Genomic DNA, 288,358 nt, shown 5'->3' with positions numbered 1-288,358 from the left:
TCTCAATCTCCCCTTCCTGAGTTACAGTATTGAGTAATGGCCAAAAGTGTTTGTGCAGAACATTATGATGTCACACTGAGGATTACCTCTGACCGTTTGGAATAAAATAAATTGTGTATGAATTTGTAATATGGTCAAAAACATGTTTTTTGAGGTCACAGTGACATTGACCTTTGTGTACCAAACTAAACTGTTCATCATTGAGTCCAAATGAATGTTTGTGCCGAATTTGAAGAAATTCTCTCAAGGGGTTACGGAAATATCGCATTCACAAGAATGGGACGGACAGGAAGTACAATCCAAAAACATAATGAGCCAATCAGTCTTCTGACTGATTGGCACTGAAGTTAACAGTGAGAGACTTACTGAGTTGTGTCATCACATGACACAAAACCAACTTTCTGATCAGTCTGTGTGATTTTTGGAGACCCAGGCAGGGAGAAAAATTTCTCCAGGGCTGCAGTTTTTTTATGCAGAGGAAATGAGAAAATGAACCGATTCACACATGACAGTCAGAGGGAACTTGTGTCCAGCCATATTGTGAGAAGAAAGCCTGACAGAGCTAACACATGTTCAGAAGGCTCAGCCACAGCTGGGATGAGATATAATGGACATGGTGGACTGGTTCAGGCTTCACAGGCACTCGGCAGACATGACAGGTCTTGTGATACTCCTTCACATCCTGCTTCACCCAAAACCAGAACCAAGCTTCATCAGAAAGTTTGAGCTGACACTATGTCTCATGGCAGTAGACAGTTTTCACTTCTTTTTAACTGAAAAAAATAATACATGGATTAATTAGTAATGAAAGTAATCATTAGTTTCCCTGAGGTTTTTGTTTGTTTTTGTTTTTTATGAACAGAAAGGAAAATACATCCTTCCTCTCAGCCCAAGGGACACAGACTGGCCTTATTTAAAATGACACTGGCATCAAGTTCAGTCATTTATATGCTGACATCAAGTGACAAATGAAATAATTAAGAGGAAAATGCAGACCTCGGTAAATGAGTGTTCTGAACACAGAAAACTGGACTCACTAGTGTTTCATCTCTCATCTTTTCAGTTCCCATCAAAACATCACACGCAGTCGGTGGCCATGAGCGTACTTTGTAGTTTAATGATGTCACAATGTGGGATGTGGTTAAACACAAGTTTGTTTGATGATGGACCTTCAAACATTGTCATTTTGTTATGTTGGTGAGTTTTTTTCCAGAGCCGCCAAAAAGCTTGATGTTGACCTTTGACCTCTGCTGACTGGCCCTTTCTGTTTCCCCACTGTGACTTCAGTCGTTAGAGCCCTCTGATGGAGGGCAGCCTGTTAGGTCACAGCGTCACATTGGCCCCCCGGGTTCAGTCTGGACACTACAGAAGAAAAATCACCCTGGAAACATGACTTGTTAGGAAGCCATGGTGCCTTGTTAGTGTCCCATCCAATCATATGTAGCCACGGTGATAACCTTGGACAGGAGCTAATGCATCCTGGGAAATAATATTTACTTGGCTGTTATGAGATCTGCTGTCCCTCTATTGCTTCCTGTTTATCTGGTGATTTGTTTATTGTGAAACAATGATTAGGGCAGCTGTTGCTGTGACAACCGACGGCCTTCCTGTGAGACCACACAAACGATGGGGCAACCCCTTTCACATCTGCTCATTATTAGGGGCATCAAACAGAGACAAACAGTGTTCACAGTGGCACTGCTGAGATTAATGGAAAGGAGGCGCCATCATCATTTTATTGAAATCACATTTACAAAAATCAGGAAACTGCATCAAAAACTGGAAATTACTTCATCATGTTCATCAAGTTCCAATCAATTAACAAACACTGAAATGTACTGGAAAGTGCAGCAGAGGGAAGTATCTAAAATATCATGTATAAAACAAATGATCAAAGAGTATATCCTGATATGTTACATCACTATATTGGCAATATGTTCATAAAATATTGGAAATCAAAGTACGTACAAAACAGAGAAGAAAGTACTGTAGAAGAGAAGAGAAAGAAGAAAGGACTAAGGGAAGGAACAAAGAAAAGGAGGCTGGAATAAGGGAAGAAGGTGAGGATGTTTGGAAAGGGAGATAGAGATTAGGGGAAAAGTGAGGGAGCAATGGAATAACAGATTCAATAATATATCAATAACAAATATCGTACTGACGAACATATGGAACAAAAACTTGTTAACATCATAGATACAGTATGTTGATAGTTTTTATGTCTGATGAGAACACTAGAAATACTGATGAGAGGATAAATAATGTATCCTGAGGAGCTGTCGAGAGTGAGGATGGTGGATGAGGACACTGTTGAGTCTTTTAGTCAGAGTTGGAAGAACTGGATATAAGCAATGACACATCCATGATGTTATGAATGAATAAGTAGAGCCTTGAAAGATGACAATGAGGCGGCAGGAAACAGGTTGGCCTTTGGCTTCAGGTGATTGGTTGTTGTTCATTGAGTCTTTGACCTTAAGAGAGAGGAAGAACATTAACAGTGAGAAAATAAATATATAAAAACCAACAAGGAGGAAAAATAAAAAACAAACTACAGTTCCATTGACTGGCACTCAGCAGATCCACTTCAGCCAGTGAGCATCAGGCTGCTGGCAGTGTCTCTGGGGAGCCTGCTCCTCCATCACCACCGGAGGTCACTGCTATCTCTCCCTGACACGTTAGTTTAACGCCACACCTCCCTCCTCACACTTTACATGGCCTTTTCCACAATCTCTGAATTGTCAGAGGCCCCTCACCTCTCGATGTTCCTATCTGCCCCCCCGACATTCTATCAGCCACCCTCTAATTCCCGCTCGCCTGGAAACTGCTCTATCTCTGTGCCTCGCCTTGCAGCTCTGCTCGTCCTCTCACTGACTCTCCCTGTCTACATTTTCTGTAGCCAGTCTTATCTCCCCCCTCCCCATCTTCTCACCTTTGTTCTGAACCTAACCTCTGTTTGCCTCCTGATGAGACAGAAAAGCCAATTTCACTTTTTTTTCTTCCAATCTAACTATAATATCGAGCATGTGTGTTGTTTTTACACTAAGTGCTCTAGGTGAAACACTGGAGCTGCCACCAGTCTTCTACAGGTTTCTAGTGGACAGAAGTGCATTCACATTCATTTTCTCAGTGAAACTGAGAATAAATCAAGTTTTTACTGCTTTATAGCCCAAAATTACCATAATTTGCCAGTGTCAGCTCAGTTCTCTTCATTTTCCAACAAAACCTCAGACTGTGTTTAATTTAAAGTTTAAAGTCCTGAATAACCACACGTCAACAGTCAGTTAAAACTGGGCCAGCATCAGTTTTCAGAATCAAAGTTCATTCTTGACTTTCTAAACAGTAAAATCTGAACTCCAGCTCAATTTACTAACTTTTTCTTTCATCTTTGTTTTGGGCCACATGATGGCTACGCAAACGGTTTTATGGACACAATAGCAAAACTAGAGTTACCACCTCCTGGTTGTATCCCTCCAACAACCAGACAGGTTGCATGAAATATGGTCACAATCTCCCCTTCTTGAGTTACAGTGTTGAGTAACGGCCGAGTGTTTTTACAGAACATTATGATGTCACAGTGAAGTTAGAAAATATCATCCCTTCATTTTATCCATATAGACATTTGAATTAAATTGTCATAATTAGTGTATGACTTTGTGATTTACGGCAAAAAACATGTTTTGTGAGGTCACAGTGACCTTGACCTTTGACCTTTAACCACCAAATTCTAATCAGTTCCTATTCCGAGTCCAAGTGATTGCTTGTGCTAAACTTGAAAAAGTTCCCTCAAAGCATTATTGAGATATCGCGTTCACAACAATGGGACACATGGATGTATGGATGTACAACCCAAAAACATAATGCCTCCGGGCCTGGCTGTCGCCGCCACAGAGGCATGTAAAGGAAGAGTCGAATCCAAAATAGTCTCTATTTACCATCAGGGTTAAACCCAGTGCCATCCTGAAGCCCGTTTCCAGATGCCTAGTGTGTGAAATCACCTGTCCTTCCTCCTCATCACTTTACAAACCAGTGAAAATTAACATTGAAATGTCCTTTTCACTTCAGTCCAAATGAAAATTTGTTCATTGACTGAATAACTGAAGTGTGATCTCAGTTATGATTTTAAATGCAGCGTGGCTTAACACAAAACAGTTCTTATAATTGTTTATCCATCCATCCATTTTCTTTCACTTATCTGGGTCAGGTTGTATAACGATATAATTAAACCTATTTTTTAAATTCAGAAGGGATTTGCTTCTTGATTACTATGCCACTGAAGTCTTGCTAAATGAAATGCTGAAGAGTTCTTTATTGAATCTAGATCCAAAGGGATCAGGATTTTTTATGAACTACATTATGCAAACTTAAGTAGAAACATGAAATATTACTGCTGTGTCATCTTTCCTTTATGTCTCCACTCTGCTTTTACACTGTACAGTAACGTTTTTCAGTGTAGGTCAGTGGGATCTGTGTAGTGAGGCACTAACTATAAGTTCTCTGTATGGACCATTTATTTCGTTTTGTGGAAATCAACAGAAATGTCAGAAATATTCACGCAGAGAAAGACTCTTTGTCAGCCGTCTGCAGCAGCCTGATTAGTGAGCTGCTGTCAGGGCAGAGCAGTGATTGATAGCTCACTGACAAGGGGCCATTTTACTGCTGTTTATTTTGATTTCATCAAGGTACATTAACAGACACTGGTGGGTGTAATATGTCTGGCTGCTGGCCCGAAAACACTCCACTCTCCCAGGATCAACAGGAGCAACGACCCAGAGAGGAGAAAAAGACGCTTTTATCTCAGGCAGCGGACCAATGAGGTGACGCCTGTGTGTGTGTAATTGTGTGTGTGTGTGTGTGTGTGTGTGTGTGTGTGTGTGTGTGTAAATATTCAACAGTTGCGCAGTTGTTTTCACATGTGTGCACAGCTGTCACACACACTCACACACACACACACACACACACACACACACACACACACACACACAGTGATATAGGACTCTCACACTCTGAGCTGGAGGTCGGGGCTTAAACTTCTTCTTCTTAAACAACCAGTGGTAGAAAATAACAAAGTACTTTGACATTGTACTTTACTTTTACTTGTACTCCATCATGGGTTGGAGTGAAATATTCAATTTTTTTTACATCTTTTTCATATATGATTAGTTTATCAAATATGATGCACTGTTATATTTAACAACCCAAACATATACAAAGCAAAGACTCCCTGCTCCTCTCCGAGTACCTACAACATGATACTGCATCAAAGATAATGACTCGACACTATCAGTAATGCTAGCAGCTGTTCTGCATAATGACAAACTTTAATTTGGTGCATTTTGTGTCAGTACTTTTACTTAAATACAGTTTTGAATGCAGGATTTTTACTGGTAATAGTATTTTTATAGTGTGGGGTTGCCACTGTTACTTAGGTAAATCATCTGAACACTACTTCCATCACTGTCAACAGTTCAGTATTAGCAACACTGCAGGAACAGAAGACATGCTGGATTAGACAGAGATAAAAAGAATAAAATATTTAAAATATAATGAGATACCAGAGGAGGAAAATCCTGAATTGAAAAACCTCACCAGGGACGGAGCTGCAAATGAGCTGCCCTGAAACTAAAAACTGGATTTTTCTTACTTCTGCTGAAAAAATAAATACCACTTGTAAAAGTCTGATAAAACTTCCTCAATGCTGATTTTCACATGGCCTGAAGAAGAAAAAAGAGAGTAAACAGGAAACTGTGTTTGTCGCCTGAACTTTAAATAGTAATGTCGAATTTCTTTCTCTGTGTCTCTGCAGCACAGCAGGACACTGGATGCGCTGACTGAAACATACTAACTGAGTTTGCTGTAGCAGGAGCAGGTTTGCTCTGAGCACTGGCTGGAGGCGGAGTGGGACCTGGTTCCCTGTCGCTGCTCCAGCTGCAGCTGCTCTGAATGAGGTTACCGTAACTGGTTAATTGGCCCAGAACAGGTGGAACATTCACAGTCTGCACACTACTTCCTGTCAGACTACACCACTGAGATCAACACAGGTTTTTGACACTGTAAAGCCTGAGTTAGTGGAAGTTCAATTTTGGTTCAAAATGGTTCATGTGCAGCTTTGGCTTGCTAAGGTAACAATAGTGTTTTGATCACTATTAAATAAAAAAAATAGTAAAATAAAATCTTTTAAAGATTAGTAAACAATTAGTGTTTTTTTCTCTTTTTTTTCTTACAAAGCACACATAGTATTTTCAGGTTGTGGCTATTTCTCACTGTTTTTATAAAAACTCACACCGCAATAACAAACTCCTAATCTCATGCAGTTTACAACAACTTTATCCCTGTTTTTTAGGGTATTGATGTATTTTACTGGAACTTATTATGACATGCAGTGAAAAAAACCACTGTGAAAGCGGCCAAAAAGAAAATAATAAGTGCCTACTTGCTTAAAAAGAAGGATGTTAATCAAGTAATGCTTTAGATTACACTTCAGTCTCTCTCACACACACACACACAGCTCTGACCCACTTCAGAGGCCCAGGCAGACCCTCAGCTCCTCCAGCGTCAGGCCTCGGTCTCTGTTCCTGTCACAGTACTGAGCAAACTTCTTGGCGCATCGTCGCGGCTTCAACCTCCGTCTCAGGAACTGACGAAGGGGTCGAGCCTCGCGTTCACTCAGCACCCCGCTGGAGTCCACGTCCAGCTGACTGAAATGCCACTGCAACACCTCCTCTGGCCTGGAGGACTCCACAGCTTCCGGAGCAGTAGAGGGAGGAGAGGATGAGGAGGAGGAGGAAGATGAGGAAGGAGTGGTGGAGGTTGGAGTGTTTGAAAAGGGAGCACTGGAAGGAGGTGTGTTTGCAGACCTGAAGGAAAGAGATGGGACAAAACCAAAAAAACAGTGAGAGACTTTGTTGACAAGTTCTCTTGAGAAACTATCAGGAATAAAGTCAGTTTCTTCTTTCAGAGACACAGTCCTGCACACTGTAATACAGTCTGCAGTTTTCATGATGGAAGTCTTCATTCACTGGAAAAGTTGTCACCAGATCGATATGCATTTACTCCTTTTAGGATAGCACTGACAGCATGAGTCGGCATCTTCAGACACTTTCTGTGGCTCTTGATGAAGTGTTCCCGAGTGTTTGCACCTCAACTATATTTAACCCACCAGTTCTATTCACTGTTCTCCTGAAGAACTCGATAAATATCAAATTTCACAAGAACATGGCAGCCTGCTGAAAAACTAAATCAGCTACACAGCAAAGAAAAAAAAACAGCTTCAGTCAGACAAACCTGAAATTCAGCAAACACAAGGTTTTCTGGAAGGAAACTATTGATGGATATGAACCAACTGTGTGTGTGTGTGTGTGTGTGTGTGTGAGAGAGAGAGAGAGAAAGAGAGAGAGACAGAGAGGCCTCTGTTAAAGCATAAAATGATCATGTAAGTGAGGTAGACAGAGATGAATGAAAGATACCACAACGATGGATGAAAATGAGAAGGAGTGAAAAAAAGAGGAGGTTATGAAGGCCCTTTGTTGCCCCTCTCTCTCGTCCTGTCACTCTCTACTGTCTCCATCCAATAAAAAAGTGAGTCAGAACAGAGGAGGTTTGTAAATGCACTGAGAGAGAGAAACAGATGGAGGAGGTGAGGTAGTGAAAGACTGAAGTGTTGACTGGCACAGAGAAAAGAACAGGGAAATAAATGGATTTGGTTTGGTCCCTTCTCTTTAGTTCGGTTAATCAGGTTCCTGCTCTCTGAGGTGTGAAATTGGTTTTCATTTGGAATTTGGAGCAGTGTCTCAGCTCTGCAACACAACAGAGGAGGAATTACGAGGTCCAACATGTGGCAGGTTACATATTCCAGAAGTAAAGGACATATAATTCAACCTGATTTAAAGTTCCTGCATTGTTTGCATGGCGGGTTGTACAAGAATGCACACAAGTACAAAGCGGACAAACTTTTACTAGCTTCAGAGGGTGGTCACAGCTGGTGGCAGTGATGTGCTGCTAAGTTATTAAGGTCAGGTGACCGAGAGGTGGTGTCAAAGATAAAGGTTCAGAGATGAAGTGTAACAGTGTTTCCTATGTTAGACTGCTCCTCCTGAACTTCAGCTCTGACTTTACTACAATCATCCCACAGACTCCAGTCAACAAATTGCTGCTGCTTAGGCTGAAACCATCCCCGTGCAACTGGGTCCTGTAGTTTTTGACATACAGGACACAGACCATTAAAACCATGGCTTCTCATCCTCCCCCATCACCCTCAACACGGGCACCCCCAATGGATGTGTCCTGAGCCCTCTACTGTACACGCTACTTACATATGACTGTTCGGCACGATACCCAAGCAATCACATGGTAAAGTTTGCAGGCGACACGGCTGTGGTGGGATTGAACTCCCACAACGACGAGCCTGAGTACAGACAGGAGGTGGAAGAACTGGAGGACTGGTGCAAGGCAAATAACCTCTGTATCAATGTGGGGAAGACAAAGGAGATGATCGTGGACTGAGGGAGGAGCAGCTGTGGAAATGGTTCCCAGTTTTAAGTACCTGGGAGTACGGCCAGCAACACGACCAGTATCATAAAGAAGGTCCACCAACGCCTTTATTTTCTCAGGAGGCTGAAGTGTGCTGGCTTCATGTCCTGACAGCACTCCACAGGTGTGTGGTGGAGAGCGTCCTCACTTTCTGTATCACAGTATGGTTGGGGAATCGCTCTGCTGCTGACAGGAAGGCACTGCAGAGGGAGGTAAAATCTGCCCAAAGGATCACACACAGTCTTCTTCCATCCACTGAGGACCTTTACTTCAACAGGTGCAGAAGCAGAGCGTCCTGCATCATGAAGGACCCCACCCACCCTGCATATGGACTGTTTACCCCCCTCCCCTCAGGCAGAAGGCTGCGAAGCATCAGAGCCAGAACATCAAGGCTTAGAGCCAGCTTCTTTCCAGAGGCTGTGAGACTCATGAACCCCCCCACCTCAATCACTGTAAGTTATTTTAGTTTTTATTAAGTTATTTTAGTCTTATTTATTATTGAATACTGCCTTTCTCTTATTCAGTGATTTTGATATAAATCTGAGGTGTTAAGTATTATAGTTTTATTAAGTTATTTTGTCTTTATTCATTATCAATATACTGCCATTTATTGTACGCTGCTAGACCTGAGTCACAAATTTCGTTCTTCATATGCCAACATGTTAAGAATGACAATAAATGAACCTTGACCCTTCTACCTTTGAGGTAGAAACTGCAGTAACATGTTTGTAGAGATGAACAGTGCAGTTTGGAGAGAAATATTAAATATGAACTGAGACGTTTTTATGTATCTTTAAGGTACCTTTAACTTAAGATTCTCAACAAGTCATGTGTGCGCCCTGTTGTTATGTTATGTTATTCAATTAATTATGTGATGAGAAGGTGAGTACAACCCCATTCATACATTTCTGCCCAGTATCTATTTTGTCATGTAATTTTATTTTCAAATTGCATATGTCGGAGATCATCCAGTGCAAACTGCTGTAGAGCATGAAGGAGATATTTTTGGTCTTAAAGCCATTAACATCCAGGCCAGCTGGATTTAAGACGCCTGCTTGTCATGAGTAATCACTAAATAAAGTCAAACTGGGGCTGAAATTACTCCCACAGTCACTCAGTGAATATCTCCCATACAATCAACACCCTGGAGTGATCTCGGACGCAGCCTTGAACGTTAATCACTACTAACATAGATAACTACAGTGCACAGTGTATGATGTACAGTAGATAGACTTACTGGTAGGGACTCAGATTCCCAGCATGCTCTGCTTCCACCTTTAGAGCTCTGACCAGACTCTGTAGGAACTGCTCTCTACGGGCTCCAGGACACCCTGTGGGAACAGAATAGAGAGGCCTTGATGCTTGAGTCTGTCTTTGGCCACATGTCGACAGTCTGTCCTCTCAGAGTGCTTCCCTACGGTGGCCCTGAGAGCTCAACACACTGCAGCTTAGAAAACACAAGCAAATAGACAAAACACAAATTCAGAAAACATCCTCATCAATTTGACATCACATGCGCTGCAAATACTCCCAACACAACCCAAAACACGAACATGCTGCAAGGACACACAGCAGTCGAACATTGTGCTCACCTGGCTGGGACACACTGGTTGAATGATTTGTGACTTTTTAAAGTTAAAAGCATTGAACAACAAGTGTGCATGGATATATTATAATAAATGTTTTATATTGATGAATTGATGAAGATGTTTTTCCGAATTTGTTTGTGTTTTGTCTATTTGCATGTGTCTTTTTTAAGTTGCAGTGCATTGAGCTCTCAGGGCCACCGTACTTCCCTCCTGTTTCATGTTTGCTGCTCTGTTTATGCTTTTTTTTATAAATTATCATTGATGAGGCAAAATTTCTGAATTATTTTACAGATTTTATGGCAATTTTAATCCTGCAGGTACACAACAGACAATGTCATATTTACCCAGCAGAGGTTTTTCCCTGTACCTCCTGTCTGGTCTGTCTGGATTCTCCTCTGCCCCAGTGCAGTCTGGGATATGATTCCTGCAAAGACACAAAAACAGCAACTAAGCTGTCAATGAACCAACATTACACTGAAAGTATACATAAGAATTAGAAAAGAAAAGACTGCTGACTCTACAGATCAAAAATGAAACCTCTTCTTTATTTTCTGAAAAGGCCTGTATGCACATTTAAACTCCAGGTGAGGAAACACACTGTATTATGCCTTTTACTGTGAAGTGCTTCTGGTTGTTGGCCAACCTATTTATAACAACAGAAGTAGACTAAATATTAGAAACTCCTCTAATGCAATTATATGCGCCAAAACTGTGGGTGCTTCCAGGCCCAAGCACCCATGGAGAATGCTGAGCACCCACACGCAGGAGTGTGCAGTCAGGGCCAAATTTACATTGACTTGATAACAAACTCCAGGTTGGTGCTGGGCTGGATCAGCCGTAGACACTAATCTGCTGTAATTGTTTTGCTGTCAGGCCCCTGACCCTAACTGTAACCACCAATCAGAGCTCCCCTCCCACTGATCCAGTCTAGTACTAATATAATTCCACAGGCAGACACAAGTGGTTTTCTTGTTACTGGTGTGTTTGGTATCTTCTCACCAATCTACCGTGAAGACTCGTGGGCTGCGTGCCACAAAGGAGGGAATAATTCTTTGTGTTCTTATTGTAAGTCTTCATACTGAAATCTGTTGTAACAATCTTAAAATGTTCTTTGATGTCCTTTTCTTTTCCTGAGTCTTACTCGCAAGAATTGTCTGACAGAATTTCTTTACAAACTTAGGCCTTCAAAATAAAAGTACCTTACCCTGAATAAAACAATGTACAAATAACAAATACAATCCAAATAAATTCCCAATTATAAAATTGGTCTTACAAAAGAACAAAAAATTATGTAAATAATATAAACAGTTAGTTACAACTAACCACACTCCACCTGACCCAGCACACACTGCACATGCACAGCATAGTGTTATCCTTGCGTTTCATGATGTTTATCATTCAACTTTCCATCTCCAGTCCCTCTGTGTGTGTATATGTGTCAATGGTGTGTGTGTGTGCCTGTGTGTTGCTGTGAATACAACAGCACCACGAATGACAGCCTCCAAAACGACCCTAAAGTCACATTAACATACACTTTGAAAGAGAAACCTATGACCTTCACATGTTTATCCTAGGGCAGACTTGATTGGTTTAGCCAGGTGTACCTAATAAAATGGCAACTCTTGAGTTCATGTCTGGCTCAGCTGATCCAGAGATAACTTTTTGTATCAGCAGTATATAAAGATTTAATAAATGTATATTGATATATTATGTATTGATATTGATTAAATGTACATTAGTTGGTATCATGTAGAACACATCTGAAGGTGGGTACATAGCTACTGACTCACTGCCACTCTTCAAGTGAGCACAGAACATGTTCACGGAAAGCAAAGACACCACTTGTCCTAAAGTTGAGGGAAAAACACAGATTACACCTAACAGATTATAAAACCTCGTCAGCTTCTCTGCTCACATTTTCTCTCATTGAGTGAAATGTCATAGTTGATGGGAATGTCTCAGCTGTATATTTGTGGGAGTGGAAATTAGCCTCATTTCTATATCTAAATTTTTGAAATCATACAGAAATGCAAAATGTATTTGGCTCCTCTGTTTATGACGCTACATTTAGATAAATATGGTGATATAAAAATAGTGTTTATCTGCCAAAAGGCAAAATAAATGTGTTATTTAATTGGTCAACAGTGAATTAATTTATTTCCCTGGTAAAAGCAATTAAATACTTAATAATACAACCAGAGAGAGAGAGAGTGTACACTGCTTGTCAGGAGGAAGACTGAAAAAACATTATGAGGCCTCAGGGAGTTTTCCTCACACCAGTGAACCAAAGAAAACCATTGCATGAAAACATCCAACACTTTCCTCTCAGGAGTTTGTGAGCAGCTGAGCGTCAACAACACTGATAAAACCCCTGGAGAACAGAAGAGCCCGACCGCAGCTCGTTCTGATTTGTTCTGTGTGTTTCCTTTAAGGGAAACTCGCCTGGGGAACAGTCACAGCAACTGGAGTAAAACTGGATAATTAAGATGAAGCGCTCCTTTGCGTAATTGCATCTGTCTCTGTATAAACCGCTCAGATCCAATGAGGAGAGGATGAGAGGAGAGGATGAGAGGAAATAAGGAACGGAGGAGAAAAGAAAAGGAAAGGGAAAAAGAGAAAGAGTGAAGAGGAAGAAAAATGGGGAAAAAAAGAGAAAACTAAATTTGACAGAACAGAGTTTACAAATGAAACGATGAACTGACTGATTACCTTGCAGAGGTGCCTGATAGCGGCCGGCCGCTGTCAACCCTGACACACCAGCAGTAACCTGTAGCAGTGTGACACTGCACGGGTCTGTAGCGGCCGTCTGCAGTGCACTCTGGGATAAAACGCTCTTCCTGCCAGGCTGAAAGCATCTGAGAGAGCAGTGACTCTCGCTCACGCTCACATGTCTGAGGACTGTCTACACACACACACACACACACACACACACACACACACACACACACACACACACACACACGATTACTACAGTATATTCGTGAGGACTGTTACTGACAATACTGTTAATTTAAAATCTCTTCCTTATTACTGAGGTCAGAGTTGGAGGTGGTGGGCTGCTTTGTATTGGGAGGTGTTTTCTCCTTCACATTTACATACATGAGGGGGCAGAACATGAAAAACACCTCTCAGTATAATGCAGTCCAGTACAGCACCACCACTTGTCATATTATACATGTATACATTATAAATTTAGATGCATTTGCAGAACATCAGAATATTTTTTACACATTCATGTAAACTACATTAACCCCTCCAACCCTTACCTGTGGGCCGTCTGACGGAGTTCATCAGGATGGTCACCCAAATCGGAGGAGCTGTCAGCTCTGTGGAAGACAGTATTAGAATGGTATTCTGCTTGATTACAGATGAGAGTGGCAAATGGTAAAACAAAACAATCTGAACGTCAATACCCAAAAGTTCTGTCATGTGACGTCAGTAAACCAAAACAAGGTAACAACCAGGACAATGTGGATTTCTCTACAAAGCGTTCTCCATCAGTCCCTGTGGAGAGGGAGGTCATCATGATGGACATCAGCATTTGATTGAACAGGACCTCAGTGATGATGGACAGAAAGTCTTCTCTATGGCCGCTTTGTGATTTTCACAAATTCTTGCAGCATAATGTATATCAAACATAGAGACGTACATTATCAGAACATGACTACTGTATAACATCACAATCGATTGATTAATTGACTGATTTAATAATTTAAACTGTGAAAGTTTACCTCAGCTTAAACCTGAAATAATTGATGTTTACAGCCACATGGGGGCAGTGGAAACAGCTTGAGACCACAACATTAACATTTTATCACCTCTTTAGTTGATATGGTAAACAGCTGCTTACCCAAACATCCAGTTACAGAGCAACATTATCGTTCATGTAGAGTGGTGAGCATCTCCACCTGATGAATGTTAGTCCAATTATAAAATCGTTACATTGCAAAAATATTGATTATAACACATTTTAAAGTTATAATTTGAAACTTTTCCACATCAAAATGACTAGACTTATGTTATATATTTTTTTGGTTCCGTTCTTAAATTACCCTAAATGTTTCCATCAAGTGTCAAACCTACAGAAATATGTGATTTTAATCAAGGTAATGGTCCGTTTTATTTGGTCGCCTGTCAATGACGTCTGCCAGAAGCTCAAAATTGACTTTTATCCAGTTTTAGGCCACATTTTTAGATACACTGTTTACACCTTGGTTGTTTTCAGCTGTAGATTTTAACTGCATGAAGGATTTCAGTCGTCAGACGTCTGGATCTTGAGCTATCAGAGAAAAAAGTGAATGTTAGGCAGCTCAGCTCCCAGACGTCCTGTCTCTGCTGAACTATGTTGGTGAATCACTGATTTTTAGCATGAAACTGCTTCAGTCAGTGTTTCTACTGGTTTTAATGCCCTGGTTCTACTGCACAGAACGAATCATAACCAGGAGAATCTGACTGCAGTGGTGGTGAAGACAACAACTCCCATGATCCCATGCTATTTCATGACGTCACCCAACACTGTCTTCTGTTATTGTTTTGATTGACAGACCCTTAGCAGCAGAAGTTACATACTGTGTGTCTAAGAGGAAGCAAGCTGCAGTGTGTATTTGGAATGGGGACTTGGTTTGGCAGGTCTTTGTTTTGGCCGTTGACTTTAACTTCTGAGCCAAACCATAACCTGCTTTACCTTATTCTGTTGTAATAAATCACTGAAAGTTTAACTACAACATGTATTATATGAGCAACAGCATTATGTGTCTGGAATAGCTTGGATGAAATCAGTTTATTGATAAGTGGACAAAGAAGTAGAAGTAATATTCAGTGTTGGTGGTTTCCCTGTGAGCACTAAGTGACTCATGGTTACTGTTTTTTGCCTATTATACAACACAGATTTGTCACCTGCAGGTTTTCTGGGGTCCAGCGTCGGCCCAGGTTCAACAACTTCATCTGGAACATGAAAAAAAGAGAGGGATTGTAACACGGATGAGGGAGAAAATCATCAAGACAGAGGAAGGAAAGACAGGTGTTTTCTTGGCGTGTCTTGGCATGTGAAGTGGTCTGTGAATGTTCAAGTTCCTGCAGGTGTGTCTGCCACAGAGACAACCACCATCATGCCAGAAAAAGGCAGAAAAAAGTCCAAATGAGAAGCATACAGAAAGAACTTTGCAGTCAATGCACAGCACAGGTATATACACAGGTCCAAGCAGATATACAGTGTATGATGTGAAGAATAAAAAATTGGAATGAAATCTTTCTCACCTTTCAATGCAGTTGAATCTACATCAGTGGTCTGGACCAACTTGGTGATGTGATCTGTTCAGGATAACAGATTAAAGCACCACAGTGTGGAAAACACACCAAATTTCAAGCAGATGCAGTTTAATTGACAGAACTGTGCCTCAAGAATTTGGCCAAGATCTTCCTGAAGCAGCAGAACACTGGTTACTCTGAGTGAAAAAAATAATTATCATCAGCTCATGGACTTTTTATCTTTTCTTGTGTTGATTTTACATGAGGAGCTTCAGACTCCCAGATAAAACAGTGCAAAATGTGAAGGACTAATGTAAAAACACTTCCTATCCTCTTTGTCAGGTGTCCTGAACACACAGACACAACAACACCGCTGCAAAGAAACGTCCGTAAATCTGCTTAGAAATCCAGAGATGGCTGTCAGTACATCCAGTGGTACATAACAAACAGGAACTTCAAATGGCTAATTTGCTTCACTTCGTTTTCTGAAATGGAAACAAACATGGACTAAAAAAAGCTGAACTAACTTTATCCCAGGCAACATATTTCCTGTTTGCTCGAAATGTTTGGTTTCTATCTGATCTGTTATCCAGAAGAGTTGCTGTCACTGCATGTCACCTACAGCATTTCTGATGTTCAGAAACTTGACAACATTGCTCATTTGACTGACAACTGACACTTGTTACTTGGTGTTGAAGAGGATCATTTGAAATATCTATGTGAGAATCTATGGTAAAGACAGTTCTCCTTTTCAATTGTCACATCTTTCTTGTACAAGTCTGAATAAAGTGTGTCTGACCAGTGCAGTTGGGGATCAGATGGAGGACTGAGGTCCCGCTCAGGGGCTTGCCATCTGGTGTGGAGCACCAACAGTATCCGGTCTGGTTGTGGCACTGCACCGGCAGAAAGTGACCATCTTGATGGCACCGTGGCACAAACATGGCAGCTGCAGGACTGACATGGCTGCCACCACTGTGGGCGTTGGCCTCCAAGGCCTGAGCCCGAGCCAGCTGACATTTGGACTGGCTCGGATCTAGAATGAGAGGGAAATCAAGACATTACAATCCAAATGTGTTCCCAGTGATGAGGAGCGTGGACAGTTTAAATGCTGCTCACTGACACCAACACAGACACGAATACTCTGTTGAACTTTTGGCGTAGTACTTTTAGTGGCGTAGTACTTCTGTTGATTAAGTGATTTCAATCAGATAGAAAATTGTCATATGATGAAATAAAAAGAAAAAAAACATTAACCAAAATGAACTACTTCCATTTGAAGAGCAAGAGTCGGTGGGATGAAAGTTTCTATTGGATTTATGACCCCACTCAACACAACATGTGTGTGCACAGATGTGGTCTTTTGTGCTCGTGACTAGACATCATCAGTGAAGTAGTGTTGCACTACAGTGTAATGTGAAGTGCTGTGCTGCACAACACATGCAGAACTCTATGCCTGGGTGTAGTTACTCTCTAAGAGTTTCGTTATGTTTCATCTGTTTGTGTAAAACCCAAACTAACTCAGTGTCCTTTATGTAAATGTGTCCTCATATGTCTATTTTTGACTGTCTGCCATATATAACAAATTGTTTTATGCTTAGATAAAAAAAAAAACTCAGTCAGCATAAGAGCATCATGGGACACATTATCACCAGGTGGTGATGACGTCGCAGTAAGGCTGTGTACCTGAGCAGTGTGCACGTGGAGAGAGGCGAAGCTGTGTGTTGATGCACTGTGCCCTCTGGAAGGCACACGCCGATTTATACAGCCTGCCATTGCTGCCGCACACAGATCTGTGGCGCCCCCTCTGGCAGTCCAGGACACAACCACGAGGCCACATGTTCTCTGTGATCAGGAAAGGCTACAAACAACAACACCACAAACCAACATTTACACTCTCATGGTTTTCTTTGTGCTGCAGAAATGATTCTTTCTTCATCATCACTGCACAGACAAAACTCTACTGTTCGTGTGTCCTTTCATCCTGCACTTCAGTCAAAACTTGTGAAGCTGTGCCCTAATAAAACTGTCCAAAACACTGCAGGTGGAAAGAAGAGGTGAAGAGAGAAAGGCATGACTGGCTGTCTGCGGAGGATAAACTAGCTTTCTATGTCACGCCTGGAAAAACTGGACTGAGAGGAAGAGGGTGAGAGAGCGAGTGATAGAGGAGAGAAGGTGTTAGTCATGACAGTCAACACATCTGAAACATGAAAACATGGCGGAGCAGTGGCAGAGTGCGGGGGGGGGGTCTCAGTCTCTCTTACACCTGACATTTTAACTGGGAGAGCTCCAATTAAGCAGAGTAATGAGTGAATAAACTTTAATAATTGAAGTGAGGATGGCAGACAGATGCTATACGTCCAACTCGGTCTCTGCTGTCAGGAGCTGTGGGAGGAAGAAGGAGGGGGATTGGCTTTGTGCCTGACAGTACAAAACTTCTACACAGGCAGAGCCACATTTTCCCAACCTATATAGGAGCTTTTTCACAGATGTCAAACAAGTCTCTGACAGCAAAATATTTCGGAACAATTCTATTAAATCCTCTCACCAGCCAATAGAAACACATTTCCTTCCCAACAGGTTCATGCCGCCTCATCCTCTATGCTGCTATTTCATCTATTATGGGCTGACAATTCAAAAATACTTCAAGCTTCAGTAAATTGCTTCCATAATAATTTTGCCACAAGGGAGGAAAAATTAGTTATTTAATATTATATATATATATATATATATATATATATATATATATATATACACATATATAATTATTAGTCTCTATTAGCCTTTACACTGAATTTTGTTGGCTACCACCCAAAGACACCAAACATATCTACAGAGGCTCACAGGGTCCATATATTGGATGGTAAAAAAATTCTATAACTTTGTGCTTTTTTACTACCAAAAAGTTTTGCCTCTGTCTGACCAAGAGCAACAATAATGAGACCAATGGCCCAAATCTTCAGAATAAAAGCTTCACTTTCAAAAAATATCAACTGAGAGGGATTACACTCCTTTCAGGACATAAAGTACCACTTTAATCTGCAAGGCACATCATTGTTTTTTATTTAGGGCCGCCCTCGAGGTGCACGGTGTGCCTTGGCAGCATCCACTGCCCACACACCCACTTCACGAGCTGATTGTTACAAAAAGACTCTTAAGGGCCACGGTGTCCACACTGTATGAGGCCTCCCACAAAATGCTCCCATTAGACAGGATATGCAGGGGAGATGTCCCTGACTTGGTACATGATTTGATTGGAGCTCAGTACGGAGCAACATTAAGCTGGCTTCAGGGAATTCCGACCATCAACAGATTCATTACAATTTTGTGCACAGGCCTTATACCTGATACTCCACAAGACGTATCTCATCAAAGATATTGATGATGCCTCATGTACCTTGTGCACATCAAAGACCCCTGGCACATTTCTTCACATGACATGGGAATGTCGCCCAGTTCTGGTAAAGTGTTGCCTCTAAGCTAATGGCACTCATATCAGAGCCAGTACCTGTGACCACACCTGTTGTGTTGCTGAACGACACATCCTCACTTAAGATCCCAAAATATCAGAAACGGCTGGTTCTAGCAGGCTTAACAGCTGCCAAGAAAATGATTGCAACACATTGGAAGCCCCACACACTCTGACTGTAAGACAGTGTTGTTCTTTTTGTTTGTTTGTGTGTTTTTTTTTTAATTTAATTATATACACTACCGGTCAAAAGTTTTAGAACACCACACTTTTTCCAGTTTTTTAATGAAAATTATTCAGTTTATTGTGTCATTGCACTCTGAAATGAAAGCATAGAACAAATAAGCAATTTGAGTTGAAAAAGAAATCATGGACTCAATTTATAGACCAAAATGTATTCTAAACTTTTGACTCAAAGTAGCCACCTTTGGCAGATATAACAGCTGAACACACTCATGGCATTCTTTCTACAATAGAAATTCAATTCAATTCAATTTTGTTTGTATAGCGCCAAATCATAATATACATTATCTCAAGGCACTTTACAGGGTCAGGTCAAGACCTTACTTTGTTACAGAATAAACCCAACAGTTCCCACAAAGAGCAAGCGCTTGGCGACAGGGGGGAGGAAAAACTCCCTTTTAACAGGAAGAAACCTCCAACAGAACCGGGCTCGGGGTGGGCGACCGTCTGCCTCGACCGGTTGGGTTATCAACCGGTTGGGTTATCAACTCAAATATTCTTCAGAAAGTTCTTCCCAAGTCTGTTGCAGAAGTTACCATAAATGTGTGGCACTTGTAGGTTGCTTGGCTTTCACTCTTCTGCCCAGTTCATCCCAAACCAGCTCGATGGGGTTTAAGTCTGGAGACTGTGGTGGCCACTCCATGTTTTCAAGCTTACCATCTTGTTCTTTTTTCCTGAGGTAGTTTTGGCATAGCTTGGACTTGTGTTTTGGGTCATTATCTTGCTGTAGGATGAACCTCTGACCAACTAGGCGCATACCAGAGGGTATTGCATGGCGCTGCAGAATGCTGTGGTAGCCGTATTGGTTCAGGGTGCCGCTCACTCTGTACAAGTCACCGACCCTGGATCCAGGAAAACAGCCCCAGACCATCACACTTCCTCCTCCATGTTTGACAGTTGATGTCACACACTGTGGAACCATCCTCTCGCCTACTCGACAGCGTACAAAGATCCTGTGTGATGAACTGAAGATTGGAAATTTTGATTCATCAGTCCATAATACCTTCTTCCAGTCTTCAGTAGTCCAATGGCGGTGTTTCATGGCCCAGGAGAGCCTCTTTGTCTTATTCTGACATCTTAGCAATGGCTTTCTTGCTACAACTCGTCCTGTCAAACCTGCAGCTCGAAGTCTTCTCTTCACAGTTGAAACTGAGACTTGCTTAGTACGACCACTATTAAGCTGTGCTTGAAGCTGTTGTCCTGTGAGCCGCCTATCACGCAAGCTGTTAACTCTCAGAAACTTGTTCTCTGATTCAGTTGTGGCTTTGGGTCTGCCAGACCGCTTCCTGTCAGAGTTTCCCCCAGTTTCTGAGTGCCTTTTGATGGTGAAAAAACTGTACTCACTGACACCTTGACTTTCTTTGCAATTTCCCTGTAGGAAAGACCTACATTTTTAAGTGTTATGATGGTCTGTCTCTCTTCCATTGTTAATTGCCTTTTTCTCGTAGCAACACACTACTTTCTGCAGTACAATACTGCTCACCATGAGGGTCTGGTACCATAGTGTGTTCCAACACTGCTTTTATGCAGACAGAGGGGGTTGTATGTACTCAAGAAAAGTTGGAACACCTGTAGGAATTAGTAGCACCAGCTTTCAAGGCTGATTCAACTTTCATTGCTGCAGAACAGCTTTAAATTGTTAACCCACTGTCAGGTCTGAACCATGGCTTGGACTCAGATGCAGACAGGCACAGTTTGCAAGTTCACAATAAGTCCTTTAATAAAGGCAAAGTAGGTACACGGGTGATCAGTCAGCGAAGCAAAGGTATCCAAATCAGCAGGCAAAGGCAGGGTCAACAACCAAAAACAAGACAAGGAACTAATCAGGCTCACGGGGAAAAAAGGCTGGAATGTAGTCACAAGGAACAAGACGAACTGGCACAGAAGGAAGGGGACACTGAGACTAAATACTCTGGGAGAGGGAAGACAATGAGACACAGGTGCAACACATTAGGGCAGGGCAGGTAATCACACAAGGGGAAGACACATGAGGGCAGGAAGTGAAGAACCTGAAATGAGATAAGAGGTGAGTATCAGAATAAAACAGGAAGTACAAGACAAAGTACACTGGGGGAAACAAAAAAGAACTCAGCTATCCAGCTGAGGCATGACACCCACTTTGTGTTCCCTGAAAAAGGCCTTTTTGTTTAATTCTGAAATGTACATTATTTTTCAGTTTTGGGTAACCAAACCTTTTTTTTAAACCTCTGGCTGTTCAATACTTACCTTTGTACCATTTCAAGCTATTCATTGGACTTGCACGATTTGAATTGCAATAAATAACTGGAAAAATTAGGGTGTTCTAAAACTTTTAACCAGTAGTGTATATTTTAAGTTTTATCGATAGGGTACTTGATGTTGATGTTACGCTTTGTTCTTTGGCCGTCCTTTTTTGTTAAAAGTGGAAAATAAAAATATTTGATAACCAAAAAAAAAAATCAACTCACTAAAAAACTTTAATTTGGGAAAAAATCTTTTTTAAAATACTTCTCATGATCTGTGCTGTCCTCAGAGCATCATTTAATCTGTAACTGTGTGAGAAATCAAATATAGGTTTTCAGACTGTCAGATTTCATCTGTTAATTGTTCTTATACTAGAAGAGGAAATGCCTCTGATACTTCCTAAAATACGGTGTAGGGCATCGGCCAGTACAAGAGTCTCTGATGCACCATAACTTATTGTTAAACTTTATAGTTTCATACTCAGACAAAACAGCAGTTTTCCTAGAAATTAATTCTTCTATGCTGCTCTAGCATCATAGTCTATGCAGGAAGCTGCACTGTGCAGCCACTGGTAACTACTGTTTCAGAGCAGTGAAGAACTGACTTGATAGTGTAATGTTAGCTGTTAGCAAAACCTTAGCAACTTTGAGGGGTGGCACTAGTGTTAGGACAACTACTGTCAAATTAGATAATAAAATAAATATTCTATGGCATTTATGTATCTGTTCACATTTTACAGAGGGTTTAACCTGAGTCATGCCACATTCAGGGTTAGTGGCTGGTCATTTTTTTCTTTTTATGCAACGCTCTCGCATCAGTGCTCGGTTTTGACTGATACACAGGTTCAGGTATCAGAATCAATTGGGAGGAAAAATGGAATTGGTACATCTCCAGTGATGCACACGCAATTCCTCTTCCTCTCTTTTTTCATGCACAGATCAAATGTCAAAAAGAAATATTCCTTCTGACTTGCACTCAGTCCTCACACTGTCATTTAACATCTGGCTATGTTGAGTCCTCCACTGTTAATATTATTTTTCTGCATGTCCCTCACAGGGCACTGTGCACATCTTTTTTCCCCCGCTGCTGAATCCCAAAACAATAGACTATGTATGAATAAGATATAATAACAGGAGCATCTGACGTTGTTGTGAGGCTTTTGAAAGATACCACCCCCAGGTGCCAATACATAAGGTTGTTGTTCAGCATTAGAAAGGTAAGAGTCATTCTGAGAGGATAAGGAACAACAGAAGTTAATGCGAGTCATGGTATAGATGGTGCTAATTTTAAGATGCTCTCATGCCTAATTATCGTTGTGGTGTCATGTGTTTAAAATAAACAACCTTATCAGCATTATTTTTAGAACGGTTGCTATGTGGGTGTTTAAAATGCTGCACACTTTAACACTTGAGAGTGATTAAAAAAATAAGTTGTGCCTGTAAAGCACAGTAAAACACTGCAGAGGGGAGCGCAGAGGAGAATCTGAGCGTGATGATCTAAATTATTCCCACATGCTCCTATGGGCGCCTGACAACACACACAGCCTCATACACGTCTCCAAAATATACATTCGATTGGTCACACTGCCACACAGACTCACGAAAAACACTAGAAACACCCAGGGTAGTGCACACACAGCGCACACACAGCGCACACACACAGCGCACACAACGCTGGCTACTGACCCCACCTTCTCACTCTTCATCAGTGGCTCTTTGTCCATCGCCCCCCCCCCTTTCTCCACACACTCTCTCCAAGCTCTGAGACACATGAGTAAATTTACCACAGTGTCCAACAGTATTGACATAATTTAGTGGTGAATGAGACCTCTGTGCCTTAATGTTAAGACATTAACGTATGTACTGAGTGCACTGATGCTTTTTATATTGTCCCCGCACATCACTGCATGAAAGAAAAGTGTTAGTTGGTTAATCTGGTTAAATACAACTTCATATTACACTGGGGAACAATTTGAAAAAAATGTTCTGTTGAGTTAGATTTTTATGCTGATTAAAACTAAAATTGGCATGCTGATTCCAAAATTGCAGTCAGTTTTTTCTCCACAGCTTACCCTCCAGATAAGCAAAATTCCACTGATTAGCTGTAGTAAGACTTGCCAGCTGATTACGATTGGACTCAACAGCTACGTGGCAACTTGTTTGTGCAGTCACAATTGAGACAGTGCGGTGAGAGGAGTGCAGCTCCCAATAGGTCAGTACTATCAATATCTGCAAACAGAAAGCTGGCATAGTAGGAATTAAGAGGATTCATGCTGGCTTTTCTCTTAACCTTGTAACCATGGGCATACCGTTGTAAGTTCTATTTCGTTTTATGCTGTTTTTTTAGTTTTCAAAGCTTGTAACTATTCCATCTTAGTACAGTATTTTTCATATGTTTTAAGAAAACGGGGATCCTATAGTTCAAAAACTTGACGTGATAGAGAAAAACTGAGATCAGTTTTGGATTCCGCACCCAAAAATTAGTTAAAAGCAGCTGTCAGACCTAACTCAACAAAAATTGTGTTCCCCAGTGTAATCAGGCAGAAATGTCATCATTTTACAGATGTTACTTAAGAGGTCATAGAAAGACATCTCCTTTGGCTCTGGTTGATTATACTGTACATTTTCTGATATTTTATTGTCAAACTGTTCTGTTAATTAAAGAAATAATCTAAGATTTATTGACAATGAATATTCACTGCAGCTCTAAATAAATATATAGAATAATGAAGTAAACAAGTGACAGTGCCATTCAGACTCTATCTAAGAGGTAAATCTCTGGGAAAGACCACCAAACTTATCACGTCTTGCTTTGTTTTTACAGTTTCATTTTTAGTTCCATCACCAGTTGAAATGTCAGAGGATGACTTTTTAGAGAGATGAGGTTAAATGCAGGAGGAAGAGGAGGAGTGAGGGCAGGATAGTGGAACAGTGGATGAAGAGTGTAGCTTCAGTCCAAGCAAAGCACAACATAATTTCTGGCAGAAGCCTCCCTGAACCACATGGGTGCAGCTGAACTCATCAAACAGCTGACACAGTAAAGACGTGTCTGACTACTAACAGTAGAAAACCTACGTTTCTACTCACTGAGGCGTCAGTGTAAAGACGAATCTCTCTCACACGACCTTCCAGCTTACATTAATCATCAATAACAAGTGAATTAAAGCTTCAGTTGCTCCGCTGGTTCTAGACATGAATGTAAAACAATAACGGACAGAAAGTGAAAAAGTAGTGATGACGGAAAAAAAGAACAACGGAAAAGAGAGAGAGAGAAGTGGAATAAGGAAATAAGGGGAGGAATGGAAGAAGAGATGGAGGTGGTAAATAAAGGAAGAGTGGAACAAAGTTTGGAAATATGTATGGAAAAGAAGGAATAAATAACTCAGAGGTGGAGGAAAGAAAAGGAGGAAGCAAGGGAAGGTTGAAGAGAGGAAAAATAAAAGAATAAATGAAGAAATGTTCAGGGAGAAACAGATGGAGAAATAAAGCATAGAATAAAACAAGAAGGAGCAAAGGAACACCATTACAAAGGAGAGAGAAATCAGAACAGAGGAAGGAAAAAAATAATGGAGGGAGATGAAGGAAGATGAATTGAGTTAGAAAGGGTGCTAAGAATAAAGGCAGGACGGAGGAAAGAACGAGGGTACATGGAAAAATACAGAGACAGAGGGAAGAAAATAGGAGTGAAGGGAAGAACGAGTGGAGGCATAGGAAACTGTATGAAAGGAGGTATTGAGGAAAAAATGTGATTAGAGGAATTAAGGTGTGCAGAGAGAATGGAGAAAGAAATGAAAGTGTGGATGGAATGAATGAAAAGGAAAAAGTAGAGGGAGGTAAGAGGAACGAGAAGAACGGTGGAAAGAAGGGAGGAGCCGTGGAGAGCAGGAGCCCAGGTGCAAAGTGTTGGGCAGACTGGATTTCCTGTCTGTCAGGTACAAGTACAGCAACTACAATATCCTCAGTGTTGAAACAATTACCACCAGTGTTTTTAGGACTATAAAATGTCAGCTGTGTGTGTAAGAGAGAGGGAGGGGGAGGGAGAGGGAGAGAGAGGGAGAGAGGGGAGACAGGAAGTGAGCGGGCAGCAGAAAAAGCTGGCTCACACCCTCCAGATACTGCTGAGTGGCTGCTGTAGGGAAACATAAAAACTCATCTCCAGAGCTTTGCAAAATATGATGTTTGGCCTGGAAAGCGACCTCTGATGGCTGATGCTGCTGAAAGGCCTGTTGACGTGCAGCAGCAGGATTTAGCGTCTGAACAAACCGCCCGTGCTCTCGTACAGGAGCTCGCTGAGGACTGAATCGCTCACTTGTGAACGCAGCTTTTTCCCTTTACCATGAATCTGTACGGCAAACATTAGGCTACAGGATCATTAACACACACACACACATTGAGGGATGATGGTGACATAAACACACATTTACTTTCCTGACCAAGAATCAGACTGTAATGTTCCTGCAGGTACGCAGTGTGTCTCTGCTGTGTGTGTTTGTATGAGCCTTAAAGAAGCAGACCAGTAGTTGTGTGTGTTTTAGCCCATTAACCACAAATTACCTGCACTTCACATTAACTGATGACCATTTCCAAAGCATACACTCAGCTGTCAGATTTATTTATTTTTTTAATTATTTAAAATAATTGGATTTAGTTCATGCAAGTACAGAAAGTCTTCAGATATCACAGTGAGTGAACATTATGTTTTAATTTATTTATTTTTTTGTTTTGCTTTGTCAAATTGTCGAATAGTCCTGCTGTGTCTCGTCCTTAGTGCCACAGGTTTTTTTTTTAATGTTGTTGCTGAAGAGCAATATATTAAATTTCACTCAGTGTTAGAGCTTCCCAGAAGCACTTAAATGCACCATTAAGGAACATTTCCCAAAAACATCCTGCTCTCAACTGCATGATGACAAGACCAGACATGACAGACTGCTTGGAAGCTATAAAAACCACAGTTATTACAATATTATTACAAACTACCATAAGCATTGGGAAGAGACTCTCCTTAATCCTTTAACATATTCTATGGTATTTTATTTTATTTTCTAGAGGAAATAGTGAAAATACATTTATTGGTATATTTCCACCTGGGATCTCCATAACAGTCACATCACACAATTATTTTTTACACTTGACATCAATGTATATTGTGTGTTGTTACCACTGCCGTAGTCCTGCTAGAGTTTATAGTGCATCTCTGAAAGCGCCTGGTGATCGTACCATATTTCTGCGTGTACTCACACAGATCAGTGTGGCTCTGATAACACACTTAAAATAGTTATGTTATAGCATCACTATGGTTCGCTGTCAGAAGAGTTCTCACTTTTTCACACACACACACACACACACACACACACACACCTGCCTGTTTCCCCTGAGTAGCAGGTTAAATATGTGTGTGTGTGATGTGTGTGTTTGTGGTTTGGTCATACTGGCTGGTGTTACCCTGCCGTCCTCCAGGGATCTCTCGCTCTCTCTCACACACTCACACACACACCAGGGACAACTTCTGAGATTAATCTCTTTATTCTGAAAATCCGTGTTGTTTTTGCTGCTGTGTGCGACTCTGTTCAGTTTAACTAAACCAATTACAAGCTAAAATTGATCTGGTAATTTGCAGCCATTAGTGGTGTGGTCCTGACACATTAAGCAAACTACACAGATTAAAGTTGCTTCTATTTGTTATCTAGATGGGGTAAAACTGAAAAGGGTAGGCTGGTGCTGAAAGTGTACTTTTTATCCTGGAAAGTAAAAGCAGTTAGAGAAGGATCTTGGTGTAAAGAAGCTGACTCTGCTTTTCTTTGTTTCCACTCAGTTTGATTTGCTTGGCTTGATGTTTGACTTTGTGGAGAGAAAAGGAAAAAAACAACTATATTCTATCTTGTTTTTTCAGCTTGGTTTCTAACTTCATTCAGTCCATATTGTTGATCTCTAACTTTTATGTTTGCAGCTTTAAATATGCAATTAAAGCTTCAACTTTTTAGTTCTAAGTTAACACATTAAAGAATGGCTGATTTGGTCAAAAAAACTATAGCACAGAGACAACATTCAGTAAAAACGGAATGATTCAAAATATGTTAAATCTTACAGTTAGAGACAACATTTTTAATTTGAATGAAATAAAATGAAATTAAAGTTAGAGTTTTAGTTTTGAATCAATAATAAAAGACCTGGTCTTTTAGCTTTTAAATTGTTCTAACACAGTTGAGATGCACATGTGCATGGGGTGTTACTGGAAGCGCTCATTACAAACGAACAAAAAATATGCCTGTTTAAAATATGGATTTGTGGTTATTTGACCTCATTCATAACGTTCAAGCAATTACACTAAACTCCTACAGTTTTCAGCCCCACGGCCGCAACAGTGATGAACTTCTCCTGGGGGGGTGGGGGGGGGGGGGGGGGGGGGGGGGTCTTACCGCGGTCCTGCGGGTCCGCACCCACCCGTGGAGCAGGAGCACGAGCAGCGCCCGGCAGGTGAAGCTGAGCGCGAGCGTCATCCCTGCCCCAGCGGTCACGCGCCTTCGTGTCCCCGCGGGTCCGAGGCTTCAGAGCGCGCCGTGGAAATAGGTGACGAGACACAGACACACACACAGACACACAGACACACAGACAGACACACACACAGAGAGCGGGTCACGTCACGACTTCTTCACCGTCACGTCCTCGGAGCGGCTCATGTTGGTGCGTGCTGGTCTCGAGCTCTTCCACACTCTGCTGCACGCGCAGGTCAGGCCTGCTGCTCATTTCCGGTGCTCACGCCCACAACCCGCTGAACGAGCACCGGCCCTTTTTTTGGACGCGCTTTTATTTTTTTATGTAACTTTATGAAATTACTTTTTTTATGTAACTTTATGAAATTACTTTTTTATGTAACTTTATGAAATTACTTTTTTTATGTAACTTTATGAAATTACTTTTTTAAAATGTAACTTTATGAAATTATGTAACTTTATGAAATTACTTTTTTAAAATGTAACTTTATGAAATTACTTTTTTTAAATGTAACTTTATGAAATTACTTTTTTTTAATGTAACTTCATTCCACTACCTTTGGTTTGCTAATACAGAGAAGCGGCCAGCTGCCGTCTCTCCGCTGTTACGTCACAGGTGTGCGCCCTCATCACACCACAGGGGCTCGGCTCAGAGTTTAGAAGGTGATCAAAAGATTAAAGACAGCGTCTCATTGTGACAGCCTGCCGCAAAGTGGCCTAACTGCAGAGTGAATGGTGCGAGTTACAGACTGACTGGACTGACGTGTAAGGAAATGTTGCATACGACAGTCATTTGCACCATTGACCTGCAGCTGCAGGAGCAAGGGACACAGCCTGCACCACCTCAACATGCCAGTATGAATACATCGTTTCCTCAAGCTCTCTAAAGTCTGAGCGTCACTCAAATGATGTTAAATCATTACACAAGTCTTGTTTCCTCCTTGGCTGAAAGTGTTGGGGTGTGATCATGTTTAATGATGTTCATTTATGTGCTGACAACTGTGTTGAGTATTGGACATTAACTGGATGTAATGTTTTTATTACTTACACTTGTTCTTTATTTTTTTGTATTTAAACAAATATGACAATTAAGCCTCAAAGTAATGTTCTGTTCTTCTTGTACTCCTCTTAATGTAAACCACTTCTTTTCTGCTAATCATATCAAACTCTCATCACCAATCTCCCCTACAGAGTTGTAAAGTTTATTCTAATCTCATTTAATGTTTCAATTAAATTCAATAAGATTTTCAAGTAAAGATAAAATTAATAGGGAGGGATGTTTTCAATTTCCAAATTTCTCAACCTATTTTAACAAACATCAGTGATGAACACCACAAAGTGATGCTCATGTCACATCAAACCTCTAATGCTAACCTAAGGCCATTTGAGATGAAAACTAATAACTATACATTTTAATCAAGTTGCAGGTTTTCTGCAGACACACACACACACACACACACACACACACACACACACACACACACAGTAAAGAAGACATGAAGACAAGCAGAGGTATTTTGTAAGGAAACTTTTATGTGTGCTTTGTGAAACTCACTTATCATTAGAGACAGAAGGCGTTGCAGTTTCCAGTACAGCAGATAAGGTTTGATATTAAAGAGTACAAAAAAAAGGAAAATCACAATTCCAGAGTTCATTTCTCTCCAACCTCGCGGGGAAAAAAAGAGAAAGAAAAAAAGAAACAAGCTTTTGGTCCAAGTCTTTTCTTCTCAGTTCCTTCCCTGTCTGTCCCTCCCTCTGTCTCCCCCTCCTCTCCCCCTGACAGCCAACAACCACAGAGAAATCTGCTCTCCTCCGTTTAATTTAGACAGGGAACTCTCACAGAAAGGGCCTGATCGATGCCTATATCTTTCCCCAGAACTCAGATATTCATCACATTATGATTGCATAGTTTTTTTTTTTTTTAACATAACAATTTGTTTTTTTTTTCCTATATCTTTTATTTGCACATAATGGAATGTTTACATGAAGACCCCTCCCTGATCCTTACCTTCCCTCCTTTCTTTCAGTAAATCTTCTTTCCCTTCTCTTTAGAGACAAATTAGGGGATGGAGGGATGGGGGAGAGAGGGGACAGGAAGTGGGAGAGTGAGGTAGGGAGAGTGTAAGAGAGAAAGAGGGACAGGGCTGTATCCACAAATAGGCACATTTTTTTTGTTTATTTTATTATTTTTTTTCCCATTTCTTCCACTTTTCCAAAAGTCACATTGGGAGTGCTCCACAGTGCTGTTACCATAATAACTCCCCCCCCACCCAAAAACAAAAAAAAAAAAAAACAAAAAAAAAAATCCAGGAAGAACCTTCATTCAGTCAATCAAATGCATCCATGACATGACGTGTATATATTTCTGTATGTGTGTGTGATTTCTGGTATATAAAAGTGGACTAACATCAACTACTACAGTCTTATCTATCGTATAAATGTATAGTTTCTTATTTAAATAAGCACCTGATGCCCACCCAGGAGAATAGTTTCACAGAAGCAAATAGTTGTGGATAATTATGACGTTGCCTGCCATGGGATGTATACAGGCCTTTAAGTACACAAGCCTCAACTTCATGGCTGCTAATATCTTCCATGAATATTTTCCATTGCTAACGGGAAAAAAACTTAAGAAAAGACTTCCGGAAGCTCAAACCTATCCACTGGCGAGACGGCTCTCTGTGTCGCTATCTTTTTCAATTCTTCTGTTGTGTCATTTTATTTTGTTTTTTTTTTTTTTTTTTTATAAACTCAGCTTTGCACTACTGGAAAGCCTCTGATCCATTATTCTTAACAACTGGGACTGTGTGTGTCATTCTTTGCACTGAAAAAATAAGTATGTACAGCGCTAAGCCGCCCCCACCCCACCACCCACCTGCTCCAGAAAAAAAAACTAAAAAGAAACAAAGACAGAAGGAGGAAAGAGTTGAGGTTAAACAGGTCACCTTATCCAGCAACACAGGAATTATGGGTAAATATGTCATTTTATTCCCCCCCCCCCCCGACCCCCACAGCATATATCTCTCTAGGATCTAATACACAAACCTCGCCAGTCACCACGTCAAACCCCACACCGCCCTGCTCCCCGCCTAACACCCTGAACACCCCCTGGCAAGAAGAAAAAAATCATAATAAAATAAACAAAAATTAGCATAAGTATCAGATTAGCTTGTGTCCCCCCCCGCCCCTTTTTAACCCCTGTTCATCCCCTATTTGACCCCACAAAAGGCAGAGAGGGTGAAGCTAAGGACCCGCACTACAGAGCAGCTGTCCCCCTGTCCCACAGCTGCCCCTGGATATGCCTGTTCATATAAAACTTTAATGAAAAATGAACTTTGATTACTCTCAATCTGTTTACCACATAATGGAGCTGTAAAACATTCGGCAGAGGCCAAACCTAACTACAGTTCAATCAACAAGCTCAGAGTCTTAAAAAATTCTGACAATTTCTAAACCGGCACACACAGGGGCACCTCACAGCCACCACTCAAATTCCTCCAAACGCTCGATTCCTGGTGCCTCCTCTACGCGCACAAGAACTCTCTACCTTCTTTTACTTCTTCCTCCCCTCCCTCCCCCCTCCCCTCACCCCCTTGTCTGTCCAGCCCTCCTCTTCCTCTTGCCTCCTCTACAGGTCGCTCTCTCCGTACAGGGCGGTGGAGAAGGACATGTAGTCGAGGGCTCCGGGTACGGCATCAGGCCCTGTGTAGGGCGCCATGCGGGCGATGCAGTACTCCGCCTGGTCGGGGGGGAGCTCCCTCCTCAGCTCCTCAGCCGTGATGTAGTTCTGATGGAAACAGAGAGGGTGGTTCAGTGAGTGAGGTCCTTAATTAACCTGCAAACAATCATGTTTACAGGACCAATTCACTAGCGTGTGTTGTACATATTAAATATACTGAATGCTGTAGTGTGCCTGAATTTAAGAACTTGCTCAGTCTCTTGTATCAATTAGTGAGTTAAACCTCAAACATCAAACTATGATTCCACTTCAAAGTTAATACATGATCATAAATACTTTGCTGATCTCTGATCAGTTTTCACATAAATTAACCACAAAAAGCAGAACGTTCAGACACTTGTGAATCAATAGGTGTGTCAGAGAAGACCTGACTGAAGTTGAGAAAACAACTCCTGTATTTTACACTTGTAGTAAAAACAAGTGCAGCTCTAATCTCTCTGTACATTTCCATACCAAGTCATGTGTCGTTAATGACATTTTCTAGAACAGCAAATACTTCATCACTTTGATGATAAAAAACTGTTGTGAAACTTTTCTGGCTGATATTCTGTAGTTTTCTCCAAAAATGTCCCTCAAATTAATTTCAGAATTAAAGCTAGTTGTACATGATGTTCAAATATGTTCAGCCAGTTAAACTGACATATTTGCTTTCTTGGCTAATCAGAACCAATAACTGTATTTGTTCTGGTGGTCTTGGCTTTAAATGAACACAATAAACTTTGCTTTAAATATGAATCTATCACAAAGCATCTCAACAAATTATACCTGTAAAATTAAATTTGTGAAAACTATGAAATGCTGTGGCTTAAAAAGAACATAATTCTGCATGATAAACACATACATCACAATATGCACGCGCACGCACGCGCGCGCGCACACACACGCGCGCGCGCACACACACACACACACACACACACACACACACACTCACCTTATCAGCAGCCAGGATCTTGAAGGAGGCGATGACCTGGTCTGCGGTGTCTGTGTCGGTCGTTTCCGTGGACATGAAGTCAATGAAGGCCTGGAAGGTGACGGCACCGCTGCCGTTGGGGTCCACTATGCCCATGATGCGAGCAAACTCGCCATCACCCTGGCAACCAAGAAGCAAAAGGTTAACCCAGGAGAGACAGCACTTTGTACTCACACACAGACGCAGACAGAATGTGACATTCAGGACTTCAAGTGTGTAAAACATCAGGACCACCATGAAATGGACTGAGCCGGCGAACAGAGGTGATCGTGGTCCTAGTGTTTTGTATTTCACACTTGCATTATACACATATAACATGATTATTGGTTAATATCAGAGGGAAGCACAGACAGAGGAGGGCACACAGGACCAACACTGACATACAAGTTGGATGGTCTATATGAGAAGTGACAGTTTCCTTCAGTCTATCAGAAAATAGAGCAGAAGTGCAGCAAGTACACAAGCAACACACACGACAAAACAGGACGAGCAGCAGGAGGATCAGGGAGAGAGAGCAGGGTGTCTGCAGGTGTCCAGTTAGATGAGACATTACACTCACTGACACTAATACACTGAAAATGTATCAAAGTGATGATTTTTAAAAATAGGAATAAATAGGAACTGTACCAGTATTGAGTACAAAAGGTTTCTATGAAGGTTTACACTATTTAACAGACAAACTTCAAGTTTCTTCTTGACATAAAGTGGCCCTAACAGACCTATATATACAGTTTACAAAAATGAAGAATAAGTGAATAAGACACTGGTCTGTACTCAAAAAGTATCACACTGTCACACAGCCCTCCTCATGCATTAGCCAATTTCTCACCAGATAATTAACATCGTGGCAGAGAATGACAAACTTAAACTGTCTTCTACACATGATGCCATTTTGAAGAGTTTGACAAACTGAACTGAATCAGGATACTCTTGGACCTGCAGACACCCTGTGAGAGCATCACGCCAGCAGCAGTACCAGGCTGTTTCCTGTAGAAATGAGTAGAGCCCGGAAATCATCTGAGACCATCTGTCCTGACCTCTTCTGTGGGCCGCCACAGCACAGCAAAGGCCAGGGGGGAAGAGGTGAGTTGACAAGGGTGGAACCAGAGAGATGAGGGGCAGAGAGGAGGAGGAGGGATGAGAGGATGAAAGGACGGAAATGGAAAAGAAAGGAGCGGAGGGAAGGGGTGATGAACAGAAATACAGATGTCAAAAATATGTCGAGGAAGTGAGTAATGCTTGGGGCGGTGAAAAAAAAAAAGAAAAGATAAAAAGCACAAACAGTTAACAGAGACAGTCTCAGAGCAAAGTAAAACCTGACAGACAGACGAGGGGCGAGGTCTGTTCAGAGAGTGAGAGGGAGCCCAGTGGAGCTGAAGCAGCACAAAGCAACAGAGACCCCCAGTGGACAAACAGGGACGCAACATCTCCGCCCTCCATGCTGACGGACTCGAACCCTGCCTGACCCACGGAGCTTATCAAGAGCCTCAGAGCAGGAGCGCTGACTCACCACTGACCAGCCTTTATAACATAATGGCCTCACATCAATATTGAGTTTGTCAAATTCACGTAGAAAATGAATTGATCTGAACATTTGTAATTCAGCGTTATTTGTAATCCAGCTGTCCAGAGATTATGATCTCGTTAAGACAGACTTCACTATCTCACATTATTATTATGACCTTTCCATTTCAAGGTGAATTTAGAGACACATAGCATTTTACTAAATATTAGATGATGTTACAGAACTAAGCGTTACAGGCGTACATGAAGAAAAGTTTAACTCTACTAGATCAAAATATTCACAATTAAGTGTTTTATCCAACTGCAGTTATAAAGGTGATGTTTGTTTGTTCATATTCACTATGTTCTAATGTAAATGGACTGATTTAACAGACAAATACTGTTTCCTTCTAAAAACACCTTCATGAACATATTTTTCTACCAAATGTTATAGTGGCCTCACAGGTCTGTTTTAATCTGTAGAGTCCAGATTAGTGCCAAACGTTCGTCAATGATTAAATTAACAAAAAATAAATCAGCTATATTGATAAACGATTCTCACTTGAAGCTATAATGTGCTGAAACATTGCTGAACAATATTATTCATGATCATATACGATTTATTAATCAATGAACTAGAATTACCACCTCGCAGTTGTATGTCTCTGCAAACCTGTCCAGTTGCACTTTACATCAGTGTCTATCCAATGTCTAATTAGCATGGGAATTCTTGAGTTATGGCCAAAAACATGCAGTGAGGTCACGTTGACCTTTGACCTTTGAGCACCAAATTCTAATCAGTTTATCTTCGGGTCCAACTGAATGTTTGCGCCTCAAGGTGTTACTGAGATATTACATTAGATGTGGCTATCACTGGTGTGGAGGTATTATAAAAATGATTGTTTTTATGATGGATTTTACACCATCAATATCTCCTGCTCTGATGGAGACAGAAGCTGTTGAGGAGGTGGGTGGGATGGGCAGTGATCTCTGCTCTCCTGCTCACAGGCCTGACAAACACCGACTCTTTCCTTCCGTCCTGTGCTGGAGCTCCTACCTGCTTGTCGTTCTCCACATCGTAGCCCAGACTGATCAAACAGGCCTTGAACTCCTCAGCCATCAGGGCCCCACTGTGGTCCTGAGATCAGCCAAACACCCAATGACAAGAGCGCCACGTCATGAAGATGAACCAATCACAACACAGGGATGGTGGTGGATGGTGACCATGTGATCCACAGCATGCAAGGAGAAGATGAGGACAAAGGAGGACGCAGGGACAGACAGACATTCATGGATGTTTAGACACACAACTCAACATGATGGACCTGTGAAGACCCAACACACTGAAAATAACACTTTTTCAACACATGCACGTGTCTGTATGAGACAACACATCCAGTTATTTTAGAAAATGCATTGAAGAGTTACATCAGGAATTCATTCACTCTAAAATGCTTTCTGAAAATTTCAAGCACCAACTATCTCGGATGATGTAAAAGGAGGTAAATGTACTAACTTTCCTTGTGTTGTTCCTAAAAATGTGAAGACTGTGATTCTGAGATATCAAAGGTTTTAGTGTTGTACAAGAACAGGATGTGTTGTGAACCCAGACACACTGATGTGATGAGAAAAGACTTGAGTGACCACAGTGTTTATGAAGCACCATAACAGACAGCAGCATGAATCAGTGACTGACACACACACACACACACACACACACACACACACACACACACACACACACACACACACACACACACACAGAGTGGTGTGAGATGGTGAATGATGGGGGTGTCCTTTTCATCCATTTGAGGTTAAAGATAAATTAACAGGTTTGACAACAACCACAATGTGATTTTTACACCCAGTTCAGGACCAGTTCTGTCGACAGTGAAGCAGACAGTGGATCTTCAACTAAAATACTCAAGTTCATTTTCCTATCAGAGCATAAGTCTGTATAACCAGAGAAGATTTATCAGAGGAAACGTGCACCAGGTGAAGTGAAACCTCCAACAGCAGATCTACAACAGAAACATTACTCTAATCATCATCTTTCAATTAAATTGACTTTAATTAACACAATATAAGTGTGGATTTCCACATCACTTCTTCAGTCTCTGCTAAAATAAAGCCAATAGTGCCTGTGTGCACTGATGTTCTTTCTCTTCCCTCCTCTGCTGATACCTAAACACAGCCTCTACTGACAGGCACAGCATGTGTCCTCAACATGTGCTCGCCTGTGTCAAACATCAGGATGGATACTCACACGCTTGGTTCCTCTCTCACCCCCGGTTAAGGTCTAAACATTCATTCAGTCATATCATGCGTTAATATATAAAAGGCTACGTCCTCACATGACACAGAAAAACACAGAATGTTCAGACAGGTCAGACAGGTCAACTCTGAGTGACTGTTTGTAATTTGATCTGAATTTTCTGACATAATGTCCAGAATATTACACAACAACAGTAACTTTCAAACGATGAATACCACAAGTATTTGGGTTGAGAGCTAAAGGTGATCTTTTCCCTCTGGTGTGTCATCACATGTGTCTGTATTTACTGGTATGCAGTGTCAAAAATTAAACTTAGCTTCCAACCCAAGTACTCATACACCAGACAGCAACTTTAACACTATGACCCAGTAAATATAAAAAGTGTAATGAGAGCCCAGAGCTCAGGCCCCTGACCTTGTCAAAGTGGTTGAAGGAGGCGCGGTACTCGTAGAGCTGCTCCTGGCTGATGCCCTTGGCATCACGTGTCAGGATCTGGTTCTCGACCTCATTGATGGTCCTGGCGATAGTGGTCAGCAGCTGCTCCCAGCCCACACGGAGGTGCTGCAGGGAGGGGGGCACACAAAGGGGGGAGGGAGCAAGGGAAGGAAACGTGTTACACAGTGTCATCCAGAGTTACAGCACTCTGACAGCTACAAAGACCAATTCAGTTGTACTAAAGATGCACAAAAACAGCATGTAAGTGGAAGAATGAAGTGTTACCTCCATTGTGTACGGAGTGTACTGGTTGTCGAAGATGAGGGCCTCCTGGATGAGCTGGTGGAATCCCTCCAGCTTGTTGATCTCAGGCATGTAGGACATGATGTTCTTCTGGTACTCCTTCAGGTTGGTCAGCTGGTCCTCCAGAGTGCCGTTCATCTCAATGGATATCCTGCCAATTTCCTGCCAACACAGACACACAGTATCAACTGGCCTGTTAACCTCAACCTGTTCACCTACAGTTCACCTGCAGCACAGCGTGAAATCTTTAGAGGTTTCACACAGCGAGACTCCATCTTTCTGTCATAGTCTTCAACCGTCTCTGTGGCTGCAGTGACGATGGATGCATTTTCTACTTCAGCTGAACCTTTAGTATATCAGTGACCCCATCTCGCTGAGGAGCACATCACAGCTGATGCTCAGTGACAAGTTGCAGCAGAGGAGGCCTGAAAATAAAGTATATTACATGAGCTCCAGGGCTGTTTGTCTCACTGTGGTCTGAGTCATCCAGGCTCTAGTTCTGTAGGTACACAGAGAACATCTGCTCAGTCCACTTGGTGTTGTCCTCTTGCGTTGTCATGAATAGTTAATAGTGAGTGAAGCAGTGTGAAACATGACGATGTGGGATATCTCTGAGAGGAGACAGATGTGTGTGAAGTGTGATGCATGCCAGGCAACCCCCCCCAAAGATTCACCCTCCTCCGGGACCAGTTCCTTTCCCACAGCTGTGAATTAGCTGTGAAGCCACTTGACACCAGATAGTGTTCACATCCAAAGACAATTAAAGAGGCTGAAGATAAAACTGGATTAACAAGTGACTGCTGATGGCCCAGGAGAGCTGAGGCTGAAGCCAACACAGTAAAAATAAAAGTACCACACAACAACACAAACAAACGAACTGATGGAGGCAGAAGTGGACCAGAAGACCTTTCTGTTAAAGGAGCTTACTCTCTAACAAACAGTTCTCTCTGTAGGAATCCTTTCAATCATGTCAGAGAACAACAATCTGAACAATGGAAAAACAATAAATCTTGAAGGACATACTTTGACGCAGACAACTGCACCATTACACTGCAGCAGCTGTTTAGCGGTTTCAGTATTCTGTTCTTGTTTATTAGTTGACTGATTGCAAAGATTTTAGTTCCCATCAATCATTTACACCAAAAAATATGGGACAAGTTTTTTTTTAAAAGTCCCAGAGTTACCCCTTAAAAGTAAGACAGGCATGTGGCAACTGGTCTCTATTCAATGTGCCCAGTGGGGGCATGAGCGTAGACACGGCCCCTGGGAGGGTGAACACGACCATGGACTGGTTGGCTGGCTGTCTATCTATATAAACTTTCCCTGTGGAAAAACTGGCTCTGAAATGCTTCAGATTTCCTGTTCCTGTTACCGGTGTTACGTCTCATTCCGTCTCCACACTGCCCCACCCAACTTCAATGACAAGAACTCTTTATCTCCACACTGGGAGCTGCATCATCCTCTACCTCACTGCTGACTCGGCCACACTGACTCAGGTGCTACCATCCGACAGTCAATTAACACGTCTTTTTTCCTGCTGACCAGGTAAACTGAGAAATTACAATTAGCTGCTTTATCCAAGTGTAAATGTAGCACCACCTCTCCAGCTGCTTCCAGTCGTGCTCATATTTTCCCTGACAAACATTACATTCATCTTCTCCGTGACTGTAGTGTCACTGTATGTGCAGTTAGCATTTGCTCTGTTGTGTTCTTCTATTCCCCAAAATTAAGCTAATTTTCCCTACAACAAGGACCAAATCCAAAAGTAGAGATGATTAGATTTTGTGAGCAAATAAAGAATATGAATAAGCAAAATTGGAAACATGCACAGCTGAGTTTGCCTATGTGAAACTCTGACACACACTTGTGCCCGTCCAGACTGTGAGCATGGTCATCAACATTCCCAGCTCCGCATTTCCTAAATCTCTGTGAGCTCCATGAGCTCACTGTTTTACAATGTTGGCCTGAAAACTGTGACAAACTACACACAGCTGAGCAAAGACGAGCTGCTTCAACACAGTGGTGAGCGCTTGGACTGACCACATGGGCTGATCCATTACCTCCATCTTGTCCTGTATGTAGGCACCGACCGCATTGGCCTGAGTGGCAAACTTGGCTCTCAGGGTGTCGTTGGAGTTCTGCTTGTTAAGCTCCTCCTGCAGGGCGTTGTCACGCAGCGGCACCATGGCCATTGCCTACACACACACACACACACACACACACACACACACACACAATTAGAAACACTAACAAGTTTAAAAGCATCTGTAGCTGCACCTACACACACGAAGCACCACCTATCTGTGGCTGCAGTCATGTTGGTAAATATTGCTCCAATACCATAAGTACAAAGTGTTTACATCATGTCTAAGTGCATATTGGACAGGGGGTCGTGTTTATAGTTCTGGTTGGACTCTTCAGCAAAAGCTAACATTTTAGGGAGGAAAAAAAAAAAACTAAAACTAAAACCACTCGTGAGAACGATTCAGGCAGATTATAAACAGAATGGAGCATCTTCCCAGCAGAAGATAACAAAAGATCAAAATCTAAGAACACTATATTTATCTTCTAATACGTCAAGCAAACACACACTCAAGGGGGAAATAAGCCAGAACAAAAACAGTCTGAATTATCAGGATGCTCAGACAGCACCCTACCTTTTCCCATTTGCTGTCGATGCTCTCAGGTGTGATGGTGGTGTAGGGATTTGCTCCACTCAGCTTGATGCCGTTGCTCTGGGCGATCTTCTGCACCTCGGCCTGGATGGACTGGATGGCCTCCCGCTCCTTGTTGGCCTCTGACAGGGTGGACTTGAACTGCTCATGGGCTGTGATCAGACCCTGAGGGAGGATGTTTGGTTTTAGCTCCACCAGGCAGCATGTTCACATCTCTGTTTTTATCATACGTATTGTTTGGAGAAAAAAAATGTTCATTTGCTGGACTCAGAAATATTTGTTTTTTTATGATTTGTATAATGTGCTGCACCTGTCAGGACACATCAGGACCACACTGTCCAGTTACCTGAATCTCCTCAATATTATGGACAATGAACATGTCCTGCAGGTCCTCCATAGCTCCCTCCATCCAGTTGTTGAAGGGCGCCGCTCTCTTGGCGTACTCCAGGTAAAGCTCATCTATCGACTCCAGCTGCTTCTCTGTCCTCTGTCGGCAACATCAGAGAGAGGAGGGTTTACTCAGATACACTTTACTGAATCATTAAATGTGTTGCTGTCAGAACTTCAACACTTTATTAGGTGTTAGGGCTGAAATTGGTCTGTGCTTGTGATGATAAAATACCTGATCTTTGATGCCCTATTCTGAGAATTATCAAGATGTTTTTCTACTGATTCCTTTGTATAGTAAAAAAGGAAGTCTTAAAAAAATTTTTGTTTTCAGCCTTGATGTTTTGTACAATAATTTTGTCTAAATGAAATGGTTTACACGTCACCACTCGACTGTACCAGTGGGAGATGCATCAGTTTCCATTACCTTGCAGAAGTCAGCTATGTGAGGAGCGTCAACATCTGATCAGAGACTCTGGTACCAAACACACATCACTGGAGGACATACAAAGATGAAATGACAGTCGTACCTCCAGTGACTCTTTGCGGCTCTGGGTGAGGGCTCCCAGGACGTCCCACTGGTCACAGATCTTCTGACAGCGAGCGTTGACACTGGCAGAGTCGTAATAGTCCAGCTCGCTGGAAAACACGCAGAGAAGAAGAAAGCACACATTACTTATCCACAGATACACCATTCACTAGCAAAAAGGTTTTTCTCTGTAGGGAATGATCCCATGTTCTTCTTGTCGACTAATGTCTCTGTGACTACAAATATTATAGGGTTAAAACTGTGACCCGTCATGTTCCCTCCTCTCTTATTTCCTCCCTCCTTACTTGAGCTCCTGTGCGATGGCTGCAATCTGCTCCACTCTGTCCTGATGTGCTGCCAGGTCGCTCTCAAATGCCTCGTGTTTCCGTAGCAACGCCTTGACCTCTGACAGGGTGGAAGTCTCGTAGTCTTTCTGGGTCAGCATGGCCTCCTTACCTGCACACACATCAAACTTATTTACTCACTTAACCTTTCATGGACCTGGCTGTCCCACTAAGACTGTCGGTCTCTGAAATGCCAAAGAGAAGAAGCCAAATACAGCAGAGTACATGAGAGAATAGGCAGCAAATGTGTACTTTAAGTGTACGAGTCATCACTGAGTACCACCCGCTCTCTTCAAGAGAAAGACAGACTGGTTAAATAAAGATTGTGTTATTCATTTACTCCAGTTTAATTAAAAAAAAAAAAAAGTGCAGCAGGATGAAGAAGAGACCACAATTTTAGGAGGCATTCTTCATCTTAACAGATACCAGACAGCTGATTCAAAATGTTGTTCATCCTGTGTGAATGTGTGTGATAAAACTTTTACATACCATCGGTCCAGGATTCATGGATGGCCGCCTTCTGGTGGAACTTCTCAGCCAGATGCTCCAGTCTCTCCAGACGTCTGATCTCGCTGAGGATCCACTCCTCGTAGCCTTTTTCTGCTCCTTCCAGAGTGTGCCATGCTCCGTTGATATCCTGACACCAGACAGCAGGAGTTACTGAGATTAATCCTTCACTGCAGAGTACAGTGTGGCAGCTGTTTCTTTGGCTGCATCGTTAATGTAGAGTAGAAAAAGACGACCCCCGTCCCACTTCTATAAACCATTAGAAACTGTACAGAAAAGTATGAATGAAACGGTGTGAAACTTAACACTGAGAAAAACCTGAACTTAAAGCTGATCCAGGACCATATAACTGCATAAGGAGACTTTCTGAATCTGAGGACCTTAACACTAAATTGTTATTGATAAAATGGGCCGAGTATAATGCTGCTCATTAATATAACTGTGGTGATACAAAAAGTGATCCTATATCAAAGAGAGGAAAATAAAAGGTTTCCTATTTGGTAAATTATTTGGTAAAAAGTAACCACTAATAACTGAGAGTAACTGTAGTGGTGCGTCTTTATCAAGAGCAGCCTTGTATTAGCACATCCATTTGTTTGAATATAAATTCCAAATTGTCTCCAACAAACAAGTGGAACATTCAAAAGTCTCCAAACTCTGAAAAGTTGTTCTTCAGATTCACATGATTGTTCATGAGATGCTGATAAATCCTGTCTGAATACATACGGACACCATGCGTCCTTCTGATGGCATGAAGGCAGGTCTGTTGCTGAGTCTCAGTTTAGTCTGCAGAGTGTTGAAGCTGATCTCCAGCTGACATTTCTCTTGGACCTGGGGACAGGAACAGAAGAGTCGGCTCAGCGTTAGTGAGCAGATTCAGAAAATATAAATCTCTTACCTCTTACAATGACATAAACGGGTGGATGTAAAGGCAGTGAATGCATGGTCAGGCAAACTACTGCCAGTGTGGCGACATTTAAAAAGTGCGGAGAGCATTCAGGAGTCCATGTAGACCTTTGGTGGTTTGTGGACACAGCGGTAGTCTCTGAAGTCCTCCTGTTTCGCCTGCATATCATTTACAGTTTTCTCTTGGGTTCGGTTCTCCAGCCAGGGGATGGTCCGACGGATCCACTCCAGCAGCTGGAGGCAGAGTAGAAAACCAGGAGACACCAGTCAGGACACATAATCAGGTGCTCAGCCATGCCAGACGTAGGACAAGGATCAGACACTTTCATTTATTGAGGTTCTTTCCACAAAGTCTAAAGGGCAAAGGTAACTTGATCATTGCATCTGTAATGAAAGAGCAGGTAAATAAATATATGTAAAGAGACTGAAAAGTTTTGCATGTCTGCTACTCACGTCACTGGCCAGTTTCTCGTAGTCCTCCATCATCTGCTCGTTCTCCTGGTTGACAGCCAGCACTTTGCAGATACGATTTGCGGCTGTCTCAGCCTATCAGGAAACAGAGTGATGAGTCGAGTTCGCAGTGACAGAAACACAGTCAGCAAGTCCACTCACTGTTGTAGCTACATATCTAAAACACAACGCTGCACTTTAATGTCACTAATCAAACATGAAGCAAGTGTCTGTTGCTTTTTATTAGTAGCTAAACCTGGGATTTTATGACTAGAGCTGTTGCTCTCCAGAGTTGTGCGTGCACACTCCACACACAGGCAGTGAATTGACACACGGTATTAAAAAATACGTGCAAAAAGACAAAAACTCATTGCATCTGACTAATATAAACATGCTCCGGCTGCTGATGGTTAGTTGAATGTGCCAGAGTAAATCTGTGTGTTTTAAAGCTCCATGCGTCTCCCGTGACAACAGGGAGTCACTCCATACATCTAGTTACAGGTTTGTGTAGCGCTGCAGTCCACATCAGCAGGTCTGCCTAGGACATTACACTACTGTACCACTGGAAATCAAAAAACAGTACACAGACTTTGACAAGGTGATATATTCTGTACAAACTTCTATTTGTCTCTTCATTTCATAAATGCCTGATATTTTACTTTTAAGTCTAAACTAATACATTCCACATGAATAATGACATCATAAAAAAAAACATTTAGAGTTGAGAAGTGTTAATAGCTGAAAAGAACCTAGAGAGACATTAACAAGTGTTTCCCCAAAACAGGTCTGACTTCCCAAAACCATATCAGTATAATAATCCTTCATGTTTGATTGTCTTCCACAGGAGAAATACAGATTGCTGTAATGATATGTGTTTTATGATTTTTCTTCAGATTGTGTCAGTTGTCCAGCTGAGATATTCAGAAGCAAGTCAAAGTTACACATGATCCCACTGGAAACTCAAGACAGCAGTTTGACACCAAACACACCAGCAACAGTTCCAGTATGGGACGGCGTAGTATTCATCCCGTCAGTGAGCTCTCTGACACACACTACAGACCATCACAGCACTAACATGAGTTTGAGAAGTCCAGTCCATAAAGTTAAATCTCTTTTGGAGAAACAGAGTCAATGTCTGCAGCACCGAAACAGAAGCATCAGAAAGCGTTTGTTGTTCCCATCATGAGTTTCTAAAACTATGGTGAAGAGCGTCCGTGCCCATAAAACTGACTCAGTCTGAATTCCTCCGCAGTTGGATCCAACCAGGAGAAAGAAAAAGCAGCTGAAAAGCTCCATCTAGCAAATGTTGGGGAAATATTCCAGTACATCCCCATGATTTGAGCCATTTTCTGACATGTTCTTCTTTACTACATTTCCCAGAAAACTGATCTGTCTTTTCACTGTCAGGATAAACCTCTGAAACATGAGACTAATGGGAACCCGTGTGTTTATTTTTTTGCTGCAGGAAAGTGTTAATGTGAGTATGAAGCGTGAGGAGCTCACCTTCTGTGCACCAGAGAAGGCATGATAGAAGCAGGATACATAGGTCATTATGGCCTTCTCATCCGGCCTCAGCGTACCCACGATGTCTACACATCACCCAGCAGGGCAGAGAGGTCGGCAGAGAGTGGTAAACAGAGAGAGAAGGAGACAGAGTGAAGCCAGAGCTACCCAAAGCTAAATGGTCCTCGCTCCCTACAGGATGAGAGAGCAAGGGGAGAGAGAGAGAGTGGCTGCCTCTTCAGGGGATGGGGACGGAGTTGAGTGACACTGGAGCCACAAGATGAAGGTTGGGACACAAACACACATCAACTGGTAAATAGAGCTCAGTGGGTCTGTGTCAGGGTGAATTCACTCAAAGAAGCTTATTCAAACTCCGATGCAGGTTTTTCCTTTAACTGGTTCATTTAGGAGGTGACAGTCAGGCAGCACAGGACTGCACTGGGGTCTGAAACTACAAGACTGAGTCCTCTGAGCAAACTGCAATGCTGTTAACAAGTGATAAACGCACACTGGTTCTTCAATGTGAGAATCTGCTACATTTTTTGTTATTGCAGATCAGAACCACAGCTCACTTGGAGAAATCCCACTGGGCTCTAGAAACTGGAGCATCTTTCACTAGTTTGTTTCCTGACACTTTACAGACTGAAAGACTAACTGAAAAATAAATGACAGAATAACCAAAAATGAATATAATCATTACCTCCAGCTCCAGGTTTAATGCTTGGATATCTTAGCATGATTATATTATATTATATATCATATTATATTATATTATCACTAGTTGAAAGTGGTAAAAACCTTAGTCTGCACCTTAATAATATAATAAAATATTGCTTTTTTTAACTCTTAATAAAATACACTACAGTTGGAAGAGGACTTTGACTGTTTCAGAGTCTCAAATTTAAAATAGAATTTTATTTTCTCAAATTAACTAAAGGAAAAACCAACACACCAGATGTTGAACAAAATTCCCAAAAATGCTCTACATGAATAGGAAGTGTGTGTGATTTGTGTAAGTTAAAAAAAAAAAAAAAAAATGTAACGCTGGCAAAAGCGCGCACACACACACACGCCTAGATCTGTCTATTTGTCTCACACCTCTCCCCTGAGACTGCAGAGGAACACAAACAAGTTCTGAATGAGCCAGAAAATTAATTAGAGGAAGAGGAGCAAAACAAGAGACACATCAACTGGCTTCCTGTCAGAGGCCTACAGGGAGAGGACACGGGTGAGGAGAGAGGAGGAAAAATAAGAGAGGAGGTGGGTGAAGTAGAGAGGGAAGGACAGAAACAAGAGATGGGAGGGTAGGAAAACAGGAGGAGTAGATGAGGGAATTACAGGACAGGACAGAATGAAATTTCACTCACAGCCTCAGTTATGGGCTCAAAGTTGAACCCTGAACTTTTACAGGCCCAGACTCTTTCTTTCACACAGGACACTACTGTCCAGGAAGTGCCAACAGTATAAGTGTTTTTTAATTACACAGATTTATGCCCCGTAATGTTACAGGACATAAGACATCTTCTCCAAACTTGTCTTTCATTCTTGTTAATTAATGAATAATTTCATTTACCTGAACTGTAAAGAAATTCTGCAAAAGTCCAGCTGCTGACACATACTTACAGTGATTGATCACTAATGTCTCTGCTTTATTTTTTAAGGATAACCTGTTCTAAAACTAGTATTACTAGTATTAGCTCACCTCTGCAGTCTGGTCAGACTCACTGCTATAAGATGTCACAGCACCACAGAGGACACAAGCAGAGATACATTCACCAGCAGAGGTACATTCACACTGTTTGTGTTTATGTATGTTTGTCTGTGTCTGTGTGTGTGTCTGTGTGTGTCCCAACAAATCCATTGTCTTAGTTGAAGCCCAGGTCTTAACAGCACTGTTGAGAGAGGTGAGGCCATGCTGGACAGGAAGCAGCACCATGTTAGTAACAGAAGGTCAAAGGTCAAGGTGGAGGGGTCAGAGGGTACCTTCTGTGCTCCAGAGAAGGCATGGTAGAAACTGGACACATAAGTCATTATGGCTTTCTCATCTGGACGAGCAGTGTTCACAATGTCTACAAGGCGGTGGGGGGGAGACCATGGTTATGAAGACACACACAAACAGGCAAGACACTGCACATGTGACTATACACAACATGACACACACATAGGAACATACACTCATATTATACAGGCTGGCAAACACAGACACACATGTAACAAGCTGCTGTCGCCATTAACAGCCAGTCAGGACGAGGAAAGCTTGACAGTGAGGCCACACACGGAATTAACTACACTGTACACACGAGGGTCAGATCCACACATTAGTTTACTAATACACTTCAGCAGTGATGGAGGTTCCTCACTGATCAAAGCTACATTAAAATAATTTTGAGTATTATGTGAATGTCATTATTATTATTATTATTATTATTATTTTATTTTTTTGTCAATTGTCAACATTTGCATTGTTGTTTTATATAAATGCACTAAATGTCTCAGTTTTAGTGTCCAAACACTGGGATGTTGTAGAGTAACATCCAGCAGAGAAACTATTTGGATTTTTTTTTAGAGGTATATGATCAAATATAAAGGCTGAAGATCATTAAATGACTGTCTACAGTATCAGGACTAAATAACAGCATCAGCCCTCAGCACTGATGCTGGTCTACCCCACACATACAGATGAAGACAATAAGACACATTCAAACACGTGCTTCACAATCCAAAGCAATGAAGGAGACAGAAGAGGAACAATGCAATGAAGGAAGGGAGGGAGGGAGGCTCCGCTGATCCTGAGGGTGACATCTTTTCATCCACTGCAACAGCTCAGGTACAGTAACAGGCTCAGCAGTGGATTTGGAAATCAGCAGCCACATTTGCATGCACATCAACACTGACCAGCTCCTGTCACACACACTTACTGGCTTCTACAGAACATATTCACATCTTTACTGCAAAGATGTTTTGGGTGTGTTTGATTGTGTCAAGTTTAAGTCATATAGACTACAACATATGGATTTAATGGTTTTTAGATCTGAAAATGACAATGTCACGTTATAGGTGATATTCAATAAAGATAGTTGGATTTGTAAGAACACCTGTTTGTCTACATCAGAAAAACAGTGGGACCAAACAACACTGGCTCTGTACCACACTCCTGAGTGTTTTAGAAAAACTGCAGTAAATAACAAATATAAATGAGAATAATACAGGAGTTGTAAACTCATGAAATAACAGTCTAACAGTCACCGTCTTGTGTGCATGTAAACCCAGCCAGTTTCATACAGTATAGTGCATCACAGTACACACACACACGACAATTAACTACAACACAATATCATTTACAAACACAGCTGGTTCACAGCAAGTTTCAGACTTACCTTCTGCGTCCAACATCTTGGGGATGTCCAGGTGCTTCTCAGCCACCTCAAAGGCGTTGTTCAGATTGGTCACTGGGTCATCCTAAACAGCCATTCACAGCCCCAGAGGACAATAAACTTACTAATTTAGAATAGGTACGACTAGGTTTAAGTCTCTTATTATTAGCAAGTATAAGAGGTTTTTTTTTAAATTACTGGTAAAGTGAAACTTAACTGACTTTACAAACATTTACATTTGGACTGGGTTTGATCCAAAATGTGAAACTGAATGTGTAGCAGTGTGTGTGAATCTGTCTACCTTTCTGAGGCTGTCGTAATCGATGAGATCAGGTCTGTGTCTGTGGATCAGAGCGTTGAAGGCGAGACCATCCTTCCAGCTGTTGGACAGAGAGCAGGTGAGCTGAGCATAAGGCAGAGTGGGGCTGTGACATGACACCAACATGAAGTTTGGCTGCGATTTGTATGTTGGTCTACAAACCACTGTCTCCACTGCTAGGACCTCTAAGACTCCATCAGTGTGGCTTTGAATTGAATTTATGAACTGTTTGTGACTGAAACCACGCCTCTGACAGAATTTTTAAAAATTCCATCAACCAAAAATCAAAAAAGTTTATGTGATAGGTGGATTCATACTACTTTACCGAGCAGTAAAACATGTTACAGTTTCTCCAACAGGGGGCGACCTTTCTACATCATTACAGAAGTTTATTTCAGGACCGTTTTTTAATTCCTGAAATAATCCTCTGAGATTTCATTCAGCTCATATCTGCCAATATCAGTGCATAAATACAAATTCTCAAATTAGTATACTAGTTTACTAGTTGCTTCATGATAACTGAGGGTTCCTGTGTGTGTTAAATAAATTTTTTGTTTGTGTGTGTTTGGCAGACACAATATCAGTATCATTTTTTTGACATGTTGAACATTGGGAAGTTGTGTCGTCGAGCTCTGGTATCATGACACTTCCTGTGGACCGTAGCTAAGCAAAACAAATTTTATCACTGGAGAGTTTTACTGTCCCACGAGGCCCTAAAAATGCTCTTATTGAGACAGTTCCAACACTGTCAACAGCTTTCATCCAACACTAATGACCCTTAAAAAACTGCTATCAGTCAAACCTTATAGCATGTGTGTGTGTGTGTGTGTGTGTTACCTAATGTGGAAGTTCTGCACGTTGACATTCTTGTAGGGAGCGGTCTTCCTCTGGCACCACAAGAGAAGACCCTCCTTCGCAGAGGTCTCTGCAGGGAAGAAGTAGAGCAGGAGACACGGGAGGAGCAGTAGCCAGGAGTGAGGAGAGAAGGAGATCTGCATTAGTCTGAGCACTGTGAAGAAGTGTCACCTCTTTACATTCAATCAAGGGCTTTAATTGTTTTATTCCATTAGCAGTGCACGAGCAGACAGAAAATACTGCAGTGTCTTTAATGACTGTGCTAAATATAACCTGCGTCAGTGCTCGTCAGTGGACTGAAAACATTCAGGATGTTTTTGTTTCCTGAACACACATCAAAAATGTATCAGTTACTATGGAGAATAAAAAACATGACTCAGTAATCCTTGTAGTGGTCCCCACCCACCAGAGTTAATTCAACACAGACAGTATGAGTAGCTGCCACAGAGTCATTACAGCTCTAACTCATTCATCAACACAAAATAAATACAAAGACTAAAAACTGGAAGGGGTGAAGTACAGACATCTATTTCTGACAGATGCTGACAGGATTCGTCGATTAATCGATTGGCTCATTGTCAGAAAACTAATTAGTGTGGAAATTTACTGCATCAGTCTAAATTCACTGTCCTTGGGTTTTGAAGAGTTTGTCGGGAAAAAGTATTCTTTTGACAATTTTAACTGGTTAATCAACGTACTGAAAAAGTTATTTAAAAATGTGTATTACAGCTTATTTATTGATAATTATTATACAGCAATAATATTAATATTATTAATTATAATAACAACAACAATAATAATAATGGCAGCAGTTATATCGGTGTTCCTAGGACCTAGCAGTAATTTCACATCATCATCAGTGTTAGTGAGCTGTCACGCAGACCACACCTGTTTTATCTTGGCTGTATTCCATCTCTATTCACCCCACTCTGTGTGTGTGTGTGTGTGTGTGTGTGTGTGTGTGTGTGTGTGACTCCCACACTGGTTTGCACAATGCATCCTGAACTTGCACACACCTGCACGTGCGTGTAAACAGTATAGGTTCCTGTAGGCATTAGTCAGGTAATGAAAACTGAAGACCTGGCTGGGAGTCAAGCCGCCGCAGTGCCCTTCAGCAAGGCACTGCTGCTGGTTTTGAATGCATTTATGCAACCAACCACAGGAAGTCGTACCTTCTACAGAGATGTCCTGGATGGCGAAGCGGAGGATGATGGTCCAGATCATTCCCAGGGTCATCTTGGCATTTCCATCCACAATTTCTACACAACAACACACACACACACACACAAAGCGTCACCTCAATCAATCACCTCCTTTCTCGTTCCATCTAAAGACGCTGTGGACCATACGTCTTTTCTACCACTGCTGTTTTTACAATCTTACATCTGCACTGTCGTTTAATCATGACAACACACCCACGCAACTGCACTTAATGTCCCACGGCTGAAAGCTCCAGCATTTCCTGGGAAAGTGTGAAGCTTGAACAATGATTTCTCTAGTAGAATAAATTAAGCCTTGGTAGATACAACGTACAGTCTCTATGCATTAGACTTATTTCATTGTAACTGTGCTGGAGACACAGACATAGGACAATTTACTTTCCACTCCTCATATTTATGTTTGCATCCACTGACTGTGTGTCCTGTGAATGTGAAAACAACATTTACAGGTTTTCAAATGTCATTATCTCAGTTTTCCCACCACAATCCACAGGTCAGGTTAATGAACACACAAAGACACATAGAGCAGGACAGTACGTCATGAGCTTACATGTTGGTAAGCAGGCATGTAGACTGGGTCAGATTCCAGTCATAGTTCAAACACATACTGAGACCATTAGTCGTTTCATACTTTCACCTGCTTCTTCTTCCAGTTCATCATTGACACTCACTGTCAGCTGTCACCTGTGAATCTGCCCCACATTTCTTTCATTCTTACATTCCTCCTGTTTCATCTGACATCCATCTTTGACTCTCGGCTGATTTGTACTCTGCTTCATTCATTTCTACTTGCGTGTCACATTTTCAAACAATAATAAATCAAATTTATTGTGGTAAATTTTTCTAAATTTGTTCTGCTCTGTGAACGAACATGAATGTTTTTCTTTACTTTGCCTTCCCACCAACAGCCTCACATCCACAAAGTGCTTTAAGTTATTACAGAAAAGTTTGAAGTTCCTCAAGACAAATGTCAGTTTGTTAATGTGTCGGTTTAACAGTGTCTGACAGGGAACATGTAGGACGTCCTCCTCTCATCTTGTCACCACCGTCTCTCAGTTTCCAGCAGATGACCTTTAGTGGGCTGCTTTTATGGAAGGCCAGAAACACTGTGTGTGTGTGTGTGTGTAGGATTGCAGTATTTTGAGCAATTTCGTGTTCAGCGGTCATCAGTCTCAGCAATGCCATGCTGCAGGAATGTCATGTTTGTGCTGATAGAGTAGGAGAAAGGTCACTGTCCTCCATTCTGAGTTAGAAGTGCAACACTCAAACAAAAGAGCAACAACTAAATGTGCCGAGAAGTTAAGAAACTTCAGATGTGCAGTTTTCCTGTGCGTGAAACAAAAGCACAAACTTCCTGCACACTTGCATGTTCAAAATTTGTTCCTGAGTATTCAAACATTAAAACACTTCTGTGCTCCAGAGCCACAGGTGAATCATGAGAGAGTGGGCTCCTAGGAACAGATATGTAAAAGGCCCTCCACCCCTCCAAACGACGCAGCCACAGGTGAACCAGGACTCTTTAAACACTGCAGTTGGATGAAAAACCACTGAAGAAAGGCTGAGGTGCAGGTTCTATGCTCTGGAAGCAGAGCTTTCCTGCTGTTGATTCTGGTTTTAATGAAATGTTACTCTGGCCTCAGTTTGCTGTGAAGCTATAAAGTGAAGGAAAATGAGCAAAAACGAGTGCAGAGTTAGATTTGGTTGACAGATACTAAATATTAAAAAGACAAAAGTTCCCTTTCTGTCTCGGGTCCAAAATTTTATCTGAAGCTTTAAGATGAATGAATGAGACGGTAGTTTCCACTGTGAGGTGTCAGGACTTTTGTGGTACTTTTGGCTGTTTCAAGGTTCCTGCAAGTTCATGATGAGGAGTTTCGATTTCACTTATTAAATTTTAGCGCATCAGCTGGAAGTACTTGTGTCCATGCATGAACTCGTGCTTACCCTCTGCTCCAATAGAGACCAGTTTCACTCCCTTGCTGGCAATGAAGTCCAAGGCTTTGTTCACATTGTTGATCTTGTGGACCCTCATCTTGCCTCGCTCAGGCTTGGGTAACCGTTCGCCTGAGGATGGACACACACACACACACACACACACACACACACACACACACACAGTGAGTATGTTAGCTCCTGCAGTGTTTCCACAGGCTCAGCAGAAGGACATTCAGTCAGGACAGTTAAAGTTACAGCAGCATTACAGACAATTACATTGTCGCTCACAGCAGAAAAAAAACTGAAGTGAATGTGAAAAAGGAAGCTGCACGCAAGATCCAAATTTCATTATGGGATGACAGCAGCTCTACTGTGCCAGCAAGAACAGATTCCTGCTGAAACCTGCAATCCAACACAAGAGACCTTGAGAGAAGCACTGTCATACACAGTGACTGATCTTGCAGCAGGGTGTGCACAGTGCGTTGTTAAATGCCTGGGATCCATACTGAGGTTGGAAACTGAGTGACCACACCCTGGGGCGGACAGGGATGTGGTGCATCTTTAACATCTGAAAACATTTTGCGCTCTGATCGACAGCTCTGACACAGCTTTGAAAATCAGGTCACTGTGTGTGTGTGTGTGTGTGTGTGTGTGTGTGTTGAATTAAAAACTTAAAAAAAAAAAAAAACTAATTTCTTTTGAGGCCAGTCAGATAAGTTACCTGAGATGACCTCCAGCAGCAGCATGAGTTTGAGCCCATCCCTGAAGTCCTCCTCAATGTTTTCGATCTGCGTGCCGGCCTTCCTCAGGTGGGAGTTACACCATGCCGTGAATGTCTGCATGAGAACACAGAAACAGGACGAGTGGTGATTATTCAAAGGCCGAGCAAGAATGCTTTTCCAGCTTTTACCATAATAAACCACTTTGAACAGAGAATAAAAGAAAATTAAATTCAATGGACAGGAAGGGAGGTCAGGGAGTTGCTTTGATAAGACAGGAAGTGGAAGAAGAAAAGGGGAGGAGACAGATGTTATACTACAATACCAATACATAAGAATATCTTATATATATAATATAAGAATCACTACTGATATCAAAGTACAATTTAAACTATACAACACAAAGAGGAAAATGTGTCATTAGAAGTTTAATAACAAACAACACAATGCAACATTTAAGGTAAAACAGGACACGCACACACTTTCTCGGAGCTGTCCATTCAACTACCTCTCAGCAACAGTTCACCTCCATGCTTTTTTACATCTTAGGGCTCAGTCCCACATCAGAAGCTAACGGAAATTAACCCGTGGCGGCACACAGAGCTGCAGGTTAAGAAAAAGCTGACAGAAAGATCCCCTCTACTATCTGAAAACCAGACAGGAATCAAACGAACCAACATCTGTGACCTATGTAATTAAATATCAGAATGGTGTACCAAATCACAAACACAGACATCTGGCAGAAGACACACACCAGCACAAATCACACACATCAATAGCTGGTTGGAATCCATGTTTTTGTGCTTTTGGTTAGCCAACATTCTTCAGAAATATGTTTTGAATCATTTTATTTTGAAGGAGCTCGCGGCACTGAGGTAGGCACGAGACTGTGGAGAGGCTGGCGCGTTTTCTCCGAGCTGTGTCATGCCACTCTCCAAAAATCTCAGTTATGGCACATCATCAATCAATGTGTCCGAAACACTTTGAGGTATTTTTTTCCTGACACGTTACATAATTTAGGGGGAAATGCCTAAAAATGCCAAGTGACCAAAATGTATGTTCAAGGTCCGGTTTGCACACTCTCAGTGAAGCTGCCACATAAAAAAAATTAAACAATGTCCATCGTATGCAAATCAAATGAAAAATCTTTTACTTCTTCAAGCTTACAAGTTGATAACACAAATTACAGGGACCTCTCTGAGGCTTTCCATCAGTGATAATGAATCACTGCTGAAATCCAAGCACAGCTTTAAGAGGGAACGTCCACTACATGGAGGGAAGAGGAAAAAAGGACGGAGGAAAGTGGAGTCGTTTTCCCAGCAGGAAAATGACGTGACAGATGAAAGTGACGTGTTATATGACAGATACCAAAACACCAGTCTTAAATGAGTTGATGCGGAAAAGCTGCATAAGCTTCAGAGCTAAATAAATAATAATAATAATAATAATAATAATAATAATAGCAAAGATTAAGTGTTGTATATTCTGCAATCATTATCAAAATGAACATATAACATTAAGTGGTTACAGCTTCTTAAAGGCGACTTTCTAAGTGGTATCTGTAAATTAAACAATAAGACAAAACTAAATTAGTAGACGTCACCTTGTGCTGGGGAAATATAAAAAAGGGCTTTATCACAGTTTGTAGACTAAAAGACTTATCAAAAAATAACTGTGTTATAATAAATGTGTTATTTGCCGTTCTCAGGTGTTGGGGTCAGTGCACTTTGAATTGTTGAACTGAAAAAGTTGGTACAAGTTCACTTCATCCAGGATGTAAACAGACCCAAACTATTTCCCTCTCAGTATCTGACACACCTTGGATACAGGAACACAACAATTGTGAGGAACATATCAGTGTTGAAACACAAAGATGTGACGGAGGATTAATGCAGTTCACCCTTACACTTCCTCCTTGTCTCGCTCCCTCTCCTGCACGGTGTGTTCAAAAACATTATGACTGGGTGCTGCTCGCTGCCCTGCCCCTCTCCCCACTGTCCCACTGTGGCCACCGGCACAAAGCGCCCATTGAGCCTTGCGGATAATAGCACCCTTCAGCCCCTGTGCTCTCCCTCGGCCCTCTCTCTCTGTGTGTGTGTGTGTGTGTGTGTGTGTGTGTGTGTGTCCCTCCCCTAGACAGCCTGATACCAACCCCCAGCTCCCCCAACACATATATACACACACAATTAGAGATATATACAGAGCTCCCTCTCTGAGGCTGGACTGGGACAGGAGGAGGGGGAGATACATTTCACATAAACAAACAGACATACAGGCAAAGTTAGGGGACAGGATGGGGGGAGCGGAAAGACAATGCCCTCTCTACCCCCCTACAAACACACACACACGCAAACCCAGAGTTAAGGACAATGCAGCAGGAAGTGGCAATGCAATGACAGGAAGTTTCAGCTCAGTTTAGCACAGAGCAGACAATCAGTGTCACTGATTGCAGTCACTGCAGTGGAGCTAAAGCCTCCTCATCACACATCTGCTACATATTTCTTATTACAGTTTATTTATTTAAGAAACATTTCAATACTCAACTTACGTTCAGTCAGCTCTATGTTTCATGACTGTAACAGAGGCTTCAAGCTTGGCCTCTGCAAAAGAGGTGTTTGTAACCATCTCACAAATAAACATGATGAATATCTCTGACAGGTGAAGTCCTCTAAAAACAAATCTCTTAAAAATGTGAAATTACATAAGATATAAAAAGAGCACCAGATGAGCAAATCTTCCATCGGTCTTTGACTGCCTTTTCTACCCAGGATGTTAAATAAATAATGCCAACACATGAAATTTTCTCTTAACGTTTTTAAAATATATATATATTTCTGGATTTTTGACTAAATGCACACAGAGCCGGATTACTCAGAGTCTAATGTTGAGTGTAATGTCTTTCTATAGTTTTTGTTATTGTAGATGCCAGTTTGCCAGTCAGTGATGTCACTGACTGGCAAACTGGGGGGCACTGTTTCTGTGTGGTGGGAAGCTTTGGATTTGTAAAGCAAGTTCAGCAATGTGAGCCATATCAGAGAGCAGCTCCACTAAACCAATAAAAGTCGGCCATGTTCCAGCAGGGCCACTGCCACTGGGAGTGTTGACAGCGACAGGCTGAGACTCGCTGAGAGCCTGAGAACTCTATGTCCTGTGCAACCTAACATGCTACGCATTATGATCTCCTCTGTACACAGTCAGATGTCAGACCCTCACACACACACTTAAGCACCCTGCGTCTTGCTCAAGGACACTTCAGCTTGACCAGCCCTGTGCGCTGCCAGGAGAGGGCTGTCAATCAAGCTGTTCTGGGTCAGGAACAACGAGGAAGAAGAAAAACCTCTGTTCAGTTTGCTTTTTGCATCGGGGAAACGTAAGACGCCTCTGGCTACCTTATGTCATTCAGGGACAGCAAGGCGTGGTGCCGTCATGTGCTTGATACTGGCACAGGCATGTACACACAGCGTCCTGCTCACATAGACTGAAACACGCCGAGGACACTGGAGCAGGGGCAGAGTTTTCTTGTCCTTCATACCATCTGACAAATTGTCTTCAAATATGTTGATTGATATAAGAGCATTGCACCTACAGTGCGTGGCATGGCTGTCAACATCAGATGCAGCATGTGACATCTACAAACTTTGGCTTAGTATCATGTGACTTCTCTGCCCATGTTTCCTGTGAACCAACCTGCCTGAGCTCTTTTTCCCTGCTACAGAAGCTTGTTGATGAAAGTCAAACCAGACAGCACACAAGTTATTTTATTTTAAAGATTGAAATCTGCTTTAACTCTTAGTTTAAGCTTGACCTTGACTAGTTTGTCAGGTCATATCTTAATATCTGTAACTTTAAGCATCTTTGGTGTCAGTCGAGCTCTACTTCTAATTCTGAATGTAATCTGCTTTGGTTAATTGACCGAATTAGAAGTGCACTGACTCTGATTCCTGAAGAGAGAAACCAAACAGGATGAATGAGTGCGAGCGAAGCCTGTTAAACCTGTCCATGTGGCTGCTCTGTGTTGGCTACACAGATCAGATCAGAAGGTTCAGATGAGAGGATTTCTGACCTGAGCTGAGGGCAGAGATAACAAGCTACAGGCTGTGTGGTACGGAGGAGAGAAAAGCTGGATCTGAGTGTTAAGAAGGTTTACATTTTAGGCATGAAGCCCGGTCTCTTATCCTCTAGTATCTATTACATAACTGTTGTAGCCACAGTGAAGAACATCCTCTGTGTTATTTCTGCTTTATGCATCAACTGGGACCATAGTCTGATCTCAGGCCTGTCACTATTTAACCTTTAAACATAATCATGTTGATGCATTTTAAAGCTGCTTTTGGTAATTTTACATTTGTAAACCTCTGAATTTTAATACCACAAATAGGATTAAAGTGCAAACTGAGTTAACCTGCTGGCTTTTGTGCACAAACACATCCATACTAACACCTGTTTTATTTGAACCAATAGCTGTGAGTGTTTCATTTTAGTGGGGACAAGACTTCTCTATCACAGCATGAGAAGAGCTTACTTCTTCATGAAAGTGTTCACGTGCCATCTGTGTCTTTGATGAAAGTGAGGTTGACTCCACCTTCGATGAGCTCATCTCTACACTGTGCGGGAAAATGATTAGTGGTCTCTTTTTGGGACAGTTATCAATTCAGCTCTAAGTTGCCCTTAGTCCATACAAAAGTAACGTAATTGGTTTCCACTGACTCCTTTCAGTCTTCCCCTATCTGTGAATCTCTGTCAAACTCAAAGGAAAATCTTCATCAAAGCAGCAGAAATTGTGGTGATAATGTGCCTCTTCTAAAAGGGGGGCACGGGGTATGTGGTGAGGGTTCAGGAATCTCTGTTGTGTCCTGCAGAAGCTGGGAGTATGTCTGGAAATGGTTAAGTTGTCCGGCATTTCTCCCTCCATGGCAGATATATAACGGTCACCTTACTGCTTTACTGCTGCCAGAGTGTGGAGAAGAGAGGGAGCCTAATGGGGTCTGCTGTGGTCAGCTGTTTGATCTGTCTTCTAACACACTCACACACAAGTACCTGTGCCAGGGTCAGCAGTGTGACCCCCAACAGTCTTTAAATTTTAATCTCTATCTGGACTACAGGGTCAAAGGGCAGGCAGATATCAATAGCTGAAACGAGGGGAAAGCAGCACCATCTTTAAAATAATGCGAACAAGCAAGAAGCAACATTGGCCCGAGAGAGAGAGAGAGAGAGAGAGAGAGAGAGAGAGAGAGAGAGAGAGAGAGAGAGAGAGAGAGAGAGAGAGAGAGAGAGAGAGAGAGAGAGAGAGAGAGAGAGAGAGAGAGAGAGAGAGAGAGACTCTAACACCAGTATATAAGACCAGGTCAAAACGTGGTATATGGTTGGACCATGCTGTTAAATATTTGCCTTCTACCTAAGTCACACTTTCAGTATTTTTAACACAGAAAAAATTCCCGGTGAAACACTTCTCATTCACATGTTTGTGTTTCTGTTAGACAACGAAACAAATATGAAACAGTGACTGAAACGTGGCCCATTCAGACTACATGTTAACTCCCCAGTCACTCCCTGCTAAAATCCTGATTTTATAACCACGTCATCTTCTGACAAAATCAGCAAACACAGAGGTTAAAGACAAAAGCTGTGATTTCAGCTGTATTTACTTGTGAAGTGATCACTCACAGACAAAGTTAGAAGCAACAGAGTATTAGAGCGTTTCCACATGTAGAGCTTTTCAAATGAACCAACCAGCAGCTCATGGTTCTGTCCATGTTTTTTTTTCCCCCCAAACATTCCAGTGCAAAAACATCCACATGAGATACAAGTCAACACAAACATACACTGAAAACATCAAGTTATCCAGACTGATGCTGCCTGTCATTACACCTTTTTAAGCTCCGTCTCACACACACCACTCCCTGGACAGGAATGAGCTGAAGAGACATAGGAATCAACATTTAACTGCTTACATACACAGACAGACAGACAGACAGACAGACAGACAGACAGACAGACAGACAGACAGACAGACACACACACACACACACACACACACCTGACACATCCCTGTATGGCTCACTTAAAGTCTGTCACAAGAATATGTATATGGCAATTATTACCACACCCAATTTCTCAATGCATTGGCAATTTTCTGTCTCTGTTCGCACCTAAATTGTATGTATACCCGAGTGTGCACGCGCAAACACACACTCACACACATATATGGGTGTGTCTTTGCACACCTGGAAAAAATGAGCCAGGTTGAACACAATGTTACTGCTCAACTGCCTTTCATTCTCTGCATGACATCAGCTGTGTGTGTGTGGGTGTGTGTTTTCTTGATTACACACCCTTTTTCCTTGCTAACACTGATGAGCTAACTCTTAAAGCAACCCTAAGCACTGACAGTCTCGTTTCTGTAGCCACACACACACCCGCCTATTAGAGAGCATACAAGAGATAAATGTTAAACTTAGTTGTGTCTTTTTCGTGAGCGTGTCTAACATTGAACCACATATGACACCAAACCATGAGCCGACTGCACTGTCACACACGTCTGCTCACCAAGAGCCAAAAAGGTCTCACCACACGTCTTATTTAAAGTCTTTATCTATGTGCTACATATATTCTCAGCAATTCTCACAATCCCATGGTTCACCCACCATTACACACACACACACACACACACACACACTATATACAGACTGCAGAAACAGTGTCTACAAGTCAGTTACACTCTCCCAAGCCCTGCCTCTCTACCAGCAGCAGTGAGACAGTAAAGCAGGCGTTCAGGCAGGCAGAGACACGCAGCCAGGTGAGCTCAGAGGACAGAAACACACTGACACAGGTGGAAACATGATGTGTTGGTGGCAGTGCCAGGCTTCACTGAAATAACAGTTTGACATCTCACTCCTACACTGATATTCTGTGACGTGATGAAACACGCTGCTGTCAACATGATGATGTCAGGGTTGCATGACATGCAAAGATATTGTGATTATTTTGGCAGATATTGCAATTTTACAATTTCAGTTGGAATGAACATTTTTGAGTCATTTTCACTGAAATAAATTTAAAAAATTATGATGATGTGATTTTTGTTGGATTTTGTACCAAACAAACATCTTCCTTTACATCTGGAGAACGTGGTTTGTAGGCCGGGGTGTCTCTGTACCATCACTGCACTTACGATGCTAAAAATGCAGCTCTTGCAATTTTTTTTGCAGCTCCTACGATTTGGATATTGCACTTGGCAATACTGAAATTTTTATTATATTTCAATTAATTGTGCAGACCTAATCACTGTCTTTGAAACCTCCAGACAGATATTTTGCACCTTTTGAGAGCATAGTTTGAATTCAGTAGGCAGCAGTGTTCCTCCTCCACACTGTGCTTCTGCTGCAAATCAACAATGACCTTGAAACCCTGTAAGACTGGAAATACCCAAATATTAAAAAGAAGAAACACAAGAGAGAAGGAACTGATGCTACTGAGGGAGGTCAGGAAGTGACTCAGCAACAATATCATTGGTAAGCCCTTGAGCTTGAGCCCTTGTTGCACTGGCACAGCAGAACATCCAGCCATGTCAGATTTGTTGTACTGACCAACCTCAAGGTGTAAATCTGACCTGGTGTATGAAGCATGGGAGTGACTCAGCAGTGGGAGATCATGAAAAAGCAAATGTAAAACAGCGGTGGCTGGCGAGTTGCTGCACCAAAGAGCAGATTTATACTGCTAGTTAAAGGAGTTATATGTGGACTTCCTGGCAGGAGGTGCGACCTCAAGGGACTTGGACAAAGCCATACTAAAATGGACCCGCTGTACCAGACTCAGCTGAGCCAAAACCATGCTGGCCTGGCCCTGTGAATAAAGCTCAGTTACTAGTCTGGTCTGGCCTGACACAAGGCCTCCTATTCTTAGAGGCATGTCAATTAAAAAAGGGCTGTGGAGTGCAACACACTGCCGTGCAACATGCTGTCACACACTTCTGCTTCAAACGCTCCACAGGACAGGTTAGTGTTTGTGCCTTATTATTACATTTATCTTCTCATGTCAACACAAACATGGATTCATGATTATAGAGCATCTACATGTGCATATAAAATCTAGAGTCAGATTTACCCAGTTACTTTAGACACACAGCTGCTATAATTCATTCAGGGGCCTTCAACTCAAATGTACTTTTACACAAACAATTTGCCTTTTGCTTTCATCAGTCACCAGAAACAAAGTCAAACACTTGAAAATTCACTCCAGAGTCACAACTGTACTCTATTAACTCCAGTCTAGAGTCAAGCAAACCATGAGGAAAACACCATCTTCAAACACAGACTCCCCATGCTCCATTTCATGAATAAACATCATAACAACTTCTTCTTACAACCACACAACATCAATCAAGAGCTGGAGAATCCACTGCACTCTGGATCCATGCAGCCCCTCTCACACAACAGTGGTGTAAATGAATACGGAGTCTGCTACCGTAGAGTAGAGTCGCGGTGCAGGAATACAACCACGGTGGGTCCTGGACCGGTTCATGTGTGTTTGACAGCTGAAAGATTGAGAACGAAGAGCCAGCCTCGAGTTGAACGAGCGAACAGCTGTTCTGAGATCAACACTCTCGCGAGGCCACTCAAAGACATTCAAACACAGACAGTTGGCAGCATCTCTGAAATGATGAATGATAAAGATGAACTGGAATGCGGCGCTAAAGCCAAGTGTAGTGGTCCTACAGAGAGAAGAGACACTGGCCAAGATGTTCATGTCCAGAACACCGGTGGTCACCAGAGCACTGCTGATGGTGAACAGAGACAGAGGAGAGGAGGAAGAGGAGAAGAAAGACAGGAGCAGAGCCCTGCTGCAGGGGCTGTTCTCGGCTCATTATCCTCTCAAGTTTGGGCAGGTGATCATTAACATGTGCGTGCGCACGCGCGCACATGTTAATTTAAAAAAAAACACACACACACACACACACACACACACACACACACACACACACACAGGGAGGGAGAGGGAGCCTCCCTCTTGCTTCATGTGCTGACAGGTAGTCAGTAAAACAGAGCTATAATGTGGGGACAATCTTTCACCATAGCGCACACACACACCTCCCAGAGGGAGCTGACAAACATGTAATTGCTGTGTACTTCTTGGCTGGCCTTATGCCCTTCAGATATGCCATTATGTGAGTCAACAGCTTAACGCTGACTGTTTTCAACAAGCTTCATCGACTGCGTCCAGCCAGACACACAACTCTCCGGAGGAGCCTTAATATAGTAGCTAACAGAAACAAAGGAAAGGGAGGATTAAGGAAATGCAGGGTTGGGGGGTGGGCAGGAGATGATCAGGAGAAGGAGGAGGAGAAAAGAGTGATGAGCGATGAATGTGGGGAGACGCAACAAATGTGACCAAAAGTGCCAAAAAAGTAGAAAAGTATGAATCTTACGTACCAACTTTAAAGTTTCTGATGGTACTGTGAAGCAGTGATGAGGAAAAAAAAAAAAAAAAAAAACTTTGAAAGAATACCGCCTTAAAAACTAACTTCCTGCAGCACCGGAGGAGTGTGACTGAGAGATCACAGATGAGTGAACAGGGGTTAAGATGTTAGAGAAAGTGGTTTGGTGAGATGAGAGATGGAAGATGAGGGATGTTTATAAATGAGCGCAACATGAGATGATGAATATAAAAGAGGGAACAAAGCTTTTAAAACCAGTGAAAAATAAATGAAATATGTTGTTTTACAGTTCCCTCCACTTCACATAATACTGAGGATCAAACCTCACCTTTAGATTATTTAGTGCCACTCTGTGATCCTGAGAACTCTCCTGCAAGAAGAGTCACTGGGGTAAGTATGGGCTCTGTGTGTGGGGGCATAGTGGGTAACCAGAGCAGACTGAGGAGACATGACTGTCACATTTCTCACTCACTCTCACACACACACACACACACACACACACACGTAACTTCACTGACTTTGTGCAAGATGATCTGTGTTTACTTTGATACAGTACATGCACTTACTTGAATTTTAAAAACCTCATCAGTAACTTTTTACCGGCTGAAAACAAAAATCAATCAATCAACCGTAGCCTGGTGTCCTTTAGTGATTTGTCACCATTTTACGAGAGGAGACTAAAAAAGGTGGAAGAGAAAGGGGATAGGAGAGGAAATAAGGGAGGGAGGGGTGGGAGGAAAAGGGGAGGGAGGGAGTAAAGTGTCAAGCGATGTGGTTATTTGTTCATTTATTTATGCCTCTTCCTGTCTTTGTTGCTCAGAGAGTCTGGCCTGGAGTCAGGTTGCACTGCTGCTGACAGAGTGTGTGTGTGCGTGTGTGTGTGTGCGTGCGTGTGCATGTGCGTGAGTGTGTCCCTTCCAACCTATTTTTAGGATCATTAAGGTCCTCTTACAAAAGGAGGAGTGCAGTTTTTTTTTTTTTAAATCTACTGTAGAATTTCAAAAATGCACAAAGTTGTAAATAAACAAACTTTTTGCTTTTTTATAAACCTGAGAACTTTTGAGACATTTGTTGTTTCAAGATTTCCCCTTGACAAGAATGACTCAGTCATCACATGTGACCGCTTGCTAACACTCAGGCCTTGTTCACATGCACATATTTATACGCTTTTGTCAAAATGGGAGTTCTCCTCCTTTAAAAAAAAAAAAAACAAAAAAAAAAAACACAAAGTGCACTGTGGATCAACAGGCGGTCAGTGTTTTACAAAAGGTCTGTTTTCAGTGACCTATAATGGAGTTTCCCTGTGGACAAATGTACAAAAATACCCATGTAGGTATGGACAGGGCCTCAGAATAAGAGGCTCTAATCGTCACATAGGATTCTCCAACCTGCTTCTGGGTTCATACTGTGAAACCTGTTGGTTTTTTTATGCTCTGGCTTGTTAACAGAGGGGAAACCAAACAATCCAGAGGCTTTTTGTGCATGATTCCAACATCAGCTATGAAATCAATTGGCACATAAATCATACACCACCACCACCTCCCATATCTAGGTTGTTTGGCCTGTCCAAAAAAAAAAAAAAAAAGCCAACCCACTTTGTGGCCTCTAACCCACTGTGTTTGCCTGTTTCAACATTATGAGGCCATGTCATCCTGCTGTGAGTCAATAAAAACTGCTTGTGACTTCAGGGCACATTGCTCCACATCACACAGTTCCAGTGTTGCATAACTTCACGTTGACACCTCAAAAAGCCCCATGTTCATTTATCAACTGTGTTATTATTTTAGGCTTTTGGCTGACACACTTGACCAGGACTAGTCAATCTGAAATTCTTCTTCTGAAATTATATTAAAATTATGTTCATGTGATATTGAGCTCTACAAGAAAATGATCTGAACCTATTTACTCTTCATTATACCAATCAACTGTATGTGCTTTAGCTACAAGAAATCACCCAAACCTTGGTAATATTAATCCTCCCAAGTAATCATTCTGGCTATTATGAGGTCATTTTTAAGAAGTGTAAAAAAAATAAATAAAAACACCTTCCTTTAAACAGGTAACCAGTGACCAATTTGCTGTGAAACAATAAGCCGGAGGAGTCAGTGAGGATTGAAAAAAAAAACACCCAGAGTGATGAAAACAGATGCCATCGACGTTTAATATGAAAAGTCTTCAAGACAAATTGATCTTCAAACTCAGCTTAGCATGTTAACCAGAAGGCTGGGATATACTTAGTTATTACAAGCATAATAAATGAACAAACCCTTTAATAAAAATGGTTTTATGAACTAAATACACAAAAGTACAACTGTTTTAAAGCAGTGGACTATAGAGAGAAGCAAAACACTGATTTATTTGTATGCAAATGTCATGGATTATCACTTTCCAGATGTTTGCAACTGTTTCCGAACTGCCACAGGGAAAGTTTTTGTTGTCTCACACTGTCTTATGTGAAAGACTTCATCCACTTCAGTCAGACAAACAAACCAAATATTTCTCTTCAAATTTGCTTTTTTTGCGCCAAGTCTGCATAGCAGGGACAGGAAGACAGGATCCATTAGGAATGAGGAGAGAAGGATGGAATGAAAGAGAAGAAGGAAACCAAGCAAAGTCAGAGGATGAACGAGTGTCAGCCCTGCCGAACATGACAGAGATGTCAAGAATGCCAGCTATGTTCTTCCTCCCACTGACTCCCTCTCTAGTACATTTTGACTCTCTCCTTCTCTCACCTACTTCATCTCCTCCTTCATCTGGATCATCTCAGCTCTTTTTCTCATTCTTTCCTGAAATTATCAGTGTTTGTGTTTGTGTCGTCCAGAAACAGATAATTCATCTCAGAGCAAGAAAAGCAGCGGATCCCCAAAAACCTCTGGTCTGATTGAAGCTGTTTGGCAACACAGCGTCTCTTAGACATGAAAGTGGATCCTCTGAGTAATAAACCACGCTGTCTACTCAGAGTCCAGAATGTAAAGTCAAGATCATGTGACATCTGGTAAAAGTCAGGATTATGGTGAGGACTGAGGTCAGCTTGGATCTACCTTCAAGACGTCTTTGCTTTGAATTGTCCTCCAAGCTTTTCAGTGTCGTCCGTGATGGAGAAGCTCTGACACAGCTTCAAATTTACATGAATTTTTGATGGAAGTTCAACTGCGGAATCACAATATCAAACCACAGACCGAGGACCCTCACTTATAAAATACATGCAGGCACTTTATTGGTTTTCCCAATTGTTTCTCTTAGTTGCTGTTACAGCTTTAAGGTCTCAGGCTACGTTGACACTGCCACGTTTTCGTTTTAAAACTAAAACGATCTCCGTCCAGGCGACCAATCTCTGTCCATACCACAACAACACACACATACACAACCATTCACAAACACTGAGCATGCACGAGCCAGTGTAAACAGGAAGCAGGTTGTTTACTCTGCAGGTGATAAGTTATAGAAAATGCTACAAACGAGGAGCAGCAGAGGCAGTTGTAGCGTTAAAATTCAGAACTTAACTGCATAACAGCTGCTAGCAAAGACAACAAGGTCAGTAACGTTTGTATTTCATTATTCATGTTGCTTTCACTGGTAGTCAAGGCTGATAGGACCCAATCAGGGAGCGACCATTAGCGTCTACGTCATCGTTTCCATTGTCTCTGTTTTTGCTTGTCCAGACTACAACACAACCCCAGAGTTTTCAAACTAAAACAGGGTCAGCAATGTTTCCAAAAGTCTCCATTTTTGTGGCTCAAAAAAAAAAGTCGGGATGGCAGGTGAAAATGCAGCAAAAGAGCTGTGTTTTAAAACTAAAAGGTAGGAGTGTGGACGTAGCCTCATGTGATGCCGATCTAGACGAGCTTCCTGATTTAAAGTGGCAGTTTTAAAGAGGTAATGGGTTTCTTTTCTGGGCTGATATGAAGGAGTTTAAAAAGACATGAGGAGTTTTCTTGTGGAAAAAAAAAGTTTAACTATTACGTCTTCCTCCTGTCTCTGTCTTTGTCACTCAACAATTAATCAGATACCACACACAATACGAGACACAAAGTTTTACTGCAGCTGAAAAGGAAGAAGATAGATGAGATCAGGTCAGAGAAGCAGCGAGAGGAGCGACGCAACATGAGACAACAATCAGATTCACAGAGGAGGGAGTCAGCATTACTCAGCATTAGTGTCTCCTTCAGTTTGTGTGCGTCTGTTTCTCTCATATCACACCATCACTTCTTTTTCTTGTCAGCCAATCGGCAGCCAAATAATCCACTTCCTGTCTTTAGAGGCACAGCACAGGAAACGGCGGGGGCGGAGGATGTCCATGTTAATTCTCCAGGAATGCAGTGAATGGATCCAACTGTCCAAGATGTAAAACATTAACCCGTGAGCAAGTGGTGCAAACCTGTAAAGATCAGCCATCTGAGGGTTTGCAGTCTCCTCTCTAATGACATATCACAATGACAGCGGGCTCCAGAGGGAAAGTGTGCAGGAAGTTCGTAAAGGCCTGCCACGCCGTGATGTTTCAAACAACCGAGGTGACTCATGTAGAAAGCTGTGTGAGGTCAGTAGGAAAGTAAGCGCCATCAACCGCTGGAGGTGAAAGGTGACAGGGCTGCGTCTCTGCCCTGCTCCACTTCAGCACAGATAATTGTACTTTCAGGATTTCACACCTGCAATTTGTCGACTTTATGTTCACGCTGCCCATGAACAGCAACTCTGACTGGCATGAGGGGCAGTTTACACATATTCCAGTCAGCAGCTTATCACACAGGAATTAAAAGTTAAAAACACCAAGGTAAAGAACAGTGAAGAAAAACGTTAGGGATAAAATAAAATCTGTTTTTTGATAATTGAGAGGAAAAAAAACTGAAACATATTAATGCCAAACAACAGATTATTCACTAGACAAGAAAGATAAAACTCTATCTGATCAACGTTGAATGTAAAATAAACCTCTGAACATCTAAACTGATGAAGATGAACACCTTGACAGATACGTCACAAACTCCTCCGCGTACTGAAAACTGCACTCATTTCTAGAAGCCACACCTCAGCCACAAAAAAAAGTCTGATTAATTGTGTGGTTAAAGTAACAAGGACAGGTGCTGCAATGATTGACACCGTTTTACAATCAAGGGCCTTAAACACCGCCCACGAGCAGTAACCAAATGACTCAACCAGGCTGTTTCACAACCAACATGTACGTTTAGAAAGGTTCTCACACTCTTGAGAAGGAAAAAAACTGACACACACGGCCATGCATGACTTCATCTCGCACAAACGTATCACCGCTTCAACTGCTTTTACTGAACCATATTTGATACTTGATGATAGAAGTGACTGCTTCAGAAATTTGATGCCTACTCTAAATTCCTTGAAATGAAAAGTAACACTTAAAAATAAAAAATGGTTTTAACACATTTTTGAACAAGGCCTGCTTCTTATCCTGGCTCTGTGGCAGCATGCAGTTTGTTATCTAGATAAGGATCCCATTCAGGCGCCAGGGCAGACCAGGCCCACTCCTGGAGACCAAACCAGAGTCATGGGTAACACCTGGAAACTGCCAAACAACTCCACACAGTGGAACAGGACCTTGTGTACAGGGGACACACTGGGACAGAAAAACAGATTAAGGAACAACAAGTTTGAAACAAGTTCTTGTGCTAGTGAACTGAACTTCACATCACCGTCTCTGAGACTGACTGTGTGACTCCAATGCAGCTGACCCTTGTGCTCCTTACTGCTGGTTGTACTGATGGTCGGTTAGGAATATCATTTACTAACTGAACCATATTTAAGTAATCTGTTCTGGATAAGTGGGTCGACTCCATGTCTGAGTCATGAGAAGCAAAGCAGTGATGACATTGAGATCATTACAGATACGTGTTGCACTTTGACCTTGCACTATTCAAGCCTCCAGCTGGCTGAAAGTCAAGTTAATTTATCACGAGTCAACAGAGAGATGGAGAAAAGAGCCTGAAACAAACAACAGGCAGGCCTGTGACTGTTTAACATAAACGTCTCCTTTAACCTTGACAGAGTTCACTTTGGCCTTGTTGAGATGCAAATGTGGCTCCTTGGAGTTATTTTTTTTCATATCCAGCTGATCCTGCAGGCCACAGCCGCCAGTAGCCAGAGCGGTGTTCCCCTTCTTTCACCAGCCTGACCTCCCATTACAACACCACAGCTCTCCCATCACTGAATGAGCTGAGGTCATTATTATTATTATTATTATTATTATTATTATTATTATTATTAATAATAATAATAATAATAATAATAATAATAATACACACCCACTTCTGTGTCTGTCTTTTGTACTCTATCACTGTTCCCCCCACTGTGTGTGTGTGTGTGTGTGTGTGTGTGTGTGTGTGTGTCTGTGCACTTTCCCAATCAGGAGCTTGGCAGGCCTGATAGCAGTTGGCAGGGCGAAGCATCAGCTGTTTGTGTCGGCCTTTCATTAAAACCGCTGGCTGAATCTTTCCAGAGCTGCAGGACGGTTCTGCAGTTCTGTTGTTGATCAGTACAGGGAGGAGGAAATGGAGCCACTCCACCAAACCTGCCTTTGTTAGACAGCACACTGTTGTCTTCATTCCAGACCGAGTCTGACAGCACCTCCGGTGTTGGTATTTTCACAATTTATTTCCAACAAAGAACCAACAGAACAGAATATGACAACAAACTAGATTTAAGCTACAAAACAACATCCTCAGAGCAAAGAAAAAACTATTATAGTATTTTTGCATGTACACGCAATGTATGAAGTAACATTTTCAGATGTCTGAGTGGAAAGTAACTGCTGGTAAAACTGGTGAAAACAATACAAAACACCACAAGCAGAGCTCTGGGAAACCTCTACTGTTCATCTAAGAGCTTTATCTTTACAAATAAAATCTATTTTCACACAACCACCTGGGATATATGCAAATGTTATAGCTGTGTTTATGCTGAGAAAACGTTTCAGATGAGGCGCCTGCGATCAGTGTGTGTGGTGCAGGAGACAGATCACCCTCTGGCCTTGTGCTTTGAGAAGCTGCAGTGTAACTCAAGTTTTACAGGTTTAAATCAGGTGGCAACCCACTATGACGTCACCCATTGGTTTGCGAATTGCTATTTTGAAGCCTCGAGTTTGCAAGTTGACCGCCGCCATCTTGATTTTTTGAAACCAGAAGAAACCATATTTGGAGAAGAGGGTGGAGCTGAGTAGGAGCGAGGGGTGGGGCTGACCTAAGAGCCGAGGTCACTATCCACGCCCACCTAAACTGTCGACCTGACAACAGCATCAATCTTTCGGCTACGCAGTGCTGCTGAATCCGAAGTCATTTTCCATAAGTCGAGGTAAACTTTATTACGAAGTGTTAAAGTACTTTTAATAGTTAATAGTTAAAAGGGACTGCTCTAGATTGACAAGCCAAAATGTGTCAATCATCCTTTAGCCATGCCCCAATGCATACCCTACTTTATCGTCTATTTTAAATTAAATGGGACTATAATTTTAAAAATGAGCATCATGTTGTATTGAAGAAGACTTGAAACTAGCGATCGAGACCATAAACTCGTTATGAAAATGTTTACTGGTGTCATAAACCAAGTGAGAAGTAGGGTCATTTTCTCATAGACTTCCATACAATCGGACTTCTTTTTGCAACCAGTGGAGTCGCCCCCTGATGGTCCTTCGATAGAATGCAGTTTTAAGGCACTTCTGCATTGGCTTCATTTTCCAGAGCCAGCGTCAACGTCCATTTTTATATAAAGTCTATGGTTTAAATGTGCAAACAGCCACGTAACACTTCTGCAGCTAGACAACGACCTGTAAATCCACAGGCTGGAGTAAAATCAGTAAAATATCAAAAATGATATGATTATGGGAGTTCATTTGGGTTACCACCAGCTTTTTACAAACCTGATATGTTTACTGCCTATTGCCTGTTAGTAGGGCTGAACGATAAGCCAAAAAAAAAAAATTCATATAGCGATACATATTGCAATTGTGATAAGTCATGATTTTAGTGGGAGTTGTAATTGCATTTCATTATCACTGAAAAATATATATATAAAAATGATGTGATTCTTGCTGGTGTCTCTACCAAACAAGCATGTTCCCGTATTTTTGGAATATATGAGTTTTAGGCTGCGGCGTCTCTGCAACAGCATTTACTGTTCACCAGCAACATTTAAACAAGAGTGGCTCAGTTACTGACACTGCACTTCAGCTGTCTGACCAACATGGATGTCTTTATTACCTGCGGTCTGGCCTGACATACGTTCTCTTTAAAGGTATACACGGTGATGTTCTACTTCCTGGACTACATTTACCAGTCACATCCTGTTGTGTTCCTTTTGGTTGAACTGTGTTATTAAAGGCTCTACATTTATGGGACTTTTATGGGTAAACAAATACAAAAAGATCTTGTGCAACACAACTGGCAGCTCCTGCATCTGTCACTGTGGCTCACAATGTGTAGCACAGAACATCACTGCACATCGATTCCTGACACAAACAGGAGGGTGCGTTGTTCTTTCAATGCACAAAACAAAACTGTGTTTCTCTGTGAAAAGATGCGAGTTCCATCAAACATGTTTGATATTTACAAACAACAACATTTCAGCAGAGGATGTTTATTTATTTTATATATATATATATATATATATATATATATATATATATATATATATATATATATATATATATATATATATAAATATATAAATAAGATTAGCTGATATATTGTATCAGCTAATCTCAACCCCCCTCTATGATTCTCTGCTGGACAATACACTTGTTGCTGCCTGTGAAATCAAGGCTAAAATTATAACCACTGTTATTTTGACGCATGTTATCCTGAGGATTAATCCTTTAACCATTTTGTACCCTCATTTCTGCAATGTATCCATTAATGCCACTATAATTACAAATGGCTTCATTTTCATTTTAACAAGTGTGTTGTAAAACTACAGACTGGTTAAGGGAACTAGTGTTGGTTAACTTATTTTCAGAGAAGGGTTTCTTCACACCACTCAGTTCACAGAGTCTATTCAGAACAGTGACTAAAAAAAAAACATCTGAAACCAATTGAAGCCTCTTGGAGGAAGTTATTGGTGAGAAAAGAGAAGTAATTATTGTTATAGAACAAGTGTGGGAGAAATTTTATATTTATCTAGAGGAGTATTTCCAGGGCAATGAAACCTTCTTTTCCAATTAGATATTCTTTAATGTTGTAACTGGACTTTTCCTCTCTCATCACTTTTCGGGCACAGAGGGCCATTTTTCTGGCTCTAGCGTGTGAATGTGTCTGCCTTTGTGTGAGTAAACGCCACTATAGATAGAGTGAGTAAGTGCTTAACAGAGCGACCAAGACAGTGTTACTCAGCATTGGGTTATTTTAATCACTTCTTCTATCTCTGTCAGCTACAATCACACACATCTGACAAAAAGTTAAGTTATAACGCCAAGGTCACGGCAGGTTGGCCGTCCGTGTGTCGCCTCTGCCATGAGATTTGGGGGACAACAGGAGGGGATGGGAGGAGAGGAATAAAGAGGAAGGAGAAAAGAAAGGAAAAAGAAGTATAATCTGTGTGTGCATGTGTGGTAGCAGAACCAAGGCATTTCAACAGCTAGAAATCTTCATTCTTGGCATTCCCACTCACATTCCCACTGTTGTTGCTCATGTGCTGCTGATCTCATACAAAACCTATGATGATAACCAACGTGTATGCACACACCTTGGTGGGGAGAGAGAGAGACAGACAGACAGACAGACAGACAACAAAGAGGCCAAAAGAAGAAACAAAAATATTTCCCTTAACAACAAAAAGCAAATATTAAATGACTGAATCATGTGACGCTCGAGAAATGAATAAGATGAAGGAGGGAGAATAAATAGGAACACAGAGATGTGTGTGTGTGTGTGTGTGTGTATGTGTGTGAAAATGTGGCCAAACGGGAGTTTCAGGCTGGCCCAGTTGCCCGGCAGCAGACAGCATTGTCACGGTAACAGGCTCTTCCTGCCCCTCCTCCTTTCCATCCGCCTTGCATGCTGTTACCTTATAAGGCAACGCATTTTAGCTGCCTGTCACAGCGACAATGGTGATGTAAGAGGGCAGCAAGGTGCAACCCCTGCTGACACAAACACACACACACACACACACACATACATACACACACACACACACACACACTAAAAATGCATGAAGAATTTACAGGAGATGAACACGCAGAAACACACACTGTCAGCGTTACACCTTAACGTTACCTGACTGCATACATGTCCATTTTATGAATGATTGTGTGTGTGTGTCTGTGTGCATGTGCCCTAAAGTGCAGGAATGTGAAACATGACTCACACAAACACCTTCCTTTGTTGCCCCCCTCTGCTTCCTACAAAGCAGCAGAAACAAACAGGAGAGAGAGAAAACCAGATAAAGGCAGAGATGAGCAGAAAGCTGGACACATATTCATCAAGACACAGACGCGGTGAGATCAGATGAAGTAAAAGATAAAATACATCTTTACAAAAAGAAGAAAATAACTGAAAAGAGAGCTGCTGCTCTGTAAGAGAACCACCTAACTTCCTGCCACTGAGCAAGAGGCTGAGGTCAAAGTGTAGCTGAAGGAGTGTATGCATGTCCCTAGATGGCCTTCACTCCCATCTGGTGAATTTCAATGCCCTTTGTGCTTGTCACTCAGTTTTAGGAAGTTTTCAGGAAGTCAGACATTGAACTTTTTGTGCTACGTGGGGCTGAATTTAAAACTCAGAAAGAAGAAACAAAACTGGATAAACCTGTAGATTTCTGACTAAACACGGTCAATGAAAAAACAAAAATGAAAATGCTGATCTCAAAATGAATTACCAACAGAGAAGAAGTCCTACTCCAGCTGTTTGCAATTCATGAAATTTTGACAACTTGGTCTGATTATCAGGCTGATGGAGCTCAAGTGTGTTATTTAACCAGACAGGGTGTAGGCTGTGCTATTAACTGAGCCATGTATTCAAGATATGGACATGCAGGTTAATTAAAGGCATCCAATTTCCAAATATCATATGCAAGGTATTTTGATTGGAGAAAATGTGTTTGATAAAAAGTGGACATGAAATACATTTTACTCCATTTTGGCGGGTAAAAATCAGATCTTCATGTGAGATAGGGTCTGATATCTAGATCATGCAGAGTGTTTCCAGACTTTTCAAGGACTTCCTGATGCTGCGAGTCATTAGGAGACATGGGAGTGGGGGAGGAAGGAGACCTCGTAAAAGGAGCTGAGAGTCCAGACCCAGTACAAGGAGCGGCACATTGTTTGTTCCTGTGTGTTTCCGCTTGTTGATGACCCGTACAAAACACACACACACACACACACACACACACACACACACACACACACACACACACACACACACACACACACACACACACACACACACACACACACACACACACACACACACACACACACCACCCCCTTGGTCTAGCTCTGTCACACATTCCAGAGCTCACCCTGCCCTTTATGGCTTCATGACTCACTGGTCCTACGCTCGTCTAACACATACACAGTCAAGCGAATGCCAAGCAAACCAACATGCAAAAGGACAATAATCAACCGCTGTGAGTGTCACATCAGACAGACAGGAAGGTTGAGAGTGGTGTTTGGGTATTCCCAGGTCAATTCCTTTTTTAACAACTAAAAGAAACTGGCATGTGTGTACAACAACTAAATTATTTAGCTGATTAATTTATTTTAGTCTATAAAATGTCTAGTTATGTTTTCCTTCAGAGAGTTGGTTTTGTCTGATGAGTCTAGATTTAGGTTGAAAACAATCTCTTATTCTTTCACAGGATCGTTTTTTTATATCCACACACTGGTCAAACACACACTTCTACATCAACACACTCCTCCCACACTAACCTAAAACCTTAATGCAGTGATCCTCATGCCCCAGATAGACTCATACAGACTCATGCAGAGCTACCACTGTGCAGGCTGGGTCTGTGGGGGGATCACAGTTCCAGATTGATATAATCCCTTTAAAATGACTTTAGTATTATAGCACCCCCTCCCCCCCGTCCAGGATGTGTAGACAGTGAATCAGTGACAGTAAACCAGCTGCACCTTTCTTTTTTTTCTAAACTGGACATCATCTATCACAGTCTGGCAGGGTGACAGGGGTGCATAACATATAGTCATCTCATGCTGAATTACTGGCTGTAAGTATGCCCATGCATGGTAAAGAAATAAGAGCAATGGAAGATATAAAAATGCTGAACTTCCTCTTGCACGTTCACACCTCGGTTGTCTCAAAGCTCAGCAGCCTTCATGTAGTTTCTTCCACTTCCCTGACATTTCTCTTCTAAAGAATTAGGTCTGGGGGTGAAATCAACACTGGCTTCTCAGCTTTCACCAGAGTTCAAATGAGTACATCACACATTAAAACGAGCTCCGTATTCAAATCAGATTTTCAGTTGCAGCTGCTGATTGGTTATAGATGCTTTTTTAGTTTCATTTAGGAAATCCTTATACAGAGTTTGGTGATACCACAGTAACCACATTAGTCCAATAACCCCACTTCAGGGCTGTTCAGCTACCTTAGATTACAGCATCTTTTTTGGGAAGGTTTATTATCCATCTCTGACCTCCTGTATGTAGTATGAACTCCACAGTTGTGCTTTCTTCCTTTGTTAACAACACTGTTTATTCTTCAACCTCTCGTCCAATAGAGAATTACCGTTTACCATCACCTCTCTCTGTCTCTCTCCAACATCCTTCTCTAAAATGTTTTTCACTACTTCCCGGATATAATGTGACAAAGTAAAAGACTTCTTTCAACCAAAGCAAAGTCTTTCATTTCAACATAGCACAGCTGGAAATCTGCACTGCTGCAGCTGCCAATATGTGCATGGATGTCACAGTGAAGACAAAAAATAAGGTATCAATCCAGGGAGCAGCGATAAGAGTGTGTTAGCACAGAAACTGTTCTCATACTGCAGTGGCAAGCATAGCAGGAAACACTGCAGCACGATTCTCACGCTGCAGCATCGAGCTGTCATGTCTCCACAGCAGTGGTGTCAAAACCAGGAGAGCTGCGCTCATTCACACGTCAGAGACAAGACTGTGTTGCTTGGAAGCTACTGCAGGGTACCAGGGTCTGTGTTCTCTCACTCACACACACACACACACACACACACACGCCGTTGTGTACTCCCGACAGTGCTGTGAGTCAGAGGAGGGCCAACAGAGGAGTCTTTGTTAACTGAGGGAACGGTAGCTAAATAATCCCCTGCAGGCCAGCTTTGATTGGATGAGACAGGATAGTAGGCCCGTGGCCGATGGCGGAGAGGGCAGAGGACTTCCCTGACCCACATTAAGACCAGCGGCAGAGCGAGCAGCAAGACGACTTTCTGCTACAGCTGCTGGTTTGGCCGAAATGTCAGCTCTGACTTTTAAACAAACCACCACCTCAAAAGACTTTAAGAGTAAAAACAATGATCTACAGAAGATGGTTTAAGCATAAAACTGGCAGGTCACTTATAACCAATGGTAAATGCACATTGCTGCAATTTTGCAGAAACTTAAAACCTCCATTGGCCTTCAACAGTATCTTCTTTCCCAGTAAACCACCTTCTCCACCTCAGCACAAAAGGAATACCTTTTTGCGGTATTTTCAAGAGTTTTTTTCCCCTGTATTTCCACTGGGGTTTTCTTTATGCAATAACTGAACATGGGCATGAAGACAGTGGTTTCAAGTGCATCCTGGACAAAACTGGAGACAAATTATTCCATGTTCTGTACTTCTGTGTAATATACAGTGGGGCTGATGTGCAGGCATTTCTCCCTTGTTGGCTGCTCATCTGGTTCATAAAGGGGGCAGTGACACACACAAACACACAGTGATCCATCTGTCTCTTCGGCCTGACTCAGAGGGCATGCTTGACTGTTTGCGTGTGGGGACTTTATCTTTGAAACAGGGAAGGGATAGAAAACCACAGAAACCTCAGAGCCTTCCTTCCTTCCTCTTTCCTCTACTACAAGGACTTCCATGGGGATGAACACAGCGCTGCAGTCACTCTTAGACACCATCTCAAACACATGAGTCTCACTCATCCTCTTTTTTCCTTTGTCTCTGATGTGAGATTTATTTTTCAGCATTGAGTGATTTATCAAAAATTCAGACACCTGGTGGCTCACCTGTTGGAGCTCATACCATTAGGGCTTAGTCCTGACCGCAGCGACCTGGGTTCAAGTCCAGCCTGAGGCCCTGTGCTACACGTCATCCCCTCTTTCTCTCCCTGACTTTCCTCTCTCTCTCTTTCACTGCAACTATTAGAATAAAGGCAAAAACTTTAAACTAACTTTAAAAAAATAGGATTTGTTCAGCTCAGTAGTCAGTTTCTGTCTTCTGAGGCAACAGCATGTTTCTTCATGCTACAGTTTATAATAAATAATCTTTCTTCCATACTGTCTCTATACACAACCACTTCACCATGAAAATCAACACTACTAACGGGTAAAACTACAGTAACAACAGAAACAGGCCAGGGAAGAGGAAAAGAGTCCTCCTGCTTTCCATTTCCCTTTCAAATCCCTAGGCCTGCAGCAGCACTGTGTTTGGATCGTCAGTCTTTTCAGCTGCACAAACTGGCAGTGAACCTGCAGTACGTGTTCATCAGCCATCTGTCTCAAGCATTTCTCTGCTTGCATGTGATTAAAAAAAAAATGCAGTCTTACACTTGCAGCATGCATAATCTGCCCCCAAAATAACATGTCAGAATAATCAAGAGTAAAATAATTAAGACCAGAGAGAGCAAACATATTCAAAGATATAAGTACATGATTTCTGATGATATTTGTGAATGATCATGTATGAGCTAAAACAATGAGTTAATATCATTCCAGCTGCTGCCTTTGTGTTTTAAAGCAGAAAAGAGAGACCCTATTGTCCATTTCCATGTTCCTCTGTAAAAGCTCCAGGCCTGTAGTCTCACAGGGACCCCGCCCCCCCAAATTATGAAATACGAAAAAACACACACACACACACACACACACACACACACACAGAGATTGAAGTGAGGAGCAGGACCCAGGCTGGTCCTGCAGATCCCTGACCAGAAATACATCCCACAATACAGACAGAAGCCCCAGAGCTGAACTGCTAAATCACACAGACACAGAAAAACAATTTGGCATTGCAACACCGATGGTCAAAAGCAAACGGGCCAAGTCCTAAAAATAGCAGCACACACTCCAGTTATCCTCTTTTGTCTGAGGCCTGTTGCCTTAACGACTCTGGCAAAGACAAGAGAAATGCAAGGGAAGAAATAAATGTGGAGAGTCAGAGAAGGAGAGGAAGAGTGTTGCGTGGGATTATCTGGTGAGCAGAGCGTCCTTGCTATAAATGAGAGCAGCAGAGGAACCTGAAGGCCAGGCACAATCAGTAAATATTTAATGCTGCTGTAATGTGCACTGAAACCAACACAGGCTCCATTGATACCCACTCAAATGGTTATCATTTCAGTGTTCAAACTCAGAGAGAGTGTTCCCATATTTTCAGTCCATGGTTTTGGATTGTTTTTTGTTGTTGTAGATTTACATATTAATATTTTGCAGATTAACATTTGTCAGTTTATGGCTTTTATTTTGTGCTGCTTCAAATAGCAGATGGTATTTTGGCAGGAAAATCAAGAAGTAGTGCATTATCTTTTTCTGGTTGTTCTGGCTGAACAGAAGGACGAGTGATTTGTTAGCATTAGCAGTGATAATCTATAGAAAGTCAAACTCAAAAGGCACTGCAGTGCACTTCATCTCCATGTTTTAGACTCACTATGATCTCTGTATATCTCATGGAAAGGTATTTCTAGTGTTACGTGTGGGTTTAAATAACTATATACACTATTCATTTTGTCTGATGTTGGCATGTATGTGTGTCCCTGTGGGCCTCTCCTCTTCACCTCTTTGCCCAGTGCCCTAGTTTCAAAGCTGTTAAATAATACAACAGGAGCTCACTGAGGAAATCAGAGACAGCCTCAGAGGAAACAAACACACACACTTAGTTTGAATCATGTCCTGTTTGCCCCATCTTCACCTGCGTTACGACGCTTTAAAAGCCACAGTGATAGATGGAGGTTTTTGTCTCGAGACCACAACAAACACCAACCGATGCCTACAGATCCCAGCAGCCTCATCAGCTGATTCCCTGTCAGGGTAGAGTTCAATTCACTTTTGATGCTGCAGATTCACGTTAAATTTCCACAACACAAGAGCAAACACTTTGAAATAAAAAACAGTGAATAAGTTTGACCATGTCACAGATTAAAAGAAAAAAAAAAAAGTTAAAGTTAACTGATGCTTGTGTTTACAAACTGAATTAAAAAAGGACTTAATAAAGGTTTTTAGGAACAGAACTGTAACTCCACATGTGAGAGTCAGAAATAACACATCATCTAAAATATGTAATGTTTGGAGCAGTAATAAGCTTCACAATTAAAGCTCTTTAACGGTCAAACATTATAAGGCTTTTATTGTGAAGCAGCTACTGAACATCCTGTCCCTGACAACACCGACATTTTACTGCACCTTTTCTCTAAATCTGTTTTAATACAGGAAGAAAAGTTTAACAACCACAGGCTGTTAATTAAATAAAGACGTGCATGTGACAAGATGCCACATTCTGACTGAAAGCAGGATCTAATGATTATTAATCAGACCAGACGTTTTGTTCCAGCTTTTGGTACTAACACTTTGATACTCTACAAACACATTCAGTGCCAAAGAGCACTGAGGTTTGATATCCACCACTAGTGGAAATGTGCATAAGTAACACAGTGCGTCCAGATAATCAAATAAGTAGAACCAAAATGCAAACTTTTCAAAATAATGCCTTGGTTCTTGATCCTTTACACAGCAGTTGAGCAAACCTCAAGATCTGGATTTTTGACTGGGATTTATTTTCAGGTGACATGAGGAGGGTGGAAAAGAGGGTAGATCATCAGGGCATCTGTTTAATGCTGGATAAATAGTTTCAGAGCCCAAAAGGTCTGCTCTGTTCTATGACCACATCTGTGTGACTTTCAGACTGAGGCAGACGAGCGTGAGATGCGGTGCTAAACCTCTGATCCAGCCAAACATCCCCTCCAGATGTTTGCTGTGTGCATATATGTATCTAAGCATGTCCCAGATGTAGCAGGAGGCCTTACCACCCCAGCTCACCCTTTCTTACCAGACTACCGCGGCCTGTTGTTGCTCATTCACACACCTACCCCAGAGGAAGAAGAACCTGTCTAGGCGTGGCCATGCATGCAGACATCCACCAAGGTGTATGCTATAGAGCAACAATAACATTATAGGAACACGGCCTGCTATTTGGATCCTGACCTACCTGAAGATGCACTGAAGACATAGCCAGGAGAATAAATCAGCTCTGCATCATTTTGATCTAATCAGGCCTTCACTGGTTGAACCTTTCTAACAAACTGAACCACAGTTTTCATTCAACATGTCTTCTATTTTAAGATGAGGAGGCTGAATCACTGCAGAGTGTCTGTACCGAGGTGTTATTTCCTTTACTGTTCTTGAGGACTTGAAATTCATTTGTAGTGGTTAAAAAGATCATTAAAAAAAAGCAAATACTTTGCTCTTATGGGTCATGTAAAAACAAGATTTGTTAACTTATCCCCATCCATTTCTTATGGGAGATTACATCTTCTATTTGTGAACAATGTGAGTTCCAGCTTTCTGACTGGTGCCCCCAGTAGCTCTGATGTTTGACATATGTTCACCCTGTGCCCTTAATTCAACACCAAACTGTAAAATAAAACAGGAGCCACATCCATACATATCTTCTGTGCCTTTACGTATCATCTCAGATACGTGTCACATTTAATCTGGTCTTCTGAGCTGGGACATAATCTCTGTGTGAGTAGTGGTGGTGGTGGTGTGGGTGGGGTGGCAGATGTTGCTGCACCATCACACTGGTATCAAGGGGACGATCGGACTGAGGACAATCCAGACAGTGTGAGCAATACACAGTTTACACACACAGGCTGACATGATGAGGTTTGTTCCACACTGAAATATAAACCATTAAACTAAACACAAATTGGTCCCTTAAATCTTATAGTTTATAGTCATAGTAAGTACGTGAATTTGGTGAGGGTTGAGCTCAGTATTAGGAATGCTGAGGGTCCAGTTAGCAATGTACTTCTATTATGTTGGAGGATTTACAAGACAGACTTAAAGAAGAATGGTCAAAAGTGAAGCAGGAGAAGGTGAGATATCGTTAATGTTTAGGGTCCATCCACACTAATAAGTTTTCATGTTAAAACTGTGTTTTCTTTATCCAGACGACCATTTTAGCTTCATATCAGAAAATAACCTCCGTCCATACTAACACGCCAGAAAACGCATATCACATGACTATTGTCTACTCAGGAGTAGGTTAGTTGCAGAACATACCACGATCAAGGAAAGCACAGACAGCTGTAGCATTAAAACACAGAATTTAACTACACAGCAGCTGCTAGCAAAGATAACAAGGTCAGTGACACTTGTAATTCGTTATCTATGCTGCATTCAGCTCTGGTAGTCGTAATTGATAAGATCCAATCAAGAAAAGAATATGGGTGTTTGCATCGTTATTACATGATTACAATGCAATCCTGGAGTTTTCAAACTAAAACGGGGTCAGCAGTGTCTCAACTTTAGGGGCTCAGAAACTACACAATAGTGTGGACGCTAGATGTAAACATAGCACAAGTGATGGGATTTAAAACTAAAACGTATTAATGTGGCTGTAGCCTTAGTCCATTGTACGGGTCAAGCTCCAAAATTACTGGATCCTACATTTCCCACAATGCTAATAAGCATTTTGTGGACAAACCTGAGCAGGTCAGAATCACAGGAGCACTATACAACTGTTTTCAGGCCGAGTGGCACTCAGTGTGCCTGGTACACTGACCTGTATATGTATAACCTGTGAAATTCCCCTTTAATGAGCATTAAACAAATCATCCATGAAATTAAACCTGAGCTACAACTTGCTGCAAGTGTCACAAATAACGCCGTCAGAATTGGCCAAAAATGCTGTTCAATTATTCCTTCCTAAAAAAAAAACCAAATGGGTTCAAACCATTTGAGCATCTATGTCTATAAGAGGGGAAACCAATACAACCAGAGACATAGATACTTCTAAAGGTTTGTGTGCATATTTTCACCTGTAACGGTAGACTAGGCTAACTGTAGTTTACAGAGCCTGCACACAAATTCATCTTGAGGTTCCACTGTTTTGCTGCGTGCTGACCAAAGTCCAAAGTATTTCCAAACTGTTTTTTCTTTAGATTTCTCCAAGTGCACCTTCCTCCACCTGCAGCAGAGCTGGCTTGTGAATTCTCTGCCATCTTTACCACATGGTTGCTGTTGAATTAATCGCTCATTTCAGCTTGACCTACATTTCATTTTCAATCAATGAAAGCAATGTTGTGAGACTCCTGTCCGTCAAGCAGGGCATTCAGTGCAGCGGCCCCAACTCACAAGCAGACAGCTGCAGTAGTGCTGCTGTTTTTTCCTTGCAATATGTAAGGTCTGTTGAATTTAACAATATACAAAGATTTCAAAAGGAAAGTATGTGAGTGTATGTGAAAGTGTATGAGGTCTGCAATTCTTGCACTAATGAAATAACACCAGTGACACAGGAAAACATCTTCTCACAGTGGTCAGCACCTTGCAACACCTAAACAGCATGCATGCACTCAACCACATTGAGTTGCAAAAAGTGGGCTTACAGTGTGGGCAAAGCACATCTATCTATAGTCTCCAGTGTATGAAACAAGGCGCTGCATTAGCCTCCCTCATAATATTTGAGGACAGTGCAAAATGGCCACATTTCGCACTGTCAAGAAGATTTCGCTTCTTGTTCTTCTGTTTTTCTGATAAAAATTGTATTGAATTTGAACACTCTTGCCCTCTCTCAGGTGCAGGATGAAAGCAGAGCTCTGAAGTGGTGTTTCCAAAAATACAGAGCCCTGCAGAGCGCCGTGGTTCAGAATAGAGAGGCTGCAGCCTCACAGATACAGGAATGCTATGTGCATTGTGCAGCCATGGAGACAGGAGAGAGATGCAGAAAGAGATATTCAGAGATACAGCAGGTAACAGTGGCACATAGCTAAGAATGCACAGCACAGGCTACACTGGTATCTTTTTTTAATGACTGCAATGACGATGGTGATATTTCTCTGTTTCATATCTTTCAGATTTTCAGGCAGGATTCTACATTACAGCCTTAAATTTTTACTGAAATCCGCCCTGCAGAGTCTTCAGACCTGGAACATGGACAGAACTGTTCTTTATCTTTTAGCATCATTTCTGCAGATCAGTTAGAAACCTATAATAATTGCGGTTGTGAGGTGAGGTTACTTGAATCCTTCCATTTAAACACTGAGGTGTTTGTTTATGAGGAACATGCTCTAAGCCAAGCTGAACTGCAGCTTTGCCCTTTTTCAACAGTACATTGTTTCTTCAGTTTATTTCCCTGTACGTTAAACGGACCACAGATGATGCACAATAACTTTAGGAGACTCAAACTCACACACAGATTGATGCAAACACACACTCAAGCAGTAGGTGAGGACAGGAGACGACTCTGCGTTTGTTTAACTGCACTGTGTTTACCAGCAGCCTCGGGCAGACCAACCCACAGCTATGTGACAGTGCTGGAAAACTAGAGGGGGGAAACCTCACTTTCAAACTGCAGTCAAACCCCCTCCTCCCCGAGACCCAGAATATAATAGTGCCCCCACCCTTTACACATGTAAACACAGGCATTTAATCTCTCACACACACACACACACACACACACACACACACACACAACCCTTTCTTCTGCTGCTTTCTTACAAACAACACCCCCCTTCAACTTCTCGTAAACACAAGGTCTGCATTAGAACACACATACTGTCACAATGAGACACTGAGACAATCAGTGCAGCCACTGTTTCCCTGCTGAAATATAAAGTGATGCAGTTCATGATATAAAACTCTGACATGAGTCTGTTTGAGTGATGTTGCTGTGTCACTGATCAGCTCAGTGAGAAAAGTGACTGACTGATGCCAGGAATAAACAAAAAACATCTTAGATTAATCTTTCCAGAGTTAGAAAAGATATTCAGTTTACGATGAACAGAAATGCAACAAATCTTTGCATCTGAGAAGCTGAAAGCAGCAAATGTTTTGCATCTTTGCTTGATAAGTGAATCACTTGTCTAAAGGTCGACAGAAATATGAGACGGCAAAACTGCTACCAACTGTTTGTAACACAATGATAAGTGGAGCAAAGCTCTTATTTCCAAAAAAATGTCCTTAAATACCTTTGTCAAAGATACACTTGAGGACATAAGGGGTTAGGGTTAGGGTTAGGGGGGGCTAAAACTATCAACATGAATATTGGCAGCCAACCAAAAGGAAATTCTTAGTCCCTGTTGTTGCCAATTTCAATTCATCAGTGGGAAATGCCATTTACTAATCCTCATAACTATGCACAATAGCCAAGAAGAGAGCATGTGAACAAGCACAGTTAGTGAGAGAGCTAAGGTTATGTCAGCCATGAACTGAGTCCAGGGATTCATGGCTTCTATGACATGTGGACGCACCCAAGTTCTCCTCTCTGTCCCAAAATGCAAAGCTTTCCCCACACACACACACGCACACGCACACGCACACACACACGCACACGCACACGCACACGCACACACACACACACAAAGAGAGTGGGAGAGAAACAGACCGTGAAGAAATCTCTTTGAAAGAGAAACACATTAGACCTCACCACCTCGACACACAGGCCCACAGTGGACCAATGTCAATACCAGCCGTGGGCTGCATGGTGGCTACAATCTCTATGCTGATTGGACCATGTGTTCAGGTTTGCTGCTCTGGGTAACTCTGGCCAGCACTTTGAACTTGCCTGCCACACCAGAGGCAAAGCAAAGTGCAATCAATCACAGGGCGGCAATGTCTGAAAACTTTTCTGCTCACAAGTATTTGGAGCAACTATTGGCGCCATAACTTCCGCCACATCATAACCAGCTGGCTGGAAACTCATGCTGCCCCCCCCCCTCCCCCAGTGAGCATCCTCTGCCCTCAAGGAAGATTCTCCCACTCATCTTCACCGCATCAACCACATCTGCAATCCTGCAAACCCCCAACTCTCTTGTCAGGCAAAAAAACAGGACACCCCACCCCCCTTTAGTAAAAAGTCCCCTCCCATCATGGGCCACCAAAGGAATGTCTCCCCCTGCATGCTCTCTGGCCACCACCACAGGCAGAACAGAGAGAGAGACAGAGGAGAGGCTGAGAGGGCTTACATTCCTCTCTGTTCTGTCTTCTCACTGGCTGCCTGTTTGACTGACTGCTTCGTTGTTTAGGTCCACGAGCTGATTCTGGATCGCTGTCAGCTGAAGCCGAGGGCTTTCCCACAGTTGACCTGGAATCAGCTGGCAGTGAGGGAACGAACGACGGCTAAACTTCCATTATCTCACATCCCAAAATCTACTGTTAGAACTACACGTGCCAGAAACTTACTTCTCTAAATTCACTTCTGTGTTAAGTTAAAAAGAAAAAATGGAAGAGGAAGTTCTCTGCAGCCATGTTTCACCTTAAGCTCTTTGATCATTGATTAGGGTTGTAACTAATGATTAATTTCATTATCAGTGAAGGTGCTGATTATTTTTTACAGTTTCACACATTAAGAGCTCACAGTCCCACACATCTAATTTAGCATTTTGCTTGATCAATGATTTCCAGTGAGAAAAAAATAGTTATTACAATTGTTGAGAAATTTATGTCCATCGAGTAATTGCTAACTGAACTGACTGTCCAGCAGCAGCTCTGCCATTTCTATAAAAATCGCCAAACTTGGGGCAATCCAATAGCCGAATGGTTAGGGCACATATGCTCTGCGCAGGAAGTCCCCGGTTTGACTCCCGGCCGGCTGTATGTCATTCCCTCCTTCTCTGTCCCTGCATCTTCTGTCTCGCTACACTGTCCTATTGAATAAAGGCGTAAAATATCCCAAAAAAAAAACAACTTTCAATTTTTTAAATTTGCATTCAGTTCAATTAAATTCCACCTTTGTAAGAGGAGGATATATGCAGCAGATTACTCCCTCTCTTTTCTCTTGTAACTCCTCTAACAATACATTTGGATACACACGATCAGCAGAAAGATCTCATTTCAGGCGTCTCAGCTTGCAATCACTTAGTATCAGATGATCGTGGCCAAGCAGCTTGATTTATATTCAGAGGCTGCAACTCAGTGCATACGTATCAGTGTGTGATAAGGATTAAACTGACCCATGGTTCGACCCTGTTCAGAGAAAACTGAATTAACAATATTTCAGATCAACATTAGTCCTTAATAACCACTGCTTTAATCCAACAGAAGAGTCGTCTCCTCTCGTATCTGCCACATCCCAGTTAGGTTGTTCCTGCTACGCAGTACCAGCCAATCACATGCACACAAAAAGACAGACAACCAGTCAAAGCGTTTGCTTCTGTTATTCTCTACAAACAGACCATTGTCTATTGTTGTTTAGCAGGCAGGCTATTTATCTTCCTCAAGCATTTTCAGCTCCCTTCATTCTTTTAAAAAGTTGTTTTGGAACAGGAAGGCAGGCCGGGAGAAGAGAAGTGGCCTGGCAGCTTATTATGGAGCCAGATGTTAGCCAATACAGCAAAGACTGCAGGATGCATTGTTTGGTCCATTTGTCCTGACAAAATGTCACTCACAGCTCGTCCTGAGCCAACGCGGGCCATCTGAAGAGGCTCCGCCTGCCTGCCAGGCAGTCACACTGAAAGCATGTGAAAGTGGGCGGCAAAAGAACAAATAACATTGTGTCCAGCTGCCCACCTTGCCAGCAATGATAAAACAGTGGTGTGTGTGTGTGTGTGTGTGTGTGTGTGTGTGTGTGTGTGTGTGTGTGTGTGTGTGTTGTGATACAGGGCGCTGGGGGGGTCGTTCAGGCTGGCTACAAACAAATTAATGCTGCTCACTTTGTGACATCAGAGGACACGTCCACACTGACAAAGCTGAAATAATCAAAGCTCAGACGAGAACAGGGTAAATTCTTGTGCGATAAAAACAACTGGGTGTTTTTTCCTCTAATTACACACGAGCGTTGCACTGACTGCACAGGTCATGCAAAACAACAGGAAAATTATCGCAAGTTAAATCAAATTATCCCATCTACCTCCACATCTTTCCATCAGCCACAGCTGCGAAGCGAACAGTCTGTGTCACAGTTCACCTTTAATCACTTCAATGCAAACAGACTGAGGTGGCTGTCACCATAGGAAAATGAACCACAACTGATTCTGCCACTGTAACACAAGTGATTTATGAGGGGTCAGTGCTACACACTCCTCTTCTTCTGCAAACACTGAAGCTCTTCTGATTTCACTTGGGCCATTCACTTAGTTGCAGGAAAGACAGCTTTAAAAGTTTCCTCTTTTTTGTGAACTAACCCGAGAGAACAGTGGAGCAAAGAGCCAACTCATCAGTTTTCAAAAACAGATCAAACAGACAAATAAGATCAGTCAGTCAGCAGTGATGCTGTCTGTTCCAGGCCCTTTGGCTTGTGTGCTTTACTGCTTTCCTTGTCAGCTCGTTAACCCACGTCACTGTACTTTCTCCCTGCCTCATGACATGAGAAATATGTGCTGCCTTACTGTCACTGAGATGCAGGATTTGCATGAACCGCCTGCCACACTGCCGAGAGTTACAATAAAACCTCTGGTGGCGTCACCGCGTACTTTGACATGTTCAAACGTGTGGTGGATCCCTGAGCACAGAGAAAGACTTAATAACATGTTTGTCAGGGGAGGAGCTTTCGCCTGTAACAATCTGCACTTAACTGGACTCAACTGGGCTCAGTCCACATACTCTGGGGTGTTGAGTAATGTAGCTCAGTGGACAAAATGGACAACTGGAAACACACAAGGACAAACTCTGCCTCTGCTAAAGAAACACAAACTCACACTGGAGCTAATTAAGTAAAAGGCTGACTGCTGTCAAATATCTTTTTTTTTTTTTTTTTTTTTTTTTAAATCATTGTCATCTTGTTTACTGAAAAGATAAAGAGACACAAGGTATGTCAATGCAGCAGCAGATAAAGTCCTAATCTTTGGGGGAACCTTGTGGCTCCATTAGATAACATGTGAACTATGCACCTCCAGTGTTAACTGAGGCCTTTGTCACATGACGTCTCACTGTCTCCTCCCTCAGTTTTTCCTGCTCATCTCTCTACTGTCACCACCAACACAAAATCCTCATCGCTGTCTTTTTCCCCCTCTTGTGTTACTCAACATGGTAAATATGCAGAAGTCAGCACGACGGAAAACTGCCTCCGACAAACTGCTCCTGTCTTTGACCTTACAGACTCACCCCTCAAACCCATTCCCACACTCATTATATCCACTTCTCTCCTGATATTCCTGCAGGAGGCATTTGCTCACTTTTGCGCAATAACTGGCCCAGTGAGCGTGAATACACCGCAGGAATTTGCCCTTAGTTTCCCCAGTCTCACTGCGGCCAGCACAGCTCAAGCTCGGTAGTGGGACATGTCCCCAGCATGTACTCTTCTCATTCAAACCAATCATCTATCAGCAGCATCCACTGATGAGTGCAGATTGATTGAGGAATGCAGAGGAATGGACCTCACCCCAGGTTTGCACAACAACCTGTACTCTGTTAATGATTCGCAGGTTGAATTCTCCGTTTAGAGAAACTTTGACCCGTGTGATCTCTAGACAAATATGCAGAGTGTCAACACAGTTCACTAACTGGCATGATGTATCAACGGAGGACTGGACCCACCAGGTTTGATGGTAATCAACTTCAGGAATGTCTGATGTTGACGGCTAAAATGCTGAGTGGCCCAATTAAAATGCACAATTCAATGCTCGGCATGCTGTCACACCACTAGAAAGTATGCCAGCCATCTGACTAGTTAGTGAATAAGATAGGTTGCGTAGCCTGGTTAGGCACTGCACACACACAAACACACACCCTCTTCATCATTCCACACTGTTAAGTAATGGCCTCTCCACTCCCTTATGAGACATTAGAAGGTAAAAACCTGGTGTTGGAGTGGTTTAGTGTTGTATAACAGGCCCATGTAGCCATGAAGGTGTGTGTGATTTAAATTTCATCATCAAGACTGCGATCTGTCCATTTCCAATTTGGAATATATAGAAGAGCTCTATATTTCGAGAAATTTCTTCTCGCAGGTATGACCATTCAGCACGGTGGACACATAAAGGCAGAACAATGGGTAAAAAGGTAGAAAGGTCACCTTGATCTAGTAAATATTAGTGGACGGCTCCCATTGCCACACCAAGAGAAAACTGTGCACAGGTAGTGAAGTATTAATCACAGCTCAGTGGCATCTATTAAAAAAACATGTCAAGCAAGAGGAAGAATAAAGCAATAAGGGGAAGTTGGATGGAGAGCTGATGAGGATGAGCAAGGTAGGGTAGGTTAGGTTACTAATATGTTAAAGAACAGGAAGAGTACGGATGCCCCACATGGTGCCAAGTGGTTTAATGTTATTTGGTGTCTAAAGATTTAAGCAGAATATCACTGCAGCTGGTTATAATGTGCAGCAAAGCAAGTGGGTGTTCAGTGCTGTGCAGCCAAAGAGCGCGGCTGCAATAACATGTATGTTCCAGGGCTGTGGGGAGAGTATGAGCCTATGCGATTGTCAGACCAGATACAACATTAGTCTGTAACGGGGGCACTCGGTGTGTGCTAGGTCTTCTACACTTCTCCAGCCACTTTGGTTTCGGTGTGTTACACGACTTTTCTCTTCCTCTGACCTGTCGGACAAGCACAGTCACACGACCTCTGATTTACAAATCAGTGGGAGGCAATCTGCTGAGATGTTACACCCTCATGTACTCTCTGTGTAACGTTTTGATCCATTACTGCTTTTAAAATGGCTGTAAGGCTCCAAATGCACTTTAGGTTTGAAAAAGTTGCTAAAAAAATGTCACCAGCAGAGGTTTCAACTCCAGGTGCTTTACCAACCTGCCAAGAGTTCACCCAGTTTAAAAAGAACCAGTAACTCCTTCCATGATTAGATGTGGATATAATGAGCCACAGCTGCTTTACAGTTAAATTATCTGTATATTGGCCTTGAACACCACGGTATCGGTCAGACTTTCCAGTAGTGAGCAGCAGCAGAAACTCGCCTAGCCTTCGCCAGCCTTATCGGCCTTCAACCAGCCAGTCAAGCACGCAGGCAGACAAGTGGGACAGGGCGCTGGATAACGCCCTGCACGCTTCACAAACAGCGTTGACGCACTGTTGGATAATATCTGCACAATCACAATTTTGATTTTTGCAACAATGTGGCGCCCTATTTCCGCTCGCGCGGCGAAGAAAGTGCCGGGATTTTTTTTAAATCTTTGACAGAGTGAAAGCAGCAGCTAATGTGAGACACAGGCTCGGCCCCACACACACACACACACACACACACACACACACACACCAAGACTTTTCATTCAGAGAATTAGAGAGGAGGTAATCAGCGTTTAACCAGTGAAATGAAACAGCAGGACATTGAGGAGAGCCTTGGGACGAGCTAAGAGGAGATCCGGGCTGGGAGGGAATATAGTTGACATGAAGTGGGACATTGGGTGCAGCTGCGGGGCTTACAGAGCAAAACCAAGGCCCGTACTCGGTCCCTGACCTCCACTCCCCATCCCATCCCTCCCCTGCCATTTTCTTTCTGCCCGCCGCCGCCGCCTCCCCTTAGCCCGGCTCGACTCGGCCCAGCTGGGCCCGACTTTGGTGGCCTTACCTTCCTCTGCTGTTTCTCCCAGGCCGGGTCCAGCAGCAGGTCCCGGTCCCAGTCATTCTCTTGCTCCATGTAGGTCTGCACCCCGCCGGTCGAGGATTGGTTATTGGCAGCGTGATAATCTACCATGTCAGCAAAAGAAACCTGAGTACGCCACAGAGAAACTGTCAAGGGAAAAAAACCTACAAAAATAAAAAATAAAAATGAAAAAAAAACGACGGCCCAGGTCAGAGAGGTGGGATAGGGAGCGATACACGACCGAGGAAAGCGTCCTTCTTTACTCGCCGCTTCCAGCCGTGAGTGTGTTTTTTAATGTGGTGAGTACCCGGTGTGTGCAGGCAGAAAACCCCCGCTGCTGCTATGAGAAGAAAAGCTTTCCCTCTGAACGGTGTGGCTGCTGGGAGGACCCAGCCGCTCCGACAAGCTAGACGCACCGAGGAGCGAAGCTTCCGGTGAGACCTTTCAAAGTAATTCACGTGAACGTTTTAACTTTCTTGACCACGCCATCTCAGACCTCCATGAAACACATCTGTAGTCATTTCTTTTGTGTTTTTTCCCCCTTTTAGTTAAATTTCCCCTATATTGTTGTTTTTGTCATTATTGTTATAGACCTATATAGTCCCCCCTCCTTAGTAGCTAAAATTCATGGATTCTTCTTTTACTATCAATTCTACGAGCTTCACTGGATAGTTAGCATAAAGTTAAAAATTCGATTTGGGAATTCTTGTGCAAATAAAATTTTCTGTAAACCCTCCGCTTCCAAAGCCATGAGATTTTATTTTGAAGGCACCATCATCTATTTCCCGGCATAAATCTGTGAATTTCTACTCATCTCCAATAGCTTCCATAGGCTCAGACAGCTCATGAATATTCATATACATTTGAACGTGAGCTGCTGAAACAATGAAACATTATCAATCTGAAATATTGAAACGCAGAAAAACTCAAAGTGTTTGACCCTCTCTTTGCAGGTTAATTGTCTTTTCATGTCGCTGTTCTTAGAATTGTTTGTAATTTGATTTCACTGCTGCTTAGTCAAGTTTTAAATTATTACAATATTACAAAACTTTCTGATTTAAAGTGATTTGTTTAATACAAATTTTTACCCTGCAGTCAGACTCATTCTGATATCCTGCTTGAAGTGGAAGCTATCAAATCACTTATACTTCAAATCACCACTAACCATTTTGCAAACTATGCTGCTGCAAACTTGGATTCAATTATCCTGCTGCTCCAGCGAGCCACTGGTTTCATTTATTTTCTGTCCAATATGAAAAGCCTATAATTGCTTCAGTGGGTCTGTTCATTAGTCAGAAGTTAACACTGGTTGCATTGAGTGTGATTTTTTGAATAGCAGTGTGACAGTGCAACAAGGTATAGACTCAGAAACCAAGCCATGAAGTAGAATAATATTATGTGTATTTAACCAGCACAGGAAGAATCATATTTGTTAATGAATGTGCCCTTATTGTGGAAAAATGCCTGGAAATTGACATATTTTACTTAAAAGAGAGGAAGCCTACAACCAGTGGTTCTCAGGGTCTTGACCTCTCTGAGCATCACAAGATAATACTGCAGGGCCAGAATATGCTTAATTGGATAAGAAATGAAAATATCTCTATGACATTATTAATTTTATTCTGGGTTATTCTCACTTTTTTTCCTTTTAAAATATCAAATAGTGTCCAGTGTTCCTGCCTCCTCAGATTATGAAAAAAATGAAACAACCTGTAAAAGGAAAATCAATCTTTAGTAAAGGATTCGTGCACAGCCTGTAACCATCAAGGGGTCATGATCCAAACCATTTGAGAACCACTGACCCAGAAGACTGACATCATAAAAAAGAAAAGCCTGAGCTGCAGTGTCATCCATTACATCTGCTGTACAGAGGCTCAGGCTGGTTTGGACGGTGACTGTCCTGTCTGCAGGAGCCACCTACAGAAGTAGGTCATCCTCAGGCTGTCCTGGTCGATTAGCGTCACCGCAGCCCAGAGCAGCATATAGACTGAAGCAAGACCATGCCTCAGCTTTGATGTTGCCATGTGATGCCATATAGTGCAGCTCTTCTACTAACAGCTCTGTGATTGGTCACAACAGGCCTGAGTCATAATTACAGTCTGTTCTGGGCTCATTAGCAGGAACAAACCACTTATGAATGGACTGTTTTCATTTTTTTTACAGAGGGACTGAACAAAGAGAAGTTGAGTCTCAAATGTAGCTGTTTTTTTTAACACAGGGGGATGATAGGAATGCTGATGCACAAAAACATGTTCTCATGGCTCCAGTTTGCACATATTCTATGATAATGCATTTATTTGTAATCTTACAAAATGTTTTATTATTTTCTGTTAAAATACTGTTTTACAAAAAAAGGAGTCAGTTCATCAAAATTACAAAAACTATATTATCTAACTGAAAATCTGAATCTGTCTTTATCAGCGGTTTTCATGAAAGCTGACCTCTACTGAAGAAATAGTCCATATGAAAACTGTCCCTAGTTAACTCTGTTAGCTATCTAGTGTAACAAGGACACTGTTTCTTGAAATAGATGCTGCTCGTAAAATAACTAATTCCCATGTGACAAAACTTTGAGTACCACAAACATAAGTTGTCCTCTAATGTACAGCAGACATTTCAGAGACGTGTTTTCAAAAGAGGATCTTTCTGAGGAATTAAAGCAAGCAAAAGTTCTTTGGAGCTCTGTTTCAAAACTTGAAAAAAATATGAACCTGTCTTTTAACAGTTATAGTTTGTTGTTTTTTTGGGGTAAGCTGACCCTTTAAGTTTATGAAATGGTTTTGGTCTGGATGTCACGTTTTTGTGAAACCACCCACTGCTTGAGCCCACACAACCTAATGTTTAAAATGTATTGTGAAGATGGCTTTTTTTTAATATGAACAAGTTCCTGTGGGGGGCAGACAAGGAGAGAGCAAAGGAAAGACAACAACAAAGCAAAACGTTTATTAATACTCATTTCAACAAAGCAACCTCAGAGGTGAAAGAGACAGGAAGAGAGACGGTGTGTCAGGGCGGGGCCGATGTATGACTAACACATGGTATCCTAAAAGTTTGAACCAACACAGGAGCAGTGCAACAGGATATTGAACACACACACACACAAACACACACAAACACACACAAACACACACACACACACACACACACACACACACACACACACACACACACACACACACACACACACACACACACACACACACACACACACACACACACAACCTCTGGTATGTGTATCTCTGACTGTTCTCGCTTTAAAGAATGATGCTGGAAGACGGATATTTACACATACCAGACTTTAGCAAAGAACAGAGGATCATTTCTCAAAATATCCCCTGTGGTCAGGGGTCAGTGCAGAGACAGACCCTGCAGAAAACAGAGAACCTATATAACCAATCTACAAGAGGAATAATCAGTTTGCGTTTGCAGTCATGGCCCGGCCAGATGTGGAATTTATTTTATAACAGAGGCATTAACATACAGTAGCAGCAGAAATGTTTGACATTCCTGTAAATATCTCTGAACGTCAGAGGAACTCATACTTTCACTTTTTTTTTAAAGTAGTTCAGATGCAACGAGACCACCTACAAAAATAGGTCATCTGATTTTAATTTCTCAAAATTATACCTACACCTATTTGCATATCCTGTTGGCCATTTCTCTGTTCCTAAAATTGAATTTATTTTAGCAAAAATTAAATCAATACACAATTTAACATGTAATTACATTAAAAGTGTTTGTAACAAAGTCAAAGGAAAAGACACAGTCACCTGAAAATATTGAGAGGGAGAGAACTGAAGAGGAAGCTTACAGACTTTGACTCTTTGTATATTCTTTTCAATATTCTTTATTCAAATTGAATTATGCTAAAACAAAGTCTAACATTTTGTCACAGGCAAACAGAAGAAACAAGTTCAAAATCACTTAATATACATTTTTTACAGTCACGTATATAACACCCTTGAGTGTGAATGAATCACTGTTCGAATGCCAGCATGTTGCCAAGAACTGCTGTTCACTTCAGCTTTAAGGCATCACCATAATACAGAAAAACATACGACAGAATCATGATGTGTGTGAGTGGACCAGGTCAGTTGTACATGGTCATGTGGAGCCACTGGAACCAATGAGAAAACATTTAGTTCAATTTCACCTGCTTTAATGATAAACCTTAATATTAATATACTTTATTATCATGTTTGACACGATTCATAAAGAACAACCTGAGATGTAGATGTTAAAATCATTCATATTATGAAGATAAAATAAATAGCAAATGTTTTGTATATCACACCTACTCTCTATTTGTGTCAATTTTCAGTTCTCTGTTGAATGTGTCTATTACTAGAGCAGATAAAGAGGAAGGAGTCAGTGTCACACAGATGTGCATCAGTGTTCATACCTGTCTGTAGCTGACTGTCACAGTTCCCATTCCCACCATGTCGTACGCTTGAAATTTGTCTGCAAAACAGGAAAAAAACAAAAAAAGTAAAAATCAGAAGGTTTCAGTTCAACTGCCAATAAATGTTCCTATTCAATTCTGCCTGTAGGACAAGGTGGGTGGAGTTTACTGTGTCGGGATGTTTTGCATGAGTTCCTGTGGACTGCCTTGACTTTCAGGAGCTTTTCTAAACTTTTCTCAGAGCTCATCATACACTCACCACCAACCTGGACATGACGTAGGCCGAAACAATTCATGTACTGTTTTTCAAATTGCTGTTGCCAGGTGAAACAGTGATGTTAATTTTGGCAACTGATTTTACATTTGTAGTTTAAATGTATAAATGTCACTTAGACAGTGACTGTTTTTGTCAAACTGTACTTCAGTATTAAATCTGTCTCTTTTAGTGTTACAGTCACATCCAAGAAGGTTGTTTCATTCTCATGACAGCACACCATAAAATAAACTGAACCAGCTGAAACTCATCCCATTGTTTTTTTGGGTTTTTTTTACAGTGAGACAGATAAATTTGCATCTTAAAGTTGAAGTAAAACACTTTCATACTGCTCGCTGAGCCACTTTGTTTACATGTGCTGTATTTGTTTATCATGAGATTAGCTGAGCAAGAACCGGCTCTGTGTATTTACAGCTGACTGTCTGTTCATCGCCCCTCAACGTTAGTGATTCATTGTCATTTGTGGACAAAAAAATGAAATGTATTTCATCATAGTTTTCACCCTCAAAGGTTAATGGTAAATGTACATCAACAGATACTTTTGTCTTAGTTTTCTTTGAAAAATGTATGGCTGTTTGTTTTGTTTTTGAAAAAACTTTGAGAATTGACAGGATTGTTTCTTAAAACACAAAGACCTTCAGCTGGAGTAAAACATCAAACTCATTGAAATTAGACACACAAGCTTTTCATTTGACAGCAGCGAAACAGTTTGTAACACAGGTTGGGTGTGGTGACAAACTGTGATATATGCATGACTAACATTGCACATAAAACCATAAAAAATAATTAGTTGCAAAGTCCTTGACCAGATTTCCGGCCCTCAACATCAAACATTGTCTCTGCTGTTTTCTGTTCTTGCTAATGAAAACATCTCTCTCTCCTTTCTGCTGTTTCCCCCATCTTTTTCACGCCTCCCCCGTCACCTCACACATCCTCCTGTCACCTCAGTTTCCCCTCTTCTGTCTCTCTTCTTCTCATTTTCTCTGTGGCTGTTTGATGTGTTTGCATCACATCATATTGTAAATACAAACTCCCTCCTGGTAAAAACTGTACATGTTGTCCTTGTAGAGGTAATTACCAGCAGAATATGCTAGACTGAATTATTTTGGATATGAGCATTTAAGTGACTTAAACAAGTCATTGTTTCTAATTTGCTTTTTGAATACTGTGACAATAATAATACAATTTCCATTTGTCTTTTTCCTATTCCACACCCCTCTCCCCCTTCCCTCATCTCCCTCCCTTACGGATCATGCTCTCCAGTTTCATCAGCAGGTACAGGAAGCCTGGGTAACTGATGGTCAAGTCAGGCTCCGTATATCTCAGTCCAACCAGCTGCATCACAAAATCATCCACTACGATGCCTGAAGCAGAGACAGAGCGGACAAACAAACACAATAATTCACTATATTCAAAAGGTGCACTGACAATAGGGGGGACAATATTTTCTCTTGTGAGACATACAGCTGTCAGTCGACCTCACACATTACAATTCACATGTTCACAGGCAGATACCAGCCTGTTGTCAGTTCAGCTTACTGACCAAATCCTTAGGGATAAACAGAGGAGGAGTGAGTGTCATGTGTTGTATTATTCTCCAGTTGATATCCTGCTTACTTAGTCTTACTTGAGTGGAGGTTCAGGTACTAATCAAAACATTTACTTGATTAAAAGCAAAAGAAAAAAAAAACTTCAAAGTAACTTCAAATGAATTGATGCTGATGAAAAAGTTTGTCATGTCTGTAAACAGAGAGCAAATCAGAACTGTATTTTCAATCATGATGACTTCTTGATCTAACTCAGACACTTCAGTATTACATGTAACTATATGTATAATGTTTAACCAAAGTACGTAACTCGAGTTGCCTCCACCTTTGTTAATGAACCACATTAAAAAGCAGAGGAAGAGGTAAAGAGAGGTGGTTTGGCTCCCCCTGTTGCTCAAACTGTTCTTGGCAGATGTGGAGTGTGAACACTTCGTGTACATAAGTTATACATGAGCTGCTAGATGCAACTGAGAAATGTTTCAAGTGTAAATCAAGTTATGTATTTATTTATGTCACTGTGTGTCCTCAGTCCTACCTGCTGCCTTCAGAGCAGGACCGACCTCTTGATACTCAAGGTGCTGGGTTTTGTTCTTGTCAAACACCAGGAAGATGTCCTGGGGAGAGATTCCACAGCATAATGAGTGCATGAAACACTGCATACACTCGGACATAATGTCTGCTAGTCTGCAGAGTCTTGTAATGCTTTTTTTCAAGTGAAAACTTGAAATTGAAAGTTAATTCTTTAAGATACATCCTCACAAACACACATATCGCTCAGTAATGGACAGATTTTTGTCGAAAATTCATTTTGTCTAGTTTTTGATTTGAAACACAGACAATGAGGATGTTCATTGGTGCAAAAAAAAAAATCTAGAGTATGCTACAGTATTTAAATTATTTCTGTATTGCAAATATTGCTTGGTTTATGTCTTCACTTTTTTAGTTCTTTATTTTTAGTAATCCTCTGAGCCACATATGAGGACGACATGGATGGTTTTATCCAGAACGATGAGTTAAAACTTGTAAAATGAGAGTGTTGTTGTTCTGCAGTGCTCACAAGAAATACACAGCATCACAATGTTCATTGTACACAGATAAACACAGAGAGGGCTAAGAAAAAAACTTAGAAAACAGGAAAGAGAACTTGCTGGAAACACTGATAAAATTCTCCCGATCCAGAATTCTGATTCTGATTCAATATAAACATCTATTCTGTATTATTTTTTCGTGCCATCATAATTTTAGCCAAGTTGATTGATTTATTTTCTTATTGATTTATGGTTGTGGTATGTTGATAATCATACCGTCCACCTCCTGATCTTCTCCCACAGACACTGGAACTCCGGCCAGTTTAGCTGAGCGATACCTTGGGTCTGGATAAAACACTGAGGTCGAGGAAATTAACCAGACCAATCCCAACAGACCTCAACAGTGACAATGCTTACACTCAGAGCTGATATACTGGTGGTGGGAAAAATGTTCAGTTCAGCATCAATCAATAATTACATATTCATTCTGAGATGGCAGTATTATTACTGTAAACTAATGGAAGCCTCACTGAGATTATTTGCAGCCCACACACAATTAACAGCAGAAAAGAGGAAGAGAACCTTTTGCTTCAAAAGCAAACAGAGCTAAAGCCTTCTGGTGACAACTCATGGTAGAGGGAAGAAAAAAATATGTCAAAATACTTCCAACATATTTGTCCCCTTCAATAAAGCCACAGAGAAAAGATATTAAGAGTGGAGGCGATTGAAGTAACACCATCTTCAACCAACATGTGTTTTTTCTGCCCTGAGGTTCTGAGATGAAAGTTCTGCTGTTTCATTTTGAAGTCTGAGATTTTTTTTACTTTACAGGATGGATCATTTGATACACTGAGTGATAAGTAATGCCAGCGAGCATGTGGCTGAGGGTCCAGGGTTCAAGTCCCTGTGCAGGTTAGTAAAATCTGAAGATGCTTGAAGCTGACGTCAACTAACAGACAGCTCACACACAAGAAATCAGTCTGTTTAAGGCAATGAGCCAACATGAATATAAACTGAACTGCAAACAAAGAGGATGATATTTTCATTCCTCAAGTTTTAAGAAATTTTGTATTCCAAGTGCTTCCTGTAGCTGTCTCTCCAGCATCTGTAATCAGTAATCATGTTGACCTCTGACCTTTTCTTGATATAAAATGTCCTCACTTCATCATTTTATCCTATCAGACATTGATGTGAAATTTTGTCATAAGACCATGAATTCTTCAGGGAAAAAATGTGTTTTGTGAGGTTGCAGTGACCTTGACCTTTGATCTTTGACATTCCTGAGATATCACATTCGCAAGAATGGGATACACGGGCAATTCCAAAAATCTAATGCTTTCAGCCATAGCTGTCGGTGGCACGGAGGATTAAAAAGGGTTAACAAGTAATGGCGGCATGGGAAGAAGACTAGCATCAGATTTAAATTAAATAAGACACCAAGTTTCCATTCGGATCTTTTTTTCATCTAAGGCCATCATGGAAAAGTGTTTTTCAATCTGACACTGTGTGTGCTTGCTCAGATATGACAATATAGTGTTTTTTTTTCAAGGATACATCCATGAGGACCACTAGGCTCTTGCAGTGCTCCAGAGCCAGGTTCTCCTCACTGCCGGCCAACACTGAGGACACCAAGCAACATCATCAGTGGACATTTTAACATACATGACACTACATTCAATCATTACATAGAACAAGAATTGAATTTTGCACTTTGAGATGTCAAGACAGGGATGGGGTCAGCAGCTCTGCCCAGCTATTAGTGTCTACTGATAAATAATTGTTGTAGACAAACAGCCTGTTTCACTAGAGGTGGTATGGTTGTCAGAACACAACAGAGTTTATGATCTGCTCATCTCATCCAAGTACACATTTGCCATTAAACACAAGGCAGGTGCTCTAAACAGATCAAAAATTCATCTATAGACACACATTTTAGGGGCAGACTGAAGAATACAGATTTGGCCTCAGCTCAGCAAAAATATCAGATCAAAGACTAGATGAAGTGATTACAACAAACCAGTCAGGCCTGGTTTTGACTGGTTTCTAATGGAGCAGCCTCAGGTGTCTGTGATATAACATGATTCCAGATGAATCCCTGCCAAACATGTGACACTACAATCAAAAGAAGAACCCATAGTAGAAATATCAAAATCAGACATTATTTTGTTTTGTTTGTGACTTGTGACTTGTCACTAAAGGAATAAAACATTTGAAAACAATCTTCTGATGAAAGAAACAAGACTGAACAAGTCTATTAATGCACCCAAGATATCAGAGACACCACTGACCTCCTCCCTGTATGGCCTCAGTCAAGAGTCTGTGGAGGTGCACTGGTCTGCAATAGCCCTTCTGATGACACAAAACAGGAAACATTCACAATACAAGACATAACGGTCAGTTTATTCTGTGTATAACTTCAATCTGTACTGTAAGTGTCATGTAAATTTAAATATGGACATAGTGTCTATTATTGATAGGGTAATATTCTCTATATATTTTTTTTACATTATTATTATAATTTTTATTATATTCTGTAAATGTGAAATGGAGCACTGCAACATAACAATTTCCCATGAGGGATTAATAAAGTATTTCTGATTCTGATCTAATTCAAAGCACAAGCACAGCTCCTGTTGTGGTTTTTGTGTATTTGTCTAAAACTGCTCAGAGCAGCAGAGCGGGTGGGGTCTGCCACAAACAGCAGTTCTGAGAAGTCCTATTTAGTTCAGAGGTTTTAGTTTAGTTCACACTTAAAATGATTTCTTGTGATTGTCTAGTCTGTGTGCTGTGTTCCAATGTTTCAGACATCCACATGGCACCTTAAAGTAGGTTAAAGTTCAAAATGATTTGCAGATGTTAGTTAATGCAGCTCTGGATTTAATGTACAGCAGCAGTGTGGAGGTAAATCTCACCTTGTTGCAGTGCTTCTGGAACAGCTGTCTGGTGGCTTTAAGAGAAGGAAGAGCGGCCTGGTGAGGAAATGTAGGCTGCAGAAAGAACATACAGTCAGAACAGTCAGTCATACAGAATTTAAATACTAGCAAGCCAGTCCTGAATTCACAACTGTTGAGCCAAATTTTGAGCTTTGCAGGGGATTTTTTTTTATGGGTGTCTCATTTAAGAAATGTTGTTTTGACACAGAGAGTCTGGAACTTAAACTAAATCAACCCTCTGCGTGTCAATGGCCCTGTTCAGACCTGGCATTAACATACATCTTCAGTGATCTGATCACAAGTGGTCAGCTCAAAGTACGTCTGCTTACACCTGGATTTAAAATGCGTCTCCACATGCGTCTTGACCACTTGTGATTATATATCACTTTCCCACTTCATATGCAAATAAACAGGTATGCTGTGTTGTTTTTAGCCAATCAGACAGTTGGGTCCCTTGTTAATGTGCTTTTGTGTGTGTGTGTGTGTGTGTGTGTGTGTGTGTGTGTGTGTGTGTGTGTGTGTGAGTGAGTGAGAGAGCAAGCAAGAGAGAGAGAGCGGGGCACTGAGGGGTTGAATGAATCAACTATTGCTATTTGCTGCACAGCTCTACAGTGAAATAAGGTTTTATCCATTCGAAATAGTAAAATATTTTCAGTTCATTTTGAAACTGTGTTGGGAAAAATGACACTGTCAGAGGACGTCAGTAGAGGAGGCGGTCCTTCAGTGTGGCCCAGGACACATTTGCCTTCACACTGCTCAAAGAATGTGGCCACATGAGGCCCAGACCACCTCCCAATGTCATCGGAGTGATCGGATCTCAAACACATCCGCAATATGTCCTGGGTGTGTTCACACCTGAACTTAGAGCTGACCACTTGTGTGATTGGATCACCAGAGACAGATGTTGATGCCAGGTTTGAACAGGGCCAATATGTTGAATATATCTGCTTTCCTCATTTGAGGTAGAAGTTTAGTTTTTGACTGCTGGCTCTTGCCACACAGATCGTTACAATGAGATTCAATGTACTGCCCTCTGCGTACAGCAGAATTACAGCAACACTGTGTGGGATCAACAGTGTGGTGAAAAGTTCTTTTTTAAATTCACTTGGCAGTTAACATAAAAATCAACTGTTCACCCATTATCTGAACTCAGTGCACACTGGCACTTATTCCAGCATGCACTGGGCAGGACATGTGATCAAACCTGGCAAGGGCTTGAACTCTCTACAGAGCCTGGATAGCTCAGCCGGTAGAGCATCAGACTTTTAATCTGAGGGTCCAGGGTTCAAGTCCCTGTTCAGGCGACACAAGTTTTAAGGTGTTGTAATGAGGGGCAATGATAAAGAAAAGCACAGAACAGCTGCTGTAGTACATGCAGGAGTATGTCTCAGTTGTGTACAAAGGGTATACTGAGTGTCTACCACCTCTGGCCAAAGCCATGAAGAAATAATGCAGCAACCAAATGTTGGTATCCTCGACCTAACCCTAAACTTAAGCACTGACCCAAAAAATCTGCTTTATCCCTATTGGGGACACAGCCATGCCTAATTAACTTGTCTTCAGTCTGAACTTTGTCCCCAAAGGTAGCCTATGACAGGTAGAGACACACACATAGCACCCTCACCATAGAGCCTGGATAGCTCAGTCGGTAGAGCATCAGACTTTTAATCTAAGGGTCCAGGGTTCAAGTCCCTGTTCAGGCGACACAAACTTTAAGGTGTTGTAATGAGCAACAACAATAAAGAAAATCACAGAGCAGCTGCCACTGCAGTACATGTACTGAGTATGTCTTAGTTGTGTACAAAGAGTATACTGCGGCATGGATACCATATACCATATACCAACCAAATGTTGTACTAGTTAGAACGAATACTGTAAATTTGATTCATTAAACCTAAACTTAACTTAAACTGTCAATTAAAAGAAATTTTTGTGTAACTATCGTGTTTCCTTTATGCATTGCATTCTGGTACAAGAGCATGCATCAACAATACAACAGCAAATCACACGTGTGTGTGTGTGTCCCTGTATATATATATATATATATATATATATATATATATATATATATATATAACGAACACATACATCTTTGTCTCACTATATTTGTGGGGGACCTCTTACCCTAAACTCTTACCCTAACCTTAACCATTACATCCAGATTCCTAATTCCTAACCCTAACCCCAACCCTAACCTAACCTAAATCTAATTCTACCCCTAACCTAAACCTAACCCTAAATTTAAGCACTGACCCAAAAATCAGCTTTTTCAATATTGGGGACACAGTTGTCACAACTTGTCTTCAGTCTTAACTCTGTCCCCAAAAGTAGATATTTCAGGATTGATTTAAAGGGTCTGGTATCCAACATAAGTCTTTCTTCGACCAATCACGTAAGCGATCACTACAATGAGAATCAAGTCAGCCAGAGCAGCGCCAACAATGATTGGGATTAAGATGCTGGTGTCATCCACTGAACATTCATGGGCTGTGCTGAAACCACCCTTCTTGACTCCAAAGGGCTGCACTTGTAGGTTGAAGGTGTGGAGGGTATGACAGGCAGAGACACACAAACAAACATACAATAAAGCCTGGATAGCTCAGTCGGTAGAGCATCAGACTTTTAATCTGAGGGTCCAGGGTTCAAGTCCCTGTTCAGGCGATGCAAGTTTTAAGTTCCTGAATTGAAAACACTCCAACATGGTCACTTCTCTGACTGGTATTTCTAACATCACCTTCACTAGGTGAATAATAACTAATGGTGAAAAATTACTAATTTAACTTGTTTCCTACCTCTGTTATTGAAGATAAGTCTTGAGTCGCTGGTTTGTGAGCAGGACTGGAAAAAAACATGAAAACATATTTGGATCATCATAATTGTAATCACAAATCTTAAAGCCTGAGCTCTGACAGAAAAAGTTCTGCTATCATGGTATCAGCATCTTGTTTTGGGAGTAAAAGGCACATTAAATAATCAATGTGAGATGCTTGAATGTCTCAGAGATTCAGATCTCCCTCCCAGATATAGTGCAAGTTCGTCTCTCCTGACATACAGTTGTGTGCACTTAATTATTACAACAAGTTATGGCCTTTCAAATTGATTGATTGATCATTTAGGTGACTCTGTAATATAAGATGTAATGTCACACTTCATTCACATTTTTTCTTTCATTCCTTCAGGGGTGAGATGTGATTATGAGCCATCTAAGGTTTCTTTGCCTCATCAGCAGATTTGGAGGTCAGTTTATTTTGTATCAAACATTTTACAGTTTAGTGGTATGTGAGGTATGTTTTACATTCTTGTCCTAACTCCACTGGTATGAAAAACACAAAACCTAAACTCTATCATGATCACCCAATCACCCGATCAACCCATGACTCACGTGGCTGCATTGCCCTGTTCTGTCAGCACCCGGAGGAGAAATGCTCCCTGCTGATTGGGCTCGGCGGTGGAAGGAATGATGATGTAGCGGCCTGGTGAAAGGACTCCACGAAGAACAACCTCCCGACGTGTGGAGTAATGAGGGGTGCAGAGGACAGGGCTAGCTTTACTCAGCTCCTCAGCTGACAGGTACGTATTTGTAGGATTGGCCTGGAGAGGAAGACATGCATGTACCCAATGAGTGCTAGCTACTGAGCTACTGTTCTCAAGTATATATATATATATATATATATATATATATGTGTATATATATATATATATATACACACATACACATAAATATATATACAGATAAATATATATATATATATATACATTGACATCTACATTGAATTACTTAGACATATTATATAAAAGCTCAAAATCTGGGATTTCAGAGAGAAATAGGATAAGTTATTTAGGTTTGATTGAACGTGGTTGAAGTGTATGGTACATGGCTTAACTCACTGTGTAACCTGACTAAGGAGCCTAAATTGGTATTTTGAGTGAGGCTGCAGGAAGGCTCTTATGTCTACACGGGTTTGCTTTGCTCTCCGTCTTTCCACAGACAGTCCAAACAAATGCAGATTTTTTGTGACTGTAAAGTGCCCATATCTGTGAACCTGGTGAACCGTTTAAGGCCGTGTCTTTCAGTCCAAACCTCAACGGCAGGAACTTGGTTTCTTCACCTCTGCTTCCTGTCTGTTGTAAGCAGAGTAAAACTTGTGCCGCCTGAACAGGGACTTGAACCCTGGACCCTCAGATTAAAAGTCTGATGCTCTACCGACTGAGCTATCCAGGCTCTAAGGTGAAGGTCCTGTGTACTGTGTACCTTTGGGGACAATGTTCAGACTGAAGACAAGTTAATTAGGCACGGTTGTGTCCCCAATAGGGATAAAGCAGATTTTTGGGCCAGTGCTTAAATTTAGGGTTAGGTCGAGGTTAGGGTTAGAATTAGATTTAGGTTATGTTAGATTAGGGTTTGGCATTCAGATGTAATATAGTAAGACAAGAATGTATGTGTGTGTATCTCTATGTGTGTCTATGTGTGTCTGTGTGTTTTTACCCGGTATATATGCAGGGCTATGGCAAGGTTGATGCCTCTACGTCTCTGGGATTTCTGCAGCAGAGCCAGAACGAAGGAGCAGGTCTTCTCAGAGTCCGCTCTGCCACGGTCCACCTCTGACAGTACGAAGTAGAACTGAGGGTTCCGCCAGAACAAACCTGGACACACACACACACACACACACACACACATACATGCGCACACACGCTTTGAGTGCTTGCCTTTCATTTAGACTCTGCTACATTAATGGCAACTGCAAACAACATATCACATACCTTATTTATACACACAAATTTACAATTTGCTCAACATGGAAGTGAATATGTTATGAAGACATGTCAAAAATCACAATCACAGCTGGTTTATCTTTTTAATGTGAAAGCTTCCCTGTGTGGACGACCATCTGCTGACTGGTGGGTATAAACTCTGATTCAGTCAGCGTCGATGGGCAGAAATATATGTCACTAGAAACTGAATTTGAATCATTTGTATTGGAATTTGAATTGCTCAACTTGAATAATTCCATTAAAAACTGGATTTCGCATAATTTGAATTTGTAGTGTTTAACTCTGATTACTGCACTGAAACACTTAATCTGAAGAACAGAATTTGAAAATGAATGAATTGGTCTGGAACTGAATTCCAATTAATTTGAAACTGAATCTTAACACAAAGAAATTGAATTAATTTGCTCTGAAACTATATTTGATCCTCATTGGAAATTAAACTCTTCAACTCTTGTATTTGTATTTATTTATATTTGTATCATCATTTGCCTTACCCCCTTGGGGAGAGCCTCCCGCTGTGATACTTGGCACCCAGTTCCCATGATGCATTATGTAGGACCACGGCAGCATGCCGGACCTTGGTTCTCTGAGACTGTCGGTCAGGTGACACACCTCCATCACCTCGAACTGCTGTCTGAAGTCTGACACTGACATCCTGATTGACAGAATGAGAAACAGGTAAATTCAGACATTTCACATGTTTTCTTTTGTCTCATGAGTCAGTAGTGAGCAGTGTTGTAGCAGCTGTGATTGCGTAGCTTTGTATCACTGTCCACCACGACGCCACACTGCCTGCTTCTTTCTTTCTGTCTTGCTTTCACCAACAATAAAATGACTAGAATTACCACCTCGTGATTGTATGCCAGGAAATACAGTCACAATCTCACCTTCCTGAGTTAAAGTGTTGAATAACAGCCAGATGTGTTTTTGCAGATCATTATGATGTCACAGTGAAATTGACCTTTGACCATTTAAATATAAAAAGTCATCACTTCATCATTTTATCCTATTAGATGTTTGCGGTAAAATGTGTTATAATAAGCATATGATTTTGTGGGTTATGGCCAGGCCAGTAATTTAATAGTTTTAGGGACAAGGCCATTTGGCCATCGATGTCACAAAAACTTTTAGGGCACAAAGGCCATTGAGTGATTTGATGCCTACAAATAAATAACTTAACTTTCTGATGAGAAGTAAAAACAAGAAAAAAACAGAAATGACATGAAAATCATATATTATTCACATTTTAATATAAATAAATAAAAGACATGTTTTAAGGTGCATCCTGTTATCGTGTATCGATGTACCAGACTCTATAAATATGAAAATATATTTCATTTAAAAAAAAATTTCAGTAGATGAATGTCAGAAAAGTCAGAAATATTCTGCTCAGTGGCATCAGGGCAAGCAAGGCAAGCAGTGTTTGCCCAGTTGAAGCTCAAAATAGACATCAATTAGAACAATATAGTATTGATAGTGATCTCCCCTTGCACCTGATCTCAGAGCAGCTTTCTCTCTCTTTAAGGATCTGATGCCCCCGTGCATCCATCATGTAATTTACTGTGTAAAAGAAAAAGTGATGTCAAGGTAAGTGGACTTGTTTGCCTAGTTGTTCCTGTTGTGGTAGAGACTTGCATGTCAGATTGTTTTGTTTGGTGTTTGCAGAAGGCGGACATTACAAGTAAGCATCAACAGTGATGCGTGTCAAAGACTGATAATGGCACCACAAACTCACCAGAACTCCCCGTCCTCCCGGCGTACTCTGCCCAGTCTTCTCTGCTCCTCTCTGCTCACTGTGCTCCACTCTGGACTGGAGAGAAAGACACACAGACAGAAACAGACAGAGAAGCAGAGACACTTTTTATCTTTATGCAGTGTAAAATATTATTTCCCTATTATACAACTTTCTCATGAAAACAACAGGTTTTTCAAAGTTAGCTAATACCTTAGTCATCCCATAACCTCAGAGACAATATTGTTTTTTTCCATTTGCGCCAATTCTGTACTTCAACTATTCTTTTCAAACTCTGTTCTCATGATAGACCCCATTTACAATTTTAATTTGACTTTAAAGCCACACAGAGTAGAAGTGAGACACATGAGACTGAGAAGACTGAGACAAATGTACATCTGCAACCGCAAACACACAAACAATCTCAGGTAGTTTTAGAGAGAGAAATCCTATTAATCTTGCATGTTGACTTAAGGATTTTTTCATTCTAACATTTTCACTTAGTACAAGAGAAGCTGTAAAAGCAATTGAAAATCTGTCTAATTTGGCTCATGTAGTTGTGTACCAACCCTTGCAAGTCACTCCAGGGCCCCTCCCACTCAGTGTTGCCCCAGGGGTTGAGGATTCGTACCAAATCCACGGTGCTGTGTGTTGTCCTAACCTGTCAGAGGAGGAGGAAAACAGACAGAAAGAAAATGTAAGAGCAATGGAAAGACCAGGCCAGGAAGGAGCTGCATTTCCACAAATCCTCCATTTAAACATTAGGCCCATCAATTTCAGTATTTGTGGCCTCAGTAGAAATACTTCACCTGCTCTCTGAAGTGTACATGTGCATCTGTTTTTGCAGCTTCACATTTATGTGTAAAACTCATACCCATATCCATAAAGAAAACCAAAGCATGCTGCTGTCTGGATTGTTTTTATAGTCCCAGCAATAGTGTTCTTGGACTTAATGTAAGGACATTAAAATGTATGGTAAAGTCTGTCAAACTTGCCTCAGTCAAACTCTGTGAGACATCCAAAAGATGACTCGGGGGACATTTTCTCAACATTGTTTAGGGAAAGTTAAAGAATCGTCACTAGCACTTATTGCTGCGCTAACACTTCTTATCGCACTTAACCTTGATTGTTCCCCTTTCTGTAAGTCGCTTTGGATAAAAGCGTCTGCTAAATGACTAAATGTAAATGTAAAATGTAAAGTTACCTTCTCTACTGCAGTCAGAGAGTAGGCATGCCTGAACATGATGCCTAATTCATTCCTGTGCTCCAGAGGACCCTGGAGAGAGAAAAAAACACATCCACCCACAGTCAGGACAGAGGGAACAGACAAAATGGCATGTCTCATCAGATACACATGAACCTCAGTGGGGGTACTGTTCTGCTTCAGTGTTTCCCAGCAGGATCTAAACTAGCTTTCATGTTCTCGCTGACCTCCTCTCTGTACCTGGGTGTTGGCGCAGTTGATGAGTGCTCCTCTAGACAGCTGGTATCTGAGGAAGGCTGGCAGGTCCCTTGGCAGTGAGGCAATCTTTAAAACCTCAGCCACCCCGCCTGTCATATCAACCATTGCCTCGTGAGGGAAGCCCATGTCCAGAGCTCTGTAGCCACCTTTTAGCCTGGGACAAAGACACGGGAGGACAAAAACATCAGACAGTTTTCAGGTAAATACCTGGACAAAGGGGCCATTGACAGGCTTTTATTGAGCATTCAAAAGAAAATTCATTTCCTGATAAAACACCATATTCAAACAGATGTACAGCTAAACAGATTTTCACATTTTAGGGAAACATAAATCATTAAATCTATTCCAGAATTAAGGATGTTTTTTCCAGATTGTCTGGATTTTGCCTGGTTGTAAACACTTCTGTGTTAACACTAGTTAGTCTGACCCCTCTACTGTTTTTCAAGCAAAACTTCTGTGACAACATTTCAATTTGTGTATGTAGGGATGGGTGTCGTTCAGACTTTAACTACAGCTACTTTTACCAATACTGCTTATCAGTCTGGTACTGTAACAGTACTAGTATTGGTACTTTTTGTTATTTTGTAAGAGAAAAAACTAAATTAACATAGCTTTATTCTATCATGCTATCATGTTCAATTCACATTCTTGAGTAGCAAACTAACAAATCACCATTATAGACTAATCCTGTAGTGATGGAAATGTAAAACAAATGTAATAACATAACAATCAGCTGTCTAATGGTTGCTTTCCATCATTAACCCACGTTGGTATAGTTTAGTTAACTGTGTGTGGGCTCCAGGCTGCTCACATACAAGCATTCTCCTCCTGTATGTGACGGACTTTCATTGGATGCTTCAAGAGATCACTTGTGTTTCTGCCCTTTGCAAAGATGTACCCACGCCTTTGAACATTAAGTCCTCTCCACCGCCGTCACTAAGAGCAGGGTCTCTGTGTTCGTGTGTGTGTGCTGCTTGGTGCTCCAGCATGTGAGACAGAGCAGCAGCAAAAATGCATCATAGACAAATGTTTTCACCAGAAATGGAGTTGGTGAGATAAAATGTGTGAGAGAAGTTTTATGTCGCAATAACAAATAGGAAATGTATTTTCTTAATTTCTCCAGTACTGTGAGCGGAACAGATAACGCTGGAACTTATAGATACTCCGGTCTTTAAAAATGTATCCATTTAATGCGGGGTTTCGGCAGCCATCCCTATGTGTATGTGTCTCATGTTTCATATCTATGATTAAAATGATTTCTGGTTATACTAATAGGTACATAATTTCTTTTAGTGCCACATAGGATTTAATGAAGCAACTATTTAGTTATTTAGTTTGTTAATTGCCCGACCAGAGAGGGGAACACTCTGGACCACTGTTACACCACAATCAGTGGTGCTTATCACGCCGTCCCCCGGGCTGCACTGGGCCACTCTGACCATGTCATGGTCCACCTGATTCCCACATACAGGCAGAAACTAAAACTGTGTAAACCTGTTGCGAGGACATCAAAGCAGTGGTGCAGTGAAGCCATAGAGGATCTGCGGGCATGTTTGGACTGCACTGACTGGGAGGTGTTCAGGACTGCTTCCAACAGTCTGGATGAGTTCACAGAGGCTGTGACGTCATACATCAGCTTCTGTGAGGACTGCTGTATCCCATCACGCACCAGGGTGAGTTATAACAATGACAAACCCTGGTTCACAGCTAAGCTCAGTCAGCTCAGGAGGCAAAAGGAGGAAGCTTTCAGGAGTGGGGACAGGGACAAGTTTAAGTCCAAGTACAGGTTTAGCAAAGCGGTGAGAGAAGCTAAACGACTGTACTCTGAGAAACTTCAGCTCCAGTTCTCAGCCAATAACTCTGCTTCTGTCTGGAAAGGGCTCAGACAGATCACTAACTACAAACCTAAACCCCCCCACTCCATTAATGACTTCCGTCTGGCCAACGATCTGAATGAGTTCTACTGCCGCTTTGAAAGACAGTGGGACAAGCCTGACACTAACCTCCACATCAGAGCCACATCAGAACCCCCCTCCTCCCCTACCAAAGGAACGTCTCTCTCTATCCTGGAGAGAGATGTCAACAGGCTTTTTAAGAAGCAGAATCCCCGCAAAGCAGCCGGTCCTGACTCTGTCTCTCCATCATCCCTGAAGCACTGTGCTGATCAGCTGTCTCCAGTGTTCACAGACATCTTCAACTCCTCACTGGAGATCTGCCACGTGCCAGCCTGCTTCAAATCCTCCACCATCATCCCTGTCCCCAAAAAACCAAGGCCCACAGGACTAAATGACTATAGACCCATTGCCCTGACCTCTGTGGTCATGAAATCATTTGAGCGTCTTGTCCTGTCCCATCTCAAATCCATCACTGACCCACTCCTGGACCCCCTGCAGTTCGCCTACAGAGCCAACAGGTCTGTAGACGACGCCGTCAACATGGCTCTCCACTTCATCCTCCAGCACCTGGACTCCTCAGGGACCTATGCCAGGATCCTGTTTGTGGACTTCAGCTCTGCCTTCAACACCATCATCCCGGCTCTGCTGCAGGACAAGCTCTCCCAGCTGAGCGTGCCTGACTCCACCTGCAGGTGGATCACCGACTTCCTGTCTGACAGGAGGCAGCACATGAAGCTAGGAAAGCACGTGTCTGACTCCCAGACCATCAGCACTGGATCCCCACAAGGCTGCGTTCTTTCTCCTCTGCTCTTCTCCCTGTACACCAACACCTGCACCTCCAGCCATCAGTCTGTCAAGCTCCTGAAGTTTGCAGACGACACCACTCTCATTGGACTCATCTCTGATGGCGATGAGTCTGCCTACAGGTGGGAGACTGAGCGTCTGGTGACCTGGTGCAGGCAGAACAACCTAGAGCTAAACGCTCTGAAGACAGTGGAAATGATAGTGGACTTCAGGAAGAGCCCAGCCCCACCCACCCCCATCTCCCTGTGTGACTCCCCCGTGGCTACCGTGGAGCATTTTCGCTTCTTGGGAACCACCATCACACAGGATCTCAAATGGGAGCTAAACATCAGCTCCCTCATCAAAAAAGCTCAGCAGAGGATGTATTTCCTGAGGCAATTGAAGAAGTTCAACCTGCCAAGGACTATGATGGTGAACTTCTACACCTCCATCATTGAGTCCATCCTCACCTCCTCCATCACCATCTGGTACGCTGCTGCCACGGAGAGGGACAATAACAGACTGCAGCGTATCATCCACTCTGCTGAGAAGGTGATTGGCTGCAATCTTCCGTCCCTCCAGGACCTGTACGCCTCAAGGACTCTGAGGCGTGCAGGGAAGATTGTAGCTGACTCCTCCCACCCTGGACACAAACTCTTTGAGACACTCCCCTCTGGCAGGAGGCTGCGGTCCTTCAGGACCAAAACCTCTCGCCACAAAAATAGCTTCTTCCCATCTGCTATTAGCCTCATCAACAAGGCTAGAGAGCCCCACTGTTGCTGATCAATTGCACCAATCACCAGAAAAAATTCCTTGTATGTGAAAGCATACTTGGCAATAAAACTGATTCTGATTCTGATTCTGATTCTGATTCTGATTTAACAATTAAGAAAACTACTAAATATGGAGTTTTTGCAACTAAATATAGCTTTTAAAACACCTTTAACAGACAAAATAGGACCAAGACTAAATAATCTCTGTCTGTACAGTAAACTATACAGTGCAAAACAGACAGCAAAGAAATCAATGTATTATTGTTCCCATTAAAGGTGATAAAAAAAAGTTTATTCTGAGGGTGTTGTTGACAAACGCCAAAGTGATCTTCTGTTCGATAAAGTGGCCACGAGAAAAATGATGATGTGCACACACCAACCGGTTGACAAGGACTCACTTAGCATAGGCCTTCTCCAGCAGGGAGCTCCAGAACTCGTGTTTTTCTGGGGAGCTCAGGTAGAGCAGTTTGTCGTTCCGAGTCGGCAACAAGTCGTCAATCCTCACCTCCTCCCACTGACCGTACTGCCAGAACTACAGAGACAGAGAGGGGCGGATGTTGAGTGACCTGCTTTCACCAACTCTACAAAGGCCATACAGTGAACAGTCCTTAGGAACAAAGAAAATTATTCCTAAACCTACTCACACTATAATTACAGTTTCTGAGACTGAGGATTTTAAGTTGAGGAAACATTAACAACATTAATATGACCTGGCTGCACAGGCAACAGCGTGTCAGGCAGTGTTTCGGTATTTACCCTGAAGGTGAAGCTACCGTTGTATCCATCCTGAAAGCTCTGATCTAGGGGCATGACCTTGTTGAGAAGAGATCGGTGCATAGCGAGAGATGCAATAGCAGAGAGTAACCAGCAGTCATCTAAGGAAAGCAGATATGGGTTATTAGAAAGATGGATCCTTTAAAGTCTGCATTTCAATACCGAATGTCATCAGTGCCTAATAAGCCCTGTTTTTAAAGGCTCCTCCATGTGCAACTATGTCTTTCCCATCCATTTCAGCCTTTAGTTTCCCATTGTCCTTTGTGCACCGAACAGTTGATTCATGGTGCATGGAGTCAGAAAATATCACATGATCAAACTGGATTTAACAGGTATTTGTCTTCAGGTGGGAAATAGCACCTGAGTAGTCACAGGTAAATAAATCTATGTTTGTTCTTGCTGGCACCCTGGACAATCAAACACAGGGTTTTATTCTCTGCAATGCCACAGGACCATTCCATTTGTGGAGGAGGAGCAGGTTCAGTCTGGTCTTAAGGTTCTTATAAGGACCCACCTGCATGGGCTGCACCCTGCTAAGGACCCTGACTCTGGACACAATTAATGTGTCAACACAATTGTTCCTAGTAGAATTGCTCTAAATTGGGACCCTGGTTGTACAAAGATGGTTGGATACGGTGCATTGCTGCATTACTGCATGTGTGCAATGCTTCATCACCTGCAGGTGCATCAGGTTTTATTTATGTGCTTATTCATGGGTCCTTCACAGATGGTTTAGCCACTTTGGAGCTGCATTATTTTTCTTTGAAAACTCAAAGTGCTGACTGTCAAATTCTGCTATTTGACATTCACCCTAATTTAAACCCACTTTGTAACAGTGTTAAAATGTTTTATGGTCCAGTTAGTTTAGATTTGAGGATATATGGCTTTGTCAAACCCCAGTAAACATAAAAACAAAAAAAGTATATGAAATGTAATGGGAACCTGGGCCGTGTCTGCATGAAGAGTAAACTCACCATCACAGTTCACCTTATGACTGTATTTGCAATTTCTTCTCTAAGTTTACTCACCTTTTAAGTTTATCTGACAGAACATACCAATACTACATCATAACACAGTATATAATAATTAGCTGATACTTTATATTTAAAGACTGCCTTAACTCAACTGTCCTGTGGGAAAGTGAACCATGTGTTTTGTGGACTCATCATGTACTGTCTCGTGTAACACTACAGTAGTTGTCTACTTACTGAGTTTTCCCTGGCAGACATCCAGGCGTGTAGCTCCATTTATGATGAACTGAGGAGATGGACAGAGCTCCTACAGCCGGCAGGGAGTTTGATGATTGGGCGAGAAAAAGGTGGGTAGGTGGGGGGCGTGGGGGGTTGGGACAAAAGCAAGGAGTGAGATGAAATGAGAGATTGGGTGGAGAGGGAAACAGTCAGACGATGAAAAATAAAACAGGATTCAGCGTGTCCGAAATCAGCACGCCAAAGGGAGTGGCAGCTAATCATTAAATGTTAGCTATTAGAACAACATGACATAAACTTGGCACAGTGTTCTTTTGAAGTTGTAGTACAACAGTGTCTTACCCAGAGTCAGACAGAAGGACTGATAATGGTTAAATCTGGTCAGTGTTGTCAGGCGTAAGATCATTTTTGTAAATGTGTGATTAATCATTTTAAAAACCTCTAAATATATGATTATGACTTAGCCTACTCTAAGCCTACTCTACTTGCTATAAGCAGAGAGGAAACTTCAGTAAAATGTTGGAATGATGAATGTAGAGAACAACTGAGAACGATGAGACTGCAAAATGCATCTGATAAACTACAAAGTTTATTCAGTTTACACCCTCTGTGAGATTACTTTGTCAAGGCAAGATAAAACAGAAATCAAATATGTCATCATGCACCCAGTGAACTATATAAAATAGGTTGTTAGAGTCACTGTGTGTATACAGTGTCGCTATGCATGTTTGTTTGTGCGTGGGTAACAGTCCGCAGTACCAGTTAAACAGGATTGATGTGTATCCTGAAGATTAACTCGCTGGTGAACAAGGTGTCGACTACTGACTACTGACTCTGCATTCACTTTTTAAACCTGTGTCCCTGCTGGTTTTTATTGCTCGCAGTCGTCCTGCAGTCTCAACAAGAGGAAAATACCATCAAGGTATTGGATGTCCAAGTTTAGGAAAACAATTTGAAAAGGCTAAATATGTCTTCTGATCTACAGGACTCACACCATTGACAGACCTTTGGAGTCCTGTAAAACCAAACATTCAACACTATATACAAGTGCACAGGGTAAAGGGGTATCAGTCTCATAAGCCTAGCCTCTTATGCTATAAATGCAACCTTTGTGGAGCTTGTAAGGTTTCATTTTGATGGGACTGTGTGCCAGGGAGCTTTTGATTTCAACCTGAAAGTGTTGATAGGGCATTACACTGTAATGTAAAGCATTCTTGTTGTTTTATACAACCCTAAAGTTACACACACACACACACACACACAAAAACTCACTAAACTTAAAACATTACACATATTACACAGTCTGGAACACCCTATTGCTCTCACCAGTATCACAAATAACAGTGGATAGTTCAGTGGAAATAAAACATTCAAATAAAACTGAACTGTCAATTGCATTGTATTTAGCTCCACCTGTAACCCTCAATAATGACCTTCACTCCACCGCTGCTACTGAGAAGAGCTGTTTTTATTTAATGTGGAGAAGCCTTCATTTGATACGTCACTTATATTTTCCACAGACAGACCTACCAACAAGTTTTATCTTATCCCTCACTCTGTCCTGCCCTGATTCAAGAGAAGAGAAGAGAAGAGAAGAGAAGAGAAGAGAAGAGAAGAGAAGAGAAGAGAAAATTTTATTTTCTAAGGCTGTTATGTCAGTTTTCAGGTAAAGAATGTAAAACAATACATTATCTACAGTGTTTAACTTTGACAGCCTGTTATTACATATACTTTGAGAATCTTAAACAGATGTTAAGTGTGTCTATGTTTGAATCCCTGAGGGACTGACGAACAGTGTTCCAGTTATATTGTTGTGAGGACTTCATAGTGAGCCTCGTGTTTAGACATGATCACTTATGAAGGCACACTGGTGGTCTAGGAGTTGAAGCCACTGACCAATACTTGTTATGTCCCTGGTTTGATTCCTGCAGCCCCAATCTCTCTATTCTCTCATTTCCTGTTAGCTTTCTATTGTTGGCTTTCTTACATAAAATTCCCCAAAAATATTTTGAAGAAGTGATCACTTGAAATGACTATAGTTTACCCTCTGGATTATAGTTTTCCTATAGTCTTAACAGTAAGTTTACAGTGACCCTACTCCTCATAGACAGAGTGCAAATTGTACAATGAGGGCAGGGTGGGGGCAGTATTTTTTTTCAGCACAGACAATATAGTATTTTCTCTAATCTTTGATTTATTGTGAGATATTTGATCATCTGAACATCTACTGAAATGCAACCAGCTGTTATCGACTCATAGATCCAAAGGGTGACCCAGATTAAACACTGCTTTTTGTAAAATGTTAGAAGCCAAACAGGTTGAAAACCACTGGTTTAATCTTTAACAATGTGTTGTATTTTATAAGCTTGTTATATTGCTATATAATGCTATATAAGCTGTCAAATAAATGTAGTGGAGTAGAAAGTACAATATTTGCCCCCGAAATGTAGTGGAAGTATAAAGTAGCATAAAATGGAAAAAGGAAAAAAGTACAATTACCTAAAAATGGTACTTCAGAAACAAAAATCTGTTTTTTTTTACAGAAATGCAGCATTAATTTAATCGTTAAGTTTTGTCAGTCCCCAAATTGCACTAAAAATACTGATGTCCTACTCCATCTTCTTTTCTACAGGGAGTAGGCTACAACTATATTGTCTATATTGTGCAACTGTACTTCTGTGTATCTCATGTTTTAGAGGATTTTTTTTTTTTTTTTTACACCACTACATTTATCTGATAACTGTAGTTACTTAGCAGATGAAGATTCACATCCAAAACGTGTTAAACTCCTAAATTATTATGTTTTACCATACAAAAAACTATCCAACAGCAATTGTGAAAGAAGTACTCATATTTATAATTTAAGTAAAAGTGGCAGTATCAATCTACAAAAAATGCACTGCATTCAAATTTTTACTCAAGTAAAAGTTGCCTACATAAGTAAAAGTGCTTGTTGGACAGTGTATTATTAGGTATTGTTATATATATTAGTTATTGGAATATTATTACTGTTTCACTAGAGGACATAAAGATAATTTTAATTACTTTTAAAACTGGTGCTTTCATCTCTAATGATGCATCATATTTTATAAGTTGATTATGTTTCAAATGAACAACGATGAAATAACAATTGGCTGTCAAATAAATGCAGTAGAGTAAAAAGTAAAATAATACCCAATTAAATGCAGTGAAGTAGATGTGCAAAGTAGCATAAAATGGAAATACTCAAGTACAGTACCTATGCACAAGCACAGTTAGTATTTCCACTACTGTGCAACAGTGTGCAAAGAAGTTCAGATGAACCACCGGAAACAACAAGAAACGCATTTAAATGCTGTTTACAAGTGAATGCATTAACATATCTTTCATTTTTGAAAGTGTAAATAAGCAGACATATACACTAACAATGTACAATTCGTGGCTGATACCTTCATACTTTTTATGAAATAAACCTGGAAGGGCACACAGACAGCGCAGGCCTCCTCCAATATCAAACACCATGAACCAAACTTCAGAGGAAAAAAAATCAAATTCGTTGTAAATGATCTGCCACAAAATGTATCTGGTTCCTCCCTGGCCAACGACCCATCCTCCACTAAGTTTGGTGCAAGTCGGTTCAGTACTTTTTACTTAATCCTGCTGGCAAACAGACAAACAAGAATGTATTTAAGGTCTAGTTTTCATCTTTTGCTGCTTCATCTTTGCTTTACCTTTGGCCGCTTCCACGTCACGCCGGAGTGCATCTCCAGCTCTCCCAGGGGGAAGTGATAGTCCACGAACAGTCCGTCCCGGCCGATCGTGTGGACTTCCCCGCTCTCCGGGGGCATGCCCTGGTTCACCATGTCCGCCAGCCAGCGGCGGGACTGCGAGCCCAGCAGCTCGTCGGAGCAGACCGAGTCCACATCGTCCTCCGGCGGAGGAAGGGAGCTGTCCGACGACAAACTCAACGACTTTATCATGTCAAATCCAATATGTCCTCCACTGAGACTCCAGTGTCTGAACTGAGCTTCTAACTCAGATAATAGACAGAGGCCACGCCCTCTGGGACAGGTACACACACACATGCTCACCTGAGCGGAAGATGGCACAAAGCGAGCCAGGTGTCTCCCAGCATGTCGAGCTGCTCTCACGTTACGCCACGACACTACACTAAGGTTGAAAGTTGCATCAGGTTACAGTGGTTACTGTTAGGCTTGTTAGTTCCCTTACAGAGCTGGGAAGTTCATGTTTATTGTGTAGCACATTAAACACAGTTTAGTCATCACAATGAAAGTGTCATTTTTCTCCCAGAGTGCTTCACTACCACACAGCCCAATGTGATGAATGTCCACGACACAATCTAACAGCTGATTTGATGTGATATACAAACAGTTTCATATCTGCAGGATATAATGCAATCCAATGCAAAGACCTGGAATCAATTTGATAATTGTGAATGATGTAATGTAGTGTATCATAGATGATGATTCAAATATAGTTACAGGTGTTTTTTTGTTTTTTTTTAACCGAGCTGAACTATAGTGAAGTATGTTTCTATTTTACCCCACCACCTTATGAGGGACAGTGTAGGCAGTATTGGATAACATTAACATACGTATCATTTAAAAAATAATACTTTAGAGCCTTGAATCAAAAAGTTTTTTCACCCAAATTTTGTTGTTGACAAGCAGGAAATTGTGATAATTCTGAAATCACATTAAATCTTCCCTAAACTGCTCAGAGTTGCTCCTGAGGACGTGATCAGACTCTAATATGAGAGGATTTGTGTCAGTCTTTTTAGGTGTGGAGAAACTGAAGCCTTGTCATCCTGGCACAGTTTCTCCTGGTCAGTTACAGCAGCAAAATCCATTTGGAGGACACTGGACACACAGAGCACCTGTGAACCTACTGAGCACGTGAAACATGGGAAATCACCCATGTATGAAACCATTACACACTCCACATACAGGAAAACACAATGCAACAACAACTACTGTGCAACACTTCCACATGATGACTAATCAGCAGCTTTAACCTTTGTTGCCCTGCTTCACATCAATACTTCAATTTGCTTAACAGGTGTGCAGCCAACACCCTGATCTGATTAAACAAGGATGTTAAATAATTTCTGGGAACAACTGGCACATTTCCTCTGCACATAGTCAACATGTTAGAGCTGATACAACTTTGCAGTGATTAGGTCACCGTTTTATTCAGAGAGCAGCACGAAGAACCAAACACAGACACGGGCTGTAAATGATAAATTACTTTTATTGAGAAAAGCGTGGTTATGAAAACAAAATGATGTTGGTGAATCTGTCATAACTGATGTGTGTGTGTGTGTGCATCACTGAGATGTGGCCATGATGCTGGATACACCTGTGAAAAGAAAATCAGGACGAGAGGTGTAGAAAGAAGTGGAAGAGAGAGAGAGGAGAAAACAGAGAGAACATCAGTCTTTGACCTCACTTCCAGTCCCAGACACAGTTTGTACACTCAAAACCTGTGTCCCGGTCCAGGGGCCGCATCCTTCCAAGGCTGCATTTAAAGACAGATTGCATCACAGTGGCATGACTAGACTGTCCCATTTCAAAGGCTCCTTCACATGTGGCCGCCTCTTTTTTCCCTGTGCAATCCAACGGGTGGCCCAGCCTATCTCAAGGTTCTTTGTGCGTCAGTAATGACAGCAATCTGAAGGATTACACTTTTAAAAGTAAGTATTGGGTTTGAGCTCAGTTCAGCAGCTAATGGTAAAAGTGTTAAAACTAAGGGCCTTAAAACCTCATGTTTTTGTGAAAAAAAGTTACATGTTGTCAAGGTCGCTAGGTGACAGGAGCCACTCTTTGCCACCCAACAGGTAAGGGCGGGCACAGCTGATGATGCATAGCGAAAATCCTCTGTTGACCATTTCAGTTCTATGATGGCCGTGAACTGGGACACAGCTAATGTAAAACATCTTCTGCATGAGATCAACTGACTAGATTGAATCTAAGCGAGTGTTTCGAGCTCTTAAACCCTGTCTAGTATATCTCCTCTTTATTCATCAGTCTGAGCAGCAGCACTCACTCTCAAAGTCAATCTTCTCCACGATGTTCTTGGGCTTGACGCTCTCCTCCTGGTTGAAGATGAAGATCTGTCCTTCCTCGTTCTCTGTCCAGCCGTACTTATTCATCCAGACCTTCACCTGCGTGTCTGGACAGGCAGAGAGAGAGAGATCAGTCAGGACTGTCATGTGAAGTCAGCGCTCTCCTGTGCTGTTAGTGTGAATATAAATGACTGACCAGTGACGCTTTAAAGTTCAGTCAGATCATCTTCTCTAAACGGGGAGGTGAAGTTTCTACCACACAACTAATTATTCAGTTGCTGTGTTGAAGAGTGTGTGAAACTCACTCAACTTACACTACACGCACTTTCAGTCAAAAGTTTTAGAGCATCTCCAGTTTTTTACAGAAACCTCAGCAGGTTAGGTCTTGTGAACACCCTAAAACGGTACAAAGTAAAGTTGGAAACTGCTGCAGGTAAAAAAAAGAAAAAGAAAAATAATAAAGGGATCAAGTAACAGGTTAACATCTAAAAGCTTCTTAGTAAATTAAAGCTTGAAAGTTAATGCAAACACTTCCTACAGGTGTCCCAACTTCTGTGATGGGACATGGAGGTTTGTTATTGTCTTGTGAATGGCTGTAGAGCAGAATATTAAAGATTGAAGTTCATTGACTCTGGCAGGTTTGTGTTTTTTTGGACTCGGGTCACAGCTCTTACCCAGCGGGTCTCCCAGCATCTCCGCCAGTAACCGGTGCTCGATGGTCTGGTAGGTGATGCCCACCACGTGGCAGATGACTGAAGAGGAAGAAGAATTAAACCACAGACAACGTTCAAGTCTCACAGCGGTTAAACAAAGACTGGTCTAGTTCATATTAAATACATCTTTTTAAATGTGGCTGTGGTTGTTTCCTGTTTTCAGCCACAGACTGCTGAATGAAATCACCTGCGTGTATTCACTGTAAGGATTTATGTCCACTGTGAGTCAGAGGATGATACTCACACTTGCGCACGGAGTCCTCGAAGCCGGTAATGCCGTCAATGAGCTCTCTGTTCTCCTCAAGACTCGTCTGTCAGCAAGACAGGGAAGAGGACATAATGAAATGACACCAAATGAACAAACTGTTGCACAAGTTTGGGAAACACGACGAGTGCAAAAGAAAAACAGAGATGTTGCAATAAGGAAGTCCAGGCGGCCCTGGGCTGATCAGCAGGAATGCCATTTAATGATGGCATAGTCATCAATATCAAACTTGACCTGATGATTTCTATTTCTAATTATCCCAGATGCACCAGACTCAATAAGACAGACGCTGTTGGCCTTGTGTCATAATTCAATTTGGTTACTTAATAATTCCTTCTGGTATAAAAACAAGTGGTATAAACATTTTTAGTAGTAGATTTTAAAAAAAAAAAGAAAAAAGAACAGTGTTCATCCACTTAATGTTTTCCTTTAAAATTCATTCAAATGACCCAACTGCTGGATGTCGTTCATCACAGTTTGTTCAAACAATCAATCCAGTTCTTTGATCATCTTCAAGTAAGTAAACTGTGTGCAGTGTAACTACTGCTGTCACTCTGCCCTTCCAGTGTAATTTACTGCTGTTATTTGTCTGCTCTGTACACATGACATCTGCTGTATGTCTGAAAATTCCTCCTCTGCTGCTGTTCCTGAGATTTTTTGTCTGTTAAAGGTTTTTTTTGGGCTGAGCTTTTCCTGATCTGGCCTGAAGATCTGAAGGGAGAGGCTGATGCATTCTGTACAGTTGCTGCCTGCTGAGGCAACTCTGAGTTCAGTGTGTCTGTGTGTGTGTGTGTGTGTGACATACCCAGAAGCTCTGGAAGTGGCATGTCTCCAGCAGGTTCCCCAGGTAGAGGATCTGTCTGATGGGTCGCTCCTCTTGCTGCGACACTGTAGTCAAGGAAAGACACCCCGACCCCAAGACACACCCTCTTAGGCAAATAGTCCCCCCCCAGCCCAAGTGACACTGTACTTACACATCTATGCACTGATATATGTTATGTACTACATATCTTCATTCACCAATAACCTGCCATGATATTGACAGCACAGAGCTCATCATGAAGACGTCTCTTCTTTAAGTGAACACTTTCCCCTGTAAAACTGTGGGTATAAACGAGGAGTCTAAGTGTAAATAACTAAGGCTTCACACAAAAATTATTTAAAAAAAAGTTAAGAATCACTGGGCATCTTTGCCCAGAGTATAATAGAGAGGTCAGCCTGCGCTTGACTGTTCAGTTTACCAAGAATGTTGATAGCACATAGACGTTTCTAGTAAAGCTGTCACATGACATCACTGTAGACAGACAAAACGGCACCAAAGGGATACGTGTGTCTGGTCGATCATGCACTTGCAGAGAGTGAAGTCGGTGTGTGGCAGGTTGGTCAGAGCCTTCAGCAGAATCTGTGAGGTCACCTGAGTCTGGAAGTAGGCGGGGTTAAACTGGTACCTGCCAAGGGAGAGATTTAATCATTAGACTTCACATCACTGGTCCAATTTGTTCAGCAATTCTTCATCTGGTCTGAAGTGGAAACTGATATTTGCATCATAAGTGTCGTTTTTTTTTTTTTTAATCCTTGCTTTGGTGAATAAAAATGAAAACTGTACTGTGAACATGCAGGAGAAATGAACAGCAACAGAAAACAGTGGGGAAGCCTGACAATACAGCTACACAGAAACACAACTCTTTACTGTTAATGCCACAATATCACACTCAAGTTAAAGCAACCAACCAGTTATTAACTAGTAGAAAACTACTTATTCCCCCAGAAGTCACAACTAAACTTTCAAATCATTCTGGTTCCTCTGAAAGTCAACACAGTGTTTCAGAAGATGCTCCTGATAATTCTCAGTGACTGGTCAACTGAACAAACTCTCCGGGGTCAGGTAACATTATTTGCCTACATTTGAATGGACGCTGTTGTTGGGTTCCCACACAGCGACAGTGTGACTTACAGCTTCAGGACAGCAAGGTTGGCTTCCAGGTCGTAGGCATTTTCTCTTGCTTGTGTCTCCACGTAGCGCTCCAGCGTTGCAAGGTTTTCTGGGTTGTACCTGAGACGGGACACAAGACTGTTACCTACAGTATGAATCAAGCGTAGATGGCTTCAGTGTTTCTGCTTGATGGAGAGCTTTATTCTGTTTCCTGCACCTTGTTATTTAACCAATTTGGTTAAATCATTCACAAAGCAGTCAGTTTAAAAACATGCAAGATAGGGGGAAAGATAGGAGAATGAATGAAGCAGAGTTCTTCCAAACTCCTGCATTCTTTATTTAATGTCTAAGTGTTTTGCTGATTAACTTTGTAAGACAATGTTCCTGCCCACACTACACCAACACCTTGTCTTCTCTTTTGTGAGTTCATGTCTGAGCCCATGATGTTCCACTTAAGTCCGTCATTTTATTCCAGGATCCATTCCTCGGGTAATTAAGACTAATTACTGCCTAATTAAAGGCAGGGTGGCTGGAAAAGTCAACCAGCAAAAACCTCTGTATGTTAATGAGTGTTATCAGTCTTGATCCGGTAACATCTGTCAGCATCTGTGTAAGAATTGCGCGGTGTAAAGGCAGCTGTAGGAGAGCTTCAGTCAGCAGCTTTCATCACAACAGTTGACTATGAATTAATTCCTAATCTTCATCGAATGAAAAGCTCACATGGCTCTTTAATGTGGGTAAATGTTATTGAGGCGCAGAGGCAATAATTCTCGTTTTGCGATCTTAAAATGTCTTAAAGGGGAAAATGTTTGCAGTTAACTCGAGACAATCAAGCTACCGTTAGCTTGACAATTAGCAAACAGGCTAAGCTATCGTTAGCTTGTCAGCTGGGTTATCTGTCCAATATGAGGATCATCCCTACCGATCGATTCCCCGCAGGAGCTTCCCCACGTTCGCCCTCATCTGCTCGAAAGACAACGACATCTGGTCCAAACTTTTACTGCAAAACTCAGGGTGAAAAACCGAGTTAAATCCACACGTGTGCCACGGAGGAGAGAAGGCGCCGGGGCGGAAGGAAAAAGAGGTCGGAACGAAAAGGACGACGCACAAGCGGACCGGAAGGAGTACGGACCCAAGCTATCGAGGGACTGCTACGAGGTAGCAGCGCCATGGATGTATTATAAGACCAGAGCTGCGCTAATTATGTTGTTAACGTCTACACTGTTAATGCAGACGCTTTCAAGTAACCCTCGCCTTAAACTTAAGAGGTTTATCATTTCAGGCCTTTTCGTCTATTTTCTTTTTTGATCGCTTCAGTTTGCCCCCGTATTTTGAAAGTATTTACCGGAAGTTTTACGTCTCCAGCAGCAACGCTACGTTTGCTATTATGTGTGTTGCAGTTCCAATAGTGACCACCGGGGGCAGTAAACACTACAGTCTAAAGTCACATAGTGAGGAACAGTGAATACATTGGAATAATAAAATTTGCGTTAATGAGCAAATGATAGCAGACTATCACTTCCGGAAAATACTTTCATAGTAAAAGGACAAACTTGAAATGAAATTTGAAATTGTGTATGAGAAGTTATCACGAAAAGACAATTTGAATCGTTTCATTCATTTCTTTTTTAGAAACTACAACTCCACATTTTTCTATTCTTATCTGTTACTGTTTTCTCTTTATACTGTTAGCTTTTGTATTTCTTTTTTGTTTAGTGACCACATTTTTATTGATACACCCTTTACCTATTAACATTCACTCTACACTCTAATAATGTGTTGACATTGCATAATATTGCATAATTGCATAACACTGCATAACCTATATCTACTCACTCAAGGTACTTATATACATTATAAAATGACATTAAAATGTTGACATGGAGTGAAATACAAAAATAGCCTAAATGGTGTAAATAGAAAAAGAGAACATATCCAGAAAGATTTCTTCATAATTTGTAATTGAACTTTTTGCTCTTGTACTGCAGTTTTGTGTGTTATTAATTTATTATATATAAATTAATTATTTCACTTTCTATTTACTGGTTGCTGGCTCAATAAAAAAAAAGAAAAAAGTTGAGTTCAGTTGAGAACAATTTACCCAATAATTTCATATCCTTTTCTGTCACTTTCTTCCTGTTTGTTCAAGATTTTTGTCATTGTATTTTCAAAGTATTCGTCATATAATTATATTTGATAAATTTAGTATACTGCAGTTCGTTTTGATTACAAAGTGGCATTGTTTAAAAACAAGTCATTCCCCATAAGAAACACAAGTGCTCACTACCCTCTAGTGGTCATAATGAGGAACTGTAACACACAAAAAGTAATGTTAGTATCAATGCACACATGGTAGCATACCAATGTTTCTGGTGAGTACTTTCAAAATGCATGTACAAAAATCGAAGCAATCTGAAATAAATAGGCAATTATCTTATTATCTATTATCTTATATCATTTTTCATTGTTCAAGTACTGTCATTTTCTCTCTGTTGATTGAGTTTTTATGTTGGTTGTTTTTGAAGATTGCGAAAGCCAGCAGTGTCTGAGGCTGACTGAGCAGCCACTGACTAGAGCCTTGACTGTCTGAAGGCAACAGCCACATTAATAACAGCTCTGAAGACCTTTGACTACCTGATTCAGAGCTAGAACATCATCAGACCATCATGATTGAGGGGAAGTGTGAGATGCCACAAACCACAACAGATCATCTGTAGGTTTTCACAATTAGAAGAATGTTTTTGTTTATGCTGACTCTTCAAACCTTGTGGTCACTTTCAGAAACTCCTCTAATCAACTGACTGAGGATCTGAAAATGAAACGAACTGATACCTACAAAGCAGGGGAGGATATTAAAGACATATCAAAATGCTTCCAGCTTGAAATTTCCACTGTCAGAAATGTCATTATGAAAAGGCCATTAAGTGGAACTGTGGAAGTCAAGACAAGATGTGGAAGACAAAGAAAACCAGATAACCAGATAAAACTGCACAACTGCTGGACAGAAAGGTGAAGCAGTTGTTCCTAACGAAGTTGTGATACTTTTTTTCTGAAAGGCTAATTTCTAATGTGTGTTTGCAGCAGCGGCTGACCTGTATGTGTACCTGCTGTTTAACATCCTTCAGCACGTCAGGCTTTCTACTTTGTCACGTTAGCACATTTTGCACCATAACGCCTCCCCTTTTGTGCACTGGCCTGGATCACCACAGACATGACAAATAACCTTTTATTTTGTGCTTAGGGCTGATCTGACATTTGCCCACAATCAAAATATTGTCATGACAGCAAACTTTCCACTTAACTCCATCCAGGGAGGTCAGAGGTCATGAGCAGCTGCAGAGAAACCCTGCTGGAGCCTGTGAGGGTTCAGTGTCTTCAATCAGAATCAGAATCAGAATCAGAATCAGTTTTATTGCCAAGTATGTTTTCACATACAAGGAATTTTTTCTGGTGATTGGTGCAATTGATCAGCAACAGTGGGGCTCTCTAGCCTTGTTGATGAGGCTAATAGCAGATGGGAAGAAGCTATTTTTGTGGCGAGAGGTTTTGGTCCTGAAGGACCGCAGCCTCCTGCCAGAGGGGAGTGTCTCAAAGAGTTTGTGTCCAGGGTGGGAGGAGTCAGCTACAATCTTCCCTGCACGCCTCAGAGTCCTTGAGGCGTACAGGTCCTGGAGGGACGGAAGATTGCAGCCAATCACCTTCTCAGCAGAGTGGATGATACGCTGCAGTCTGTTATTGTCCCTCTCCGTGGCAGCAGCGTACCAGATGGTGATGGAGGAGGTGAGGATGGACTCAATGATGGAGGTGTAGAAGTTCACCATCATAGTCCTTGGCAGGTTGAACTTCTTCAATTGCCTCAGGAAATACATCCTCTGCTGAGCTTTTTTGATGAGGGAGCTGATGTTTAGCTCCCATTTGAGATCCTGTGTGATGGTGGTTCCCAAGAAGCGGAAATGCTCCACGGTAGCCACGGGGGAGTCACACAGGGAGATGGGGGTGGGTGGGGCTGGGCTCTTCCTGAAGTCCACTATCATTTCCACTGTCTTCAGAGCGTTTAGCTCTAGGTTGTTCTGCCTGCACCAGGTCACCAGACGCTCAGTCTCCCACCTGTAGGCAGACTCATCGCCATCAGAGATGAGTCCAATGAGAGTGGTGTCGTCTGCAAACTTCAGGAGCTTGACAGACTGAAGGGTGGAGGTGCAGGTGTTGGTGTACAGGGAGAAGAGCAGAGGAGAAAGAACGCAGCCTTGCGGGGATCCAGTGCTGATGGTCTGGGAGTCAGACACGTGCTTTCCTAGCTTCACGTGCTGCCTCCTGTCAGACAGGAAGTCGGTGATCCACCTGCAGGTGGAGTCAGGCACGCTCAGCTGGGAGAGCTTGTCCTGCAGCAGAGCCGGGATGATGGTGTTGAAGGCAGAGCTGAAGTCCACAAACAGGATCCTGGCATAGGTCCCTGAGGAGTCCAGGTGCTGGAGGATGAAGTGGAGAGCCATGTTGACGGCGTCATCTACAGACCTGTTGGCTCTGTAGGCGAACTGCAGGGGGTCCAGGAGTGGGTCAGTGATGTGATGTTTTTCAACAAGAGCACTTCAGAAAAAAGCTACTTGCTGATAGAGGTGAGTGACATGAGAACATGACATGACACAACACATACGTGACATGACACTGAATATTCCACATCTAACAGTAAATCAAATATGATTTTGGACAAAACAAACAATTTGAAGATGTGCACAATCCCCTGATATCAGCTAACCAAGAAAATATCTGTGTGCAGCCCAATAACATGACATGTGGTGACCTAACTTAACATAACATAGGGGGTATCCCAACATGCACTGGGCAGGAGTTAATGTACATATTGTACAGCACCAGCATGGATGGATAGAAAAGAAGAAAAATCACTTGTGCATATGTAGTTTTCAAGCACAAGCAGCATATGGGGGTTTCATCTCTGGCAGCAGCTAATCTGTGTTGGTGACAGCTGAGGTCTAACTAAGCAGCCAGAGGGAATTTAGGTGATGGCTAAAATAATGTACCCACCAATGGTAAAGTTTGTTTAAGTTTGTTTGAATTCTTTAAAACTAAGTTATGTAATAAACAAATGGCTCACCTGAGATACTTCAGATGCACCAGGATGAGCGAGATATTGAAGAACATAATCTCATGATGCCAAACCTCTCAGTTTAGTAACAATAACGCCTTGGCTGGGTCATCACGACCTGGTGTGGCTCAGAAGGGGAGCAGAGGAGACTGAGCAAAATATAGAAATTAAAATATAACTCTTCATGTTGGTATATAAAGATAGGATGTTTGTTGTAACCTGAAGCTCCTGTGAGATACCCATACTGTGTTAGACAGAACTGTAACTGGGACAGATCAGATTTGTGTACATGCCTTGTTGAGTGAAGTTCTCAGAGTCTGAGTGTGATAAATGAGTCATACAATTGATTTCAATTCAGCCATATAGAGGGTTTCTGTGGTATCTCCAACAGTTGAATGAGGACTTGATTTAGTTTTGGTTGTAAGGAGTGCAGGTTTAAAACCTGAAGTCTGCTGAGTTTCAAGAAAAACACCACAAGATGTTGGAATCTTCCCTTTGAGATCCTGCTTCATGATTACATCACATAAGATTTGCAGATTTATCCACTGCACATTCAGGCTGCCACATCCCAAAGGTAATGTACTGGATACAGATCTGGTGACAGTTGAGGCTTGCGAGGCGAAACACAATCAGACATGAGGAGAGCAAGCAGACTCCGTCCTGCTCTCAGTTTCAGATTTTACTCATTCAAGTGCTGAAGATGTTTGAGGATGGTTTTAGCACATCTTTATTAATAACCTCTCCAGTCCTGATCCTGTGGCAGTTATTTGTGGTTAATTGGCCTGAGTTCTGTGTCTGTCACATGTGGGTGTATTGTAAGCCACATGGCAGATATGAGAGCGGAGGCAAGGAACCTTTGACATCTGGGTTGTCTGCAGAGCAGAGGGAAGAGGGTGCATAAATGTCAAATGTCAAAGATAGGGTTATTATATAATGGCAAGAGAGATGTTGTCTTTCTTTGTTTTGTATTTAACCTTTTAATGAATAACACACTGAGCACTGAGAACACCAAGCTGCTTTATTGTTAATCTTTATCATGTAATTTAATGACAGATGGTCTTTTTAGATGAGATGGTTAACCATAGGACCTTACACAACAAGTAGGGTTATACACAAGGGTTTGCATCTGGGGTTTTTTTGTCTCTCAGTAAGATCACAAGCTGAGCTGAAACTTTAAAGATCTTGCAGCAGCAAGGTCTGGTGCAGTAAAAGTAAAGCAACCAAGCAAAGAAAAACATACACAGCATCAAACAGGAAACCATTGAGAAAATATGATCAATATGTTCTCTCATGTAACACAACAGTTTGTCAGACTGAAATCACCTCAACATCTTCTTGGTGGATTTCCATTCATGTTGTCCAGAGAATAAATCCGAGTGACTTAAAGCCACCATGAGGGCCACATATGATTGTCATTAGACTGGTTCACTCATATGAAAGGACAGACTCAGCACCCTGATGCGTTCATTGCAGTATCAGGTCATTTTAATCGTCACCCTCACCTCTCACCTGTCTGGCTTTGCTCAGTATGTTGACTGTCCCACAAGTGAAAATAAGGCACTTGACCTGTTGTATTCAAACGTCAGAGAGGCTTACACTGCTTCAGCTCTACGTCCACTGGGCAGAGCAGGTCATAATCTGGTTTTTCTTCATCCCTCCTACAAACCCTCTGTACTGAGGCAGGGTGCAACCACCCACTCATTCAGGAACTGGACCTGGAGGCCAGCAGGCCAGGTTTTGAGTGCACAGATTGGAACGTACTGGTGGAGTCACAGGGAAATGAACAAATCAACAACTCAGCAAGAGGTAGTAGATCATGTCACAGACTCATATCTATCTATCTATCTATCTATCTATCTATCTATCGATCGATCTATCGATCTATCGATCTATCTGTCTGTCTACAGTACATGTTCCCCACAGGGTGATCCATCCTATAACTTTTCATCTAGTGCCATTATCAGGTTTATATACCTGCAGTGAAAGACATTCATCAGCCTCATGCTTAATGCTAATTAGGAAATGTTAGCATGCTAACATGCTAATACTTAATGGTGGCGATGGTAAATTTTATACCTGCTTAGCATCAGCATGTTGGCATTTTAACAGTGAGCTTGTTCTTCCAGTATTCTTCTAGAGAAGAGCTCGTTCTGATCCAATAGCTTGGTCTATGTGTCTGCCCATTTCTTGTGACTTCTGTGAAAATGACAATCTGACATTTGTACTCACTTCACGCTGTGATTGGCCAGTGGCCACGTGCGGCTCAAGCCTTACTTACAGTATGTCAGACTTTTTATGTCTCTCTTTAAATGTCCCAAAGAAGCCAGGTGTGTGTGTGTGTGTGTGTGTGTGTGTGTGTTCTCTGGTGGTGCATGTTAACTGTGCTCATGCTCTTTCTCACTCAGATGCTTGAATGAACTGTGTTCATTTTGTAGGTGACGGCGACAATTAGCATGTAATTTGATTTTTAGGGACTGTTTTAACATCAGGCTGGGGACAACAACAGATAACAATGATAACACGCTGCAGTGCTACAAGATGCTGCAGATAACTAGCAATGTCAGCATGTAACCACACTGTTCAGTCCATCCACATTTTATTATTGAGATTATGATGTCTAGACCTGAGAACAAAAGCTATCAACACAAGAAACTAATAAACAAGGAATTAAGACAAAGAGTTGCAAGATATAAAAAAAAGTTAGATAATAAAGTTTGAGGTCAGGTTGCAGGTTGCTCCATTAAAATTGTGCATAGTATTGATTAGGAGCAATTATAATTATTCTGTATAACGTAAACAGGACCCTGCAGCAACCCACTGACTGAGAACCATTAGCAGCAACAGTCTGAGTTCTCTCTGTGAGGTAAGAAAGAAACCACTTCAACATGGATTCATCTAGTATGTAGTTTGTGGAGCAGGATTTTATGATCAGTGTTATCAAATGCTTTTGAGAGGTCAATGAAGAGAGCAGCATAGCCAATGTTATCAGTGACTGAAGCTGCAGCTGTTATTGTGCCGTGGCCCGGGCTGAAACCGGCCTGTTGTGGCTGCGGTGTGTTTAGTGGGTCAATAAAGGATCAGGATTCAGATGCTCAGGAAGGAAGTTGGACAGTATTTGTTGAGATCAGAGACATAATTTTCTTCAAAACTGGAATCAGGCCTGTGAAAAAAAGTTAAGTTAAAGATATGAGCTATAAGTGGACAGATTAATAATGTTAATAAAAGTGATTTAAATTCATTAAACAGGATCGTTTTCCAGACCAGATACACAACTGATAAAGGCACTTCAACTTGTTAACAGGATGTAACGGGTGCCCCTTATTCATCTGTGGGGAAATGCTTCTGAACAGGAAGCTGACAGGGAGCTCCAAGCACGAGTGACTCTTCTTGCAGAGCTGCAACACACACACACACACACACACATTTCAGTAGGCGTAAAGCTGAGACTGAAACTTACGCTGAAAACCCCAAACAGTACAACTGCAATTAATCATCTACAAGCTGTGCACACATAGGCAACCATACGTTCCCAAACACACACACGCTCAAGGAAGTCTTTGTGTTGCTGTTATGAAGATCTTGACCTTTAATCCTAATTTTAACTTGACCCCCTGTTAGCTCTTAAAAACTGACACAATTCCTTCATCCTAAAAGATTTTTTTTTTTTTTGTACATTGATCCTCTCTCTCTCTCTCTCTCACATGGTGAAAACACACATAAAAGAAAACCCTCAAAAAGGTGTAAACCTCTCTCTCCTTGTCGTTGTCTAGCTCACTCACACATACACACACACACCCAACAAGAAACTGGATTATGCAAATGAGCTGAGAAAAAAATGTCCGCGAGAAAGAAGAGAAGGTGTGAGAGATAGAGGGAGGTAGGGAGGGAGGATCGATAGCAGGCTGAGAAACAGAAACAGGAAGACGTGTGTGTGTGTGTGTGTGTGTGTGTGTGTGTGTGGCGTGTGTGACAGTAGCTGAACGACACACAAGTCAGACAGACAAAGAGAAACGGAGTGCCTTTACTCAGCAGCTCACGTCTATGACAGTTCTTCAGTTTTATTGCCTGTAGCAAATTGCATGTTAATGCAACTGAGTGTGTGAGTGTGTTTGTGTGTGAGAGAGAGAGTATGTGTGTGTGACATGCCGGAGGAGGAATATTAGTAATATAAAGATCAAAATGGACTTCCAACATAGGGCAGCTCTGGATATCTCCACCAGGAACCCTCAGGACGATTTTGAGATCCTGCTGAGAGTTGGAGGAGGAACCTACGGAGAAGTTTACAAGGTCAGTATGATCAGCCACCGCTTTTACTCTCAGTCTGCTGTGATACCGCTGCTGAATGTCACTGATCACTGATCAAAGTGTCACCTCAGCTCGGAAAGTGATCTGAGCTTATGACAAATCTAAAAATCGCATTTTTACGATCAAATACAAGTGTAAAGCTGGTGACCAGATTAAATTAATTGTTGTGAGGCAGATGTTTCCCTCAGTGGCTGCGGGCATCACTTTTCATCTTCAGAACAAGTCAAGTATGTCTTACTTCTGCCTACTGTACAAGTTGCTCACTTGTGTCGCTTCACAGTTTAACCTACGATAGTCTACGATTAGATATGTGGTTTCTCTGGGCTGAAGGTGTGGTGGCCTGCTCCTTGGGAATTTCTTCAGTTCAGATGGAGCTATAAGTGTGATTTATTTTAATTTCACTGGTTCACTGCATCACAACCTCAGTGCAGGCTCCGGTCCTGCTGGAGGAAGTGGTTTTTACAAAAAGCGAAAGTATTCTTGTAAGTAGCTGAAAACTTTTTCGAGAATATTACTCCAACTGAAACAGAAGTCAGACTGAACTCTGCTGTCTGTAGATCTTCAGGAGATGATTTGGTGTTTTCAGTTGTGTTAAAACTATTTTTGGAGCTCAACAAAACTTAAACACAGTATTTGAATGGCAGTGATGTCTGTATGGTGATTCACCTTCAGTGTGGAGTCAAATACACTGAGCTTCCATCAGACGCGATTTAACTTGACCCTTGACCCCTGACTGGGTGATGACCCAGCCACACATCTTCCCTGCTCCTCATATGTGATTCTTTTGTATTCAGGTCGATGTCTCCTCTTCTGGATTTATGTTTGTTAAAGTTTCTCCTGAAAAATAGATTTTAACCCAAGTGAAAAGTCAGACTGAGCTGGCTGAGCACCGGCTTCACTACAAGCCACTGAGGTCTGAGGTTTATACTATATATCTTATTAGATGCAAATAGACATTGTGGCCTTATTTGTCTGCATGCTGGCGCCAACACACAATACAGCAAAAACCTCGGTTGTGTTATTGCTTTTCTGTAGATTTCAAGAGAAATGTTTTATTCAGGTTCAGGTCCAGGTTCAGGTTAATTATCATTTCCACACAAATGCTTGACATGCATACAGGGAAATTAGATGTCTTTTCCTCAGGGACCCTGGTGCAGCATAGAACAGAAATGCAATCACCACACAGTCTTTGAGAGTAAGACTGCTCACCTCAGACACCAGCAGCATCAACCTGGATGGAACCAGGTTCCAGTGCATTTTCTCCTCGCGTCCCAAGCTCGACATGTTGGTGACGTTTCAGCAAATCTGTCAATTTCTAGAGGATCATGGCTGTAGTTGAATTTCACTGCTCTTTTGTCGAAAACAACGAAAGCATTGAAATGTTTGGTGCGATACATAATATTTGAAATATTTTATAAATAAGAAAAATATGTATCATATAAGATACACAACATATAAAAATATGAAACATTTGTTACTGATTTTTATTTGTTGCAATCTACCATCACAGAGTTTTGCATCTGAACCACGTGCACTGTCAAGCTATGGAACAGGAATCCCTCTCATCTTTATATAGTGCTTTGTGTTCAGTTCACCCACATCATAAAGGAACATATTGTCCTACTTACCGTTAGTGGTATCTAATCATGCAGATAATTTAGGTTTTAACTGCTGAGGTTTTGAGGTATCTGCCTCTGAAACTTCTGCTGGCTCTCCAGCACAGTGGTTAGTAGAAGTGGAATTTTGTTTGTAGTTTTCAAAGTAGAGAAAAAGTGCATTTGAGAACTCCAGGAGACTTGCCTTTCCAGAACCAGTGTCACAGACCGCACTGCGTTTTTGTTGTTGTTGTTGTTGCAGCAGAAGATTTAGAGAAAAATATATCATCAGATTTTTAAACAGCAAAAAAAATCCCCTGGATGTGATGTTTAAAATTTCACTCTTGGCTAAATCTTCACAACATACTCAAGGCTGGACTCCACGTTTCCTTTTACCTCATTATCCCGTAAAGAAGATTGTCTACGAGAAAAAGACTCAGCAAGAGACTAGCGGTGCCTCCCCTAACAGTGCTGCGGACAAAATAAAAGCTAAACTTTTATTTTACAAAGTCGTTGCCACAGTTTCCGGGCAGTAAAATGCATCAAGCAAAAATTCAGAATGTGTCATCCAGTCAGTGTGATGGTGATCAGAACAGGGCTTCTCCAGCTTTTCTGGCACATGACTTTTTTATGGCTCCAAATATACGACGACATCAGTGACAGCGTTATGAAGTCATCAAGTGAATTTGATTGTGTTATTCTATTGTGTTGTATGTTTAAGAGAATAAAGGGAGCTGCATGTGGGTTATATTTGGAATGATGATGTATTTTTATATCAATCTAATGTTTTCCTTTTTAAATACATACTAAAGAAGTAACTCTGTTTCTGTAAGACATAAATTGAGCCGCCTGCCTGAATTTGGTGTTAGTTTTGTCGGTGCCTAAAAGTAGATTAAGGGTGATAAAGTGAACATGTGGCCTCTTGTGTAGGTGAGCTGTATTCTCAGGATTCTCTGGTACTTTCCACAAAGCTGCTCACACCTGACACAATCATGTATGGAAAAGTTAAGTAAGTTGTCACAATCACAGCTCACATCAGAGTTAAAGTTATTAGAAGTTTCTCTCTTCTCTCCTGACTGTTTCTGAATGTGAGTGACTCTGCTCTGGCCTGCTCTGCTGCTGCGTCAGTCACTGACCAGCAGAGATGTGTTCACAGAACAGTAGTAAACAGACATGAAAAAGAAACAGCTGATGTAAGGACTCATTTATGGGAATTAAAACATGAGAATTGCTTCATTGGCAAACCTCCCAGAACTTCTCATTTAATAAAATGAAAGGTTCATTTGAAACTTTCAGGAGGAGCCACCTCCTCCCTTCACACCAGCGGTAGCAAGTAATGTCTGATGAAACCTGTTTCCTATGTTCCTGTGTAACTCATTTTATTTAAAGGTTTGAGTTTACTGGCAACACTTAGCACCAGTGCAGGCGGTTTACTGTGACATTCAAGACTGTGGAGGTCAGGGTGGGTGAACGGGCGTGAAAAGCACTCAACTCACATCTCGTCTCATATTTTACCTTTTTTTTACGCTTTGAGGCAACACACTTCTTCAGTAGTCACGCTTTTCGTCTGTCCTCAACCTCAACCCTCTGATTTTGCTAAGACAGAAATGTAAAAACCTTCATCGTGCTTTGGGTTGAAGGAGTTGACACTGAGGGAGAAACAGATGATAAGGTTAATCGTGGTGTGCTGTGGTGTGCTGTGATTTACCAAACAACAGTAATTTAACACAGACTCTGCCGACCATATTGGACGTTTAGCTAACAGGAGCTGAGGATATCTGGATGTTTTTGTGATTTACTGTCAGCTGTTAGCCAATCATAAAGTACCATGATGCTGTGACAGTGATGGACAGTTTTTACACAATCAGATTATGCTGGCATTTAACATCTTGTAGAATCACTAACACGTCAAAATATCACCTGGTACAATGTTCCAGTGAATTAAAAATACATACAATAAACAATAAATGTTTGTTTGGCCATTAGATAACGCTCTTGCTCAGGCGTCTATTTTGTAGACTAGATTACTTTTATTTATGGTAATTTGATTTGCTTCAAATCTCCGGACTGGAATTTAATAGTTACAGTTACAGATACAGTCTTTAAAAGTGCTATATAAATAAATAAAGACTGTATCTGTATCTGTAATAGTTCAACAGTGATGCATCTTAAATTAAATTATCTGGGACCTAATGCAGTGTTTTCCTCTAGTACCTGAAAAAGCATTTTTGTCACAGCCAGGATTAGGACCTGCAGGTCATTGCTGTGTATTATATGTAACCTTTAATTGATCAGGTAATCTCACTGAGATCAAGATCCCTTTTGCATATGACCCCCAAATCACGTGTATATATTTTTAATATTATAGAAACGTATCATATCATTGGAGACGCTGCAATAAATACTCTGCTAATTGTACTTCTTAATTCTCCACTGTCCCTCCATGATGTCACCAGATGTGTTGGTTGGACAATTCAAAATGTTTTGTGCTTGATTTCAAAAATATAAGAAAAAAACTTTTAATGTAGCTTTGGTCTTTAGTTTGGGTCATTTATGATGAAGTGGCTGTTTGCTGCCTGCCTCAGAGCAGTTTTTGGACATTTTGACAACTCTGGGGAACATCAGGCCTCACAGAATCAAGCTGTTCTGTCATACAACATGCTAATGGCTGCTGTGAAATGCACTAAACGGTAAATGTAACTGATGCAAAGCAGGTTAGCTGTGGAGTGAGCACACTTCCTCTAAACAGGTCAGTAGACCCTGCTGCTGTGTTCTACAGAGAGAGATTGAGATTTGCATAGTTGGTGTTTCTTCACATATGGACTGACACACATATGCAAACACGCACACAAACACACAAACACACATGCACACAAACACACGTGCACACACACACACGCACACACACACACACACACACACACACACACACACACACACACACAAACACACAAACATACACACATGCACTTCAGTACATGTTTCTGGTGACGTGTAGGTAGGTAGGTAGAAAGTAGGTCTTTTATTTGTGTGTGTGTGTGTGTGTGTGTGTGTGTGTGTGTGTGTGTGTGTGTGCGTGTGTGTGTCTGTGTGTGATGACCACTATTTATACCATTACATTATATTCACATCATTATATTGTAGAGGGAGGAGGGCTGACAGCACTGTGGCTTTTATAAACTCTTTCCCTCTTTTTGAAGGCTCAGTAAAAGGAGTGAACACAGACATTAGAACATTAAAGTCACAGAGTGGATGTGGCCACAGTTACAGCACAACTGGCTGTGTTTTTATTTTCTTCTGTATAGTTTATGTTCATGAGATTTGAATGTCTTGGATTCTGAGAAAACGTGGCTCATGTCAGCTGCAGCTAGATGTAAATTGCGTCACGTTCTGTGTCTGAGAAGTTGTTTTTATTTTTATAGAGCTGCTATATCAAGTGTCAAGATCATGACAAAACTTCCATGAATTAAATCTTTGTAAAACACAAGAGTATCCTGTCAGCCAGTAACACAGAGGAGCACAACATACAGTTTTACTTTATATACACTATACTGCAATTGTCATATATATAAATAATACAAATTACACAAAAAGTTACAAAGTTAAAAAAGCAATGAGAGATTGTATATGACAGGAGAAACAGAGACCTTTGGACATATCAGGTATCTCGTGGTGACATTTATTTTTATTTGACAGTGTTATGTACCATCATTGGTGGCATGCACCCAAACAGCATTTCTTCCAGCTGAGACGTCACAATCCTGTTCGGTCTTCCCCTTCAAACTTCCTTTCTCTAACTCCATCATTGTGCTGGAAATAGTACCATGTTTTACTTGTTGGACAACATCAGGCAGTGGATGTGGAGCAACCAGTAGCTACACCTCAGTATTTGCACTGTTTTCTGTATCGAGGCAAGTTGAATTGAGTCATCTTTTTCATTTTGTCAAGACAGGTTTATCACATCCAGAAAAGAGAAATACTTTATTGTGTTTTGATATAAGGAAGTATTTCTGTTCCAAAATAAGTCATATACCCATATAAATTATATAAATGCTCTAAATTCTAAAATCATCACAAACACAAACTGATGTTCTTGGTCTTTAACCAGAGAATTGGACAAATAGTCTGTGAAGGTTCTCAGCCTGCTATCTGGGCTTTACAAAGGCAACTGGACTTGAGGTTGTTCAAGACGTTTCACCTCTTGTCTGAAAGGCTTCTTCAACAGAAGAGAAGAAAACAACAATAAACAGAACAACATTATTATTCTTTATGTTGCTGAAGTATCTAAAAAAAACTCAGGAGGATCTTTAACAAATGCTGAACCTCTGTGTACTTCAAGCCCCAGCAACACACTGAGGCAGGAGCTTGTCGCCTGAAGTACAAAACACACAGGTATAGGCAGAGCGATGTAGTCTACACAAACTGCTTTACAAACACAACTCAGGTCAGGACGCAGCAGTCCACCTATGTCCGATGGTTTGAGAGAGGAGTTAAAGAATGTCAAGCCGCTGTCATAAAACAGAGGAGGTGGTCTACAAGTCTCATCTTACAGTGCAGACTTGAGATCACTCCCTAGACAACTTAACACCCATCCACACCATGACTCAGGTCACTTTAATGACTCACATGATGGCCGGGCAGGTCAACAACGCACCTCGATGACCCATGAGGTGTTAAAGCCACCACAAGACGTTAAATGCCTGGAACTCCCCCCTTACTCAGCTGTAACTGAAGAAGCTTTTCGGATGAGAGGTGAAATGTCTTCAGGCCAGGCGCCTTCGTAAAGATAGAGGAGCAATTCAGATTTCAAGTTGATGATGATTCTGCTGGATGAAATGTCTTGAGGGGACCATGAATGTCTGTACCAAACTGCACTGCAATCCGTCCCATAGCTGCTGAGTCACTAAACGGCAAAAATGTTTGAAAAGTCTGAGAATGATGATCAGTAGGATTCATCCTCTGGGATGAATGAATATCTATAAGAAATTACATGGAAATCAATCTGATATTAATAGAGCTATTTCAGTCTGGAAAAAAGTGGTGCTTTTTTCCAAATGACTTCTCCAAAGACAGACGCACAAAGTTGCTCTAATGTCTGTAACCAGGTGTTGTTTGTGTTTAAAAGTTCAGTTGTGTTAGGTGATGAATAAACTGCTTTTTCCTTTCAGGTTTTATATAACTTCTACTACTACTAATATGACCCCGAACACATCATTGTGGTTGAGTGACTTAAGGTTTCATTCAGCCCCAGCGTAGTTTCAGGAACACATGGTTGTCAATCACAAACATTTTTTTATTTTTCAAAAATCTCACTTCTAAGAATTTTCTGTTGGGCAGTTTTTTCAACTTTTATTTGCAACTTTATTTATCGTTCTCCACATCTTCTTTAGTCACTTTCTACCAACAGGTTAATAGTTTTTTATGGGTCTTTGTTTTGGTTTTGATAATATTATGTGAGTCAAAAGGTTTAGACAAACAGGATACTTATGAAAGTACTTTTCGGGATTTTTTTTTTTTTTTTTGCACGTTAAAGTCTCACCTGTAACTGAACTACATTTATTTTCTCACCTTTGTTGGATCCCCCCACATATGAATCAGAGAGTGCGCAAAGTCATGACCCACAGAAGCCATTGAACAACCGTAGCATCCTCTGTAAGATGTGAGCATCCACTGCATACTGTCAAATATCTAGTGGAAGCTGAATCTGACTTGCCTCGATGTGCTGCACTTCAACTCTGTAGTTAATATAAACAGAAACATTCAACGTAGTATCTTCAGAGATATGATCTGTTGCACTCACTTTCATACTAGGAGGTTACTTCCTGTTTCCAGTCTCATTCGATAATGGTCAAAAAGACTCAACTATCACTCTTAAGTTACATCAGTTGTGCTAATTCTGACTTATACTACCTTTTGCTGTTGAGTTAAAATTTCTTTCCTTCCCATCTCTACAGTTTAAATATGAATATCTGCTCCTTTATTGATATTTGATGATTGATTTTTTCCTTCCTTTTCCTGTGCACACTGTTTAAGATATGTGTAACAGTTATATAAAATATGTGTAACAGCTCTTGGGAGCAGAGTTTGGGAATTGACTCAGACTTGACTAAGCTGAGTGCAACTCTGCATCTGACCATGTCAGGATCTTCATCTCCTTACAGTAATAGCCTGACTCTCCTTATCTGATGTGGCTTGTGCTACTAAGCTGCAGTTGGGGTTGCTGTACAATGTGGTGCAAACTCTAGTTTCAGGCCTGTAGCCTCACAGAAGCTGTGGGCTGCACCTGGTGTGTGTGCAACCTCAGTCACAAAATGAAGAAGTGAGACAAACGAACAGCAGACTAGGTACAAAATCTGCCTGCACAGCCGAGTTAACTGTGTCAAGTTTCTGCTTAAAAAGTGTGGTTTGTGTGTGTTTGCCTGTGTGTGTTTTACACTGAAATGTCCTTGAATTTTATTTGCAGTTGATTTATCTTTAACCCAAAAAAGAGGAAGAGAGATCATTTATGGCGCAGAGAAAATCAACCTAATTGCAGGCAAATACTAGCCTTTAACTGATGTGTTCATGTGAGAGAGTGTGCTTTAGTTTTTAATGAGATCAAATAAAGGCCTAAAAGAGTAATCCAGTGTTTTGGGATTTTGCTTATTTGCTCAATTACCCACAGTCAACGATTGGATGTGCCTGATCCTCCTTCAGCTAAATACAGACAAAACTAAATTATCCTTAGTGCAAAAGAAGAAAAAAGAGTCAGTGCTCATCTTGACTCTGTCTTTAAAATTAAGTCAGAAATGTTTGTGTTATCATGGACTCAGAGCTCAAACTTAAATAGCCACATCAAATCAATAGCATGTCTGTATACTGTCCTCTTAAAACAACCCAAGAACCAGAGGATTCAAATCCAGAGGTTTCTATTGAAATCTTCAGCCCAAACAAAAGTCAGTATATCACACCAATTCACAGGTCACCGCACTGGATTCCAGTGTGTCTAATAATATATACCATATGAACCATCTCTACCTGTCAGGTCATTGTAGCCTGTGAACTGTTGCCACAGACCAAACATGGAGAAGCAGCATTCAGTCTAAAATCTAAAACCTACCTTGGACTTAACATCGTTGCTTTTATCTTTTTTCTTTCTAAATGGTTTCTAACCATTTGTGTTTTTATGATTCATATTGTATTTTCCATTTGTTTGCATTATGTAAATGATGAATGAATACCATGTGTTATAGCCTGAGCCTGAGCTATACTTAAAAACCTCTTTAAGCACTGATGGATGACAAGGTACCCACTGTGGAATAAAAATGTAGTGTATAAGTACTGTAGAATGCAAATACTCAAAGTACCTCAAAACTATACTTAAGTGCAGGCTAAACATGACAACAATAAGGAAAGCTAGAAGCATGGAATATTTCTGTGAGGTGGGAAGAAGGAGGGTTATGGTCAGGGTTCAGTCTGGGTTTGAGGGTAAGGATAAGGTTCAGTTGTTGGGGTTATGGTCAAGTTTATTTTTGGAGATTATAGATGTAAGTCGGGTTTAATTCAGGTTTATATGTATGGGTGTATTGGTATTTATCAGCCATGTGTCGTGGTTGTAGAAATGTGTGCAGTATATAGTATAACCCATTTTACATTGTGTTTGTTATTATTAAACTAGCAAGAGTGTTTTGTTTTGTTTTTGTACTTTTTTTTATTGAACAGTGCTGAAATAGAAAAGAGTACAAAGCACAACAGTCTTTAAAGGAGCTATTTGTAAGCTTTGCTATTGCTGCGTAGCTAACATTAGCATTACGGGCTGTCTACTTACCAGTCTAGAGGAAAGGTAGTTAGAGGAATCTATTACCTCTTGTTACTGTTGAGGTGAGTTGTAAGTGTGATTAAACCTGCTGGTTTTCATTAGCTTTCACAACAAATCCACGTATCATGATTTTACGTAATACCTTTTGTATGCTTTGTGTGTGCATGTGTGTGTGTGTGTGTGTGTGCCATCACAGAGGTCAATGAAAGGAAAGACCGTCCTCACTAGTGATCAGATAAACCTTAAAAAAAATGCACTCTTCAAAATGGAAATATTGGTGTGGATGGGCTGTGGCTTCCACCATGACGTCCAACCTGTGTGTGTGTTTAGTTGTTTACTGATGACTTGTAGGGTGTCTTTCCTCTCAGTGACCTCTCTTAAGTCACACACACTGCCACAGACACACACACAGACTTTCAATTGAATGGAGTTTCCATTGCCATTGGTGCTTTCATTGTACTTGCCTTTCAACCACTAACTGCTTTTGTTTTTCTCTACTGTGCTTCACATGTGAGCACAGACATGGTATGACTCGACATGGTCCTCCGCTTCCCAGAAGATACTCACCTGCTATGAAACTCTTGTATGTCAATTTTAACCAAAAGTGTTGTGTAATAATGTCTGACACCACACGGTACTGTACAGGTTCATGTAATTTGCTCTTTAACAATGAGCATGACTAAACTTTCTCAGAAACGCATTTCACAGAAGACATCAGAATGTTGTGATGTCCGGTGCAGTTTACAGTCTCAACTGATCACGCAGAAAACACCTTCCTGTCTCGAGCTGTGTGAAACTCTCATGTGCAGATATGTGTTGGACATGAACACTATGATGCACAGTGGAGGGATTACAGCTTGCAAGCTGATTAGGCATGCTTTGCTAAATAAATTAGCATGATTTTACAGCATGAGGTGATACTTTTGATATTGACTTGGTCATCTGAGAAAGAGTCTCACACACACACAATTAACACCAAGCCTTTTAGTTGCTTTTATTTGTGTTTAATTCATTTCTTTGCCTTTTTAGCCAGCACATACAGTAGCTACAGAGACTGTGACTCTCATGATAGACAGCTGTGCCAAGCTCACATTGACCAAGTAAACAAGTGATTGGTAGTGGAGACCAGAGCAGAGGCAGGGCAGTTAAAATTGAACTTATTGTAATTTTATGTGCTGACCAGAGACACAGCTCTGATGTGATGTTGTGTCTCTGGTGGATGTGTTAGCAGGTGATTGTTAGCTAAAATGCTTTGAGATCGTCAAGAATTTGTTGTGGAGTCTTTCTAGTCAAAAAAAGCTTTAAATTCCGGCAACTTCAAGTCAGTGACTTCAGTCAGTTCATCTAAATCCCAAGAAAACATATTTTTATGCAGGTCCAGGCTGGCCGTCAGTGCACGCTGAGGATTTCTGGTGGCTGAGGTGTTTAAAAAGGTGTAAAGACTACAATATGAAATGGGTAAATCAATGCAAAAGCAACACTGAGCAGTTACTTTCATTTTGAAATGTAGATCATCAGCCTTGCTTTAACTTGATGGTATTATTTCTGCTTTCATCAAATGTTGGGAGTACGTGGCCGAGCGGCTGAGAAGAGAGACGTACTAGCAGGGCGGCCCCCAGAACGTAAAAATATTACAACTACACAACTACAGAGTCTAAAAAAACTTGTAAATGACCTCAACATTGAATCATGGTTTAAAAGAAAGCCGGACGTGTGCATGCTTGGAAATAATATTGAAAAAAAGAGCTGTGTACTCTTCTCTGTCAGGTGGAAGTAGTTACTCTAAGCTACTAGATCTTCATGATGTTCAACACGAGTTCAGTCAGAGACGAGGAAATACCAGGTGCAAAATTAACACTCAAAAAAAAATCACATAAATTATATGTATGTATATATTAAGGCTGTCAAAGTTAATGCGTTATTAACGCGTTAACGTAACATGCCTTTAACTGGAGTAATTTTTTTAACGTGATTAACGCTTGTGACATTTGAACCTTTGGCCACTCCGTAGCTCAGGAAATCAGGAAGCAATGCACCGAGGTCGATGCCGTCGTGAGCAGTAATGGATTATTATTAACATTATAGTACAATGTTACAGTTAGTAAATTGGTATGCCCATCTGTAATTTTTTTTGTTGGGCTTTTGTTTTAGTTTATTTCAGCATCTTGTTTTACAATGCAGTTTGCACATGTTACTTGACCTGAGAGTATTTCTCATTGTAGCAATAAATAAACATGATTTTTTTTCCTAAAGTAAGCATTTGTCTATTCTTTTCTATGTTGAAAAGAGTATTACAATTTGAAAAAAATCAGTTTAAGGTACATTTAGAACAGATTAAAAATATGCAATTAATCATGATTAACTATGATCACTCATGCGATTAATCGTGATCAAATATTTTAATCGATTGACAGCCCTAGTATATATGTATGTCAATATTTATATATGTGTTTTTGCATGTAGTAATAACACTATAAAGCTATGATACTGGTTTAAACAGCAAACAGAAAATAATTTCTGAATAAAACAGTTATAGTATAAATGGTCTGTTGTGGAGAGTGAGCTGCTGTTAGATTCCTGGGCTGAATTATCAAGCCGGTCTGGCCCTGTTTTTATCTCTATGTTTAGTTTTAGTCAGTATCTAGATCTCAGCAGCACAACATCTCAATCCAGGAAAAAATACTCTACAGACCTGATTGTTTTCAAAGGGACTTTTTTAGCTGAAAGTGGTTCCAAAGAAAGTTCCTCACAGTGAGGTTAGTAATAACAGGGACACTGTTTTTGGACAGAGACATTGCTATTGAGTTTTTAAATTTGTCAAAGCCAGAAGCACTACAAAGTTTCAGACACTTCCATTACGTTGGGGCCATGAACGATCTCTCAGGAACAGATAACTTAATACTTCAGCATCTAAAATCTTTTGCCCAGAAAGTGCAAGTAGGACACGAGACATTTGTTTTTTTGTGACTGTGTTTGTGACAGAGTTGCGTTAGACTTTGGTCTTGGTTAAATAAGGAAAGCCTCCACTGAAAATAAAAATGTCTCTCATGAAGGTAAGTAAGTTGTTTATGACCATCCTCCACTGTGACCACAACACCCTGACTTTCCATTGTGCCATTTCAAAGTCAAACTCAAAGGCAGACTTTTGGTTTAGCGACAGAACACCACCAGCATTAAAATATCTTCAACTGTGAAGTGTCAGCTTCCATTACAGTTTGTATGATGATAGTGGTTTTAATTTTCTGAGAAAATGAATGCTTTGAAGGTGGTGGCAGCCATTGCCTGCTTTCTAGTCGTGTCTTTAAAAAACTTGTCTTTTCCTTCAGGGAAAGTGTACTTCTCATTTAATTAGCATTAAGACATCCTTCTCTTAAGATGAGTCTGAAAGACGTGTAACTGTAAATATTGTTATCCAGCAGTTTATCTGTTGATAGTGTTCCTAATCCTGTGCTCCTGGGCCGAGGACGGTGTTGGAGTTTCAGCTTTCCTGTCAGTCTGTGACTTTTTTTTCAAAACACTTTCTTTAATACTTTTTCAAATAAACAGTGCATAACTATAACAGTGAATAAGCACAAGACAAGAATTTTTAAAGAGCTCTAGTTTTCCTTTCATAGAATAAGTAATTTCTTCTAAGGATACACATTGAGACAGTTCCTTTAACCATTTCCCAATACTTGGCCTATGTACATTTTTCCATGACGATGCTATCATCCGATTTGCTTGTAACAAACATAGGACAGAGTGACTTTGGACAAAAGTGTCCATCAAGTATCCATGTGTCTATTTGTGTTTTTATAACTCCCTCTCTGAGACAGTGGCGTTTCCATTGTCACTGTGTACCACCTGCCCTGCCCTCATTGATAGAGTACACTTATGACTATATTCTATTTCAGGGGTGAAATTGTTAATGTGTGCTTCCTCTCAGAGAAGTGGGTGGGCTGTCATATCTAGACGACAGACTGGAAGGTCTAATGTGCGGTCTCTCCCCCCTCACTGAGGAGCCTTTGTACCCAATGAGAAGAGGAGCTTATTCTTAATTGTCTACCTGAAAGATAGCATTGTTTTTTTTTGTTGCTTTGTTTTTCATTTTTCATTGTGTCTCCATCTTTGTTGCTCAGTGGTGTGGCGCTTCCTTAGTGACCACTTGTCAATCAAACAGTGTGGGCAGGGGCTGCAACATCTTTTTCCTTTGATTTTCTGCTGATGAAGTTAATTATTTTGTCACTGTTGCTGAGCAATCGTGCCTCTCACTGCTCAAGCTGAGTCCAGGTCATTCTTATATTGATCACAAAATGTAACATAAATCATACATTTGTCATTTTAATTTCAAAATATGTTGTAAAGTGGGAATAATCAGTCTCCAACCAGTCTCTAGCTTAGAGAATGAACATGAACAATGACCACACAAGTGATCAAAGAAAAATAACCAATAAGTCAGCAAGATAATAAATTAAAAAAAGCTGCAAACTCGCTGAAGCTGATTCTTGTGAACAGCTGAATCTTTTAAATATTAATGCATGAACTCTAAAGGAGTAAAGCACCTTTACTTGCAACATTAGAAACTGATCATTTTAACAGGAGCATATTCTGATAGTTGGCACCAGCTTTTATGTTTGACGTGAAACGTCTCCCTCAGTGACACTCTGCTAAATAACATCTGCATAATAAAGGAAAGTACAGAACCTACTATCAACTTGGGCCCATTTAGAAACTATTTATATGTAGAGGAAGTTATCTTTATGGTTTCTGTTTATAAATAATGTCGATAAGTAAAGAGAAGTGTCGCTACACTCTGCTATCACACTTAAAAGGTCAGCATGTGCGTGTATGTTTGCCTGCACGAGTGCACGCTGTAAATGTGTGTGTGTGTGTGTGTGTGTGTGTGTGCGTGCGCGTGTGTGTGTGTGATTTTCTGTACGTGTATTTTTGTGTCCTTTACTGTCACAGTGGTGAGGAGGGCTGCTTGTTGCACTCCACTGATCTGGACAGCTAAAATGCAAATGAAGCTCTGCTGGCACACAGAAAACAACGCAACTTAAATACACCACACTTAAAATGTACTGTCACTGAATGACTGACAGCTACAGTGTAAAAATGTTAACCTGGTATTTGTGTTCTTGTATTTTCAGGCACGTAACAAGCAGAATGGAGAGCTGGCAGCCATCAAGGTCATCAAGATGGAGCCAGGTGAAGAAGTTTCTCCTTTCATTTAGTTTCAGCACGAAATAGAAGAACTCATTTTCATCTTTGCATTTACTTTAGCCACATTTTTAAACCATCAGTGTGCTACATTTTTTATTTAGCTTTTATAACATCAGATGTTGAAATGAGACTGGGCACTGAAAAACAGACCTATAGGTTTCCTGCTCATGCTCCTGCACAAAGGTAAGAAGCATGCAGCCTGTGCTGAGTGCACAGTCCCAGCTTCATCTGGGGAAGGTCCCCAAACTTGTTTTAATGCAACACAATTACCAGCTCACAGGCTCATTATGATTCCTCAGCAGGAGGTTTTAACAAAACCTTACACTGCAGTAAAAGCTAAAGGCAGAGCTAGACACAAACATAGTAAGAAAGAGAGAGAGAGAGAGAGAGTCATTATTTTGCACAGTGTGGCAGAGCAACAGAAATTATACAAATCAAAACTATGAGACCAAGCTGATTTATTCTGTTCATCTGTTTTAAATTCTGGTGTGAGACATATCCATGCAAGAAATAGAAACATAACTCAGTTCTTTAACTAAATGATCTCAATGTTTAGGTATAAAATGTGTCCAGCTCAGTTTTGAGGAACTTTATGGGAAATAAAAGTTAAATGAAAGTTAAAAACTGAATGTTAAGGGGATGAAGACATATGAGGTACAGTGTATTTAGAGTTGGCCTTGTTCCTGCCACTGCCCACTCCATCTTTGTTTTTGCTTGTATAAAGGCTTCAGCATGATAAGGACCATCCCAAACCAGAAAATTGGGAATACAAGCCAAAACTTCCTGAAATGTGCTTACGTCAGTCAGTAAAGGGGCTTGGCTCAGCTTTTTTACAGCATGTGCCTTTTGTTTCGGGGATGATTATTTGTATTTACAGGAAAGCAGCAATTTACCACAACAGCTGAGGGAGAAGTGTATCTGTCGCTATCTGTGGTCACATGTTTATGTTGGTGGACACCTCACATCTCATCTGTTCCTTAATATGTTCCTTATTAAAGCCCACAGCTGTGAGTCTGACTTCAGAGACGCTCTGTACTGATGTTCTGGAGTTTGACAGCAGGTTTTGAGACTCTCGGACTGTGATGCTTCACATTTCACTTTTCCCTTTTCCAGCTATACAGTTTGAACTTGTACTTACTTTAGCCTCATTAATAATCTGAAAAGACGAGCAAGGAAAGTCAGCGATGATGTTGAACAACCTCAGTCCCAAGCTCACTTATTACTGACAATCAAAACCAGTGATTATCTATTAGCTTATTACAATGAGCTGTTGCATAATTTTCTAGTTCATATAGTCAATTTAACTGCTATGCCTCTTATACACACACACACACACACACACACACACACACACACACACACACACACACTGTGCTACACTGTGCAAGAATATGTAATTATGCTGAAAACAGGCATTGGTTTTATGGTAATTTACACCCAAGTATTGACTACACATGTGTTCATATGTAATGCAATGATAATAATAAACATGCATTGTCTGTCTCTGTCTGGCTCCACAGAGGATGATTTTTCAATCATCCAGCAGGAGATTGTCATTGTGAAGAGCTGCAAACATCCCAACATAGTGGCGTATTATGGCAGCTACATACGGTGAGCTGTCTGTTCCTGTGTTTACTCTTCCTCTCTTCTATATATATATATATCTCATAGCTACAGACAGAAAACTCACAGATTTCCCTCTTCTGTCTGCAGAGCTAATAAACTGTGGATCTGTATGGAGTTCTGCGGAGGAGGCTCCCTCCAGGATATCTACCATGGTGAGGGAGTGTGTCTATATGAACCTGGCATGAAGAAACTGCCTTTATGGGTCTTATATCTGTTTCATTTTTTCAGTGGATCTACAGGCAAGAATGCTTAGAGTTCTCCTAACATGGTCCTTAAAACAGACAAAAAAAGACAACTCAGTGAAAATATGTAAACCAAAACACAACATCTAACAGAGCTGTGTCTTACTAGCTCTTGATAAAGGATTAAGGGGGAATTAACTATTGACTTTATGACCTGAGTGACCCTCAGAATCAACCATAATATATGTGGTCTTAAAAACAATTAGCATGTGATTAATTTGCATTAGGTTGAGATTTAGAGCTTCAGAAATCCCTCTCCTACTCCTGCCGACTTTGACCTGCTCACTCGAGGACAGAGTCAGGCTACTACAACAGAGTGACTGAGCTCAGGTCATCTGAGTGCGCCTCATTCTAAACATATGAGAAAAAAGACTTACTACAGTGGATCTGTAAGCAATGGTATTTTGAGTTTTTGTCCCACGGTCTCTTGCAGACACAGGAGATGAGTGCTATAGATGTTGATGAAGACAGATAAAACATTTCAGCCACCACTGTAGAGTCACAGGGCACCAAGACAAGGGCACATACAATTTTACAAGGAATGAAGTAATTAACTGTGCAGTGGACATTTACTTTTGAAATTTCTGATTTTATTAAAAATATTATAGTAGTATTTTTGATTTTTTTAAGTTATTGTGAACATTATGTACAAACCAAAAAAACTCAATGGTGCAAGTGAGTCTGGCGTCTTTCTGAAGCTGCAACACCAGTTACAAACTGTTCCAGTCCACAGATCTGATATGCAAATCAATATTAAAACCATCCTGTAACACACTCAATAACCATTATACAACTACAGTATGTTACTGTTGTACTGAACCTTGATCACTGAATCTGTTTTTACAGTCATTGTACTGTACAGTGCTTTAAAAGCTGCTTCTCCATTATTATTAACTTATAACGAGTAAATTGTGTTCAACAGTGACCGGCCCTCTGTCTGAGCCACAGATAGCCTACATCTGCAGGGAGATGCTACAGGTAATTGTATACCTATTATAGTTTTAGGTTTTATTATTATTATTATTATTATTACTATTATTATTATTATGAGCCTAATGTTAATAATGATGTCTTATAGGCACAAAACACCTGTATTCTCTGTTTTTTCTTTGTTGCTGAACTGATTTTAATGAGCGAAAATAATGAGTACAAGTTTTTATTTGTGTGTGTGTGTGTCTTTGTGACCAGGGCCTGGATTACCTGCATGCACAGAAGAAAATCCACAGAGACATCAAGGTGAGCATGCCACACGGTGATGTGGGACTGTTGTTCTACATTCTTGTTTACTTGTATCTTGCATTTATTTGTGGTAAAGCAAAAAAATCTACACAAGATGAAACATTCTGATTACTGTTAGAAAAACTGGGTCACTGCAACAGCAACAAGGTAAATAAGAGCAAAGCAAACACGGTGCTGAAGATTAGGGTTTGACCCGTAGGTATTCCTGCCGAACAACTGGAAAAATATGCGTTTAGTTTTATACTGCAACAGCTGATAGACAATAGTTTGTTCTCTTATTTTAAGATTAGGAAATTAGTAATTTCAAGCTTGGATTTTCAACTGTATTTCTTTATGGTTAAAAAGTAGTTTACAAAATGAGAGAAAATGTTCACGTTGAAATGCCGGATAAAGAAATAAAATTAATTGACGCTGACTGGAGTTAATGCAACAGAAAACCATCATATTATTGGGGAAGGTGCACCTACAGAGAGTTTACAGAGCATTTGTAACATTTCACTAACCTTTATTGAACATCTGAAATAATATTCAACATACAAATATTCAACCAACAATTATTAAACCATTAAATGGTGAGAGTGAGTGAAACAGTTGAGTTGTTGAATCTCAGCTAATAACTTTCTGAAATGTTAGAAATACTCTCTGCAGGGCATGCTACCCAAATGAAGTTTCACCAGTCATCAAAAGACAACATTAAACACACTGCAACAATAAATAAAGTTAATCAAGTAAACCAGAGTTAGCAGATTTTAATTTCCTTCTTGTGTGGGATCAGTTAAAGATCAATGAGTGGGTAAAGGAGAGTCTTGGTAAAACAAGATGTGCCTGTGGTTGCGTCTGTGTTCATGTTTATCTCGCTCTCTTTTGCTTCCAGGGTGCCAACATCCTCCTCAATGATCAGGGCGAGGTCAAACTGGGTAGGTGGAAGTTTGCATTTGTCTGTTGTGCACTGTACTGGTGTGGTTAAGATGAGTCACTCGCTGCAAGAGTTACGGCTCAATTAACACATCTCTGCTGTCTCGTTTGTGTGTTATTGAATGGCTCAATGAATGGGCCTCTGTGTGTTTCCCACTGGTCAAGAATTTATTTTGTGGTGCTCTTCAAAACACTTCAAAACATTGTTTCATTTGCAAGGAACTTTAGATGTTTTTGAGGTTCCTCTGAATAAACCATGTTAATGCAAACAGGGATAAATACTGAATAATACTGACGACCCTAAAAGAAATTTCCTTATATATTAAAAACATTTTAAAACATTCAAATAAGTAAACAGCCTTTTTCAAAGAGTTGGGTGAATGCACTTGAGACAAGTTTTAGCGTCTGTTGCTTTTGTAGCAGTTTGCAGATACCCTGTGATTCATGTCAAACAAAAAAAGTACAAATTAAATTTGGATTCAAGGCTTTGATTTTAAGATTATTACAAAGGCTCACTCAAGATTTGCAAAAACCTGTTTTGCTAATTTGCACACCATCATCAGCGAGATTTAAAAAAATGCAAATATGACAGGTGTTGACTGAATGGCTCTTTTCAATTAGTTTTTTTTAAAATTTCCTCTGATGTGTAGCTGACTTTGGGATCTCAGCTCAGATCACAGCCACTCTGGCCCGGCGGATGTCCTTCATCGGGACGCCATATTGGTAAGTTCAAAACCCAGAGACCACTCTCTCTGCAGCTTTGAACGTTGTCCTGTGGACCCCTGCAGGTGGCTGCTTGGAGCAGATTAATATGCATTCTCTTCTCCCATTATATATGGATATCATGTTTACTGCATGATGACATAACTTGTCAAGCATCTGCATACCTAATGCAAACACTTTTGCAATGATATTCAAAATATATCATTGAGAACTGAGAATAATTTTTGTCGTCAGTAGCACGATTGCTTCACTTCATAGTAAGCTTCTTCTCATTCCCCCTCTTGTTGTTTTCACGGGGCTGTAGTCTGGGGTCACAGCAGCTGTGTCTCTCATAAAAAGTTGTAGTATAACTACAGATGTTCTGCTTGGTTAAGTTATCCATGATGTTAAAACCACTTGTTGCTGTTCCCCTCCCGCCCTCAGGATGGCTCCAGAGGTGGCAGCAGTGGAGATAAAAGGCGGATACAATGAACTATGTGACATCTGGTCAGTGGGCATCACAGCTATAGAGCTGGCAGAGCTGCAGCCACCAATGTTTGACGTCCACCCGCTGCGGTAAATACACTCTGGGAGTAATAAGAATGTGCACACCTCTCCACATACACATTCAAACACTGATGACACTGCTACATGTAAACCATTCAGTGTGTTTATATACACACCCATCACACACAGGAAGTTTAATTTCTAAAGAAGAACAAGACTTGTGGTACTTGTCATAGTGATTACGATGCACATTATGAAGCCAATCGATTCTCCCTCATGAATAACTGTTAACCAAACCACTGGTATTTTAGATTTAATTCCTACCCTGTCAGAGAAGATTTATGTAGCTATAATTTAAGCTAAAATAATCACTTGCTTCATTTTGGATACTGCACCATTTATTTTGATATAAATGAGCAATACACCAATTTACCTCAAAGCATCAGTTGACCAAAATGTCAAAATATGTAATATTTTCTCACCCACCTCTGGTTTTATTTTGTCCAGGTTTTTAAAATAGCATTGAGACAAATAACACTGAGATTTCTGCTTCCATCCTGGTACAATGGAAGTGAATAGAATTCAATTAGTATTTCTGACAGTGCTGGAAAATTACACATGAGAATTAAACAGCAACATTTCTTTCCAGAAAGTTTCTGAGTTCCTCTGGCTAATGAGCAGAACTATTTCATAAATAGAAAGTAGTTCTACAAAGACTGTTAATAAGATTAATGATAACAGAACAAATTGTTCAGTTCAGTGCTGGAGGGTGAATGGAAGAGGCCAGCACTACTTTGTATTATGGAGGTGGAACATAAGCGTCTGCCTCTTTGCAGCAGTGACCTGTAGAGCGTGAGAAAGTTGAATACGATGTTTACTGCTCCTGTGGAAATATCTGCAGATATTGATTGACTGCAGGTAGAAAATTTCTGCCATGAAAGAGCCGTGAAGAAATGGGGGATGAACCCTGTGTTCTGCCCTGATCACTGCCATGATCATACACACAACAAATATACACAACAGATCTTCTCAAACCATCTGTAAACATGTTCACATCAGCCTCAGCAAAACACCTCAGATGTATCTCCTGAGTCAGCATGCATGTGGACGGACACACACACACACACACACACACACACACACACACGAAAAGTATTAAAAAACATTTCCACTCATGCTGATAGGTCTTTTTATATTTCATAGAAAACAAACAACATTTCCACCACCCACACGTCTGGCGGACAGATTTTCATGCATGCTATTGCCCAGTTACACACACACACACACACCTTCCTCACTTTGCTGAATCAAGCACACGTTGACTGTGGTCGTCTGTGTTATTTCCTGTAGCGTCCTGTTTCTCATGTCCAAGAGTGGCTACCAGCCTCCCAAACTGAAGGACAAGTCGAAATGGTAAATAACAACTACTACACTATTATTATATATTTCTTATTTTATCTTTTAATCATGGGAGAAGTGAGTTCCTACATCAATCAGTCTGTTATGATCAGGTGCAGGTTGCTGGTCGTGCGTAATGTTTTTCTCAATGTATGTTTACACATATAAAAATGAAAATGAAGAAGTACCTCTTACTGGTGTATCAATATGAGCTGATAAATAGCATCTAAATACAATCCATTCTTTATGTCTGTGTGCTGTATGTAATTATGAAGAATTGTATGTAGAGTATAAAGTTGTGTTTATGAGTTTTAAGTTTATAAAATGCTGCCAACATGTCTCTGGTCTGCAGGTCGTCCACTTTTTATAACTTTGTCAAGGCCATGTTGGTGAGGAACCCGAAGAAGAGACCCAGCGCCTTCAAGATGCTCTCAGTCAGTACTTCACACAAGTTCTTCACTTTGAGTTGATATAGTGTAATTTCTGCATCAGACTGACTGATCAGCTGAGCCTAGAGAGACTGACAGACTGTGGGTGCATAAGACAAGACAGTTTACAGTGTCTCTTTACAGTGAGTTTTGCCTCATTGTTCAGCTGTCCAGCTCACAACCTTAATGTTTTGGCTCCAAATGAAAGCCAGTGTATCTCTTTAAATCTCTAAATGAGCAATTGGTTGAGATAAAGAATTTCACCATATTAACTTCTGTCAAAGTTTCGTTCACAACTTGTTTCCGCTGCCTCCAAGTGGCCAAAGAAAAAAAATCAGGGACACCAGGTTTAAAACAGCAGCTCAGTTTTCCCTATGTCACCCAGTCTCAGTCAGGTCTGGGTCTTTCCTCAGGTGGCCCCCAAGAGCTCAACGCACTGCAACTTAAGAAAACACATGCAAATGGATAAAACACAGGCAAATCACCAAAATCATTGATCAAAAAAATCTGCACTTTTTCGTTGCCTGCTGGAAACACTTAAGTATTTGCAACACGTGTTGTCAAATTGATGAAGTTGTTTTCTGAATTTACTTGTCTGGGCTTGACTGCTAACTGCGTTCTTCTTGTGGTTACCTTCTGTTTCAGTTTATCTGTGCTCACTGTCCCTCTCTCCATTCTTTGCTTCCTGTCTCCCCTCTCTGCAGAACTCATTCTTGACCCAGCAATGTCTGAACCAGGAGCTGACCCTGGACCTGCTGGAGAAGTTCCACCACCCTGAGAAACTGAAGACCTGCCTGATGACAGAGGACGAGGACATGGAGGTCTGAACCAGATTCTTATTAACACTTTCTTTAATAAATGGAGATGAAGCTCTCAATAGCTATGAAGAATCTGTTTATGTCATCATGAACTGCTGATTAGTCAAAAAAGATATTAAATCTATTATTAGAATCTATTATTTCCGTTTTTGCTTCAGGCTGTGGTGGGTCTAATTTGATTTCATTGGAAATGAGCTATAAAATAACATTTTCCAACTGGTGGTTGGGTCAACCATATGTTTTGTTGTTGATTTAAGGTGGTCATTCCTGGATCTTTGAGGAGGATCCAGTCCATCAACAAACACAACCGGGCGGAGAGGACAAACTCTGACATAAGCCGTAAGAAAACATACTAAGTCTTCATGTTTTTTATATCATTGTGTCACATATATATATATATTTCCTGCCAGGAATATTTTCTTTTTCAACTCAACTGTTCTGTCATTTGACTCTTTATCTGCTGAAGAAAAGATGCTTTAATATTCACTCACAAAAATGAATATGTATATTGTGAATATTAGCTCACAAAGAGTACAGAGAATATATGCAATATAAAGTCTGTGTATACAATACAGCAGAAGACAAAATTAATCCACTTATATCAACATAAATTCTCATAACACCAAAATAGTTTGTATTTATATCCATTTAAATAGAGAGGATGATTTTCCTGTTCCTCATTATAAGTCATAATTTTCTCAGCCATTACTTCTGTTCTCAGAACTTCATCTTCATTTAGGTCGCCAGTATCACTGAAGACGTTTGAATATATCAGAGCTGCCATCATTTCACTCATCCTGCTGCCCTGGCACATTTGTTTCAGCCCTGTTTCTCATGATTCTTTAGATGATAAAAATGCAAATGTATTCTCTATTTTGTTCAGACCTAAGTTTCTCTGGGTATAACATTGTGGACAGTGGCTGAAATGTTAAGACATGAAATATTAATGTGAAGTGTCAGTGTGTTGAATTGTTTCACTTGTGGTTGCTCAGTGGAACAGATCTACACTCAGAGGCCTGTGAGGAAAGACTCACCAAATGTAACGGTAAGCCTATAACACATTTAATGATATTTAATGATCTGTTTAATTATGTACCTACTTACAAACAACTTACTACATATTTATGTGTGCATACAAACAAAATATGCATATGTACAAGCATATTTATATATGTATATATATTTGTACTGTATGTTGAGTATGCATGTATGAACATACAGTACATACACGTACTGCACTGTACTGTACATATTTACATAAATACATACTTGTATAAAGTGCATACATACAGTGCATACATAGATAAACACTTCCATATGTATTATTGTGTATGTATATATTTACATACATGCAGACAATAAAGTACATAGTGGATAAATATAGTATATACATACATTCCATAAATACATACATATTGTACATACACTCAGTGCATCCAGTACACTGTACATAGGGCACAGATAGTGATGTGTTCGCCCTAACGTCCTTCCTGTTAGTATTTCAAAGTAAATTATTTCTGTTTTCACATTGCTGATACCACAGTTTGCAAAAAGTCAACATGTCTGATCCTGGGAAAGGCAGACAATAATAAACAGTGATTGACTCTTGTGTTATGTCCTGTAAATGTCAGTAAGAAGCGCAGGACTCATCTGAGGAGAACTTTCTGTGCAGGAATCCCTGTTTGCTTTCTTTATTGGGATCTTTCCTAACATCACTTTGAGCACACTGCCTGAATTTATCATTTTATTTATCATAAGCCAAACAAAACGATTAATTTAACACAACAAATAGATGGTTTGGGTGAGACTTTGTGACTGAGGGGGTCCTTTCTTTTCTATTTTTTCTTCCCACCTCCTTGTTTTATACATCTCTAAGCTTGTACTCACAGAAATCATCTTTTAAAAGATTGGTCCTTTCATGTGTTTTATTACAGTTGAGACCATCACGAGGATCAACTGACAGCAGCAAGAGTCCAGTGAGGTAACTGGATCACAGATCAGTCACAGACATGGAGTCACATTAAACGCCAATATCTGAGTGAAATATTCAACCTCCCTGTTCTCTTTGTCTCTCAGGGATGAGGACACAGACTCAGATGATGACTATGACGATGTGGATATGTAAGAAAACATCACACAATGTCACCAAATCCACATTTAACAAAACAACACAGCAGCCTGAATTCAAACTGTTCTGTAATGTTCACAGCTAATTGCATGTAAAATGTTCTTAGTTGGTAATTTGTTGAAGGTCAGGACCAGAAATATTTAACAATGTGTTTGACTTTTTTTTTCCCAGCAGTCATTACCTAAACCAAGGAGATTATGTTTTCACCCCTGTCTGTTTATTTGTCAGCATGATGACACAAAAAATACTGGACCGATTTGCACCAAACTTGGTGCAGGGAAAAAGATCTAGATCATTTACCATGAATTAGACTTTTTTGCTCTGAAGTGTATGCTGTTTGACATTGACCTTGGTGGAGGTCTGCACTCTCTGATGGCGTTCTAGTGCCCTCAGGTTTTTCTCTGTCTCTACAATCAAGCCTATAAAGATGCACTAATTTCAATAGATTGCACTGAGACCTTCTCTCTGTCTTTTGTCCACCTCAGCCCTACGATACAAGCTGCTAGGTAAGATAAGGAAGCACACACTCACATCTGTGTCAATGTGTATTTGCATTGTTTACACACCAAACTGAAGTAACACTCTCTCTGCCAACAGTGACATAGCTGATGAAACTCCACCTCCACTTCCTCCAAAGGTGATTATTGACTGGACAGGGAAAAATGTATTTTATTTGTATTTTATTAATTACAGAGCAATGGATTTTAAGCCAAAGCCTTGATAAAACTGTATTTGCATCGTATATACATCACTGTCATAATGTAGTTTCAGAAATGAAATATCATTCAGAAAATAAGAGAAATTTCACATTTATATTATTTATATTATTTTAGTGTTAGATTTAAGTTAGTATGTTAGTAAAAAAAAAAAATTATGTTTCTGTGTTCTAGCCCAAAGCACGGACCAGTTCAGAGGAGAGCATGGCGGGGGAAGATGACCGGGCGAGGAAACCTTGTTCTCTGTACGCCCCCTCCCTTCTCAGGACCTCCAGTGGGACGCACGTCCGTCCTACGCCCCAACCACGATCCTCACGACACTCAGGTGAGCTGCCTCACCTTTTTACTCTGCTGAAGGGGCATGGTCACGAAGGAATTATAGAAGCCAACTTGAATTTTTTTTTTTCTTTCTTTAAAATATTTATAATGTTTTCACAGAAAAAAACATGTAGTATAAACATGGTGTTTTAATAATGTTCAAACACCAGTCTATACATGATTTAGAACAATAGTTATATATTATATACTATATTTTTCACACAATTTTAATGTACTGAGCTAACTGATCCAAAGATCCAATCAGGACAACACTGTAGTGAATTTAAACCAGTATCCAAGATTGTGCTTTATTAAAGAGGAAATATTTCAGTTTCCTTCACCTTCACGTGTACATCTAGTAATCAATCCATAGAATAGTTTTTTAGCTTTTCAACTACAGAACAACTTTTTCATTTGAATGCAGTGTTTGTGATATCATACAGTTTTCTTATTGTATGTTTATGTGTGTGTGGCCCAGACCCATTGTCCTTACCCACCCAGTTTAATGACAACCCACAAGACCCCCTTCCTCCAGAGCTTCCTCCCAAAGGCATACGCAGACGGCAACCCCCATTAAAGGTAGAACAGCAGATACAATTCGAAAAGAGATTCACTGTATTTTATCTTTTTTTATTTATTTATTTTTTTTGTAGCCTACTTAGCATCTCTGTGCCTGAGAGCGTCTGTTCACAGCCTTCAATGATAGGTGTTGTGTGGTAGAAATATTCCCACACAGCACATGAGAAAGTACAGATGAAATTCAGGGATCAGTGCAGGTGTAACAGGAATGAAATGTTCAGTTTATGGTTGAGATTCACAGATGCGAATATTCAGCTGTAGACACTGGAGGAAAATGAGCTGCATGTTTTTTTTTCCCATATTCTTTTCAGTCATCCACATCGTCTCTGCTCCTTCACAATGTGTCCTGACACACTCATCATGGAGTTTTCTTTTTTGTTCCCAGGACCCTGCTGAGTGTGTCAGCCCCGTCATGAAGAAACCTCCTGTGAGTTTCTGTTGCTTTGCCACAAGTTCTACTCCCTTCATATCGACTCCACTGCTGGGTGTCTGAGATGTGGGGTGATGTCTGATGTTTTCAGACTGTCACACACTTGTGTGCAGTATCTTACCCAAGAGAAGCAGCTATTTAAATTCAGCAGGCTCCGTATTCATTATTATAGCTTCGGTTTAAGATTATGAGGTTGGATCTTGAAGTTCTGAGATCAGCTTTAAAAATAGATAAAACTGTGTATTTTCAGTCTTTGTAAATATTTTATGAATATGCATAGGGCTTATGTATATACTATATATACTATAGCCTGTGAATATTCTCATTTGTCCAGGTCATAGTATCTCAAAGGAGTTTTAAATCGAAAGCAACTGGACTTGGTTATTTGTCTAGGAAGACGTTTCACCTCTCATCCAAGAGGCTTCATCAGTTCTTTCTCGCACCTGACCAGGCTGGGACTGGTCCAACTATCTGGTGTGGAGACCCAGGTATTTTTAAGCTCTGGGAGGGGTTTTCACAAGGCTGATGATGTCACTGGTTCCCTTTGTGCTCCATGTGCCAACGACAGTCGTTAGAGTGACTGTCTTGGTGGAGAGTTGGTTTCGACTTCGTTAGAGCCCTATTGTGTTATAACCACAGTCGTTGGAGTCACATGCCACTTTGAAAAACAACTGTTCGCAAGTGTTCCTAAACATCTTCCTAGACAAATAACCAAGTCCAGTTGCTTTTGATTTAAAACTCCTTTGAGATATACATACTATACTACTAATAATTTCCTCCTCAGAATTTCACTCCTTTGTTAGCCTGCAGTCTAACCTCAGTTATATCACCTCATTTTCTAGGAGTACTGTAGGTGTTTATCTGCAGTGAAGCAGATAAATACAGTTATTCTGGTATGAGATTTCATGTACTGGCTTGAAGTTGTATGACTGACTGTAGAGAGGCCAAAATGAATCATTTCATATCCTCCCCTCTTATCCAGGTCTACTTTAAAAAGATTTTCCATGGCTGCCCTCTTAAAGTAAACTGTTCCACCACCTGGGAAAACCCAGCTAACAAAGGTTGTATCATTGAATAAAACACACAGCAAATGCTCTGCTCTCTTTCATATCTTCTCGACAAACTTTTGTTTTATCTGTCTGACCAGCCTGTGTCTCCCCTCTTCACCTCAGACCAGCATCTGATCCTGGGGGCAGAGGAAGGCATCTACACTCTTAACCTCAACAGCTTGGAGGCAACGATGGAGCTGGTAGGATCTTTAATCTGTGTTTCACAATCTTTAGGTTGTAAACAAGGAGAGAGAGAGGAGATTAAAGTGAGCCCCCAAAATTAGTCTTGAAAACCTCTTGGGTCTGGTTTAGTTCATACTGTCATTCTGGCCAATTATTAAGTCCTAAGTTTGTTGTGAGGCAAATGTCCAAGCAAAATACCTAAGTCACACTTGATCTGAAAAGTTCTCACAAAAGACAAAAAAACCCAAAAAACTTAATGTGCTTTTGAAAGAGACACTGCAGCTATAAGGAAGCAACGAATAAATGGATGTCTTCTCTTTCTCTTGCAGTTATATCCTGGGAAGTGTACCTGGGTCTACACCATTAATAACGTCCTCATGTCTGTATCAGGTAAATTAAAAAAGTGGAGCCTCATTTAGCTGTGTGTCTGTGCTCCATGGGAGCTTCCTGAAAAAAAGATGCTTAAATGTCTGATGGAATTAAGAGAACATATTGAGGAGCTGCTAAGAAAGCAGAGGACATGTTTTAATTAACAGGTCACAGGATTTCTGACTCACTCCTTCTGCTGGAGCTCTTAATGTATCCGCTAACATAGCTTAGCAACTAGCCTTAAAACCCTGAAGAAACTTTAGCAAAGAGGAAACTGGTCAAAACCTGGATGAAAATATGAAGAGTCTTACTTCATCACATTTGTTCACCATAGTGTTCAAGATGTCAGCAGGTGAGAGATGAAATCTGCATATTAATTCTGCTAAAACAGAGGAGTTCGGTGGTAAGCATTTGTGCATGTTTTCTGCACATTTACATGGATCTAATACTAGGTCAGGTGGTTTGGAGCCATAGTTGGGAGTGTGAGTGTTTGTCTTCTTGTGTTCATCCTGTGATGGCTGCAGCCCTCTGATAATCAGCAGGGTGAATGAAATAAGACTAACTTCCAAACTGCCTCTGATTCTGTGTTGACAGGTAAATCACTGCAGCTTCACTCCCATTCGCTGAAGGAGCTGTATGAACATGCTCGGAAAGACCAGAGGATGGTTGCCTTGCCGACTCACAGACTGTTACCTAGGTAACATTGGACTCTTGATGTATTTCATTTTGTGTGTGTGTGTCTGCTCACCTGTTTGCTTTTAAAAGTTTGTCTCAAAAAACTTACCCACATCTGCTCATGCCAATTAAAAACTGATTTATGTGTTTTATCTTCAGGAAGTATGCAGTGACATGTAAAATACCTGATACAAAAGGCTGCAAGACCTGCTCAGTTGGTGAGACCAAAAACTGCATTGTGGCAAAAAAAAAGTCATGTTTTTTATCTGTCTGTGCTGAGGCTATTTCTGTTACATACATTTTACATTTACACATCAATTCCCTGCAGATATGATGTTCAGATCTTGTTTAGATAGTTGGTGTGGTGCAAATGCGTCTGCATTTCTTTTCTTCAACACTTCTCTGTGTCCCTTTAAATGGCTATTGGCCATTTGAAACCAAATTAGCTGCAGACTAATTTGAGAATTTAAACCACATTAGAAAAAGATTCCTGCAGATTTCCATGCAGGAGACAGTTTGACTGTGTTCAGAGAGATGACTAAACTAAAACGTGTACTGTGTCTCTGTCTCGTCTCCTGCAGCAGGTAGCATGCAGCGAGGCTGTGTGTTCCTGTGCTGTGCTATGGAGTCCAGTGTGGTGCTGCTGCAGTGGTACGAGCCCATGCACAAGTTCATGCTCATTAAGGTATGAGTATAAAACTTTGGATTACTCAAAAAAACATTCTGTACTCTGATGTTTGAGTCCTCTGGAAAGAAAAAGTGAGCCAGTTTATTGAGGTTAATCGGTGTAGATGTGTATACGTGGGAGTAAGGATGTGAGGCTGTCAGAGTTCCCCTGTCAAGTCCAAAGAGATTTTTCAACTCAGAGGTTTCTGAGATTTTATTTGACATCATTGTTAATGGGGCAGAAAATTGCAGAAGCAACACAACATTACGTTCTCTCAAAGGTCCATGAAATGTAAAAAGCGTTGTCTGTGTTTTATTCCATCATGTGTCAACATCCCAGCCTTTCTCTTCCTGTACAGTTCACTTTGTTTTTCCTGCATCATGAAGGTTATATATTAAAAGATGGGGAAAAAAGCAGAGGAGTAGCATACTGTGATAAAGGAAGATCCACTGATGTTAAATAAGATGTGCACTGTGAAAATACAACATATGTGCAAGTTGAGATGATGTATGGTGTGATTCCATCTATGTTATTTGTCTGTCTTTTAGTTTTTACCATTTTCACTGGACTGTTAACACAAACAGCATAATACAACTGCTGCCAGGGAAATAACACATTTAATGGTCACCATTAAATTTATGAGCCCTCGGTTATACACCATGCAGTGGCTGAAAGGTTAAGGCGTCCTTGAACAACCTGGCTGCTTTGTTTGCTGCGCCACTGAGATGACAAACCACAGCTAAATACACAAAGACAAATAAAAGGAGATTTGACGAGACTCTGGACTTACACCTTTCCTCTTTCATGCATGCAGCATTTTGACTTCCCCCTGCCCAACCCTCTGCGGGTGTTTGAGATGGTTGTGGCACCGCAGCAAGAGTACCCGCTGGTGTGTATCGGTGTGTCTCGGGGGTCCAGCCCCAGCCTGCCAGTCAGTGTAGAATACATGAACCTCAACTCCAACACATCCTGGTTCACCAGAAGTGGCCTGGGTAGGTGGATGCTGCATTATTAAGGATATCAGAAAGACTTTAGAATACGAGGAGCTACAAGCACAATGTCATGATTGGATTTCCCAGGCAATTGTCTGCATTTTACATTTTACACCTGTGTTTGTGTGCATGTTTTCTTGTAGAGAAACCTTGTCCAGACGTTGTGCAAGTGAACCAGTTGGACAGTAACTCACTGCTCGTCCTCTTAGAAAGTAAGTAATACAACTTTCTTTAACATCTCACATAATAACTATATTTTTCATACATTATCCTGCCACGGTCATGGGCAGTCAGATATTGTGTGAAGTTGTTAAGTTCAGGTGTTTGCTTTGTCGACAGCAATTTTCAGCTCTGATCATAATTGTGCTGATGGGATCTATAATAGTGTGTAAACTCTACACTTTGATTTGTCCATGTTCTGTCTACTGCCATATTTCTACACTGGTGTAGCTGGTGATGTCCTAACACTAAGCCTTTCTCCTCCACAGAGTCAGTACATATAGTTGACCTGAAGGGGGAGCTGAAGAGCAACAGGTCTCTGACATATGAGACCACCTTCTCTCATGATGTTGAGTCTATAGGTGAGGAGACCCACTCACAAACCAGCGCTGGTTCATTTTGTAGATGATCAGAGCTTAGCACTGACTCTGTCTGTCTGTCTGTCTGTCTTTCTAGTGTATTTTGAGGACACACTGTTGGCAGTGTGGCGTCACGGCTGGCAGAGGAGAGGACATGGTTTCACTGAGGTGCTGGAGGAAATCACCGACCACAGGAAGATCTACAGACTGGTGCAGTCAGACAGGTACAGTTCGTCTTCACTCACTGCTGTGGTGTTAATGTCTGGGGGCTTACTTTTCTGCAGGTGGTGCTGTTTTTTTGTCTGTTCAGACATGTTGGCTCATGTCGCTACTGTCAACTGATAAACTCTGTTTGATTGGGAAATGGACAACACATCACCCCGTACACAGAATTTCTCCCCCAGAAAAATAAACCAAAGTATTAGACAAACAAACATTTTGAACTGATGATGGTGTTAGATGATAAGTCAGAGGCTCAGCACTAAATTTATGTGAGCCTTAACCATTCGTAACTTACTTCAGGTTAACATTCTTATGATGTATCCCATTAATTTCCAACTCCATCCATTAAGATTTTCATTGTGTGCAGGCAGGTTTTAAACTCCAGTATATCTGTGCATGACAACCTGCGACCTTCTCACTGCAGGATGGTCATTTTGGAGACACATCAGACTGAGGACCAGTCGGGCCTGTCCAACTTGTACGTCCTGGAAATTGCTGAGAACTATGTCATGCTGCCCTGACTCTCCTGGCTGCTGGCATAGGGCATCATGGGAAAGTCCCAACTATACTTCTATATGAATGCTTCTACCAAGGATTTGCAGCATTCAACAGGAAGAAATGGACAATTGGGCATTAACATTTGGGTTTATCATCATCTGTCACCATTAACTTTGATGGGCACAGATGCGTCACTGCCACAGTATTTGAGAGGAATGTCAGGAGGATGTGATGGCAGGAGGTTGCAAATTCATACTGACCTGAGATGACTAATGTATTGTATCCCTCTATCTGGGGGGGAGTTTGCTCTTATTTATGCTCTTTTTCTACTTGATTTGTGAGATGCAGAACAATCTCTAGAATCCAGACAGCTGAGAAAACCCTAACTCGATAATGAAGGAAGGTCCTCTTCTAAAACAAAAGAGTATCTACCCTCTCCTGCCACAGTATTGTTGATTACAGAAGCAGATGAAATATATGGCTTTTCAAGGATGCCACATACAAGCATATAGGACTGGAGCATAGCAGCACTGCTGTTGCTTGTTTTGTCACCTGAGTTTGTATATCAGTGTTGGATCAAAGATACACACTTCTTACTGCCGTTACACTGTAATAAAGTGAATTAACACAAGATGAGGTGAACTGTATTCATCTTGGATCTTCTTACTCAAATCCCGACAGCGGTGAATCCTTTCTTCACTGTTTTATGGACATGTACAGGAGGAGATTAGTGGGCACAGGTTGTGCTTGATCTACAGGAATCTGTCATTCTCATGTTGAACAGCTGTTTGTAAATTAATCCAATTCATCCGTCTGAAGACAAATATCCCCATATTTGTAAGTCAGGTAAGGGAAGCAGCAAATTTTAATTTAAATATAATCAATAATATTTGCATCTAATTTCAGGCCTCTGCATTACGTTTTAGATGTTACGTTACAAATCCTTCATTTTAATTCATTTATTCGGGAAAGAAATTTTGCTTTTAATATTTAACAGCTCAACACGAGACACTGTCAGATTCCTGCAATTCAAATGAAGCCATCTCAGGTGGCACTGATCTCTTTCCATAAAAAGACGTCGAGTAATTACATGGTGCGTTTTAAAGAGGTACCAGCAAAACTTTACGCCCCGAAAGTAAGAGCTGTTTCTTCGTGAGGGCGGGGCTTTGAAGTACCACCGTGTCCGTGTGGTGGTTCTGCTGGGTGTCACTGGGAGGTTAAGTGAGGGGTAGATCACACAGGCTGTCCAGGGCCGGATGCCCTCTCTTTACCCCCGACACATTTGCGGGAGTGCGCAGCGCCAGGCCGGGCCAGCAGCAGCAGCGGTCGACGCATCGTCACACGTACTTTACGCACACTGGATGAACAGAGGCAGAGACCCGGTGGAGGATGATGCTTACAGCGGCTCAGAAGGGCTTTCTCTCTGGGTTTATTTGCCAGGTAGCAGCGGTATGGTCGCCGGTTCTGGTGTAAGATGCACTGGAGCAAACCGGGTGTGCTGGTCGGCCTAGCTGAGCTCGGCTGCTGCTGCTCGCCTTCGCCTCTCCCATTTCTATCCTAGTACTTTTTTATTGCAGCGTTATTATTTCCAGGTCAAAATCTCAGTTTCCTGTGCGGCTTGTTTGTACTGAAAATGGCCGGAGATGGCGGCGCTCTGAAGGATATCAATGAGATTAAATCCCAGTTCCGGACCAGAGAGGGCTTCTACAAACTGCTCACCCTCTCGGACTCGCAGCAGCGGGGCGGGCTGCCGCGGGGTCCGTCCGCCGGAGCCACGCTGGGCCCCGGGCCTGGAGCCGGTCCGATACCCGGCGGAGGGGTCGGGCTGCTGCAGGGGCCCGGGGCTGCCGCCGCAGCTGCCGCCGCCGCCGCCGCCGCCTCCTCTTCTTCGAATGCCGCAGCCAACTCCTCTCCGGCGGGCTTTCTCCCGCCGGTCCGGGTCTCTATGGTCAAGCTGCAGCCCGAAGACCCGAGCGAGGAGTCGGAGCGGGTGTGCTTCAACATCGGCAGGGAGCTGTATTTTTACACATACACCAACATCAAGAAGGTGAGTCTGCTCTTCCCCTCCTCTCTCGGCCAGGATGACAGATTGGTTGGTCAGGGTTAGCCTAGCGTGCTAGCCTGCACTGCTAATTTGCTGCTGTTAGCTCCTCTTTCGTCATCTTTTTAAACGGAGCCCCTGCTGCAGGTGCTGCACAGAGCTGGCGAACATGCACATACTCAATTTCTGTTCGTTATGCAATGCAAAAATGGAGAGGCGGATAATTTGGCTGAATAGACAGTGAATGGTGCATCACCCAGGCGGATGCACTGTGTCAGTGGTCGCTACAAGAGGGCACCAGTGTTACTACAAGAGCAGGAAATAGCCTGGGAGGCTCTGACAGCTCCCTTCACTGCGTTTTCATTGGAAACCATGTGAAGTGGAGGCTGTTTATTCTTTCAGTTGCATTCAATGTTATTATGAATCTTTGCTAGTCCTCAAATCATAAAATGAATGGCTGGAGTAGCTGTAACTGTATTCATACTGAAGGGGGATATTGCAAGGTGAATTAGTCACCAGCCAGATGGTTCACAGACAAGAAACGACTGATTTGAATAGTGAAAAACTCTGTATTTCACTCACTGCATCACAGACTCACTGACCCCGCCATGGGGTAAATGATGTATCATCATTAAAAGTCAGAATTCAGAGTGAAAATAATGTAACACTATTATTGCCAGTCCTTTTAATGTACTAAGTCAACAGAATTGCTGCTCATTGGTACATGACAGACATGACATTTTGAATCAGATGTTTTTGTTTTTTTTTTGATGATGGAAACAGTGGTGTCTGCATTGTCCTCCAGTTTCTCACTCACTTTTAGCATTGCTAACATTGAAGAATGCAAAGAAACTGCTTGCAGCTAGCTGGACCACTTGCTTCTTAAAGAGGAATGCTAATTACCCATTTAGGAGTTTCTGGAGAAAAAATGCAAAATGCTTCTCCTGCTCTAGCATGACACGGATCAATGAGGGAAAATGTTGTAACTGAGCACATTTTAAAATGTCAAGGCCTCTGTTTCGCTGCACACTGTCAGTCAAACCTTTAAATTCCTCATTTTCTCTTCTCTGGGCCATAGTAAAATTACTCCACCAGTACCACAACTGCAGCTAATTCGTCAGGACTTTTTGTCTTTATTACTCACGCAGTTATGTGTAGATGGCTAAATGGCTGATGCAGTGCTCACAGACTCCTGGTTTCTGCAGGAAATTACATGGAAACATATTCATATGCAAGTGATAGGATACAAATCACAATCAATAACACTGTACATCCAGCATCTAGTCAGGATGTGCTTTCAGGCAGCAGGACACGAAGAAAATCACACTCCACATCCTCATGGGTTCCCAATCTTCCTCAAGCAGTGTGAACTCAGTCCTCTCTGCTGCACGGTGAATGATTTCACTGTGAACTTATAGGTAAAATTCATCCTCCCATTCATTTACATAGAAACAGGACGGCTGCACCAACATGATTTTTCCTCTCCTGATACTGACTTCAATACCTGAACTCAATGTGTCTGCTGAGTACTGATACGACACCTGGCATGAAGTAATATACCTAAAGTGATGAATAATGCCATTATTGGTGCCGAACCTAATATAATAGAGCTGAAACAACTAGATGATGAATTGATTAGTTTATCAACAGAAAATTAATCGATTGTTTCAGTCATTTTTAAGCAAAAATGCCAAACAGTCGATGTAACAGAAGATGTAAAGCTTTTCTTCAGTAAACTGAATATCTTTGGGGTATGGACCTTTCAAACTAAACGAGACATTTGAAGATGTCATCCTTTGGCTCTGGGAAACCATGACAGACATTTTATACACCAACAATTAATCAATTCATTGAGGAAATCATCAGCAGATTAATCAGTAATTAAATTATGCTTTGTTGCCGTCTAAATCTCTAATAATCAGTCTCAATGTGCACTGCCCTTCAAAAGTTATTATTCTTTTTGGTCTTCCTGCTTTCCCTACATTATCCAGTAAGCATTTTTTTTATTGATTTGCAGGTCAAAGACACCCACTGTCATCTTCATCATCTATTTGGCTGAATTTGCTTGAAAATGCTAAATTACGTGTCACATAACTTCACTGACTGTATTTCAGGATAAAGCAGGACTTCAGCTTTCACTTCATCAGTGCAGCCTTTAACCTAAAAGTCTAAATGTCTTATTTGATCTCAGTCGTTGTTGTTTTTGTCAGTAAATTATGTTTATTCTGAGATGATGATGATGATGATGTATGAGTATGATGAGTATGTTCTTCAGTGTTTTGTTAGTGTCATGGTTTGTTGTGATTCCACTTCTGCGTGGTGAAGCCATGTATGTTTAAACCTTGGCAGTAAGGACTACAGTGTAATCCAGAATGACCCTCAGAGATCAGGTGTGACCTTCCAGTTCTCTGTTGGTGGGCGGACCAATAACATCAGCATCCCTCAGTCTTCATTGACGGAGTTCTCCTCGTATGATTGTTGAATGTCGGCGCACAAAGGACGTCTTCATTCTGACACCAAGATTTACAACTTTACTGTTGACCTGTTGGATAGATGCAAAATGTTTATCTAGCTGCTGTGAAAATATCTCAGAGTTCCTTTTTGACATGTTTGCGTAACAAGGAGCCCTGATCGTGCCTTAAACTCAGTTTGTGGTCCTTCGCTGTACTTGGCCGATGTTTTGCTTGTGCATCACGGTTGTCTTTATCCACTTGGTCTGTCTGCAGGCTGTGGACCTCAGTAAGCCAATAGACAAGAGAATCTACAAGGGGACTCAGCCAACGTGTCACGACTTCAACCAGTACTCCGCCACAGCAGAGAGCGTCGCTCTCATCGTGGGTTTCTCAGCCGGACAAGTCCAGTATCTCGACCCCATCAAGAAGGAAACCAGTAAACTCTTCAATGAGGAGGTATTCAATTTATCTGCATGTATTAGTTTCCTCTGTGTCGGGGAAGGTGGCCAGTGTTGCAGCTCTTTGGGCTGCTGCGATTAAAGTAATTTGTCATTCTTTGTATAATTTTTTTTTGTCCCAGTTTAGATGCTGTGATGTCGGCTGGAAATTCTGACTCTGTCCCTCTACCACGCGTTGTCATTTTCACACTCTTTCACTGCGTCTTCTGAACTGCCTCTTTCTGTTTAATGGGATTTTCTTTCATGGGATTCCCAATTAAATTTAGGAGGTTGGGGGTGTATGTGTGCACAGACTTTGTGTTAGGGTGTCTGCGGAATCTGCCCCCCCCCCCCACCGTTTTCTCTCTCTGCTGGTTTCAGTCTGTCTCTGCTCCAGCTCACGCTTGTTCCTTGACCCCTGTGGACTCTCTCACTTCCCATGCTTCCTTCCTGCGTGTGTTTCTTTCAGTAGTTTCTGTTTAGTTTTTTCAGATCATGCATTTTCTAGCAATTTTCTAGGTGTATGTAAATTTTCTAATATTTACATACCCCCCCCCCACAAAAAAAAAATCAAGGTGTTTTTTATATCTTTATTCCACTTTCTGTTATTCTTTTTTCACCAATATTCTTCCCCTCCTACTCTTCTTCTTTCTGTCCCATCTTTTCCTTCTTTCCTTCCCATTTTCACCCAAATCTGCTCCCTTATTTTTCCTCTCTTCCCTGTCCCTCTCTCCTTCCCTCCTCTTCCCTGCCTTTCTTCCATTCACCTCTTTCCTGTTTTCCAGAGGTTGATAGACAAATCTAAGGTGACGTGTCTAAAGTGGCTTCCCAAGTCCGAGAACCTGTTCCTGGCCTCCCACGCCAGTGGCCACCTCTACCTCTACAACGTGGACCACCCTTGCGGCACCACAGCCCCACAGTACTCCCTGCTGCGGCAGGGCGAAGGCTTTGCTGTCTACGCTTGCAAAACCAAGACACCGCGCAACCCGCTGTTGCGATGGGCCGTGGGTGAGGGGGGCCTCAATGAGTTTGCTTTCTCTCCAGATGGAGTGCACGTGGCGTGTGTGGGGCAGGATGGCTGCCTGCGTGTCTTCCACTTTGACTCGATGGAGCTGCAGGGGGTGATGAAGAGCTACTTTGGCGGACTGCTGTGTGTGTCGTGGAGCCCCGATGGGAAATACCTGGCCACAGGCGGAGAGGATGACCTGGTTACCGTCTGGTCATTTGCAGAAAGCAGAGTGGTAGCAAGGGGGCACGGCCACAAGTCCTGGGTCAATGTGGTGGCATTTGACCCCTTCACCACCTCCCTGGAAGATGAGGAGCCTATGGAGCTCAGTGGCAGTGAGGAGGACCTCCACCAGGGGGCGCCAAACAACTCCATGCACTTTGGCCGAGTCCGAACAAGCAGCACGTTGTCGCGTCTTTCTCGACACAGCTCTAAAGGGGGGGGTTCGGCGTCGGTCACCTACCGGTTTGGCTCGGTGGGGCAGGACACTCAGTTCTGTCTTTGGGACCTGACGGATGACGTGTTGTACCCACGCCTGCCGCTGTCCCGCGCATTTACTAACACTTTTGGACCCTCACTGGCCAACTCTGGCAGTGGGGGGGTCAACAGCACCTCAGGAGTGGGAGGAAGTGGAGGGGTTGAGGGGCACCATCACCCACCCAACACCAACACCGGCTCCTCCAACCCACCGACACTCCCCTTACCGCTTCCTCGCTCCCTTTCGCGCTCCAACTCTCTGCCCCACCCTGCCGTGGCAAACACCTCCAAGGGCCAGGGTGTTTCAGAGGGCAGTGGGGGAGGTGGAGGAGGGGGAGGGAGCAGCAGTGGAGGAAACAGCACCCCATTCAGCATCGGCCGCTTTGCCACGCTGTCGCTCCAGGAGCGCAAGTCGGACAAGTCCGGAGGCAGTGGTGGGGTGGAGAAGGAGCACAAGCGGTACCACAGCCTGGGCAACATCAGCAAAAGCAACGATAAGATCAACGTGGCGCCGAGAAGCAACCGGCTGGACGCCGCGAAGGTCCTGGGCACCACGCTGTGCCCACGCATGCATGAGGTGCCGCTGCTGGAGCCGCTGGTGTGCAAGAAGATTGCACATGAGAGGCTGACCGTCCTGGTGTTCATGGACGACTGCATCATCACAGCCTGCCAAGAGGGCCTCATCTGCACCTGGGCACGGCCGGGGAAGGCGGTATGTCTTCACTCAACTCAACTATTACTTTGGTTACAGCTGACGATTATTTCTGCTGTTTCATTTCATGCTCTATAAATAAAGTTATTATTGTAATTAATATTATTATTATTTTTATTAAAGATTAATTGTGTTGAATTTTTTTTTTTTCAATTAGTTGATGAAATGTCAGTAAATTGTGAAAATGCCCATCACACGGCCCGAGGTGAAGACTTTGTTCACCCGACAGTTCAAAAGTATTTTTAAAACAGATTGTATCACTCCCTGACACGTCAGGGGAGGGACAATTACTTATCAGAATTGATATTTACGCCTTTTAACACGATGACGAAGACAAGATGAAGAGAGGTAAACTTGCTTTATGTCCGGTCGTGTTGGATGTAAGGCTGAAGCATGACTGAAATACTCCACATTTTATTTTTCCTAAAATGATTTCTACATCGCTTAATGGTCCTTAAAGTCTCATATTCAGTTACTTAAAATAAGTGAAGGATTTCACCCGTGAAATTGGATCATGTGGTTTTACTTATTTTAGGACATTCATTATGAAATAGTAATTAGCCTACTTACTGTTAGTTGTTAATGTAATATTTTGTCATTAAAACTGAACTAAGTTCATAAGTTCAGTAAAATTCTACAAGCGAGTTTATTCCCTGACAGGTCAGTATCAGTTTGTTCTGAGGAGATCTTTCACGCTGTGCCTCTTGAAAAGCTGAAGAGATGAGTCAACAGTTGGAGAGGATTTCACCTCTCCTCAGCAACAATGGCTTTTTATCTTCTTGCACTTAAAAGTGAGATATAGATTTTCTTGGTCTGATTGTCCCTGGTCTCTAACTGTGTTTTTTCTTTGTGTCTCTCATTCAGAACTTGACAGCACAGAACGGGAACTCTCCGAGTGGCACAGTAGTATAGCTGGAGGAGAAGCTTTGCACTCATCCCTTCCTCTGTCTCCTCCCTTGTTCTTCATCCTCTTCTCTCCATCAGTCATCCTCTCTATTGATTCCCAAAAATGTCAGAGCCTACAGCTGCAGTATTATACCCCCACTATAACTCTCCACAGACGCCCTGACCCAAAGCCTGTTCCCCAGTGACTTACTCTCATGGTGGCCATGATTTGCTGGGAAACACTTCTGAAACTAACTTTACTCCGACAGATTTTTAAACTTCTCAGATAGACTTACTAGTTAGAGTCAGCTGGCAGTTTTGGGAACAACTACAAATACTTCATATTCATTTATAGCAGTAGAAGTTGCTAATTAGCACATCAGCTAGTTAGCCATTAGCTCTGTTTAGACAAGGTTCTAGTAGCTACCTACAGTAGACATTGTACACAACATGGCCAAAAGTGTGTGGACACCTCTTTGGTCTGGAGCTGTTACTCATGGTTTGGGTGAGGGCTCTTAATGCCTCTGCATACACTGATATTTTAGACAACAGTGTGCTTGCAAGTTGGCAGTGTGGGTTTGACCCTTTCCTGTTTCGGCATGACAGTGCCACTGTGCACAGAGCCAGGACAGTAAAGAAAAGGTTTCCCCAGTTTAGTGTTGTAAACTTGTGACTGGCTTGCACAGAGCCCTGTCCTCAACCCCATCCGGCACCTCTGAGATGCCGACTGTGAGCCAGACCTCACTGATACTCTTGAATGTCAGCAGCCAGGTTCCAGAATCCCAGCCCCTCCAGCGGAGCGGAGGCTGTAACAGCAGCAGATTAAGGCCTCTGGGTGATGTCCTCCTGATTACTGCCAGTGTTCAGCTGTCCACATACTTTTGGCCATATAATGTATCTACCCTACAAAGGCAACAGTAATAACAATTTTTCAGTGTTTTTCAAATTTCATGACTTAGTCATTCTTAACAAATTTTAGACCCACAGATTCTTCCAGCCAAACCTTCTCTAATGGAAAAATTTGGTTGTTTGTTAGTAGTTCCCCACTGGTTTGTTTGGTTAGGTTGGTTTCATCACCCAAAAACCAGAATGTTATTATGACCATCATGTAACTTCAGATTTAAGAATTTAGTCCTTTACATTCATAGTAGGAAACTGAAAAGCTAAACGGCTGAGCCCTGATGTTTTTATGGTGGTCAGCAGTGGTTAACAGCTTCACTGCACTTAGCCTTCAGGAAGAGTTCCCCACATCATGCCACTGTGGGAATAAAGATTATTTAATAAAGTTACTCCCAGCGCTTCAGCCCTCTGCCTCACCTCAGCCCTCCATGTTTCTCTGCAGAAAGACTGCATCAGACAAATCGGTTCTCCATTCTGTGTGTCACCCTGAAGCAACGAAGCGCGAATGGCAGAACAGGCTCAGCCTTCACTTGTTCCTCAGCCCCACCTCCGTCCAATCCCTCTCCTCTCCCCTTCATGCAAAAGACACTGCAAAAGCCACGGCCATTGTATTTAAGTTATTTATTTTATCACAAGACTGTGTAGTAATTTATACTGTAAATACTGAAGATACTCTATGAATAGAAAAAGGACAAATGTGTATGGAAATACTGACTTGACAGCAAGGGAGCGAAGAAGAAGCAGGAAAGACGAAGAATATTAATATATGAAGATCCTTCTATTGTACATAGCAACCGCAGTTAAAAGTTGAATGTCTGCTGTTTTAGGGAACTTGAAGATGTCAACGTGTTTTTATTTTGTGTGATAGAGTTTCTCCGGTTTGTCCCTGAGAGCAAGCTGGGTTTCATCCGTCAGCGCAGGCGGAAGCATTTCGGGTCCAGTGTGACTTTTTAGAGAGACTGACCCGAGTCGAGCACAGAGAGCAATCTTCAAAGTGGCTGCTAGCTGTACATTTCAGCTGCCCGTCCAAGCGGATAGGTCCAAATAATACTGATCCTGCTCAACATCACGTGTGGACAAACAGCATCTTCAAAAATTACCTGCTCACGAACAAACACACTATCTTGCACATTCCGGACATAAAATGGCTTACACACACACACACACACACACACACACACACACACACACACACACACACACACACGCTCCCAATCCCCTTATGGTGTAGCATCATATATACTGTGTCTTGGACTCCATTCCTGTTGCACCTGAATTGCCTCTTGCAAGAATTTGCACATACAATAAATCCAGAGTTCATCCTGAGCTGCCATGGCTGACATGAGGGCGTGTTATTCTCTCCTTTGATCTGATCTCTGCGCAGAAACAGCTCCTGTAACCCCATCGTTCACTGGATCCAGAGGATCTAGTAGGTGTGCATCCTGAAAGGAAACGGCACCATATGGAGATCTGATTTACTCCATTTGTTTGACGGAATTTGTCGGGTCGGGTATCATTTACACTGATTCTGATTTCACTTCTGCTTATTGATTCTGGTGCTTATTAAATCTTTTCTCCAGATTTCTGGCGCATTATTGACTTAGAAAAACAAAAGAAAATAAGATGCACTCTCAAACCAGGTTTTGGCTGCCTGCCATGAACCTGCCAGAAGGTATTTTATGATTTTGGTTAAAAGGTCCGGGAGGGGTCAGTTTCAGTCAGTAGAGATGCTGCAGTAGAGTTGATGCTAGGTGCAAGGTCTGTCTGTCTGTCTGTCTGTCTGTCAGGCAGTACACCACTTTGGTCTAGACTGAGAATGGTGACACACAGACAGGTTTCTGAGTGCTCACCTCTGTTGTAAACGTGATACTTCCTGTGTGTTATATGAGGTCTGAATGTTTTCAGGATTCGATACCAGGATTTGGAACAGGACAACCAATAACACATCACTGGTTGTTATAAATTTGGAACCGGTTTGAATTCAGAGTCGGTTGTCGATACCCAACCCGCCCTGGCTGATAATCAACCTGCCTGCATGTCAAACTGTTTCTGTCCACGTCTTCACTATGGACCAGAGAGAAAGGGCTGCTGAGGTGTTTCTGAACAGGATCTATGTCTTTTGTTTTTTTACTCTGTCTACTTGTTTTTTGTTTTTTTGTTCTTTTGCATGCGTCTTATTTTTGGCTATAACAAACTACTGACTCCTGTCTTACATGTGATATCTCAAATCCAACTGAAGCAGTATTTTTTACCAGCCTTCTTCCTTTGTGTGTGTGTGTGTGTGTGTGTGTGTGTGTTTGTGTGTCATGGAGTTACCTGTCTGACAATACATCCTATAAATAGCAGAGTAACTTCCAGGGCTGCAGGATCCAGGGTTATGTCCTTGGAGCAACAGACAAACCTCCAGTTGAAACGGTGTGAGCATATTGTTGCAGCCCATATACTCATCTTTGTTGTCATGGCAACAGCATGTCTACCGAGTGTATCTCGAATGAGCTCATGGGTTTTAGGGTCAATCTGGGCTGTAAAGCTAAATTAATGCTTTATCATGCCTGAGATAAGAGGGACATCCAGATCTGCTCGCTCCAGATGTTAAAGGACCAGTTGAACCAGAATGAAAATGACCCACCCTGACCTCCTCCTTCTGAAACACTGAAGTAACTGTGGACAGATTTTTTTATATATATATATAAGTCTGGGTTTCAGGTTGTGCAGCTTAATCCAAGTATTGTATAGCCTTGTGTTTGGGTGCAGCTGTCTGATGTTTACCATGTTATCTCACCGGCTCCAGTCACACTCAAATACAACACACTTATCTTCTCTTTGTCCCTCTGTTTCCTCATCATGTCTCATTTTGTTCTATTTTGATTGTTTCCCTCATTTTTCTTTGGGTTTTTTTTATGTGCACACCATGATCACAGTCCTCTTCTGTAGCTGTGACATGTTTTTCTATATTTCTTACTGTGAGTGGGGAAACTTAAATTCAATCTCAAGTGATCATACAAGACATATTTGTGACACATTGTAATGCGAGTATGAAAGACACAATCAGGATGTGTTGTATTTGAGTGAGGGGAGCTGCAGTACACTCAGCAACAACAAACACACTAGTCTTACAGCAGAGCATTTGGTTTCCTGTCATTTAGCCACAAAACACTTGGCTTATGCTGCACAAGCTGTTTGAAGGAATCTGAATGCGTCTGTCTGAGAGATATGAAAATGATGTGTGAAGTTTCATTTCGACTTGTTTTTCAACATTTCTTATTGATGTGCTGAATTTGTGAGGCCCTACGAATTTTCCCAGAGGCTAGAAAATCATGATGATCATCCTGCTCCTGACCTGAAGGGCTAAGTGACTGCAGATGTGAGGAGATCAGTCAGCATAGGTCGCTGACCCTTCGCTTGTATGTTTGTATGTTGCACTCAAAAATGATCAAACTTCCACACGTCAAGTGTTTTTAATCAGATCAGCAAGTCCAGCTGTTCCAGGACAACATGCCACCCAGAGTCATAAACCGGAAATTAAAAAAAAAAAAAGTTTACCCACAGATATATGTTTTTGTTTTGGGGGCACAACCTCACATCAGAAACCTTCCACTCTCATCGCTGTCTGACATTTTGAGACAAGTGTTACTGCATGTTAATCACTCAGAGACGGCAGCAGGTAGAGAACGATGATGATGATGGTGAAGGCCACTGTAAAATGATGATTTAGGATCCTGCTTCATTAAATACTGTCCTGCAGGTCATTTCCAAAACTAATGTAAAAAAAAAAAAACTTTAGAACTCACTATTATAAACTGTTGACAGCACTATTCATTCTGAGGAAGATGTGTTTGGATCTTTCAGATGGACGTTGAGCATTGAGCAAAGATACATTTCTGGTTTGATGTCTTGCTGTTTAATGAGAACTAACAGAGGTGAAGTTAAAGAACAGAATAAATATACTCTTAATGTTAATAGTTTATATTAAGGGATCATTGGATTCATAGTATGTGTTCTTTGGCTGCAGGAGGTGAACTCTGTAATCACAGGAGCAGCTGTAGCTCCAACAGCTGACTGCTGCAACCTGAGCACATTTAATAATTCACCCCTCACCTGGGTGTCGACAAGCAGAGGTACAAAAACAGACTGTCCTGCGCCAAAACAATGCCCCTAAATAACAGCACACACTTCAGTGAAAACTGCAAACACTGGCGGGGTTTTACTCTGAGAAGCAACTCAAACATTCAGTACCAGGCGAACAAATATCACTCCAAAAATGTTGTTCATTTTGTGTTCATTTTTTTATCTAACATTTCAGTCTGAAGCAAGACAAAAACAAAAACACCTGTTTAAAGGCCTATTTTGGGTTTTTTTTTTTTTTTCATTTTGACATTGTTTTTCTTATTTCACACTGTGTGTGTGTGTGTGTGTGTGTGTGTGTGTGTGTGTGTGTGTGTGTGTGTGTGTGTGTGTGTGTGTGTGTGTGTGTGAGATATGCATTCTCCATTATCACCATACAGTTACCACATGCATGGACTAATACACACACACAGCATCACACACACTTTCACACACTTAATGCCTGTTCTGGTGGAAGTTATAATGGCAGAATGACATCACTGTATCCGGTTTGTATATGAAGATCTGTTATTAAAACGTTAAAGCTCAAACAGTCACGTCTGGTTTTGTGTGTGTGTGTGTACTTGTACTTGCTACCAACAGAGTTACTAACAGAGTGAGGACATTATGGGAAAGTGAGGACATTTTGGCCGGTCCTCACTTTTTGAGACACCTTCAAATCACATGTTGAGGGTTAAGACTTGGTTTTAGAGTTATGGTTAGAATTAGGTTTAGGTTTAGGTCAGGGTCAGGGTTAGGGTTAGGCTCTCAGTTGTGATGGTTAAAGTTAGGGTAAGGGGCTAGGGAATGCATTATGTCAATGAGTGTCCTCACAAAGATAGAAGTACAAGTATGTGTGTGTGTGCTGCTGAAATAGATCCATATTGTCCATATTGGTGTTATTGATTATTATAATAACATTATACTGGTTGAATACTAGTTAATATTATCAATATTGTCTATCACCAGACACAGAAAATTACAAAGGAATATCAAAGGGCCAGAGCTGTGGTTTAAAATATTTTAGCCGTTAAAAAACAAATTAAAAACAAACCACTGCTGAAACTAGAATGTGTTTTCAACTGTCCCACTGATCCATTGGCTTCCATTCATCTCCACATAATATAAAACCAAACAAGCAGACTGTTGAAACTTGAGCTGTGTGATCAAACGTGTCAGCAAAAATGTAAAAGATCTGTGATTTGTAGTTGATGGACTAAAACTTGTAAACACACTGGGCTGCTGTTAACCTGGTGGAGGACTAACTTTGACAAGCTGAGTTGCCTGTGGAGAGCTGGTGTCACAGACAGTATGTCCCTCTGGCGGCCAGCAGAGGGCGCTGCAGACAAACAGTCACTTCCACTACTCTTCTGCACCCGTAGAAGAAGAAAGGGACCACCCCCCCCCCCAGACTGAGACGAGGAAACAAGAGGGTGGGCGACGTGACTCGGGGCGTGGCGTCCGAACGGCTGCGTGGGTTCGTACGCGACTGGAGGATTGTCTGCGTCGAGGCAGTGTAACACCGGAAGCTAAAGAATAAAATAAAAACTCTTTCATGGGGAAAAAAAAAAGATTTTGTAATCGATGACCTACTTTCATTACAGAGATTCACCTAGAGTCAGTAAATATTTTGATTATTAATAAATGAAGCAAATAATAACAAGTGATCAGTTATCAATTGCTACTCTTAAATTACTGTTCATTGATTAATCAGTCATTAACACACCAACCTTATTTATTTGTGATAGATATGGCTATATACACATATAGGCTATCAGAAGCATACCCAGTTGGTTATTTTACTTTATACTTGACCACAGTAAGTAAGACGGAAGCGTGGTCATTGATCACTAATGATAGTAATACAATTAATACACAAAATGCAGATCAAAGAATTTTACATTAAGAATAAGGACTTCAAACAAAAGAAAGAGCAGACAACAGTGAACAGTTAAAACTTTAAAATACACCCCAAAAAAAACCCAAACAAACAAACAAACAAACAAACAAAAAAACAGGGGGGAACATAAACAAAAAATAAAGAATAATGAAATAAGATAAAATACAATTATAAAATTGAGCAGAATATCAATTTGAAAATGTGTCAATTAAGCAAATAGCCAAACAAAACAAAGCTCAAAGGATTATTAAGGATCATGTCTTATACAGTAGCATTGTGTGGGCTTCACTGACATCTGGAGTTTGACATAAATACCAATATAGATTTGTGAAACTTCAGCCAGGTAGGCTACAGTATACATGACCTTTCATTAATAAAATGTCATATTTTATGTATGTTTAGGTGGTAAAATAAGTACTGACAGCAAAAAGCACAATATTTCCCTTTGGGAAATGGCAGCGGACTAGAGGCATGGGGTGACATAACATTGAAATACAAGTCAGATAAGTTATCACAATTGTAGTTAAGTGCAGAACTTGAGTAAATTTAGTTAATTGCTTTATACCACAGCTAATTAGCCTGTGTCAATTATCTGAATACATTTATAGACCCAAATGTATCCTAGTACTGAGTAGATGTCTGCTGTGAGGCCTTTATTTTGACATCATTAACGGAAAGCGCCTTATCGTGCAGCGTTCAGCTGACAGCGCTGCTCTCGGAACCTGCGGTCCTGCCGTGCCAGAGTAAACAATAATAAAAGCGGCCCCGCAGCTCAGCGCTCAGTCGGAACATGGAGCAGAGAGAGGACACGCTCGCGGTCAGACGGTAAGACTCACTTATCGACGGACTCACACTCTGTGTGTTTTAACCCCAGGTGTCTCTTCTGTCGTATTGTGTGTTCCCTGCAACTTTCCGACACGAGTCTCACTGAGCCACGAATTCACGGACCGTGGAAAATAACAGCGGCTGTGCTGGCGGTGCTGGTGTGTGTCGGGGCTGCACCGTCTGATCCAGCTGTTTGATCCAGATGTTTTGTTTAAAGCTGTGACGGTGCATTAGAGACATCTACTATTTTCACTGTGTGATCTCTGCGCTAAATGCTGATTTCCAGTGTGAAATTTCACGGTACCTCACAAACGGGCAGACGTTCATTTGTGGGTCTCGATGGTGAATCAACACAGTTTGTGTGTTGTGTTGTGTTGTGTTGTGTTGTGTGTCTATTTAATCCGATGGGATTATTGCTGCAGTTTTCCTGCATTGTGTCCGTGGTGCTCTAGCTGGTGCCTTTGTTCACGGTGGTTCACGGTGGTCGTTAGTGAAATCACGGTTTGCCTCATTTACTGTGGCTCATGTGTTGTTGTTTTTTTTTAATTACATCCAGCAGCCACAGAGACATTAAGATCCACGCTGCGAGTTCATCTTCGTGTGTTTACTGGCCTCTTGTGAACTTGTCTTGTGTTAGTTCCTCTTATTTCTCTGCAGACTTACAATGAAAGCTAAAGACTGGAGAAAGGAGAGAAGTGTTTTTAATACTCCACATTCTAGTAGCACATTAAAGTGCAGCCTGTAGATGCATGTGTGTGTTTGTGTGTTTGCCTGTATGTCTTGTGTGAACCTGCCTCTCAGTGCGATTCAGCAGCCTGCTGCCACTTTGTTGGAAATTATAGACCACTATTCCAGGCAGAGAATATGGAGGTCAGAGAGGCAAAGTCTGAGCATGGGAAGACGACAGTTTGTATAGAAGTGGGTCATCCACGTGTTATCGTCTTACAGAGTACCTTTCACAGATTGACCTACCTAAAACGAGGCCTTTGGTCTGTGATCAAGTCAAAACCAGCTCGTACACATTTGGATTTAAGTTCTGAGCCACTTTTTAACTGTAACCGCTGTGTTGAATGCAAAACACTGGAACTGGAAATAGCCGTGGGAGTGGACTCGCTTCCTTTCGTTCAGACAGAGGAGGCAACATGAGGGAGAGGCGTCTGCACATACACAACCTGAGATGGCCCCCACTCAGCTGGTGGTGATGAAGCCTGCTGCTCAGCTGAACCAAATGGGGGTGGGGGAGGGAAACAGTTCACAGCAGCACAGGGCAGTTTGATCCGTTCTGGGTCATGAAACGTTTTCAGTACAATGAAAACCAAAGACACATTTTCTTTAGATTCACCTAGAAAAATGTGGCTCAGGGGTCATAATTTATTCTGTCGAAACAAGTTGTTTTCTTGCTTGCTTTCTTTTAATTGATATATTATTAAGTCAAACAATCAACAGTCGATATAAAATTTAATTAAAAAAAAAAAGAATCACCAACTATTTGATAATCAATTAATCATTAAAGTTATTGTTCAAGAAAACGTCCCAAACATTCTATTGTTCCAGTTCTGCTGTTTTTGGATGAAGATTTTATGCCATTTACAAAATCTAGTCCTGGACTGAAGACACGATGATTTAGATCAAGGCCTGTCTCATCGAACAGGAGCATGAATCCAGCCTCACGTTCAGAGCCAGGTTTGGTTCGTGGTAGTTTAGGGGGCTGCAGACACATTTCGTTCCGTCCTCACAGCTGTGGTCCTAACGGCTCCATCTGAGACCCAAGATGCAGGAGTCGGGCTCAGTCTGTGCTCGGCCAGGTCAGATTTGTTTCTGGAGTGAATGTAGATGTTTGAAGTGCTTTATGGAGCAGCAAAGAAAATACAAACCATGAGATGTGAACTAATAATGTGTCTGTAAACAAGAGGCATTTTGAGGCCGATTGGCTTTTGCATATTTAATGCACAGATGAGTTAATAATACTGAAATCTTTTGTGATGAGGATAATTATCTTGTCTTGTGTCCAGAAATATTTCCTGAGTGCTACGTAGTGTTATTATTAAGTATAGTTTTATGTGTCCAAATTCAAAGACTGTTCTTGTGCCCCAAAACATCCTGCAAGTAGCGTTCATCAGGGCTGCAGCTGATGATTATTTAGTCATTTAGTCATTTAGTCATTTAGCAGACGCTTTTATCCAAAGCAACTTACAGAAAGGAGAACAATCAAGGTTAAGTGCGATAAGAAGTGTTTGCGCAGCAATAAGTGCTAGTGACGATTCTTTAAGTGTAGATTTGTCATGTAGTGCTAGGAGAGAAGGTGCTCTCTGGTTATTATGGTGATGTCATCAAATGTCTCGTTCTGTCAGAAGAATAATCCAAACCCGAAGATATTCAACAAATCATCAGTTGTAGGAGCTGGATCAAGGCAGCGTTTGGCATTTTGCTTGAAGTATTTGCTGATTATTTTTCTGTAATTAACCAACTAATGATTGCAGCTCCAGTGTTCATAGCAGTGAACAGTTTTTACTTAAACTCCCACAGTGCAATGTCTACCTTTGAGATGTGTAAATTACAGTTTTGTGACATTTATGGCGCAAAATGATAATAAAGGTTCAAAATCTCAGTGTACTGATCACTACATAATAATAATAATAATAATAATAATAATAATAATAATAATAATAATAACAACAACAATAAAAACAATAATTTGTTATTTGTATAGCACCTTTAAGAAGAGATTCTACAAAGTGAAGTCAAACTAGAGAGAAAAGAGAAAGAATACAGTATATTTCAATATAAATAAAAAACAAGTGAGGAGAGTAGAACCAATAAAAAACAGATGACATCACATGAAAGAAGTGATCACAGGAAGTTGCTGATTCTGCCTGATCTCCTCCGGCAGGTCGACCAATCCGAGGGGCCCTGACCTTTAGACCTTTAGACTTTAGCCTCGACTCTGGAACGACCTGAGGGTCTGAGGCTGCGAGCCGGCTCACACAGGGTTAATGTTTCTGTTTTATGGCTCGGGACCGGGTTTACACAGTCAAGTGGTGATTGTTGAACATGTAGGGGACAGTGAAGCAGTGATGGCGCACAATCACTGGGGGGGCAAATGTAAAGACAAGGTATATTGGTGTCCTTGTCCTCAGTAAACAGTTGTTTTAATTTGAAGATGAGAGGTTGTGTTTGTTTGTGCACATGTGTGTGTGTTTGTTGCGGACTGCACGCCGTCACACAGGCCTGGTTTCCACACACTTTGTTTGGTGAACATTGTGTTCCAGCCCAAACGAGGCAGAGCTTCATTCGCTATTCAGAGTTGAATATGCATGTCAACAGGGGTATGAGACGTCTGGTCTTTGTGTGTGTGCATATTATTGACGGGAAGTGTGTGTGTGTGTGTGTGTGTGTGTGTGTGTGTGTGTCTGGGAGGGGACATCAGGGGCTATGTGTTCCTCTTCACTCTCTCTTTCTCACCTACTCTACGTTTTCATGGTTTTCTTTTCATCTCTGGTTTTGTTCCTGGTGACACACTGAACATCTCTCTGCCTCCCTCCCCTCAGGTTGGAGAGGACACTGTGTTCTGTGTTTGTGAGGTCAACATGCTGGTTTACATTCCAGTTAATACACACACACACACACACACACCCCTACCCCTACTGTACAGATTACAGTGTGTGAGTGTGTGGTAGAAGAAGCTTGGAGGCGCGGTTGTGCCTGAGTGTCCTTGTTTGGCCTCTCTGTGTGTTTTTCCCTCTCACACACTTTGGTAGGACATTCAGTAACCACAGTTTGTTCTGCGGCACACACACACACACACACACACACACAGACAGTGTTTGTTGCAGAGCACATTCAGGCCTTAATTTGCCTCCCGCACACGCACAAACACACACACAAGCACATACTCCTATTGCACAATAAGAAATGGTTGCCTATGTTCAGCTCTGTTCTCTGACCAAGGACATCACGTTCTCTGAAGCTCCTCCCAGCTGGCAGGAGTTGCGCTGCTGTGTGAGTCTGACTGTAAGCTTGTACGACTCTGACAGATTATTATTAGCAGCAGTGTTGTGAACAGTGGTCATAGTACTATGAACAGGAGCAGCAGTAGTATCATAGCAGTGGTTGCAGTGGTATGCTGAACAGCTTGTAGAGTGAAACAAACTTGTGATTTTGTTATCACATCTCTTTCAACACATCTCATTTTTTTAAATTTTATTTTCTGTTTATACAGAACTCCTCCATTGCAACTTAGTTATTTTCAATATCCATTAATCTGCAGATGACTTTCTTGATTATTAGATTCATTGTTGGGTCTATAAAATGTCAGATTTGTGAAACTGCTTGTTTTTAGCTGAGAAAAGCAACTAACATTCACATTTGACAGGATTTGGCATTTTACTTAGAAAAGTAAGATAATGATTTATTGATTATCAGAATAGTTGCACATTCATTTCTTGTGAATCAATCAAGTGATTTTTCAGCTCAAAGATCCATCAGTTTTGTTTTTTTATGTTAGCATAGTAATATATTACTGTTAGCATTGTTAGCACAGTTGGGCTTCTTGCTTGAAGGCTAACCCAAAGCTAATTTGATAGTTAACGAGCTAAACTAACAAGTCAGGTATTATGAGCGCAGATACAGAAACCTGCTAATTTGCACTATTTGTATAAATAAAATACTAGTTTTACTCACCTCAGAAAACAGGAGCACAGACGTTCCAGCGGTCAGTTAACCAACAACAAATCAGATTATCTGTCTGATATTTCCATGAAAAATCCCCTTAAAGGCACCAACACCACAGACATGGCCCAGAGGTCGCGTTCAGTGCCTGGGTTAGTTCAGGTGACGCTGAGTAGACAGCTAGCGGACTGTGACGGGACCCACCTGTCACTCAAAGTGGCCACACTTAAGTTTAAAATTTTAGTGGGTGAGTTATAAAAAATCTCAGCCCCCGTACCGTTGTCAGGAAGGAGGAAATAAGCTACAGAGACCAAAACGGTTTTATTTCTATGGACACAATGGGAGTCTGTGGGGACTGACTCACTGTTGGAGCCAGACTCCAGTGGTCATTCGAGCAGCTGCAGTTTTTAGCTCTTCTGAGTTGGCTGCTTGGTGAAAACATCTCGTGGGTTAAGGTTGAGAATCCAAGCTTCAGCTGGCCTGGTGTGAACGAGCCAGACGTCCAGTTCCTCTGCAGCAGTTTGTCTGTGCATCTGTTTTTCCTGAAGAGACGCCGCACAGTCAGACAGAAGAAAGTTGGCTGTTATCTGAGCTCGACAGTGGATGTTTGTTTTTTTTCTGGATGACATGGGTTTGTGTTTGTGTTGATATGGGTGTGCCTGCACGCCAGCATGTGTCTTGGCATGCAAGTATGTGTGTGTAATGGTGGTTATATCTCTGTATGTGGTCTGCCTACGTGTGTGTGTGTGTATTTAGATCCACTTCCCCTCAGTTGTAATGTGACAATCCTCAAATATAAAAGTACATTTGACTTGAGATATTGTGTCAGAAGCTGCTGACACGTCGGGTGTCAAACTGCACATGACCTTTGTATAAACTATTTGCAGTGTGTTCGCGCCCCCGCACTATTCATCTACACAAAAGATGTCGAGAGATGTTGTGCTGACACGTCTGTGTGTGACACAGAATAATTTACAGAAAAAATAATGCAACCAGAGCAACCAGCAGCATGCAGCAGTATTAAAGCTGTAATGGTCAACATGCATCAGAAATTTTGACAAAAACTTTTCCACATGCTTTGGTGGAAGAATAGACCCAGTTTGTGCGTTTGTACACTTTTTACACCAAATTGAGCCAAGGTAAATCCCTGGTGATCTTTGACACACAAGGTCGTTTAACAACAAGAATCTTCCAAGACAGAAAAACAGCAGGAATTCACAAATTCTGAATTTGTGTAAAACAAGAAAAATATAATGTGTAAAAATACAAACAATTGAAAGTAACATTAGAATGCAAAACAATACATATTACAATTAAAAAAAAATTCATTTCAGTTCACGTTGAACATGAATGAAAATAAAAAAAAAAGATATAGACTAAACATTGTGCAGGTCAGTGTGGCTTCCTGTGCACAGACAGCCTACATGCAGGTCTGAGTATGCTCAGATTCAGTCACAGGGGTCTGAAGTGATGATCCGCGTCCACACGTCCTCTCTGCAGCGTGTCGAGAGGGTTGAGTGTCTGGGTGCAGCGAGGTGTAGCAGTGAGTCCGCCACCGCCTTCTGCAGGATGTTTGCAGGTCCACACTAACATCTGGAGGAGATAGGCTGTAATAAGTTGCACAGCAGTAGCAAAAATTGGCCTAAAACAAAATAACTGTTTTCATAATCAACAAATTTTTCCAGCACAGGCACCAAACATTCTCTGGTTCCAGCTTCTCATGGAAGGATTTGATGCTTGTCTTTGTCATATACGACAGTAAATTGAATGATATTTGGTTTTGAACGTCAATAAAACAAACAGCTGGACATCATCACCGTCAGCTGTAGCGAGTTTTGTAGTAGTTTGGCAGATTAGCGATAATGGTGAAATAATCATCACTTGCTGTCCTGTTTGCAATTTTTTTAGGCAGGCAAAAGAAGAAGAAGTGGTTAGTTGAAAATGTGTGTTTTCGACATCGACATCTCCCCACACAGTTTGATTGACAGGTGGTCTCTGGTAAATATGATACAAAAATAACACCACACCGAGTGGTTTACAACAAAGATGATGCTGAAATGGAAAAATAACATTTTGGAAATAAAAAAAAAAAAAAAAAGAAGCACTAAAGATACAGAAACCAGCCCTGCTGTGAAGGCTACATGTAATAACTGAGACCAGCTGTCATTTGTGCAGCAAGTGTAGCTCACGGCTGTAATGTTGTTCTCGATGTTCTCATCATGTCTTTGCACAAATACACAAGGACTCGTTGAAAAAAAGTGTTGTTCCTTCCAGCGAGGAATATCTTGGCTGCAGTAAGATGGTTAGTGTGACACTGTCGTACACTCACAGGCTGTGTGTGTGTGTGTGTGTGTGTGTGTGTGTGTTTGTGTATGTGCAATGTTCCATTGCTAAGCTTTGTATAAAAGCCATAATGTGGTTAAAGCTGTTGCAATAGATTTGTTCCCTCTGTATTTATTTAATACCTATTTATTTAATTCCTATTTAATCCCTCCTCAGGTATTCTGAGGGCGAACACACAGGGTGTGTCAGTCTGTCACAGTTTGCAGGAACATTGTGTGCTACTCTGTGAATACTAAAGCACACAGTCCACACACTGTGGCAGCACTTGTGAAGGGTGTTTGTTTTCACTGATCTACATTTCACTCCCAACAGGCTCAACAAGTGATGGCTGATGTTTCCACATGTCTGAGTTCCTTCCTCAAAGTGTTTTCTCGGTTATGTAACATGCAACAAACAAGTGGACTATGATTTGATATCAATCCACTTCATAATGTGCAGGAAAAGCTCTCAGGTTCTTTTTTTTGTTTGTTTTGGTTATTTTCCTTTTCCTACTGTAGATCACTGTTTCACACTTAATCATATCAGCGCAGTCGAGACATGTGCTTCATGTCGTCCATTTGTGACTGAATTAACAAGTGACACGAGGGGGTGTCAAGAATTCACTATCTGGAGTTTGCAGTCTGTGCAACAGGCCGTGTCCTCACCTGACCCCATAGGTCCATTAGGACAAAAGGAAAAAGCCTCAGGAAAACATTTTAAAGAGGAAATAACAGAAAAACCTTTTAGAGGAGCGACGGAGGAGGGAGTGTGCTCCCAGGACAAACAGCCATGAAATAACAACAGGATATACAGAGAAAACACAAAGTTATATAAAAATACAAATATAATAGTAAAAATAAGTTAAAGAGTTTTGACTGTGGATCAGAGAGATTAGAAAGATCTTTATGTTTTCACTGAATAGTGATCTGAAACCAGTAGTTTTTAAAAACATAAACACATACCATGCACACACTGTACACATTTCAAAACACGTGATCAAGAAACACACTGCAGAGCCTGACTCTAATGTTTCTAAATGACCTTCAAGCTCGTTTGTCTGTCTGAGCCGCCGACAGAAACACTGATATCTTTGTATCTGAGATGAGCTAATATTTCAACTGATGCCTCAGCCCGGCTGATTTATCAGCCTAACTCTACTGCAAAGTGTGTTTTTATCTGTCCTAATCACCGTGTCTGTAGAAGTGGATCATCATTCTTATGCCATGGTCACTTGTTAGTAAGTGGACCCGCAGTTTATTTATAGTTTGTGACGACCTTTCAACTAATACCTTGTAGAAAACAGTGGCAGTGTGCACAACTCCAAACCCTCAGCACTGCATCGAGTCAGCGAGATAAAGAAAATGGCGACACTCACAGTTAAATAGTCTCATTATGCCCCACATTAAATTCTGACAGTGAGTGTCAGCATTTTCTACCCAACACTTTGCTCTCTTTATCAGCGCTGCAGTAACTGTACACTACTGAGGACGGTCACACAGCCATCACACAGCCAATCAGATTCAAGTGTCCTCGTGGGCTGTTGTGTACAAAGCGGTGTGATGAAGCTGAGGGAGGTCAGACTTTACTGGAAGATGTATTTGATTCAGTCTTGTAATTGACTGTATAGTATCAGTTGATATTGTATCTTGCTGTGTTTATGTGCCGGCTGCAGCTGCAAAGTTCACTTTAACTAAATCACTCACAGTAAGCTGAGTCCGCTCTACTTGTAGCCTTATTACCTAAAATGAAGTATAAATAAATATACGTATATTAAATCTATTTAAACTAAGTTTTATTGTGAAATGATAACAACAGTCGACCACTACTACTGAGGAATACGCAACATCGTTTTAAGATCAGACATTTTGTGTTATTTTATAATAATGAAGTTGTTTCAAAAGGAGCATGAATATCCACCCGTGTGTGTGTGTGTGTGTGTGTGTGTGTGTGTGTGTGTGTGTGTGAGAGAGAGAGAGATTCTAGTCTTGTCAGCACATGTTTTTTGAGGCCAGAGCAGAGCAGGACTGAGGGATGGATGAAGAGAAAGGGAAGAAAAGATGGCGGGGGAGGGAGGAGAGAGGAGGGAGGACCTGGACAGTTTCCCGGTGGCTGAAATAAATAACATTCTGTTCTTTTCAGTTCTGGACATTTTTCCCTATTTTTGTTATCAGTCCTGTTCCTACTTTGGCAAAAAAAAAAAAAAAAACAGGAATGTATATAGAGCTGAACTCTCTGGTCATGATGACCTGTTTAAAGAGATGGAAATCTGTGGCTCTTAAAAAAGACCAGAGGTCCGCTGTGGTTTCACTGTTCCCACACTCCAGATTTTAGATGAGATTTTAAACGTGCAGTTTTTATTGTTCTTAAACAGACAGTCTCACTGATCATAGTATAAAGCATCTGTGCTGGGTTTATTATATATTTGAGGGGGGGCTGGTGTTGCATTTCAAGCAGGTGTTTCGAAAATCCAGAAGACTTTGCCCCTAGATTTTCTCACAGCTCACTGTTGGTCTCTTGGTGCAGTAGTATTTATAGTATTTGTAGTAGTATTTTTGCTTGTCTACAATAATTTGTAATTCTCCAGTTTTTGGTAGAAGATGCGACTTGTCAGGGTGATTTGAAAAGACAGTAATAAAGTATTAAAGTTCATATTAAAACAGCATTTAGTTGTTGTTGTGGCATCAGTTGCCGATTAAAGACATCCCAGAATAATGATGCAGCTTTATTGATCCATTTAACAGGATTCATGACCTAAATGTTGTTGTTTGTGTGTTAAGTGAAAGTGAACAGTTTGTCTGAAGCAGAGACAAAGAGAAACACATGGTGCTGCTGGATCTGAGGGGGGAGTGTTGTTCTGGAGGAAAAGTGATCGTAGAGCTCAGAGAGAAATGTTCAAACGTGAGTGAGGAGTGTGACAACCTTTTTTTTCTCTCTTCTGTCGATCCTGGACTCCTCACTGATGTCTTGTGCCTTTTTTTTCCTGCTGAAACTCTTGTTTTTCTTCCCCTTGTTCCCACATTCCCTCTCTAATCTAAACATCTGTTCTTTTCTCCTGCTCTCCTCCAATCCTGCTCTCACCCCGTCTGCCCAACCCTCCCCGTTTACTTTTTGTTTCTATCATATAATTATCCTCAAATCCTTATATCATCACCCCCCCCCCATCTCTCCTTTGTTTCCTGTTCTTCTGTCCCTGTTTTCATCTTTGTTAATTATGTCTTATCCCTCTATCTTCTTCTTCCTCCTGCAGAAGCAGTTCGGAGCAGAGGAGGCTGCGTTCTCGTGATGCAGCCAGATGTAGGAGGAGTCAAGAGACAGAGGTGTTTTATGAGCTTGCCCGCACTCTGCCGCTCCCCCGCCGGGTGTCCACCCACCTGGACAAAGCCGCCATCATGAGAGTCACCCTCAGCTTCCTGCGCATGCACCACCTCCTGGGATCCGGTAAGAACCCCACGGTCAGACGGTCGCCTGACCTGACAGGACCTGGACGCTCTGAGTGTTGTCATGATGTAATGATTCAGGTTCAGGCCTCTGAGAGTCTGTTTTACTTTTATAGCTTTTTGGGCCTGACATGCAAGTGCCTCATATAGTATACGTAACTGCCATACCTGCAGCTGCAGGGAACAGTTTTCTGGAAGCGATAATGTTATGAATAGTGAAGTGAAAAACGCAACCAAGCTAAAACCAAACATCATAGAAATGTTTTTAAAGCATGAAAACTGCTGCGTTTGGTCTGTCACCACCGTCATGTCGAAGGAAATCATTACGATGGGACTGAAACTTGTTCTCTGGATGATTAATGGATTCATTTCCACTCTGCTCACAGAAATCTAATGACACTGGTAATATCAAGCTGAGCTTTAATAAAGACATACTGATGAATTTCTGCAGTAAAAAAGTTGGGTTTAAACAAGAACTCTCCTGTAACTGCTACAAAACATAAACATGTGTTGAATGAAGGAAATGTGAGGACTCTGAGTTTTCTCTTGGTGTCAGCACGTTTTGTGAGCACAGTGTAGTGTAGTGTAAGTCTGAGTTGTCAGCAACCTTTAAAATCCTGCCAGCAGGTGTCTCTCACCTTCATGACTGACGTAGTTTCAGTCGTGAAATCAGTCGACTTCACAGGCTGCAGGATGAGAAAAGCAGCTCTCTGACACTTCACTCAGTGTGAGGCTGGGTTTTGGTTCTGTGTGTTATTCTGATGATATGACTTGGCTCAGTGCTGTTTTTGTTCCCTCAGGTGTGAGAGCAGAATAATGAACTCATCAATAATAAAGGGACAAAGCTGAATTTATGCGTCTCAACTCAGAGCCTCAGATATGGAAAATGCATGAATCAACTGTTTATACAATTCTTTATAGTTTGGCTGAGTTAATAAAAAAATGGCACCACAGAGTTACGGTCAGGAAGCAAGCAGAAAAAGTTTTGTTCATGAAAATCCTGCTGTGGTGGAGAGGTGATTAAAGACACACACTGAAATAGAAAAAAGCTCTGTCGGCTGTAATAATCACCTGGTCATCTTTACAACAGGTGAGAACCAGAAAGAGAAGTCTGACGAGGAAGACGAGGAGGAGGTGGAGGAGGAGGAGGAGGAGGAAGATGAGGATCCGATGGACACTTTCTATCCCCAGGCGTTGGCTGGATTCATCATGGTGATGACCGAGGAAGGAGACATGATCTACCTGACGGAGAACATCAGCAGACACATTGGCATCACGCAGGTACAGCGCTACTAAAGCAAAGAAGAAGAAATGAAACATCACACAGATCTTACAGTAAAAGTATGTTCACGTGCTTTAGCCATCACCTCCAACCTGCCTGCTTCAGCCGCTCCGCAATGAGTCAGCATCAAGTGTTTTTCCACCTCATCAGTCAGTCATAGTTTCCTCATGATACTGAGAGGATGTCGGTGAGAGGAAGGATCACTTTAACAGCTTGAGTTCCCCCGTTGGCCTCTGTGGGTTCATTAAACTTACATTGTGATGATGCATTGAATATATGTTGTTTCTTGTTGCTGTGTTTTACTCCACTGCCTCTATTTGTCTGGGTCTTTAATCAGACTCTGTGTTTTTACTTGAGGCCACAGGGACAGGACACAAGCTCCTCAGGGGAACTCTAGCAGGATGGGGATCAGGCCTTAAATCTATTCTTAGCTCTGTTTGACGTCAGGTTTATCATTATACCGCAGCAATGTTATAACTGAGTACATAAATACAGAGTGGCATGTACTGTCCTGCTGTGTACTGCACCGCTGCAAAGAATAAAACCTCACCTTCTGCCCATAGTTTGATTTGATTAAACAACAATAAATCGTTTTAAAAAAGTAAAGAAAGAAAAGAATAATTAAGAGCAGATGAATCTTTGACCAAGGCACCGGTCACGTAAAATAATGTGTGTACATTAGATCCATGTACAGAATACAGGTGAACAGTAAAACACATGTTCATTGATTTCAGAGGAAGCAGCAGCTCATCAGCCTCAAACTGATGCACCACTTTTTGTGCAGGAGTGACACAGTTGTTTTTTGTTGTCCACAGCTGGAGCTTCTGGGTCAGAGTGTTTATGACTTTGTTCATCCCTGTGACCAGGAGGAGCTCAGGGACCTGCTGGCTCCACGTCCAGGTCAGACACTGTTTCTTATTACGGGAAGAATCCTGAACAACAGAGACACTGTTCAAGTTTCCTCTAAAAACCAGAAACACACAGGAATTATAACAGAAAGCTCAGACCTATGGAGGCATTGGAGTGTTTGGTCATGTGAGAAGAAAATTAGACGCTTTCATTTTTTTCCAGCCCTGTTCTGTTCTTGTGCTGCTGTGTACGGTTCTACTGAGGTAGTTAGCATCAGCATGCACTCACAAATTCATGCCTGATGGATTAGTTGTAAGATATCATCCCCCTTTTTTTTCTGCAATAAAAAGCCACTACAGGATGTCTGTAGCTTTTTTTTGTGATTTCAACCATGTTATAAATATGTAAATAAGATATTATAATAAATCATTTCACAAATAAATACACCCATAAATGAATATAAAAATAAATCTTTTTTTAATACATGAATAATGATAAAAGTATATCATTTTATAGACATTAATAGTTCTGACTGAATGATAAATGTCCTGGTTTGGAAAAGCCGGCTGTGTGAGCTGCGTCGTGTTGTTTTCAGGTTCGAGTAAGAAGCCGCAGACAGATCAGCAGAGCGAGAGGAACTTCTTCCTGCGCATGAAAAGCACACTGACCAGCAGGGGACGCACAGTCAACATCAAGTCTGCTACCTGGAAGGTTCGCAGTTACCAACAATACCACACACACACACACACAAACACAAACCCATCTCATTGCTTAAGTCAAGTGTGGATAGCCGCACAGTTTATTATGATACACACGCCCACACACACTTTGCACTGTACATACACTCTTACACACTCACTACAGAGCAACAGATATTCAGTCTGTCTCCATTCACTTCCTTCACACACTGATCAGTTGTTCACCCATGTTCAGCTTTAATTCAAGGTGTTTAACAGAAATATTGCATTCACCATACTTTCATACATCCTCATCTCAAATTGACTGTGATGTAAAGAGAGAAAATGTAAAAGAAAAGTGTCACTGTCCACATACTTATGGACCTGACTGTGTATGTTGAACGGACTCTGTTTAAGCTCAGTAAAAAACACTATAAACAGTTTTGAAAGGAAATCTGAATTCAGAGACCTGAAAGATGTGTGTGAAGAGTCATAAGTTGACTTAAATAATGTTTGATCAGATATTTCCTGACTTGAATCAACTTGTATTGACTGTAAGTACAGTGTCGTATTGAGACAATCTTCTTGTGCGGTTGTTAGTGTTATGATAACTTTAAACACTGCTGCAGGTTTGGCTTTTTAAAGACATGTCTGTACTCAGTAAATTCAGGGATCTAAAACTATTATTTTGGAATGTGGACTGAAATGGTTTCTAAAACTGGAAACAGCACTCTGGGGAACTCCTCCTCCTTAAATTACTCTTTCTCTCCCTCTCTCCCTCTATCCAGGTTCTCCACTGTACTGGTCACATGCGTCCCATTGGGGGCAGCTCCACGTCGCCCCCTGCAGCCAGAGTGATGACCCTGCTGTGTGAGCCCATCCCTCACCCGTCCAGCGTGGAGTTCCCTCTGGACACCTGCACTTTCCTCACCCGCCACAGCATGGACCTGCGCTTCACACACTGCGAGGGCAGGTAGGACGAACACAGGGTCCTCGCCGTTAACCCCCTCCCTGTGGGGGAGACCCAGAATATCACACCACAGATAGAAGGAAGAGCTAGAAATCTCTGAACCTTTTTGTTTGTCATTTTAAAATAGTCAACTCTTTATTTTTATGGAGTTATTGATTTTTACCGATCGTCCTATTGATCACTGACTTGCATCATAATACTAAGATACTTTAAATGTATTTCTGATGTGCCTGTTTTAACTCGGTTGCTTCATGACTTGCATGTTTTATTCTGCTGCTTTGTGTAACATAGGTCTAGAAAAGTGCTCTATAAATAAGGATTATTATAATAAATATTGTTATTTATTCTTCTGTTTTTTTTTCCATTTCCATTTTTCTGTTTCCAGGGTTACAGAGTTGGTGGGATACAAACCTGGCGATCTGATTGGCCGCTCGGCCTACGAGTTCCATCACGCGCTCGACTCTGATCATGTCAACAAAAGCCTGCACACATGTGAGTGTGTGTGTGTGTGTGTGTGTGTGTGTGGGTGGAACCTGCAAAAATGGCTCCACATCTAAATCAATTCAGTACTAATCCAGTGATTACAAACAAAAATACCTGAAGCCAGAACGAATAATGTTCATAAACTAATAGACTTTATTTTGAAGGTAACTTATCACTAATATAATTAAATGTAAAAAAAAAAACAGGAGCTGCTGTAAGAAAATTAACATGTTTCACCATTTTCACCATATTTGCATGTCTGAGGTTAATTCATGTGTTTTTAATTGTTTTGTAGATTTCATGAATGTTTGACAGGAGACTCACTGGTTTTGTTGCTGCACAAATGTAAACTAACCACACAGAGGTTGTGTTAGCACACACTTTGCCAGTGCTGCAGTCTTCATCTCTTTTCTGTTCACGTCCCTGTCTCGTGTAGTGCTGTCCAAAGGTCAGGTGAGCACCAGCCACTACCGTTTCCTGGCAAACAGCGGCGGCTTCGTCTGGGCGGAGACCCAGGCGACCGTCCTCTACAGCAGCAAGACGTCGCAGCCCGAGGCCATCGTCTGCCTCAACTTCATACTCAGGTACTTGGAAAAGCAGCGAGGTGGTGTCACATATTTCCTTCTGCAGCTCCAGCCAGGGCACAGTTGGTATTTTAGGAGTAACAGGAGAAGTGGGAAATGATGCAGGGTAAACATAATGGTCACATAATGGATGATGAAGTGGGAAATAAAAAAAATAGAGAACAAACTACAGATCCCATAGAGATGAAAACAGTCTTCAGTTTTCCCGTCTTCTCCACCCTCTCCTGCCGCAGCGCTGTGGAGCAGCCAGACGTCGTCTTCTCTGTTGAGCAGACCCGTTGTGGCCAGCTGCCTAAAGCTGAACCCCAGTCACCAGCGCTTCCACTGGAGGACTGTGAGGCTTCTGCTGCCTGTGACTCTGAGGCAGAGCATCTTGCCACCTCCAGCGAGTCGGAGGACACAGGTTCGAGTCCCAGCAGTGCAGCAGATCTCTTCCTCACTCTGAAAAAGCCAGAGGAGCTTCTCGAGTTGGCTCCCAAGGCTGGAGACGCCATCATACCTCTGACAGGAGGTGAGACGGATGAAAGACGTTTATATCAACTTGAGCATCACATATTATATTAATATATAATATTTAGTTCATCTCATTTCACACGAGGCTCATCTTGTGATTTGTTTTTATTTGATATTCAACAGTTGAACTCTTGAGCTAACTTCTCTGTGCTCTTCCTGTTTCCTGTCTCCGTCAGGTTTTGTGGAGCTGTCCTTCGCCAGTCCGTCCAGTCCAGACTCACTGCCGGACCACCCTCAGGATCTGTGCACTCCACAGCTGCGACAGCTCCTCACACCCATCTTCAGCCCCATGACGCCTCCTTCATCTTCATCACCAGCCTCCTCACCTGATCATGAGCCGGTAAATAGGAGCCTTCAGTCTTTTTTAAATTGTGTTTCTGTTTCTGAGTTAACGTCTTTGTTTGTCTCTCTGTGTCTGTGGATCTCCCTCAGAGCCCCCGTGAGGAGGAGCAGGAGGGGCAGGAGGTGATGGTCACAAGCGAGGTGGAGAAGTTCTTTGCCATTTGGCCCGAAGATGGTCAGCACAAAGACGAAGCACTGGAGGTGAGAGAAGAGGACATATACAACTGTCTGACTGTTTGTCTGATCGCACATCTGCTTAGCTCCTCACTTTAAGCTTTTATATTTCAGAGGAGAAAAAGTTCAAAGTCTTGAAACTTTATACCACAAATCACAGGGGAAAAGAAAAAATGTGAAAACATGTTGTGTAATTGCCACAATTTGGATCATAAATCATTTAATCTGATCTATGTTGTGTAGAAAAGCCAAGTATGTGCCAAGTATGTGTTGTTGAAACTGGTCACAACCAAAAAATGAAGAGAATTAAACTTTTGAAATGCATTTACAGAGGGAATGCAACATCCTTAAGATCCCCTACCCTTAACTATCAGTGGTCCATCAGATGGTTGAACTCTGTCAGCTGTAAAACTAAAACCAGTGAAGACAGATGTTGTGTTGATGCTTGAACCTTCAAATATGTTGAAAGGAAAACTCACAAATTTTCATGACACAGACACAACCTGTGAAGCTTCAGTATCTGTTGGAGCATTTTTCAAATGTTTGAGCACAGCTCATGCGGAAATCTTGGCTTTCATGTTGAGCCCGTCTGTGTAATCAAATAGTCCCTGTTTTTCTCTCTGACTTCAATTTCCTGTTTGTCTTTTCTCAGAACATGGAGGGGATGGATCTAGACATGTTGGCTCCTTACATCTCCATGGACGATGACTTCCAGCTGACCTTCCTCAGCAGTTTGCCAGAGGAAGCCGACAAACCTCCGTCCTCTTCGTCTGAGCCTTCGACTGTGAGCAGGAAGCGGTAAGACAGACTCCCTCCCTCCACAGACGTAAAGTTCAAGGACTGTCAACAGCAGTTAGTCATTAGAAGAGCAAAGGAGGCTCTGATGGATCATATGATCAAAAGATGATGTTCACAAAGCAGAACTGGAGCTGCAGAACATATTTAATGGTCTGTTGCAAGTAAAAGTTTCACAGTCAGTGTGAACACAAGAAGAAAAGTACAGGAGTCAAACCTTAAGCCAACCAACAATCAACGTTATTGGATGATTAGTGAAAACTCTGAGGTTTGTCCTGAGGGTGGCGCCAGAGCAAATGTTGACATCTTGAATGGAAGAAAACAACAAATATTTGACATGATTTCCAACCTCTCCCTGTCTCTCTCTCCTTCAGGACCCATAACCCGGATGAGGAGATGCCGTCTCAGCTGGTGATTCAGGACAAGAGGCAGAAACAAGATCCTTCCTCAATAGAACAGGAACTTCTCCTCAGCCACAGATTACTGGTGAGAATAAAAAGGAAAAGTGTTTATTCAGCACCTTTTTTTTGAGAGGTTCACAACAAGGTTGTTAAGGGAATGAAAGAAACCACAGGAAGATCATTTTGCTGCCATGAGAACTTTCCACTGGATCTAATACGATACAGCGTTCCTCCACATTTACCTGAAACAAGTGACACTATCAGAAAGAGAGCCTGCAGAAGATCATGTGACTGTATAGAGGAGCAGTTTGACCTTTTTAACACAGCTGTGTCTAAGGAAACAAAAGAAGCCCTGTTGATTTGCTCTGAGATTTGATTCAGGACACTGTGGTTGTTTTTAAAGCTCTGTTTATAGTCAAATCCCAAAATCTGATGAGTAGAGTATTAACAGATTACAGGCTGATCATTACACTGGTGCTTTCATCCACACCGTCCCACAGCACTGTGAATATCTTAACCTTTTAAAAGACAGAAAGCACAAAACACAACTGATGAGCGTCTACCTGCCTACTGAAACTCTGTCACTGAATCTGCATACATTTGTTTTTTCAATAATAAATTTAATAATAAAAAAAAATTTTTTTTCAATTACAGTTACTTTTAAGTAACTATATTTCAAATGAATCTGTTTATTAGAGGTTAGAACTTTCACAGACAGATTTCAGCCCAGTTCATGGAGACAGATAAGAGGAAAATGTTCCCTCTGACTGTTGTTTCAACTCCATGTTCAGGACTCGCTGGAGGAAACCAACCAATCAGATCTGCTCTTAGACCCGGGCCCGGGGGGGCGGAGTCAGCTACTCACAGACCGAGACCCTATTTTAGGAGGCATGCAGGGACTCTGTGACACTGCAGGTAAAACACACACACACGCACACACACACACACACACACACACACACACACACACACACACACACACACACACACACACACACACTCTCCATTAACTGGCATTAGTGAGTGTTATTGTCTTCTTGTGTTTACTCAGTGCATGTTATTTATGTGCACGTATCACTTATATTTAATCTTTGTCATAACATACCGCACACAATGGTCATTTTCTATACAATGTAAATCCAATTTCTTAATATTTGTTTTATATTTCCATTTTGCACAATTACATATCACTCTTTCATTAGCTTTGGTTTAAATTTCTTCTTTCTTCTGTTTTGAACACTTCAGTTTTTTATTTTTCCGTCTTGTCTATGATCCCATTTATACCTGATGTTAACATGTGATGAATGGACAGCTTACATTCACTTGTTATCTCTGTTGTAACTGCACTGATTGGATTTTTTTCTGAATGACCTAGCCCACCTGTACAGATGTTATTTACCTCTGGCTGATAACTTTGGCCCCATTTACACCGGGTATCGACATGTGATCTGTACCTGAATAAACATTCCCATCACAGTATGTTGTGCCTCTCATTAACATGTGTTTTCCTTTTCCTGACACAGATCACATTTGAAGGTGTAAATGGGCTAAATGTGATCCAGGCCAGGGGGTCCAGTCATTATGAGTCTGGTCACACACACACACTGTGCATTTACACCTTTTATTTCATTATCCAGACCACATGTTGAAATCAGGTGTAAATGAGGCCTCAGAGTGATTATACAGGTGAGGAAGGAGGCTGTCATCACACCTGTCATAGCTTTTGTCTTCCTGTTCTTCTCTCACAGCTCTGATGAGGGACATATACGTACCTCGTCCACCTGACCTGTCGCCGCCTCTCTCACCTATGACTTGATGGACCTCCATCAATCAAGAGTTGGCTCGACTTCCGCGTCGAGGCCGGATCTCTCTGCGAACACAGTAGCCTGAGCGCACACATACAAACGCAACACACCACAAACATGTACGCACATGGATATAGACTCTCACACGCTGCATAACCATGCTGTAAGGTCGCCCAGGCCTTGTTGCTTGTAGCTGAACCCGGACAGTCACCTCTGTTGTGTTTCCTCATCAGTCTCTCACTGTGAAACAAGAGCCAATGACGTGTTGTAGAACACGCAGGAATAAGTCCGGCTGACGGTGCTGCAATCCACTTTCTTCAACCTGATACTGCTCAGTTTTCCTTCCGTATTTACACTTTATTACACTGATTTAATGTGAGAAATCATCTTTCTTATCAGTCTGTTTTATGGAAACAGCAGGTGGTGCTAACATTTTTTTCATGCAAAGGGTGTGAAAGATCAAAAAATGGGTGAAACAGTGAGAGGAATCTGAAAAAGGCATTTCTCTGTGCAGTTGAATTTAGTGCAGCTTTCAAGTTTATAACATTTGATGCGTCTGTTTCAGTGCTTCTAGCATTATGTGAAGCCCACGCAGGAACTCCCATAATGCTCTGCTTTGACTTTGAGCCAATAACTGTCAAGTATTAACAGCTTTCCACCGTTATTCTTGTCATCTGTGTTTAAACAGTCTCACTGCCGTACTCTTCCAGACAGTTACACCAACAAATAGACTTGCGAATATCAGTGGCATTGTTTGTTTCAGTGGCATATTTTTACATCTTTTTATACTTGTGCTAAACTTTTTTTTTAATGATGCATTTACTAGAAAGTTCTCAACTGGGAATTTTATCACTGTGTTATTTACAAATCCTGAGTCAACAATCATCTGCAAATCATGGTGTGTGTTTGTTTTCCTGAGGTGGGTGGGGTTTCTCTTTGTCTAACACTTCCTTTAAGCTAACGTGAGGTGATCGGGCTCAGAAGAATTTTGGATAAATTGACTCTCAGACACATCACGGTGACTTTGAAAGGTCTGTTTCCTCTGTGGTAAACCCACTGCCTCAAACAGACCATTTGACATGTTGGTCCATGCAGGTTTGTCCTTTGATCATATTTTTGAATATCTAATGTAATTAACCTGCAGTTCTGATGCAGTTATCATGAATGAGACAAACAGTAGAATTAGCTTGTTATGTACTCAGTAGAAATGTAATGAAACACTAGTTTTAACTTTCTTTTTTTTTTTTGTCACGTATAAGTTTGAATTTTATGATTTGTAACAAAGTGTGCCTCAACACATACGAGTTGATGATGGACTTGTATGTTTCAGCTGCAGTGTTTGAAATACTGTGATGTTTCTTCACTGCCTGACACACGGGAGGGATTGTTTTCATTTGGCCGGAGACTTCTGTCATTTCCTCCATAAACCCTCAAACTGCCAACTCGGTTTGAAAACTGCGTCCAAATTCAGTGTCAAATTGAAATATTAGTTTATTTGGAAACTGTTACGTAGTTCTTCCCAAGTTCTCTGTCTGTGCCTTCGATCATCCCCCTCCATCCTGTCTGTCCTGTTATCCACTCGCAGGATCTGCTCTAAATGCCCCCAGTGATTTTAAGATGAGGGAGAAAATGAAATACTGTTATGTTTTCTTTTATTTCTACTGTTTATCCTGTATGCATTCTTGAGCTAAATAAAGCTGTTGAAGCAGAAGCTGCTGTGTGATCTGTGTGCAGAGATAAAACGTGATTCAGGGGGGAGCGGCTCCATCTGTAGGTGATTATCAGTAAATGTTTATCTTCCCAGTCGCAAGAAATTCCATCCATAGTACAGCAGGTCTGATCACCTGACCGCTGTTAAAACAGGAAATCACCTCCTCTGTGTCGATGTGCACATAGGCGTTTGGCCTGAGACTGTTTAGGACAAACACAAAAATGGTTTTGCTGCTGGAAAGTAACTAAACATGTTCATTCTGCACTTTAATACAGTTTTTATAGACTTGAACTTAAATTAAGATTTCTGTTTCTTTCTATTGAACTTTTTACTCCACATTATTTCTCTGTGGAGTTACTTCACATACACACATAAAGATATATCATATGTTTATAAAATACAATATATTGCTTTATATTAAACCAGTGGTTTCCCATGTTCTTTGACAAAAGATACAAATCTATGAACTGTATTTATTTTAGAGTTTTAGTTACTGGTTACTTCACAGATTAAGATTTGACATATAAAACATCTGATGTACTTATAAAAGATGCATTTTTAAAAGTTAAACTACAATAAGATAATTAAATGTAGCTCCACCGCGACCAGATACAACAGTAAAATGCTGCTTACACGAACTGTAAGTACATTTTACTCACTTTTACTTCAGTAACAATGCCGGACATTTACCTGGAATGGAGTATTTCTACGTTGTTGAAGGATCTGAATCCTTCTTCCTCCGCTGCATGAGCACTGCAGGCTTTAAAAAGGTAGGAGCTATTAAGTAAATAGATAAAGCCTGTCTCTGTTCTTCTGCCCACACCTGAATGAACTGAATTAGATGTGTTCAGTCAATCAGTAGGTGAAAGGCACAAACTGAGAGAGAGGCTCTACTCTGGACAGTCAGGCGTGGGCAGAGCAGAGGGAGATGTACAGTAAGTAGGACAGAGAGTCCTCAGAGGCAGAGCTGGGAACAACCAGACGAATGAAAACCACTTCATCATCGTAACTCTTAAGTTTGCTTTAAGATTTATTCATCAGCTGTGACTCAGTAGCTGTAGACTCACCCTGTTTGCACAATCTCACCCTGGTGTCACACACTGAGGAGCTCGAAATAGCTTTGTGACAAATCTAATGGGTGTGGGGGTGGGGGGCGTCCTCCAACCTCTCCCTTCTCGCAATAAGAATATTTTGAAAGAGTGAGATTTTTACAAGGATGACATTTCATTCTTTCTGGTAACAGTTTCAGCCTCGCACTGTTTCCTCTCTGGTTTGGACTTGTGTAATTCAATGTCAGCTCAGTCACTGTCTGTACTCGATGTGGAGAGGCGACTTCCTGTGTGTTCCTGCTGTCCTCGAACACTGGGCCGTGGAGGTAAATGGCTCCTGATTACATAATGCTGGTTGATGTATGACTCAGGCAGATGAGCAGCTGTTCAGAGTTCATCAGTTTCTCTGTAAACACCACAGGAGAAAAAAAGTACTTGACTTAGATCCTATTTTCACCAGTAAAGAAAAAAAATGTCATGAGAGTTCTGAGACACTTATTTTTAAGAACTTTTTTCTAACCTGCTTTGAGTGAAATATTAGATAATTATAACTCTTGAATATTTTTTGAAATTAAACCATCAGAGGAGTTTAGAGGAAAGCAACTCACAAACATCTGAAACCTAACATATAAACACAGCTTTGTAGTAAGAGGTCATGAGGTTTAATGTTGAAAAGTCATTGTTTTTCACTTTTATCGTGTTTTTTTCATGTAAAAATCTTGATCTGAAAAGTGCCTGTGAATGAGTAAAAGAGACAATATATTTTCCTGAACAGAAAGTGGAGATGGAGAAGAAGCACCTCAGCACTGCATCTAAGTACAGTACACTTACAGTACAGATGCACTTTAGTGTCTTTAATCAGTCTTTTCCTTATCAGTGACGTGTCCTCATCCATTCATCTGACTGTAATCACAGCTGACTGCTTACAGTAAACAGAAGTGACTCTTCTCCTTTTCATTTCCTGACAATTCACAATGAAGCAGGCTGTCTGACTTTTAACCCCTTAATCACCACTGTCAGTGCTTGAAATTATTCTCACAGGAGAGATTCATGATGTTTCTCTGTAAAGGAAATACATTCATGTTTCCTGGGAAAAATCCTCAGCCTCACATTCTTCCAGTTTCTATTGAAACTCCAGCTGTTCATGTCCAGTGGATAATCTTAAAGTGGTAAACTGCTACAAGTTGTAAAAAGTTTGAGTCACCAAAACTGAAGAGTCATAGAAATCAGGCTCCTCTCGGGATAAAGAGACTGCTTAACGTACAGCTTTTTCTGCAGCAGTGGAAGTAAATGAAGTCTTGAAGGTCAATGCAAACAGTTCCTACAGGTTGATGACTCACAGATCCTCTGTGTGTACAAAGGCAGTGCTGGAACAAACAGTGTCACTACACTCTCTGATGCATTATTAGGACAATGCTGTGCTGCAGGAGGCAGCTCTGTGTGTTGCTGTCAGAGTGGTGAGAAATGAACAGAACCAGACGGAGGCTTCATGTGATGACGTCCAGCACAGTCTCCAGACTTAGACCATGTGGAGCTGGTTTGGGATGAAGTGGACAGAAGGTGAAGGCAAAGCAACATTGTCAGGGCAAACTTTCTGAGTAACATTTGATTTCCATTGTAGAAAAAAACATCACACATGTGTTCAGCTGCTGGATCAGTCAAAAGTTCAGAATAAATTTAGAATTTAAGATTCTACGATTTCTGGATCTTATGTTCTCTCATCACCTGGAATTTTAAGATTCACAACATGCACAGTATGAAAATTAAAGTGGTGTCTGCAGGTCTCAAAAAATATAATTGTAAGTCCTTAAAAGAGACTTACAAATATGTGAGGTCTGGTTCTGCAGTAAAGAGAAGAAGTAGAGATTCCTAACCTTTATTTCTTACATTCACCAGGTCACATTAAATAGTCTAAATGTCTGAAACTCAGCTGATCTTCACTGGATCTCATTCATGATGCTTTTATCTCTTAATCTTTCATTAATCAGGTCTGTTGTTGGTGTGTGTATGTGTGTGTGTTTGTGTGCATGTATGTGTGTATGTGTTTGAGTTTGCATGCTGACCTGCAGCAGGCGGAAAGGAAAGGTCGATCATATCAGGAACAACTTTGTCTTATGAGGAAAAAAACTGGTTTATCAGCAGGATGTGGAAAACCACAAAAACAGTTTTTTTTAAAAACGTGCAGATAACAGACTCTGCATCTGATTTTTAACATTTTAACATTTCCTGGCTTCAGTGAAAACCATCAGATTCTGCGAAGATTCTTGCTGTTATCCTCTGAGAAAACTGATAAATGGTGAGAGAATATCAACTATAATCAAGATCTAATGGTTGGATGGTGGTTAATTTAGCTTTTCGCTCATAAAGCAGACTGAGTGCAAAATTAAAAAGAAAGTAATACAAAACATCAGAAGTGTTGGGAGTAAAAAGGAAAGGATTTCTTTACCGTCCTGCCTTGTGCTAACACACCTGCCATATCCCCACACTGAAAAACTCAGCTCATCAAATTAACCTCAGTTAAGTCACAAACAAGATGGAGGATATGGAACAAAGAATCTTTTCAACATTTATTCATATATAATTCTGTGCAATAATACAATGTACAAATAATCATTCTGTAAATATTACAATCCATATAATAATTAAGATCTTTTGCCACAAAATAAAACATAAAATACATTCAAGGTCTGTGAAGGCGTCAGTCGCTCTGCAGGGTCACAGAGAGGGAACCAGCGAGGTGCAGAGAGGACAATCAGAGTTTGATCACTGAGGAGTTTCAGTTTTATTTGGAGGATTTGGTCCCAAACTTGTGCATCTTGTTGGTTTGTGTGTTTGTTTTACTTCGTACTGAATGAACACAGGAGAAACACTTTCAAAGACTATTTGGTTTCAAGTCTCTAAATATCTGCTGTACACAAAATTAACTTTTTCAAATGAACATTATCACACACTGTTTATCAAGTCACCATCTATCATCCGAGTGTGTGTGTGTGTGTGTGTGTGTGTGCACCACGCAGGCTTTACATCAACAACACTTGCATGACAGTCCAATTAGGCTCAAAGAGAAACACTGCACAGAAGTCTCAGATAGGAATGGAATAGAGTCGGTTGCCGTGGAAACACGCAGGTTTCTGTAACAGCATGTCACTGACTTCATGAAGGAAGCCTCGATCAGCCCCGTCACTGACGGGAAGGATAGACTACGTCTCCAGAACAACACTGAAAACACACATGCACACACACACACGTATCGCTGCAATCCTGTGAAAACCTCGTAAGTTTGGTTGATTTGTTATTTAAACTGAAGGGTTACACTGTCATTAGAAAATAGCTAACATTATCAACACACTAAAAAACAAGGCAGCTTTGTTCCTGAAGAGATGACATTCTGGATACAAGGTTTTCACCTGACAGCAGAGATAAGCGTGCACATTAACTCCCTCCTCAAACACTCATACAAAACACTATACAATCAGCATTTCATTAATGTACTTCAGTCCTCTTCGGTCAGGTCTTTGTGACCTGACAACTGGCCAATCAGAGCTTATATGCTTCGTCTAAACTAGCGTGTGATAGGACAGAGTGTCCCGATGCTGGTGAGCTGCAGCCAACCAGGAAAAGTGCAGGCATCTGCTGTCAGTCCATGTCTTTGTTGTTTCAGCCGCCTGCAGAGTAAACGCTGCAGCAGTTGGCTGTCAATCAAAATCGTGCTTTCATAGCTAAACAACTGCACTCCGTGTGCTGGGAACTTAGTCATACATGAACCCGACAGTCTGTCAGTCAAGTGTCCTTGTCATCTGAAAGAGCGACATGTAGCTGCCGCACCTCCTCGTCACTCATCCTGTTTCTGGGGTGTGATGACTGTACCTCTTCGTAAGGGGGTGGGGGGTTGTCGGGGCTTTGGGTGGACAGGAGAGGGTGGTGACTGCCGTCTGATTGGTTGTTAAGAGACGACTGGTGACAGCTGGGAGCCTCCTGAGCCAAAAGCAGTTGGGTGGGTCCAGGTGCTGAGCAGGCAGGGAGGCGCTGGCCCCAGCTGCCGTACACCGCCTCCTCGTAGGAGGGGAGAGAGACAGGAAGTCCGTCCACCATCAGGTCCAGCTGGTCTGAGGAGCGACGGCTGCTGGAAGAGAGAGAGAGAGTCATTCAATGGAAGAGTTAGCAGGTGTGTTATACAGGTGAGGTGTCATTGAGCAAGACACTGAATCCTTCTCTAATCCATTGCTTACCTGTGTGATTGACAGGGGTAGAGGCGGGACTTGACGACCAGACAGGCAGTGGTGGTGAGCAGGAAGATGGAGACGCCCACTGCTGTTGTGGCCATGCTGGGCATCGAATCATTGGACCTGTCATCAGGGTTCATGTTAGGACCTTCTGAGGAGGAGAGGGACTAATGTTTAAGAAACACAACCATAGACACTGACAGACAAAAACTATACCACTGTTTGCTGCTGGGGGAGGAACTGAGCACTCGCTGGATGATGGCAGCTCGGAAAAAAACAGAGTGTTCTGAGGAACTCACACTCAAACATGACGATAACACATTTCCTGCTAATAAAGTAGGAAATATAACAGTAATATCTGGACAAAATGATGATGATGAAGCACATCTAACAATCTGGATAGTTAATTAACACTAGCAAAATACATCTACATCTATTCTTAGGGCGCATGCTTGTGTTTCCTTCGGCCCACTATACACTGGTTCCATGGCCCACATCTGGCCCATATACAGCATGATGGTCAGATGCCACCTCCACATCTGCAGTCACTCAACACCAGAGGAGAACAGCAGGAATCTACCTAGATGTGGAAGAGTATGGGCCAGACTCAGGTGTATACTGGGGCAGAAGTTTCTGGTCATAAAATGAATCAATAATTCTGATCACTGATTAATTGTTTAAATCAAATCAAATCAAATCAAATCAAATCAAATCAAATCAAAGTACTTTAATGATCCCAAACTGGGAAATTAATTAAGTCATTTATCAAGCTAAAACACCAAATCTATGTTGTTTCACTGATGTGCAAATATCTTCTTTTTTCTATACATGGAAAGTATTTGGGGTTTTGGGGCTCTCAAAACTTGTTTTTCACAAATTTTTGACCTTTTTACTTTTTATGAACAATCGCTTAATAATAATTAGAAAAAAATAATCGCAGCCACAGGACAAACAGGAAAAGAAGATACACCCAGAGTTACAGTGTTTGCATGTGGCTTGTGCTGAAGATTTTCATGTAAATTAATGACTGTTAAGTCAATGTCCATGACACAGTCTCTATCACAAAACGGTGAATGAGTCTATGGTCCACTGATACGCAGTTATGAACTGACTTTCTCATTAAAAATGCTGTGTTAAGTTGCTGCTAATGCAGAGCGAACATTTTCTACTGCTGCAGCTTCACATTAAAAGAAACACAAGCTGCCTTTTCAATAGTCACAGGAAACATCGTGTGTTTGCCAGCGAGCTCAGCACTTACTGCAGTCATTCATCAAAAATGCCTCCACTAAAGAAGACAACGGTCAGTTTTTCTGACAGCGGATCAGAGGAGAGGGAGCGGCTGTTAGATGAAAAGCTGCAGGTGAGCAGCTCTGCTCACAGACTGGTGCTGTGTGCAGCATCAAATCAGATCACAGCTGGAATAGTTTGTTTTGCTGTAGTATTCAACCCTGTTTGCTGTTAGCATCTACAGGTGTCACCAAAACCGACTAGGACTGAAATCTGAACTCAAGTTTGGCACTCTAAGTTTTTAAGACATCGTTTTGGTTGTTTAACAGCAGAAATGTCAGAAATAAGTGAGACAATGAGCCAAAACTGTAAAAGAAGCCTAACAATGATCTGTGCTGCACCACTGTGGGAAAACCCATGTAATCTGTGGTGAGGGTCTTAAACACTGTAGATTATCCAATACAAGATCTATGAAAGGAGGTGTTTGATCAATTTATGTGGTTTCTCTGTGCCCTTGAGAATACGGCAGTAGCTTTCCATGAGGCTCTGTCAACGTCAACACAGAGGAAATGTTTAATGGTTATTATGGTGGCTTAGCCCGCTTCCTCTTTCTGCGCTCTGACTTCCTGTCACAGCACGAGTGAGTGAATGGCAACAGAGGAAGTCGGAACTGGTCTGAGGAAAGTAAAGCTTCTCGTTCCCCTGCAGAGAGTCTAAGCATGTCTGCGCGTGTCTGTTAAGTAGGTCAAAAGATAAACTGCTGCATCTGCTGCATCTGCTGCTGCTGCTGCTGCTGTTGGGTATATGTGAGAGGGATCACTCCTCAGTCTCAAGGTGCTCTGGGGGTTTATGATTATTGGTATTAGTGCTGTGATGGGGAGATGACACCTGACACCACCTGATCCCACACCATCAAAGCTTCAGAGACTTTTTTTTCCCAGCATATTTCATGAGAAGAGATAAAAGTTTAATTGATCGAGTTGCCGTAGCAACAGGAAAATGAATACAACCAAAAACATAATCCAAATATATCAAACATTTGAAATAAGAGTAAAAATATCTGCTTAAACTCGCAGTGCCCACGGAGAAGTGCTGTTATGCTGACTAATGCCCTCACACAGCCAGACTTCATTTCATGTCTGGAATTGGCGGCGACACATATTTTAAGCATAGGTAACCCCACTGGGAATCAAACCCCATAACCCAACCACAACAACGAAACGCCTTCTGCTTCCTGAATACTCAAAACAAGAAGGAACTGTCAAAAAAATTACTAATCAGCCTGAAAACTGACTGGATGAACACTGTGTGATGAGTCACCAGTAGATTACAAACTGAGGAAATCGCTGAGGAACGCTGTGATGCCCAGTGCTGCTGGGAAATGTCAAGAGATGTTTAGAGTCCTCTAAGAATATCTGCTTACTAATAAAGAAAGGAACTTTAAAGTCACATGCCTTGTGTCTTCTTTGAAAGAGGCTTTTAGCCAAACTGCAGAGAGAGAGGCAGCTGAACCATGGGAGGGAAACAAACTACCAACCTGGCTGTTTGAGTTCAGCTGCTGAGCTCCACAGGACTGAAATCATCTCTGCTACAAATGACCTAACACCCTTTGTGTGGGTAGCTTTATTATTATTATTATTATCATTTAGTATTGCAGTTATTTTCATTGCAGTTTTAAGTGTTTATTATTGTGTTTTATTCTATGAAATGTCTCCAAATACTTAAAAGTATCTACTGCAATTTCCCGGCACCAGGGTTGACTAACTTTGTCTGACTAACCAACTGAGAAAAATTCTGATAAGCTGAAACCAAAAATAGTTTGGTATTTTTCTTGAAAAATTACCAAAACAATAAAGTGATCGACAAACCTATTAATGGACTGATCATTTCCTTCCTAGATTTCTTCAAGCGTTCAGTGGATTAATGTCTAAACATGAATCACCTGGATTCTGAGCAAAGAGAAGTCACTTCCTATTAACCCAGCAGGTTGCAGTGAAACACCACACCCTCAGCAGATACTCAGAGAGCTTGAAGCTTGATTATATTATAAAAACCATATCACTTGTTAGAATCCAGTGTATTCAGTCTTCCAAACTCTCACCTTTGATGGGGATACAGGCCGGGATTGGAGGCTGCCACCTCCCGTGGCGACACCTGGACACGCGGACCTTGTTGATGTGGTATCCGGGCTCACAGAAGAAATGGATGGAGCTCTTCTGGGGGAAACCTCGACACGGAGACGGATCGCAGCGGAAGCCTCCATGTTCTGGCACCAGAGGGTGAGAGCAGTTGCTCAGTCTGCCTGCAGAGACACAAAACACTGTGGTGAGGGCAGGTTTTTACAGGGAGGGGTGTTTGTGTTGCCTTTGTGCACTGGACGTCAGGATTATTGGATCCCTCCACCACGCACCATTGCTATTGGTTAGTGTTTATATTTCTCAGGTGATTTCCTCACTCGCAATGCTATAGAGGCCTGTGAAAGCTGCCAGTCTCTGCAGCTACTGTCCAACTGTTTGTATCGTTATCCTATGACTGATGTGGTAATAATTCAAAAATTTTAACTGTCACAAACAGGACATGGCAGCGTCCCTCTCTCCTGGAGTTACTCAGTGTCTTTCAACAATAGATGGTGGTCATTTACTGAGCAGCTTCAGACTGTGAATGTAACTAAACAAGTGAAAGCATCATGCAGACACAGTGTTGTGGTGAGAGGGTGATGGGTGGTGAATGAATGTGAATGAATGAATGTGTTGGGAAGAACTCAGGTTCAGTATGAAAGGAAGGGAAGGTGATATTATCACTGTAAACAAATGCAGACAGGTGGTAAAAGAAAAAAAAAATTGAGGCTCAGGATTTGGTTCTTGGTTTGTGTATTTTACTTTAATGTTGTGGATGCTGTTCATTTCCAGCAACTTGCTGCTCATTCAATGAAAAGCACTGCTGCCCACAGCCCTTTCTGCTTACCCAATGGACAGCTTTGCCGTAGCAGCCAACAGTCTTACCCACTTCCTCTATTTCTTCACCTTCCACCCTAAAAGTCTGCAACTGCACAATTATGATTTCCACTGCCTCCGCAAGCTCTGTAACCCCAAACACATGTGGGGAGTAGGTCGAGTGTGAGGCAGAGAGTGGAAAATCACTAGATTTCTGCAAATGAAGCCACACTGAGAAAAGTCATGCAAAGGCTTTCATGGGATTTTACTCACCTTATCAAATTCAGAGCTGTAGATTTGTTGTGCATATATTTAGTCTGATGAACGACTGTAGCTTCAGAAAACGAGTGAACTAATATTAATTAAACCATGAACTCCCATGTGAAGAGGAGGAAGCAGGCAGTTCGCTTCAAACCTCTAACCCAGAGTAAAAATGTTGAGCTGAACAGAAACTGGCTACATCCTGCGACACACTGTGCTAAGTTCATCTAATGTTTCAAAAGCAGTCATTATAAAACATTGTGTCTCCATCCAGCTCAACATTTATCTTGGTCATATTTACAGTTAAAACCATAATTCTTGGTGTTTGAGGTTTCTTCAGTATCAGTACCCTTGTGGCCTATTGCACACATTTCTCAATGAAATGAGAAACAGTTGCTCTTTTCAAAGGATTCCCTGAAAAGTCTTTTTCAGTTTCATTATTAACAATATGCAGCAGCAGGTGAGCTGAAGAGGACACTCAGCTCAGAGGACCCCAGAAGTTTGTCTTAGCTGCACACAAATATTTCAAAACATGTGCAAAAAAAAAAAGACTTTTGAATCTTTTCTCTTTGATAAATCAATATAACAAATTCTATGACTATTTTATTGGTTTTCTATTTGTTAACAGTTAACCAGACTGATAATTATTACCAGGAAGCGTCAGTTTTGTCACTTTTGAAAGATGAATTTTCAGCAGTTTTAACTTGAATCCTGTGTAAATGGTTATTTTTTTTACAACTTGTACTTGTTAAATATTCATCTGTCTTATAAAATGAATGATGGTAAAACCATAGAGACGTTGGGTGGAGGTCAGAGGTCATACCTGTAGTGAGCAGTGGCGAGGAGGCCAGGAGGAGGAGTCCACAGACCAGACTGATGCGTCCACACGGCCATGGATGCAGGACTGACGCAGACATCAAACCAAACTTCCTGATGAGACAGCAGAGATAAAAGGTCAGAGGCAGAGAAAACACAGAAAAACACCAGCGGCCATCTTTCACACACATGTGGCAATCACGCACATACCCGAACACAGTGTGGTCAGAGTTCCAGTGAACAGGAAGCAGAAGTCACACCTCTCTCTCTCTCTCTCTCTCTCTCTCTCTCAGGGGCTGTGAAGTAAATGTCCGAAATGTAAGAGACATCACAGCTGTGAAAGAAAAGGGACCTTCCCTCTGAATGTCTTGTCAGCTGTGGACCAGCCTGTTGTTTGCTTTGACTGACAGAGCGAGCCTGCTGTGGTGTTGATTCACACCTGTCAGCTGCTGAGTGCCCTCCACACCTCTGCTGGATGCTGTTGTTGCTCACTGAGCAGCTGCAGTGATGAGGGTCTTCAATTTGAATTTCACAGCACAACCTAAGATTTGAACCACTGACCTCCCATCTGTGCCTCGAAAACCTCAGAGCTAAACTTACTTAAACTAGCAAACATTCATTTAACAAGGTGTCAAAATGGGTTTTATCATGTAAACACCATCATCAAAATGTGATGGTGCCTTGATGTAATTAACAGAAATACAGACTTTGTCCTTTTCCAAATTTTTCTTATTTCACTTTACTTTAGACAACAAAGATACTGGAGCAGGACAGAAATCATTTGGTCTACATCAGGAAAGGAAACAGTTAAAATACCCATCACAGTTCCCTTCAGAGCCTGAGGTGACGTTATCAAATGTTTTGTCCAAATCCGAAAATAATCACTTTGCTATGATTTAGACAATTTTTGACATTTGAGAAGCAAATGAACAAGAATGCGTGGGGTTTAAAAAAATGATTAGCAATAAATCAATAATCAAAATTCTTGCCAATTTTTTTTTACAGTTGATTGACAATCAATGTCGATTGGTATCGATTGGTAATACTGATTGGTGCAGCTCTACAAGATGTGAGTGGAAGAGAAGCACATTTTTTCTGCTGAGGTGCCATAAAGCAACTTCAGTACCACTTTAAAATAAAGCTCATTTAAAAAACATTCAGCTTGTGGGGGGTTTAAGAAAGTCTACATGTTTTATTGGTACTTGATGCAAAAAAGAAGATGACACTAACAGTGTTAACATAATGTCCCTTTATGTAGTAAAACGATCAAGCAAAACCTTTTCTCGTCAAACACAACCTGGTGGCACAGGACATCAGACGCAGCAGGGCCAGGTGTGGCTCTCACTACCTCATCAACTTCAACTTCATTATTTATTATACTTAAGTTTTTAACCTTGTTCACAATAACGCATATATATATATATATATATATATATATATATATATATATATGCATGCAATAATGCATGACCGTGTTTCCACTGTGGTACTGCAGTGAACCAATGACAGTCTCATAAAAACAGATTCAGACAGTCAGGGATTCATATGTCATAGAACTTAAGGAACCAATCCTGTAAACTTTTAACAATGGTGGGCGGGGCTAAATAAACCTGAAACCTTGTCAGTACAGAGAGCTAGAGTTTGCATTAGCCCAACCACCAACACTGTGTTAGCCACTGCCAGTTACAAGCTAACAAACAACATAAACAAAGATGCTGACTGTGCTAACCGTTCTGATTTGTCTGCTCGTCTCTGATTTTGGTCTCAACAGACTCCTGATCTGAGTCTGGGTCTGACTGAGGCTCAAACATGTTCTCAATGAGGAAGTAAGAGCAGATGAGCTTCCGACTTTTATTAACCATGTTAACCAAAATGTTAATCATGGCAGAGTATTTTTACATGGTTTAAAATATGTCTGGAGGAACTTTAAGATGGGCCACAGAAGGTTGCCTCTGTGTTCTGCGACATCCTCTTATCCAGGCCAGGTTTATAACATCACAGTAAACCTGGCCTGTCTTCAACCTTTCAGTCAACAGATAATGAAACTATCACCTCTCACTGTTTACTGTCCCAGTGTTGACCATATTGACCAATACCCAAACCTGACAGTGCTGCAGCTGAGCAGCAACAAAACTTGTCTTGATGCTGAAACAGAAACCCATCACCGCAGCAACCCAAACTCTTTCTCCAGATGACTTGCACCACATTCATCCTTGACACGCACTTCCTGTGATAAACTAGTGCCAACAGAGTCAGGCCTCTGCTAGAGTGCCAGCCTAAATGCCACACTGTTGTCAGTGTGTGAAAATGTTTGTGTGTCTGTGCTTTGCTATCTTTAGTGTGTATTTTATGCTTTTATGTCAAGAGAGATGCCAGTCATCTCAGGAGCCGTGAGGGAGGGCCCCCTGCCTCACGATGCCAGTCACACTCACACACACACACACACACACACACACACACACACACACACACAGAGGGTTCAAACATTGCAGAGGTTTGACACATACACACATGAAACACACACACACATTCACAGCTCCATCTTCTGTGACCACAACCTGCGTGGGATGTCTGCATCTTAGTCATCATGGCCCTCTGTGATATTATAACTTCTGCTGTAATGTTTGACAAGAAGGAAACAGGGAGGCAACAGAAGTTTTTCTGACATCATAAAATAAAAATGGATCTTTCTCTAAACTCACTGTATCCTCAGCTCCCTCCAGGTGAGAGCTGGACACTGTTTCCTCTTCACAGTTCCACCATGGTTCAGACACTTCAGACCACATTTTCACAAAATCATGAATAAAAGATGTGTAAAAAGATGTGACGCATCAACACCACCACAATCACAATCACTACAAATGTTACCCTGGCAGGCCCGAAATGTCAGTTTTCCCACATTATCTCAGTATCAGCTTGGTACGATCTTCCTCTGCTTTGATGCACAGTGTGTGTACGAGACGTGACGGACACAGTCTTTGAGCATCACTTCAGCTACACTTTTGTTATCGTCTCTCATCTACAAATCCTCTTCATGTGGATTTCAGCTGAGACACAGAGCACAGCATGGACTGAGCAGATAACAATCACAAACATGTACTTTTTATGCACAATAGGTCAGCGATAAAGCATGTTAAACTGGCTCTGCATTTCCTGGAAGCCCACTCTGGCTACGTGTTTGTGTATGTGTGGTTATGTGTGAATCTTTGCAGGATTCAGATAAAGGTGTCAAACAAATACCACATTAGGTGACATCAAATGATGTAATGTAACATTTGCAGCTATAAACACTGCCTGCTATATCTTTCTTGGAAATATTGTCTGGCACACAGGAAGAGATGTGTTTTATGTTTCCAGCCACAACAGTAATTTGTTTGGTGCAAACAGTGGAAGAGCTGGGTCGTTAACATGAGCCATGATGAGAAAAAGGTTTCCACCTGGAGAAACCACGGGGAAAATCTCAAGAAAAAACATTCTGCAGGGAACACCCTGATCACCTGACTCCTGAGAAACACCTGAACACCAGAGATAAGCAGAAAACACAGTCTGCTTTGCCGCTCTTACACTTAGTTGGTAGTAAGTAGTGTTGAGCGTCTTCACCTACAGAACCACATCTGAGAGTCTGGTTGATCAGTAGCTGTGGAGGTGACTCCTGCTCTGCCAGTCTGACCTTTGCTCTTTCTGCTCTGCTGCTTCAGTATTTCTGAGCATGTGAAACCAGCAGCTACAAACCTGTAGACGGCTCAGCTCAGGGTGTTAATTTCTTATTTATTAAGATCTGACTCTAGTTTTTAACCACAACTGAGGAAAACATGAGTGCACTATCTTGATGTCTCATTATCACACGCTACATTACTGCGATAACAAAATGTGTTTCAACAGCTCAATAAACCTACATTGCCTCATCAGCTCGACATGTCATCAGTCTTAATTAATTTTATGATAATTGTTACCAGTTTCCACAGTGAGGTTGGTATTGTGTTCACTCTGTGTGTGTGTGTGTGTGTGTGTGTGTGTGTGTGTCCTGGAGACAGCTACTGTAGCTTCAACTACCACAGAGGCTGTTTTCAGTACTTTGGCAGGTGTCTGTGTGTCTGGAGACAGATCTTTTTCACTGCCATAACATCAGAACTTTGCAAAAAAGATTCTTTGCAAGTCTGTTTACAAAAACAGAAAAAAGGAAGTAAATCCAATTTCAACAAAACACAAATGTAACCTGTAACCACACCTTCAAAGTTTCCTCTTGACTAACTTTAATTTGATCTCAGTGGATTTAATTTAAACTGAAGGACACCATGAGGCAGCACATTAACACCTCCAAACGCTCAGTCTGTTTGACAGGATGAGCTGGTGTTTGTAATGCTCTCAACAGTCAGTATACACAATGCACAATGAACATGCACAGCATGCAGTGGACCTGCTGATGTTACATTACTGAACAGGTCACAAGGGATGCAGTGGAGGGGGTAGGGGGCGGTGGGGCAGGTGGGGGCGTAGACCCACTGAAACTCATTTGACCCAGCTTCTGTTATTATGTGGGTCAACACATTTGTGTGCTGACATAAATACTTTTATAATTTAATCCATAAAACACTTCATGTTCAAAGTAAGTGTGAGTTAAACTACAACGATTTGATTATAAAAGAGTTTATCAATGTATTTATTAGCAGTTACATGGTGTTAGTGTTCACAACTTATAGTCTTTGTTAGCTTTTGCACAAAGAGCTTTTTTCTTTCTTTTTTTATTTTTATCTCCTGTGTGTAACCACTGATCTGGGTGATACACTGCTGCTACAGTTCTCCTTACAGAGATGACCTGAAATGGTGCCACTTAAGGTAATGGAGAGTCACAGCAGGGCAGGTGTTCGCAAACATGTTGCACACCTCAAAACTCACTCACCCACACACATACACACACAAAGTTCCAAGACTGAGATTATGTCTATCTGTTTTAAAGGGTTGCAACCACTTTCATTATCAATTAATCTGACAATTATCTTTTTTTTAATTGATTGATCAATCCATTGGTCTTTGAAATGTACAATGTGAAAAAATGCTGTTAATATGTCGGAGCCCAAGTCAAAAACCCACAGACAGCTAAATCATTTATAATGATACAAAACAGAGAAAGGCAGCACATTCTCACATCTGAGAAGGTTCTGCAGGAAAAAACAAACTATCAACCAAAATGAAAATAGTGACAGATTATTTTCCGTCAATTAATCAACTAATTGTTCCAGCTCTGGATTTAATCATAGTGAAAATAAACTCTAAAAATACACCCTTAAAACTCCAAAAACCTGGCTGGAACCTCGTGCCTTAAAGACACAGTTAAAGACCCCCTTAAGAAACCTGAAATCCCCTCAAGATTCCTGACACCCTATAAACACCTGGAATATCTGAACCTGAACCCCTGTTTGAATCCCACAGAGGATGACCTGTGGATGGTAACACAGTTCATTATGTAAATAGCTCCTTTGTTCCTCAGCAACATCAGTGTGTGACTGGAGGCTTCGATCATATTCCTCTGATTATTAACTGTAAAGCCTTTATGATTGAATCCGCTTTTATCACCGCAACAGTAATAATCCATAGGTTCCGTTTACATGCTCGGTATGAACTCTAAACTACTTAAATCCACCGCCTACAATCTTAACAAAAACACATAAAAACACAGTGCGTGTATTTTTCACGAAGGCAATCAGAGGACGGAACCACGACGTCTTTATGTGAAAACACATTTTAATCACCGGCTCTCTCCGCTTTGACGGTCAGCCGCCGTCACAGGTAAAGTTAAAACGCGGACACCCCTCCTCATGAATGGAGCGGGTGATGGAGGTTTATATGAGGGACCCGTCTCACCTGAGAGCCGTAAACCAGGCGGCAGCGGAGCGATCTGCACTGAAGCGGCTGTTCAGGCTGCACAGGCGGACAGACTTCAGGATGGAGGCTGGAGACGGGTCGGAGCTCGACGGTCAGCTGACGCTCGCTGCTCCTGCTCAGCAACAAGTGGGACCTTCTCGGCTGTCGCTCCCTGACTCATCGATCAGCTGTGTTTGACAGCGACAACCAGGCTTCCTATTGGCCGCTGCGGGCCGCCAAACACCGCCCACCTGCGCGGCTCCGCCACATTCTGGAAACGCTCTTTATCTCCCACACCCACTCACCCACACACACACACACACACACAATCACCCACACACACACACACACACACACACGCACACAGTCCTGTCTTCATGACTTCAGAGGACATTACATTGACTTACATTAATTTACCCAACCTTCACCATAACTAGCCTACTACTTGCCTAACCCCTCGTTTACCCCAACCTTAATCTAAACATACCATTACCACACACACACAGAGAGAGAGAGAGAGAGAGAGAGAGAGAGAGAGAGGAAAAAAAGAAGGAAATTGTGGCCAACACCAACATAAACATAAAGATAGACACATAAGTTAATACCTTAGAATGACCACATACTGAATACCAAGTAAAGCTAACTTACTGAAACCCTTCAATAAAAGCCACAAACTCAAAAAAGGCCTTTAATGCTGTGACAGGCTCTACAGTTTCATTAACTGTGGTTCAAGAGTCTGCAGCCATGGTGGCAGCTCTGTGGGGCTGAACTTTAAGACTAACATCAGTACACCAACATGCCCCCAGCGACAGGGCTGACATTTGATTAATAGCCCTAAACACGGAGTACAGCTGAATTTGATGGGAGTGTGTGTGTGTGCATAAATATATATACATGCACACACACACACACACATATATATATTCAGTAGGATCCCTCTTCTGGGAACCATGAATGTTTGATGTCCATACACAATGTTATGGCAAATCCATGTGCTGTTGAGACATTTCAGCCACAGCGACCGATCAATTGACCGATATTTCCATTTGCCTCTGAATATCACAGTCACCTGAGAAACACTGAAAGTAACTAGAGTCCATATCTTATCCTATATATTGCACTGCTCACAGTTTAACTCACAATCTCACTGATATATTTATCACAGTTTCACATCTCAGTTCTAAAGCAGAAGCAGTTTGTTCGAGATTGTACTGTTCATAATTTTTTGCTGTTCCTATATTGCAAAATGGTCCTTATTGGTGACCTAGTTTCATTATTCATGTGCACCTACTGTGGAAATAGGAATATACTTATGATGAATATACCTTCTATATGAATAAACTAACTACACTGTCTTTTTAAAGTGACCAACCCAACCATGCTTAAATGCACGACTCCTGTAATCAACATTAAACTCTAAACTCAGCCTTTATCTTGAACCAGCCACTGAAGAGCTGAAAATCCAGCACAGTGTTGTCACTTCTTCTTTACTTTGACACAAAAACAAACACAGACCACAGCTGTCCTGTGGTCTATAATAGCTGTCACTGTTAAGGGCCCATCCCTTATGTTTACAGTAAAAGCTCTGCTGCAGAGCTGCAGCCTGCAGAGCCGCGGCTGCAGAGCTCACTTTGACTGACGTGGCGACTTGACGGAAGTGCTAAAAATACAGCCGTGCTGACTCTAGCTGTTGCTCTAATACAGCAGAGAAATCGTCAGGGTTTCCACTGACGGCTGGTCTATGGCAGTGCCAGCTCATCAGGCAGCGTGTGGGAACTTAATCAGTCATGTATTTAGTTACCTAGGTTATTGTGACAGATAACTTTCAGTTTAGGCCTCATTATGACATCTGATAGTGTGCAGGCTCATTTATTACAACAGACATGTTGGTGCACGCTAATGAAAAGAGTCTGCCTAAAGCACTTCAACAGTAAACCAGCAGCTCATTGTGTCGTTTGCATTTCTGGACCTGCGTTGTCTGCTGTGTTGTTTATTCTATGAACACCAGTGGTTACATGGCCAAACACAAAGACATGACTGAGATATTCAACAGGAACTGCAGTTGACTGATCTAAACATTTCAATATTCAAATTATATTCTTCCGTATTACAAAGTTGGATTATTATTTTTTGTAATAAAAATCATTCATTACTCTCGTAAGTCATGCAAAGTTTTTAAACCCACATATTCATGTTGCAAAATGCCTATGTGGTTATAAACTGTAATCACAAAAGAATTACAGGCAGGGTGGTGCACATCAGAGCAGAATGAAAGTGCTTCTCAAACCACTCAGGTTCCAACAGACTCCTTTGCAGCCACAGTTAGTGAAAATCTATATTTTTAAAGGAAGGGCTTGTAAATGATGTAAAAATCCTACAAATAACTGATATTTATTTATTTTATGAACAATAAACCACCTCTCATGTAACGATTGATTTGGGTTATTGGTTTGGTGATGAGAAAACACAAAACCATTGTAGTCTAACAGATTAATGATTGAGTTAATCCTTCACAATCACAGAGCCACATCTTCTTTGCATTATGCAGACAAATAATCAGAGAAACACATCAGAGTCAGACACTGGTTCCTCCACAGTCTCTTATGATTCATGTTCATATGAAACTGTTCTGCACCAGTCATTTACAGTGTTTGCCAGAACATTTAGCAGCTGAGCAGTGACTGGTGTGACTAACATGTATCACAGGGAAATGCTGCTGTCTTAGGTTGTGTAATACAATCTAACATTTAACTCTAATGAGCCACATGTTACATACTAATGTGAATTTATCCATGTTCACATGCTGCTTCCAGCACGTTAAGATCCAATGGTCGACGTGCTTACTGCATTCCAATTAACATGTAAATGACTGTTAGCATTAAAGAGCACAGTTTAGCCTAAAGCTGAAGTCAAGCCAAGTCTCTCTGAAGAGCTGAGACTGAGATGTCCCAAGAAGGCCACCATAGAACAAAAATGCTTTTGATTTAGATGATTTTCCCCTGACACTTAAAAAATGTCATGCATCCAGTCTTTTTGGTTTTTTTTTCCCAGCATGTAATGAGCATTAAAGCTGCACAGAGCTGTTAACTGTTGCATCACTTCCAACCATGTTTGTTTGTTGTTTTAGTCTTTGACCTCTTTGGGCCTTTTCTGCAGGCAAAATCACCTCTTTAGAGAACAACATTTAAAACAATAAGTATTACAAAAACACACACACCATGGGTGACTTTTACAAAAATTGTATTTGCAAAAAAAGTAAAATTTTCAAAGTGTAGTCTATGTTTGTACAATACCAGTGAAATTTACAAAAACAAGATGGTGCAGGTACAGTCTGATGTATGACAAAATATGTCAATACTGCAACAGAGCAACAAAATCAGCTTTCAAACAAGAGGCGAGTCAATGAGAATCATAACAGTCAATCTGAGGAAGAATTCATGTGTTTTGCTTTTTTGTCACATATCTTATAGAGAAGGCTGTCGGTCAGTAGTGGTCATGGTATCTGGTGACACCAGAAAGAGCCTCAGTAACCACACATTCACCATGGAAACCAGAGGCGAAGTCCTGCAGGAGTTTTTCAGACGAAGAACCAAGAAGACTCACCTAAAAGGAGAAATGTCTGTCAAACAAGCTACTGAGCAGAACAGGGAACCCTGAACAGCAGCACTGGAGCTGCTCATTGGCTACTAGTGAAGAAACAGAAAACTTTTGTTGGCTCTGTTGTGTGGTCCTGCTTCTTGAAAAATCCCTCTGGACTGCACCTTTTCTCCATCAGGAAACAAAACCAAGTTGAGAAGAGCGCCGGCTTTGAGGCACTCAGTAACCACATTAAAAAACAAAAAAACAAAGACAAAACAAAACCCTGGAAAATCCTGAAGCTGCAGTGGTCTCAGAAATTTGAAAACTGTGAGGAATGTCATTGAGGGCTGCTAAATGTAACATATCAGACAAAAGATGCAGACACCACTTGGCAAACAAATGACATTAAATCAACTTGAAGACTTTTCAGATGCGTGAGATGAGAAGAACCAAGCATCATGGAAGTCTCCTTTCACCATCACTAACAGTCTTAGTGTCGAGCCAGAATCATAATCCGTCAAGTAGTGATTGTTAGTGTTAAGGCATGAACTCATGTATATGTATACATGTCCACACACATGTACCCTCACAGAAGCACACAGCAGTAGTTACAGTCTACCTAATTAACAACATCAGTCCACCAGTAGAGAGGACATATCTGGGATTTTCACATTGATAATCAAAGGACAACTGATCAAATGTGGGATGAGGCATAACAGGAACAACACTCTGTAATAACATAGAATGTGTGTTTGATTACACCTGGATGAAAGGTAGTTAGGACAAGGGACAGAAAAACAAATAAACAAAAAAAAAGATGACAGAAACTTATATACAATGAGCAGTAGGGCCACAGTTAGGAAAATTAATGGATCCGAGATTAAATTTTCACAATAAATTTGAAACATTTTGAGAGAAAAAAATATATAAAGAACTTTTTTTTTCAATGAAATGAAATTGAACCCAGTTAGATACAGTCCTAACACAAGTAAAATATTAACTGTAGGCTGCAGTATGGACTTTCAGGAAACACTGAAACGTCCTGTATACCAATTTACCTAATCTAAGCATAACAACATTTAGCTTTTTGCATTTTTTCTCAAAATATTACAACCTTTTCTCAATAAATTATGACTTTTACCAAAAAGTAGTATGTTTTCCTGTTATGACTTAATTCTCAAAATCTAAAATTATGACTTTTTTGCCCAGCAGTGGCTGTGATAATCAGTCAAATAAAAAACCCCCAATATTAGCTGGACATTTTAACCATTTCACCAGCCGCCTAGAGCCTCTGAATAAGTACAGCAGGACACCAGGACCAGATGCAAATTACCAGCATTCAGAGGAAGTTCTCAGCTTCAAAATAAAGCCCATGTTCAAATGTTTACAACTATTCAGAACTGGTCTTGGATTTAAAAGATTGGGATTAACATTCAAATTATAATTAAAATCAGATATCCTGATTTGGAAGAAACACAAGAAAACAAGCAGAAAACAAGAAAATTCAAAGTGTCTGATCTTAAATATCACAGGCTGAACTGAAATTACCTCAACTACATCTGATTGTCAGTCTATCATTTCACTCAGATCAGCCATCCTGTTTCTGATTATAAGCACAAGGCTACAGACATGAGAGATCACACAACACACTTCGTAATCAATATTCGTTATTAGCATTGGCTTGTTCCACTTGGTTTGACTTTGTTTTACAGAGCTGAAAAACTACTGTCTAGTAATTGGCGAAGATCCACAAAACAGTGACCAGGAATTTTTTTGAGGTGAATGTTTTTGAATCAAAAAGTGGCAGGGACAAAGTTTACCAATAACCTACGTTCAGCCTCCAGTGGATTTAACCAAACCTGTTCTGAAGCAGCTCCAGTCTGGACACGGAAAAATTTTATCTGTGTTTTAGAAAGTGAAACATAAATTTTCCTTGTTCTCACTGTTCACTTTCTTTCAGAAATCTACTGAAAGCAGAGACAACAGTTCAACTGTGTGAAAACATAACTAGAGCTCAAAGATTCAGACAACAATGTCTAGAAGGAAGTCTTTTCACTGTGGGTGAAGGTGCAGCCTAATGGAGTCATCATCATCACAGTAAAAACAGTAAGCGACACGCCCCTGCAGAGTACTGCTGCAGGACTAGATCTTATCAATATTAATTAACAGGATAATGGTGAGTTCAGTTCTCTGGTCACAAACTATAGTTAGCTGTGCTTTACATGAACTGTCAACAATGTTAGAAAAAACAATAACTCTTAATAACCTGAAATAAAAACCTATTTCCTGCTACTCTGTGCTGCCACTACAAGGTACAAGGCCTCACAGTCACTGGTTTCTCCATTTCCACATGAGGAAACCACAAAGTGGTCATTCACTGTATAAGCAGGAGAGCTGGAGTACAGGGCATCTACCGCTGCAGTATAAGATGTATAGCAGTATGTAAAGCATATGTATGTAGAAAAGTATTTGACAGTGATCTGTGCAGTGACTGTGCTACACAACCCAATACATGTCCATTTGTTCTGAGTGGAGACTGCATCTGGAAGTTTTAAGAAATGTTTCTCTGTGTTCATTTTGAAGGAGCACCTGACAGAATCAGAAACTGTGAGTTTGTCTTCAAAATGCTACTTGACTGTGATTTGGTCTGATGAGAGGAGGTAGAAGACATAGAAGGAATGGAAACAGCAGCCTTGGCCTAGAGAGGGGAATGTATCTGCAGACTGTGTTTATGTTATGTGCATCTCATTACCTTGAGAGAGATGAATTCTAACAGAGCAACAGTCTTATCTTTAATTTGATCTTCTGTATGACTGTTGCATTGCTACAAGGTACAGTGTGAAACAACAGTCTGCTGATAAAGACGCCTCTGAGGGAAGAAGTGGGCGGATAATAGCCCGACGTGGGCCAAATGAAGTGTAATTAATTCTCTGTGGTTTCCGACTTTAGGGTGATGTTTGGTAGAGAGGGCGATCAGTTGAGTATATGCAAGTGAACTTTGTATGAATTACAGTGATTGATCAGAACGCACCAATAAAGTAACAACAGTGTTATTTAATTGATTCCACACTGAGAGCTGTTCTCAGCCACTTCAGACCACTCCTGTCTGTCAACCAGCAGAATCTCCAACAGACTACATATTTTCACAAACGTTGGTGGGCAGGTTTTTGCTCCTTGCTGGTGATGCATTTACCATTAGTCTGTTTGTAGGGAAACAGTTGACTTAACTTTAAACTTAAACTAAAGTGACAGGAATGGTGTCTGAATTTGAGGTTTGTCTCAGTGTCATCCAAAACAATTTTACCCCGGTCTGATGATTCTCTTCAGCTCACACGCGTGAGTTGATTAATTACTAGCAGCTGTAATTTACTAGTGTTCAGAGTGAATGTTCATGAAAATGTTTCCTCCTCCTCTTCTATTATCTTCCTGTCATCTGCCTAATACATGGCAACTGAAATGCAAACACTAAAGTAATCACAGATCCCACATCTTCTCTCATACACACACACACACACACACACACACACACACACACACACAGACACATTAGGAGTATGAGCAACACTTCTTTGCCTTGATCTCTAATGCTCCTTTCTGTGTGTCACGCTCAGTGGTTTTCTTTATCGTTTATAATTAAGGTACTCGCTGGATGACAAAGACCTACTGTTTGCTCCTTTCAAGCACTTACACTGAGGTGGATTCAGGAGCGGTCCAGCAGATGCATTAACCAGGCAATCAAACATTAATCGATTCAACTCAACAAGCGGAACACACGAACAACATGATGAGCGCTCCTTCACGTCAGCAGCTGACCATTTACTAAAAACAGCAGCTGCTGTGTGTTTGTGGAAGGACAGTGATTACATTACAAGGAAGCTGTCATGCACCACAGACTGAAAACAACTCGTCGACAGCCCTAAAAGAAGCTCATGTTCATTTCCTACTTCAGAAGAACCTTTTGTTTGTGAAATGAGTTACCTCTATCAGCTGGAAAAACAAAGTAAAAGAAAGGGTGTGGTAAAGCCCGCTCTCCTGAAAAGCCCATGTTAAAACCAAGGTGTTAAAAAGAAGATTTAAAAAAAATGCTGAAACAGGGAATGATTTGTATCTGTTTTGTCAGGATTTTAGACCTGTGCAGTTTTAATGTAGTGTATTCTCATCCTCATTTTCTCTCTGCTATTTGTGTTTCTGTAAAACTTTTTCTGCTCATCTGAGTGACCTCTGACCATTGAGATTAATGGTCAAAAGTCCTACCTGGTCTGGTCTAAAAACATAAAATAAAATGTCTATAGTGTCTATTATCTGCGCGCTGGAATCAACTGGGAGTGCAGCTTCTATCTGTTCTCAACAGTGCTTCAAAAATCATCACATCTCACTCTAAAACAAACCAGACAACAAATAATAATAATAATAAAACACAAACCACAAAATTGAGATAGTAAAACATCAAAACTGATATATCTCTCTATGTTCATTGTACTTACACAGGAAAATAAGGAGAAAATAAGAGAAAAATTCATCTGTTAAAAAACCACAACTCCAGTGTTTACGTTTAGACTTAGTGTATGTTTTCTTGTTTACAAGAGAAAGCTAGTATTTTTATGGCTACAACATAAAGTCAGTCTGGCTCGTTTTTGAGCCAAAAGAGTTCCTCCCTCAGTAGTAAGTTCTGGGTGTGATGAGGACAGTGTCTGAGTCTGGGATCCATTGATGAGAGAAGTCCATGTAGTGAAGAAAGTTCAGCTTCCAGACTGTCCAATAGTGAGATTAAAATGTCGCTCTGACTATCTCTAAAATTAGCCAACAGGCTCTCGGCTCCTTAAAAGCATCTAATTGGTGTGCAAAACCCAACCTTCACACTTAAAATCCAGGTAAGGTCCATATGGAAACGTAAAAACAGCCACAGTCCTTCGTTTCAGCTCAGGCCTTTCAATTAAAACAAAATGTTTCAATGGAAGCAGCTGAAATCATTCAATAGGCAAGTTGTGGCTTCTCTCCTCTGTCCTCCACCTTCACGACTCAAACAGAGAGTTCACACACACACGAGGGCCATGAAACACTGTCATCAACAGCGCTGGCAACATGTTTACACACACACACACACACACACACACACACACACACACACACACACACACACACACACACACACCTTATTGCCTCTTATTCAGGGAACACACTCCCCACAGTTCAGTGATTCACATAAGAAAAGTAAAATACTCCTGCACACCTGGTTCACACTTCACAGCTCACAGCACATTTCTGAGAGTTTTGGCCCCTCATCCATGACCTCTGACCTCTGTGGGTCACTCCTCTGTGTGCAGGAGTATTCTGTTCCATCTGAACCTGCACAAGCTGCCCTCCACAGTCTGGAGGTCCTAGTGTCACATCTTGTCTCATCTCATCCTGTTCTGCCTCATCAGAGGGACGATGCAAGACGGCGGACCCGCCTTCGTCAGGAATGGGTGTTTGAGAAGCTCACTGGCTGTGGCCCTCTGAGCCGGGTCTCGCACCAACATCCTGTCCAGGAAGCCCTTGAGCACAGGGGAGACCTGGGAGAAGGTGACAAGAGAAAGGGAGAAAACATCCAGAGTCATCAGACTTTTACCCTTTTAAAACCAAAATGAGTTCGTATAAGCAGGTTTTCTAAACGTGCGTAAACCTGCTGAAAAAGGCCAGTGAGTTGCCAGCTGGTAAAGCGGATCCTTCCCATCTCATTCCCAGGTTGTGTCGCAGCTGCGGTGTGTTTACTGTGTCTGTGTGCTCCGAAAGACGTCACAGCACGGAAAGGGGGTGAAAATTTACCTGAGTGTTGTTTTTGCATCACTACTGATCCGAACCAGGGCAGATAAATTCTATTGAAATGGCAGTGTCACAAAATAGGGAAATGACAGCATTGTGAATCAGTCCAACCGCATGTTGAACCTACTGGAGAGGATAACAGATTCACATGATTGTTGCAAAACACAAATTTCATGTGAATTTCTTTCGTTACTAATCAGTCGAATCATACAGAGTCATATATTGAGACATGTTCAGTGATAAGTTTCCTCTCTGGTCAGAATTTGTACTGAATGCCAAGTGACAGAAACAGAGGTGGACTTTACTTCCTGTATGGATGTGATTGTTTTTTCTGGCTGAGGGTTTTGGATTCAATCATTCTGAATATTGGGACACTCGGCCCATGAGTAATTATATCTGCACATTTAGCCAGCTAATTAACCATATTTCTCCATCTGAAATCTGTGTTCACCATTTTATTCTTACATGGAATCTGATATGTGACTTGATATTTAAGTCAAGCTGCTGCTAAATGCTAGAAATAATTGGATTTCTACAAGGCAGGTAAACTTAGTGCTGGCAAAATGATTGTCAGAGATTTCAGTCCTTTAAAACTGACTTTGCGAATATTTTTTGCAACTATGCTTCAAACTGAATATCAATATGTATACTGTATAAACCCATACAATCCACCAAAGCAGCCTTCACTATCAGCCACCTAATGGGTTGAAGATAATTTAATTTAAGTTACTGGTTGGGCAAATTACAGAGCAGTGCTATTATCCCTCTGAGACCCCAATCTGTGCCTCACATGTCTACTTGACAACCACTTTATGTAGCTGTCTTAATCCTTTAATCTCAAAAATGTGAGTTTATTGCCTTGGTGAATTACATGCTATCAGTCAGGGAGGTGGCAGAAGTAATAGGACCTGTGCCAGGGCAGAGATAACAATGAATCAATGAAGAAAAAGTCAATAAGGTCATAGATTATTCAACAATTAGTGATTCACTTCTCAACCTCAAGCACCCAAATAACAGTTACAATAAAATAATAAGAGGTTTAATGAAAACTTTGTGTGTGTACAAACATGAACAAGTTGCATTTTCTCTTCCTCTCGTGGAAGCAAAGGCTTCCTGTTATAATACCAAACAATTAATGGTTTTCTATGCATTTGATTTTGTGGGAAACCACAATGGCACAATCTAAAAAAAAAAAGAAAAAAGATTTGTGTTTCCGTGACATCTGCTACTGGTGGTGCATACAGGTGTTTTCAGCTTCTGTACCTTGTGCAGGTTCTTCAGTTTAGGAGGCAGGTTGTCTCGAATCATCTTCATGGCTTTGAGAGGCGGCTCATTGAAGTACGGTGGTTCCCCATCCACCATCTCTATGACCATGATACCCAGAGACCAGATATCCACCTGCACGCAGTGTGAAGAGACAGTCAACATGTAGAAGAGTGCTTGTTTAAATGTTCAGATAATGTTAAGATGCTAAGGGAAAAGGTGTGAGTGTTACCTCTGGCCCATAAGGCAACCTGGATATGAGCTCTGGTGCCATCCAGTATGGTGTTCCAACCAGAGACTTTCTTCTCTGCACTTCCTTAGACACCTGAGCACAGAAACCAAAGTCTGACAGCTTCACCTGGAGACAGAGGAGAGATGGAGGCAGAGAGGAATGAATGAAAACAAACAAAGCAAAGATAAATATTTAATTTAGATATGTCAGTATCACAATAATTTAGCAGGCCGGTCTGTGAAACCTGCCCCCTCCCAGGTCATGAAAGTCAGGCTACACTGTCATTGCCCCCGTTTCTGAGAAGGTTTGTGCATGGCTGGGTATCTAGACAGAGAACCAGCCTTTGATGCTGTCCACAAAGCTGATTGCTATCCTCAGATGGCTCAGAAGGAGAAATGAAACAAACTTGCTATGAGAACTGTTGCACACATGTATAGACACTCTCACATACACAGACACTGTAACATGAAGATATGGTGCCAATAACGAGCTGAGCTTCAAAGACGACACTAAAATTTTTACCGACAAAGCTTTTTCTATATATAACCTCAACATTGATGCGCGCCGCCATCTTGAAAGATGCTGAGCCACCATAGAGAGCATCCTGGCGTACTGCATCACAGCGTGGTACGCGGGGTGCTCAGCAGCTGACAGGAGAGCACTACAGAGGGTCGTCTGCACAGCCCAGAAGATCACTGGCTGCTCTCTGCCCAGCCTGGAGGACATTGCCAACTCTCGCTATCTGAGCAGAGCTGGAAACATCATCAAGGACCCCTCCCACCCCGGTAACCACCTGTTTGACCTGTTACCGTCGGGCCGAAGGTACAGGTCACACAAAACTAGGACAAACAGACTCAGGGATAGCTTCTTCCCGAGGGCTATCACTGCAGTCAACAAAGACAAAAAGAAATCCGGATGACCGGTCGTTCACACTGCATAACTTCCAATTACCTGTGCAATAAAACTGGGCCTAATGTGCAATAATCGGGTTTCATTCACACCATGTGTAAATATATCTGTACATATCACTTGCCTTTTTATACCTCCTCTATTTTTTTAATTCTTGTGTTCTCTTTAGGTTCTTATTTATTTTATTTAATTAGCATTGTTTGCACCAAGGGAGCAGCGCTCAAATTTCGTTGTACTATGTATAATGACAATAAAGGTGATTCTGATTCTGAAAAAAAAAAAGAGATATCCAAAGTCTGAACTTGTCTTTTAAGAGATGAAATACTTTCACATACACCCAGTTCACAGGTGCATTCAGACATGATGAAAACCACCCGCCCTACTGCCGAGAAACAGTTCAGGCTTGGTTGAGTTGGCTTCCCCTGCCAGGCCAAACCACAAGCAAAACTCAAACCCAGCTGAGCACCAAAACACCACATCAGCCAGCTAGAAGTTTTCTGTGTGAACACTCAGAGGTCTTCCTGAAATCAAACTGCTGCTATTTTAAAAACATCACTACTTCAAATTAGAAATGAGTTTACAAATACATTCACATCCTAAACTTGTACGAATCACAAAAAAACTTTGTGAGGAAATTTAAATCCGTTGGTGCAGACATATAACTGCACATAGACAATACTTTTATTCCATGTTTTCATCATCCACAGCAAGAAAGATCATTACATCTACCAAAGTGGTCAGACTTTATCATTTCTGTTGCATTAACGCAGCACTACTGAGATCATGTTATCACAGAGCAGAGTATCCCCTGAGAAACGCATTAGCAGGAAGATAAGCAACATGAAGCAGCGCCTGTGGGTGCCGGTGCTTTTTCTGCCCACCAGAGCATAATAATATAGAAGAAGCACTTCAGTGTTACTGTGCAGGCCTACTTGGCTGTGCATAGGCTGGAGGCCGAGACGATGGGTGAAACCCCAGTTCTCAAAGACATCAAACCACAAACCCATCAGCTGTCTTTAAGGACACTGTGGTTCACACATTAGCTCATCTTAACATCAAATGTTTGACTTGCACATATAATTATGTTGTTGTAAGTACAAGAGACTCAGCAAAACTGCACCGCTTTTTAATATAAAAAGTTAATTTAACAAACAAACAGAAAAAATGTGAATTAATAAAGCCTAATATCATTAAAAATACTTTACAATATTAATAATGTGAATTAAAAAGTGGAAGACTAACTCCCACCAAGAAATAAACAAGTACAGAGAAACTGGGTGCTAACAGTTGCCACCTACAGCCTATCTACAAATATGATATAACCTTCACCAGACCACTGACAACATTTAGCATGAGGCTCACCTTTTCCAAACACACAGTAATGTGATGCTGAGATCTCAGCTCATGCATTCTGCAGAGGGAATAAATAAATAGCAACTTCTAAACCACAGAGTCGCAGTGTTGTGTAATTTTTGTCCTCTCTCATTACATCTGGACCACGACCGAAACACTACAGTACAAATCTAAGTTAAGAGGCACAGACCATGTATGTGTTTGTTGACTGTGACAAACCAGAAGCTTAGTTCTCTTTTTCTCCTGGTGTTACTGTGCAACCTTGTTAGTTTCATTTTCTGTAAAAAGCAGAAACTTGCTTGCCAACAAGCAGGAAGTGATTTGCCATCTGCCCCAGCTCAACAGTAGTGGTTAACTAAGTGGCATTTAGTTCCTTTTTACGGCCAACATTTTTCCTTTTTACAGCCAACATTTTCCTTTTATTCTTGTAAAAGTGGGTCAAGTTTTGTTGGTGGCTGCAGTGTTGCACTGAGTTTGTGCATCCTGGGGGACAAACTCTGAATAGCAGTGGGTGAGAAGCAGCACTCTGTCAGTCACATGGATACCATAAGTCATAGCAGAAAAGGCATTAATGTTACCAATGACGAAATAACTAACTTCAACCTTAGCATTAATGATCTCTGCATTTAACTTACCTGTGCCAGTACTGGGTCCTGGTATTGTGCAGTGCCATGATTAATGTTATTAATACTGTTAGTCAATGTCTGCTGTGAAAAAGGCCTATTATCCTGCCTCAGCCACAGTGTTGTGGTCTGACATATAAAGGCAGATTTGTGCTGCCACTGCATCTTTGCTGTGACTGGTCAAAGATACAAAGATATTTTTGCAGTCCTTTGACATATTCAAAGCAGGCTTGTTTTAAATCACTACAAAAGGTTTTTTACAGCTTTAATGTCTTTATAAGCTGCTCTTTCTGCCTAAAAAGAGCTAAGTTGTGGCTCTTAGATGGGAGTGTGGTACATACCCGACCATCATGAGTGAGGAGGATGGAGTCACTCTTTATGTCTCTGTGGATCACACCCTGTGTGTGGAGGACAGACAGTGCCTTCAGGACAGACAAACACACTGTGGCAATCTGCTCCTCGTTCATCCTGGAGAGGGAAGGAGGCATCAGAGAGAAATGTCACTTTACACTTTTCACCACCACTGTTTTTGTAGAATTAGAACATTTTCCTTAGTTCACTCTGTCAGGTTTGATCATTTCTGAGGCCATGTTGATGATGTGTAGCACACACAAGCACAGACTAGAAAAAGCTTTTCATTACATGTCCACGTTTTATAGTTTTATGTAGAGATACAGTCAAATATATAAGTTATAAATATCTGAAAAACTTATGATCAATAAATGACTTGCTGTTGTGAAAAAAAAGAAATGACACAGATCATGGTGGTATTTCTCTCTGTGAGGGACGCATTAGATAACACTGCCCCCTTATGGAGGGAAAGACTTTTGGTGGGTTAGGGATTTAATGAGGGAAAGTTATAGCAGGAAACGCACTAATAATAAAAAGAAGCTGTCATTAGAAACTTTAAGTCTTAAATCACATTACATTACATGGACTACAAGGTCATGTACCCACCCACACTGGTTAAAAGTCACCAGCTGCTACATAAGTGACTCTGCCTTGGCTCGACACTCAAAAGGTTTCTCTCTCTTACCTGGTGTGTGTCACTATGTCAGTGAGAGCTCCTCCCTCCAGAAACTCCATGACGACCCAGAGCTCGTCCCCCACCAGGTAACTGTTGTACATCTCCACCACGTTCTCATGGTGATAGTCCCGCATGATCACTACCTGCAGTTACCATGGAGATAGATGGACACACAGACAGAGCGTGATTACATTGCTCACTAGACTCAAAAGAATGGCAGGGTGGCCCTGCAGGTGGACAGACTATTGTGTATCTGTCAGGTCAATGCTGCATTGATCAGCAACCGTTAATGCCGAGCAGACACACTGAAGCCCTGCAAACATCTAAAATGTACCTGATGTGACCATTAGCAACTGTTGCGATCATCAAGCGATGCTGTGTACAAAAAATTCAAACCTCTCATTTCTACTGCAGCAGTTCTGACTTGTTCTGACAGAGGTGTCTGATTTTATGTTTTTTTAGGCTGCATGAGCTGATTGTGAGAAGAGCTTTCATACTGTTTTGCAGCTCTACTCTTTTTGTGTAAAATTTATATTTGCTAAATTTGCTTGTGCCAAGGAAGCACGGATTATACTTTGTAGACCTGTGAATGTTACAATTTAATATTCATATCCACAGGAGATAAGACGGTCTTCTGGTTTCATGTCACAAGTCATGAAAATACAGATGGGTCATCTCTTTAGACAATGCATCACAGTATACACTCAGTGGTCACTCTATTAGGTACACCTGTCCATCATAATGCAAACCAATACAATGCTTCTTATTATCACATTTAGCATTAACTACATCATGAACTCTTACCTCATTGAAGAGGAGTTCTCTGCGCTGTTGTTTCCTCAGGTCCATCTTCTTCACAGCGACCAGTTTCCCTGTGGTCTTCACTGTGGCTATGCACACGATCCCCGTGGACCCCTCCCCTATCTTAATGTAGTGGTCCAGGTAGGTTCGTGGATCGCCAGGATCCACTACCATCTGTAGCGCCGCTCTGAACTGCTCATGGGAAACCCTCTGGGGCTCCCTCTGTGGTGAGCGGCCCTGGGACGGAACACCAGACGCCGGTGGCCCGGAGGGCACAGGGGGTCGTGGGGCTGGAACGTTGGGGTGAGGAGTGTGTGGGTGCTGGGTGGCCTCAGGGGTCAGGCTGGGATGGGAGGTGTGATGAGGGTGTGGGTGGCTTACAGGGGGCTTGGAGCTGGAGGAACCTCGGGTGGAGCCAATGGAGGGGCCGTTTTGAGGGGAAGATTCATGGTGTCGAACCGGCTGGAAGAAGGAGAAAGTCATCACAAACAAGTATAATAAAGAAAATGAACCAACAAGTTATTTCTTAACAATTTATACCATCAAAAATATTTACATAAAAGGAAGGGGCAATATGGATTTAATCTTCCATCACAGAATGTGTAAATTTATATTATCTCATTTATACTGTGAATCACATTGTGATTTTTATCTGTGAAAGGTGCTATATAAATAAATATATAGTCATTTTCTCAATTGAGAGACTTTGGGTAAAATAAACAGATAGAAATGCCTGTTTTTGCCTAATCAAACCTAATCCTAATTTTTGCTGAACTAACTGTACATCAAAAATGCAAACAATCCTAAAATGAAATGCTGTTCTCTTTTGTTTTTGGTTTTTTTTTTTAAACCTGAATTTAAACTGCACAAATCTTGACGTTATCATGCAAGTATCACTAACAGCTTCGAGAGGAGAGAACCAGGACAGAATTGGCTAAATCTGAAGAACAAAAAGCAAGGTGATAACTGCTCTCATCCATCAGCCAGTGGCTCAATTTGTACTGTCTACCCCTCTCTCTCAGTCAATAGCTTTCCTCAGGGCTGCTGCCTCTCCTTCTGCCTGCACTGATTGGGAACAGGCACCTGTCTGTCTGTCTGTCTGTCTGTCTGTCTGTCTGTCTGTCTGTCTGTCTGTCTGTCTGTTCATGGTTTCTGTCCCTACCTGTCCTATGGGGCTGCGCCCGCCCTCGCTGTCTGTCCTTGGGTAAGTATTAAATGGCCGTGTGGCCTGTTGGGCAGTCTTCATCACCCCCTCTGTTACTGGCAGGTTTGGGGTGTGGATGTTGGGTCCAGAGAGAGGCCTCTTGTCCCTGGGAGATTGAGGGCTGCCATCCCGCGTCATGTAGCTCGACTTTGGCCTGTGATCACCAGGTTGGTCCCTGCGAACCACGTGCTCCTGAGAAGACAAAGGATTGGGTGAGAGACAGAGAGATTATTATGAAGTATGCAAAGAAAAAGAGACAGAAGAACAGTGAACAAATATGTTAAGAGGACAACAGCAACAGGGTGGATTTCATGCTGTTAAATTAAAGAAAACCCAAGATACTCATACTATTAACTAAAGCCCACTCACACTTCTTTTACAATTAACAGGTTTCTTCCTGTTAAAAGGGAGTTTTTCCTCCCCCCTGTCGCCAAGCGCTTGCTCGTTGTGGGAACTGTTGGGTTTTTTTCTGTAACAAAGTAAGATCTTGACCTTACCCTGTAAAGTGCCTTGAGATAATGTATATTATGATTTGGCCCTATACAAATAAAATTGAATTGAATTGAAATGAATTGAATTTAATTACTAAAAAAATCGTTAGGATACAACAATATGACTGATAAATACAAACAAGGCTAAGACTTAATATGATGGTCTAGAAGACCATGACTGCAGGATAGTCAGCCATGTGAACCCTATGAATGGTAATGTTAAAATAATGAATATAATCATCAATAAATATTGCGAGGCTGGTTTCATCTCCAGTCCGTACCTGGTCCCGGTCCCGTGGCTCTCTATCTCTGTGAGGGGGAGGGGGAGGGCCAGAGCCTGGTCTGTCCCTGTGGGCTCTGCTGGGCTCTTGGCCCCGGGGCTGCTGCTGGGGCCGACCCTGGACTCCCTCATCCCTCTGAGGAGGACGGACTGCACGCTGACCCTGGCGGGGGTCACCTCCGCTCTGGGGTTCTGGTCTGGATCGGTCTCTGACAACCAAAGTGATACATAGATCAGTACAGATGCTGGTTGTCAAACAGTTCATTGGTTTGTAGTGATAAAAACTCTGCTTTCATAAAATTATGATGCCACAACATGCTGCTGAAGAAGAAAAGAAAGAAGCAGAGATAAATACACTATTATTAAATGATTCATTCAAGAGCTGTGTCTTTACTCCACCTGGAGCAGCATTTAATTCCTTACCTGTCTTGTCTGTCTGGGTGTGAGTAGTGTCTGTGGTGAGGATCTCCATTCTCCTGCCCCCCTCCTCCTCCTGAAGAGCTAGAGTCCCTGCGAGGTTGGATGGGAGGGCTGCCTCGTCGCAGGGAGTTGGAGCGAGTCACAGACATGGTGTCAAACTCATCCAACAGCCAGGTCAGGGAGCCGTCTGCTCCCATCTTGTTGCCACGTACAATCGTCTGAAGAAAAAACACAACTACAGTTAATAGTGTGCAACAAGATAGGAGATCCTAATATAACAAAGCTGTGTCACTATGGATTCACAAATGACTAGTAAAATTGTGAATGGGTTTGGGAGTTACTCTGTACTTAAAGCTGAATATTCTTATGTGTCTATCAATAATTAAAGTATATGTCTTTTCTGTGATTCTGTCCAACAACAGCTGCAGCTAAGACTTAATTAGCACCACTAAGTTAAATGGTACCATGGTAAGAAATACTTAACAGCTTTACCCAGATTTGGCTTTTGAAGACCAATGCACTGCAGTGACCAGTGTTAAATATGCATTATTTTCCTTAGCTATGTTCTTATTTGTTGATTTAATTTTCAAGCACCCCACCTTGCGTGGCTCTACAGTAGTGATGACAGTCACATCGATGAAGGGTTTGGGCCTTTTGGCTGTGTCTTCGATGAGTGACTGCCATTGTCGCGGCAACCCGACAAATTTCTGCTCCTGCTCGTCAAAGTCTGTATGTACACGATGCTCAAAGTTGGATGGAGCTGAGATCTGGATACGAGACTTCTTCTTTTTGGTGAACATGATGGTGAGTGAAGCAGCTGCAGCCTAACATCAGATCTGCAGGGAGAAAGGAGGAAAGAGATGACGGTTAGCCGGAGACACTGAAGAAAAAATGCAAATGTAAAACTTCCAAGAGGCATATGTAAAACATACCACACATGCATGCACACAAGCTTGCAGACAGTATAGACAACAACCTCAGAACTGAAAAACATTCAAGTTCTCCATCCCATGTGACCACATAGGTTGTTTTTCCCTACCCTCTGAAAATAGCAAGAGGCAAGCCAGACTTTCATTGTCATGGTTACAATAACAACACATGGTTAAGGTTGTGGATTTAAAAAAAACAACAACAACAAACACATTGACCATAAGTTTGATGGAAGAGGGAAACTAATAACCGTCTCCTGTGTCGAGGTCCTTTTTTGGCAAAGTAAAAAAACATAAAATAAAATAATTGCGTGCTTATTTGCAAAGCTCACATCACAATGATAGCAAATAAATTAACAACCAGCTGGCTTATTTCCACCCTCTGAGCATGTAGCAGCCCAGTGACATTATACCAGCTGTGACTTTTGGCTGAAGGTCATCAACAGGCTCACTGCTTGTCTCCCATTATTAATAACAGGAATACTGCTCCTGCTCCAGAATTTCCTAATGGCCAACAATCCATGAACAAGAACTACAAAACAGAAAAAACATCTGAGTAGCATCTTCAATGAGCAATGTCATCATTATCACTTGCTGCTTTTCTCACTGTGACCACACTGTAACTATCATAGCTCAGGTGTCACTCTGTGCTGTATAATACTACTATGTGAAGTGTATACTGTGCACAGCAGATACACAACAGACTGCAGTCCAGTCTGCTGCTGACAGTTCACTTTCTGCTACACAGAACAGATAGATGATAGATGATAGACTATTCTGTATATGGCTTTATTTAAAATAATTCTGGTGTGAACTTATCAGAGGTTGAAAGTGGGAGGAAGCCTCTGAGAACTTTTCCCAGGCTTGTTATCTACATGTACTGCCGGGTGACGTTTTCCTTTGAGGACAACGTGATATTTGATCGGGTCAACAGGACTCAGATTCCAAGGAGTTGATGCTGTGGGTCCCAACCAAAAGAACACCATTATCAATGTTTTTGCTCCTCCATATACTGAATTCACAGACAACATTTTGACAGGTCACAGTAGGAAACACAGCATGGAAACATTTTCTTTTAAAAACTCTGTATTTTATACAAAACTGTTCAACCTTGATGCTTTGTCAGTGCATAACAAGAAAGACACTCCCAGTAGTCAAACAGAGCCTTGCTGGTGATCAGTGTGTTATAAGCAGAATCAGCACCTGCTGGGCAGCTGAGGAGAGGGGACCTCACAAGAGGTGGTGGAGTTGACCTGTTAAACTCTGCTACAGTTTTCTCTTATTATTTTTCTACAAAACAACTGGAACTCAGCCCATCTACTCTTCAAAAGAATAAAAGTTCAAAACAAGATAATGGAAGAGATGCAGGGATGTGGGTACCAAAAAGGGACAGATGCATGGTGTGTGTGAGAGCTGAGTGAGAGGGCCATTTGGGTGGGTCATAAGTTAGAGGGCATGAGTCATGCTGCCAAGCTTACAGTCTGCAGTTTTAATAGAGCCTTTCACAGCAGGAGTGTTTCAAGTCTAGCAGGACCCGCCCAGGAACACACTGAGAAAAGTGAGTTTCACTGCCAAAAATGAAGCCTCAACAGCACCAACACCAAACTTCAACACACTTGTACAAACAGCACAAAGAAACCAGGATAAATTGCTAATATGGACATTTATCATGTGTGCTAGTACACAGGTATATGTACTACTTTTCCTTTGATTGCATGTCGCAAAGCCAGGATGACAGTGTAAAAACATAAAATGGTACACTTTATCTTACATTTCAATCCTACTTCCAACATAGGCAAGGTGCATTTATTGCATACCTTAATCAACTTGACTTATAATTTCTCTACTCTCTGGTGTCACTGTGTTTTACTGAGGACACTAGACTGAGGGATCTCTTGACTGTCTTTCAGGATAGATTTTATGCTCTTTTGTCTTGTGCATTGACGTTTCACAGTTTTTATTGTATAATATTGTATTTTTGTGATTTTCACTTGCAAACCAAGTCATTTAAGTGGATGAATTCGAGGGCACAGTTTACAAATCTGAGAACTATGGATCTGAGAGCACCACTGTGTGCACAGATTTTAAACCCAGAACCTACACATTTATACATGGATCTTTTTCCTTCCACCCTCCCCAGGGGTCTTCGTACAGCCAGTGTACTTCAATGGGTAATTTTGCACGCCGAGACTTGACAAACACAAGCCAAGCAATCCACTCCTACTGACAGGCACATGTTGAATAGGTACAGCAGGACTAGAGAAATTTTAAATCACCATATTTCACTTAATTTTTAAAACATTCCTATAATTTTACCAAATGTTACAATCACTGTTAGCCTCAAATGTTTGGTGAATAAAACTAATTTTCTTTTTACATTTTGCTATGTGCCAACATGTGTCAAATGCATAAAATCAAATGCATTGATGTCATACAGTCATCCAAACTACAGTAACATAGTGTAGTTAGCTCCACATTAAGATACATCTTCAGTTATTTCTGTGAAAAAACACAGTTCGACTCCATCCAGCTTCCAGCCCCGAGTTTAGCTGACATTAGCAAAACTTTTTCATAACAGTGAGGTTACAACACTAGTGACAGATACCTCATTCCAGTCATAATGAGTCTGGTGACAACAGGGAAGAGGCCCATAAATCACATGAGGCCTATCATTAGTGTTCAACTGAGACAGCAACACAGTCAATTGATGCATCTGAACTCTGGAGCGAAGACAGTAACTGCTGCCTTCAGGAAGGATGAAATTAATCAAGACTGGAGGAGGTGGCTGGAGAAATTATCATAGTACATACACAGGACAATAACATAAACCAATATCTACATGAGCCCTATAATTACTACTGGCAAGATTGGAACAGTTATGGCTGTAATTTAATGGCTTAAGTCATAATATCTTATTGAAAGCACAAGGAGCTTCAACAGACTGTAAATCAGTACGAGAAATTGTCGTGTGGGGATTGAGAATGACATTGAGCGTCTCATTCTCACAGACAGTGGTCTGGCTGTGAATCATGGAGAATTGTGGTTTTCAAGTCCTGAGCTTTTTGCTGCAGCTAACGATATCTGAAACTTCGACGTAAAAGTTAAAAGAACATGGATGAAAAAACAAGATTTACTGTCACTGTCCAGAGCCGAGAAACGGTGAGGCCTAAATGTAGTGGAGGCCAAGCGACAAACAGCAAACAGATTACAGAGCTCTGACCAAATAGACCCCATTTAATTTGAGACAGAAGTTATTCACTGGGTGGCAAGAACATGATTGACTGTTTCTACTATCAATAAACAACACTGTGTGGGTGCAAACGGAGGGCTTTACAAGAAAAAATGAGCCTGGATGTGCAGTTAGGTGTAGCTCACTCAATGGAAGATGAATTCACTTTGAGTGTGAGGGAATAACAACAGGGATGTGAAGAAAATGAAATCAGCAGGCTACAAGCTGAAGTTACCAAGCTGTGTCAAATATAGATGAGATCAACATACAATAATTACAATAAGAACAACAACAGTAATAACAATCATCACCATCATTTACTTTCCCAATTGCAGCAGCTTTGGAAACATATTCATTGAGTTGAACAGGTGTAAGGGGAACAGGTGAGCTCCAGGCACACAGATAAGAGAGTGCGTAACAGCTGCAGCAGGTGTACACTCACCAACCCCCAACCCAGACAGCCCTGGTGCTCAGCTGCCCATCTGCCCCCTACATATGCCCCCATCACAGGAAAGGAAACACTGTGTGAGACAGGAGAATGGGAGCAACAGGTGTCTGCTCTTTGTGACCATTAGATTATTTGTTTTATTTTATGTTTCTATGAAACGCTTACTCAGTGAATTAAATTGAAATATCTAAATGGAATCAACAGTGGCTCAGACAGCAGACACACAAACCATGTACTCACTGAGAGACGCAGAGTCCTACAATCACTTTTAGTGTATAGGTTTATGCATGTTCAGTATCTGAGTTTTAAGACCTGTTAAGATCTCTTACATGCCAGTTCAGACAAAAATTACAGAAATATAACCTACAAATAAAACAGAGTTGTGACGACGCAACCGGTTTGATTTCAAGTAAAGTACTGAGGGCAATCTATTTTTTTTAAAGAATAAAAGGGTTTGGTGATGTGATTACTAATCAATATCACAATTATTTCAAATGTTTAGCTTCATTATCATTAATGAACAATTTTGTTAGTGCTCATCTGTCTCTCGAGAAAAATCGTAGAAAGCTGTCGACCTGTGGTTAAAACAGTAGAAGAGCTACGCTGCTGCAGCCTGCCACCCACTCAAACAGTGTTAATGCTCTCACACACAGAGTAAACCAGAACCTATAAAAAATGCCCCTCCTTTATAGAGCAAAGCAAGCAGATCCCTCCTTGAACACAATAATCACCATAGTTATATCTTCCCTGGGTTTTCCCCTCCCTCCCATCACTCTCTCATCATCATCACTCCACCCACCCTCAATTTAGCTTTCTCTGTCTCCCTCTACCCCCACCATTCCCCTCAAGCTCTCCCTCTGCTCCTCTTCCCCCTCCTCCCATTTCCCTCTTCTCTCTCCTAAACTCAACCTCTCTCTCACACACTCTCTCTCCTTGCATTGCTCCACTGCTGCTCACATATGCCTGGCTGAACAGTGAGAAAGCCTGTCTGGCCAGTGGGCCACAGCCAGGCTGATGAGCTCTGGATGAAGCTTCTGTCCTCTGGTCTGATTCAAGTGTTGTACATGGGTGGTCTGCACTCACAAAGACAGTATCAGTCACAACACTATTTAGCTGCAATGACACAGTTGGGTATGAAACGGTCGTGAATGGAGCGAGATCCAAATGTATAAGGGCCGTGAATTTATATTGTAACATGCTCTTTGATTCTGTTTGTTGATTCCTTGCTTCCAAACTGTTCCATCATATTAGCTCCACCTCATCATAAAGTTGGGGAAAAGCGAATGACGCCATTACTTTGAAAACATCTGATCAGCATCAGCCTCAGTAACAAGGCATGCATCACACATTTTCTCCCTCCACTCTTAATGATTTTCTGCCTGTGGCTCCACTGAGACATATCTTACATAACTATCTTCCTTTTGTTGGTTTAGAGGGCTGATGTAACTTCAAAGGTAAGACACAAATACACAGGTATAATAACAATAACAATAATAATAATAATACTTTTCAAAATCCGTTACAAAGTGCTTAACAAAAGCAGGAATAAAACAGAATCAATGAAATCAATAGCTTTCAAAGAGAAGAAAAACTGATAAATTGGGTGTATGAAAACCAAAACAGAGTAACTTTAGAGAAATAAAAGACTTCAAGGTAAAGTAAAACCAGGAAAAGTAAGTTTTAAGAAGGGACTTGAGGAGGCTACAGATTCTGTCAACCTGAATCAGAGATCATTCTGGAGTCTCGAGGCTCTGAGGCAAACGCTCTTTCCTCTTTCGTTTTCAGCCGTATCAGTTCTTTAATGACACATGGATTCAGAAAGTGAGATGACGAAAAATAGACAGTGGTATTTAGGTTACTGTTGTGTTGCTCTTATATTAGCTTGATGGTGCTGAGTCAGGGCAATAATTAATAGCCTGTTCTCTTACCACTGCAAACACACACACATACACACACACACACACAGAGAAAACAAAACTTTCTTTAACAGTGGTTCGCTTACAAAGTGCTATGTAAACATACTGTACACTGTGCAACCTCGGAGCTACTGACAAGCATCAGCCTGTTCATAACATTGTGCGTGTGTGGCACTCTCAGCTTCTATATTACACAGAGTGGGCATGGTTACATCTGTCTACTATTACAGTAAATGAGGCAGTTAAGATACAGAGCTAGTTGTTACACTTACTTAGGTTCCCATGACATGAAACTTCATCAACCAGCTGATAAGCAGCTGATGTTGACGATATACAATCTCACGTGTAACAACAGATTTCAGCCATGTCATTAGAGCAGATATACACAGTAGAACATCTGGTAAAACAGAATAGCACACCTATGGATTATGCTCCTGGTCATCCAGTGTCCTGCCTCACACAGCTTGTCAACACAAGAGCTCACGTTACAGCAGCATTTCAGTGTTACAACCTGGGCTTTCAATGAATATAACTATTTCCTGACAGACATCAGACTGCATATCAAAGACTCATCTCATGACCAAATAAGTGAAATACTAAATATGTTTGATGTTTACATTTTGAATAAGTGATTATGGTCTGCACACATTAGACCATAGTATATTCTGGAAAGATAATAATCACTAAGGACCAGCCTGAAGTTAAGACACTGATGGCAACTGTTACAGGTGAATCTGGCCCAATATTAACAACAGTTACCTCATTGTGTAATATCCATAACTGCCATAACCTCCTGAGATTTATATTTGATAGCATTTTTCCAAATTCCATCCATCCCTTATCAGATCAATTTAGGTTTCATAATCAACACTTAATTTTTCATAAATTAATTATAAGCACTAAAACTCAGATATATTAAATATATTAGAGAGATATTAGCTATTAAACAAACTAAAAATCTACATTTTGCAAGAGAATTTATGTATTCGTGTTATAATATTGTATCCACCTCAGTGGTTTGTATCTTATTCAGTTGAAAAAGAGAGAGGGCATAAAGAATTTGTGAGAATTTACTGAATCCAAGTATTTTACTATATTGATATTGGATCCAATACCAGCTATTAGAACCCAGTCCTGCATTCTAAAATATCAAATGTTCTTTAGAAATACCTAAACCAATCAAACTTCCAAAGATTCAATTAAACAAACAAGCAGAGAATGTACCAAGCACTGGCAACACTACCCTCTCTATGCACAGACTAGGAAGTCCTCTTATAAAATAAATTGAACAACAAAATGCATGAAACTTCCTAAGCTAGTTCAAATACAAAGACAATGGGTATGAAATCACTACTAAAATCTGTTCTCCCACTCATCTCCATGTGTCACCAACACTTGTGCAAAGAGAGGCAGATGACCCACATAGCTCAGTCCAACAGCTGTCTTGACAGTCACAAATATGAGCAGTCAGTGAGGGGTTTGAATGGCAATAGTGAAGGGGAGGAGGGAGGCAGGGGGAGAGTTGAAAGAGACAGTCATACAGTCAATACCCAGTGTCCAACAGGGCTATCTGTGTCAAAAAAATCGCTCCTCTCGCTGCTCGGTTGCTTGCTACCCCCTTCACACAAGGCAAACAATAACGTTATTATGTTGTTTCTGACTCACGGTTAATCCGTGCTGTGAGATTTCAACAACGGAGTTTTGTCTTGTGGCCCAGATTAACTTTAAGGCGAGTGGAGTCGAGTCGAGCCGGTACCATGCAGTGGAAAAGGGCTCTTTCGCTCGGTCCCTAGAACGCAGCGTAAACCGCCTGAAGTTTTATCTTCACACCTTTTACTCTTAAACTTGTTTACAAACGACAAAAGAAGGAGTTAAATAAAAGCGACATAAGCGTGGATAAAAACTTACTTTACTCACTTTCAGTCGCCGGTTTCGCCAGCAGCAACACACTATCCACCTGATCTCATGTCGGAAACGCAGCTGAGGACGAGGGAAAAAAACAGACTCCCTGCAGCAACAAAGTTGTTTCCGCGAATAAGTGAAACTTGGTTAAACCGTCGAAAGCGTCGTTACGTCTTCATAAAAAACTGAAACGGCCACAGTTACACATGACGTTAGTACAAAAACAAAATATACAGAACAACACAAAGTGTTGTGGCACTGGGCTGTAAATGCAAAGTGTGTCGCATTCCTATGGTTTCAGCAAAACGCGGCCCAGTATCATGACGTCACCGGGTGAGAGAGAGAGAGAGAGAGAGAGAGAGAGAGAGAGAGATTAGCATGGGTCTATTAGCATCATGTCCTGTCAAAAGTTATGAGTAAATATAAATAAGGTTATTAAAAGAGGGCGCAACCCTCCCGCTTCCTGTCTACCCTAGTTCACACATAATGTATCTACCATTACAGGTGTGTATTGTTACCTGTCACCTGACAGGTGATGCGGCTTTGACTATTGCAATTCTTTTTTCTGGGTTGATTTTAGGAATACAACTATTTTCATTATCAATTAATCTGGTGATTAATATCTTGATTAACTGTCATAATGTCAATAAAATTTTAGAAAATAGTGAAATATGCAAAAAAAAAAAAGCACTATTTTATGAACTTTCTCTTCAGATTTTTTTTTTGTCATATGAATTAATATTCACTTTACAATAATCTCGGTCTCTGCTGTGTTAACCAAATTAATTTAAATATTTATCAAATTCACTAATTTATTAACGTTCAAATCACATTTTGTCAATACTTGTCACCATATCGTTAATTCCTGGTAATCTCCAATAACATGACTCAGATTAATGGCAGAAAACTGATGGATGGATTAAGATATTTCAAAAGATTTTGGTGAAATTGACACTTATGATATTATGAGTAAATGAGCTACATAGATATGTGCTTTACTGTAGCAGCAGTAGCAACAGTATTTGCCACAAGTCTGATAACAGATACTGTCAGTCCATGATTTGAGTCAACTTTCGGTCTATGAAATATCAGGTGAAGCAAAGAAAAGGGGATACATAATGAAGCATTCCTTTTCCTTACATCTCAAGTGAGTCATTTAGGTTAATGACAATTAACTCTTCAAGTGCATCATTTGTTTCTGTCACATGACAATATGACTCACTTTGGCAAAACAGGCTTTAACAGTACGGCTCAAATCAGTGCTGTTTTTAGCAGTCTGATCAAGACGGGCTGTTGTGAAATATTATGTCTCTTTGCCAATATAAACAGACCCATCACCAAAGTCACACAGATAGTGAGGGCAAAGCACATCATCATACATGCAACAAGACTTTGAATTTTGTAGGCATTGCTGCTTTAATCACATACTAAATGCTGCCTGCTGGGAAAAATGTATTGATGTTTTACTTTGTGTCCCACTTTGTAGCTCATGGTGCTGGGAGTGTTGCCAAGCTAAACAGCAAAAATACTTTCATGGCTTTAACAAACTAAACAACACCATAACAAATTAAACCAAGGGGACAAACACCTATTTCAGAGGAATACTTCAAAGAGATTTACTGTAGCGAACACAAATTGACTGAAACTGAAAATAGTTACACAGGCCTATTCTTCTACATTTTACTGGGAGTGGATTCCTAAATAAAATAGGTAGACTATATATACTAACAAATGACTTATACAAATCTTATAATCCTCCATATTCCCCTTCAATCATGAAACTTAAAATCAAAACACGTCTGAATAGTTTATAATAAGAGTTCCTTTTCAAAGCCAGCCTAAGTGACTAGTGTGAAACATGTCTATTTGTTTCTTCATATTTTCTCTAAGAGAATTCAAGGTGTTAGCGTCACTAGAAAAGACCTGATGACATTCCTTTGAGAGTAAAAATACACCAGGAACAGGTCCACTCAACGTATCAGAGCCAGAAACACACAAACCTGCCAATCCCAAGCTCGAGTTCAAACAAAGCACGCAGTGTTGCAGCCAATAAGGGCTGACTTCCAGAGGCAGGTGGTGGAATGTGGAAAGGTCAATGATAAAGACAGCAGAGAGGGCAGTACATAGAGCACACACTAGCTAGTTTACACATATTTCAGCACATACACACACAGGGAACACCAGTTAGTTTGACTGTGTACAGGACCTTTGGACCTTAGCTTGCCTTGTGCTTACAGACTGATAAACAGAAATATTTTGGTCAAGTTCACTGGAAGGAGTTGCTGAGCTACCTACAAGTTCAAGGATGAGTGGGATGTTATAGGTCACCTCACAAAAACACTGAAAAAACATTTAAAAAGACAGCGAGAGATCAGGGCACAAAGCAATCCATATGCAAAGATATTATCTTCTGCTCTATAATGAGTTTGAGAACAGCCCAAAAAAAAAAAAAAGACACACACCATAGCCCAAAATACACCACAGCCAAATGGCATGCATCAAAACAGCTGTCCCTATTATTTTCAATGTACAACCTCCTCACCAGTGGCAGCTGAGTGTGCGTCAATGTGCCACCCTGCATCACTTCATGCCAATGTCCCATTTCCAGCCTCAATACCCCTGTAAAAATGCATTTTCTCCCAGAGAAAACGCTGTTCTGTACTTTCCGGCTCCCATGGGAGCTCCCACGGGAGGTCAACCTCTCCTTCTCCTCACCTCTTGCTGACAAAGTGCTGTGTGTATAATTGATGAGGAGAGGCTTCTTGTTAAAGTCAAAAAATATAAAGAGCTATACTATATTACAAAGATAAAGGCCAGAAACATATTGTCTGGTGAGCCATAGCTCTGACTGGCTCTTCAGGTGAGAAATCATGTGTAAGTAGAGGGTGTTTATACATGATTTTATTTTAATGTCTGCACATGTTCCTGCTTTGTGTGTGGTCCTGGTCCTGATGATGCTTCCTATTCGTGATAGGAACGGCACTTGTTGCACGTCATATACTGCACCACTGCCTTTTAACAAAGTGGAAAGTGTGGAAAAAGTCCAGTGTACTGAAAGATGATTTTGATTATTGCCATGGCATCATGATGAGACAGGCAAAATCCTGAATGTTTTCAGGTGTACCAAAGTCCATACATTCAGCAATTTTAAATTAATACCAGCAGATACGATGATCTGTACAATCTGATGTCAAACTCTGATTCCAGGTGACACATTACTTTGTACTCAACGATTCTCACCAGTACATGTTTGTGTCCCATACATATAAGTTACCACTGTTGTGTTCAACATCAAAGCACACTCCAAACATGATTCAGTGTAGCACCAGCCATCAGCTGCAGCAACAACATGGTGATGGCATGTTGTTGAAAACAGAGAGAATGAGGTGATGTTGTTGTGAAGAAGTCAAACATCACATCAATTTCCCCTGTCATTAGCGAGACCAGTCATCACTCCATCATGTGGCCTGAGATTCACAGTCTGCAACAAATACAGCAGATTAGTGAATGTTACTCAGACTTGAGGCAGTGGAGGTAAGAAGACATTGTGATCAGATGGTAAATATCCTTGTTACACTGTCTGTGAAAATATCAGCACAGAAAGTGATCAATAAACACTCTTCTCCTCCTTCAACAGCCACCACTGTGGTGTCCATGATGCAACTATTCAGTCTGGACATTATCACTCCAAAAAAATTCCTCTCAGTGGTTCCCTCAGAAATCCCATCTTGGACTAGACTACACTAGACTAAGGAAAAATACAACTTTCTCAAAAAATAAAATATTATTTTTATTGTTTCATTAATCCTAAAGATTGTTTAACAGCACTTAAAGGGATAAATGAAAGTGGATCCTGATTCAATAAAAAAAAAAAATACATCTACAGAAAGAGCACTGAAACAAAAGTCCTGATTGTGTCATCCAGAATCTTTGAATGTGTTATGAGAGTGCAAAAAAAGAAAAAAACTTTTTCCCTTGTTTCACCTCCCCCTATAATATGCTGCCATTCTCTAGCATTGCAAAACCAGTACAACTACGGTGAGATGCAGCCACCATCCAGAACTCTCTTTGTGTTGTGTGTGTGTTTGTGAAAGCTCCATATCAACAGGGCGGGGCAGGCCCAAGCTTGATTTTTCAGCTGAAATTAAAACAATTGTACATGCAAACACAAGAACAAAACTCCTCACTCTGTTCCTGTGTTCAAAGAAAGAAACACACAGGGAAGGACTACACAGAGTTTAGCCTGAGCAAACACAGTAGTATTATACAAGGCTCCACTGATGGGTACAACAATTACCAGCTGTGAAAGCAATTTAGCGCTATGACTATTATTTGTATTATTGATTAATCTGACAACTGCTTTCTTGATTAATCAATTGATCATTTGGTCTATAAATCCAAATATATTCAATTTACAGTAAAATAAACCAGAGAAAATAAGCAAATCATTACATATGAGAGACTAGAACCAAAGAAAGTTAAAAAATTAAATTAATAATCAATTATCAAAATAGTTTATTTTCTGTTGGTTGATTAATGGACTAATTGTTTCAGCTCTAAAGCAAATATTTTGTTAAGTAATTTTCAAGTAATTGCCAGAATAAAAGATAAATAATATCTCCATTAAATACTAATGATTAAACACATTCACACGTGGTTTAAAAAATGCACACATCTCATCTTTGAAATTCAGTAGAGTCTCTATTGGTGTTTTGCACATTGATTTATTGTAAGGCAGGCAGTAAACTGACCCATAACTGATTGAATATCAACATAATTGGTGAGATCTTGGTCAGAATTTAAGTATGATGACTGAAACAACAACGAGGAGAGAAGAAAATTGAAAATTTGTTTTAAGATTCCTTTAACTAAAATGCTTCAGCAAGAAATGTCAAAATTTTGCAAGTATGTGGCCTTGGTAACAGATAAGCTGACTAAGTCCTTCAGATTTTTTTTAACGATATTTTTGAACTCTCTAAACACTTTACACAATACTGGCCAGCAACCCTAACTTGGTGGTTGAAATTAAGTCTCAAAAATAGACCTGTTATTGTTTTTTTTTATTCATACAGTGTTCTTGCCTCTGTTCCTGAGCACCTAGAGGGTCGTGTTGATGTTGGCTGCTGCAGTCATTCCAGAGAGGATTTTTTTTTCTAAGGCAATAAGCCTGGCCCTTTCTCCCTGTTACAGGGAAGAATCATAATGTAGGGTCTGCTGATATGACCCTCAGCACGTATTCTCTTTTTCTTCTATCTCTTCTCTTCGCAACCAAGTGCTTATTTAATCAGTTTAATTCAGCTAAGCTAGATCCTCTCTCTTTAGGCACTTTCAAGTTTTTAATTCCAAGGTGTTGATTTCTACAGGCAATGTTGTGGATCATTTTATAACTCAGTGAGCAAGTCTGGCTGATTTCTGTTAATTTCTCTTATTCTGATTAAAATAACTGAATCTGTATGGTTTAAATCTTGTGAAGAATAAAACATAACTAGAAACAAAGAATGAAAGTAAATTCATCCACACAAGTTCTTCATGTCTCATTTCCAAAACTTTGTCTTCATCACTCCCCTGATATGAGGTGGAGTCGGGGTTTTTTACTTTCAGTGCAGATTTGGTTGTCTGACTGTTGGCCTTTCCCTGAATCTGGCTTGGTGTTGGTTCAGCACATGGCTTCCTCCCTTCACTGTGTCTGGACTCTCCACAAACACCCAGACCTACTATACCTGCACAGAGAACAAAGTATCCACTTTCATCTCTCTCTTTCCCTTTTTTCTCTTCACTCTGACCCATATCACTCGACTCCATCTGCTCTCTCTCTCTCTCTCTCTCTCTCTCTCTCTCTCTCTCTCTCTCTCCCTCTCTCCCTCTCTCCCTCTCTCCCTCTCGCCCTCTCTCCCTCCCCCTCCCTCCCTATTTTTTAAACCAATGCCATCTTTTTATGTGAAATGTGATACCAGGAGAAAGATGAGACTTTTAATGTTTCCATGCTTGCTCATCCACTACAGCTTAAACTCAACCAACCAGGACACAAAGAGGATAGTGCAAAACTGAAGAAAATGATAGGAGGGTAACTGCAACTGCAAATACAGATACAGATCAAAGAAAACTAGAGTTACAACTTATTTTCATCATATTCAGTGAATAAACAAATCATTCATACATTAACACTTAATATTTGAAAATGGGGTGATTATATAGTAATAATCATAATAGTAATAGTAGTAATAAAGTAATTATTTTATGAGTTAACTTATATACACTCTAGTTGGATACATTGTTTTGTGGTTACACCATGACATTTTTAGGCACATTCGGTCTTACCATTAAAAAAAAGATGTAAATGATATTTTAATGACAAGAAACCAACATAAATAAAAAATGTACCTTTTAACAAACCTGATGCATGATTTTAAACATTTCTCATTTTGCCAACCATAAATTGTCACTGACTTGTTTATGGGGTGTCATTACGGGTGTCATTTCATTCAGTGAAACCGGTGATGGCTGTCTAAATTTACCAGGGCTGTCTAAACCCAACAAGTATGCAAGGGTGTGTTTGCCAGGTTCTCATGCAGACATCCCTGTATCCCCCAGTTTGTCATGTTATGTCTGTACACTACGAGAGTACCAGCAATGCATGTGCTTCACTGGGTACCAATTGCACATGAGCTAGAAAACAAACATAGATGTTGAGTTTGAAGAGAGGCTGTGTGAGGAGGCTCGCCACTACCTCACCTCTGCAATTCAACTTTAAAAGAATACAAAGACAATCAAATGTGTTGCAATTCTTCTTGCATGGATGACGCCATTTTGATTTGATTCATACTGCACATGTGCAGCATACCTACACAACAATCTATTGTGTATGTATGGAATACATCCTTCAAGTTTTAAACAACTATTTGTCCGTTGTTTCTGCAACTTTCCGTGTGCACGCCTGCAAGCGAGTACAACTGATGCCTAACTTTCCTTCCATGAAAAAAAAAAACAAACATAACCCTTGTGTTGTCACTTCTGTTAATAGACAAATGCCTTCATCACATCGCACCAAAGGATAAATTACAGAGGTAAGAGAGAAGCAGACATGCAACAGGAAATGTTTTTGAAATAGTAAAATCAGTTGTTGTTAAATGTCTCTATCCTGTTGGATGTTCTGTTGCATCTTAACTTTTGGGACCTAAACCATCTTACTGTCTGCTTTAAGCTCAAGTCTATTTTTAAGGACTGACAGCTGAATTGTTTTGGGAGGAGAAAGCATTTTTCATTCAGGTCCATTCTGCAGAATCCAGGGCACCAAAGATCCTTTCACTGATGCTACTGCGAGATAGCAGGGAGGGGAGCAGAGAGCTAATTGAAGCCTCTTGTCTGAATGAGAGGAAAAGAATATTGCTCGAAGCCCTAGTTGATGCAAAACATCACAATACCCTGAGCAAAATGTAGTAAAACAAAAAACAAACAACAGCATGCAGCTATTTATCATTTTATTTTGCAGGCATAGCCAGTATCCTTAGCAGACTCTTTTTGACTATTTAAAGTTAATGTGTTTTTTCACATGTTTGACAGTGGGTAGCCAAATATTTAATGCTTATGTGACCATGACAGACATGGATTTGGTTCATCAAACATCTGGTTTGAATATATTTATGAAGGGAGTGGGTATTTCACCCACCATCTTGGTTTTGCTGTTTGATTCATTTAGTTTTAACCTCTGTTAGATCCTCTTTCTACACAACAAAGCAAACAATCAGAATTTTTTGACAACTACCACTGAGCTTTACAGCAAGATGATGATGCTTATATCAGTAGTCAGCATGAAGCAGGATTAAGAGATTCACATCTCAACTAAATTAGTGCTACCAACTCAATCCTTAAGTGGCCTTGTTGCCCAAGTTCCATCATTCACTTTGTTGCTAATTTGCCAGTTATAGTATATGCCAAGAATCAGCTAGATATCAGGAGGACAAATAATAACTTACGAAAACACAACTTTTCAAAGCTGAAATCTGCTGATACAGATAACATGCTGATCTATTGGTGCAAATTGTGTTAGTTGACGCGTGGATCCTGCTGATTTCCCAACCTGGCATTCAGTTGCTTCCTCATGCAGTTATACAATCTGAATAACTTGCAGAGCATGATGTAGCGTTGGGGGTTGAATTTGATAAGAGTGCTCGCTGCTGCTGGGGTATAGTGTGCATGTGAGGGAGAAGAGTGACCCCTCCACACAGCTCTGGCATCCCAGGAATGTGTGGTGTGCCCAGCACTAATCGCACAACCTTGCCGACTGAGTAACTGCACGCAAAATCTCTCTTCCACATATGAAACCTCACACGTAACACGCACGTACATATCTGCCAGCAGAGGGAAAATGAAGAGGGAGGAAAAACATGAAAGCTCAGAGGATGGGAAGAAATTATTCACTTAAGTGAGGTCAAGGAGCGGGGAAAGCAACTTAATAACTCCCAGACAAACAATATCCTTTTCCTCCCCTTCAGTCTGCCCTGACAGTACAAGGATGACACACACAACCCTGTTTCTGCTTCACAGGTGAAAATGAAAGTTCAACATGTTCGTAATTGAATTTACCGGTACATACACACCGCAATATCACTCAGAGAATGACAATGAAGACAGATTGGTTGGTGTGTATCATGATAGATGGTAGGCAGATAAGAAACGCCAACATTACCAGATCCAGGTTGTCTCCTGAATTTGCCATTAAGCCGCCCAGCGAGCTTAGAGGGTCTTAGGAACAGCCCTAACGTAAAATTAGCTCGGTTAGGTTTGGAGACCTGCGGCTTTTAATTGTTCAACAACTTTCTCAAGTGACTTGCCACCAACTTGTATTTTGGCCATACTTTGAAAACAACAAGCTTCACATCCCATGTAAGATTTTCTCCACATAACACTGAACACACACAGACCAGACAGAAACGGTCTGTGGTCTCCGCGACCCCAGTCTGGCCGGACCTAATAGCAGCTAACGTTAGCCACTGTTAGCAGCTAAACTGGGAGCAGGGACGCGCCACAAGCCAGTGCACAACAAGTCTTAACTACATACTTAGAGCCAATGTGCTTACTCACCCCGAAACTCCCAGCAAAACTTTTTCTGCTGCCACCGCGGCGTGGAAATAAACTTTCTCCTGTTTAAAAGAGCAGAAGCGGACCAACTTTGGGCAAACTGTATGACATTAGCCGAAGTCTCACTTCCCCGACGCCATGTTGAACGGGGGAAAATACTACATCCGGGAAACTGCAACCAAGCACCATGGCAACCGTGTCTGCGACGGTCCGCCGTGGAGACTGACTTTGGGCCCCAGCCCCTCCGCGAGCCTCAAGGATAAACGGTATAGCTCATGGATGTATGGATTATTTAATGCATGACAACATGAATAAACCTAGATAAAATGTATAACATAAATCATGAGACTGTGACGTAATCTGACATTATTCCCTCCGTACAAATATGTTCGCTCTGTATGTTAGATTTGCTGGTATATTTCGGTTTTATGCTGTAGTGCGAGACGGGGCACATTACCCCGCTGGAGGCTGCAGCCACAGTCCGATGCCATCCTGCTCTTTCCCTGGCAGAAGACATGCCTATAAACTGAAATATTATTGTCCAAGCGTTTTTGTAAAGACATTAAAATTTAAAGGAAATTCATTGTTGCTGTTGTTATGTGGATATTCACTGATGTGGTGTTTTCCAGTTACATTGTTTCTGACATTGCACTAATTAAAATGTGTTATAAACGGGAGAAACTGGTCAAATATGTGGGAAAAATGTGGTCATATCATGTGCAGCAGGCCTGCTTTGTTATAGCCTAAATGGGGCCAGATGTTGACCTACAAGACTTGACAGTGATTCTGTATATCTACTTCCCTTTCATCTTTCTGTTTCACTCCTGTTTTATGACTTTATGCACACATTGAAGATTCATATCAGTATCACCAGGTCTTCTTTATGAACTATAAACACTTGCTGTTTAAATTCTCACATGGAAACTTTTTCAGTGAATTGTCACAACATTCTCAGTGGTATTGGAGTTGCATCTAACTTGCATGTTAGATGCAATGTTTGAGATTTCATTAAAATATGGAGGAGTAGGTGGAGAGAACTACTGAATATGTAAACAAATTATAACTTCAGCTAACTGAAGGTTTAGGAGGTGTATAGTAAAACTAGAATGGCACTCAGTAGAGTGCATACCTCTGCCTAGGCCAAATATTTTCTTCCACCACATCTGGATTATTATCTGCACCTGCACAAAGTCATAGATGTCAACACTATTAATATGTCTAATTTTTTTACATCAATATCCAAACATTATCTCCAGAGAAACTGAGGGAAAAGTCAAAGACTTGCCTCATAATCTTGTAATGTTAAGGTTTAAGTGATTTAAAAAATCCGTCCTTTTAACAAGATCTGCCCCAAAATTTAATGGGTTCTTCCCTGGCCCGTGTCCCATCCCTCCACCAAGTTTGGTGCAAATCAGTCATTACTTTTTGTGTAATCCTGCTGACAAACAAACAAACATACATACAAACAAAATGAAAACATCTGAAACATAACCTCCTTGGTGGGGGTAAAAGCACCTTAAGAAAATTACTTTGCTGCTTCAAAGGACAACAAGGAATATTTTACAGTATGGTATTAAGGACCTTATACTTTATCCACCACTGATAACCTGCTTTTGTCTAATAAATCTGCTTTAATATAAAAAGTTGTATTATTAAATTTCATTTATTGCACTTCTTTGTGTCTGTCTGTTGGTATGGGCTACAGAAGTCATTTGACGGTTTTTAATCAGTCTGATGTGTAGTGCTCAGAGGTGGACAGGTGTACTGAACATGTGTGGATGTATTTGTTCATAGTACATTTTATTTGGCATCATAAGTAGGCCTAGCTATACAAGAGTAAGTGTGCTGCCTTTGCCTGCGATCAAGAGCACTGATGAATCTACAGTCTGTCAAGGACTATTCACTAGGCAGTCATGCACACCGGAACTGGATTTTATGTTTTCAGCTGGGTCCTGGCCACTTGGCCCTTTCTATTCTGAACTCTGTGATACCAATGAGCTGATGGACTGTTTTAACTCTGTATACATCCCGGCTAAACCATATCACTCTTGTTAAAACCAAGTCAGAAACTACTAGAACAACAGAAGCAGCCATGGCCATCACAATATTCGTAGCTTTAGGTCAGAGTGCATGCTGCTCCCAAAACACTCACAGCTGACCATAGGAGGCAGTGTTACAAACAGGAATCTTTTTCCTGCTCATAGACATATGAAGCTCTATGAATGCAGCTCTTGGACTAAGACTCCACATGTGGAGAAGCTGCTGGTTATGGAGCAAGGTGATGGTGGTGACGAGGGAACTGACACAAATTGAAAGTGTGAATCTCAAGCAAATGATGGTGATTGTTTCTGAGCAGTTTTATTTACTTTGATGTAGCCAAATGTGAAGAAAGCACAAATTTAACAGATTGAAAGAGAAATGAAATATGAAAAATGTTATAATTTATTCGATGAGTATTCAGCAGTTAATTCATCAGCAGGAGCTGTGAATTAACTGACTGCTTACTGGTTCACTTAGTACGGTGATGGCCGCTCATTACAAACAAAACTACACAGCGCTGTAGAAAGTGGGGTAGTGGACTTAGTTCATCTACAGACATAGAAAGACAGAGATGATAAATCAATATAATTTGCTCGTTTACCTGGTACTGCGTATAACGCCTGCAATGTCATCAATGACACCAAAGCAGCTGGTCCGCTCCTGCTTCAAGCCTCAAACCTTTGTTTCAGCGCAGGCCAAAGCAGCCCTCAAGCCACCAGGAAATGTCCCGGTGCTCTCAACCAGCTGCCCACCACACTTTCCCACTGCTCTCTCTCTCTCTCGTCCACTCCGCTTCAAACCTCAAACCTTTGTTTCAGCACAGGCCAAAGCAGCCCTCAAGCCACCGGGAAATGTCCCTCACTTGGTGACGTCACATGTGATGTCACTAATTCTCCCTCAGCAGACTGTAAATAGGAGCCGTTTCTGCCATAAGTGTCAGTCCACACTCCCACAGAGGAGACGTGGAAAGCTCTGGTGGGGTCTTGTCTGCAGGGTCTGCAGTCCCAGACCTGCAGCCCACCGACAGCTGCTTGTCAGTGGGGACAGCACCTCAGCACGAGCCTCGTGCTGAAATGCTGAAGCATCCCAGCATGAGGCTCATGCTGGGGTCCTGATGCCCCTCTGTCGGTGAGGGCCTGAGCACCGAGCACGAGCTGGAGGCTTGTGGCCCACTGAGGCTCAGCCTTTATGCGTCTGTGATGCTGCTCGCCTTTCGGCGTTGCTGGCCCCCAATACCAGACGTGATCCGGACCAGAGCCTTCACGAGTCCTTTGTGGGAACTTGTGGCGGGCAGCCTTTGAGGAGCACTGGGACACCTCCTGGTGGCCTCAGGGTTGCTTTGGCCTGCGCAGTGGCATGGGCCTGCAATGATGCGACCAGGACCGCAGCAGCCCCCTCCCATCATCAATTATAATTGACTGGATAATTTCCTTCTCAGCACACAGAGCAGGATTGGAATTCATTTCTGATTTGAATTCTGATTTGCCTTTCCAGAGGCTGCGTGTCCAAGACAGCCAATTCAGACATCACTCCCTCTGGCCATGATGCTCCGAAAATCATTATGGGGAAATCAGAGTTGCCTGGCTATCTGCACCAGTCGCCGGCATCACCGCTCTCTCTCTCTCTCTCTCTCTCTGGCCCGCTCCTGCTTCAAGCCTCAAACCTTTGTTTCAGCGCAGGCCAAAGCAGCCCTCAAGCCACTGGGAAATGTCCCGGTGCTCTCAATGAGCTGACCGCCACACTTTCCCACAGAGAACTCGTGAAGGCTCTGGTCCGGATCACGTCTGATTGGCAATGCTGAGAAGCAAGCCACTTCACAGACGCTTGAGGGCCAGGCCTTGGTGAGCCACGAGTTTGAGGCTCGTGCTTGTGGACCGAGGGTCTTGGGCTACAGCTGCTGCAGCCAAGAACCCGGTGTCCCCCCGACCACTAGAATGATCCACTTCTCCTCTGTGGGATTGTGGATTGAGATTTATGGCAGAAACAGTTCTTATTTACAATCTCTGTTTGGGAGAACTTTGTGACATCACCTGTGGCTGAAGACTGGTGACATCATAGGCCTACACTGTAAAAACGAAAACTTAAAATTGTTGGTCTCATTATGATTTCTGTGTCAGATGAATATAAAACATTAAGTATCCATGTCAACTTTGGAATGTTATTTAATCCAACCAACAATGTTGAATTTTGGGTCAAGAGCTGGGCTCACTGTAGTATATTTGTTAGCAAGAGACACAAGTTTAAGTCAGACTTGGTTTGAGGCTGGGCCAACTACAGTGGACATGCGCATTTCGACTCTTTGGAAAAAGCGGGGTTCTTAACGGAATTTTCAGGGGTTTCACCTACAAGCCTACACGTTGTGGGTCTCCCTCCATGTTGGAAAAGCTTTCTCAGATGGTGAGTATTTCCGCAAATAAACTGTTTAAGTTACTCTGTATTGTTGTAAATGTAATTCGCGATTGTTTTGGCTACGCGTGTAGTCACAAGTTTTATATTATTATTTTGGGGCTTTGGAGATTGTTGTTATATTAGCAAGAAAGCTAGCTAGCCTCTTCAACCCGAAAGTCCCCCATACGGGGGACAGCGTGAGATGCATGCACAACACAGATGACCAGCGTCTGCTAGGAAGCACCAGTCCTAACATGAAGCATATCAAAATGATGGGGAGAAACTCAGCTAAAAGCCGTTACCAAGCATTGCCACCCAAATGAAACATAGTTCAATCCCCAAGCAATTATATGGGCATGTAACAAAAACACGAAAACAGCTATGTCCACTGATGTTGTGTGAGGGTGTGTCTCTCGGTCTGGAGTAATAAAGTGCAGCGGAGTTGCTGTTGGACACGCTATCTCGTCTCCTGTCCCGTTTATTGTTTTTCTATATTCATACAGTATAGGCGAACCCAGAACGCTCAGCTACATATCCCCAAGAACACTTAGGGTTAAATGACCTAATCTATTTTCCCTTTGTTTTACAGGCTTTGTTACTGCGAGTGCAGATAAACCCAAAACTCATCCGGAAAGTCCACCTAACTCAACCACCAGAATCTGTAGAGCATCTGCAAAATGAACGGCGAGAGAAGCTTGGACTTAATGGTGGATTTTCTCTACAATATGAAGACCCGGATTTTGATAATGCACTTTCTAATTTGGTGGACATTGTAGAGTTGCCAGCTGAGCGGGCGGTCTTGCACATTCTGTGGAATAAAGACACGTCAGCATCTGATCAATCAGAAACGCAGTCAAATGCTTCTGTTGCCCCTTCCACCTCTTCCCTTGATTCGGAAAACTCCAGCTCTACTTTAGTTAATAGATATTTACGAAACACTGCAGAGTGGCCTTGTCCATTTCCCATCCCCCCTTTCTCTTATGATGTGGAGTTAAAGCTCCGAAAGGGCAATGAAATGTATGAGAAGACGGGCAAAGGTATCACTGTAACGAGGGACATGAAGATGGGCATACCGGAAAAGCTCGCAGACACAATATTTGCCCTGAGAGCCTACCCTGACAAACATCAGATTGAAGCTGTTGCTTCCGAACTTGTTCAAAAACACCCATGCCTTAAGGAGCCGGGCAGCGGCACAGGCTATCAAGGCTGGACAGTTAGCCTCAAGTACAAGCTTGGTAACTATAGGTCAAAGCTGTGTAATGCAGGCTGCAATGAGGTCAGTATAAACAGAAAAAGAGGGAGGGAGGAAGATGGTGACAGGAGTAGTCTGTCTTTGAAAAAAACCAAAGCGAGGAGAGGTCAATTATGTTCCTAATCATCCAGAAAACCACGATGATGATACTTTAGAAGGTGAAAGATGTGCCATGATAAATGAGATGAAAAAGAGAAGCAAAGACATGACCTTCATCAGACAGAAGATGGACCTCACATTCTCCCTGAGGAGGAAGGAGATTGTGGATCAACAACCTATGGTGTCAGAGATCCAGGAGAGATGCCCTGCTCTGTTTTCTGAAGAACAGGTAATAAAATCTGTGTGATTTCATTTCACATTAATATTTTTAGCTCTCCTGTTAGCACTGAGTTTCTTGTTCACTAAAGTAGAATAACTCTCTTAAAAGGATAGGTGACATTTTTGATATTGAAAGTGCTGCGTGTCCCAAAGCAGTATATTCCAAAGTTAGTGGTGATACATTGGCTGTAGATAAATGCTCAACACAACCTCATTTTTGCTACTGTTTGACTTTGGTAAATCCAGACTAACCCTTTAAAACACCAGAGTCACACACCAACACAAACGTGTGGTTGGTTTAGAGAGAGCAATATTTGGTTTATATGAAAGTGGCGTCCCATCAGAAAAGGAGTGTCTGTTGGCAAAGTGGAGTAGTGACAATATTCTAAATACAGCATAGGGCTGGGACGATATGCTTTTCTCCCGATTCGATTCTTTTACGATTTTTTTGGGTGCCGATTCAATTTAAATTGTGATTCTTTGATATTGCCGATTTTTAGATGTCTACATACTATATCAGGAGCTATATTTCCCCCCAAAAATGCACATCACATGTGAGTCAGTTTTTAAGATTTATTTAGCAGCAATATATTTGAACTATTTTAACTGCTACATTAGAACTTACATTCTCTTTTCAAAATCCTGGACTGCATATAAAAGAAGTAAAAACAGTTTAATACTGAAATGTGATTCTGCTTTTGTGTTCAACAGATCTATTTCAATTCAATTCAATTCAATTTTATTTGTATAGCGCCAAATCATAATATACATTATCTCAAGGCACTTTACAGGGTAAGGTCAAGACCTTAATTTAGTATCATTTAGACTGTCTGTGCAGAGTTCTACCGTGTCACCACCAAGGAGCTATTGGGGACCTTCAGGTCAGCCTCAGATGAGTACTCTACTCGCCTGCTGAAATTATACTGTGCCAAGACAGGTGCCATTGGTCAAGAAATGGAAAAACTCCTTGACAAGCTTGATCACCAGAGACTGATCACTTGAGATCAATTTAAATGTTTATTATAGGAATTTACATATCTGTGGCTCAGTCTCTAATTTTTGCTCTTAGGAGGCAATACCACTTATGTAATAATACAGTGTTGTTCACTTCTCTGACAAGTAGTTTCTTTTTTTTTTTTTGGCGGGGGGTTTCAGACATCTGACATCGGACTACACAGAAGGAACACAGCCCTGCAAGATCTACCCCTGTTTCTTCGCAAGGATTCAGAGAAGCTCTTCAGAACATGCTTGGTGAGTACAGTAGGAGGCTCAACATTTTTAGATTTATGGGACGGAATTGGTTCCTAATTTTTAATTTTCAGTTATCTCTAAATTTGGCACCACCCTCATGTTTTTATCAGGAAACTGATCCAGATGACAGTCAGACAAGAGGACTCAAGATTGGTATCCTCACTGTCCTTGAAGATGATGGTGCCCCTACCTTGCTGTCCAGATTCCAGAATATTGCTGTTGTGTTGGAGGAGGACATTGTCCTCAAAGATCTCCCAGACCTCCCCACTGCATTCACCTTGCTGTTTGGCCTGCTCTATGCCTTGAACATCAATTTCCCCAAAGAAAACAAGTACACCTTTGAAGTGATCGAGACCATCTTTATGAAACTTTCCACCAACTGCTAAAAATGTTTTGAATGTATTTGACCATAGGTCAATAACACTTGGAAGTTATTATTGTTATACTTGTTCTGCACTTGGGTTTGCTGCATTAAGACAGCGATTCTCTGCTGCTGAAGTAGCTGTGGTACATGTTGCTTGTTCTACGGCTGTCTGGCATTCCGAAATGTTAAATGGAACAGTTTCCAATTATTACTTTTACTAAAGTATTAAGTAAACTTTAAACTTGTTTTGTATTCTGTGAAATGCAATTTTAAATGTTATTAACCTTAACTTGAAATATTAAGTTAACAACCATAACTTACTTTTTTGAGTAAGTAAGGGTTAAGTAAGTAAATCTTAGTTGGCACAACTCAAACTTTCAAGTTTGTCTAAAAAAGAAAATGTAATTATACAAAGAAAGTAATATGAATTGATGAAACTTTTTTAAAACTCAACATTTTTTGTTGGGCTGAGAACTCAAAAATTGATTGCAGTAAGTTGCCTTGAAATTTTGAGTTTTCTCAACTTTTTCATTTTTACAGTGCATCACTAATCTTTGTAGTGGTTTAGGCAGAGAGGCAAAAAAGACAGTTTAGATAATTCCATTGTTCAGAATGCACCTTTTGCATTGAGTCAACACAGCAGTGTAACATAGCTGATGGGTTTTAGATTGTTGTTCTGAAGAAGTTAAAGACAGTGTTTCACCGTAAAATATGTAAAACATCTAGTACACATCTATTTGATTACCAAATTGGGAGTTTTACTAAATGGTTTTTATACCACTACACTGTGGTGTACTGAAGCTAATGTACTATGTGCAGTTACATGTGACATAGCCGCACACAGTCTCTTAAAATTGTTTTAAACCAGCACAATACAATTTTAAACTGGCACAGTGTGTTAACATTCCTGAAATTAAACTTTTTGAGATATAATGATATAAACCAATGTTTACTTGTATGGACCAACCCTGGGTTAAGCCCTTCGTGACAAAAACAGTGCCACACTTGTGTTTCTCCTACTGTTACTTCCATGGTTTAAAAGAAATACCCCTGAAATCAGAGAGGAAACCATTTTTGATTTGTTCTGAATTGCTTTTGATGCAGGAAGTTCAGTAAAAGTGTGTAAAACTGTGTTGTTGGTGTGAATCACAATTTCAAAGGGGTACAGCAGTTGTTGTGGAAGGAATAATAATTTAAAAAATATGTAATTGTATGTAATTGAACTTCGTGTCACTACGTTGATTTATATTATTTTAGGACAATGGAACCTTTTTTCATTAATGTATAATGGATGTTTGAAGCACTGAAATGGCATGAGTAATGTTTACTTGCTCTTTTTATGGCAATCGGTTTGCCTGGTTTTAACACATAAATCAGGTTGTTGTTCAAGTAAATACAGCTAACAAATTCTAAGTTGTAGGGAATGTCACAATAGTTAGCCCAACTTACATAAATGCGTTATCTGGAATACACACGTAGTGTATTACACTTGAAATGATTTAGTTGTTTGAAATAGTAATTCTGAGTAGTCTATACTAAGTCAAGAGTACATCTGAAGTAAATTATCAAGTAGTAGTAGGGTTAGGGTTAAAAAAAAACTAGAAAATTCAAAAAGGGTAGAAAACTAAAATAGATTACTGAATATGTGTAGTTGAGTAAAGATGCTCAACAATGGCTCTAATGACAACTGGCAAATCCCCCAGTTTACCAACATCAGCCAAACAAGACACACACCAGTCTTCATTCAATACAATTCAGACCCTCCAGTGACAGTTGCCAAAATCTGAAAAGAATGATTTAGAGCTGTAATTCTCCCAAAGCAGTCAATTAAGATGCATTGAAATTAAAGTGAAACAAAGTTCTGAAAAAAAAGGTTAAATAAGAAATGACATGAGAAACAATAAAATTTAAAAACACAAATCGAGTCACAAATACTTCTTTCAAGGGTATTCACTCAGTCATTCACTGCCAGCTATTATATCTGGGTAACAAAATATTATTGTATTATTACATATAACAAATTTATATTAATGTATGGATCAGGTATGTTGAAAATGTACACAATTGCCTGATAACACAGCTCTAGAAAAAGAGACAAGTCAGGACAAATCCTGCTGTAATCACTGATACAATATAATTCACCACAATTTTCAAAAAGGAACAGACAATGCTTGACACTGCATTTACAACTGGAAATATTCTGTTTACAACCAAATGATATCAAGCATTTGTTTAACACTTTAACTGTGCAGTGAGAGGTGAATAGAATAATTCACAATTCCTATTGTGAGTTAGATACCAGTAACCTTTCTCACTTTATTAAAACTAAGAAAATGCATTAGAAGTCATAACTCAATGTAAAAAGTTGAATGGTCACTGTTAACTATTACCCTAATTTCAACACCATTCTGCATACTTAACATCTCCTAAAATGTTTTCATCTTGTTTCTTTGTGTAATGATGGTGCATGTCCTTAATACCTTTTTCTGAACCAGAAAATGGGTAATGACCATTCAAACTGAGTCAAATGCATATAAAGGTGTAAGTTTAAGATAACATTTAACATTGATAACAACAGGTATAGCGACAGTGAAATACAAAGAAACTGAATACAGACAATTTAATTAAGTCTCTGCCCAACTTTCTCTTTGGTGCACTTTATTTAGACGGACAAGGACAAACGTACTTTATCAAACTGTTCCCCAGTTCCCCAAACTGTTTTCTGCAGAGGATGCAGAAACTCCTAATTGTGTGCACTCAGTGTGAGGAGGTTTTCGTCAAACATTTCAAGGTCTCCAGATGAAAAGAATGAGATGAAAACAGGACACCAGCACTCAAGAGGACTTGTGTTCAAGCATGTATTTAGCAATACATGATACCACCAACAACTGCAGCAGTATTAATTTTTTGAGACAGAGCAATTACAATGGACAAAGAAGTCACACAACTATGACAAAATATAAGATTAAGACATGAATTACATATGGTTATTACCATTTTTAATTTATGAAATTCAACATTGTTTACACTGATGATTTAAAAGACAAATGGGTGGAAACCATAAATCAATAATACAGAAATAGCACTTAAGATAGGGTCAGATAAACAGACAATGGAGCTTACATTTGTGTTCTCTTTTTTTCCTGTCATCCTACAAAGAAATTCAATAACATCAGAATCAGAATCAGAATCAGTTTTATTGCCAAGTATGTTTTCACATACAAGGAATTTTTTCTGGTGATTGGTGCAATTGATCAGCAACAGTGGGGCTCTCTAGCCTTGTTGATGAGGCTAATAGCAGATGGGAAGAAGCTATTTTTGTGGCGAGAGGTTTTGGTCCTGAAGGACCGCAGCCTCCTGCCAGAGGGGAGTGTCTCAAAGAGTTTGTGTCCAGGGTGGGAGGAGTCAGCTACAATCTACAGCTACAAACATAAGTCTTAATGTGATGGTTCATGCTTATAAACAAGGATAATTTCTCAGGTAGTCCATAGCTGATCAAAATTTAAATGTATTCATATGTGTTGCCAGGATAATATTTGTAGTATCAATTCTAAAGTTGGATTTTGAAGCATGTGCTTCTTAATAGTCACATCAGGATTGTTGTTGCATGATTATCACTGTTGCTTCAAATTTCATTCAGCAATCATGATGTGAAAAAAATGGGAATGGTAAAAGCACCAGAAAGCTTTTAATCACAAAATCATGAAATCCTTTGTGGAAGGTTGAATCCACTGGATTGAGAAATAGGAGCTGAATGTTTTATGTGTTGTGTTGCCAATTCCTATTGAATGCAGATAAGACAAGCTTGTTGGAAAGATTCCAGTAACAGGTCTTATGAAATTTTGGTTTTATAATTTTGTAAATTCTAAATATAATTCATGTTTACTTACTGATTGCTGCAAAGCAATGTGTTTGCAAAAACAACAACAAGATATTAACACAGCAACATGAAACTTGTTAATCATTAAAACCACTAAAAAATATTGGGAACTATGCAAAACTAATAACATGAGAAGGCATGTGCTGCTATGAAAATTCCACAGTATGATTATCTTCACCGGTTTTACTACTTCACAATAGAATGTTACATTGATAAAATACTAAGGAAGACAAGGCAATTTAAAATGCAATTTAAATGACAAATTGCAAGGCTGGAACATGTAAAACTTTATTTGAATGTGCAACTTTCTGTTGTCTTATCTCACTTTCTGTTACTGTTTGTTGTAGGAGGGGATCAAAATGTACACTCTAAGAAACAATTCATGGAGTTAGTAGCTACAGCTCAAAATCAATCTTTTATTGTATGAAAAATAAGTTTGTTATGTGTATACATTATAATGAGTTGATAACTTAATTTGTTGGTGTAACTGAAAATAAATAAAATAGTTTTAACTCAATAATGCATGGATTTTCAACAGATATTTCTGCCTTAACTCAACACATAGGTGTATTGAGTTAGCACAACTTAAAAATCCATGTCCGTGTTACTTAATTAGCTGAGAACAAGGCTGAGCGCGAACAGACCATGCGGCATTGCCAGGTGGAAGTGGAGGACGCGAGTGAGCACAGCATACATCTGCTAACTTTGCAGTTTGGTGAGTAAAAATTGACTCATATTAGTCACAGCAGCTAATCAGTAGTCAGTATAAGAAATAGTTTTACACAACACAAGGTGCTTGTTCTTGGTCAGCAGTGGTAGGCTACTGTGTAAGCTAGCAGTAACTTAATTGTAGTAATTTGGTCTAACCTTAGTTTTGCAAAGTTTTGTTTTTTAGGTGGCAAGTGTTGATTGGTACTGGTTAACTTTGCTTCTTTTAAATTTATTTAAAATTTGCAGTAGTGTTTGAGCAGCAATAGCCTCATGACTAGGCCGTTGTAGGTGACTGCACACATTCAGTTTGTTTTAGTCTGCCATTGCAGCACCAATAGTGCCTACTAAAATCCGCATTGACGACGAGAATACTGATCCTTAATGTTACCTGGTTGTTAACAGCACATGTGTTTTGCCCACTGCCCATTTTGTTGCAGTAGTTTGTGTGAATTTTCTTTTGTTTTCCATCTTGAAAATAACGGTTAAATCAAATTTATTGTTCTCAAGTTGCAGGCATCATAGCCTTCTGATTGACCTTAAGTTATTTAAACAGAACTGCTAGTTTTCAAAAATGAAGTGGGCCTGTAAAATGTGCAAATTTGAATCACCAAGAAAGACAGATCTGTTAAAGCATTATAGACTTAGACATGGTCATGGTGGAGAATATCTCCCTTATCTTTATTGGGAGTGCTATTGCTCATTTAAAACATGGGGCAGCCTGCGAACCCACCTGTCAAGAAGTCACTCCACCCGTGAGACAGTGACAGTGTCCACTGTACTGTAATTTAAATGTCCATGTTGCCCCTTAAACACTATCTCCACAGAAAGAGAATACTTTGAGCATATTGGCCATCATTTAAAGAAACAGGAAACTGTGTGTTGTGTTTTAGAAAATTGTCCTTTCAAAACAAACATTTATGGAACATTTGCTTCTCATAGGAACCATTGATGACTTCAAGCCTGAGCTTTTGAAGAGGTATGTCAATCCCCTAAATGCAGGGGAGGATCCTGAGGATGAGGATAATACTGAGGGTGCAGTGAGTGAAGATGCTGAAGATGATGAAATGAGAGAATTGCCTAATTTAATAGAAAAACATGTAGCCCACCTGCTGCTTAAATTAGAAAGCATATTCAGTGTACCACAACGGTGTATTGATGAGTTAGCTGAAGAATTGCACTTTATTTCTTCAACAGCTTCAGGTCCTATTTTAAAAGACATTTTACAGACATGCTTAAAGAAACATAATTGTGAGGTTGATGATATGGTCATCTAAGAGATGGTGACAGACCTATGTGAGTGCAACCCAATTACATCAGCCCTAAGGAGCAATGGTCCTCTTTCCACCTCCTACAAAAGAAGAGAGTATTTCAAGCAGCATTTTTCTGTGGTAGAACCCATTGAGTATATGCTCAGTGCCAGGGAGAAGAGAAGTTTCCAGTATGTACCTATTTTCAAGTCTTTGCATGAGGTTTTGAAAAAAAAAATCCTGGATTGGCTCACACACATCTGTGAAACAGATAGCAGTTCTGAAAGTCAATACAATTCATTTCAGGATGGCACACATTTTAAAAACAATACATTGCTGTCAGAAAATAATCCAGCTATTTCTCTCATTTTGTATGTGGATGATTTTGAAGTGTGCAATCCACTTGGCACTTCAAGACAAAAACACAAAATTACTGCTGTGTATTGGGTTTTAGCAAATGTTCCACCACTGCTTAGATCATCACTGACATCAATATACCTTGCAATTCTCTGCAAGGCTGATGATATCAAAAAGTTTGGCTATAGTGCTGTGTTGGAACCTTTGTTAAAAGATCTTGCCAGCCTTGAAGAAGAGGGACTTCACATTCCTTCATTAGGCATTCAGGTTAAAGGTACTGTCTGTTGTGTTGTTGCAGATAACTTTGGCACCCACTCCCTTGGAGGATTTGTGGAGAACTTCTCAGGAACACATGTCTGCAGGTTCTATAAGGGAGAAAGATCCCAGTTCCAGGTAAGTGAAGTCAGAGGTGGTGCATTTCATCCTAGGACAGTACAAGAGCACAGGGATCATGTTCAGACAGCACAGACAAGTGGGTCTCATTGTTATGGAGTAAAGAGACAGTGCCCACTGACTGAAAAGCTAAAATATTTTGATGTTTTATCTGGCTACCCACCTGATTTACTCCACGACCTCTTCGAAGGTGTTGTACCTTTTGAGCTAGCACTGTGCCTAAATGCCTTGATCAAAAGAAAATATTTCACACTTGATGAACTTAATAAATTGATCAAAGAGTTCCCATACAGATTGGCAGACAAGTCTGATGCACCACAATCAGTTCCGTTGACCTTTGCTGCAAGAAAGCCTGTTGGTGGGAATGCCCATGAAAATTGGGCTTTGCTTTGCCTCCTTCCCCTGATAATTGGAGAAAGAATACCAGAGAGTGAACCCTCATGACAGGTCCTTCTGAACCTTAAGGACATAGTTGAACTTCTCCTTTCTCCTGCTCATACAGACTCAACTATTTGTTATTTTGAAAGCAAGATTTCTGAGCATCGACATAGATTCATGGAGACGTTCCCACAGGAAAGACTCATTCCGAAACATCATTTTCTAGAACATTACCCACAGCAGATAAAAGGTCCACTTGTGTCGCTGTGGACTATGTGTTTCGAGGCCAAACACAGCTTTTTTAAGCATGTGGTCAGGCATACAGACACCTTCCGAAACATTCTGTTGTCTCTTGCAGTAAAGCATCAGTTAATGGTTGCACACCATCTACATGGTGGTGCAGTTGTTCCACCGTCTCTCCAGGCAAAAAAAACTGTCAATGGTGGATTTGACTGTGCTGAGGGAAGACATAAAAAAAGCACTGCAAATAAAATTTCCCAGCATGTCATTCGTCCAGATGGCAACCACAGTGTGTTGCAGTGGCACCAGTTACTCCACTGGAATGATCTTGGCACACGGTTCAACAGGTTGTCTTCCAGATTTTGTGGAGTTGATTCAGATTGCTGTTGTAAATGGGAAGGTTGGGTTCATTGTTAAATGTTTAAATGCATGGTATATTGAACACCTTTGAAGCTTTGAACTCGAAAACACAGGAAGTGTTAAGGTGATTGAGCCAAATGAGCCGTCTGACATCTTCCCAATGGCAGCATACACTGTGGCTGGGAAGCGTATGGTTACCCAGAAGCACTACATTTATGTTGATATATAATTGCCATTAGCACCATATCGTTTGTTTGACTTGACCTTCAAGGAAATTTTGGGGGTTAGGTTTATAAGATTTGGCTCGGGGCCCCGAAAGGGGCACCCCGAGCAATGCACGCTCCATGGAATGGCCCTTCCCTGGGCCAGCCAGGCACACCCTGGCCCAAAAATTGGACACTCTCCACACATTAATGGGTTCATTATCCCATATAAAAAATTGGGCTCTCACGTCCCTACCAGCCTATCCAAACCATAAGCCAATTATGGCGACAAAAAATTATAATAAATTCCAGCCCTGTAGCTACGTTTTGGGTTGCTTTACCCTTCATCAGGCTGAGCTGGAGTGATCCCTTCTTTGGGCTTTGCATGAATTTTAAACTTATTTATTCCCCTATATTGGGTTTTTAAAGTGTTTTTAAATTATTTATTTATTTAACTTTTTAACAGTTTTTATGAACTTTTAAATATATGTCGCACCACAATGAATTTAAATAAGCTCCTCCTACCTTGGGGTTGGAGCCAATCAGGGTTGGGATTAGGCATGGTCACCCTGGGTTGGGGTTAGGAAAAATGTCATGGGGGTTAGGGTTAGGGTTAGGGTTAGGGTTAGGTATATGGGTGAATATGGCAAAGGACTCTCAGCAGTTTGACTCTCATTAGCATACTAGGCCTGTGATTGGTCAGAACAGCTGTAGCTTCTGTGGAGCAGGGCGGAGGTGTGAAACTTGGTTTCTGGGGAGGTCGGCGCACCTCCAGCGGACTGCTGCCGACACCTGATGCAAATGTTGATCGTTTAGGGGGATTTCATGCTCAATGAAAGAAGTCAGAGAAAAAAAAAAGTGTCAGCAGAATGGCTTTGGGAGCACATTTCAGGCCACTTTGAGTGGACTGGGATGAGTTGGTAGTGTGGCGTTTGGCGGCGGTGCTTTGTCATGTGTCCTCTTGTCAGAAATCGCTATAGTCTGCAGATTGTAGCAGGATCTGACAGGCGCGGTCAAGTGACTTTAGATATGGCGGCGTCGTTGGGACTTCCTCTGCCACAGGAAGTGTTCCTTCAAAATAAAACGACGCAAAGCTCGACGATGGTTTGCCCAGCTCCACCGTTCTGTCCTAACAGGTGAGTGGTCAAGACGAGCCACGGCACGTTTAGTTTGTTTACAAGAGCTAGAAATGTTCATGATTTCATAAAAAAACAAATCAAATGAGGTTAAGAGTAGGCCATTTCTGCTTGAGATGAGGAAAGAGTGAGGTTTAAAAGGAATAAAAATATGAATAACACAATTGGTTGGCATTAGGCACTCTCTCCTCTCAGGTTATGTTTAGGAAAGACGCCATGTGATGGTCAAAAGAAATAAAAATAGAAATAATAAAATACCCCATACAATTGGAGAGGTCAAAGGTCAACTCCAGGTTTATTTGAGCCTGTCTAATACACTCTCCCACAGCTGTTGAAAGGAGTCCTGGCTCAGCGGTGTGAGGGACCCGTTTTCGTTTTTTATCAAAAGAAAAATGATATGATTCATTGTTTTTAAATTTGTTTTTAATTGTTTTGTCTGTGTGTGTGTGAGAGAGAAAGAGACAGAGAGTGAGTGAGTGTTTGTGTGTGTGTGTGTTTGTCTGTGAGAGAGAGAGAGAGAGAGATATGTTGGTAAAATTCCTCATCTTTTCATCTTTTCATTATTCTAGGTTGTGGCCAGCAGCAACAAAAAGAAGCGCTGCTGAGCGTGTTGGCCCAAGATGGATAGAAAAACACAATATACATGCATCAAGTGCAAGAAATGCATGCAAAACACACAGCAAGTAACTGTGCCACTCATGTGTTGTGTAGGCTTGTATGAAAAGGCAATGTGTTCAGTGGGGCTGATGTGTTGACATGGTTACTGTACAGAGTTGAAGAGATGGTAACTCTTGTGATTAGTGGCCCCGTGTCTCCATGTGTTGGACAAAACAAATCATTGCATCCACCTTGGGAAAAAACAGCAATCATTCAACCTGCAGTTACAGATCAGTAAAAAGCACTCATTTTAGCCTCAAAACAGCCCATGAAATTGAAATACAGTCAATTTAAGCCCAGCTCTAATGTTAGCTAAAGGCAAGTATTTGCTTGAGGTCAATGGTTTTGAGGTTTTAATGTTGTATGTTGTATATTGTATGTATTGCATGTTGCTGTTTTTTATTGGATTATAAAATGTATTCCATGCCTTTTTTTTAAAACTCTTTATGTGCCAATTAAATGTTTAATTCTCATTTATTGTGATTTTCACGATCCCAAATCAATTTGGAGGTTGTGCAGCTATCGTGTGTCCACAGCAATGAACAAAATGATTTATTGAAACCTGTGTGCTAGAAGAAAAATAAGGCCAATATATTTTTGATGTATCGGCACTGGCAACTGCTTTATATGTCACTTCTGTTGTGAAATCCTCCCTAATGAAATGTATGTAAAGCCCTGATATATTTTCTAATACATGAAATCTGAAGAAAAAACATCATCCAATGAGTTTTTTTTGTTATGGAAAGAAAAAAAAACCTCTTCAAGATAGAGAAGGACAAGGGAAAAATGTAGAAATAAATTACAACAAATATGACCTAATATGAGTGGCTAGGGTTAAGATCAGCGCCTGGGGACGGCCACAGGGGGGCGTTGCTCTCTAGGGCTAGGGCTGGGGTCAGACAGAGGTAGGTATATGGGTGAATATGGCAAAAGACTCTCAGCAGTTTGACTCTCATTAGCATACTAGGCCTGTGATTGGTCAGAACAGCTGTAGCTTATGTGGAGCAGGGCGGAGGTGTGAAACTTGGTTTCTGGGGAGGTCAAAAGAAATAAAAATAGAAATAATAAAATACCCCATACAATTGGAGAGGTCAAAGGTCAACTCCAGGTTTATTTGAGCCTGTCTAATACACTCTCCCACAGCTGTTGAAAGGAGTCCTGGCTCAGCGGTGTGAGGGACCCGTTTTCGTTTTTTATCAAAAGAAAAATGATATGATTCATTGTTTTTTAAATTTGTTTTTAAATGTTTTGTGTGTGTGTGTGTGTGTGTGTGTCTGTGTGTGTGTGAGAGAGAAAGAGACAGAGAGTGAGTGAGTGTTTGTGTGTGTGTGTTTGTCTGTGAAAGAGAGAGAGAGAGAGATATGTTGGTAAAATTCCTCATCTTTTCATCTTTTCATTATTCTAGGTTGTGGCCAGCAGCAACAAAAAGAAGCGCTGCTGAGCGTGTTGGCCCAAGATGGATAGAAAAACACAATATACATGCATCAAGTGCAAGAAATGCATGCAAAACACACAGCAAGTAACTGTGCCACTCATGTGTTGTGTAGGCTTGTATGAAAAGGCAATATGTTCAGTGGGGCTGATGTGTTGACAGGGTTACTGTACAGAGTTGAAGAGATGGTAACTCTTGTGATTAGTGGCCCCGTGTCTCCATGTGTTGGACAAAACAAATCATTGCATCCACCTTGGGAAAAAACAGCAATCATTCAACCTGCAGTTACAGATCAGTAAAAAGCACTCATTTTAGCCTCAAAACAGCCCATGAAATTGAAATACAGTCAATTTAAGCCCAGCTCTAATGTTAGCTAAAGGCAAGTATTTGCTTGAGGTCAATGGTTTTGAGGTTTTAATGTTGTATGTTGTATATTGTATGTATTGCATGTTGCTGTTTTTTATTGGATTATAAAATGTATTCCATGTCTTTTTTTTAAAACTCTTTATGTGCCAATTAAATGTTTAATTCTCATTTATTGTGATTTTCACGATCCCAAATCAATTTGGAGGTTGTGCAGCTATCGTGTGTCCACAGCAATGAACAAAATGATTTATTGAAACCTGTGTGCTAGAAGAAAAATAAGGCCAATATATTTTTGATGTATCGGCACTGGCAACTGCTTTATATGTCACTTCTGTTGTGAAATCCTCCCTAATGAAATGTATATAAAGCCCTGATATATTTTCTAATACATGAAATCTGAAGAAAAAACATCATCCAATGAGTTTTTTTTGTTATGGAAAGAAAAAAAAACCTCTTCAAGATAGAGAAGGACAAGGGAAAAATGTAGAAATAAATTACAACAAATATGACCTAATATGAGTGGCTAGGGTTGAGATCAGCGCCTGGGGACGGCCACAGGGGGGCGTTGCTCTCTAGGGCTAGGGCTGGGGTCAGACAGAGGTAGGTATATGGGTGAATATGGCAAAGGACTCTCAGCAGTTTGACTCTCATTAGCATACTAGGCCTGTGATTGGTCAGAACAGCTGTAGCTTATGTGGAGCAGGGCGGAGGTGTGAAACTTGGTTTCTGGGGAGGTCAAAAGAAATAAAAATAGAAATAATAAAATACCCCATACAATTGGAGAGGTCAAAGGTCAACTCCAGGTTTATTTGAGCCTGTCTAATACACTCTCCCACAGCTGTTGAAAGGAGTCCTGGCTCAGCGGTGTGAGGGACCCGTTTTCGTTTTTTATCAAAAGAAAAATGATATGATTCATTGTTTTTTAAATTTGTTTTTAATTGTTTTGTGTGTGTGTGTGTGTGTCTGTGTGTCTGTGTGTGTGTGACAGAGAAAGAGACAGAGAGTGAGTGAGTGAGTCTTTGTCTGTGAGAGAGAGAGAGAGAGAGAGATATGTTGGTAAAATTCCTCATCTTTTCATCTTTTCATTATTCTAGGTTGTGGCCAGCAGCAACAAAAAGAAGCGCTGCTAAGCGTGTTGGCCCAAGATGGATAGAAAAACACAATATACATGCATCAAGTGCAAGAAATGCATGCAAGGGTTATGTTTGGGAAGGATCAGAGAGGTTGGGGTCAGGGATAGGGTTGGACATAATGGTGAATGTGGCAAACGACCCTCATCAGTTTGCCTCTCATTTGCCTGTGATTGGTCAGAACACCTGTAATTTATGCAGGGCAGGGTAGAGGTTATTTTTAAGATGACAGCACAACCCCATACAGTTAGTAACCGCCCATTCCCAGTCCCTTAAAAGAGCCCTCGGGCCATGATTGGCTGATGGTCTTAACAAATCAGGATAAAGCACCTGGGTATATTAAAAACCCAAAGTAACACATCCCAGTAAACAACAGTACGTCCCGTCTTTGGAGTATCAAGGAGCCACAGCCAGGAGAATTCCGTCGTGTCCAGCCAGGTTAGTTTGGCAAATTCATTCTCAGTGTGGAGTGATGGTGTTTTTGCAGGATTAAATGTTAAAGTTTAGGAGGGAGGGCTATTTTCCTCTGTGAAATTAATCACATTCATGATCCTAAATTATATATTATGGCCTTCTTTTCTGTAAGTGTAAGTGTGTGTAAGAAGCTCACCTCATTAATCAGAAGAAATTAATCAGAGGAAAACACAGGCGGATTAATGAGGAGGTGAAGAAAATAAAATCTGATGATTTGCAGAAATGGAAAATAAGATTCATAACTACGTTATGTCACTAGTGTATAAGTCACCTGAAAATAAGAATCACTTTGCTTTGTTGTTGTGGCCTGCACAACTAGATCTCCATAAATCTTGCATACTGAACCATTAATTTCTCTTTGTTTCCTTTAAAAGGAAAAAATGAGCAGGGATCCATTTGTCCGCCGGCTGGCTGGAGGGATCGTGGAGCTACAAAATGAGTTTAGGCAGTTCTGGGGAGATATCCACCAGTTATTTCACCCCAACCCAGAAAGAGTGCCCATGGAATCACTGGGTAATAATGGTTATAACGCATGTTCCTAGATCCTGACTTTATGTTCCCTTTTCTTCCAAATAGATGTGTAATTATTACTTGTCTGCTACAATAGATGCAGCAGGGCTCGTCCAAGAACAGCCGCAGCCAGGCTCCCTGGTTGCAGCACACAGTCCACCTGCTGCCAGAGCTAGCGGCTCCAACCTGTCATTAAATGCGGATATGGTGAGAGACTACCTGCAGTATGTAATGTTTTGTTTGATTTTTGTCATATTACCATTTCGTTTTTGTACCCACAGACTACAGGGAACCGGCCCGACCCAGCCATGGTGGGTGAACCGGTGGTGCAGAGGGTGCCAGTAGTTGCATCTGAAATCTTTCGGTGTGTACAGGTCACTTGGTACATTTCAAAACGATACAACGTGTTGTTTGGGGAATTTAACAGGCCAGGGGGGGGAATCAGAAGTTCTTTTGCCTTCGGTTTGATGCCCCCTGTGAATTGTTGAGCACTTCACAGCCTGTGTTGTTTAGCCATGTATGTTTTAAGACATGATAATGTGGCATATCAACCTCTGTTGTTTTCCACAGAACTATAGAGACAGATGAAGAGACTTACTGCACAATTGCAGAGGACAACACCAAAAGCCTGGTGAATCTCTTTGAACTATATCCCGGCACTGCAGAGTTTCTCTGCGATGATGACCTCCATCTGTCTGTACACCCCATCAAGATCGATCCCAAACACCAGACAGAATATCTGGAATACGAATTTGACATCGACGGTGTTGTGACCGAGCTGAAAAGATTCTCCGCAGTAAAAATGCCGCTTCATTACATCATGTTTGGCAAACCCACCATAAAGAGCATCAAGCCAGTCTTTCACCTCTTAAAAAAACATATTGTCCCTGGACATTACTCTCTGGATCAATTCAGACATTTCAAGGAGTCGAAAGGAATCCATCTTGCCTACCCACAGGTAAATGGCACATGGCATTCAGCCGATACAGGCAGTTTTTTTTACAGTTACAATTTGTAGTTGGAAAATGTACATAGCAGCTCATGCAGTGTTTAGTGACAGCAAAGCATGTTGACGCAACTCATAATTATCTTTTCTGCACTACAGGGATGGCAACTGTCAATGTGCCTGGTCCCTGACCGAGATCTGCCACCGCACACCTATCCCGCGGGCCTGGACAAAGACACTTTGACATATTTCTCCACGTTGAAGGATGCTATTTGCCAGTCGCTGAAGGGGCTGCCAGAACAAGACTTGTTGCGACCAACCATAAGAAAAAACAAGCTCTATGATCTCTCCAGGTTTAACATTCTGCCTCAGGATCAGGAATTTATGTTGAACTTAATTGACAGTGCGGTCATTCACACACATCCACCACGTGGTCTGAAACCCTTGGTGTTTGCGTGCAAGTTTGGACAAAAGCAGACATCTTCACTCATCCTTGGAGACCTTTTTGACATGTCCAACATACAATGTGTCAGCATCCACTCTGCGTGTGATGTCCGCTCGAAAGAAAGGAATGTTCATCATTTCTGGTCCAAATATGCCCTCCATGATTTGGTTGGAAGACTGGGGGCTATGTACAATGCTTTGAGCCTGCGTGAAGCTGTAAACTACCAAAGCAATCTGGACGGTAAACTAATGAGCATTGATGAAAATCTTCTTGGGATCGCACGTTTTCCCGCCGATGTCACTTTCATTCAACTCTATGCAGATACACCACACAACAGATTGGATGACTGGAGGGCACATCCCATTACAGGAGAGATTGTGTGTTGCGGGCTCCTCCATCATGAAACGACCCGTGCCATGTCACGTCGCAGTGCTGCCTACCTCAGCCACATGCAGGATTTATTGTTTAAGCTACGACGAGTTTTGTCTGCACGGGTAGAGATTGTTACATCACTTCAACCACAGCAGATTGGGGATGGGATCTGCGCAGTGGATTTGTTTCACGTCAACATCCTGAAAGGTCTGATTGCTTCAAGACCCATGCTGATTCCTTTTGTTGAGAGACAGCCAGGCTGCAGCTTCACAGGCATGGTCACAAATGTGGCGGCGCATTTGATCGACACATTGGCAGCACAGCTGGCCAGTGGTAAAGGACAGGGAAAGTTCATGGAGGCGTGGACAGCCTACCAAGCTGAGATGGCCTTGGAGGTATACTTCTGGGGTCATCCTCTCAGTTCACAAGACAATATTTATGCCATTAACCTGGGTGTTGCAACACACAATGAGAGAAGCGTGACTTGGCAAAGGGGCTTTCTAGCGCTGGTTCCGGCCAACTCTGCTGCATCTGAAAATGAGCCTCCGCCTCTTCATCACTGGACCAGTAAAGTGTTGCAGACCACACGGATCCACAGGTTATTTGGCTTTGCTGACCTGCTGGATAGCAGTTACACTGTCCTCGGCTTGGAACTGCTGAAGATCATTGTGCGCGACCTGTACAAAAGTAACAGAGCTCACTTGCGCATGTTGGCAGCAAACACTCCTCCTAGCGGCACGTGCATCAACATCGTTAGTAGGGATTACTTGGTGTCGTTGCTTATGCAGACAAGTCGTTTCAAGTATCCAGCCACCTGCCAAAGAGCAGCGGCTATCCTGGCAGAAAAAGGACTTCCTCTGAAAGATGTCATGGAGGCTGGGTTACAAGCTTCAGGAATTAAATATTTTCCAGCATTTAAAACCACTGACACTACACAACAGCCAAAGTTTAGTTGGAACTTCAAGTCTTTCTGGAACGTTGTTGGTACACAGCAGGATCCACCATTTGCTGCCAAAGTTGCTGTTATATCTGGAGAGGTCACCACTTCTCTGGTTCATCGCGGCCTCACTTATGAGCGAAATCTTGCAGACGTCAAGGAGAATGGCATGCCCTGGATGCATCATGTTATGCAGAGACTCATGGGAGTCAAAAACCTCTCCAGAGAGCAATTGGTGCTGGTGTGCACTTTTGTCAGTTGTGTGGCATTGATCCAACAGGGTATTTTCGTGGATTACAGAGCTTTGTCGCGGTTGGAAATTGACCTACCCCTCTCTCAAGCCAGACTGCGGATGCTGCAGATCCAAAGCCCCATCTATTTCGCAGGTGTCAGAGTGTTTAATCTGTACAGACTGCACCCTGACATTCCCTTCAAAATTAAGCAAAGTCAGCCTAGGCCAGTTCCTTCTCACCACCAAAATGAGAGGCAGAGCACCCGACAGAATCTCCCATCTGACAATGAAGAAGAGGAGGAGCTGGGAGATTTTCAGGGAGAGGAGCACAACCAGGTGTTGCAAACACAGTCTATGGTCCTTCCCGCTGGATGGAGAAGGTACTGGTCCCCCCATGAACTGAGTGTTGTTGCTGAAGCCGGTATTAAAGCAGGGAACTCAACCACTGCAGCCTACAAAGTATATCAGGGCTTATGTTTGGAACACAGGATCCCTGTACGCTCATTTCATGCCTTCAAAAAAAAGCAACAATTTATGAGGAAAGCAGACAAGCAGCCAAGTGTGTAGAGGCTGAAATTAAATACACACAAACACAAACTGGCCTGGGATCTACTTCCTCAGTGGATCCTGGCACTTTTTATTCCTCGCCTCCTTCACCAGCCTCAAAGATGCTACTCACAATAGAAGAAGTTAGAATGGAACGGCCACTGCTCTGGGTCATATCTTTCACAGCACAGCTGACTTCATCCAGCGAAGCCACCAAGCCGGTTGACCAGCTCGGACTCTCCGCCACCTACCTGCCTGATAAAAGCTGTACTTCTCAGCTAGATTAGGTACCATGTGATTTCATAATTTTATGTCTACTACAGTGAAACATCTACAGCTGTCAACCCATTAAACACAACAGACTTAGTTTTGTTACTTCTACCTGTTTTGTGTTTGTCACAGGAAAAATGCAAACTGCAGGTGATCCTGTTGAGAAAATCTCTTAGTTCCATCCAAGCATCTCCACTGGCAATCAAAGCAGAGACATCACCGCTGATACCACATCCATGCCAAAAAGCATGACGTACTGGCACAGGTAAATCACAAAGACAAATGAATGAGTGAAATGAGGTGACATGCCGTGTGTAATTCTCAATCCAAATATTCATTTTCAGATGCAAAGCACCTGCATTTAAAGGCTCTCCGGATCCAGAGGGATGGCGTGAAGGACAACATCTGGCCTCCTGGTTGGAAACCCCGGGAAACAAGATCTCTCCAGGACTTTCTGGCAGAGAAAATCAAGAGCAAGTTAAAAAAGAAGAGAAGGGCTTCGCAGGTGATGGAGGAGCTGAGGATGTCAGCCAAAAAGGCTCGAAAAAGCACAGAGGGGCAATGCTGATGGGGATTCACGGTGGTCAGGATGTTGCACTGGTGGCACTGACACTTTAAATGTACATAAGCAAAATGTTTTTATTGGTTGATATGTTTTGGGTTTTTTTTTTTTTTAAAGCAAGGATTTGCAGACCTTTTGTTTGTTGTTTTTGTTTTTTCACATTTGACTTTGACCCTTTGTACAGATTGACTATTTATTCTGTTTTGTATTTTTTCTGTGTGGTTTGGTGTGTGCCGAGTTAAATAAATAATTGTTAAGTACCACATCTGTCTGTGAATTCAGTCCTTAGTGGAAGGAGATGCACACACATCACTTACAAGAGCAAGGGGTGTTAGGAGTAGAGGCGCCACATAGAAGCCTATTTAAAGTCAGTAGTAGTATTGCAAACATTGTTATTAGGGTAGATCTTTTCATATGCCGTTGACTATTTTGCTGAAGTATGGCACACCCAGTCGAGGCCAATGAATGGGTGAATAATATCAATGAAAATGAATAATATCCAAAATGAAAAGAAATAAACACATAAGTGCCTGTCTAATACACTCTCCCACAGCTGTTGAAAGGAGTCCTGGCTCAGCGGTCTGAGCACCTTACAGCTTCATTTTTTATCACAAGAAAAATTATGATTCATTGTTTTTTAAATTTGTTTTTAATTGTTTTGTGTGTGTGTGTGTGTGTCTGTGTGTGTGAGAGAGAAGGAGACAGAGAGAGAGTGAGTAAGTGTGTGTGTGTGTGTGTGTGTGTGTGTGTGTGTGTGTGTGTGTGAGAGAGAGAGAAAGGGACAGAGAGAGTGAGTGAGTGTGTGTGTGTGTGTGTGTGTGTGTGTGTGTGTCTGTGTGTGTGTGTGAGAGAGAAAGAGACAGAGAGTGAGTGAGTGAGTGTTTGTGTGTGTGTGTGTGTCTGTGAGAGAGAGAGAGGGAGAGAGAGAGAGAGATATGTTGGTAAAATTCCTCATCTTTTCATCTTTTCATTATTCTAGGTTGTGGCCAGCAGCAACAAAAAGAAGCGCTGCTAAGCGTGTTGGCCCAAGATGGATAGAAAAACACAATATACATGCATCAAGTGCAAGAAATGCATGCAAAACACACAGCAAGTAACTGTGCCACTCATGTGTTGTGTAGGCTTGTATGAAAAGGCAATGTGTTCAGTGGGGCTGATGTGTTGACAGGGTTACTGTACAGAGTTGAAGAGATGGTAACTCTTGTGATTAGTGGCCACGTGTCTCCATGTGTTGGACAAAACAAATCATTGCATCCACCTTGGGAAAAAACAGCAATCATTCAACCTGCAGTTACAGATCAGTAAAAAGCACTCATTTTAGCCTCAAAACAGCCCATGAAATTGAAATACAGTCAATTTAAGCCCAGCTCTAATGTTAGATAAAGGCAAGTATTTGCTTGAGGTCAATGGTTTTGAGATTTTAATGTTGTATGTTGTATATTGTATGTATTGCATGTTGCTGTTTTTGATTGGATTATAAAATGTATTCCATGCCTTTTTTAAAAACTCTTTATGTGCCAATTAAATGTTTAATTCTCATTTATTGTGATTTTCATGATCCCAAATCAATTTGGAGGTTGTGCAGCTATCGTGTGTCCACAGCAATGAACAAAATGATTTATTGAAACCTGTGTGCTAGAAGAAAAATAAGGCCAATATATTTTTGATGTATCGGCACTGGCAACTGCTTTATATGTCACTTCTGTTGTGAAATCCTCCCTAATGAAATGTATGTAAAGCCCTGATATATTTTCTAATACATGAAATTTGAAAAAAAACATCATCCAATGAGTTTTTTTTTGTTATGGAAAGAAAAAAAAACCTCTTCAAGATAGAGAAGGACAAGGGAAAAATGTAGAAATAAATTACAACAAATATGACCTAATATGAGTGGCTCGGGTTAAGATCAGCGCCTGGGGACGGCCACAGGGGGGCGTTGCTCTCTAGGGCTAGGGCTGGGGTCAGACAGAGGTAGGGTTAGGTATATGGGTGAATATGGCAAAGGACTCTCAGCAGTTTGACTCTCATTAGCATACTAGGCCTGTGATTGGTCAGAACAGCTGTAGCTTCTGTGGAGCAGGGCGGAGGTGTGAAACTTGGTTTCTGGGGAGGTCAAAAGAAATAAAAATAGAAATAATAAAATACCCCATACAATTGGAGAGGTCAAAGGTCAACTCCAGGTTTATTTGAGCCTGTCTAATACACTCTCCCACAGCTGTTGAAAGGAGTCCTGGCTCAGCGGTGTGAGGGACCCGTTTTCGTTTTTTATCAAAAGAAAAATGATATGATTCATTGTTTTTTAAATTTGTTTTTAATTGTTTTGTGTTTGTGTGTGTCTGTGTCTGTGTGTGTGTGAGAGAGAAAGAGACAGAGAGTGAGTGAGTGTTTGTGTGTGTGTGTTTGTCTGTGAGAGAGAGAGAGAGAGAGAGAGAGAGATATGTTGGTAAAATTCCTCATCTTTTCATCTTTTCATTATTCTAGGTTGTGGCCAGCAGCAACAAAAAGAAGCGCTGCTGAGCGTGTTGGCCCAAGATGGATAGAAAAACACAATATACATGCATCAAGTGCAAGAAATGCATGCAAAACACACAGCAAGTAACTGTGCCACTCATGTGTTGTGTAGGCTTGTATGAAAAGGCAATATGTTCAGTGGGGCTGATGTGTTGACAGGGTTACTGTACAGAGTTGAAGAGATGGTAACTCTTGTGATTAGTGGCCCCGTGTCTCCATCTGTTGGACAAAACAAATCATTGCATCCACCTTGGGAAAAAACAGCAATCATTCAACCTGCAGTTACAGATCAGTAAAAAGCACTCATTTTAGCCTCAAAACAGCCCATGAAATTGAAATACAGTCAATTTAAGCCCAGCTCTAATGTTAGCTGAAGGCAAGGTTCCATGAAGGCAAGTATTTGCTTGAGGTCAATGGTAAGTATACTGGGTTTTGAGGTTTTAATGTTGTATGTTGTATATTGTATGTATTGCATGTTGCTGTTTTTTATTGGATTATAAAATGTATTCCATGCCTTTTTCTTAAAAAACTCTTTATGTGCCAATTAAATGTTTAATTCTCATTTATTGTGATTTTCACGATCCCAAGTCAATTTGGAAGTTGTGCAGCTATCGTGTGTCCACAGCAATGAACAAAATGATTTATTGAAACCTGTGTGCTAGAAGAAAAATAAGGCCAATATATTTTTGATGTATCGGCACTGGCAACTGCTTTATATGTCACTTCTGTTGTGTAATCCTCCCTAATGAAATGTATGTAAAGCCCTGATATATTTTCTAATACATGAAATTTGAAAAAAAAAACATCATCCAATGAGTTTTTTTTGTTTTTTGTTTTTGTTATGGAAAGAAAAAAAAACCTCTTCAAGATAGAGAAGGACAAGGGAAAAATGTGGAAATAAATTACAACAAATATGACCTAATATGAGGTGCTAGGGTTAAGATCAGCGCCTGGGGACGGCCACAGGGGGCGATGCTCTCTAGGGCTCGGGTCAGAGAGAGTGTTCGTTTAAAATGTGAGTGGTCAAGACAAGCCACGGCACGTTTAGTTTGTTTACAAGAGCTAGAAATATTCATGATCTCTTTCTTTCTTTCATTTTTTCTTTCTTTCTATCTTTCTTTCATTCATTCTTTATTTCTTTATTTCATTCTTTCTTTCATTCATTAATTCTTTTTTACATTTGAAACTTAAAATAAACATCATTGGTCACAGGCTTTTTGAGTGAAGGTCATTCCTGTGTTTTCTCATTCTTTCTTATTAATGAGATGACATTGCGGCCCCATACAGTCAGTAATCTTCCATCCCCTGCCCCTCAACCCAGCCCCTAGGGTTAGGGTTAGGCCCATGATTGGCTGATGGCGTTGCGGTCTTAACCAATCAGGATAAGGCACCTGGGGACGGGGAGAAAATAAAAGTCTGAGATGTGTTAAACAACACTGCATCCCCCGTCCCCGGAGCGTCCACAGCTCGGAGAATTCTGTCGTGTCCAGCCAGGTTAGTTTTTTGTCAAATTTGTTCTCACTCAAGACACTGTCTTCAATTGGGTCTAAATCTAAAATCTGATGGCATTGGTATTTACATTTTGCAACAAATGAGTGTAATACAACTGTTATCAAAGCGCTACAGCAATTGAAGAAATAGAATTGAGTGTATTAACGGCAGTGGCAATGCAGTAATGCTTTATGCTCTTCAAATTGTCAACAATGCACACTCTTCGTTATTGATACAAGAGGGGTCCCCCTCCTCCTAGAGTCAGAGGAGTCCCTCACTCTGGTTTATGAAGCCCACCTGTGCTGCCTCCTGTTAGAGCCAAAACGTTTACAGCCAGCACCCACTGCACAACAACAAGCTCACTTTTAACTTCTCTATATTTTTCACAGGAAACATGCACAGCGGCGGTAGTACCCCTGGGGAGGAAATCTCCGTGAGCTCCGCTTTGGACGCGGCGGAGGAGGTGGAGGTGTGGCAGCAGGTGCTGACCGACTACCTCACACAAGAGCTTGCCAGCTTCAAATCTGCGCTTGGTGCTTTCAAGCAGGACCTCCGACACCACCTGGATGGACTGAGGGCCGAGCTCATGGCAGACGTTGGCCAAAGGTTGCAAGCCACGAGGGAGGAGCTGGAGAGGAAGTTTGCGGCAGACCTGCGCAGCCTGTATGAAGCCCACAGCAGCGGGATGATGGTGATGGAGAAGAGGATGACAGACATGGGGGGATGCCTCTCAACCAGGCTGCAGGCCCTTGAACAAAAGGGTGGACAGTTAGCTGGGGCTGGGCCAGCGACCGACCTGCGGCCCGCAGGCACGCCTGCGTCACCCGTGGATCCCGGTGCTTTCCCTTCCTCCCCTCCCTCGCCGGCCTCACAACAGCCCCAGCCCGCAGCGGGAGCAGCGCCGCTGCAGACCAGCCCCAGTGCTGAATCGCTTGAAAGCTTCTTAGAACTGGTGAGGGCGGAGAGCGAGGTTTCCATGCCCGAGGCCACGGCAGATGCTCCTGAGCAGAAGGCCGGAACGGTGCCGCCGACCAGCCCAGACGCTACACCTCCACCGTGCACCACCCCGGCAAAGGTCGCCACCAGCCTGGATGACCTGGAGCCCGCCATGGCGACGGCTCTGGAGCCACACATGCCCACGCGCCATTCCCTTCAAGAGAACCTGTCTGCTCTCCAGTGTGCCTTCTTCAGCTACAAGTTTGAACAACTCGCCATCCAAGGTAAATCACAGAGACAAATGGACGTGGGTTGCTTGTGTCCAGTGAATGAGTGAAATGAGGTGACATGCCGTGTGTAATTCTCAATCCAAATATTCATTTTCAGATGCAAAGGACCTGCATTTAAAGGCTCTCCGGATCCAGAGGGATGGCGCGAAAGACAACATCTGGCCTCCTGGTTGGAAACCCCGGGGAACAACATCTCTCCAGGACTTTCTGGCGGAGAAGATCAAAACCACTTTAAAAAAGAAGAGAAGGGCTTCGCAGGTGATGGAGGAGCTGAGGATGTCAGCCAAAAAGGCTCGAAAAAGCACAGAGGGACACTGTTGATGGGGATTCACGGTGGTCAGGATGTTGCACTGGTGGCACTGACACTTTAAATGTACATAAGCAAAATGTTTTTATTGGTTGATATGTTTTGGGCTTTTTTTTTTTTTAAAGCAAGGATTTGCAGACCTTTTGTTTGTTGTTTTTGTTTTTCACATTTGACTTTGACCCTTTGTACAGATTGACTATTTATTCTGTTTTGTATTTTTTCTGTGTGGTTTGGTGTGTGCCGAGTTAAATAAATAATTGTAAAGTACCACATCTGTCTGTGAATTCAGTCCTTAGTGGAAGGAGATGCACACACATCACTTACAAGAGCAAGGGGTGTTAGGAGTAGAGGCGCCACATGGAAGCCTATTTAAAGTCAGTAGCAGTATTGCAAACATTGTTATTAGGGTAGATCTTTTCATATGCCGTTGACTATTTTGTTGAAGTATGGCACACCCAGTCGAGGCCCATGAATGGGTGAATAATATAATAATAACAGGTGCGAACACGAACTGACACGCAGGGGTTGGTGTCAGGCCTGTCCCATTGTCTTTCAAAGCGGCAGTAGAACTCATTCAGATCGTTGGCCAGGCGGAAGTCGTTAATGGAGTGGGGGGGTTTGGGTTTGTAGTTAGTGATCTGTCTGAGCCCTTTCCAGACGGAAGCAGAGTCGTTGGCTGAGAACTGGAGCTGAAGTTTCTCAGAGTACAGTCGTTTAGCTTCTCTCACCGCCCTGCTAAACCTGCACTTGGACTCTTTAAACCTGTCCCTTTTAAAGTCAGTAGTAGTATCACAAACATTGTTATTACGGTAGATCTTTTCAAATGCCGTTGACTATTTTGTTGAAGTATAGCACACCCAGTCGAGGCCAATGAATGGGTGAATAATATCAATGAAAATGAATAATATCTAAAATGAAAAGAAATAAACACATAAGTGCCTGTCTAATACACTCTCCCACAGCTGTTGAAAGGAGTCCTGGCTCAGCGGTCTGAGAAAAATGATATGATTCATTGTTTTTTAAATTTGTTTTTAATTGTTTTGTGTGTGTGTGTGTGTGTGTGAGAGAAAGAGAGAGAAGGACAAGGGAAAAATGTAGAAATAAATTACAACAAATATGACCTAATATGAGGGAAGATAAAAGTTTACCCAGCCACTGACTAGCAGTGGCCGAGTTATGCTCTCTCCATCACAGTCCCCCTGAAAGAGTGTCACCCAGCCCCCCTAAAAAAAACAAAAGGAGGAAAATAAATAAATAATTAATTTTCAGAAGGCCTGATAGGGTTAACAGTCCAAATAGAAATAGTGGTTGGTGTTAGTCAATGGTCAGGGGGATGGTTGTGTTTAGGGTTATGGTCCTGAGATTGTAGTTAGTGTCAAATTTCCTGATTGGGCTTATGGGTCCAAATGTGGTTATGATTAGGGTTAAATAGTGGATGGGGTTAAAAGTCCAAATGTGGTTGTGGTTAGGGTTAGGGTTAGGGTTAGGGTTAGGTTTAGATAATCTATCTCGATAGTTCCCCCCGTGGCATCCAACGATACTCACGGTTTGGTGTAGAGAACTAAAGGTAAGGCACGGGCCGGCGCATGTCACTCGGACGACCTCCTCCCGCTATGCATTACTCTTTGGGTCAAATTGATTATTTGTTGCCTCAATGCGGAACCGAACGGAGTATTTTAGGTTTAAATTGAAGTACCAAGTTAGGATTGGAGAGTTCTAAATTGACTGTTAGGTTTTGGGTGTCGGTTGGGATGGTGTTAAGTTAATTGTCAGTTCGGTGTCTGGAAGTCCTCTGAGTCAATCAATTAAAGTAGCCCCTTGAAAACCTAGTCAGGTGGTGTAGAGACTAAATTTGCGACACATCATCAGTGGTGGACCTCGGGGTCTACGGGTGTTTCGACCATTACCACCAGACACCCTCACCCGAGGGAGGTCCAGACGGGATTGATCATGTCCCGCTGTGTGTCACTCGTCCAATTAGGGTCATCCATATTTGAAGTCGGTTGAGGAGCGGAACGTCACGAAGTCTTTGGTCAAGTTTTAGGTCGAGAACGGCGTGAGTTGGGGATCGGAAGCGGAGGTGAGTATATTGAGGTAAGTAACTCGTTTACAGGTTTGTATTTATTGAGGTACGTCGCTTATATACAGGTAAGTATTCGGGTAAGTATTTAGCATTAAAATAAATGGGAAACATATCTAAGGTAAGTGATACTTTCTGATCTGTTATTAAACGGTAAGTTCTAACGGTAAGTATTAAGTTCAATTAAGGTTAAGTTTAGCGGTTTAAGTTTTGTATTTATTAAGGTAGATAACACGTTTACAGGTTTGTATTCTTTAAGGTAGGTATTAGGGTAAGTATTTAGCAACATCTAACTCCTATCTACTTTCTTACCTAAAATAATGGGAATGCATTTAAGGTAAGTAATCCTTTATGACCGGTAAGTTCTACAGGCAAGTATTGAGTTCACTTAAGGTAAAGTTTTAAGGTTTAAGTTTTGTATTTATTGGGTAAGTAACACATTTACAGGTTTGTATTTATTGAGGTAAGTAACACGTTTACAGGGTTAGGGTTAGGGTTAGGGTTAGGGTTAGGGTTAGGGCGAAGGTTCGGGCCCCTCCTCCAATTGGAGGGAGGCGGTGCTCGGTCCTTCCCCCAGACCCCTCTTCCGTCATGGTCCCTGGTGTGTCCGCGGCGTCCGCCACGGCGCACCAGGGTCCACCCATCAGTCCATCCCACCATCTTGGTGAGATGGAAACAATTTTGTTTTTGTTTTTTATTTAAATGAACTTAAATTATTTATTTTTAAATGAAAATGAACTTAAATTATTTTTTTGTTTTTTGTTTTTTTGTTAAAATGAAATAAAAAAATAAAAAAATAAAAATCAAATTTTAATTTTTAAATCAAATAAGTGTGCCTATTGGCAAATCAAATAAGTGTGCCTATTGGCAACGTTTCGACTGCTATTGCAGTCTTCTTCAGGCCTAGGCACACAAAAAAACTCAAAAATGGCTTCCCAGTCTCTGCCAAGTGTCTTCCTCAAAGATCTGAGTCAGAATGAATTGTATTGCCCATGTACTGCTATTTATACCTTTCTGTTCCCAGTTTCTTAACTTTAGTTTAAACTTTAGTTGTTAACATTTGTTTTAAGTTTCGTTTTCATTAACCCTATTTTTGCCAAAACTTTTTTTAAGTTTCTATTTCATTAACCCTTTTTATGCCAAATGTTTTTAATATTTTTTTTACTTAATTAATTAATAATCAACTAACCTTAAAAATAATAATAATGACCCTTTTTAATGTTTTAACAATAATTAACTCTTTTTGACTACTTTTAACCCTCCCTTCACCAATTATGAATTTTTTATATTTTACCAATTATGAATTTTTTAATTAACTTATTTAAAATCACACTTAGGGTTAGAGTTAAGCTTAAATTAATTTTTAGATAAGGGGAAGGTTATGATTAGGGTTATGTTAGGATTAGGGCTATAGGTTAAGTTTAGGGTTAGATTATGGTTAGGCTTTTAGACTACTGGTTAAGGTTAGGGTTAAGTTAAGGCATAGGTTCCAAATTATGGTTAGGTTTAGGCATAGATCCCAATTATGGTTAAGTTTAGGCATAGGTTCCAAATTATGGTTAGGTTTAGGCATAGATCCCAATTATGGTTAAGTTTAGGCATAGGTTCCAAATTATGGTTAGGTTTAGGCATAGATCCCAATTATGGTTAAGTTTAGGCATAGGTTCCAAATTATGGTTAGGTTTAGGCAAGGATTCAAATATGGTTAAGTTTAGGTAAGAATTCCCGATTAGGGTTAAATTTAGACATCAATTTAAACTATGGTTAAAGTTAGGTATTAAATCGTTTTATTTCTATTAGGCAATAACACCTCTTAATTAAAATTTTTCCAATACAATGAAATTGTTCAATCTTGAGTCCAATAAACTAATCAATTCCTTTTAATAGGGTTAGGGTTAGGGTTAGGGTTAGGGTTAGGGTTAGGGTTAGGGTTAGGGTTAGGGTTAGGGTTAGGGTTAGGGTTAGGGTTAGGGTTAGGGTTAGGGTTAGGGTTAGGGTTAGGGTTAGGGTTAGGGTTAGGGTTAGGGTTAGGGTTAGGGTTAGGGTTAGGGTTAGGGTTAGGGTTAGGGTTAGGGTTAGGGTTAGGGTTAGGGTTAGGGTTAGGGTTAGGGTTAGGGTTAGGGTTAGGGTTAGGGTTAGGGTTAGGGTTAGGGTTAGGGTTAGGGTTAGGGTTAGGGTTAGGGTTAGGGTTAGGGTTAGGGTTAGGGTTAGGGTTAGGGTTAGGGTTAGGGTTAGGGTTAGGGTTAGGGTTAGGGTTAGGGTTAGGGTTAGGGTTAGGGTTAGGGTTAGGGTTAGGGTTAGGGTTAGGGTTAGGGTTAGGGTTAGGGTTAGGGTTAGGGTTAGGGTTAGGGTTAGGGTTAGGGTTAGGGTTAGGGTTAGGGTTAGGGTTAGGGTTAGGGTTAGGGTTAGGGTTAGGGTTAGGGTTAGGGTTAGGGTTAGGGTTAGGGTTAGGGTTAGGGTTAGGGTTAGGGTTAGGGTTAGGGTTAGGGTTAGGGTTAGGGTTAGGGTTAGGGTTAGGGTTAGGGTTAGGGTTAGGGTTAGGGTTAGGGTTAGGGTTAGGGTTAGGGTTAGGGTTAGGGTTAGGGTTAGGGTTAGGGTTAGGGTTAGGGTTAGGGTTAGGGTTAGGGTTAGGGTTAGGGTTAGGGTTAGGGTTAGGGTTAGGGTTAGGGTTAGGGTTAGGGTTAGGGTTAGGGTTAGGGTTAGGGTTAGGGTTAGGGTTAGGGTTAGGGTTAGGGTTAGGGTTAGGGTTAGGGTTAGGGTTAGGGTTAGGGTTAGGGTTAGGGTTAGGGTTAGGGTTAGGGTTAGGGTTAGGGTTAGGGTTAGGGTTAGGGTTAGGGTTAGGGTTAGGGTTAGGGTTAGGGTTAGGGTTAGGGTTAGGGTTAGGGTTAGGGTTAGGGTT

The 288,358-nt window shown here is 41.3% G+C and overlaps 10 protein-coding genes, 1 long non-coding RNA gene and 4 other non-coding genes across 26 annotated transcripts; 8 read left to right on the top strand and 7 right to left on the bottom strand.

Moving 5' to 3' along the window:
* Nucleotides 1-1,091: 1,091 nt before the first annotated feature.
* Nucleotides 1,092-28,095, bottom strand: LOC139632194 (SPARC-related modular calcium-binding protein 1-like). Of its 2 annotated transcripts, none has more exons than XM_071497010.1 (11): nt 27,707-28,095; nt 17,043-17,217; nt 16,159-16,392; nt 15,369-15,422; nt 15,009-15,056; nt 13,379-13,438; nt 12,822-13,014; nt 10,457-10,536; nt 9,761-9,854; nt 6,510-6,851; nt 1,092-2,468 (listed from the first exon to the last, which is right to left on the bottom strand). In XM_071497010.1, exons 1-10 carry the CDS (start codon nt 27,785-27,787, stop codon nt 6,515-6,517), a joined length of 1,356 nt encoding a protein of 451 aa, XP_071353111.1. In that variant the 5' UTR covers nt 27,788-28,095; the 3' UTR covers nt 1,092-2,468; nt 6,510-6,514. The 2 variants fall into 2 exon arrangements, with proteins under 2 accessions (XP_071353111.1, XP_071353112.1); XM_071497011.1 differs by having other exon boundaries at nt 6,514-6,851.
* Nucleotides 28,096-29,294: 1,199 nt separating this feature from the next.
* Nucleotides 29,295-90,362, bottom strand: actn4 (actinin, alpha 4). Of its 3 annotated transcripts, none has more exons than XM_071497387.1 (22): nt 89,981-90,360; nt 52,732-52,846; nt 52,020-52,139; nt 50,028-50,114; nt 48,838-48,925; nt 47,983-48,061; nt 47,685-47,766; nt 46,291-46,376; nt 42,808-42,900; nt 42,463-42,588; nt 42,175-42,279; nt 41,431-41,578; nt 40,903-41,053; nt 40,599-40,707; nt 40,028-40,168; nt 39,664-39,846; nt 39,067-39,201; nt 36,989-37,168; nt 36,683-36,829; nt 35,051-35,131; nt 32,452-32,610; nt 29,295-31,568 (listed from the first exon to the last, which is right to left on the bottom strand). In XM_071497387.1, exons 1-22 carry the CDS (start codon nt 90,104-90,106, stop codon nt 31,410-31,412), a joined length of 2,700 nt encoding a protein of 899 aa, XP_071353488.1. In that variant the 5' UTR covers nt 90,107-90,360; the 3' UTR covers nt 29,295-31,409. The 3 variants fall into 3 exon arrangements, with proteins under 3 accessions (XP_071353488.1, XP_071353489.1, XP_071353490.1); XM_071497388.1 differs by lacking the exon at nt 46,291-46,376 and adding an exon at nt 44,308-44,393; XM_071497389.1 differs by lacking the exons at nt 29,295-31,568; nt 32,452-32,610; nt 35,051-35,131 and adding an exon at nt 35,185-36,292 and having other exon boundaries at nt 89,981-90,362.
* Nucleotides 90,363-93,826: 3,464 nt separating this feature from the next.
* Nucleotides 93,827-117,827, bottom strand: LOC139631938 (calpain-9). The gene is made up of 20 exons (XM_071496609.1): nt 117,290-117,827; nt 113,580-113,649; nt 112,354-112,472; nt 111,996-112,129; nt 108,129-108,300; nt 107,889-107,960; nt 107,254-107,345; nt 106,688-106,762; nt 105,447-105,607; nt 104,666-104,823; nt 103,562-103,770; nt 102,972-103,017; nt 100,159-100,233; nt 99,535-99,595; nt 98,801-98,865; nt 97,523-97,591; nt 96,754-96,832; nt 95,919-96,035; nt 94,398-94,456; nt 93,827-94,112 (listed from the first exon to the last, which is right to left on the bottom strand). The coding sequence occupies exons 1-20, from the start codon at nt 117,641-117,643 to the stop codon at nt 94,086-94,088; spliced, it is 2,214 nt and encodes a 737-aa protein (XP_071352710.1). The 5' UTR covers nt 117,644-117,827; the 3' UTR covers nt 93,827-94,085.
* On the top strand, nt 101,411-101,483 carry trnak-uuu (transfer RNA lysine (anticodon UUU)). The gene has a single exon. It is a non-coding gene; the product is annotated as a tRNA-Lys (tRNA).
* On the top strand, nt 101,810-101,882 carry trnak-uuu (transfer RNA lysine (anticodon UUU)). The gene has a single exon. It is a non-coding gene; the product is annotated as a tRNA-Lys (tRNA).
* trnak-uuu (transfer RNA lysine (anticodon UUU)) lies at nt 102,768-102,840 on the top strand. The gene has a single exon. It is a non-coding gene; the product is annotated as a tRNA-Lys (tRNA).
* On the bottom strand, nt 104,329-104,401 carry trnak-uuu (transfer RNA lysine (anticodon UUU)). Its single transcript has one exon. It is a non-coding gene; the product is annotated as a tRNA-Lys (tRNA).
* Nucleotides 117,828-118,809: 982 nt separating the features above from the next.
* eif3k (eukaryotic translation initiation factor 3, subunit K) lies at nt 118,810-123,663 on the bottom strand. Of its 2 annotated transcripts, none has more exons than XM_071496611.1 (8): nt 123,477-123,663; nt 122,576-122,674; nt 121,949-122,069; nt 121,427-121,504; nt 120,601-120,667; nt 120,318-120,395; nt 119,625-119,750; nt 118,810-118,937 (listed from the first exon to the last, which is right to left on the bottom strand). In XM_071496611.1, exons 1-8 carry the CDS (start codon nt 123,536-123,538, stop codon nt 118,906-118,908), a joined length of 663 nt encoding a protein of 220 aa, XP_071352712.1. In that variant the 5' UTR covers nt 123,539-123,663; the 3' UTR covers nt 118,810-118,905. The 2 variants fall into 2 exon arrangements, with proteins under 2 accessions (XP_071352712.1, XP_071352713.1); XM_071496612.1 differs by having other exon boundaries at nt 121,427-121,501.
* Nucleotides 123,664-131,601: 7,938 nt separating this feature from the next.
* Nucleotides 131,602-164,468, top strand: LOC139631621 (mitogen-activated protein kinase kinase kinase kinase 5-like). Its single transcript, XM_071495941.1, has 32 exons — nt 131,602-131,945; nt 146,486-146,543; nt 148,079-148,169; nt 148,272-148,336; nt 149,349-149,404; nt 149,615-149,662; nt 150,540-150,582; nt 151,231-151,303; nt 151,727-151,858; nt 153,140-153,202; nt 153,540-153,621; nt 154,320-154,436; nt 154,691-154,772; nt 155,426-155,478; nt 156,368-156,414; nt 156,510-156,554; nt 157,047-157,067; nt 157,159-157,198; nt 157,452-157,602; nt 158,074-158,174; nt 158,560-158,601; nt 159,587-159,665; nt 159,777-159,853; nt 160,166-160,226; nt 160,800-160,902; nt 161,040-161,098; nt 161,462-161,565; nt 162,362-162,539; nt 162,683-162,751; nt 163,028-163,120; nt 163,215-163,341; nt 163,764-164,468. Exons 1-32 carry the CDS (start codon nt 131,838-131,840, stop codon nt 163,858-163,860), a joined length of 2,565 nt encoding a protein of 854 aa, XP_071352042.1. The 5' UTR covers nt 131,602-131,837; the 3' UTR covers nt 163,861-164,468.
* A 562-nt stretch (nt 164,469-165,030) lies between these two features.
* Nucleotides 165,031-177,228, top strand: LOC139631623 (WD repeat-containing protein 20). Its single transcript, XM_071495945.1, has 4 exons — nt 165,031-165,884; nt 168,605-168,787; nt 169,554-170,963; nt 171,828-177,228. The coding sequence occupies exons 1-4, from the start codon at nt 165,471-165,473 to the stop codon at nt 171,873-171,875; spliced, it is 2,055 nt and encodes a 684-aa protein (XP_071352046.1). The 5' UTR covers nt 165,031-165,470; the 3' UTR covers nt 171,876-177,228.
* Nucleotides 177,229-179,423: 2,195 nt separating this feature from the next.
* hif1al (hypoxia inducible factor 1 subunit alpha, like) lies at nt 179,424-200,590 on the top strand. Of its 2 annotated transcripts, none has more exons than XM_071495943.1 (15): nt 179,424-179,577; nt 189,815-190,005; nt 191,095-191,285; nt 192,102-192,186; nt 192,731-192,846; nt 193,601-193,785; nt 194,168-194,274; nt 194,702-194,849; nt 195,083-195,360; nt 195,539-195,702; nt 195,795-195,905; nt 196,531-196,676; nt 197,048-197,159; nt 197,866-197,989; nt 198,823-200,590. In XM_071495943.1, the coding sequence occupies exons 1-15, from the start codon at nt 179,543-179,545 to the stop codon at nt 198,888-198,890; spliced, it is 2,061 nt and encodes a 686-aa protein (XP_071352044.1). In that variant the 5' UTR covers nt 179,424-179,542; the 3' UTR covers nt 198,891-200,590. The 2 variants fall into 2 exon arrangements, with proteins under 2 accessions (XP_071352044.1, XP_071352045.1); XM_071495944.1 differs by lacking the exon at nt 179,424-179,577 and adding an exon at nt 188,655-189,465.
* A 3,592-nt stretch (nt 200,591-204,182) lies between these two features.
* Nucleotides 204,183-217,141, bottom strand: LOC139631625 (sushi domain-containing protein 6). 3 transcript variants are annotated; one of them, XM_071495951.1, is made up of 5 exons: nt 216,962-217,141; nt 211,107-211,213; nt 209,191-209,391; nt 205,869-206,010; nt 204,183-205,762 (listed from the first exon to the last, which is right to left on the bottom strand). In XM_071495951.1, exons 2-5 carry the CDS (start codon nt 211,198-211,200, stop codon nt 205,420-205,422), a joined length of 780 nt encoding a protein of 259 aa, XP_071352052.1. In that variant the 5' UTR covers nt 211,201-211,213; nt 216,962-217,141; the 3' UTR covers nt 204,183-205,419. The 3 variants fall into 3 exon arrangements, with proteins under 3 accessions (XP_071352052.1, XP_071352050.1, XP_071352051.1); XM_071495949.1 differs by having other exon boundaries at nt 205,869-206,013; nt 216,962-217,138; XM_071495950.1 differs by having other exon boundaries at nt 204,183-205,759; nt 205,869-206,013; nt 216,962-217,138.
* Nucleotides 217,142-220,184: 3,043 nt separating this feature from the next.
* pak4 (p21 protein (Cdc42/Rac)-activated kinase 4) lies at nt 220,185-252,615 on the bottom strand. Of its 4 annotated transcripts, XR_011693420.1 has the most exons (12): nt 252,451-252,615; nt 235,545-235,781; nt 234,949-235,163; nt 234,527-234,734; nt 233,713-233,946; nt 232,554-233,012; nt 231,759-231,892; nt 231,064-231,190; nt 227,838-227,963; nt 227,606-227,740; nt 224,183-226,092; nt 220,185-223,621 (listed from the first exon to the last, which is right to left on the bottom strand). XR_011693420.1 is itself a non-coding variant. In XM_071495946.1 (11 exons), the coding sequence occupies exons 2-11, from the start codon at nt 235,743-235,745 to the stop codon at nt 225,937-225,939; spliced, it is 1,995 nt and encodes a 664-aa protein (XP_071352047.1). In that variant the 5' UTR covers nt 235,746-235,781; nt 252,451-252,615; the 3' UTR covers nt 220,185-225,936. The 4 variants fall into 4 exon arrangements, 3 of the variants coding, with proteins under 3 accessions (XP_071352047.1, XP_071352049.1, XP_071352048.1); XM_071495946.1 differs by having other exon boundaries at nt 220,185-226,092; XM_071495948.1 differs by lacking the exon at nt 252,451-252,615 and adding an exon at nt 243,376-243,689 and having other exon boundaries at nt 220,185-226,092.
* An 11,948-nt stretch (nt 252,616-264,563) lies between these two features.
* Nucleotides 264,564-266,846, top strand: LOC139632387 (uncharacterized). Its single transcript, XR_011693549.1, has 3 exons — nt 264,564-264,655; nt 265,591-265,627; nt 266,554-266,846. It is a non-coding gene; the product is annotated as an uncharacterized lncRNA (long non-coding RNA).
* Nucleotides 266,847-272,370: 5,524 nt separating this feature from the next.
* LOC139632411 (uncharacterized) lies at nt 272,371-278,550 on the top strand. 2 transcript variants are annotated; one of them, XR_011693551.1, is made up of 4 exons: nt 272,371-274,492; nt 274,640-277,299; nt 277,415-277,547; nt 277,627-278,550. XR_011693551.1 is itself a non-coding variant. In XM_071497330.1 (2 exons), the coding sequence occupies exons 1-2, from the start codon at nt 274,337-274,339 to the stop codon at nt 277,031-277,033; spliced, it is 2,550 nt and encodes an 849-aa protein (XP_071353431.1). In that variant the 5' UTR covers nt 272,371-274,336; the 3' UTR covers nt 277,034-277,300. The 2 variants fall into 2 exon arrangements, 1 of the variants encoding a protein (XP_071353431.1); XM_071497330.1 differs by lacking the exons at nt 277,415-277,547; nt 277,627-278,550 and having other exon boundaries at nt 274,640-277,300.
* Nucleotides 278,551-288,358: the final 9,808 nt, after the last annotated feature.

This window comes from Trachinotus anak, unplaced genomic scaffold (genome assembly GCF_046630095.1).
Source record: "Trachinotus anak isolate AG129_WGS33_773 ecotype Australia unplaced genomic scaffold, CSIRO_AGI_Tana_v1 ptg000014l, whole genome shotgun sequence".
NCBI classification, from domain to species: domain Eukaryota; kingdom Metazoa; phylum Chordata; class Actinopteri; order Carangiformes; family Carangidae; genus Trachinotus; species Trachinotus anak.
The sequence above is the reverse complement of the archived record's forward strand: the minus strand, read 5'-3'. Positions and strand labels throughout refer to the sequence as shown.

What these genes read in the sequence shown, in the direction of transcription:
- LOC139632194 (XM_071497010.1), bottom strand. Translation starts at nt 27,787, where the DNA reads ATGACGCTCGCGCTCAGCTTCACCTGCCGGGCGCTGCTCGTGCTCCTG. An exon ending in CTCCGTCAGACGGCCCACAG is followed by an intron (nt 13,015 to 13,378) that starts GTAAGGGTTGGA and finishes GTGTGTGTGTAG; the next exon opens with ACAGTCCTCAGACATGTGAG. An exon ending in CTATCAGGCACCTCTGCAAG is followed by an intron (nt 10,537 to 12,821) that starts GTAATCAGTCAG and finishes GTGTCTTTGCAG; the next exon opens with GAATCATATCCCAGACTGCA.
- actn4 (XM_071497387.1), bottom strand. Translation starts at nt 90,106, where the DNA reads ATGGTAGATTATCACGCTGCCAATAACCAATCCTCGACCGGCGGGGTG. An exon ending in GTGTCCACAAACCACCAAAG is followed by an intron (nt 42,280 to 42,462) that starts GTCTACATGGAC and finishes TCCTGTCCCCAG; the next exon opens with GTCCAAGAGAAATGTCAGCT. An exon ending in TCGACAGCAAATGGGAAAAG is followed by an intron (nt 39,202 to 39,663) that starts GTAGGGTGCTGT and finishes GTGTGTGTGTAG; the next exon opens with GCAATGGCCATGGTGCCGCT.
- LOC139631938 (XM_071496609.1), bottom strand. Translation starts at nt 117,643, where the DNA reads ATGTGTGTGTGTACCTGTCCCAGAGGGCGTGGCCTCTGTCTATTATCT. An exon ending in TCAACTGCGCCAACACCCAG is followed by an intron (nt 107,961 to 108,128) that starts GTACAGAGAGGA and finishes TTCTCTCTCCAG; the next exon opens with GGTCCTCTGGAGCACAGGAA. An exon ending in TGAGGCCATACAGGGAGGAG is followed by an intron (nt 98,866 to 99,534) that starts GTCAGTGGTGTC and finishes TGGTGTCCTCAG; the next exon opens with TGTTGGCCGGCAGTGAGGAG.
- eif3k (XM_071496611.1), bottom strand. Translation starts at nt 123,538, where the DNA reads ATGTCGTTGTCTTTCGAGCAGATGAGGGCGAACGTGGGGAAGCTCCTG. An exon ending in GCATGATCGACCAGACACAC is followed by an intron (nt 121,505 to 121,948) that starts GTATCCCTTTGG and finishes ACTACAGTGTCG; the next exon opens with CAGCAAGAGGAGCGACCCAT. An exon ending in GCCACTTCCAGAGCTTCTGG is followed by an intron (nt 120,668 to 121,426) that starts GTATGTCACACA and finishes TCTTGCTGACAG; the next exon opens with ACGAGTCTTGAGGAGAACAG.
- LOC139631621 (XM_071495941.1), top strand. Translation starts at nt 131,838, where the DNA reads ATGGACTTCCAACATAGGGCAGCTCTGGATATCTCCACCAGGAACCCT. An exon ending in TTCATCGGGACGCCATATTG is followed by an intron (nt 151,304 to 151,726) that starts GTAAGTTCAAAA and finishes TCCCGCCCTCAG; the next exon opens with GATGGCTCCAGAGGTGGCAG. An exon ending in CAGAGGACGAGGACATGGAG is followed by an intron (nt 154,437 to 154,690) that starts GTCTGAACCAGA and finishes TGTTGATTTAAG; the next exon opens with GTGGTCATTCCTGGATCTTT.
- LOC139631623 (XM_071495945.1), top strand. Translation starts at nt 165,471, where the DNA reads ATGGCCGGAGATGGCGGCGCTCTGAAGGATATCAATGAGATTAAATCC. An exon ending in GTAAACTCTTCAATGAGGAG is followed by an intron (nt 168,788 to 169,553) that starts GTATTCAATTTA and finishes CCTGTTTTCCAG; the next exon opens with AGGTTGATAGACAAATCTAA. An exon ending in GGGCACGGCCGGGGAAGGCG is followed by an intron (nt 170,964 to 171,827) that starts GTATGTCTTCAC and finishes TCTCTCATTCAG; the next exon opens with AACTTGACAGCACAGAACGG.
- hif1al (XM_071495943.1), top strand. Translation starts at nt 179,543, where the DNA reads ATGGAGCAGAGAGAGGACACGCTCGCGGTCAGACG. An exon ending in ACAAAGACGAAGCACTGGAG is followed by an intron (nt 195,906 to 196,530) that starts GTGAGAGAAGAG and finishes GTCTTTTCTCAG; the next exon opens with AACATGGAGGGGATGGATCT. An exon ending in TCGACTGTGAGCAGGAAGCG is followed by an intron (nt 196,677 to 197,047) that starts GTAAGACAGACT and finishes TCTCTCCTTCAG; the next exon opens with GACCCATAACCCGGATGAGG.
- LOC139631625 (XM_071495949.1), bottom strand. Translation starts at nt 211,200, where the DNA reads ATGTCTGCGTCAGTCCTGCATCCATGGCCGTGTGGACGCATCAGTCTG. An exon ending in GGCCTGTATCCCCATCAAAG is followed by an intron (nt 206,014 to 209,190) that starts GTGAGAGTTTGG and finishes TCTCCTCCTCAG; the next exon opens with AAGGTCCTAACATGAACCCT. An exon ending in TACCCCTGTCAATCACACAG is followed by an intron (nt 205,763 to 205,868) that starts GTAAGCAATGGA and finishes TCTCTCTTCCAG; the next exon opens with CAGCCGTCGCTCCTCAGACC.
- pak4 (XM_071495946.1), bottom strand. Translation starts at nt 235,745, where the DNA reads ATGTTCACCAAAAAGAAGAAGTCTCGTATCCAGATCTCAGCTCCATCC. An exon ending in AGCCACGGGACCGGGACCAG is followed by an intron (nt 233,947 to 234,526) that starts GTACGGACTGGA and finishes TTGTCTTCTCAG; the next exon opens with GAGCACGTGGTTCGCAGGGA. An exon ending in GAGAACTCCTCTTCAATGAG is followed by an intron (nt 231,893 to 232,553) that starts GTAAGAGTTCAT and finishes TGGTAACTGCAG; the next exon opens with GTAGTGATCATGCGGGACTA.
- LOC139632411 (XM_071497330.1), top strand. Translation starts at nt 274,337, where the DNA reads ATGCCGCTTCATTACATCATGTTTGGCAAACCCACCATAAAGAGCATC. An exon ending in TCCATCTTGCCTACCCACAG is followed by an intron (nt 274,493 to 274,639) that starts GTAAATGGCACA and finishes TCTGCACTACAG; the next exon opens with GGATGGCAACTGTCAATGTG.